This window comes from Siniperca chuatsi, linkage group LG1 (genome assembly GCF_020085105.1).
Source record: "Siniperca chuatsi isolate FFG_IHB_CAS linkage group LG1, ASM2008510v1, whole genome shotgun sequence".
NCBI lineage: Eukaryota > Metazoa > Chordata > Actinopteri > Centrarchiformes > Sinipercidae > Siniperca > Siniperca chuatsi.
In genome coordinates, this window is record NC_058042.1 from 25,725,274 (window position 1) to 25,983,656 (window position 258,383).

A 258,383-nucleotide genomic window follows, 5' to 3' on the forward strand; every position below is an offset into this window, starting at 1 on the left:
ATCTTATTAGGTATTTATACTTAACATGAGCTCTTAACTATACCATGAAAAATATACAGAACATGAGCACAGTACCTTTAGAGCAGGGGTTCTCTGTCCTCAGGATTCACAGCTCTGTTAGTTTTCTACCCTCTTGGGTAGTTAGTAGCATTCACCAGGTGTAAAATAGTCCCTGTTAGATGGTTAGAATGAAACGTGGCAGGGCCCTGACTCCTGAAGACCAGGATTGAGAACCACTGCTTTAGAGAATGTTTCTGCAAGGCTTCACAGCAGTCTTTAATGACTGGTCCTCTGGACTTACAGACCTGCTGGTTTTCTTTCTAAACATCTGACAGGGACTTTTTTATACCCAGTATGCCAGATGAATGCAATAATTTACCTGAGAGGATAAAAAAAACAGCAGCACACCTGGGTCCAGCAGACCAGAAGTGTTATGAGGACAGGGCTCCTTAGTAACATGGTCTACATACTGCAAACCCTCCATTTTACAGTATACAAGAAATTGAATTTTTATATCAGCACAAATAAAGAATACATTATTTAGCACCACCGTTTTAAATTATGATTTGACACTGTATTTTCAATAAATATTTTACACTACTTATATACAGCATTACAGTTTTTACAATTACATGAGCTGCCTTTACCAAGCTACTCTTTCCCCCAAACCAACCCCAATTTTACCTCATTGCTGAAACAAAACTAAATGACCAGACACAGGAGAAGTAGCACAAATGCTGCCTTTGCACCGTATTAATGTCCCAAGCTTTTTACTCTACACAAATGTTTGCATTCTACTCTGCCCTGTGGGGCCCACAGCCATCCTGCTCGATCATTGGCCTGGCCTCATTATGCAAATTCGATGGTGGGCGGGGTCTGTTCATAAGATTACGAGCTGACGTCACGGGCAGAGTGGCAGCTGAATGGGGGGGTGGGTGGTGGGGACTTAGAAAATGAAAACACATAAAGCATAAGAAAAAATAAATAAGGCTGATTCCAAACAAGGGGGCTAGGCTGTAAAGGAAGAGGAGAGAGAGGGAAAACAGGGGGAGGAGTGGGGAGAGAGGACGATATAACGGAGGGGGGGAGTGTGCACTGTGCAGTTGACTACAGAGAGAGAGAGTAGGAGAGAGAGAGAGAGAGAGAGAGAGAGAGAGAGAGAGAGAGAGAGAGAGAGAGAGCAACTCGCCGGCCCATTGAGGAAAGATGGCTACAGTCACTGCAAACGGAGTGCAGCAAGAGAATGGATTCAGCACCACGAACAGCGCCGGCAGGATGAACGGGCTTACCATCGGCCAGAACACCATTCCAATGAAGGACCACGACGCCATCAAGCTTTTCATCGGGCAGATTCCCAGAAACCTGGAGGAAAAAGACCTGAAACCCCTGTTTGAGGAATTCGGAAAGATATACGAACTCACTGTACTGAAAGACAGGTTTACGGGAATGCATAAAGGTTGGTTATTTTGGTATCTTTACTTTTGCATTCCTTTAGAAATTAAAAAGGACAGAGACAGAGAGAAATCCAAGAGCGTCCCAATTCAGTTTTAGGGCAGAGAGAACGAAAAGTGTGTTAATTTGCAGATGTTTTGGGACAGAGTGGGAGCCCCGTATAGCCTTCACACACACATACACACACACACACACACACACACACACACACACACACAACACACACACACATATATAGGCTATATGAGGCGTGAAAGGGAGAACACGTGGAAGTGAATGGCTTGCAAGTGCAGGGTTAATTGTTACCAAGTCCAGCCAATCCAGTACTACAGCTGAAAACGCCTTTGTGTGTTTACATTGACCATCATGTGCTGAGCATCCCAGTTAAGGGGGCGGGACAGGCAAGCGCTCGGTGTTATTATTGCAGCTGCTAAGATTTCTTCACAACTACAAAACAACAAAAAAAAAAAAAAAAAAAAAAAAAACAACCAAAAAAACCCAGCAGTTCTGCATCACAGAGTCCATTTGCTGCATATTGTCAGAGAGAAATAAATGCTTTCAGGGGAGTGGAAAATGCAAACCATTATCAGGCAATCAGCATCGGTGATTAAGGTGGTGCTGGCATGCTGCTTTGACCTTTCAGCAGGCTATTATGTTGCCTACTTTTCGGACGTCATTAGCAGTGGAAAATACTATTTACATGGCAGCGGTATTGTAATGCTGCTCCGTGGGCGGGTTGCAGTCAGGAAGTACAAAGCAGGATAATAGTAGAGGCTGAGATCCAGCATGCAGCGTCTTCTCGCTTGTTCTGTCCCCCAGCCCCCGTTCCCCTCACTGTCCAAAACGAGCGGGTTCAGTTCACTTAGTGAGGCCACGGGAAAGCAGGGATCGATCAATTCTAATGATAGTTGAATACATAGAATGCCAGAGGGCGGTTAGGGTTGGAAAGGCTTTTAGTTACAAAAAATCCTGTCCAAGTCCAGAATTAAAAGTCCAAGTCTGGTTTAAACACAACTTATTGCTATAAGAAGTATTCTTATTATATTTATACATTTACTGTAGAAACAGCTATAGTAGAATAAGCAGTTTAATGTAATTGTAATAACCACATTTTGAAAGGCAGTGGCTTTCTTCCTATTTGCATTTAGATGTTTATCTATCTTTTATTACAAGCTTTGAATTGCAGTAGTGTTTCCATTATTGTTTTATCTTGTGGCTTAGGTGAAATCTAATAATCAAGTTATTATTATTAATATTTCAGAAATTTTAAGCCTTTATTTGGCAGTGTTTTAAAAATAATTTTATTGGAATATATATCCAAAATAAGGTCACGCTTGCAGTCCTATCCCTGTCATCATAAGCAGACTGTGTGGAGCCTACAGTTTATTATCGGCTAAAGGACAGTGCTGTCTCGAACATTATTATTACAACACTGCTACTGCTGGTTGTGATTGATACTATTTTGTAAATCGTTATTAATTATGTTTAAATTACGATATCATTTTAAATCATGCACGCACACAAGTACGGACACACACACACACCCAACACTTCACATATGCACTTATTTAGCATTGAAAAAAATCTGTTCACTCTCAGTTAAAATAATCTGTTCACAAGGCAGGCAAATTATGTATGATATGTAAGTCAGTGGCTACAGTTCATGATCTTATTGATCAGCGCAAGTCAAGCGCTCTAGTGGGAGAAATGACTGTGGGCTCAGCATTGCTTTCTTGTGTGTGCAGCCCTGAAGGTCTCCATGCACCACCTGTTCCTCCAGCCATCAGTCGCTGGTGCTCAACCTGCTCCTCCTCTTTCCGGTGTTCCTCTTTGGAGCCCAGTGATCGATTAAAACAATATTTCTGATGTTCGTGTTGTTTACGCCTGTCCTCGACCATCCCTGAATGTCAACAATCTGGAGGATGGTTGCCTCGGGAAGGATAATCCTGTTCCAAAGCCAGACTGTATGCCCGTTCAAATCATCCTCCACCAAGGCCAGTCTGATGTATGCGTTATGCCCACTTCATTCTGCACGACATTCAAAGTCACTTTGGGAACACAAGCGAGCACTTTTAATAAGATTTCACCAATGCATTATATGGATGAGTTTTTCTTATTGGCCACTCACCTAAACCATGTTCATGCCTCCTGCTGCGACGATGTGTGATACGTGTAGACTGAAGCAAGAAAGTACTGGAGTAAGAAAATGGGATTAGTGTCGTTAAGAAAACACAAGTAGGTATAGTGTATCATCAGCTGTGTCACTCAAGGAGAGCAGTTTAAAACAATGACTGAAAGCCTATTCTGAAACTGAGAAAAGCATTTATAGGGGAGTTGAAGGTAAAATTAATTACTCAACTGTAAAAGTCCTTCTAAATGCTGCACAAGTTTGTTCAAACTGAATTCTGTTGTAAACAACACACTAAGGTCAGTACAACGTCTTCTATGTAATCAGACTTCTAACTTTTAAATTATATTGTGATTTAATGTGACCAACAATGCCATCTCAAGGCCCACTTACTGGCTATTGTCCGGAGCTTTACCCGTATCGCACAGGCTTCATCAATGTGAAATTTAATTGTTTCAGAAACAATGCATGTCGAAGTACCAAGTCGTACATAAGTGCTTTTTTAAAAAGCGAGTGAACAAAATACAATAATAATAATAATAATAATAATAATAATAATAATAATAATATAAAACTGGGTCTTGCTTTAAGGCATTTTCCTCCTCGTTTACCTGCTGAAATGAATTGGGATATGAAACCTAAATTTGATAGTGAAGTTTATATTTGTGTTCCTCAGGGTTAAAGGTTCTATTGAGTTTATTCAGCATGTAGGTATCTCAGAAATCAAAGGTACTTAACTGCTTCAGCATTCTGGGATGTCAATTAAATAGTTTACAACTATAATAATTTTTATATTAACAATGGATCAGATGACTATTTGTTTGTTAAAGGGATCGCGCATAGTGATGAACCCACAGAGAATTATCACCTGACTCTGCAGTCCCCCTCAGCACTACGGAGCCTTGTAGCATCTTCCAGCTCATTGTTTTGGTTCTCTGACCCACATCTTTACTGTTTAGCTTCACTCTCACTGCTCTCACCTGTCCAGCAGGAAGCAACCTACAGATAAAGTTAGTGACTAGCTGCTGAACGTATTGGAGCTTTTAGCAGCTAAAGATCCATACATTTTCCTTAGTAGATAATCAAGACTAAAAACAGATCTGAAGGTGACCAGAAATGTGACTCCAAATGAACGCTAACGCTACTACTCTGTGTCTGCCAGATGTGTAAATAAACTGTTAGCTAACACGTTTGCCAAATCAACTTTAAGGGTGATACTATGTCCTTGCTGTGTTCACAGTTTGTTTTCCGTTGCTGCCAAGGGCCAAATAAAAAAAAGTTATTACAGGTTTAAAGAATTTTCTTTACACAGTGAGATGATTTTCAGTTTGCTGGTGGTCCATCACACTAATACAGTAATACATCATGTTGTCCAAAACACAGATTGGACAAAAACACACCTACTGTAGTTATAGTGTTATAAAACTGGGCTGAAATTAAATTATCCATTGGACTGTAGTTTTATAGTTGAAGATATTGAAGAAGTACTCATCTAAGAGTTTTCATCATTTCTACTGGTTGGTGGTGAGGTCTGGACATTTTAACCTCTCTGGGTTGTTCACATCATGATGTCACATGAGGGTAGATGTTAGGGTCACATGGCATCCTCAGACTTACTGCCACCCAGTAGAAATCCCTCGGCTGAGTGTTGAAACATCTTCACTACTTCACACATCTCTACAACTAACAGTCCAGTGGATAGTTTAATTTCAACCTGATGTTGTACTGCCTGGATCAATGGGCTTAATCTCCACAGACAAGTGTGTAGATTAAGCCACAGACACAACTGTGTAACTATCATCAACAATGTAGTAGTATAGAGCTTGAGTCATTTCCTCCGCCTCGATACAATATAGGTTTTGCAATAATCTTTTGTCCACTGTATATGTATTGCGCAGTGGTTTATGTTCATTTTTATCATAAACAGTAACGCAAATATTTTTCACAGCAGAGCAACAGTAGGGTGGGGGAGTATATAATCAGCTTGGCACCATGATCACTAAAAACATAAAGTTCATAGATTTAGTGCAGTGCCATAAATTTAGTTTGACTACTACTTTGAAATCCCTCTTTGAGCTTAGTTTGTGGTTGAGAAAGATTTGATTTGTTTCGGATAGATGATGTATATGGCTCTTGGCATCAGTTAGTAAACCGTACCTAATGGATGATTTGCAGCACTACCTTTTTTTCACAGCCTGAGTCCTGTGACACAGAATTGCACCATAATTACGGATTTAAGGGCAGATCAAAATATGTCATGTTTGCTCATGACTAATTCATGTGGATTGTACTGCATCAGTTTGAACAGATATTTTGTGAATTCTTACTCTGGGCATTTAGGGTATCTCCAGAGACTTGTCTGAATATCTGGGGAATTTTATATTTTCCTGTGCATATCAGGATATTAGTGTAGCAGTATACTGATGTCTATTCAGAAGGCATTTTTTCATCAGTTTCTTTTAACAGATGATTATATCCTGCCTCGTAGTTGTGAGACACTGTTGCCTTTAATGTCGGTTTGGTAGTTTTTGTGTCGTCAGGGAGCCTTATATAGCGCATGGGATGACTTGACAGTATTGCCGGGCATGGTGCTCGTCAGTGTGTGGTGCAGCCAGGTCGTGCTGTTTAACATCCATCATTTCGCTGAGCACTACATTATCATAATACTTAGTGTCACTGCCAGAACGCATGCATTGTTCAGACATGCTGAATGTTAGTGGGGGGCAAATCTTTTGCTTGAGTAGCGTTATCTATCAATCCGTCTCTGATGCTGAGAGGAGGGACTCTGAGCTGCACCACACAGCCAGGAGGAAGAGATACAAAGAGTTGTTAAATATCCTCATCCATTCTCCTCTCCTCGGTAGGTCCATGCAGTGTAATTGGCTATAAATAGCCTGCCAAATTGACATAAAAACCCCTCTTAGGTATTAAAATGTCAAAATGAAACCACTCTAGGGCACTGATATCTAATTTTAAATGACTCATAGAATGTAACAACAAATCCTTGAAGGTGTCTTTTCAAGTTGTTGACAGTTTTGTGGTTTTCTGTGAAATTCAATTCTGTTGCCTTAAAAAAAAACAATTTAGTAACGGCCACTAGGAGTTACAGATCCATGCTTGTATTGGGTTTTATCTACAGTATGAGTGTTGTAGAGGAAGCGCTGGACAGTGATTGACACTTTGTGTGAGCTGAGTGACAGGTGTAGCTTAAGTCTACAGATGACCTCTTTGATCATTAGAAAGGGGGCTGTGTGTGAACCAGACAGCTAACTGCTCTGAACAGCTCCGCTCCGAATGTAGATGGATGGAGTGATTGAAAGATGGAAAGAGGCTCTGCAGGTAATAGTGTGGTTAACGCAGAAACATGGAGCGGTGGATGAAACCTCACATTGTATTTGTCTCAGTACCCATGAGAGGGTCAGGCTGTCACATTCAGCAGCATCTAGTTGTTTTACATAATTTTTTTGGAAATTAATTTGCATTCTTTTCCCACTTTAATGAACATTCTTGGTTCAGACATGTGAGGAGACTGAAGGAGAGCAAATTGCTCATGATTCATGAATTCACTGCTAATAAATTGAAATTTTATATAAATTTGTTCTGGAGTTATTTCAATTACAGGTATTTGATGCCTTAAAAAAGCACAATTTACTCTTAATGCCTGGATGCATGCAGTTGTGAGCACATACTAATTTCCATTTAAAAACAAACTGTTAGAAGAAGCATTACGGGGGGAAGGTTCTTTAAGTAATTACCCGAAACGTGTCTAGCAAACGCAAAGACCCGTTTCACATTTCCTGCTTTCTCTTTGAACTAGTTTGCATGGTTTACTTTTCATTTGCCTTAAATATAATTTGTTGAACTTTTGTCCATCACTGAAATTATAGTGTGGTAAATTGTCTTTGATTACCAAAGTATTATTTTCACCCCACTTAACCTGCTCATCACAGGAAGCTACCAGTCCTGCTGTTGAACATTTTCATAACCATATCCATGTTCTCCTACTCTTCTTCTTCCCATTTAATGAATGTAACTTATTTCCTCCAGTCTTTGGTTAATTCCAACTTTAATTCACAAAGGAAGGCTTAAAATGTTATCTGAGTTATTTGCTGAAAATGAATATTGTACATCTTAAGCACCCGTACCATAACAGCAATGTGAAGCATTGAAGCATTAAATGACCAAACCGGTGTTTTTTCATGTTTTATTCTTTTTACCTCAAATAATCTGCACTTTATTTTACTGCTAAAGACTTAAAAGTCTCAAAAGACTTGCTTCAGTTCCATAAGTTATGTAATACATCACAGTGATCTCCATGTCTACTTTTGTGTCTTGTCAAAGGTTTTTTTTTGTGATAATGTTGCAGACAGTCTAAACCCGACTGCATCATCACAGACCAATGAAAGTAGTATGTTTTTGAAAGGGCCATTTGCATGATTCCATGTAATACCAAGGTGACAACAATGTGGGATAACTTGCAAGTATGAATGTAATCCCATGCCAATTAGTCAACTTAAAATTTTAAGCTGACAGCCCTAACCTGCTACCAGCTGCTTCATCCTTGTTACCTCCCCTCGAACAGTATCGTTTTGCCTCTCCTCATGTTCTCCAAGCTGAATGCTCATCTGTTCCACAACTGGCTTTCTCAGCCACTGACTCCTTTGGGCTTGATGTCCCCTGAGCCAACACTGTTGGATATGAAGCTTTCCTAAAATCCTGCCGATTTTCAAGAAAGCAGAGGCAGCCACGCAGCTGGCCTGAATATTAAAGGCTAGACTTTTACACACAAAAGCCCTGTTTAACAAGTCATTTGAAGTAATAGTATCAAATGCTATTTTTCTTGAAGCAACCTAAAGAAGCATCTGCAGTGGGGGGAGCATGCTTCTGGAAAAACTGGACAGTGGTGGAAGAAATATTCAGATCAGTTAATCAAGGACCACACTATAAAAACACTCATTAACAATTAAAGATTCTACATTCAAAATGTTCCTATGGTTAAAGTATTTGTAATAAAATGCTCTTAAAGTATCAAAAGTAAAAGTACTCATTATGCAGAATGGCCCCTGTCAGCATTATATTATTGGATCATTTTCATGTAAGCACTCATTTGATGTATTTGGCTGAGGTGGAACTGATTTTAATTACTTCATAAACTACTGGGTAGTTTAGTCATCATATTTGATAAATTGATGTAAAATTCTCTGTAAAATCTTAATCTGAAGTAACTAGTAACTTTACTTGTAAAATAAATGTAGTGGAGTAGAAGTGTCAAGTATCTTAAAATGGAAAAACTAGAAGTACCTCAAAATACAAGTACAGTACTTGTAAAAATGTGTAAATGTACTCAGTTACTTTCTATCATTGAAACTAAACACACTTTGAAGTGAGGAGAACAAGTAAAAAAGACAATAATGAACATATTTTATGAAATTATAAAATTATTTCACCCCAAAGTGTGTTTGTTTCAATGGCATTTTAAGATGGACACCTTTTGCAGTTCATGTTTTTGCAGTCTACTTTTCTCAAAGGACAGTGGTCAAATAAAACTTAACTGGTAAACTTTGTTGAGAAAAAACACCATCGCTGCTGCATGAGTTAATACACTGATCTGTGGTAGGAACATTATTAAACTCATACTACAGTAAATCATGTGATGGAATCTTCTCAAGATGTGTTCTAAACGTCTGAGCAATATGCAGCAAAACGGCAGGTGAAAAATATCAAAAAAGGTTAGGGCAGTGGAAGAAGAGTGTCTAACAGCCTATGATTCCCAGAAGCTTTTGCTAGCACATGCCCCCCCCGGGGGGCCTCGGCTCATGTCCCACAGTCTTGTAATGTCACAAAGGATGAAGAGTGTTTCCCCAGGCTCCCAAACTTTTCTGCTTTGCTGTGTGGCATGCTGTTTCATCTGTGTCATTTAGGTGATTTTTCCTCTTGAGTAACTGCCTAGTTGTGGAGGTGGGTGAAGGTTGTCGTGAAAGGGAGGTCTCTTGGCCAGGCGCCAGAGTGTGTTGCTGGGTTTCGGGGGTGATGGGTGCTATGTGCTGCACGCCAGGTATCATCTGTAAGTGTAAGTGTGTGTGTGAGTGTGTGTGCGTGTGTGTGTGTGTGTGTGTGTGTGTGTGTCTTTTCTCCCATGGGACTCCTTGGCAGCAGGTGTGACATGTAGTAATGGGAAATTATGCTGCACAGTGCAAAACCTCTTCTGAACGGGGTCACCCACTGTCAGCTCTGCCAAGCATGTAACAGAGCAGCCACTCACCCTTTAATGAAAGCTGTCACATTTTTGTTAGGGACTTATTTATTGATGCATATTCATTCTGTTTTCCTGAATTTTCCAACTTAAAGAAAAGTCTCCAGAGATGTGTGAGGGTACAGTTTCAACTCATCACCAGAGGATTTTAATTACTTGACAGCTAAAGAAAATATACATACTGTTTGACTTTTACCTCCTGTGCCTGGGTCAATAACTAGGAAAGTGATCAATCATCAGAAAGCAGTACGCATATTTTTTCCATCACCACTCCCTCTAAACTTAGCCTCCAGGAACACACCAGTTTTTAAACCTGTATGTTGAACATTTTTGCTGTTTTATTTTGCATAATTCTTTTTACTATATTAAACTGAATGGATAAACAACAACAACAATTAGATGATACAAACAACAACAACAACAAAATACAAACATTTTATTCTCATAAACTGTGAACATATGCATGAGTTCAGTGAATCTAATCTGAAGGGGTTGTCATGTTTTGAAAAAAAAATTGGAATCTTATTTCTCAACCAGCTTGTTATTTTCTCTGAGGGAACAGAGCTATTAACTTCAGAGAGCCACATTCCAATTGTCAGCGGAGTATATGAATTCCATTTTAATATAATACATGTTTTTGGCAATAGCTTGTAAAACTCCAGTAAATCTTATATTATGGCTTGTGTAGATTGGAATTACTTCAGTGAAATCACAAATCTCTGGGTCCATTTGGAAGATTACAATATGGTTTTTGGGAAGGCTTAATCTCTGAACAAACAACTAAGGAAAGGTGTTACGCTGGCTTTACATGATGCATTTAGAATGGACTTTCATGGTGGAGCTATCCAATGAAAATCAATATCTGTGTTTGAGAGTTCACTTTGTGCAGTCCAAATGGGCTTACATGATGGAGAAAGCTAAAGTTATCTTTTTTAATCTGCTATATGGCTTGTGTGCTTACCTTTTACAATCAGTATTTTTACATTTTAGACATTGTATTTGATGGGTACTGAATGCTGAAATCCCTAGATCATCATAATTACATAGATTTTTTGGATTTCATGTTTTGAAAACCACTATAAAGTCGTTAACACTACTTAGAATCCTAAAAGCAATGGCATACCATAAATGTACTCTATCTTTAAATGTAGCCATAAATTATCTGTCACTTCAACACTTTTTTTCTTTTTATCATAAATGATGGTGTATAGTTGTGAAGCCTTTCTCTGGTGCTATAAGCCTATCTCTCTCCTGTCTCCCGATACTGTAGGATGTGCCTTTCTAACATATTGTGCCAGAGAGTCAGCACTGAAGGCCCAGAGCGCCCTCCATGAACAGAAGACTCTGCCAGGGGTAAGTGCCCCCGATCTGCCCTCTGTCATAGGCTAAAGCCCCTGGGGCAGCCAGCCTGGCATGGGGACCTACATTAACATAGGAATTATATCACACTTGCACACACACACATACACGCACATGCCGAGACACATGGAGACACAGCATACATTACGACACACATTCAGGCACACAGACACACACAGAGATGGAAACAGATGGAAAGAGTCACTCACACTTTCTCAGACTCTTTTTCTTGGTTCTCACACACATTCTTTTTTGCTCACTCACACACACACATGCACACACACGCAGACATACTAAAAGAGTGTGAGTGGCCTATCTCACCTTGCAGTGTCTTATTACACTAATCACCCCGGCGGAGATATTTGATAAGCGCTCCTTCATAACAGCCCGTGCCGTCCTTCTCCTGTCCTCTCACAATATGGCTGCCACAGAAACTAATTGCCGTGAGGAATCCCACTCTCATTATCACATATAATCAAACAGTAAGTATAAACAATCATTTTTACCATGTATATCACCATCTGGTGTTTTTGTTTTAATTCTTTCCCCTGTAACCCCAACCACCCCCCCATCCCCACCCCCCTCCCGTCTTGTATCGTTTGCCTTTGGCAGGCGGGTAACTTTTTCAATTAAAATAATGGCCTCTTCAAACGACACAGGTAAAATGTACCCAGTAGTGGGCTCTTAAGCCCACCCAGGAGGAGACCCTCAATCTGGCATGAATGTAAGCTTGTGGTGTCTATCTGTACTTGATGTGTGTGAGGGGGATTCGACTCTCACATCAGGGGAATTATAGAGGTGTGATTGAATTACACCCGTGGGTCCCTAAGAAGGAGAAGCTGCTCTAGTACCCAGGCTCCTCACTGCCCCCTCCACCCCCTATTTCCTTTCACCACATACCAAGACACCCTCCCAGGTTGGGGCTTTAATCAGAGCCTCAGGATATCCATCTAAATCTCCAGGGAGGGAGAGAGGTACAGAGAGACAGAAGGAAGGGAAAGACACAGGAAGTACAGGGATTGGTTTGAAAAGGGGTGGCAGAGGTGGTTGATGGAGGCTTTCTGTTTTTCCTCACTGTTGGGTTAATCAGTTGTTTGAACTTCAGTGAATTTCATAGGTACCTCACTGAATGTTAGACACACCGGTACACTACGGCGAAAGTGTCCCTGAGAGACCGTGCTTCCTGGTTCGTTACTGCCTCCCACAGCTTCATAATGAGATGATTGTCATGATGGTCCTGGATAGCTGTTCCTGTCTTTATTGCCTTCATGGAGGGACATTCTTGTTTGTCTTCTATCTAGAAAGAGGTTAATGGCATGTTCTCTGGGGTTTGGGTAAACATTTCCCCTGTACAGCTCACAGCGAGGGGTCAGTCCTGCAATCTCAGGCTGAGCACAGTCTGCATACAGAGGGCTAATAAAGATGTTCTTCTGTCTTTCTGTGTGTGTGTGTGAGTTGATGCGTGTATGAGACAGAGAGAGAGAGAGAGAGAGAGAGAGAGAGAGAAAACAAGGAGAGTTGGAAGGCGACAGAGACAGACAAAGACCGAGAGAGGTGACACTTCTGGACAAGCCTCATTGTCATTGTCAAGGCCTGATGGTTTCAGATGTTCTGTCATATAATGCTGCCCTTTCAGTGGCTTCTCCACACAGCGTTGCAGACATGATTGTGCAGTCCGGTTGTGGCTGTGTAATTGTCTGGCAACCAAAATACAATTTTGTTGCAATGAGACATCTGGCATTAAAAAAAAAAAAAAATCAAGTCTTTCTTTCTCAAGATGATACATGAAACAAAATTAAAATAAAATTTTGGGTGAACAAAATAATGCAAACTCTGCCTGAAAAATTTATTTGACAAAGGTAAATAACATTTGCAATAGCAGCTGCACATGTCATATGAGGTTAAATGCAAATTAGATTGTGTTAACTTTAAAAGAGCTCTGACAGTCATCAAGCCATTTCAGCATGTTTATCCTTTTCCCTATATGTGGATGAAGTTACATTTGGAGAAATCCAAACTATGCATTCTATCCACATTACCAGGAAGTTCTTGTATGACTTCTACACTCAGACCTAAAAGTCAATGTATGACAAAGCTCTGGAGCACAGAGAATGCTGGATTTCACTTATTTAACTCCCAAGTTCACTATGGCATTTTGCAAAGGCTTCTTCAAATAGAGCCTACAGACGGGGCCGGTACTTAAAACATACATTTCATCTTAAAACATATGGTTTAAGATGAACTGTTGTCTCGGTGACCAATTGGCTTTGACAACGCCAGAGCATTGTGAGCATGGTATGCCTTATTCTCCTTCTGGGATCTGTCAAAAGGAAAGTAGGTTTCTACTGGGCACAGAGCAGAGGTGATAAGAGCTTCCCACTTCTTGTCCCACATTTCCAGTTTTGCAGTCTGTCTGCTACATTAGGGTCTGCTGAAGTTTGGTTGGTTGAGACATAGACATCAGACCAAGTTAAAAAGTTTAGGATTACATTTTTAAGCAAGACATTTTTGCTTACTTGGTAAAGATCTTCTCTTCATGAACTGATCCCAGATCATCACGGTTGAAAGAACATGTACATTCTCAGCCACATAAGCATCTCGGTCAGGGTGTTGTATTTCTACTTGTGCGTCCTTCATGTAATACCATCATTGTTACAAAGCGTATTTGTCTCAGTCTTTCTGCACAGTACAGATATTTCCATGTTAACACTCTGTGTGCATTTCACAAAAGGAGGAGACTATAGGCTTAACAGTGAGACAGAGAGGAGGCAGAGATATTTGTTTGTGTTCTCAGCAGGAAGCCACAACTCTTACATCATTTCCAGATTGGCTGTGAATCTTAAATTTTCCATAATTCACATTCTTTTATTTACTAAGTCTTGTACTGTGTGTACCGCATTTGAATTGCCACCAGGGAATCTGGCTCTATCTGTTGCAAGCGAGCTTTGTTTACATTGTCTGATTAATTGCATGTAAAGAGCATAATGAGCTCTTGATGTCCTGTGCATCCGATCCTGCTGCTACAGTTTGTACAGTAAATGTAATCAGAGATTCAGCCTCTTGCCCTTGGTGAGCTCATAGTGCTGCTGTGTTTATGTGCACATTCAGCATATTCCCCGATGTAGGGCAGCATGGTACTGTATGTGGACAGGTTAGGTCATGCCTGTGAATGATGATGATTAATTACTGGGACGTTTACACACAGACTTGGGCCAAATAGTAGTTCATGAACAATCCGTTAACATTTCTACATCAAGACAATTTGTGAGCTACAGGTAAGTTGTTGATCACAGAAGAAAGTCCTGATGACCAAATACTTTTATTTGATTGCCTATAAACTTTGTGGCAAATTTTCTTTTTTGTAACACCATCTGGCAATAAAGACAGCAAGAAAGTATAAATAATATTTGCAATTGCAGCAGCAAAATGTTATTTACAACTGTTTGCCAAATAGCCTCCCAACATGCTGCTATTGGAGCCGCGAACCTTCAAATGATTCCTGCTCTCTCCTTTCAGGGCCACGCCGCTTTCTCCTCTCAGACCAATTAGCTCCTGGTGTTTGCCTGTAACAAGCATGCTAATTGGGTGCTATTGAAGCCCAAAAGCCAATTTCTAGGAAAAAGGATTCCAGCTTCGCTTTGTCTCTCATTCACTTGTGCTCTCTTCTTCTTCCTGCCCTCCCCCAATTCCTTCTCCTGCCTAATCATATCTCTCGACCTTTTTCACTCCCACACTCCTTTTTCCACACTTTCTCTGTGGATTGTGCTGAGTGTGGGGTGGGGCCCCAACCTTATACTTATACTTATACTTATACTTGTCATTTACCTAGAGGCTTCTGTAGAGGGATTCACAGTTCTTGGTTTCTGAGTGAGAGTACCGGCAGCACCTGACCCCTGTATTGATGACGAGGCAGCCAAGCGCAACAGTGAAGAAGATAGGAGAGAAAAAACTTACCAACTCATTCTTTCTGAAGTGTTTCTCTTCAAATTTGAAAGGGTAAGCTTGAAAGTATCAGCTTCCACCAAAGTGAGTTGCAAAATGTTTAGATTTCTCACATTTTTTTTCTTCTTCTTCCGTGCATGAACAGTGCAGAAAATTGACTTCAGCGTGTGTCCCACAAAAATGGGTCAGGGGAAGATTGTGCAGTACCAGTATTATGTGTCACTAAGCACACTGCCATGGACCAATGCATCCGTGTTCTTGACACTCTCTCCCTGCATCACACCACAGATGCGCCCACCGTAGACCTGCCATATGTCTTTGTCTGTGTCTCAGTGCACGCTGAGAATAAGCAACCAGCATTTTTTTCTCTTTCTCCTGAAATCACACACGCCTTAGATTGTGATTGTGATATGTGCATAACCAAAAAAAAAAAAGTTTAATTTGTGTAAATGATCTCCAACAGTCTGTTGCTTTATTTTAGTGTTTATTAAAGCAGACTTTTGTTCACAGAAAGTGACTTCTCTACAGTGACTTCTCAGGGGAACTTGTGAGGTGGTAAGAGATGCAAGCTCACACATGCATACAAATAAACACAAACGCACTCACACATTCAAATGCATGCCCTGATATGAGACATTATTCCTATTTATCTAAAAAATGTGTTAATTGATATATTCAGTAGTAAAGACTTTGTGTAGAGTATTCCAGGTGAGGTGTGTGTGTGTGTGTGTGTGGGTGTGTATGTTGCAGTGTCAGGGCGTCTTATCAGAGGACATACTGAGCCCCACTCCAGTGGGTCCACTCCTGGACAGACATGCTGCAGTTTAAACTAATTACTCAGGCCACACAGGGCCTTTACCCATTCTTTTAAGGGACAAATTGTGTTCTGTTGCCGATCAATTTGTCCTCCGTGCCAGATTTGTCAACCTCCAGTGCCCCTGAGCGGTTACCATTATGAAGCAGAAAAAAAAAATGGCCTGGGCACTGGACATGAGACCTCTGCAAAGGCTCCCCCTGCTCTCCTCATCATCAATTACGTCTATATCATTTTCTTTTTGCTGCCTGCTTTAGAAAAGAAATTAAAAAGGGCCATTGTTTTTCTAATCCCCCTGGGATGAAAGCATTTACTACGCTGCTGCACCGTGCACGGCCATCCTGCCGATTAGGGAGTGAATGGAATCACAATTGAGGGATGCACTCGGCATTGTCTCCTATTATGTGGCTGGTGGCCCTGAATATTGTGCAAAAATTAATTTCGTTCCATCTGATGGGATTTTCAACCTTGGAGAGTTTGAAATGTTAATCCTGGCAGGCAGGCGGGTGGACATCGCGGAATGCCTGGCTTTTTTACGGGCGAATGTGGACAGGGTGCAAACATAGTTGACTGTGAGAGAGCCCTTAACCAGCCCATAAAGATGGCTGGCCAGAGGCGCTGGACAAATGAGCAGGAGAGATAGTGCTTTTTAAAGGCCGCAGGCTAGTAGAGTTTTGGTGTTCAGAGGATGACAACAACCAGGCCCATTTGTCCTCTTGATCTTGAACATATACTGCAATACAGTATAACAGGCTGTTGCCCAGGTTGTTCAGGTGAAAAATTCCAGCTTCTCAATCTAACTATAAAGGAAGGAATCTCTGTCTTTCTGTCTGTATGTATGTCCTTCGATTTTCTCGACAACCGTTGATCCGATCGACTTCACACATGGCGGATGTATTGCTGAGGACCCAATGGAGTGCAGTGTTGAGTGTGAAGTCGATCAGATGAGCGGTTCTTGAGAACATTGCAAGCAGCCATACCTCGGTTATCAACAACAAATCATGTTTTTTCCTTCAAAATTAGACCCAAAATTTGTAAAAGTGCATTCTACTCTTGCAAAAAACAGTGGAAGCAGTGCATCCATGAGATTAGGGTGTTTCATATGTTCTTTCAGTTATTTAATTCAATCCGGAAAACAAAAATACGGGAAAAACAGGTACAGTTGTTTTTTTTCTGTTTTCGTCTTGAAATGGGTAATCTAATAAACAATCTAAAATACAAGTCTTATTTCTGTTTTTCTCTTATTTTGGTTGTATTGTATTTTTCTGCTTTGTGCTTGCGCAGCCTCAACTGCAGCGTGCATTTATCTCACGGGAGCAAGTAAGTTTGAAAAAGAAAGAGAAAAAGTTTGTAAAGCATTTTTGAAATTGAAAATTAAGGTACATTTTAAGGAATCTGACTAATGACTAATCAGAGATAATAACCTTAACTGTCAGGTTCATCAGTGATGACAGACGGGCTGTAGCCTGTTATGAACGCAGGAGTGACCAAGTGCACATACTCTCATAAATAGCATTTCCAGCAGTGTGCAAGGTTTTCCGTCCTCACCGATATGTTCTTAAGCATGAGAGTTTAGACAGTTATCCTGTGATGCACTATAAATAGTTTAAGAGGAGACAATTACGCTCTTGTTTCCCTAATTGACTCTTTGATTTGACATGCTCACATCGTACATTGACATCTAGTGGCCACGGACGTCAAAGCAGCTCCATTAGTAATTAAAAACCTCTAAGATAATTGCTGCATGACGTGGTGAGAGATTATAGTGAGCAATCCTAGATGTCTTTCCAAAACGTAGCCTATCAACTTTCAGTGAATCTATTTGTGACACCCAGAGTCCCTCATCACCATCAAAACCCCATCACTGGTCATCCTCACATTAGTGGTGGAAGGGGTCAAACAGGCAGCATCATGATCACATAAAGAAACAAAAGGTAGTAGTTGTCTGTATAGGGATTATTTTAGGCATCACACAAAGGCAACAACCTCTCATCCCCCTAAGAAAAAAGTGGTAATGTTTAACTTTTTTGACAGTGATGCTGAGGTTATTGCTGTTGCTGAGTCATTATCATTACAATACTTGCCCTACTGTAGCCTACAACTATTATATATATCTGGTCTAATAATGCCTATATGATTATTATGCAGGCTACAGGCGAGGTGCGTTGAGCGGTCACTTTCAGTGCATGTGCACTGTGAAGAAAAGTCACAAATCCACAAATCAGAAAAACAAATTGACTTGTTTTTTGGTTTTGGTTTTCTTGCTTATTTGATTACCCACTTCAATATAAAAACAGGAAAACACAGTCATTTTCCTTTTTTGATACCTACAAAAAACACTTTTTTGTTTTACAGATTGGGTGAAATAATTGAATGAAGGGTTGATACACGGACCGGGATGAAAGACCTCCCCACAGGTCACAGGATTGCATTATGCATTAACAAAATGTTTGAAAGGAAGAAGATAAACTTGTAAAACCACTCACAATGATTGCAATAGCAAAAATTCAAAACAAGATAACAGAACTTTTTAAGATGATAGAGTAATAGAAATCCTTGATTGACAAAATGAGAAAACCTTTACAGATTATGATTGCCTGTATTCTAAAACATTGAAATATGTACCACAGGTAATGATTTTGGAAAGATGAGTGTCAGCCTCACTGGATGGGTTTTGTTTTAATATGTGTTGAAAGCTTGTAAGCTTTCACACCCTTCCTCCACATCGACACATTCACTATCTTTCCCTTGCTGTCAGGTGGAGTCAGACTTCGCCGTGCATGCTCTCCTGTGCTAATTTATCCACTTCTTTAGCTGTAATGAGGCAGAACTGGTAAATGTGGGGACAGCATTGTTAACATTGCTGCCTCACTGGGGAAGAGGAGAAGGCTGACAAATACTGGAGAGGGATGGAAATGAGGCCTGGTTGCTGTCATACCTCCAAGAATGATGCTTTTAGTCTTGTACTCGAGCTGGATCGCTGTCTCTTAGTAAGGCTGCACGCTGGAATCTGACATTTCCTAAACCAATTAAACATCAAAGTTTCTGTTGCATCAAGATCAGGCTGTATGGCAATAACAACGGGAAAGAAAAATCAAAAACAAACCGAAAATGAATATTTGAGGATGGATTTTTACCTCAAAATCATCACAAATGCTGTGGATTTGGCTAATTAACTTCTCATCCCATTCAATTTGAGGAGATCAAGGGGGAAATCTATTTTGATATTCAAAGGATGTCTCCATCTAATTTCAGACAATGTGATGTCTCAATAGAAACAGGTGTTGACACCCCGCAATGAGTTGGAAACAGAAAAGGTGTTTTACTAAGACAGCTGTGTTGAAAACTATTTTTTGAGTCCTTACATTTCATTCCTATCCCCCTGCTAGTTTTTTTCTTTCCTTTCCTCTCCTCCCTGTCAGGTAACTTAGTAGCCTTTCATTGCAATTCACAACTCATTCTGGCAATCACTGAAGACATCCAGGCAATCTGCACGTATTTGTTCAAAGACAAAACAAGGCGAAAAGAAAACATGATGTTGGTGAGTTCAGCAAATCACTCTGTCAATCAGTCAGCCCGAGTTATCAAACACTGCAGTTAATCACATGTGGACAAGTGCAAACCTTATGCAGATTTGAAAAGGATCGCCACACATGGTAACACACACACACACACACACACACACACACACACACACACACACAGAGGACCTTGGAGGCAAGACCTTAGGACTTAAAAAATAGTAAGTAATTGGATGTCTGACATTTTTGGCAGGGGACGGAGAAAGGGGGAAAGGGGTGAAAGAGAGAGAACATGGAAAAGAGAGCAAAAGAGGAAAGATTTAAACTGAGTCATCATGAGAGAGAGAGAGAGAGAGAGAGAGAGAGAGAGAGAGAGAGCATGGGAGGCGATGCATTCTTGCATAATTAACACCCGAGCATCACCAGGACAAACTCCTCCATCAGCGTGTCCAAAGGATTAACTACGCCACGCTCCTCTTATCTCCCCCATTTCGTTTAAGGAAGAAAATGACCTTGCGCTTGTTTACATGCTGATTAAAGACAGGAGGGAGAGAAGGAGACAGCGAGAAAGTCAAACTGTAATCAGAAGAGTTTGTTAAGTGAAGTATTTTTGGGGTGGTGCGTCCTCAGCAGATACAGCAAGCAGCAGCCAGACTGTGTCACAGTAGCAACGCACAAACAACCACCTGATGTAGCAGCTAACGAGCAATGAGAGTGTGTGCGCGCGTGTGTTTGTTTGTGAAGGTGGTGTGTGATAAAAAAGTATGTTTGGTGTGTGGGTGGTTCCATTAGTTAGTCTGCCTGTTTTATTGCACTGGGAATAATTGCTGTTTCTGGGCTCCTATGAGTCAGTCTATATACTATACTATCAGTGTGCGTGTGTGCCGTGTGTGTAGTGTATGTGAGTGCTCTTGTATTTCTTTTCTTAAAAGAACCAGTCTGACATTTAGAGGACAGTTTAGGGTTCTTCTTTATGATTGAGAATCGCAAGTCTCTTTATCTTAAGTGGTATAGTGTTTCTTAACATGAAGGCCACATTTCTTGTAATCCCTCCCTTTCTTTTCCCTCAAATGTTTTCTCTTTTGCTTTACTTTGTTTTGTCATTTAGCACTGGAATAGCTGCACCTCTTTGTGTCATAAAACCATTTGTGCAGTAAAGCAATACAATCAGTACCCACAAAATCTCATATGTGTCAGTATTTTGACAATGATCAATCGTTTATGATTAATTGATGTTGAAAACTGCATGTAGCAGCAGTAAAATTGCAATTTGATTGGATAAAAGGGCATGTTAGAGTTAGGACTTCAGTTTATAGTTTAGTTCAGGCTTACTTTTAACCAGGCAGTAGAAAGGGTCATGGTTAATGTAGGGTAATCAGTGGTAAACAGTGGAACAGCTTTTGTTTGCTGTAATAATCCCTCCTGTTCATACTGGCCTTGACAAAATCTTTTCCTAAGTGCAAGTGGGTATCTTCCAAAGTTAGACTTTTTAGTACAAAATTCCCTCTTTGTGGTACTATTCCTCCACCACAGCTCAGCAAAGTATAACTGCAAAGGGGGCATTTTGTACTAAAAAGACTGTAACTTTGGAAGATACACACTATTTGATTAACTCAGACTTCTGAAGTCTCATATTAACTTCAGCTGAACTTTGGAATATATTTTTGCACAGAACAAAGACTCTGGATTTTCTCTCCCATCTCTGTCTGTCTGTCTTTCTTTCTTTCTTTCTTTCTTTCTTTTTCTCTCTCTCTGTCTTTCTTTCTTTCTCTCTCTCTCATTGCTTAGTCTGTTTTGCTGTCATGTCTCCTCCTTTCCTTGTGGCATTACAGTATTGGTCCTTTATCCTCTGTAGACTCTGATTCACAGAACTGACTCACACAAACAGGGAAAGAAAGTTCTCTGGAAAAGGAGAAAAAAAAGTGAAATAGCATTATAAACATGCAGAATATAAATCCCTCTGCTAGTTTTTATCCTTCTCTTTCTTACACTGGATTTGTTCTACATTTCTAAAAGGCCTACTGGACCAATACTTGGGACAATGTGAATAACAGCTATGGGGATGGACCATTTTCTTTATAGGAACAAGTATTCAACAACTTTATTCTTTTACCATTTCATGCCTGGGTTCTCTATTGACAAAATCAAAGGTTTGGGAACATTGCTAGTCATTCAAGAAAAAGAGGTTTACATGTATTCAAAGGCTTAATTGCCATATGCATATGCCATATCCTAGTCACATGATAATTAACTTTTAAATGCAATTGTAACTGTAAATAATAGCCACTTATATAACATTTTCTCATCATACACGGGTAGATAGTGAGACAGAGGGAAATTGAGAGAGAACAAGATGGCGATACAAAGGAGTGAAAGGTGAAATGAGGCTCCCGCTAGTTTCCGTTCAGTCAGGCCTGCCACTGCAGAGGAAGGCTCTGACAGTGAGGTGTCAGAAATAGCACCAAGGCTAACACCTCACCTCTTGCCTATTAATGCATCACTCTCATAGCTGCTTCCCTATCACACACACAAACACACACAGACACACACATACCACAGTCCAACAAACAATGGAACATACATCAACAAACTTCACACAGCTCAGTCATTTGTACACAAGGCTGGTAACCACACATCTCACACAAACACACACACACTTACACACACACACACACACTACATTGTCAGATCAATATTGCATTACTGCAGTATGTTCTCTTCTGAGAGGTTACAGTGATAGGTGAGGGGTGTAGGTAAAAAACATCTTTTCTGTCTGTGCAGTGGCCAGGCACACGGGGCAGATCTGAGGAGACTTCACAGCTCTGACAGCCAGTTTCACCTCCTAGCTTCATCGCTGTCGTTCCTCTGTCTCATCCAAGGCTCTTCCTCTGGCCTATGATCACCTATACAGCATGTGTAGGGTGTATAGAGTGTGTGTGTGTGTGCATGCTGGTGTGTTGCAGCGATATTTTTTTTGGCTATTCTCCAGTTCCCACATGTCCTATGAAAACTACAGATGTTCAAACAAACTCCTATGAAAACAGAAAGCTCTTTTTTTCATTAGATGACTATGAATTTGTATTTTCTTCTAATATTTGTTTTAAATAAAAACTATCTTAAAAAGTAATTTCTTCATTTGTATAAATAAGTAAAAATTTCCTGCGATCATTTTGATGTGTGTCCACGGTTGAGCTTGTATGCATGTGTGTGAGTATATGCATGCCTATCTGGGTCTATGTGTGTGTGTGTGTGTGTGTGTGTGGACCAGAGGGAGGGGAGTCCTTGGTGCCGACTGAAGCTCCAGCTTTTCCATTTAAACTGTATCATTAAAACAGGCAGAGAGGCGAGGGAGACGGCCCCTCCACACCTCATAAAGTGTGAGTGCCATGCCAGGCGAAGTGCCACGCACCACTGCGTTTACGGCGAGCCAAACGCACTTTTTACACACCTTGTCCTCTCTCTCTCTTTCTCTCAAATCACTTTCATGGCTATCTGTTTATATGATATTACTCACTCTCCACTTTCCTACTTTTCTGGTTTGCCCCTGCTAAGTATTGACCGGTATTTCAACTGCCCCCTTTAGATCCCTCTCTCTCTTTTATTCTGTCAAATTTCTCCAACAAGGAGTTGGAGCGTAACATTGAAAGGGTATAATCAATGGAAAAGCACCACTTAGGGAGCCCATTTGATGCATACTTTAGGGCAGAGTTGATTCAAGGGTGTGGATTGAGTCAAGCCTCATTTCGTATCCTCCCCAATTAGTCATCCAGCTTGTGCCCTCTATAACCCCCTTTTCTCGAGAAGCACCGGGCCAGACGGGCTCTCGTTTCACACTAAACTATGGATGAGTTCTTTTTTTTTTTTACCCTCTCAATCCCAGAGCTTTTTCTGCAAGAAGATAGAGCCATTTCTTTTTTTTTACTCTATCTCCCCTCCCTCCCTTTCCTCCTGCTTCTCACCTTTGCTGCAATAAGCCCAGGCCCCCCCCTTCGCTAACCTCTCCATCTCCTTTTCCACCTCCTCCTTCACTCTCTTGCACCCTCTCTAACTTTTCCACCCGTCCGCCCATTTTCCCTCCACCATAAATCTCTACCCAAATCCTACTTAAACCCGCACCAGCAGCTGTCCTTAAAACTCCATTATCTACAATTACTTCAGCATTAGGGAGCCAGAGCACACCTGCCCCCACATAAAAGTGCCCTTGCCTAAAAATATTAAACCTGCCCAAAAGGGATTTGTGCTATTTTATTTTTTTCTCCTTTTGTTGTACCTGCAGTGCGGCTGCCCTCATGGCGAGGCTTGTGAACCAAAAATGCCGGCAGTCTGTGTTAGCGCTCCTGATTACTGGGTGGGTGTGTGAATGTGGGCTGTGTGCACAGTATTTAGATGGGTGGGTTTCCCAGTGTGATCACAGGTGGGAGGTCACTGGCCCTGCCTGATTGTAGGAGAGTGCTGATGGGCTGGAGTGTGTGTGTTCATTTGCATGTCTGCCAATGCTGTTTATACAATCATATGACCATGTACCTATGACAAAACATGACATACTGTTCCTTCAGGGATTTCTTTTTGTGAGAATCCACATTGTACAGTATCAACCCAATAATGACACCTATCCATCCACTATACTGGCTTTCTCCTTGGGCGAGGTGTTGAACCCTTTCTGAGCATTTCAGCAGCTTTGTGCGAAATGAGTATTAGTCAGGTACATTTAAATAATAACTGTTACACAGTAAAACGTTAAGCATTCTAATGATGCAGTTTGGTGCAGAAAAACAACTTTCATCACATAGAAAATTCATTAAAGCATTAAAAAACACCATTCTCCACACATTATTTTAGACTAAATGAACCCAAACGGCCCTCATCAAAATATTGAATACATCAGTAAAATGTATTGTTAATTCATGTAGTTTTGTCATTAAACTCAGGATTGAGGGTTCAACATGATGACAGTAAGGTTATAGGTTGATATGTTGCATCAGCCCAGGCAAGTCTAAAACACTTAAATTTATTTTTTATTTTTTCTTGGTTATATTTCTTTTGTTCTTTATGAATAAAAGGAGCAAACTTATTTTCATTAGTGGCCTTGCAATATGTACTGTAAATGGTGATTGCAGAAGATCCTCTGTTTGCTGCAATGCTCACTGAATTACTGCTGCATTTTGGCTTCATTCCCTTGAGGAAAATTCTAATCAAAATCAAATTTCACCCTTGTTTTTGCTATGAGCAGGTTACAAGAACTGATCTGATAATTAACGGGTAATGATGCAAGAGTTTTGTGGTCAAACATGCTAATCAGGTTCTGCCAAAGTACACGACAGCTGCCAGAAGAACAAGTCAATTTAAAGATTCTGTATACAATATTTTGCACATTAATATAGCAGCAAACAACAATTTGCTACGTAAAGATATAATGGAGTAATGGCGTCCTGAGCAGAGAATGACATCACACTCCCTCTGTATGTTTTGTCATCCGAGCTTCTCTGTTATTTATTTTGGTAGCCGGTCCGGCCGCACGAGCATGTTAATGCATGTGAGTCCCTCCCTGTTGGATTTGAGGAGAGCGATATAACAGCTGTTTCTTTTCTCATCTAATGCAGTAAATAAAGGATTTATTTCGACCAAACCAAATAGGTGATAGTTGGAAAAGTGAAAAGACTAACAAAGTTGGTTTTGGTGAGTTATATTTTGTTTCTGTCCAGTTTGAATGAGTTGTGTTTTATGATGATCAGCAAGGTCTAGCTCTGTAGGGATCATTTCCATAATGTTGTTAGACCCATAATCTGAGCCTGTCAGTGGCAAAAACAAACACTTTTACTGGACGTTACTTTGACGGTCAAACATGCTAATCAGGTTCTGCCCAAGTACACGACAGCTGCCAGAAGAACAAGTCAACTTTAAGATTCTGTGCATGATATTTTGCACATTAACGTCACGGCTATGTGGCAGTGAATGTCGCATACAGCTCCTCAACATGCACAAAAGATGACAGTGTTGATGGTTCTAATAATGGTTGTTAAGTTTGCATGTGTACTTGCATGTGTGTGTGAGATGTGTGAAAGATGCTGCAAGCCGGGGGATGCATGGTGCGAGTGTTGGTCATGTCATGAATGGACATGTAGTGAGGCTGGTTGGCGGGGGCAAGGGGAGGAGGGTGGTCAAGCGGACTCAGCTGTAGGTAGCCTGATCTGCTCTGATTGACAGTGATGGTAGATAAGGTGCTTGTGGAGAAGGGAATGTGAGCAGAGCTGCAGGCAAAGATAAGGGCCAAGATTAGCACCCTGCCACGTCACACACTGAGAGGCAGAGAGGCAGAATCCAGCAGAGAGTGAAAGATTGAGATGTTGACGCAGAAAGGTATTGGCTACAGTGAATACAATGGGCAACCAAGAGAAGACTGAGTATATTGTATGTGCGTGTCTGAATGAAGACTGTGTGTGTGTGTGTGTGTGTGTGTGTGTGTGTGTGTGTGTGTGTGTGTGCGATTGTTCAGCAGACCGTGTCCCAGGTAGCATGCACACACCCTGTTGAGAGGAGGCAGCCCAGTTGGGGGGGCTTCAAGGAGGAGGGCAACTAATCAGCTCATAATCCAAGCGGCTGCCGTTTCCAGGGCAACGCTGCTGTACATTCATGCGTGGCAAACAGATACACTCTCTCCCTTACTTCTGTCACTCTCTTTTTGTTTCTTTCCCACCTCTCCTGTTTCTCTTTCTTTCCTCCTTGGCCATTTCCTGTCAACACAGCCCCATTTTCACCTCTAATTCTTTCCTTCCCCTCTCTTTCTTAATGTCTCTTTCTCACTATTTTCTTCTTGCTTTCCCCTCTCCTGTAAACACAGACCCCCATCTTGCCCTCTCACCTTCTCCTCCTGCCTTTCTCCCTTCCCAATTTTCTCCGTCCCCTCTACCTAACCCATCAAGATAGACACATATATCTCTCTTCCCTCCTAATTTTCTTTCTCTGATCCCCTTCCCTGTAAACATAACATCTTTCCATTCATCCTTCTCCCTTTCTGTCTTTCACTTATTCTTTCTGTAATCCTGTGCTTTATATTATCTCTTCCTAATTTTCCATCCTCCTGCCATTTCCCCCCTTTGCTTCTGCTTTCCACTTTTTAATTTCCTTTTTTTCTCCCCCTCCTTCCTCTCTCTTTTTATTTTCTCTCTCCCTACCTTTTCCTGTAAACACTCTTGTCTTCACCCCTCCTCCCTCCCCTCATGCCAGGGGGTCCAAGGTTGGTGTATTTGTGCAGTGATGTTGGAGGCCTTGATGATCACTCTCTAGGAGATGATTATGTGGTCAGGGCCCTGCAGCCTCCTCTCCTGCCCCGCACTGCTGGAGCTCTGCTCTGCTTCTGTGTGTCTCAGTGTGTGTGTGTGTGTGCATGGAGGTGCACACTATGTGGATATAAGATCATTTGCTTGTTTGTGTGTGTGTGTGGACATTTGGTCTTCCTCTCATTAATCCATTAATATAGGCTGCTAATAAATATGCATGTAAAGACTGTTGTATTACTTGCTATGAAAACATCTCCTGCAGACCAAATCTTTAAAGAATGCATGCATATTTTATGTATTAAACACGTTTCATTTCATAGTTTGAGAATTTAAATATTGATGAACGGTGCTAATTTTGTTCATAATTTTCTGAATAGGCTTTCGCTATGATGAACAAATCCCTGTCGTCTGTGTGTTGGTGTGTGTGTGAGTGTGTGTGTACTGTATGTATGCAGCCTCCCACTCTCTTTGTCTAAGTCTGTGTCGGCCACATGTCTTTTCCTCGCCGTCTGTCTGTAAAGAAGCTGAGCACTCCTCTGGAGCAGTGATGTAAATAACACTTAACTGTAAATAAACAACACACAAATGTAGCACTCACTAGCTTTGTTCGCTCCCTTACTGCTATCTCTTTCTCCATCCTTTTCTCTCCTTCTTTTGACCTCTGTCTGTTTTTCTCCCTCTCTTCTTCAGTCTCACTTCAAACTGCCGAGCCCCACCCCGAAAGTAAACACAGATGCCTGAAGACCCTGGCATTTTGACTAGCTGCTATATTTTTTACCAGGCTGTCTGATTACTCTGGTGTAAATGCGAAAGAACTGTCGGTCATGGTGTTCCAGCCAGCCAAATCACCCTCTATCTCTCTCACTCACTGCTGGAGCAATGGCCTGACTGCACTCATCGCTTTCACCTAGGAGCACAATCAGAGGTTGGGCTGCGCCTCCATGCCACAGAGACAATCGATTGCTTTCATAAAATAAAATGGTGGGCATGAAAGGAGCTTGATAAATGATGAGCTATTTGGACCTAATTGCAACCCTTTAAAATGTCTTGGTGATGATTTGAGCAAGCTTCGACTGAAGTTACTGAGATCACAGAGAAGAGAGAAAGATTAAAACGCACTGACTGGCTGTGTCTTAACTGTATGTCTCCGACTTGTGACCCTACATGGCCTCCAGCTCAGAGGAACGGCCGATGTTCTGCACCTTACAGCCAAATAAATCAAAGTCTCCACAGAAAGCTGTCTTATCATGAGTTACGCCAGTTCCTGGATCCTGTTGCAGTTAATCATCATCTCTCAACCTCAGCCTCATTATGGCTTACTAGCTCTGAATAAATACAGTAGGATGGTAGTCAAAGAAAAAGTAAGGGTCTGGTTTTGGAAGCTCATAAGCAGCACACACACATTTACTGATGACAGTCAGAAGGAAACATGTAACTGTCGAACATATGAGCTACAAACACTCACAAGCCAAGAGAACAAATATTAATAAAGACAGATGACAAGTCAAACAAAGGGAGTATCACCAGTAAAGTGAAGCAGGGGGTAGCAAGGGGTGAGGAGGTGCATGTGTGTTGGGGGGTGATAGAGATAAATGGGGCTCGATCAGAAGGAGCCATTAGGACGATGGAGGGGAGCAAAGAGGGGGGAGAGAAGAGGAGAGCGGGGAGCTGGTGCTGGTCTGCCCGGCATCCCTTGAGCCGACTCAGAGACGATGTTTAATCAGGCCTGTGAACCTACGAGACTGAGGTCACCCCGGCACACTCATTAGACCTGATGGGAGCACTGTACCACGACAGATGAGTGCAATCTTTACTCCGTTCATCCATCTCTCAAAACACACACACATATAATCACCTCACCCCCCACCCCCCACCCCCTCTCCTCTCTTGCCCCAAATGCCTCATCTCTTCACACTATTACTTGTGTGTGCATGTGCACTCAGGGACACAAATATACACATACTTACACATAACACACACACACTTTGGCTTGGCCTCTTCTTTGTGGCTTTGGCTGATACACTGTATATAAGCAATAGTTGGGCGCGAGCCAGGAATCGCAAGGAAAGATGAGCCTCACAATTGATAAAGTGGACAAAAGGAAATGACTCTGTAATGGATGGCAGAAGGCTTGTAGGAACAAATAAACACAATGCTCCAAATGCACCATCGGGTTAATAGCAGTCAGTTGTCCAAAAGCTTCATTTGCCACAGCTCTCCCTTAAATACATTAATAAAAACTAAACGCAATGTTTAATCAATATGGTCTGCCACCTGGAAATGACGATTACTCTGCGGACCAAACAGGTTGGAGTCGGTGGAGTTGATAAGGGTTAGACAGGGATGTTTGCTGAAGCTAAGCACACAGTCCTGTATGCTTCCCCCACCTACAGTAAGGAGCAGAGATTTATTACCATGCAAATGACAACCCACAGTGCATGCCAAGGACTTAATTACATGCCAACCTATCAGAGGAGTTATATGACAAAATAGATTTGGCATTGGCAGATTAGAATGGAATCAGGAGGAAGAAGAGTAGGTGAGAGAAAAATAGAGACAGAAAGGTGTTTGCATTGGTGCTGCATCAATTGGGAATATTCCAGTAATGGTCACAAACATTTGGAGTTTGTCTGGACACACACACACAGCCACACAAAAACAAACATCAGACAGGTAAGCCTGCAGTATTGTTATTGCATCCAGTATTACAAAGAAAGACAATAAGTATATTGTCTGTGTTTTATTGCCTCTGTTGCCTCTCCCTCACTCAGCCCACCAGTTGGAAATATCCAAATTGTTTATATTACAGCACTCCTTTTGCTGAATGTTGGTTATTGAAACTGGCAAGGATGAGAACTGTCAATATAATGAGACAATATTCACACCCTGTGCACTCAGCATACAATACAGAGAAAACAGGCTTGCATAGACATCCCAGAGCAAACAAGAATTTCATTGCCATTGTGCAAAAGGAACCTTACCTCTGCAAAAGAAAAGAGGGAATAAAGCACACTTTCTATTTCTCTTACGGGAAGAGCAGAGATTGTCCTATAAATCCTGATCGTGACAGTCGTGTAAATATTTATGTTCACAAGCCAGACTGAGACTAACAGCAGAGGACATTGTGACTGGGGATATTGGGAATGTCGCCCTACCCTGCTCAGTACATTAACTCAATATTCATCTTCCACCCTCACTCTATTTCTCCCAGTATCATACCTGCTGCAGACCACACATGTATATTCATTACTGACCTCTGACTGTCTCAACCGGGGAAGCCGTAAGCACTGAAGGCCGGTGTGAAGGCACCATGAAGCCCGTCATAAGCCTCCATGAGAGGCTTTTGTGTGTGGCAAAAAATGAGAGGTAATGAATGCAGATGCAAGCGCGAGCTGTCTGGGGCGGCCATTTGTATCTTTGTTTGCTTCACTGTTGTTCTGCCAGCTCTCTTTAGGGCAAGTGACTTGTGGTTGGACGGAGGAGGGGGTGACAACATGGGAAAGGACACGACTCGGTAAGCTGCTGGAGATGCTGGGGGGGGGTCCAGTGGATACTGTGGGGTGGCGGGTGGGTGGTGTCTCTTGGGCTAGAGAGAGGGTGGCAGTTGGTGTCAAAGCCACTTTTTCTCTTGTCTTTCCTTCAGATCATACAGACTGGTATCCTTGAGGATAGGATAGAGGATATGTGAGGATTAAAACAGATCATTTACAAGCAGTTGTAATGGTGTTGATGTGAGTCGAAGAAGACATTTGGAAGGCTTTTAATGTGCAATATCTGTTCCATGTATATTTACTGTATGGGAAGGGATGGGTATTGTCTAAAGGATGGCAATGTCGGTCAATCGGCCAGTCCAGCAGTTTGGTCCAGATTGGAATATAACATATAACAATATATAATATAAAATATAATATAATAGTTAAATTGAAAAAAAAATAGTGAAATTATTTACACTCACATAAAAAGTATTGAAGTTTGATACCCAGCCCTTTTTTCAGTATGTGTGTGTCCCTGTGTGTCTCTGTGTGAGCATTAGTGCTTCATTACCAAGGCAGGAATTCTGAAAACAATCCAATATGTGTAGTTAGTGATGGCAGGATGTTCGTGTTTGTATGAGTGTGAATGTGTGCTTGTGTGTGTGTGTGTGTGTGTGGGGGGACTGTTATGGCCGCTGGGAGACAGGGGGTCTAACGAGGATGTATGGCTGTTTCAGCATTCATCTGCAGACATTTTTCTACCATCGTTCACTCCTTCTGTCTCCCCACAACACACCTCATCCCACCTCTCCACACACATATACACACACACTCCAACAACAACCCTCCTTGTGCCATTATGTCCACTATTACAGCATTCTCCCAGAGCTGACAAATCAGAGGCGTGCTTTGAATCCAGAGCTGCAGTGGCCCGAGCCTCGTCTTAGCCCCTGTAATGGGGTAAAACCTTTATCAGTCTTCTAAGCTGCCCGGGTCCTATCTATGCCTTACTTCAAGGTTATTTAGATCCACTTTGGCTTCAGATTTTCAAGCATAGGAAAGGTCTTATTATCATCTAATTTCTTTTTGCAGCTGATCAATTAGCTGATAGTTTAATTTTCATTTAAGAAGGGGAAATGTATGTAATGTTTGAGCTCAATACTTAGGTATAAGTCTTAGTGCATATTCTAATGGTAAGTGATATGAGGGTAAGATACATGCTGTCAAAAGCACTCAAAGATAACTTATTTGAGAGTTTTTATACTAAATTTTATGGACTATTGAAAAAAAAAGATGCACATATGACCCTGCTCACTTAGGGCTTTGGAGTAGAATTATATTTTGCCTCAAAACAGGTCATCCTTATTTTTGGAGTGTCTGGGTTTTCAACCATTTACATCTTTCAATACTATAGTATTTAATTTGGCTTTGTTCAGTACTGTAGGTGTGACACTTTTCAACTGATGTATTTATTAAAAGAAAAAACAAAGTCAATGACAAGGCTATTTATGGTCAAGCGGTTTAGTGATGCTAACACACTGGATTAGTCCAGAACAATAGCTGTACAATAACACCACCTCAATGTGCAGCACGTTTTTTACAATGCGCCAAAATTATTTGGATGGAATCAGATCTTTAAACCATTTTCAAATCCGCACTCTCATGCAGATAAAATAAAAAAATAAAAAAAACAATAATAGTTTTCACAGATCTGTGAATATCATTTGTACCTAGTGCCATTTTTAAGATAGGCAGGAACAACACTTGGCAGTTGATCCTGTTCTCTCATTTTACAGAGTTACATTTAACAGAGTTAAATAGGAAAATTAGAGCGGAGTGCAAACTGTTTAAGTCACTCGTGTCAGTGTTTGAGCAGGTTCCTGGTGTGTTAAGGCAGGTTTGACAGCTCAGACACTTGTTGATTTGCAGTCATTTAGTCAATTATTTAGCTGCTTCCAATGCAGCATGGACTGATTTGGAAAAGTGAAACAAGCGCTTGAGTCTCATAATATACATTTACATGTTATTTATTATTTTTGCAGTGTGAAAGTTAAGTAAAGCTCATTCCCTAATTTAGGTTTTCTTCATGATAAGCTGTTTTTATGCACCTTCATATCCCCATCCCAAATACCTCTGCAAACATGAATTGATAGGCTATTACCATGTAAATAGAAATTACACAGACTGCAACGCTGACGACAAATTAGATAAAGTGATTACTTACCCAGCTTCACAGCTACTATTGCCATATACCAACTATATTTTGGTATTAAGCTATGCCTGTTACTGTCTGTTATTAATGCACTTAGATATCAAAGGAAAATATTTTTGATAATACTTGTCTTTTTCAACATAATTAGAATAAGCATTAAGTGCATATGTTTGATTTTGAATGTAATGATTCAGATTCAGAAGCACACTTGAACATACAATGTAGTGAATTTATTGGGATGTGGTTGATTGATTACATATTAGATTACTTTTAATCTCGAGATATCACCAGGCCTATTTTCACAGTACATACTGAAACTCAGTGAACAAAAACAATATGGCTTCACAAAGTACAGTGCATTGTCGTATATTATACAACAGAGAATACACAACATTGCACATATACAATGAATACTTTTTTGAAGGCATTTCAACAACCCAAATAGCACTTGGAAATAGAGAGGATTATATGAAAGGTCTGTATTTGTTTACCTGTTCATTTGACATAACTGAAAATATCATCAAATTAAATTTCACAGTCTGCGCCTAAACCTCAACTAATCCAAATATTGAGCTGAGGAACGCATTTTAATTAAGACACTGGGATCACAGTACAGAACTAGTCTGATTCAGGTGGAAGGTAAAAATCACACTAAAAGATGGCAACATCCACATCAGACGTTGTCCTCTAAATCAGTAAACAGCAAGACAAGCTGATTTGCATCTACTGTACAAACACAATCGGTCTCTTTTGCTGTTTGGGGAGAGGAGCGCTGCTCAGTAAGTTCCGCTTCTCTCATTACTCATAATAATGCAAGTTAGCATATTTTATCAGCCAAAACAATGCAATCCGATTAAAAACTAATTATGACAGCATTGTTTGTTTGGAGGACTAAGGCATTAGGCCAACTTCTTCAGCTCAATTACTGTATGACTTGTCTGGCTTAATGAATGAAATTGTCAGAGAGCAAAACTGTCGGTATTTGAGATTAATAACTCACATGGGATTAATTTGTCATTTTGAGTTTCTTTAACATGCAGTGATCTTCTTGTATACTGTAACTAAAATTCAGCATGCACATTTACATTTATGTGTTAAGTGTTTTTATTCCAAATATAAAATATAAAAAAAATATGCAATATGCAGAGATGTGACATTAAAAGATAAGATAAGATTTTATTGCAACAATTTGGCCCCTTTGCAGAAGTAATAGTGCATTTGTACCCAGCTGCACCCCTTCGCCTTAGCTGGGTGATGTCATTGTCACCAATGAGCCCTGGTCACTAAAGTGTGACGGGTCAGCATGTTGTGTCAACCTCTTCTTGCTTTCATAACTCTACTGTCTTTTCCTCTTTTCTCCTCTCTTGTGTAGATGTCTAACCCACCTTTCTTTTCATGTCAGATAGCCTCAAATTTCTTCTCTTCTCAAGCAACCTCCTTCTTTGATCCAAAGATGCATGGAGAAGCAGCATGCCAGTTTTTACCTGGTTTTCTCTTCCCTTTTATCTCCTCTCCTCTCCTCTCCTCTCCTCTCCTCTCCTCTCCTCTCCTCCTCCAGATAGTTTAGATTAATTTCTCTCTGTTGGCTCCATCTGAACCTGGTTGGGTAAGGGAGGGCAAAACAGAAACAATAGCAGAGGGCTTTCCTGAGGTCTTTCACAGATGCCAGGTTAAATCAAACAATATCAGCATGCAAGTGAAACACCCCAGATGATAATGTAACATTTGTCACGCACAGTTCATGCGTTCACACAGACACATCCCTGCATGGCACATAGACACACACACATACTCTCAAGCCCCTAAGCTTCTTGCGCCCCTGATGGGAGACAGTGCCTTGCTGGTAGTGGTGATAAAGCATTTCCAGGCTGTTCTGCCCAGCCCTAACCTCCTGACTGTGTCTCTTCCTGCTCCACAAACCCAAGCCCCTGCTGGTTAAACCTATCGATCCCCACAGCCACACAGCTACACCCAAGACAAAGCCTTTCTCTTCCCTGTTCTCTCTCTCCCTGAGTCAGAGACAAAACTGATTTTTCTGCCATGTTTATTCCCTCTGGTGTGTCAGCAGTGTGGATCTGACTGTTGTCAGCATATGAGTGTGTGTGTCTTGTCTGGATCATCAGTATAGGTCTGATCATTTGTTTTCAGGAATGTGTATGTTTACTCACGTACATGTGTGTATGAAACGAGTGTGTCGGTTTATGATGGAAGGCCAGGGCCACGTCTTTCCCCTCAAAGTCCGATTGCAATTAAAAGGCGGGGGAATGACTGTGTTAAAATGGTACTTAAGGAGCTGGGAGCTCAGCTGGCTAGACCCATTTCTGTTAGAGTGGCCGCTGACGACTCCCAATTCTCTCAACCAATTATCTGAGCACTCATCTATGCACAGCGGGGCCACTCCCCTCCCTTGACCAATCAGAAACCTGAGTGCCTGAGGTTAGTCACTATGGCAAATTAGTCTAGCGTCTCAATACAAAGTCAAAGGTCTGGTAGAGTAAAGAGAAGAGAAAGTAAAGCTAGGACTAGAGCTTGAACTAGAATTAGAACTAGAACTACAAGTATATTGCTATGAGAGCTAAACATATTACTACGAGGGGCCATACAAGCCATAATTCATTCTGGCCCTCTCACATACATACATTCTTTCACATGGAAAGTGAGGGCTAGCGCAGCGAGGGTGAAGATCAGAGGGGAGGATGTAGCCAATCCGGCTGCTAGACTGCTGGACTTCTTCATTGTTCTTCACTTGTTGACTGCTTTACACTGAAAAATTGTGATCAGAACTTAGGTCACGCAGATGATAAATACTGCTGGCATGAAAGAAAATCTTCACGATTGCGCATGCACGTGGGGATGAACCCAGTAGCGACAGCTCTTAGAGGGCAAAGCCTACATGAAATAGAACTAGAAATAGAGCTAGAGCTAAAAGTACTAGAGATACAACTATAACTACAACTAGTGCTGGAACTAGTACTAGAATCCGAACTGGAAATATACCGTGAATGAGAACCAGAAATCTAAGTAGAACTACTAATAGAACTAAATTAGAACTAGATTTTAGGCAGTCAAATTACAATAAAACGTTGCCTCCTGTGTTCACATTACATATAGCGAGTGTCATAGTGTCTCCCATCCAACGTTTTCCCTTTAAACTAAAAACGTAGAAAAGACAGTGGAAACGAATTGTGTAGTGCATGTGTGTACAGTTCACTGTCATGCAAATCTGATACATTGAGGGGCTATTTCCACATTATATGTAGGGCATCCATTTTATTGGAGGCCTGGAATTAAAACTTTGTCTGTGAGTGGCAATAATTGAGGGAATATTGCCTGTCTCGAAGAGCGAGCCACGCTTTTACGTGAGGGCCCAGAAAGTCATTTCATTTTTCTGCCCATTGCGTTTTCCTTCTTCGTCTTCTTTTTTTTTCTTCTTTTTTTGAATCAAAGTGATGTTGAGCTGGTGCTTTGAGACTGGGGGCTAGAGATAGAACATGTGTGGCGGTGGGGCAGAGGGAGGAATGGGGGGAGGAAAAGCAAGAGAGATGAGTAGGACTGATGTGACCGAGGGAATTACCTGAAAGAAAGATGGGGAAAAGAGAGGGGAGGGGACCATTGACGGGAGTGAGCGGGTGCCAGAATCAGAAGAAGATGGGGTGAGAGTGATATATATGTCAGAGTTGTGTGTGTGTGTGTGTGTGTGTGTGTGTGTGTGTATATGTGTGGCTGTATGTGACACTCTCCCCATTTTATCCCACCAACATACCTCACCCTGCTCTCTCCACTCCTTTCCCATCCACTTTCACCCCTTCCTCTTTTCTTTCTCCCCTTCCCTGCCTAACCTCCCCCACTGTTTACGCTGACAGTAATTTGACAGGCCTGGGGTTGACAGACTTGAAGCCGGCATGGTAAGCAATTGTCAGGCCTGGCGTTGTTGGGCAGCTGCTGACTGGCTGAGGAGCTGGCAGTGAGATCGGGAAGCTGCAACTGGCCAGGGGATTGATGGGGAGGCGAGGGAGAGCTGTCGCTACAGTGATGCGATGGAGTGGGATGGACGGCCCTTGAGAGGCCCAGAGGGGGTTTTGGGGGGGTGTTTGCAGTGCAACCTCAGCTCAGCCCAAGACGTGCCACCTCTTTGATTACTACTCTGCAATCTCATACAGACAGGACTGAGACAACTCTCATACCTCAGCCTTCACGCAAATACTTTTCCCATCAGTCATCAAACTGCACAGGCACACGGACAGTTACAGATATTTTCTTATTTTTATTTTTTCTTTGTGCAGTTTTGACCACATATTTGAGCCAGGCTGGATTGAGTAGATACTATCTAGCCAGGCGTAACAACAGACAACCTCACCATGAAAATACAGAATGAAAAGTGAATTGTCTCAACAGCGATGTGGGCTTGCATCAGCTAAGCCCTGTTAGTCACCCCAGACTATCTGGAGAACAAATAAATCAATTAAAATGACAAACCAAACATTTTGTACAGGTGAAGGAAGAGATAAGTAAAGTCAGTTGTTTGATGGAGTTGAAAAGCAAAGCTAGGAGCGGGAGTAGTGTGCCAGCTGGACCCAAAGCTAGGGAGTCCCCCTGAAGGGTTTGCATATTCTTATGTAACCTGTTGAGAGATAGCCAGGTGGGCACACACACATAAAAACAAACAAACACACACACACGACACAGTGAATAATCTGTGGGGTCCAAGTGTTACTCGCACACATTCATGCAGACTCACACTAGTAGCATACACAATGCAGCAGATGCCAACCTGGCTTGACTTCACGAGTGGACAAACAATCTAAACACACACACATACACACATACTGTATACACATACATACACTGACACACATTAGCACTCTTGGCAACCTCAGCAACCCAGAGGAAATCAGCATTACTTAGGATTAAAACAAAGGGGCCTAAAGCTTTGACGTGATGTGCATGTTTTCTCATCCATCCTAATCTCTTTTTCTTTCTCTGGCAGTCTGCAATATTTATGGCTTCTTTCTCTTCCCTGTCCCTGCCTCATTCTCAACTAGCAAAGTGCTGTTGTTGGATAAGCTAAACTTGTTTTCTTGTTGACGTCTTGTTGTATTTGTAAAACTGTGCCATGAGGTTTAATCAGGATTCAAAAGTCTACGGGTCATGAAACTCACTCAAAACTTAACTATGTAAGCTTTCACTTCAAATAAGAAAAAGAAAAAATACCAAACATACAGTTACGTGGTTTTTATCTGCCATCAGCAATAACCCAGTACTGCTGTACCTGTGGACACATCAGAGGGGTTTATGGGATCTTTATTCCTGATTGCACCCTTGTGAGCTGACAACGGCATAAATCTCAGCGGTGCTTTAAGCAGCAGCATATGCAGCTATGAAATGCTCAGGGAGGTTGTTACAGTGAAAAAGAGGGAGAGGAAAAATCTTCCTTACATCGGTTCGGCCTACGTGCTTCTCTAGAGAATCTCTTCCAGCTTCTACACTGCAGAAAATGTCTATGTGAAATTTTATTGAATTGCATTTGATCATTAAATCTTATTGTTTTTAAAATGAGTGAACCAATTGGATTGTAGGATGACACAACTTCAAAAACATCCAATGCAATCCCTTCAATAGGTTCAAGAATTTTATTCTTTTAATAACTGATAGGCTGATCATCATCAAACTGATTATTACATTGGAATTAAGTCAAACTTTCTTTCTGCCCTGGCAGAATAATTTTCTTTAAAGGCGTTTAAAATGGTTCTGTAAAGTTACTTTATTTATTAATAGACATAACTTAATATTTAGTTTATTTGGAAGTAGGCTGTTATGTAATGAGGCAGAGGCGGCGTTAGAATCCATATGCAGATGATTAATAAAGTCCACAACAAACAAGTCCGAGTTAGCAGGCTGATAGCAACGTAAGACAGGCAGAGGTAGATACACAGTAAGGCAGTCCAATCCAGGCGACAGAACAAAGGGGTAATCCAGGAGGCAGAAACAGCACTACATAGGCAATGGTCATACACAGGATAAGCAAGACAATGATTAACAAACACTCGGTAAGGCAGGTAAACTGGCAATACTTCGCAATGGCCTGATAGCCGAGCCATGCTTAAATGTCCCACAAACAGGAAATGACTCACGAAGCAGAGGGCAAGGGTTGTAGCAAACCAGACGGTAACTCTTTCGGTGTTTTGGACTGGGCACAGACTGAACAGGACTTGACATAGTTAGCCACATCTTTAACCATGGATGGCCACCAGAATGAGTTTTGTGTGTTCTTGAGATACCTGGATGGCCTGAGCAGAGTGATGTATGGACCCATTGCATGACCCTTATTCGAAGATTTACCGGAACATAGTGCTTGGGAGGCCAACCGTGTGGTGTGGGTTCATTCCGTTGCTCTCTTTGGATCTCGTCCATCAAATCCCATTCAACAGGTGCAACGATAACTGATGGGGGCAGGATGGACTCAGGTTTGGATTCTGCTTGCGGATGATCGTGTCACCTGGATAGTGCTTCGGCCTTGCTGTTCTTGCTGCCAGGACGGTGAATTACAATAAACTGGAACCTTGTAAAGAAAAGTGACCAGCGTCCTTGACGAGGGTTTAGTCTCTTTGCACTCTTGATGTATTCAAGAGTCTTATGATCTGTGATTACCTGGAATGGGTGGGTGGAACCCTCCAGCCAGTGTCTCCATTCTTCGATTGCGGCTTTCATAGCTAGAAGTTCTTTATTGCCAACATCATAGTTACGTTCAGCATCAATGAGTTTTCTGGAAAAATATGCACATGGATAGAGCTTGCCTGGTTGTCCGTGGCGTTGAGAAAGTACCGCACCAATTCCACTGTCTGAGGCGTCGACTTCTACGACAAACGGTAGGTTAGGATCTGGATGCTTGAGGATGGGTGCTGTCGTGAAGCTGTTCTTGAGTTCAGTGAAGGCTTGAGTGGCACGTTCAGTCCATTTTAAATTTGAAGGTTTCCCTTTCAGCAGGGATGTCAGTGGTGATGCTGTAATGCTGTAGTTATGGATGAAGTGTCGGTTGAAATTAGCAAATCCTAAGAAACGCTGAATTTCTTTGACTGTGGTTGGCTGTGGCTATTCAGTAACTGCTGTGATTTTGGAGTTGTCCATTTCTACACCTTGATGGCTGATGTTGTATCCCAGAAATGAGGTTCGCTGGACATGGAATTCACACTTCACGGCTTTCACATAAAGTTGATTCTTCAACAGTCTTGATAATACAGTCTTGACATGATCCTTGTGTTCATCTTCCGACTTGGAGTAGATAAGGATATCATCAATGTATGCCACTACGTACTTGTTCAAGATGTCCCTGAAGATCTCATTGATGAACGACTGAAAGACTGCCGGTGCATTGGCCAGCCCGTACTGCATAACCTGGTATTCATAGTGCCCTCTGGTGGTGAGAAACGCTGTTTTCCACTCATCACCTTCTCAGATTCTGATGAGGTTGTATGAACTCCTGAGGTCTAACTTGGTGTAAATTGTTGCCTCCCTGAGCTGTTGGTACTAGTGGTAGTGGATAACGGAATTTAATTGTGACATTGTTCAAACCTCTGTAGTCGATGCAAGGCTGAAGTCCTCCATCCTTCTTTGCCACGAAGAAGAAACCTGCAGCCACTGGAGAAGTGGATGGACGAATGAAACTAGAACTGAGGGCTTCTTCTATATAGTCTTCCATTGCTTGAGTTTCTGGGCATGAAAGGGGATAAATCTTACTTTTGGGAGACATCACACTGGGCAGGTGGTCTATGGCACAATCCACGGAACGATGAGGTGGGAGCATGGTAGCTTTGGTCTTGCTGAAGACTTCTTGCAGTTCGTGGTAACAAGATGGAATGGTGACTCATTTAGATTCAGGACTTTCAATACTTGTGGTTAAACAAGGCTTGGTAACTGTGGTGCTCAAACAGACAGTGTGTATGGCAGAACTGTGACCATTGTGTAATCTCACCATGGTGCCACGAGATGACTGGGTCGTGAACTGATAGCCAAGGGAATCCTAGGATGATTTCTTGGCGTGGGGAATCAATCACAAAGAATGAGATGGTTTTTCCAGATGAAATAGTCCCACCTGAAGTTGCATGGGCAGAGTTTGTTGACTGATGCCATCTCCAATAGGTTTGTTGTTAACAGCGTTGACCTTAAGTGGTGGATTGCAGGGCTGTGTGGGGATGTTGAATTTCTTGATGAGGTCTTGATGGATTAAATTCAAAGAAGATCCAGAGTCAATCAGCGCTGTGAGTTCAACAGAATCGTTTTCAGTAGTAATCTTGACATTGGCAGTGAGAGATTTGGTAGTAAGGAACGAAAGATTGTCAACACTCACCCGGCTGCTAGTGTTGCTGTTCCTCCGGGCTTTTCTTGGACATACGGCGTTGATGTGGCCTGCCTCTCCTCAGTAGAAACACAGATTGTGTATCAGCCGTCGTGAGCTTTCTTCCGTAGAAAGCCTTGCAACTCCTAGCTGCATGGGCAGTAGGTAGAATTGGGTTGGGGATCTAAGGCGTTTGCTGGGTTGACATGGTTCTCACTGATGGTAGTTTGGCAGGGTTACTGCGCATGAGATTATCAATCTTGATTGCCAGCATCACATATTCAGAGAATGAGTGGTTTTCTCCCTTGCATGCGAGCTCTGCCTGTAGTTCAACATTCAAACTACGTTGAAACACGGCCTTGAGTGCGACGTCATTCCAACCACTCTGAGCGGCTAGCATTGAGTTAACTGCATGAGTCGTGTTGAAACATCTTTGCCTCCTGCTGGATATTCAAACATGTCTCTGAGCTGTTGAACAAAGTATATATAAGATGTTGAAAACAATTGATCGACTGCCGCGGCCCACTCGAGCACTTTGCCAGTTAACAGTGACATGAGAAACGCACACTCATCAGAATCAAAATCATCCCGTGGTGTTTCCACTTGACGGAGAAATCCCTTACATTGCTCTGCTGAACCATTGAATTTGTTGGGTAAAGCAAAGCTTACCTTCTTTAGCATAGTTGGGGGTAGCGATCGTAAATACTGCGTGAGATAGTTGTTAGCTGCTTGTGCTTTGCCCAGTTGTTCTTGGTATTCCTTGAGGATGTCGCTTTGATAAGTGAACACGGCCTGTAGATTAGCAACTTCTGCTGGATTCATCGATGGCGAAGTATTATGTAATGAGGCAGAGGCGGCGTTAGAATCCATATGCAGATGATTTATAAAGTCCACAACAAACAAGTCGGAGTTAGCAGGCCGATAGCATAAAACGTGAGACAGGCAGAGGTAGATACACAGTAAGGCAGTCCAATCCAGGCGACAGAACAAAGGGGTAATCCAGGAGGCAGAAACAGCACTACACAGGCAATGGTCAAACACAGGATAAGCAAGACAATGATTAACAAATGCTCGGTAAGGCAGGTAAACTGGCAATACTTCGCAATGGCCTGATAGCCGAGCCATGCTTAAATGTCCCACAAACAGGAAATGACTCACGAAGCAGATGGAGCGGCACACAGTCAATACTCAGGAGAGGGTTCCCTCTGCTGGCGTGGCGTTACAGCTGTTTGCCTACTGTAATCATATTCATCTCTTCTATAGAACAGACAGCTGTTCAAAATGGGGGTTGTTTGGGTTGCTAGTTAATATAATAGCCTTTCTTTACATAGATACATTTATATACATAGATGCTCCACTTCTGCAATTTTTTTATTCATGTCAAAATACATCTTGCTGTCATAAAATGATCTATTTATTTGCAACAGTTCCTTGTAAATCATATGATACCATCAAAACCAATTTTCATGGGAAACTTTCAACTTTTATTTAACATATAACATATTTAACCAGTATATAAAGAGTTGATTCACTTTGGTGATTGTGCTGTGATGAATCACTTGTTAGGGAATACATTTTTTGCAGTGTACAGAGTGACGCTAGTCAACACCGTCATCACTTTGCCTTGTCTAAACCTGCACATGCTGTTCTCTTACTAAACAGAGCAGAAACCTATTCCCATCCCTGTCTCTTAATCAACACTGAAACATCAAGTAAGGCTAACTCATTTTGGCTGAGGTGCCAGGGCCCCATGTTAACATCCTCCCCAGTGCTCAATTGAGCAGAATTCCTCAGGCCCATCTCCCTGCCTTACCTCACCACATCTCCTTGCTTTGCTAACCAAAAGCATTTTCTCAAATAAGCCTGTCAGGAAGCATGGATGGAAAAGGTAGGCAAAATTTAGTTAAACAAAAGGTGGAAAGAGACTATGGATGTGAAAGAGTTTGCAACAGAATAAAAAAACTGGTTTTGAGCTCGGATTTAAGCTGGTCCTCCCACCCTGGTTGCTGTATCTTTAATGAAGGAAATGGAGACATGATCACACTGAAAATTGTGGGGCAATTAATTAATTATGTAATCAAATGTTCCCCTCTCCGTTTTTGCTCATCTATTGGATGGTCTCTTCTCGCAGTGGTGTTTCTTTAACGAGGACTTTTCTGTAATGGACCCTTAACGAGGAGTGAGCCTCCCTGCCTGGCCCGGCATCTGTGCTCTGCCTTGCTGGGTAGATTATGGCAAGCTCCAGCCAAAGTGCCCATCACCACTCCCTTGCAGCCTGTTACTCCATCCCTAATCCAGCCTGCCGAGATGCTGCACTTTCTCGACTCTCAGGCCATATGCTCACCCAAAGATCAACTGAGATGGGACAGTGAAGAGGCACAGCTTGAGCCCCCTGCTTTCTGACTTAGGGTGCAAGTGAGTAAGCTCTTCTTCCCTTCCTTGTGAATCTCTCTCAGTGAGGGGAGTGAAGGAAGGCGACGGCAGTAATTCATGTCAGCAGATGGAGACGTCAACTCTCATTGTTCTCCTGTGCGAAGTCTGAACAGGACTGGTAAGTTACTGTCGCTAATCACAGCCTAGCACATGGTCCCAAGTTGATCTGGTGATTACTGGAGATATGGAGATGTCTGACATTATGGATCCCGCATGCTGGGAGACCAGACATGGGCTTGTGGCTTCGGGGAGCCTACTGGGAAGCAAGGCTGCTCTGTAGCCCCCATAACCTGGATGCAGAGCCTGATTCTATGGAGGACAGCGGGAGAGGCTGCTAGGGACCCACCTGTGAGCTATGACCTTTCCATAGCCTCTGTCTGATCTGGTATACTGATGAGGTGCACAGCCCATGGAGGAGGAACAGAGGAGGGGAGCAAAGGTAGAGATGGCACAGGAACTGATGGGTAGCTGTAGTGTAAATGAAAGAAAAATTAAAGATATAGAGAGAAGTCTTTCATTTCTGGAAAATGTTGTTATGTGATTAAGATTAAGATAAGGCTGGCATTATTCTAAATTTGTCTAACTGTCATCAAATCCCAAGAAAAGACCAAAACCAACAAAGTGTTAGTCCGTTCTAACTTTTCTACCCTTCTGTGGCTCTCAGCTCAGACACCATTCATTCCTACTGATGATATAAATCATCAAGTCACAAATATGTAGTTTAATTTAATAATTAAAAAATGCTTAGTAATTTCCTAAAACAGTTGGGCACTGTAGTTGTTACAAAAAGGTTATTCAAATATGACTAAATGTTGTGTATTTGTTGGGGACTATTTTCAGCTGCGGATTAAAACACATTTGGTGCTCTAATGCGTATTTCCGGTTGCAGGATGGTGTATATGGGATTGACTTGTGCCCGTGTTCATGGTAATGAGAGAACATGTCACCCAGAGCAAAGGTGTTGCTCATTTATGTGTTTTCAACAATGGAGGTCTTTGGCTGAATCAACTACATACTTGTTAGTAGGATCAATTCATTGTTGGCTTTAGTCATTTTAATGTTAATAATAAAAAAATACTGAATATCACTTATCTTTTATGAGTCAAAATGCACAATGGATAAAATGTATGGAGCACTACTGCATTTTCACCTTCAAATCTAAATACAGGTTTTAAATGGTCATTAGGTAACAAATCTCAGCCCTTGTGAGATCGGTGCCATTCAGCTTGTGTTCAGTCTTCCTCGCTTCACACTGAGTTTGAGCACACCACAAAGCTTGTGTAATCGTGTTTTTATCATATTAGAAATGTTTCAAAAATATGATCTATCTTAACTTTTAAAGAGACAGAGACCATTTTACACGCCTTCATCTCATCACGCCTGGATTACTGTAACAGCATTTTTACTTGCCTCAACCAAAAATTTATTGATCGACTCCAGACTGTACAGAACTCTGCCAGGCTTTCAACCAGAACCAAGAAACTTGATCACATAACTCCTGTTTTAGTCTCTTTACAATGGCTCCCAAAATGTTTTAGAATAGATTTTAAGATTTTACTGATTACTTTTAAGGCACTTCATGGCCTCTCTCCCTGCTATATCTCTGACCTCTTAGTACCATATGCGCCGGCACGTACTTTGAGGTCCTCGAGCAGAGGTCTTTTGTCTGTTCCAGAGATCTGGCTGAAAACTAAAGGGGGACAGAACGTTTGCAGTCAGGCCCCCCAAGGCTCTGGAAGAGCCTACCCGAGGAAATCAGGTTGGCTGAGTCAGTGATCTCTTTTAAGTCTCTTCTTAAAACAAACTTTTATCTGAGAGCCTTTCCTGATTTTACTTGAATTTTAATTTTCTTTAAACTGTCTTTTACTTACTTAAAAATGTTTTTCTTGTTTTTTATCTGTTTTCTTTTAAAACCAGATGGTTTTATGACTTGTGTGTTTTATTGTGCTGCCTTTGTGAAGCACTTTGTAACATGGATTTTGAAAAGTGCTCTATAAATAAAGAATATTACCTAGCACAGCCTATTAGCTCTTTGTGGTTCACTATTTGTTTGTCTCTAAATAAACAGGACACTCTGACTGAGAGGTCAGAACTGGGAAAGCAGGTAGTGTCAGCTTCTATTATAGTTCTCCTCTCCTCCTCTCCAGCCACTCGGTTACCTGGCTCGTATCCTTTCTCAGGGAGAAATTCTCACTTCTTTGTCTCTAGCATTATATCTCTCATCTATCTAGTCCTTCCCTTTACTCTTTCTGACGTTCTTTCTTCCTCCATTTTTATCTCACTCTGTTCATCAAGTCATGTTGAGATGAAGAAATCCTCAGATGAGTGCAGCACTTGCGTTGGAGGAGAGCATTTAAAAGTATGGGGGGGGGGAGGCTATGTGGAACATTTTAAAGATTGAAAGGTCAGGATGGTAAATTGCCTCTCTACATGAGTCTCACTAGTCCTTTGACTATAATGTGTAGGATTAATCCATTCTACTGCCCTTTGTGCTCACAGTGTGCAAAAGACTGTGTAATACGTGAGGGACTGATTTTTGGTACATTCTGTGAATGTTTTCCCCTCCCTCTTAAATGCTCTTTGAAAGGGTAGGCTTTTGAAAGCTGAAGCAAACGGAGATACGGCTTTGAAGGGGGTTTTAAAGAAAAATGGTGAAATGAAAGTCTACGTTTATGACAGTGTTTGATTTTTATATAAGTGAAAAAAAATCAGTTTTGAAATATGTATGTATTTTTTATTTGAATACCATAGTATACTTATTTATACATATGGATGGGTCCGTCTTCTCTGCAGATGCTATGGCATGTTTTTTTCTTTCCTCTCACTTTTCTGTGAACGGCCGGGCTGATATCTGTGGTGGGCTTCATTTTCATATAATTGAATCGCGGCCCTTCCCAGTGCGAGGCAGGATTTGGTTAAGCTGAAAGTCCTCCTTGACTGCTGTTACCTCTGTGCAGATTCGGTTACAGCTGTTACCACGGCAGCAGCCTGCCAGGGCCTGTCTCCGCGGATACCTCCCCTAATTACTGTGTTTATTGGAAATTAAAGATATACCAGCTAATGAAACGCGGCAAACATTACTGCCGATGCAATGTCATTAATTCTAGCCTGGCTCCCATCTCCCATGTGAGGCAGAGGCGGAAAGAAGTGCCGCATATTAGCATAAATATGAATTTTAGTCAGCTGGAAAGCACTTGAATGAAGAAAAAAATAATGGAAAAGGTGTGTTTTCATTTCCCTCTTTATTTTTCGGATCGGGATAAATAAATAGATGATGGACTGGGCACACGAAAGGCAGAGGACACAGATAACATTGTGAGCTTCTCTTTGTATATGGCCCACGAGCTGTATGGATGTCTGGCAGCTAGGCTGGAGGAGGACATGGAGGAGGGCCTGGGAGTAGAGAACATACAGCATACATCTCATGTTCACTGTTGTTTGCCACCACCAGTTATGCCCCCAACCCCATTTTCACAGCTCCCTCTCCAAAGCAGGTGAGGACACGTATAGACTGGAGTGTCTATATCATAAACACTCTCAGATCTCAGGAGATGGCATGGTCTGGCATAGAGCTGCTACCTGTAAGGGTGTTGGTAACGTGCTAGCACTTCAACGAGTCTATATTTATGCCTGTCAGCTTCACAGCAAAATTAATTCTTGTCATTTTGTTGTTTGTGTATATTTTGCATGTGATAATGTTAACTTTTGCATCTCAACTGTAAACAATTTTAATCTTTAAATTTGGTGATGGTTTAAAAATCCAAGAGCGAGTGTGGGTGCTGCTTGCATGATATTTTTATGTATTATTTTCATTTTAGTTCTTTGTGTTGTGTGTCCATAGCAGTACACACAGTCTGGAAGTGTGAGAGTCTTCACTGAATCTCAGTTACTGCTTCCTATTCACTGTCATGCCCATTGCCTTGTTGTCGCTGTTTAATTCCCAGCCTGGATCCTTTACGACGCTGTTTTAGTAGTCTATACAATTGATGTTGATGCTGCTATGGCTTGGTCTGACAAGGCTATCGACCTCTCGGGCCGATGCACTGCATCTCCCCTGATTTGGAGTCGTTAAGCTGCTATCTGCATTAGCAGAACCCTGTTTTTTTGTGTTTAGAGGAGTAAATAGTACAATAATCAACGACAGATACATGCAGTGAGGCAGGGTGCAGATGAATTGAAAAAAAAAGACATTAGAGGCTTACAGCCTCATTCTCTCCTCAATTATCTAATTTCAGTCTTGTTTTTGGATAATGATGTTTATAGACTCTACATTTTCTGCAATCAAGGGACAGAACATACTGTAGTAAGAATCAACGGTTGAGAGCTGGTAGCATTTCTAGCTAATTAGCCAGCAAGTACCCACCATGCTCCATGTCTATTTAGTGTGTGTCCTCTTGCCCACCACGTTCACTCTCAGGGACTTTGAAATGACAGGCTTTTTAGTTTCCACCACTCTTGTCCATTTGAAGTAAAGCTTGTTCACAGGTCAGCATGGGTCACTAGATAGGTCCCTCTCATGCACTCATATGTATGCAAGACTTACACACACATTCACACTTTGGGGAATATTAGGTATTAAGGCAAGGTTGCACTGTAGTCAGCACATTAACAAGATGTTCCACTTCCCTCTCTCTGGCTTAGCTGTTTGTATAAAAACAGCTCCAGTGCTTGCCCGTTCTCGCTCTACCCTCTCTTTCAACCTTAGGCTGCCTCATTTTTCTTTGCTTCTCCTCACATGTTTTCATTTGCGTGGTGTTACAAAGAGAAAGAGAAAACCCAGGTTTGTACCAGAGGAGCATCAAAGATGAGAAAAGAAAAGAAAGTGGTTTTAGTTTTCTTGTGTTTTTTTTTCTTCCTTTCTTTTTCCTGTGCCTCGTGAATAATGCCTCCCCAGAGAGCAGGGCTGCTGGAGTGTCATTCAGAGTGGACACAGGAACTCTGGGGACTCTCTCCCTACTTCCAGGGAAAACTTGTGAGAACAATTTTATCAGACTGGCCCCATGGAATATCCTTCCTTTTCTATTGCCTTTGTTTTTATTTTGAAAACATGTAGATGGTAGTGTAAAGAGAACAGATCAGAGGGCATGAGAGACAACGATGTGGGATCTTTTTGTTCTGTAAAGATACCACATCTCCTCGCTGAGAGTTCAAGGATATGCATCAGAGGCAGTTTCATGTTGTGCTCTGTGTTGTCTATTTGGCGCTTCACAGCTAATTACTCTCACCATAGAAAATTATAGTCTCTCTGCGTCTTTAAACAGTAAACACAACTACCCTGTCTGTGCAGCACTGTAAGCTAGCCTCCCTGCGGTGGTTTGGGGTGCTGCCTTGCCTATCAGTTTTGTCCTACACACACATTTCCTTGTGTGCAAATGTCCTCTGCACACCTTGGAGCTGTGCTGTAATATGATTAACGCAGAAGTCGTCCTAGCACTGGCCCATGCTCCTGAGCACTGTGCCTGCCCTTTGGACTGTCTACAGCTGCAGTGATGAAACCAAACACATTTATCAGCAGCACTGATATTAAACTGCACCAATTTCATCATCCTACTGCCAGGCACCACACCCTGAAAAAAAAACAATAATAATAGCAAAATCCAATTTGATAGAGCATTAATTGGATTTACAAACATCTGAGGAGAGATGTGATCCCAGATTATTTACTTAATGAAGTCTTGTGATATTGGCCATATGTAAATTGTTAACCATGGGAAGTGTTTTTAATAAATCCCCTGGACCACTTTGTAGAGAAGTGGCGAAAGGAATACATTATTAGGGTCTTGTGTTGGTGAGGCCCTGCTTGTCAGTGACATTGGGTGCTTGATATAATTCACTGATTGATGGTTATGAAGGATGGCCTGCTTAAAAAAGAAGCAAAGGCATACCAAGGGGCAGAAACCTAGGTCTGTTTAAATGCTCCCAGTCAGTCAGCTCATGAATGAAAGCTCTCAATAAATAAGCAGGCCAGGCCAGCTATCATGACAGCTCTGTGAGGTAAAGATGGGGAGAGGTATGTAGAAACGTCCTTTTCTCTCCATCCATCTTCACCACTTCTTCACTCTTTAATCCCTCTATCCCATCTGGGAGGAGTTGAGATTGCATGGCTCCTTCATTCTTATAACTTAACCAACGTAACTTGTCCCCAGTGACTGCTGGCTCCTCACAGGCTTTGATTAAAGCCATTCTGCCTTGGGACAGCCAGCGTCTATATGATGATGGCTCATTCCAGACAGGCTTATAATGGCATGAGGACTGTGAACTGTATGGAGCCCTCAGTGCAGTATGCATTAATCGTCAGGATGGCAGAGAACATAGACACCCCCTGTGGTTTGTCTTGTGCGAGTGGCCTTTAGGGACTTATTCTCACACACCCTTGAAGGCATGCTGTCTTGGTGCTCAAAGCTTGTCAAAGACCTCTAAAGTGAAATTTTAATGAGCTACAGTATGCATTACCCATGCATTCCATGTGATTTTAAAAGTGGATGCCTGTGGATGCTGTCATTGAAATTATCAGCAGCAGTTCAAAACAGGGCCAATGGACCAAAATTATTTTGTTTCTCCTATTCTTCCCTACAACTCTCCTCTAATCTCCCAGCAGGACAAGAATGATGGACAGACACATCCGCCCATTTCCTGTCCTTGCTGTGGTAACCTCCTTGCCATCCTCTCAGGCAGTATATTGGCAGTGTGACCTATTTTTATCAACACGTCCCTATCCCACCTCCAGGCCAGATGCAGCACAGCTCTGAGGGACATGGAAGGAGGATCTGCTGTTTACCAAGCCTCTGTCCCCTCCATGCCTTATGTAGAGGTCACCACAGCATGGGCTCTCTCTTTCCAACACACAAACACACACACAAGGACACATATATACATACATATACTGAAGTACTAACACACACGGCTCCTCTACATGTGTTTTTTATTGTTTTTGAACATGAATCCCTTAACAAGCACCCCTATTTTGCTCACAATCCGAAAATGACATACCCAAAATTTAATTGTTACAGTTTTGTTTACAGTTCCAATCTTGGTCTCTTCTGAAAGGTAATTCTTGGAAGTTTATTGTCAAGGAGTAAAAGTTTGCCTTTGTTTACACTTCTGTTTTGTATGCCCTACTGTTCCTAATTAAGTAAGTATTGTCGCAGTGATATTGAGATCTCTTCATGCATGCTTAACTTATTTAGATATTCCCAACACGTCTTGTTAATTTGTGGTAACCAATTCCCCATTTTGTAAAAGGTTTGTAAGTCTAACTGTTCAATGCACAAGAAATTCAAACAAATCTTGAAGAAATACATTCAGATCTGAGCATCTAAGGCATTTTTTCCCTCATCCTCTCCCACCACACAGAACCCGGTCCTGTGGTCCAGTGCCTCAGTGCCGAGACCGAAGCCGGCACAAAGACAGGCAGAGGGTTGAGTCTCACTTTGTTAACAGTCCCTGGCTACAGCACAGTCCCTGTCGCCTGCTTTTGGTGGGTGATTTTTCAGCCTCCAGGTGTTTACCTGCAGGATACACATCCCTTCTGAGAAACACATCAGTGTCACACACTAGCTGTGGGCAGGCACATCGCTCAGTGCTGAGTGAGCGAGACAGCGAGGGTGGGGCTGGCGGTGGCAAACAAACAGAGAATCGAGGGCAGCGCTGCTTTGTGTGCAGCCCTGCTGGAGCTCAAACTCATTAGGTATGAAGCCATCTCGGAGCAGGCATCTGTATCCTGTGAGAGATCCCACCAGAGACTGCACTGAGAGAGCCATCAGATCTTCTACAGCAGGCCCCTTTGAACACAAACTACCAGCCCCCCCTTCCTTCCCTCATTCCAGCTCCCATCTAAACACAGAGACAGGATGGAAATTTAATGAGAATTTTGTGCTGCTTAAGCCTGCTGCAGCTGCTGCATGAAGCAGAGATAGGAATGTTTTGTTCACTTATTTTGCCCTCCGTGTGCAGGCTGTGGGGTGAAAGTTGCAAATGGAAGGGGGAATAATAGATGAGTATCTGCTTGCATCTGATGAAAGGTCTAAGTGATACAAATGTGTCCCATTTCAGTGATCCATCCAGCCCTGTGTCATCGCGGTGATTTGTGGGAAAGGTCGTGCAAGAAATGACTTTGGCTGAGGAGGCGAATCCCCTGTTTATGTTTGTTGTGCTTGGTGCGGCGGCCCGCAGAGCGATGGGCTGGGGAGATGGGCGTCTGGTGCAGGTGGTGTTTTTGGAGGATAGGGCTGATATATCATTTGCCAAGGTCGTACTCAATTAGGCTATTTGTTGAGCATAGCTGCATGAGGTTGGTTTAATCAACCGAGGAATGGAGACAACAACGACAAAAGAGGAAATAAATTAGGCATGCCCAGGCCACACTTTCAGGCACGCAGCAGCATGCTGGAGAAATGCTCCATTTAGCTGGCCATCTCCTTTTGCAGAGAATCCACTGTCCTCATGCTAACACAAACCCACACAAACACCACACACGCATGCACACCTTTCATTTCTTCTGTGACTTTCCAGTACAATTGAAACAACCTTCTTGAATCACGACAGGCTACACACAAAAGGTCTATTATGCCAGATGGGCGCATTTAGTAAATAAATTTAAAAAAAGATTTGGGGAGAAAAGTGGGAGCGACTGCAGCTGTAATGTGTGGCATACATCAAACAAAGTGGCACTGCCATGACAAAGAAACAACATTTGTTTACCCTGATTAATCCAAGACCTTGAGGGGTGCTGAAGCACCTGTGTAAGTGGGTACAGCCCTGGAGGAGAGGAGTCAGACTGTGTTAATAGTGGAGCAATCAGCGGCCATTCAGGTTAATGGGCTTTCAGCTAGTTGGCCCTGGCTAATGTGTGATTTGGAGGGTCAGCCCATAGCTCAGCAGCAAACACCGGTCACATTCACCCTCGCCACATGCTGCCAATGCAGGCTTTAGCTTTGCGACTACACCCTCAGGCTCCTCAGCTGCTTATGACAGTAAATATTTGATTAAATAAATGAAGGTTGATTAGCTCTCAAAGGCCCGGCAATGGACTGTGTTGTGCTCAGGTGTGGCCGACTTGGGTTTCAGTTTCTTACTAAGTGACTGTCTCTAAATTACCCAACGTCATACATTGTCATCTGTTCGGGCTGTAAACTAAGTTAAGGGGTGAGTGGGAAGATTGGAGGGCGATGCCAGATGATTAATTTGATTGTACAGAAACTCCATAGCTAATGTGACAGCCTTGCTACAAAGATAAGGACTAATGCATCGATCCCGTCAATGCGTTTCCTCGCACATACCTGTACCTTTTTTCTGCCTTTCTCTCTGCTTCTCTTTTCCTCACTTGCTTTCTGTGAGACCTCTTAAGCTGTGACATTTCCGTTTCCCTGGAGACAGAGCGTGCCAGGCGGTTGCCATAGCAACTCCCTGCTCTTTAAGGCCCGCACAGCATTAGCCCACCCCCCTACCCCATACCAAGGATGGGGGGTAAGGGAAGGGGGGCTCCAGAGAAAAAGCACACCTGCTGGGTTCCTGCTAATTGGCTATTTCTCTTTCTCACTACTTCCCTGTTTCTGCTTTAACTTTTTACCCCCTCCCTGGATTGCCTCTCTTTCTTTACCTCTGTATTGCTCCCCAACCACCGTGGATATGGTTTCTCACTCTCACTCTCTATTGCTCTCTTTCTTTAACTCCTTCTTGCTCTCTCCTTTATATACACTCTGGGCTTCTTCTTGTAGAGCCCGACCACAACTGGCCTCCAGCATCTGGCATTTATCTTCATCTGACCCTGTCAGTTTCTTCTTCCTCTACCTCTTTATTTCCTTTTCTACTGCAACTCTTGTATATTGTCATCTTAGGGCCCTGCCACTATAGTTCTGACCCTTGCATGTACTGTACTTGTTACCAGTTGCTTGTCATGATGGTGATATAACAATTTAAGCTTATTCTGATAGGTGGCCCTGGCTGAGAATAACAAGCCAATGTAAAAGGTTAAATGTAATCCTTTGTCCTTCCACCCAAGCATCCTCTTAACATCTAAAGACAGGGATAAATCTCCCTCTCATACACATCGTTGTGCATTTCACCTTCATTCAGGCTCAGTCACGGCGTGGATGAGTGTAAATTACCAGTGGGGGTGTGTAGGGCTACGGTTAGTTGGTTAGGCCCATCTCCTACTGCTGACTGATCCTCTCATTCTTGAGAGACCTCTATAGATTAGAAATCATCATATCTGTCTCTCTCACACCCAGTCATCTCTCTGTCCTCATACCACGGATCCTTGCTGCAGCTCTCCCTATGCATGTTTCCATTTGGCATACCGCACAGCTAGTATTTTTCATCTTTCTCTGTATGCCGTGCTGCCTGAATGCACGTACTGATTGAATGACACGTTTGTGAAGTGATGTTTATAGTTTTCATTGTATTGTTTGTCCTGCACTGTCCGTTTGAACGTTAGATGCTGTTGTTCCTGTACAACATCTGACTAAACGCACTTGTAACTGTATGAGCTGATAATGCTTCCTCAGTGCCATAAAGAAAAACACATCTACTTTTATAGTAGGTGAATACAGAGATTCTGATGCTCATTTCTGTGCAGAAGTCTGTTTTTAATGCCGGGTGCAGGGTGCTTTCTTTGGAGGTGCTTGTCACAGGGAGGCTTGACAGGTGGCCAGACCAGCCTGTCACCCCATCAACTGGTGACATTTGAGTGATATGAAAATGACTTTGCGTGCATGACGCCGGGGCTCAGCTATTCCCATTCAATTAAGTCCATGAACAAACCTTCTGTGTGTTTTCCTGCTGATAAAGTCATAGCTATTGACTTGTGAGCAATGCGAGTGATGATTATGAAATCTGTTTTCAGCCACACAATGAATGTTGAGCAGTCTGTTTGTCTATTTGCCAGGAAGAAGATAGGCCAATAGATGGTTATATCAGTGAAATGGGACTGGGGGAGATAAAAACAATAATAGCAGAATCTAAAGGCTAAACACAAACCAATACTCCTATAAATGCCGCATACTAGCTAGAAGATATTGGCTGTCATATCATTTGTGAAGGTATATTTCCTCTGCTGTCAGTTTCAGTACATCATATGCGTTGCCTGGGACACATGTGGCTCGATGGGATTCATTAGCACTGAGCTGTTCACTCCGATAATGGCAAATTTTGGTGGGTAACAAATAGATATAAAATAAAAAGGACAGACTGTGGACACAATATGCCCTGTGACCTTTTTTAGTTTACTTCTGCTCGGGCCCAGTCCACCTGGCCCATTTAGCTCCAGCACCTGGAGCTCACGATTATACTATTGATCCATCGACTTGCTGGGCTTCATCTGTCCAACCCATCCAACTTTGAGCACTTCAATTATCAGAGCCATCACAGCCACACTGCTGCGAGTGGCAGCTTGTCCAACACTGTAATCTGTCAGGGAATGAGATCCTGACTGCAGCGTCATAGCACCAGACGCTCCCCCATAAGTCACCTTGATCATGAAGGCCCGTCAGGGGCTGACAGGGCTGTGAAAGGGCCCAACTAGCCTTAGAGATCATTGCAGCTCAGCTCAGCTTAGCTGCACAATCTACCCAACCCTAGGGGTTGAGATTTTAGAGCCTTCAATGCCATGTTGGCAATCTAAAAGGCCTCATAGACAGAAATGAACTTCATACAAGCTGAAATATGGTTTGGTACAGTATGGTGTAATGTTTGGTACTAGGTTTGGGTATGTTTTGTGTTTTCCAAGGTGATCAAGCTGAAGTCCCTGCACTAACATTTTTTGCTTGTTGGGCTGTTGCATTTGTTGGGCTTAATTGGAAACCTCAAGTTGGTTATAGACGGCTCAGGCCATTGTTTGGTCTAGCATTAGTTCTTTCCCTGATGATGGAAATGAATTTAGTTGAAAATCTTATCTAATTTTTCCATATCCTTTTACTAGTTTATATTTAATTAAGATATTACATTTTAAAGATTTGAAATAAAGAATTAGTTGCATTATTGTTTTACTAATTTATCTTTATAAATCTTTATTCAAAAATATTACAAAGGGGGTTGGTGGGGTCATCTTATAAGTAGGCCAATTTAACTACCCAAATGCTTTTGTGTGCAAGGGGACACTACCTGATATCTAGTGCAGAACCTGTCATGTGAATTGTGCAAAATATGAGCAAAAAAGTACAAATAAATCCTCTATAATTGCACATAAATAATGATATATGAGTTTTATTATATATTGTTCAGTGAGTGTGCCTTCCCCAAGTCAGAACAGAACATACTCTTCACACTGCCCCTTGACACAGTGAATGGTCCACATAGAGGCTACCTGTGCCTCAAGTGTACAAAGCAATATTTTGATGAACTGTTTCCTTTGCAAGTAACGGTTATTGTGGTTACCATGGCACTTGTTTGGCTTTGTTTGAAACTGAATAGGTCCAGGTTTTGCTCCGGGTTTTTCTTAGTGAGATAACTTAGCCCTTCTAAAGATGTTATCTTTACACAAAATTCTAAGTCAGCACAGATTTGGCTTTAAACATGCATAAAGTCTGGGAAAAAGGCTTGCCAAAGACCCATCGCTAATCACCAATGTCATATCTAAGAGAATGTATTTAGTGCTGCCAAAGAGCCTATGATTATTAAAACAACGTCCAATAAATTCCCTGTAAGGTTTCATGTTCATGCTACAATATAATTCATGGGGGGAAATGAAAAAAGGCGACATATTTTACCACACAACACAGGGACAGACAAGGTAATGCATCACATCCACATTGATTATAACACCACCAAGGCAAAAACAAACAAAAACCAACAAGAACCAGCTTAGCAAACATAACCAGCAGAAGAGCACATTGCAGTCTGTGTTCTGAATCCAGCACTCGTTTTTCTTACTTGTATGTTTCCATATGTATACACGAGAGGGCTACATTTTTTAATTACTATTATGCATATTCAGAGTGGTTGAACATCACTGCAAAACATACATAAGCATGCCAATCAAGATCATGATTCATAAGCAATAGGTGTGACAAAATTGTGTCCCTTCGATAGGCATGAATTAGAGCTGGGTAAATAATCACCAGACTTTTGTTCTTTTATGAGAAACGGCAGACGCGAAACCACAAGGACAGGTTTTCAGAAGCAGTCTGTCCAGCCTGAACTAGCTGGCTGGCGGGGGACAGGATATTGATCTGAGATCCAGTCTGAGCTGGGTGAAGCAGCACGGCCATACCGCCGCCTACGCCAACACACAGCCGCTCTATAAAAAGATTGGATTCCTGGGGAAGTAAGGTTGTGTGTGTGTGAGAGAGAGGCAGAAGGAAAGAAAGGGAGAGAGATTGTGTGCATGTGTGATGGTGTGAGAAATATACAGAAAGTGTTTGTGTGTGTGTGTGCATGCAAGTACATGTATGCCTACTTGTCTGTAGGCATACAGACCCCCACCACGGTGAGTCTTGCTGACAGCCTCAAGGTGGAGGTTTGTGACTCAGAGCTGCAGTAATGGACAGAGCTAGGCTGGAAGCGAGGCCAAATGGACTGCATTCAAGGCAGAAATTAGTCACCACACGTCTGTCTTTGAACACACCACAATGGTGCTACTACGTTTGCACAGAGAAATGAGTAATGCCAGTGGTAAATCTGCAAAGTACAGTCCATTTGAGGTTTCAACTACCTATTGACCCAAGCAGGATTTGTAAAAAAGATGTTTGTTTGGATATTGGAGGAAAGCAGTGGAAAGATGAAGTGAAAGGACGTTTCACCTATCATCACACGCCTGTGTGATATTTTCTCTATCTTTCTCCATCTGGGATGTCATAGATTTCCTTGTGAGGAGGTTCACAACAGTTTTTAGTCAATTAGATTTTTTGTCATAATGCTTTGCTTTGCTTTGAATTCTGATCAAGCTGTATTCAGATTACTAACTAGAAAATACAACATTTTCCCAAGTGCATTGCTTGCTGAAACTTTGGCCCATTCATTTGTTTCATCTACATAATGTCACTGAGCTGTAATTACCATAACAAAGATTTGGTGTCCTCTGGTGACATTGCTCAGAGAACAAATTCAAGCTCAATAGCTCTCAAATAACATCTAATATAAATGAGAATTGGCTAGGATGTTGACAGCTTGATGATATGCAGCAGATAAGGTAGAAAACACACTGGATTAGAGCTATAATCATAGCAAAGTGCCTCTTAAAGTACCAGAGAAGCAAAGTAGTGACAGACTCATCTTCACCCTGTAATTCCAGTTAGCCTTGTCTCTCTTTAAAGGAAAGCACTGAGACTTAGAGTTTTGGTTGCTCACTCTAGACATTTGTCACATTGAGTGTAAAAGTTTTCTCTTTTATAGGTTTTCTGAAGTGGCTTGTTAGTGTTGTAGAACTAAAAACTCAAAATATGGGAGTCAAATCGATCAGTTTGCATATTATACATTCATATTCATGTTTTTTTATTATATTGGCAGTCTACGCTGAGAACAGTACATAGTGAAAGTTATACATAGTGCTAGCATCCTGCGAGCACAACAGTAGGTGGTAAACGTTTAATTGTAGTGTATAACCTACTACACTTGATGGCATTGTCATATCTTTCAATTACTGTTGTCCAAACACTGTAGTCAACTACAGTGTGAAATAGTAATTTCATTACTGTAAGCGTCAAATGTTATCTGCCCACTGTTACCCATAGTACAAACATCTATGCCACGCATAAGTCAGCAATGTTTGTGAAAATAGTCTATGGTAGAAACTCAATTTAAGTGAAGGTGAAAAACATATGATACATGCAAGGGAAAGAAAAAATAACAAAGTCAATGTCAAGAGATCCAGGAATTCCTTTAAGTCGTAAAGCTGGAGTGACAAGCCTAAGAAAGGAATTATCAAGATGAGCCTGGCCCTACTTTGCCCCTGTTGTGTTTAAACAGGCACTTTGCTGTGAAAACTGCTCTAAACCACTGTATTTTCTACGTTATCGCCCACATATTATGAAACTGTCAACATTCTACCAATTTTCATTTATATTGGATTTATTTGAGAGCTACTGAATTTGCATTTTGGTCTGTAAGGGCTCAAAGTCTTTGTTATGGTAAATTCATCTCAGTAAAATTACACAGGAGGGCAGCACAGTGACTCAGTGGTTAGCACTGTCACCTCACAGTAAAAGAAGGTGCACTGTTCCTTTCTGTGTGGCAAGTTGTCATTGTGTTTGCATTGGTACCTCAGGGTGCTCTAGCTTCCAACAGGCCAAAGACATGCAGCTGTAGGTATACTGAAGAAATTTGACTATGTTTGGACTGGCTATGTGTTTTCCTGCCTTTTTGGTTATGATTTATTCCCCTGTGACCCTGAACTGAAACAGCAGTATTACTTTTAGTATCTTTTTTAAAACATGTTCTTAACAATGTTTTCTTGTCTTGGATCTGAGTGATGGCTGACAGTTACTTGTCCTTGCTATGCCGAGCCCTGTGCCCTAGCTCTGCCCAGACTGTGCCCCGCTCAGGTGTTGCAACAGATTGTCCTCGCTGTTTCACAGAAGGTAGACTCCACCCTGCTCCTCTCTTTCAAAGTAACACAGGGATTAGTATCTGTGCATCCTCTCCAGCCTTTTATCCACAGCTAACACCTATACCATGACACCAGCCACACAAAACAAATGCCGGCTGAGCCTTGTAGCACACACGCATCCAGCACGTTCCACAACATGGGCACTCTGACTGCGCCTGGGTGTCAACACTACCCAACTCAATTACTTTAGTCTGCAGCGCACCACTAATCCCCACCCCACCCCTCCTCTACCCTACCACCATTATTCCTGTACATCAACAGATTTGCATGTACTTTCACGCCACTATTTAGTTTGCTGTTTATTTTTAGAAGCCCACGCCTAATTAGGGGGAGCTGGTGTAGAACACAAGCATAAACGGCAACATTAGTGCTACAGCTAATGAGTGAAGATATTGTGGGTAAAGCTCAGTAATTTTATCCTGTACTCTATTATTATTCTTTCATTATCATCTCAGCGGATGGCTGACCCCTCTACCCCTCTTGCTCTCACTCTCTTTCTCACCGTCTCTTGCTCTTGGCAGTGTTAGGCTCCCTCTTTTCCTTAATGTGTGTTCAGGTATATATAGTTGTGCGTAAACATACAGGTGTGTTTGCTTATGTTGGCATGTTTGTGTGCATGCTTGTGCATGACAGGCCCCTCTGACAAAGGGCAAGCAACAAGGAGCAATGGGGAATGATGTGAGAAAACCACTGAGTCATCCCCTGCACACCTATTCTTCATACCAGCCATTATATACATGCCTCCTCATCTCCATTTCCCCTCCCCCATTATTCACCTCATTGGGAAAAGAAGACACAGCAGAGAGAATAAAAAGTAATCAGTGTACGTCAGGGACGCTTCATAAACCCTATGCCTGTGTTGCAGCAATGTTTTCTCCAATCATTCGCTGATTTACGTCTCTCTGATTTAATTTTTTACCATGATAACACTCATCAGTTACCATAATGCACCTGGGCATGTTCCATGCAGACGCTGATGATTTTTGGTGCAGGGTAGCACGATTAGATGGAGTGGTAAGGTGAGGTGGAAAGGAGAGGTATTACGCAAATTATCTGTCACACTGGCAATGTGTCCATGGAGGCAGAGCAGGGGATGCATTGCTCTGGGCAGTCAGCTGTGCTGGGTTTGATGGGAGCCAGCCTTGTCATGGACTCATTATCTTTATCAATTTGCTTTTACCATAGGGACAGTGGTGAGTAGACAGTGTTATAGAAGACAAATCACTCATGGGCAACACTGGCCCCTCTATTAATATGCTAATATATGCATTAACTCTAAGATATCTCCTTGGCTTCTGCACTTTTGCCTCATACAGAGAAAAAAAAAACAACCACAGATGCATTTGTCTATTATCATAGTGACTAATCTGGCGCAGACTAGAAAATAGTTTTTCACAAAACTTAATCCCACCAATGTAATTTTTAGCTCAGGATATTAACTGTACTTTTTCTTGATGACAGTGGTGGTACCCAAAAACTGGAGTAGAGGGAGAGTTTTCACTGATTCATCTTCTGGGCAAGGGAAGATGGTCTGTGAGTTGTCATAGGTTACCTAGTCAGTGGTGGCAGGAAACTGTAGGGCTGTGTGCCATCACGCCTGTCTCCCCACTGGCCTTCTCGAGCTGGAGCCCCTCTGTGCTCTTCTGCCTAATCAGGCTGCTCAGTATGCAGAACAACCTCCCTGACGGCCCCAGTGCTCAGCCCCCAGTCGCTGACCTCCCCTAAAGCTACGGAGCCGAGCTGGGCTGAGCTGTGCCCAGTCAGCCGGTGCCAGATGTCAGATGGGATGGATGGCAAAGATAGTTATGCAGAGGAACAAGCATGCCTGGACCAGGTACTATTTGCAAAGACTTTTTTACAGTTTGCCTACTGGGGAGACAGATGGGTGTTGCTTGTTTGCCACATAAGAAAACAAATATGAGTGTCAGAATGTTGAAACATCTGCAGGAAATTATCTGAAAATCTTTCTTTTTTTTTTTTTTGGTCTGATAAATCACCAAATTTACTCAAGTACTGTATTTAAGTACAGTTTTGAGGTACTTGTACTTAATTTGAGTATTTCCATTTATACTTCTACTCCACTACATTTATCAGACAGCTTTAGTTACTAGTTACTTTACAATTTAAGATTTTACATAAAAAAACATATGATAAGCTTATGAAATACAATGTATTGTTAAAGATTAAACCAGTGGTTTCCAACTTTTTGGGCTTGTGACACGTGTGTCACATTTCAGATGTCTATGAGTTGTTAGTAGTTCCACCAAAGAAACATCTAAATACCCTAAAAATTTCTCATATGGTTACATTTAAATAACTTTTCGAGACCCAAACAGGTAAATATTCCAATAGAGATTCAAGAAAAGGAAAAAAAAGTGAATATAAATTTGTTTATGGGAATCTTTTTTCTTCTTTCCTACTCCATTAATCATCTCATGACCCCTACAATTTATCGTGTGATTTGATTAGGGAGCACGACCCCTAGAGTGGGAACGATTTGACTAAACTACCAAACTGTGCATAAGTAAAACCAGCACCACCTTCAACATCTACAACAGTGAAATGCTACTTACCCATTTTTACATCTAATATTCTAATAGATAATAATATATCACTCTGAAAACTGAAAAATCCCACCCCCTCCCTTCAGGCCTCCTTCCAAAGCCACTCCCCCAAAACACATATCCATGTGCAAGGAGTGCGCACAGGTAGGCAGGTAGGTAGCCCGAATGAAGTGATTGGCTGGGCTTATTACAGGCCTGTGACAGCCACAGAGAGCGTTTTTTTTTTTTCTTCAGAGCATTTGATTTATTGACTGTAAATTTGTTGTAAACTTCAACAAATATAAAAAAAATGCTTCTGAAATACATTACCAACCCTACATTGGGATTTTGAATGCAGGACTTTTACTTGTAATCGAGTATTTTTACATTGTCATATTGTGTCATTGTGTTTGCACTTACTTTTACTTAATTAAAAGATCTGAGTACTTCTTCCACCACTGATCACCACACACTATATTCTCCTAATGGCCTTTTTAATACCACAGCATTGAAATCTTGTAAGGATATTTCAAATATTGGACCTAGGGTCCACTTTTTGCACATTTAATTAAAATTAAAGACACATAAAAGTCTGCTACTTTTTTTACCATAATTAAAACATTCACTAGCAATTAAACATTCTATATAATGAGTTCATGAAAGCTTGCATTTACTGTTCCAAACACCCAGTCCCAGTTAGCACTTTAACAGTAAAAACCCAACGCCTCCCAGGAACTGATGTGGTTCCCAGCTACGGAAGCAGCGAGAGGGCTTTGGAAAAACAAAAGATGAACTGCTAGGTGGTATGAACAACAATGGCCACCATGCCTGAACAAACAAAGAAAAATGCAGCACCTACAAAAAGACCAAACTTCAAATAGAAAATATTAAAAATCAAAAAACAGAATAATCAGAAGCAAGCAAGTATGCTAGAGATAATGTAGGCATCTCTGAGCCAAAACTTACATAAATATCTGAATTACTCTTAAAAACTCTTGAACTGTTTGGTTGTACTATTTGTGTACTGCTGCTGTCAACAAAAGTCAGTGTTGTCTTTATTCCTGTTTAGTTGTGAGCTGACCAAACTGCTGCTATTGAATATCATAGATCTGCAGTAATAACATTCCTCAACAGTCTTTCAGTCGTTTTCTATACATGTAATGCAGATAATACCGTCTCTGTAGACACGGTCGCTCTGAGGTGCTGGCTGAAATTCTGTTGTTGTGTTATTTGTAGTTGTTTCACTAGTCTCAGTAGGACAGCCCGTTCTTGTTTGTTTGGGGTTTTGGGAACTGCTGCCTGTGACGTCAACGCACTGCCAACACTATTTTAATCTGATCATGGGGAAGTGAAGTCCAGAACACCAAAGCACTGACCACTTATCACAAAAAACAAAACAAAAATCATACTCGAAGGCAAGGGATTCATTGGATGAATTTCCGGTAGGTGGCAGGGTGACTTTGTTTAGACAAGAAAAGTGCAGCTACAGTACTTTATCACAAATGTTATAGCACATAAAGGACAGCATGATTTTATTACTTTTTAAATCCATCATGTGTTAAAGATGCTACATTTTTAAAATAGAGTTATGGACTTTTGACAGTAAAAAAAGGAAAAGTAAAACACATGTGTGTAGTCTTAAAAAGGTAAAAAGTCTTTTTGGAAACTTGTGATGAGTACTCAACACTGCTCTGAAAGACATGAAGACAAGTCTTAGAGTGTGTTTTAAAGGATTACACTGGTTTGTTAAATATACAACTCAAGTAATGCCACACAAGTCACATTATTTGTGCACATGTTGAACATGCACAGTCCCTCCCATTCACACTCCCTAATGAATATAAAGCTGATGTAATCTAAAGCAACACAAAACCCATAACCACATACTCATGTTCACACACCTACTATATGTCAGGCAATTTCACCAGAAAATCACATAAAAAAAAAAGAAAAACTCTCCTCCCTGGGAATTCAGAAGTAGAATTTCTTGTCTGCCTCTCAACATGTCACACTTTAAAAGGAATCTGGGTATTGATCTCTTGGAAGAGAGTCTGTCAGGCTTGCTGTGTGCCTGCCCCCAGCTCCCAGCTCAGCCAGAGCCCAGAGAGGATGTTATCCCCCGGGGCTGATTAGAGGCATTTCACTGGGAGACTCCCAGGTCACTCTTTAAGCTCCTTCCCCCTCCTGCAAGCCTGCCATGTCAGACACCTGAGACTCAGGGAGATGACTCCTGAGGAAAATTACATATTTTTACAGCTGTTACCTTTACTCCTGTTTTTAGCCATTTTGTGGTGTGTGTGTGTGTGTGTGTGTGTGTGTGTGTTACAAAAAGTTCTGAATTAATTCCTGCTGTTAGTCCCATGTTTCCACTATGTGTGCGTGTGTGTGTCTTTCACCCGTCGGTCCTCATTTTCACCGCTGTGCTCTGATTGATCACATGGTCTGATTCTGTCAACACTGGTGCCAACCCCACTCACTGCTGTGAGAAAGAAAGGAAAACGGTGAGAGAAGGAGAAAGAATAATCTATTTCCATTGATATCCCAGAGTGCTTTTTGTAATATTACAGTTATCATCAAATCTGCGTTATATAGATCAAATGTGCTTACTTTTAGTAGAATTTCCTGTTTTACAAAACAGTTTTGGAAGTCTATTTCATGTTTCACAGACTAAATGAAATCTATAGTAGAGAGAGAGAAAGCAGAGCGAGAGAATAGTGTTGATATGACGTGTGTGAGAAAGAGGGATGAGCTATAGGTGAGAGATGAGTGAGGGCAAGGCACAGAAACATTTTCTTGGCATTTCTGATTGAAAAGTTCTCAGAACAAGTTGTTCACTATTATCTGCATCTTTCAACCAAGCAAAAAATACAGGTTTGTCTAATCTTAGCAATACATATTGTGGACCAATAAGAACTAAGCCACCTTCAATTTTGCGGTTCAATTTCATCCTAAAGCTACAATAGATCAAGTTATTTTAATGTAATAATAATCCCGATTTATTAGTCTAAATTATAAAGTGGGGCTGAAACAGATAAGAGAGTCTGTGTTGCAATGAGTGTCAATGCCCAAATTAAATTTCCTATTGCCCTGTAAGTGAATATGAAACTGTCTCCTAAAAATCAGCACAAGAGAGAAAACTAAACTCACCAACATCAGATATTTGCTTTGAGGTTGTGGTGCCATTCCTTCTGTCTCTCAGCAGGTCAAAGCAGGGACAGGGCGTGTACTGGGGGGCAGACTGACCTTTACCTTATTGAGTTAAGCGTGATGAGATTACAGAACAACCTGAACTGCCAGGCCCATTACCACCCTGTTCTCCATTAGTGACCTCTGGCTGGGACTAAATGTACACAGTACGTGCATCCGGACTGCACAAAGACACACATCCACACTCACAAAGGCAAGGTTACATGTAATACACACAAAGACATGCATAACCATGCATGAACACTAAACACATGAAAACACGTGTACACATGCATACACTTTGGTTTTTTGCTTTAGTATTAATCTACAGTATATGAAAGGTTGAAAAACATGCATACTGTACATGTATGTATTCATGTGTCCATGTAGGTGTACCTTTAGTGTAGTACGTGTACAAGTCTGTATTTATTGTGCAGCAGAGCCGGACCGCGGGGCGAGCATGCTCACTCCTTCTTTCGCCTTGTCGCGTTTGTCTGTTCCTATCTGCCTCACAGCCTCCTCTGCCTCCCCCACACTCTGCCTGGGGAGTGATTAAATCAGTGTACGCCTGTCCACAATCCAAAGAGATTGGCATACACACACACAAACACATACACACTACAAACACCCGCGCAGTCACCTAAACAGGCACACACTTACACACAGTGACACAGTACAGACCCAAATATACAAACGCATATATTTACCTACATCCCCCAGACAAGCATTTGAACACAAAACCTCAAATATTTATTCAGTCTTAAACATGGTCTGCCACAAGATCACATTCTCTCAGCCTGTCACATTGAGATTGGGTATGGCAGCTAACTTGCTGTACTTACAGCCGTGTGTGTGTGTGTGTATTTGTGTGTGTGTACACCGCTGTAATTAAGCACACCCAAATTAGGTCCTGTAAGATCTGTCCACATACTGTATCTCTTCATTGACTGCTCTGTATTGCTGGTTGGGAGGATCTCAAAGACGTTCGTATGTGTACATCTATGCTCTGTGATCATACCGGGCCACTTTGCCTCCTTTGAATGCTTGGGTGGAAGTGTCTTGATAACCTACTGTAGGTGTGTGTGGTGAGCCATCCTGATGTACGTGCATTTCCATGCCTGCTTTTCTTTCTTGGTTGGTGTGTGTTTTGTGCACAAATGTGTCTGAGCGTGTGCATGTGCGCGTGGCATGGCGTCCTTATGATAAGTGACTCCCAGGCTGATTAAAGAGAACTCTTTCTCTCCATAATGAACACAGGAGATCCATCAGCCATTGCCTTTGAGGAACGCCAGGCGCGTCAGCAGCTAAAGTGCCTGTGATCTCTCGGATTTCAACCAACGTTGATTAACTTGGCAGCATATTAAGTGGAAAGGTATTGAGCTGGCTGGAACAGCAAAAAAACACATCACCGAGAGTTTGTCTTGTAGGCGCTGGTATGAAGTCATATTTGCATATCTGAGTAAAGTTAAAGTGCTTATGTTTGGAAATCAGTGCAAACATGATTAGTTTTTCGGGTCAGCCGAGTGGGTTAGAGTATTATCAGGCTTATGTCTGTTCAGGTCTAATGAAGCAGAGGGAATGTGTACTTATATTTGCACTGAGTTGCACAGATTGCCCATTTCACATGTTCGACAGCATCTAAGCATATCTTGCATTTCTTATTTTTTAAGGTTAAAAAAACAAAACTGAATTACAGGGTATATGGGCTTACATTTATTTGTTACGGATGAAGGATATAACCATCATTATATGATTCAAGTAAATATCTATCCCACTGAATTCAATTATTTAATATTAGCTAGCTTATAAATGTAAATTTTACATTTATAAGCTAGCTAATATTAGATAATCAATTTCATTGATTATCTGGATACAGCAAACCACTTGATAAAAAAATACCACAAACCTAAGACTATTTTTGCAATTTTGTTGTCTGTGGCATTACAGAATATTGCAATATTGAGACTACGTGACTGCAAATATTTCCAGGGGTTAGTTGTATCATGAAAAAGACAAAAAGCGATGTATGATGCTTACTTCATTAGGGCCAGAAGTGATACTGATATTAAAACTATGTATATGTTTATGCACTGTAACAATTTGTTCACACAGAGGGTTCAAAACAACCAGAATTTATTTCATTAAATTTCACCCCATCACATGGCCGCTCACACACATCCATGGACAAGGGTGAATAAATAGCTTAATACAGTACAATTAAACCTTTCGCTCATCAGTGCAAAATGAAAAAGTTCTTACATAGGCAAGAAGCTATGTCACTCATAGGAAAATTAGGCGATCTGCAGAAATTAAAGAGGTCTGGTCCTTTAATCTTGGGTTAAGCGTCTGTGTAGCGGCACTTAAAGAGCTTCAGCTCAAACTCCCCTCCAAAGGGGAAACTAGGGCATCAATTTCTCACCTCTCTCTTCTTAAATATTTTGAAAATATGTGCCTGGCTCTAAAACTGGATTTCACCAAACATTTTATTGTTCCTTCTGTGTCTAAAGAGATAACTGCAAGAACTAGACATGTTAAGAACTTAATCTTGTGCCTACAAAAACAAATACTTCTATGTCTTCAGGGAAATTCAGTAGTTTTTCTATCAACAAAAGCTTCTGGATATTTGCAGTTATCCTGCAGGTGAGTTTGATCTCCTTTATCTTCACTGTGACAAAGGCCAGTCAGGTAGAACAGTTCTGGTTGTGTCTGACGGTCCCCAGACTTCCGGAGGGGAGACGGTATGAGTTAAAAAAAATGCAGGGAGGGCAAATTGGGATTCAGTGTAAATGTACAAAGGTAAACTTCAATAAGGCAGCGTGGGGACTAGTCCTGCTCTTTTATCATTTATTGGCCAGTGCTTTCACAGCCTGCTGGGAGTTGTCCCACTTATTCCACCATACACACCCTGCCACGTAGGTGAACCCTCCTAATATGGGATAGGCCCCTGCCTCTCCTGCAGCCTGCTGCCTGATCTGATATCAGGCCAGTGGGAAGGTTTGTTCGCATTTTCACTCCAACTACATTTCCCAGAAGGTCTTACTCTTGGCTATACTGAACCCGGGGCCACATTGATAGAGAAAGGTCCTCAAATCTGATTTGGAACTAAGTGGAAAAACATGAGGAATGAATCAGCCTTTGTGCAAGCTCATATTTCATCTCCAAACACGTCAACTGTAACAAGCTGTCCTATTTTGAAGTCGAGTTGCGAGAGAATTTTTAAGAAGTAGAGGCATTCAAATGTCTCCAAGTCAATTTCATCCTCCTTTTCCTCTAGTCAGTCATGGATTGTCGCTCCCCTACCATCGTGGGTAATTTGTTTCCTCATGTTTACAACATCAGACATGGCTTTTGATTATGCATTTTGTGTTTGGAAATGAACTCATCATTTCAGCTGCAGATGGCATTGAACTGAGCCCTAAGCCTGGTGAAATGGACCTAGATGTCGAGCACTTTTGATCGCTCTACAACTGACTGACTCTGTCTGACCTCTGGGAGGAGGAATGAATATTGTCATGTTTTATAGAGCACATCCAAGTCTCCTTTTCCTTTTCAGTCCTGTCTTGATAGGCTTGAGTTTGCCTTTGTTGTGTGGTATTCAACTGACACTCTCACCCTGGATTAAAATCTTAATTAACTTGAGTGTCAGTCTGCCTTCCTATAGTTGAAAAGGCAAAGAAGGGGAGACTAAGGAGAAGAGGGGACTGTGGTACATGGGATCATGGGATGCTTACCAGTCTACTGCAGTGGGCACCGTTAGTGTGGCTGGCACTGCTGCTGTGCTTCTGTCTGCTGTGCCCCTCCCCCCATCAGCTTGCTCTGTCTCTCGGTTTGTTTCTGTCTGCCTCTGTGATGAGCCCTCATAAAGCAGAGGTTAGGGCAGATGTACTAAAACAGGCTTTGGTAAGGCACAAAAACAGCAGATCTCTCTCAGGGTGTGACCTGATGTTGTGAGGATGACATGGCCACAAAATAAAGATTTCCTCCAGTTTTTCTTGCGAGGGTGGATAGAGAGTATGAATGTTAGCCATCAGTCATTACCACGGCCGCAGGCTTTGGCTAGTTGATGTGTTCTGATCGTGTGGGTCACCTTCGTGACAGAATTGACACGCCTGATCAAAGGCTGACCATTTGCCGCTGGGATGCCTCAGTGTTTGTGCCCGCCTGCTTGTCTGACCTTGGCCCACATCATGAGGGTTTTTGTGGCAAATAATGGCTAATCTGGCCCTAGCTAGTGCTCCTTTGGCGTCCCCCCTCATCCCTCGATTCATCTTGGCATTCTGTTTCAAAAGGCTATATGAGCTCCTGGCCTTTCCAGGCAGCCTGGATGAGGCTGTATAAGCATGGCTGATCGGAGGATGGACATTCATCTCAGAGGAGGCCAAGATGAGCGGTGGGTGGAGTTGGGGTAGGAGGCATGGTTGAGAAAATTAAATCACTGTCAATCATAAGCTGTTCATGACAAAACAACAGCTTGGCTCTGCCTGGCCAACAGTTTCCCACTCTGTCTCTACTTCTGTAGAGGAACTGCATGAAGGACTTTGCCTGAAGGGGGCGCTGATCTGGGCACTCATGCTGGGTTTTCTGTATAGCAGCCATCTGCCCATGACGGTTGGACCTGCCATAGACATTAGCAACATCACTGCCACTATGACAACTCTCACACCAGCTGCCTTTATCTCAGCAGCTTTGTTTCTTTGTCAGTGTGAAATACCATTTGAATTCCAAATGGAGCATAAACAACCCATAATCTGAGTACAGAGAATAGTGTTTTTTTCTGCCCTAGTATGACAGAGCTTTTATGTGCTGAGGCTATTCTATCAGCCTCCTATGAAAGCCCCAGTGTTTTTTTTTTTCCTCCAAGCCCTCAGCAAATGATCCAATGGGCCTCCCACTGCAAATGTCAAATGTCTCTTCCCATGTAAAGCGCTCATAGCTCTTTACTGAGATCATTGCACTGGCAGTATCTTTCAGCCAAACATCAGCGTTACCATTCAAATGCTGAAATTAATTCTGCAACCAGGGTAAAAAGGTGAACATTCATAACAGTAAACTCTCTCTCGCTCTCCTCTCTCTTTTTTCCCCTTTTATATAGCCAGGAGCAGTGTTTTTTTTCTTTTCTTTCGCTGGGCGAGAATGTCTTTGCATCTGAAATGTGCATTAATGCACCACTAAGGTCAACTCAGCTCATTTAAAAAACAAAGCGTTCAGTGAGTTGTAGGTCCACGGGTCTACTGGCACACAGGAAAGATTTATTGTCTGCCCTGTGCTTGTGCTGCCGCTCCTCGTTACCAGCCAACTCTGACCCCGTCTTGCCGACACTGCAGAGATGCTTAATCTCCACAGACAACTTCTGTATGAATACATTTTATTCAATGCGGCACGTTACGGTGCCCGGACTAGTGTCCTGGCATGGGTTGACACCACACACTGCCGGGAGGGTTGGGTAAGAGAGGGACAGCGGGAAAGGGAGAGACATCTGCTCTGGTCACCCACCCTGCTATGCCCTATTGTACCGCGACCCATAGCATCCTTGTGGTTTACTCTACTCTTTTCCTGTATGCGTGAGTGTGTGTGTTTTGGAGAAGGGTGGATATGGGAGGTGGGATGGAGAGCATGCGGGAGTAAGGGGATGCTATGCCATATGGCCGATTCCCTGCTCGGGTTGAGAGAGAGGAGCAAAGAGCTTGTAGGCACTAGAGACAAGCAGAGAAAGCACTGTGAAAAATGTCTGTTTTTTACAAGCCATTTAATAATCATTGGTCTAGAATCTTATTTTCCTTAAATTTGAGAGAAAAACTACCATTGTTGTAAGATGATCTGACTTGATTCCAATGCAATCCAACTTTCTCTGAATAAGCTGACATTATCATGCCACATTTCAATATGTAACAATATGAGCTCCTGCAAGTTCTTGCAATGAAATTAAACTAATTGGTAAACAATTGAAACACACTCAATGGGAAAATAACCAGCAAGGATTTTTTTTTTTTACATGGAACTCCAGTTAAATTGAATTGTTAATAGGATTATTTTTTGCAGTGTGGGCATGAGAGGCAAGCAGAGGGTGGGAGCCACAAAAAAAGACCTTTTATCTTGCCATCTCTTCCTCTATTCAAGAACGTGCCTGGAAGATGTAATGCCTACCAAAACCCTGCCTCTCTATGTAGGCCAACAGTAAAGGAATGGACCTTAAAGAAAGGGGACTCAGTAGATTTTTAAACATATAGATGTTCGTTTGACAGACATACAACCAGCGCAAACGTTAGTTTGACAACACAAACTAACGGTCCAGAGTTAAAGTTTACAATCACTTGCTTGGCAATTGGTGACTTTCCTACCCTGCCTGAGACATTTTAGTGGATTGTTTGTTAAATGTCCTGAAATGTCATTTATCTTCCCCCAACCCCATGACGCTTAACATGAGGTAATGTTTTAAACTTAAGTGAGGAAGAAAGAGAGAGAGGTAGATGGGGATAGAAATAAAACAGTCATGGTCACATGGGGTAATAGAGTAGAGGCAGGTAAGGCAGCCGAGGAAAGGTCTGTGATGAAGGAATGACTTCCAACTTAATACGGGTTTCAGGAGGACTCTCTTGGCCTACAGTATATTCCTCTATAAGGACACACAACTGGCAAAACCATTTTCCAGAGGATTGTTTCATTTTTCGAGGAGAAAGGTTTGGACTTGGAACGGATCAAAATAATGGTAACAGACAGCGCTCCTACAATAGCGGGCAGGGTTCAAAAGACGATGGACTCTGATATGGCAAATTATAAACTTCATTCAGTGGTACTTGTAGTTCGCAGCATCGACTCTTTTACCAGTGACATGTCAACAGAGCAGAATGATTTCTTTACCCACAATGATATTAGGCAGCTTAGCTTAAAATGGTTTTGGCATTCCATCGTAATTACTGAGCACCGAAAGCAAATGAAGACACCAAAGCATCCATTTCTGTTGCTCATGCTGTATGACGTATAGTATTTATGATCAAAGTTAGTTTTTTGAGTGACATATTTCATCATATGAATCGACTTAACAAGAAATTATAGGGCAGGGATAAAAGTATTGTGGCACTTGAAGAACTCATTGCATTTCAAAATAGTGATGATGGGATTTTAGGAGGGGCTGTAAATCAACTGCCTCTTGATTTGAAAATTTCAGCATCCCCAACGAGTTGATGAGGCTGTTAAAGGACTCGTTCTCTGTTGATGTTGGTGGGGAATTTGCTGTGACAGCAAAGCAGCTGATTCCATCACTTGATGAGGTTTACAACTTTAAATAATTGACATTCAGTCATCAGTTAACTTAAATCAGTCACTGCAGCTGCAGCACGGTCTGAACAGTTCTGGATCAATGAAATCAGCAAAGAGACGTGTTCAAATACAGGGAGGGCTACACTATTTATCTTAATGTTTGCTGGAACTTAAAAAACAAGCAGTTGCTCCTCACTCATTAGGCTTTATTGTCATCAATGTCTGCACATTTTGCTGACAACTGATATCTAAACTTTAACCCAAACGTATTCACTAATTCATCAGTTATCATCAGATGGGGATTTGTGATACTTTTTAAGGTGTAGCCGATTTGGTAATCAGAATTGTTCTCTGTGACTTTTGTTGCTTGAAATGGACAATTTAACCGGATATGTGTTCTTATACAGTATCATTTCTTCCACAAAAATTATAGATTATTTATATATTTACAGGATAAATTATAAAAGATGTAGTACTTACATTAGCTAAAAACAAGAGTTCCATGTCAAAGTAGCAAACTAAGTGATCAGAATGTAAGAGTGAGAATTTTTTTTTCTTTTGTACTTAATAAGGCTGATAAAACTAATCTGTGGGAAATTGTATAAATGGTATTAATCCAAGATCTTAAAAATAAACAAACCACCACCAACATAAAACACTCTCATATTTTAAATACTACATGTTCAATATACCTGTGACATATGTAGTCAAAAATCACTGATTGGGCCTTTAAAAAGTGCAGTTTCTGATTGTATATGTCTACTTTAATAAAATATGTGGTCGGGAGAAGAACAACATACATTTGCAAACATATTGCTGATCCACTTACCCAGGGTGACTTACAACAAGTGCAACAGCAGATTGAGCTCATATTTGATCTCCAAAAAACCAAGTATCCAACATCATGAAATGTAACATTTGTGCACTCATACTGTTCTTATTGTAGAATGATCAGTGAAGGACAGATTTTTTTTTCTTTTTTGAGAGCAGTAAGGTGAGAAAAGAGACAAGGAGATTCCGTTGGGAGAGAGTTGCAAAAAAGAGACAAGGAGAAAGACGGAGACATTCAAAGAGAGAGAAGCCAATGATGCTGCTCATGCATTGGGATCGCCACGCCCACTGAGCAGCCTGGGGCTCTGGAGTGAAGGAAGGATTTCATCTGTTTTATCTCCTCTGTCTTATTTTTTTAGGTTACACAGAGCACGTCCCTTTTTTCCCTTTTCCCTGCTTCAGTGAGGCAAAGATCTTAATCGCCCCTGACCGTAATCTACCAGAGTGGAACGCTTTTCTTCAATAGACAAAAAAGGAGCTTATAGATGCTGCGCCCTGCAAGGGTATAACATCACAGGGTTATCCTCTGGCAAAAGGGGAGGGCTGTGTAGTGTGTGTGTTTTGTTCCTATTGCAGTGACGTGCACAGTGACAGGCAGAGAAAAAAGAAAAGGAATATGTCCAACTTCATATAACTTCTCTTTTTCTTTTATTTTCCCTTCATAGAAGAGCACAGTAGTAAGAGAACCTGTACATTTTTCTTTTCCCCTTGTTTGTGTGTTTACTTCTGGAGGAATCAATTAGTCGTGTGCACACCTAGGATCATAAGCAATCATCATTCCCTTTAGTAATAGCTATAGTGCTAAGTCACAGGCATGAAAAGTTATGGGGGCAGTGTGGGTGTAATCTTAGAGGAAGATTTTGTTGACATCTCTTCAGGCAGTACTGATGGATGCAATATCCGAATATCTACCTCTAAAAGCCAAATATTTGTTTTGTTTTAATCTCCTTGCAGTCTGACTGGTTGACATATGACAGTTTAGAGCGTTTGAAAAGTCAACTTATTTCTTTACAGTTGACAATTTAGTATATTTTTTTTCCTCTTCTGGCATCTGAATTGTCCTTATGTGGAAAAAACATCCATCTTGTGCTTGGAGCAGACTAAAACTGACACTATATGTTATTTGCAAAGAGAGCTGCAATCATAGAGAGATCGTTTTTGTTGCCACAGCCAATCCCCCTTAAAGTTTCTCTCTCTGTGTCTGGTACTGTGTGTCCTTCCTTCTCTCCTTTTTTTCTCTCTTTTCCTCTATTATTTTACTTTCAACATGCCATATTTTTTATTTCTCTCTTTCTCTCTGTCGCCTCATTTTATTCTCATCGCCTTTGTCACTTTCTCCTTCTCTGTCTTGGTCTTTTCTTGTTCTTTTGTTTCGTTGTCACTTCCTCTCTCTGCAGTGTTTTTTGTCATTTCTTTCTTGGTTCTTGTCTTTTTGCACACCGTCATAGACACACACACACACACACACACACACACACACACACACACACACACACACACAAACACAGACATAAATAAATCCCCTTTCTGTGAAATCCCTGAAGTCAGAGAGAGAATATGATTTCCAAAATCCACAAAAAAGTCACTTGCACAGAATATTCACAGTGCATTATTTCACTTGAAAAATAACACTCACCCACCTAGCCTAGAGCTGAAAGCTGGCACATCTTTCCAAGGATTCATCTGAGGTTTAGGCACAGTATTTAGGCAGAGGTGTACATAATATGTGGCTCTGGTGGCTCTGTGAAGGGGTGCTGTTACATGGAGAGGAGAGAATTTTATCCTAAGAGCTTTGTGTAATCCTTATCTCAGTATACATATTGTCTCTTTACTAGGACGCTTCAGCTTCAGCCTCTCCTGAATGCTAACAGTGACTAAGCAGTGGCTAATTTATTGTGTATCTTTTTTGTATAGCCACCAATATAAGAATTTGAAGATTATTTAAGTTATTATATGTGGCATGTGTGTAAGTGTGTCTGTGTAAGCGCACAGGTGTGTGTTTGTACCTCTCTCTCTGTATGTCTGTGCACTGCCATTTGCCTTCACAGAAACAAATATTAATCATTATTTTATGTTTGCTACATAGCAACAAATCATATTTGTTTTGGCCAATGCTGAATCGGAAACCGCACGTGCTGACTGACAAGCCTCACTGTGATACTTCCTTGTTAAGCGCTTGTGTTGTCCGTGTCTCTGTGAACAGTGTGGATTGGCAAATTGGATAGAATCTTATCAGGCGTAAATAATGGCTGCTATCTGTAAATAGCGTTGGAGCAGGGGAGCAACAGATGCTGCTCCTGGTGAAGGAGAAAAGCCTGCTCTCCTCCACTGAGCCTGCACCCCGCATGCTGCCACTCACGTATTTGGCTCCCATTTACAGTGATCTATATTAATTCCTTGGGAAAAAAAGGATGAATAAGGAAGTTGATTAAGGAAATGAAAATCTATTATGCTGAGCCGAAGCTCAATGTGTTCCAGTCTGTTTCACACTCTGGGATTTTTAAACCTTAATGGCTATCCAGTTAGTCACAGATCAGCGAAGCAAAGCTGGGATACAATGTTTATTTATCCATCTACTTATTCTTTTTTAAACATTTAACCCATCTCCCTCAAGATGTTGTGGACTTATCAGCTCCTGGCTATTGAAAGAAAAACACTGAAGTCCCAACTTTTGACAATAAATGTCTAACCTTTCATGTAAGTACAGTCTCTCTAAGCAACTACCCCATCTCATATTTTGCATGAGTACAGTCAACAAAAACTCAGTGAGCTACAGTAACTTGATGAAATGTACCTGGCATTCATCAATAGCTGGAATGAAAGCTAATGCCTTCCTGTGTCCACCGAGGCTTGTATCCTCCCATTGATTTCTGGCCAGGCATTTGCTCACCCCGGCCAAGGTCCAAATGCAATTTAAGTGTTGTGTGGGGACGCGTTTCATAGAACCTGACATGGTGTGGTCAATAGCCCCAGGCAGTGAATGAGCTCTCAAGTGGTATACAGCAACAGCGAGACGTATTTCCTCTTCCAGCTCACCTCACGCCTCCTCGTCAAATTAAACAATAGAGGCTGGAGGGCTTTCTGCAGGCCTTCAGCATGTTTTCACCCTTCCATCTCTAAGAGGACAAGGCAGACCAAAGACTGCTGTTCAAAGATGCAGGGGGAAAAAAACAAAACACTTCAATTATTCCATTTAAAATGGCATCAGCTCTCGACCCTCTGCTTCAGGAAATTAAATTTCAAAATGGACCACAGTTATGCCAGCAAAACAAAGGTGCTTGATGATTAGGGTGGATTTTAATAATGCCAGATTTTCTACACAGGTCTGCAGAATATGGGAAATTAATGTAATAATTTTCAGGTCTTGAAAGGTTAGTGAATTTAACAAAAAGCTTGAAAAAGTATGGAGCGCAAACTTTTTCAATGATGATATCTTGTACATTTAATGGAGTTATTGGAGCCACTGTCATGTTCTAATATCATGTGATGTTTTGTTGTTGTGTATGAGTATAGATAAGATATTGCAGAGTGATATGGCTGGTATAACAACCAAATTGACAAAACAGCTTACAAGGATTTTGGCCACTGATGTTAATACCAAGTGTATGCCAACATGAGCTGCTATTAACATATGCTGGGTTGAAAAGTAACACAAAGCACATAGACATGTTAAAAATGACACATCCTTTGTTTAAGTGTGTAGATAGGCTCAAAGGCCGTCACCAGCCTCAGCATCCAACCCCTCATCCGGGAGAATAATTGCCCCGGGAAGCTGATGGACTGTCAGGAGTCACACGAGCTTGTTTCCTCTGTTCTCCTCTTTTCTTCCCCTCTCGCCTGGTGACACAGACAAACGCTACGGAAGCATCTTGTGTTTGCCATGCATGGAGATAAACTGCATATTGCATTCTGTTTCAAGTGTTACAAATCTCTTGCAATAATATAATAAAAGATGTATTATTCATTGCTTCTACAGTGACGGAGGGGAGGGATGAAATATGCATATGGCACGTGTGCTATTTCAAAAAGCCAATGCCGGGCGACGTGTGACGGGTGATGAGGATACGTCACATTGTGTCTCTGGTGTCATCAAAAGCTGGAGAGTGGAGATTAGTTGAGTGAGGACAACATGGGCAGATATAGGGCCACTTCATGGCTGGCAAAATGATTGTAATATCTGGAAAGAGAGGGATGCTGGTGTAAATAAGCATACATTTTCAATCTACTATATGATGAGAATCCATATGTGATCCCCAGGTGTGACAAACAAAAGGTTTGGATGTGTTCGTTCCAGATCTGTCTAAATGGTTTTGCTTTATTTCCCATTGAGATAGGGTGCTGCCTTACACTCTGCAGAGGATATAATTGCAGACCTTAAAAATACCCATTCTGTTTTGGCATGTGTGAAAAGCTGGGGGGAAAGGCGGGAATTGCTGGTCATGGGGGTACACGAACATGTGGTGTGTGTGTGTGTGTGTATTACTTGTGTGTGACAAGCATGGTTGCACATTAGAATGAGATGTTTATAACCCATATGCATGATTGCTACCATACATATATATTATTGTAGAGAAATAGTGGGGAAAAAATGACTCCATTGTTTCATTCCAAGAAACCTCGTCACGACAGAGTATATTTATGAGGTAGCGTAAAATGCACTATGTTTTTAGGGAACATATTCTATTTTATGTTGGTGATTTCCAAGTGTTTTCCCATTGGCCTGGGGGCCTGTTTGAATGAGTAATAGACAGAGTAATGGCTTCATCCTCGCCCCGCTAAATTTGTTTTTCTTCCTCCTGCCTTGAAAATACAAAAAACTGCCAAAAAATGATAAATAACAGCCACCCAATTACTCTGGCATCACTGTATTCAGGAATTTATGTTTACATTATCAAGATGTACCACTGCTCTGCATGACAACACCTTGCCACAGAAACAAATGCCATTTACATTTCCTCTGGGTGGTAGCTAGGTGCAGGTTCCTATTCATTTAGCCAGTTTGCTTCCTGAAGTAATGGGTGGCCCTGACCTAGAGCCTCTCTGTCAGCCCATTAGTGAGCGTGGAGAGCATTGCATCGGCGCCTCTGCTGTTCTGCCACTCACAAACACCCCCTAGAATCAACACAAACAAGCCCAGAACGCTGCCCCTCCTGCTCACATACACACACAGCCAGGCAAGATGAAGCTGGGGCATTGATTTTATAATGATGCCCTGGCTGCTTCCAGCCATGGAGGAATTGAAGCTGGCTGAGCTGAGCTCTTGGTGTGTGGAGAGTTTTTTGGATGGGAGCCCTGCTGGTTGCTGGGACTAGTCCGGTGGAGAGGCTAGGCTACAGACGTGTGCAGTCGGTGGATCCAGAGCATGTAGAACATGGAGAGGCAGCCGTGCCCAACTTTACAGAAGCACCCAGAGCCAAGCGTCCCTCCACAGCACACACAGACCTGCAACTGCCAATCAAAGCAGCCTCGGGCGCTGCCACTGCCTTGTTCGCATAAATTAGCATGTATTTGCATAAGAATCTACTCGTTTAGCAGACCCACTTGGCTCTCCCCCCAAATGGCATTTTCTCGCTTCCCCCCTCCCTCTATCTCTCACTTTTCCTCTCCTTATCCTTTTACAAGCACCGATAAGAGCTAGAAAATAGTGTGTTAACCCTTTTCATACCAAACCTCTCTTGACACAAATTACATGTGTGCATGCATGATTGAATGTGTGCATATGCTTGTTTGTTGTGGGTTTGCAAATGAGCAAATTAACCAACAAATGAATCAAAAAACAAACAAACAAACATCGGTACATCGGTACCATATTACAGTATTGCACACAGTTCATTACATTTTCTGAAAATTGCTCTTGCTTTGTTTGTTTACTCTGAGAATCTTCTGTTGTGGGAGGAAAAGTTCTGCTTTAGCCATTACCAACATCTTTAAAATGTCTTGCACTTCAAAGTTGCACCGCAGCTTGTGTGTCACATAGCATTCACCAACACGGCTACATTATTCAGCGACAACTTTAATGCCTTGTTTCACATGGTTCAGCCTCAATAGCCCACAGAGAGCAGCGGTGCATACATACCCTTCTAAATTACAGAAAATTCAGTTACTGGTCAGCAATGGTTACAAGGAAGGTGAGTGAGACAGAGTAAGACAATGAGATGACATGAATTTTTCACAATCAGCAGTCAATCAGGACACCATACAGCAGGCCTGGCAGGGATTAATAAGTAAAGAACAGAGAGGGCTACCCATTGCCCTGAGCACACGTTTTAGCATCCAGTAATTGGCTAGGATTGTGCCTTCAGAGTCAACTTGAAGCTGATCCTAATGAAGGTTTCGCTGACTTTGTCGCCCATTCTGCTTACTTTTAGCATGGTACACGGTTCTCATCTGGTAAATTATTGAACGTGGTCTTTGGTCCATAAAGTTGACTGGGATTGCTAAATTCTTTGCTCCCAGCTATACTCCACAGGTGATTTGTAACCATGGATATATTCAACAATGGATGAGGTATTCAAACATGGTGCCCCATTCATTCTAATGAAAGCTGCTTGCCAAGCACAAACAATACACTGAAAAAGTTTATCTTGCTTCCCGCTTGCCTATAATGCATCCACATCTTTGTCTTTGTTTGGCTCTGCGTGGCCAACAACCTCTCCACGTAAACATGGGCACCTGTGTGGGAGGTGACATTAATTACACACAAATACACATTCACATGTTAGATAACATGAGTAAGATGTGTGTTCAGGTGTGAAACTATGTGATAGGTGGCACAATATGGAGGGTGTCTAGTACGAATGTGCATGCATCTGTAAGAGGCATTCTGAATCACAAACACGAACATATGTGCCCACAAACATGTATGTTAATGATGCAAGGATTATATATGTGTACATGTGTGTGGCAGCATGAAAGTTAGAATGAGGTATGTGTATGTTTGTGTAAACAAAAATTGATAACATACACTTTTAAGCATGCTTGAGGACAACTGGCAAATTTTAGCTCAGTCTGTGTATTTTTTGTGTGTGTGTGTGTGTGTGTGTGTGTGTATGTGTGTGTGTGTTTGTGTTTTTAATTTTATGTCCAAACAGCAGCTCAAACCCCAGGAGGTTGTGCAGTCGCTCAGGGGGCCGCTCTCCCTTTCCTTGCTCCCTGCTGGTCCAGGCAAACGGCTGAGCTCCCTGTCACCATCTCCAACCTGTGTTTCCTTCCTTTCCTCATATCTAATATGAGTCACACACACTCAAAGAAACACACACACCCAAAGGGCTTAGACTGCCCTGTCTCATCCCATTTCCTCAGTGCCTTTGATCCACAACCCTCCCAAAAATACATTGCCCCCCTTGCAGTGTTAACTTCCTGCCATGCTATTTAAGCTTCCTTGTCTGCCTGGAGCGACCACAGCTTTGGCGCTAGCTGCTGCTGTCTCCTAATGACAGTGGTGCAAGGAGAACAAGCTGGGGGGTGTCGGACAACAGGAGCAGGACAAAAGGCCCTGAGGTGCACCACAAGATAAGAATGGCTCATTATCGCTGAGGAAGGGTTAATGTTCACAAACGGCTCTGAAGGGCCCCTCCCCAAATGCCGCTGCTTGTTATGAGAGCTAATGATGTCAGCGGAGGGCCCTGCTTGTTGATTAGCCTAAATGGAGGACTAATAGAAGAGCATGAGCGTAATTAATGACTGAAGGGGAGCCTAACGAAGGCGAGAACACACCACTGTGGTCGTGGGTGTTCCCGGGTTAAGCGTGTCCCCGGACAACAGGGCAGGGCACCTTATCAGCTGGCCACGCTATCCCCATGCCATCCCATGCCATGCCCTGCCATGCCATGCCATGCCACGACACCCACTCCAGCACCCAGACAGGCCAGCCTTTGTGGCCAGGCCTAATTAGCTGTCACAGCAGGTGGAGCAGGGACCAGAGACACTGTGTGGTCTGCTCTCTGACAGCACAGGTCCCCGCAGAGCTCCCCAAGACACTGACCGCACAGGAACAATGTGTGTATGTGTATGCACGCATGCGTACATGTCTGCGTGTGTGTGTGTGTGTGTGTGTGTGCGTGTGTATGTGTGTGCGTGGGCATTTTTGTGTGCTTGAGTTTGACAGAGACAATGCGAAGAAGAAGAAAAGAAAGGATGTGATGGTGAAGGGTATATCAGGATGCAGTGTACACATACTCCCTCACAGACAAGCAGAAAGAAGCTCATTTTATTGCAAATGTAGAAAGAAAATGGTACAGTGTAGGCGTCTGTATGAGTGTGTGTCTGTGTTTGGAAAAGTTTAATTACATTTCAGTTATGTTTTGCCTGTCACTGCTTTAGACAGAAATAGTCAGCCTTCACCTTAGCTACCCCAGCTACAAAAAATACAACACAAACAGAATAGAATAGAATTTAACTATTATGGAGCAAATGAGATTATAGTATATGAATAGAGAGTACTGAAGATACAGGAGATAATACTAAGTCTGTCGGGGCGCAAAACCACAGTGTCATCCTCACTGACAGATTTACAGGTTGGAGCAGATGTGTGTTTGATTTATAATACATGTGAATTAGATGTAGTAGATTCCATAGATACCCCAGACACTGAAGACAGATAAGGTAAATAACTAATTTTAGGTGAAAAGATGCTTTCGCCAGGCATATCTGTGACCATAAACAATAATTCAGCCCTCCTCTCCCTTAATAGCAGCCCATTTACACACTTCCTCTGAATCGTCAGACCCCTGTCACCGCCCTCCCAGCACAAAACATAGTGTGTTTCCCTCCAACCTCCTGCTGCGTTTGTCCCTCTTCTGTTGCTTTGTGCACATGTATGCAGGGAAGATACAATGCATTTTGATGCTCCCTTCTGTTTGCTAAGGCCTGTGTAAGCTGCAGTAATACTTCTTTACTGATAGCTCTGCTCACACACGCACACAGTCACACACACATACACTCTGCAGCTCTATACACTCCCCTGGTTTAATCTATTACCATTTTTATGTGGCTCAAATATTCAGGCTGTGTTAACCAATGCATCATTATGAGGCGTATAACTGCAAAAGCCAAAGGATTTATAGGCTTAAATAAATTATGTGATACGATAGTGCAAGTTTTATGAGTTGCAACTTTGCAAATATTCTTTAAAATAATAATAATAAAAGAAAAATATCTAGTGTTGTTGGAAGATGTGAGAAAATGATTCCTCTCCCCATTTTGTTAAAGCCTGCCTTTAACTGCACATCTATCTCAAGCTATTCACACTATACCTTTTCTTTACAATCATCTCACACACATTATATGAATTGATGGGTTCATTTGTGGCATTTAAGCATCGTATTTTTTTTTCCTTCTTGCATTGCTACTGCTATTATTTCCCTCCATGTCGTACTTGTGTTCACTTAATGTATCTCAAATCATTTCTGTTGAGCATACTCATACACGGTGATGGCAAATGTTACACTCAAGCACACACAACAACATACACAATGATGTATTGTGCATTTGCAATGTAATATGTTTTACACATGGTCACTATACATCACCTCTGATGTTGTGTGGGTAGGTCTATTTGATCCCATTTGGCAGATGGATCCAATTGTCCGGGCTGATATTGGGCTGTGACAGAAAGCAATCTAATGGCAGGCTCATTGATGATGATGAGTTCTGTTCCATTGCACTGAGATCCAGTCCAATTTCAAAAGCAAATTCAGCCATTCATCTTCCAAATAATTGTGGCACTTTATCAATTGCTCCCAGTCTTTTATCTATCACTTCGATTGATGTGATCATTTTCACAAACAGCCTTCTGTGCTAACGGCTTCTTGGAACACACTTGCAGGGCTGTGTGCTTCTGTGTGTGCGCTAGTATGTGTCTAAAGGCATTTCTGCACAAGTTTGCCAGGATGCGTGAGTGTGTGTGTGCATGAATGTATGCATTTCTTTCTGACTGAGCAAGTATGCTTTAGTGTGTATGTCTCTGTGTGGTGCTTGGTTATTTTGGTTATTGGTGCTTCTATTGCTCATTACAACAATACATCTTCTGTTCCATTATTATTATGATTATTATTTTATTTCTGTGTTCGTTCTGCTGTGTGTATTTATGAGACCATTTAACTATGATAGTGTCTGTTTGTTGAGCATCTTCATGCTCGTGCCTTCCATTTCTATCAGCAGCCAGTGAGAGTGTTTTTGTGTGCATGTGGTCAGGTTTATGAATCCATTGTTCCGTTGTGTGTTGCCACATGCATGTGTGTGTAATACTGTGCATACCTCATATTATAAGCAGCCTGTGAGTATGGCATGAGATTTTATCTTAAACCTAATAGAATCAATGCACAAATGTGTAAAAGGTTCACCTGTTAATGTTGGAAAACTAAGACGTAATCAGTGGTGATAGCAAAAACGGCAAAGACAAAAAAACTTCTCAGAAAAAAGGTCATCATATTTAAGTAAAAACGAGAATCAGACTAAAAACGCAGCACAGCCCACAACAACAAAATCTATCAGATAGATAATCTGGTAGATGATCTAAGTTATATGATAATTGTGCAACAAAAAGATAAAAAAATATCTATCATAATAAAACAGACAAAAAATAAATATTTAATTTTTAAGCACAGTGTATCTCACTGTTACCACTGGCACTGACCAAAAGACAAGATCATACAAGGTTGATTTGATCTGATGTGATATGAGGCACTGGTTGTCTAAAATACCAGGAGATAATGTATGTGTTTATTTGTATGTGAATGTATGTACCATTGTTATGCTAAAAGCAAGTGTGTGTGTGTGTGTGTGTGTGTTTGTGTGTATATGATCATGCTGTTGCATGCAGTTTTTGACTGTGTATCCTCTGTCTCCAAAATGTGTATGTGCATAAACACTATGTGATCCCTGCCTTGCATCACTATCAACAAGCTGTGAGTGTCTTTCTGTGTATGTGTGTGTGTGTGGTTTGATGGTAATGTGCTAGCTAGTAACTAGTAAATTCTTACAATGTATTGTTACTTTTTAAAATTACCATGTTGTTTTATTTGTGTCTTTTTTATTAGTGAAAATATAAAACAAATGCATCTCAATTTAAAACATTGAATTAACGATTTAAAACATTACTTTATTAACGATTTAAGTTAGCACCTGGACAAACTCATGTCCATGATGTATAGTCCCCAAATGTGAAAACAGGCAAAGAAGTATATTCTCAATATGTATAGAATAAAAACAGCCACAAATGTGTGGATCTGACCCAATCTTAATCTTTGTATAAACAATATGCTGTTTAAGGACCAGTCATCAGCCTTTGGCTACATTAGAAAAACAAATACAGTTTTATTTACATTTAACATTTTTCACCAAAATTGTGTTGATTGTGCGCATCCTAAAGGCCAAACAAACCTAGTGAATGCATTTCCTACTTAATAAAACATTTTTAAATTTGTATTGTTTATATGTTGTTCTCATTGGTCCAATACTACCTTTTACAGCACACTAGCAGAACAGAAGCTAACCTGGAAGTGTGACACAACATGTAGCCTGAAAAAAAGTTAAACACTGTACAATGCTGCCATCTGTTTCTAATAATAATGATAATTAAATAAATATATATCTTTATATGTCTATATATTAAAATATATGGATCACAGGCACTCTCCTCAGTACCCGTCCCCATACTGGTCCCCCTATCCTCGATGTTGTAGACTCGCCCCTGGCTGCCTGTATGTTATATGCCTCTCTGTGATTTTGTGCATTTTTGCAGGCATGTGTTAGTATGTGTGTGTGTGTGTGTGTATGTGTGTGTTTGTGTGTGTACGCACCCTGGGCCTTTAGTGCTCAATTGTTGAATGTTGTCATTGCCCATAGCAGAGCGAGTCCAGCTCCATTCTCCCGTTCGCTCTGTGCTCTGTGATTGCTCACCGCTGACTCCTCTCATCAGCATTGTGGTGTGTATGGGCTGGAGCGCAAACCCGGCTGCCAGGTATATGAGAGGAGCAGAGCAGGATATACACTCATAAATCTGACAGATGCATGGTGTGTCATTACCTTCCACTTATTATTATTCTCCCACTCCTCTTTATACTGTGAGCCACTTTAGCTGTTTTCCCGGCCCCGGCTCAGAAACATTTGTACTGTGGCCTTGCGGAGTGATAGATGCTGCTGGGGAGGTACCAGGTTCCATTGTTGCGATTCCAGCTCTGGCTTTTCTTTTGTGTGCAGTCTGGGCATTTAACCTTCTGTGTGTGGGGGTATGCCTTGGCAGCAGTGTGTGTATACTATTATCAACTCGGGTTCTATTGTTTTTGCACATATCTCATATACATACACACACATATCCACTTTCCACAGAATCTCTCCATTGACAACAGCTCAACATACATGCCATTTTGAATACTACTTAACAGAGGTCCAGATATGTTAAATACTTGCCATTTAGAGCAATTGTTAACCAAATGTTAAAAGCAGAATTCAGAGCATAGCTGAACCTTCTTGTTTCCTAATCACGGGGCCTCTTGTATCCATTATTTCTCACTTCTCTTTCTCTTCCTTACCCTTGCTTGCTGCTCCTTCCTCCTTTCTTATTCCACCACTTCCTTCGCTACTCTTCTCCTTTTCAAATGTACAAATATGTACCACACACACACAGACACACACACATTGCCCCGGCATGGAGTCCCTGTGGCCCAGAGAAAGAGAGAGAGACAGGCAGAGAGAGAGGAGAGAGCAGCAGTCGCCTCACAAGAGCAGACCTCATAAAACTCCCTGTCACTTTGACTAATTTGTTAGTCTTGTCTCACTGTGTCGAATCGTCACCCCCCTCTACCCCCTGATGCACCTCTACCCTGACTCTCCCTGTCCTTCTTTCCACCCCCCCACCCCCCATCATATCCATGGGAAGAGGAGGGAGGGAGATAGGGAGGAAAAAATGGGGCAATAAATGTAATATAGTGCGCTGGCCATTGGTTGCAGTGATCTACACAGCAATTCATCTACAGTCAGAGGAAGAACAGAGGCTTTATGGAGCAGAGGATAACATGATGGCTCGATTTCTCATCCACTTTCTGTCTCTGTCTGCCTCTGTACCACCTTGAGAGGAGGCCTGCTGGGCACCAGTAGAGTAAAACTATAAATAGGAAGGGTGAATAGGGATATTATGAATTGCAGGCTGGGCTACAGTTCCCAAGACTAGATTGGGTTGGACTGGGCCAAGCAGGTAGTTGCAGTATAGATAGGTTCAGATGTTCAGCCTGGGCCACTCAGTGGACCAAAGAGCCGATACCAGATTCATAGAGATAAATTAAAAGCCAAAATCCTGCTCCGGGGGGAATCAATTGCCAGGTAATTATGGAGAACGGGATGGAGATTACAGAGACAAAACACAAACACAGAGATATTATCCTATGACGCTGCAGCATCACACTAGGGAATACTATGTTATCTGGATACGAGCAACATTTTTTTGCTGTTGCTGCCCCCCTCCCCTTCCCAAACCGACCCCCAGCACCTTGTCTTTAAATAGGAGCTCGGGCTCAGAGCTAAAAATAGGCCGCATTTCACCGCCAGCCACCCTCTGCTGAGCTGTCAGCGCCCCTTCTCCCTCTTCTTCACAGTGAGGCAGACACTGCCCTCCTTCATGTGTTTTCGAGGGAGACTGGCAGTGTGTGATCACTCCAGCTCTAACCCATCTCCTCCAACACACACGGCAGGCCCAACCTCTCCTGACTCACTGGCCTCACAGGGAGGCTGCTGTGAACTCACACACCAATTTGAGAGAAAGACTCATTCCCGCTGTGCTGGCCCTGTTTCTCTTCCACACAGAAATGAGGGGCAGGATGTCCTGACGTGTGAGCGATGGGTGATGGAAGCAGTAATTTGGGCCGGTACAGTACAGGCTGTGCAGGATGTGGGAGCTTGCTTGCCACTGAGATAGGTCTACAATGAGATAATTGTGTTTCAAAATGGTGTGTTTTTTTATTCAAAGGAGGGAAAAAATTATTACATTACCTGAATAGATTGTGAATGTATAAAGGATCCGATCTGGACAACTTTTGTTTTATCAAGGAATTTTGCTCTCTGTTTGAATTTACTGTTTTCCTTTAATTTGGGCTGGTGCGATACAGGCTGGAAAAAAATAAAAACTTTACCTAAAATAAATAATAAAATTAGTTAAACCAATGAGACCATGAAACTTTAAAGTGAGTATTTACAAAAAATTCATTCAATGAAATAGAATACTCTTAATTCCCTAAACCTCCAATGGTCAAAGGTCAGGGTCCTTATATCTCTGTTTGGAATGATGTTTCTTTTCCTTAACCATCGTCACTAGCTCTTTGTTGGCTCTTTAAGAAAAGTCAGTCTGCATTAAACATCTTTAATTGAGCTTAAAAGGCTGTAAATGGCATCAACACCTCCAATGAATCACTGACGACGAAACAGCAGAATAATAATGAGAGGCATCAAACAATGGATGGCTTATCAAATGAATGGTACCTGATGACTTAAAAACAAAATGGTATCTGATGTGTGAGATGAAATGAAAGGAGTTTAAATGAAATAACAGCAAAGAGAAATGACTGAACCAATACCATTTTATTTATTTAGTTATTTGTTTGTAACATTTCACTGTGAAGGTCATAGCTTTAGAAAACATGTGTCCAGTTAGCTTAGCTTTCATGAAAAATCTTAAAATTTAAAAATCTTAATCTCAAAAATGTACTATTCTCATTACATCACCAAACTCCTTCAGCCAGTTCTCACCAATCACAGTGGGACAATAATAGCATGTAGCAGTGCCTCCATTTCAACAAGTCTTGCTAAAGTAGTACGGTGTTCTATGTTTCAATGCATTTTAAATAGAAGTAGAGCTTAATCTGTAGCTGTGATGAACAACTGGGTGTAACTGTTTCAGTTCTATTTGACAGTTGTGAGTCAGGAAACAAGTTAATTGATTTAGGAGGAAAAAAACATTTCTACAGTTCTCTAGGGGAAGTCATCTAAACAGGATTATTTTGGGGAATTGTGAGTTTATGCAGGGCTCAAACAGAGTAATGCTCAATCACAGTTTTGGCAGTAGTTGCTTTGTTGTTGCATGTAAATTATTTTCATTTAGTAGAACAAACTAAAGGCAACCAGAATGACAATGTGACATATTTTTTACTTGTATTGCACAAATTGTACTGTACAACAGAGTTACACTGCACATATAGTTATAAAGTGAATCATTGTTTCTTTCACAATAAAACAATGCATTATAACAGAAAAATTGGTGACCAGTATCTCCACAAATGTAAATTCATCTTAGAGAGGTGCCACTGGCAGATGATGAACCTATTTGAGGCGACAAACTGTATATTTGTACCTTTCCACCTCCCGGACAGGAATATTTTTGTATTTAGACAAATGGGTCTAGACTCTTCCCTTCATTTGGTGAGCCATATTCGTCATGTGCCACTGTGATTGGCACAGCTGTTTAAAAGTTATGAGATGAGTAATGTGACTGGCTGAGAAGGTAATGATTCATCACCACACCCTCCTATTAATATCCCACTTCACCCAACATGCCTGTCAAGCGTGGATGCTCACTGAAGAACAAAAATAGCAGGTGTGCCCGGATATGCTTTCATCGTGCATCATGCACACTTGACACAACACTTGCGTGGATCGTTGTAAATGTGTAGTTAAAATAGGGCCCAATATGGCTAAGCTATAAGCTAATTTTCATTACAGCCTTGTTAAACTATCGTTTGGAAATATCTTTCATTTTATATTGTATGCATTTAGCTCACTGTTTTTTTCTGAGTGACTTCACATGTAATTGCACAAGCGACACTTAAATAACTTTTTGTGGGTTTTGCCCACTGCCCACTTTACCAAATATCTACTCAGAAGACATCAGAATTATCTGTGTGTCTCCGGTAGTTAGTTCTGTCTGATGCACAAATTATTGTAGCATATATGTGAAGTACTCATAGTTGATTAGTATGTCTCTAGAATTGGGAAGCACTAACAGTTCCAGACTTGTTTAGTAGATGAAAAAGAAGGTAACAACTGACATGGCATAAGAAAAGATAAATGCATTTCAATTTACAGATTAGGACCTTCCCAAGTATAATTTATTCGGTCCAATTCAACTTTAAATCGCTAAAAGGTTTATCTTCACACTGGATAATGCTAGTCATCTAAAAAGAAAAGAAGTGCAAGAGTTACAGCCAAAGAGACTCAACAGTGGACGAAGAGTGCTCACACTTTTGTCATGGTCCTGAGAGAACATTTTTCTGTATTTAGAGTGTCTGGTAGATAGCATTTGTCCTTGCTTGCTCTGTGAGCGGTGGTATTCACAAAGCATGGTCAAACACGGTCAAAGGCCAAAAGTGTCCTTGTCTCTCTTTCTCTTCACTGCACTGTTATCAATCAGACAGACCAGCCAAAGACAGATGGACTGAAATGCATACACACACGGACATACGCTCTGAAACTTACACACAGTCCTTTCTTAGAAAATGTTAGCAAGTTCCTCTCTTCCACACTGTTGGTTTTCCACCCCTCCGTGACTTCAGCTGACTTTTATTCATCATAACAGAATGAAAAATATAGATTTGCCCCTGGAGATTAGAACAAAGAAAAAATGAATGTATAGACATAAAGGAAATAGAGCATGAAGGAGGGGGAAATATGGAGAGGAAAAAAAGTGAGTCAAAGAAAAAGAAAGACAGAAAAAGGGAGAGATGAGGAGAAAGAGAGATGGCCTCTCTAAGTGCAGCAGCACACAGGCACAGAGCTGTGAGTTCCCAGGCAAGACAGCATGAGCTGCCTATTTGTCAGCATTGATCAACCCATTAAGGGGCTGTGGTGGGAAGCATATTGGTTTTGGAGGCCAAAGGGGCAGAGAGAGACAAAGATAAAGCAAGAAGGGGGTGTTGAACTCCTTTCAGCCTCAGCAGCCACACGTCTGTAGGATGAAAAAGCCTGTAGTCTTCCTCTCCAATGTCTATGCAGTTCATTTTGCAGGGCCCAACGGGAATGTCATTTGTCTTACAGCATCTCTGGAGGCTCCACTGTATGTGTTATCTTAGCTTTCTGCTGCTGCAATGCTAATAAGGAACTAGCTAGCTTCTCAGACAGACAGAATGTCACTTGCCCTCGTCCTCAGTGTGTACCTACGTATGTGTATGTGCGCAAAGGGTGGGTGGTAGGGTGGGGGCCTACGGGAAAGCAGGCTGCCTCTTCGCCCAGCCTCTGATGAATTCATATAATTAACTCAGCCTTGATCTGTTGGCTAATCCTGCACTCAGTAATAAGGGATTAAAATGTCACCTAAGCCACCTGCTGTTATTGAGCCCCTAGACTTTTTGTGCCTATGTGTGTGTATGTGTTTTTGTGACAGTGAGAGAAAGAGATGAAGAGGGGGGGTAAAAGTAAAGTGAAGTAAAGTGAAAGATTTCTGTGCATTAGCGTGTGTGCTAGAAACATTTCCTCTGTTTGCACAAAAAATTGTATGCAGAGGACACTATAAGGTAGCTCAAAGAAGCAGACATCTTAACTACTGCCATATGCATGTGAGCGCTACTCACAACTCCATAGTTTGGCATCAAGTTGAACTCCATAATTTGGCAGGAAGCTGGAGCAGAAGTTGCAGCAGACTCGCTCTGAAAAGTCATTGTCACAGTCACTAAAAAGGGACATGAAAGTGGGACATGCTGGAAGGTAGGAGTTGAGAAATGTTTTTTTTCCTTCTCTCTCACTATGACCTCCTTGGACCAAGTAAAGAAAAAAAGAAGAAAGAAAGGAGTGCCAATTGGTTGGCTAACAGCCCGCAGACCAACGACCAGCTTGCCTTGCCTGCCTGCCGGCCACCTCCGCTCGGTTGCCTAGCAACCCCAAGTGTACTTTTGGGTTGTCTAATGACTCTAGTTGCTGCAGTGGCTCAGGGGCTACTAATGAAGCCTCTTGACCAATCGCTGCTGTTTAAGACCTGGAAGCTGAATGATCACTGGACAGGGATCTTGGGACTCCAGGCTACCCTAAACCTCTTATGTGAGACAAATTCTGCCCCCAACCTGAGCTGCTGTCAAGACACACTCACACACACTCACACACTTACAATATGTACACAGTCACACACCTTAACTTACTGCTTACAATGCTTCAAATGACCTTAATTCTCTCCACCGCCCACTCATATACATCAATGCTTCACCCTACCTGAACTTTACCTTAGACTCACATGTAAACATATTCAGTGGAATATTGATGTCTGTTATCCAGCTAACTGTCTCTGTCTGACTGTTTAAGGCAATACAAAGATGATAATAATGATGCTAAGGGCCCCTTTCGCCCTTGATCCACAGAGTAAACACAAACCAACAGGACTTTATGTGTACTCCATTTTCTCAGAGACTCAGAAAGCCATCCTCTGACACAGTAATGGCTGTAGCTCAAACATCTGGACTCACAATCCCCCTTGAGAACATAAGGAAATTTTCTCTTTTTTTCAGGCATGAAAGAAATATTAGTCACCTCCATTTTACTATGGATGTTATCTAATAATTGTTAAAGGACACGTAAAATATGTTTATATAGAGTGACTAACAGTGAGTCAACAGGTCAGTGTCTTTCTCAGTGATTCTTCAACTCATCAGACACAAACATCTGCAGAAACTGATTATATGACCTTTGTATTTCAGTTTATATAAGGATGGTCATTGTAACCGCAAGGCAACATACCCCAAAACACTACAGTCTATTACTAGATGTAATTCTAATTAGTGACAACTTAGAGTATTGCTTTTGTTTGTTAGTGCCTGCAAAGTTAAACACTATCAACATTGTCCACCTTAGAAAAAACAAGTTTTTACACATTAGCAGAAGAAGTTACAGCTAGCATTTACATCTGTGTGGAGATACGTGCGTGCTGGTCCATTTGTATGGGCATGACTGCGCCTGCGTCTGTGTCTCTCTGTGTGTGTATGGCTTCATTTGCTTGTCTTTGTGATGCGTCCATCATCTCTCTAAGCTTTGTTCCAGTGTCATAGCATATTGCTAGGCGAGTACATTACGTCCCCAGGGTGTCACCATGTATACACTTGTCTATACATGTCCAGCAGTCTTAGGTCTATATTTGGCCGTGGTCAACTGCTGTCAAGTGCTGCGTTGCCTGAGGGCCAACACCCACTGTGCTGCCCTAGCTGACTGATCTGAGGGGGCAGTACCGTGAGCCATTCACTGGCACTCACATGTTGGACCTGTCCGCGTGGCCTAGTTAGAAAGATAGGCCCACTGCCAACTAAAGCCAGAAAAACACCATGCCAAATATAAAACACAATGCCAAATATGACATGCGTGGGTAGCCTCAATAAGCAAGGGTCTTCGAGGGTGGTTGTTAACACCCACCCTTTTCACAGAGGAACGAGGGGAAATTATTCTTGTTTCAGAGAAGGCACAAGATCAAGTGTTTTTCTGTTTTCTTATTCAAACTCCAGGGAGTGAGAAAAAATGAAACTATAGACAGGGGAGGGAAAAGAACCAAGGGAGTTTTTATTCACGGCAGGCAGTTTTTAAAAGTTTTTTTTTTTATGTTAGCTTGGCAACGTTTTGCTTTCACTTCACTATAGCATGGATCTTCAGAGGTTGTTTATTGATTCCCTACTGTTAACCTTTCACAAGCTGTTTCACAGCTGCAGTGTTCCGTGACTTTCAATAGCTTCCAGTAGGAGGAGGCTAAGGCAGGGTGGGGTGGGCTGTCCAGACCAGTGGCATATTGGTCGTGAGTTGCAACATGGCTTGGGGGTAGAGAAAGGCGGGAGAGGAGAAAGGGATGGAGGCAGAGAAAGAGGGACTGCTGAGGGTCAGGGATGAGCACGATATAGCTGGTGACTGGGAGTCTGGAGCCAGGAGCGGACAGGAAGAGCAAGGGCCAGCCTGAAAGGACCTCTCCCTGTGGGGCTGGGAGTGGCTGATGTAATGGCATTAATCTCCAAGTGCCATCTGACACCCAGTGTGGCTCCGTCATTGAAAAGTGCTAATTCTGCTGAACTGTGAGGGGAATTCAGGCCTCTCTAGAGGCAGTGCCCTGGATTAATTAAACACGCTGGCATGGAGCACTGCACAGATTTATCTCTTTTACGGCATCGTCACTTTGATTTTTGTGTTCAGCTCAAAGAGTAGGACAAACCCAGGACACTGACGACAGGAACACTGCCACATTTCACTTGTTTTCGTCCCACTTCACATATTGCAGTGGTGGTGCCTATCGTTTTGTGCTAACCTGGGATTTCCCTTCTATCCTCCTCTCTCTTTCTTTCTCTCCCTCTGCTTCTCTCTCTGTCTCCAGATGAACCGGCCCATCCAGGTGAAGCCAGCCGACAGCGAAGGACGAGGAGGTAATTAACCTTCTCCTGGTCTCCGTCGCACACCCCCCGTAAAAAACACACTCACACAAACACACAAATACACTTGAACAGCACACACGTAATCCTTAATATTCTGCTCTCACTTGAGACACTCTGGGAGTTAGTAGAGTAACCCGTAATATAGGTCACTTGCTTCTATTGACTTCCCATCTGTGCCAGCAGAGGGGCTGTCTCAGGTTCACAGTCACTGGTAGTGGTTCAAAGACAAGACAGAGAGACATGGAAAGAAAGAGAGAGAACTAAAAAGAGAGAGAGAGAACGGAAAAGATTGGTGAGTTGATGACTTCCATCCCGCAATCGCCATAGAGTGATAGTAAAGTCTGCTTATAGATAAGAGGCAGTGGAATACACCCCAAACATACATAGACACAGATAAGCACAAACACACATACACACACACTTAAAGAAACATCTATAAACATCTAACGTTCAAAGAGCTACTACTTGGAGAGAGACACTATTAATTTGACAGAATTAATTAATTTATCAATTACTGAATGAAGGGAACGTAAAGGTGGACATATCATGATTTAAGGAGTTCGGAACCTCTTTGTGGTATACACAGTATCCGTTTTTGTCTAGAAATAAGAACACAACTAATTGATTGTTATACACAGTCCATGTTTCGCTTGTCTAAAATCAACACACATATGAACAGTATTCACTATAAATGTACATATCTACCTACCATCTTCTCTGACTGTCTACCTAGCTACCTATATATCGGTCTGCCTCATTAATAGAACGCTCACATGATTACACTAGGATTATATTATATAGTACAGATTGTTGAACCATCTAAAAGTTAGCAATGATGTTGATCTCTGTTGACATACTGTATATGCATCAATGGGTGCAATTCTACAAGTTAAATTAGATCATCTGTATTAAAAGAATGTTCTTCTTTAAAAGGTAAACCCATCCATTTAAAGCATGTATTGTGAAATTCATTAAAATGTGCAATTCTGCTTTAACATTGCACCAATTCTCTTGCTCAGCTTTCACCCTCCATCTTCAGTCTGACTGACATGGTGATTGACTAGATCATTCTGAAGCCATTTGTGACTAACATCACTGAGGTTAATGCAGATTAAGCCAGTTAAAGATTTACATGGGTGGAATTGGATCTAATTGGACCCTTTTGTGTCTGCCCTGTGCTTACATTTCAGAGTGGTGATTTAGACTGCCTAGGTCAGATTAGACTGAGCGACTTCACTGATTTATGTGGTCAAGTGTGAATCAGATGGCCCATTTCTATTGCCACACACACCCCCATGTAGATCTTATTTTTGTCATGGCGGCACTTTAATTAACGGCCATCTAAAAACAGGCAAAGTCTGACCGACAAGGCCTGGGCGAGAGCCAATCGGCATTCTTACCAAGATAAATTGGATCTCTGGGCTTAAGAGGGGAGGATGGATGGGTCCCAATATCAATTACTACCCTTTTTCAGCAAAAAGAGAAGGGAGATGAACAGGCAGTGTGAATGAAATACAGAGGGCTCTTAGGCTGGCACAGCCCCTGCTAGTCTGTCAGATGAACTTTCTATATGGGAGGACAGGATAGGACACAGCACAGAATGAAATAAGACCAAGCAGACAGGCCCCAACAGAGATATTGAGCGTTAATGGCAACAGGAAGTCAGCAGACAGGGCAGGGAAGTAAACCACAGTCGCGGCTGACAATGAAATGAGATTTACTATGAAGGCCTGTGGTTAAAGGAAAACAGACAGCCTAGCTAGGACTGACTAAAGGAGAGAAAGTAGTGAGGGATAATCTGTGGAAGGTTGAGGACCAGTCAGGTACACCAATCCCAGTGGGGCCTCTAGATTGTCAAACCCAGAGCTGAACCGGGACATTTGCGCCTCTAGAATGGAGTCACATTTATCACTACCAAGACATCAGCAATTATCTGTCATGGGAACTCGTGCAGGGGTCTTGAACACGTGCCTGTGCAGGCATTAGGGCCCATTACTCCATTTGGAGACTCCAGTTGCCCCTCTTTTGTTCATGGTGTTCCTGAGAGACGTCCTCTCTCTGGGGATATGGAAGTGTCAGGAGGAGAGGTAAAACCAGAGCTCAGAAAATGACTATGGGGGCCCACCGCCGCACAGTCCTGCCGCTTGGCTGCCATTGTGGATCACAGAGCTGATTTTCTGGCTGTCTATTACAATGACTCATGTCTTATTTTATTTTTTCCTTGGATTATCAAGAAATAATTGAGCATGGGAGGGGAGCGTCACAGCCCTTGAATCTATTTCTGTTCCTTGAGTCAACTGACCTCCACAAAGTCCACATTTATCTAATGTGCTTAACAACACTTTTTTTGCCCAATTCTATCAAACCACGATTTCAACTCAGAGATACTGAGACACAATCGAGGCATGGGTCTTCTGCTCACTCGCTGTGGTCAGTGCAGGAACAGACAGACTACTATATTGCCACATAAAACCAAGGCAATTTTCTTCAACTCAAAAGGGGCAGAAATGAGGAAAAGTAGACATCTCTTGCTCTCTCTCTATTGCTTCTTTTCTTTCTCTTTCTCCCTCTCTCTGTCTCATTGGTACTGCAGTGCAAAGGGAGAGATGAAGCGAGTGATAGAGAGAGAGGTGGGGATTCAGTACAAGTCTCATGGAGGAATGCGAGAGAGTGAGAAATGGAAGACAAAAAGAGCGAGAGGGGAAGAGACGACAGGATGAGAAAGTTAACGGAGGGTGATGGAGGCAGCTGAGTGAATCTCAGCAGTAAATCATCTCAGAGCCGCCCCATCCCTATCTCCTCCTCGCCAGGAATCTTTTTCCCCCTGACCTTGTCTGCCGCTGTGTCTGTGAAGAAAAGATGGGGCCAGATTATCTATGATTGGAGATGGCCATTATCTAAACACAATCTCGGAGCCAGGTCCCACTCCTCTAGCCACTGCTGTGAGACTGGAGACCACACTGATGAGAAGAGAGATGATGGGTCAGCCAGCAACACCCTCTCCTTTTATTAACTCTGATAAGATGGTTTCAACACTCTCCCGAAATGCCCAGCAACCTCCATCAACATCGACTTTTTCACAAAGTGCGTCTCTCAGTGCATTTGTCTACACACCGTCTCTTTACCCTACTTGTTTATTAGCTCTCCATACTTTTGTCTTATTGGATACTTATACAGTGCCAGGAGCATTGCAATCCCTGCATTTGATACTCAGCCGCCCTGTGTGAGCCTTTTTAATATCTTACCCATGCCGTTTGTCTGTCTGGCTGAGGGGAGTCTTTGTGAATGAGTCGTGTTTGTCCTTGCCAACCTGCTGCTCTTCAGAAGGTTGACCCCAGTCGGGCAGTGAAGAGATTGACAGGACCTTAAGATGTTGCGCACTGTGCTGTCATGCCCCACCCCAGCAGGTAGGGAAGAGTGAGGGCTGCTGGCTGGCTCAGTCTGGCAGGCCACAGGGGAGGGGCTGTCTGGAGGCACCTCACGCCCACAGAAGAGCGCGCTCCACTTTACATGCAAATGAAGCCAAAAGATCCCTCTGTGCCTCTGGACACGATCGTGCAAAACTCTGAAAAGTCAAGAAGAACCCTGGCAGCGGTTGATATGTGTGCTGAGAAATCCGCACAAAGACATGGGGACACATAGGCAAAATAATTCAGGGATATCCAACAGTGACCATTGCAGGGTATTCATTTAAGGTTTTATGGCATTGATTTAAATGACTTTTTTGCAGAGCTCCATGATTGGGCCTTGCCATTAGAGAGGATGGTTTCTAATGTAGAAAAAGAGTTAAAATATTTGGACAGAAGCCGCAACAGGCAATTTCTCACAAGTTTCCTCCATTGTTCTGTGTTGGTTTTTGAAGATGCATACCAGAAGGCTTAAAGCTCCCCTCCCACTCCCCTGGGTAAATGGATGTGACAGCTCTAGTGGTATAAGTAATGCATTTACAAACACAAAGCCTGTATCCTCTCATCGTGTCTGATACACTGACAATTTGAATGTTTGTTCTCCTCTGATTATTCCATTTACCACCTCACTATGCTGGATAATCCACTTGCATACATCAGATTGGGACCAGTAGCAGAAAGGTTTAGTGTGTGGTTTCACATCATTTTCACTGGGATGGGGTCTAATTACTTCTGTTAGCTGGGTAGGAACTAAACATGAGTTAGAAGTCGAATGGGGCTTATTAAGTAGTTGAAAGTGCAAAGGGAATGCTTGTGGGGCTTAAGAAATGCAGCTGAACAGATACATACATCATGCAGGTTGTTTTACAATTACCTCATTATATTACTTTACACTTTATACATTGACTTCAACACCGCACTTGTGCATATTGACACTGAATAATACATCAAGTTTGAGCATTTAGAATTCTAGCATTATATATATTTGGAATAAAACACTATACCTTATGAACAATCTCACTTAGGAAAATGGTTGAGTGGGTGCATAAACATGACATTATTCAGTAGCCCACATAAATTCTGTACCTAAATCTCCATCAAGCTGTATTTTTTATTATTAATATTAAATCAAATGATTCCCTGTAATTTAAAAGAGCTGCTCATACTGCTGATCCTAGTGAAAATTAATATCCCACTCTGCAACTTTTTGCATTTGGGGGCAGCTGGTCCCTGCTCCCAAGCTTGTATGTTACCTCTAAAGAAAAAAAGAGTTGACATTAATTATAACAGCTAATATATGTATTATGAGTAAGTCCATAACACTGAAACAACTTAAGAATGTTAAACCTGGGTGACTAGGTAACCCAGGTCTGGCAACCTCCCTGGTGCACCTGCTAACATCGTCTTGTACAAGGTGCAGAGATGCTGAGCTGCTTTCCTGAATACATTGCTAAGTATTAAACAGCTATCTTGAACCTTCATCCCACTATCCATACTGACTTTGTTAATATAGGCACCAATGATGTTAAGTTAAAAAAAATCCATAAAACATGGGTAGTAAAACTAAACCTGGGTATTTTCTCTATAGGCGAATTCCCATGCTAAGGAAAGGTTGTAGGCATATTTTTTATGTTGACCAGTGTTTGCATACTGTGAGATACATGTCCATGTTATATCAGAAACCTTTTCTCTTTTTTTTTAGCAAAAATACTTCCACTTGTTTTTATGTTGTTTTTCTCTGGTCCATTCTGAAAGCCATTTATTCCACTGTGTTTAATGTTGATCTCTTTCAGTCATCCTTTTCACTCATTGCCATTATAGTAAGTAATTGTTGCAGCATCACCACATTTGCCAAATACACTGACAACCCCACTTTGCTACTTTTGTTAAGACAAAAAAAATAACTTATCCTATGATTCTAAGATCTGGCACGTGATCAAATGTTATTCTGTGACTTTTGTTCTGTGATATGTCTGATCTAGTACTAATTTTAAAAAGAATATAGTAAATGCTGCCATTTAAACAGTTATAGATCCCTAAGGGGAAATTCAATTTGTGGATGTGTAGCAACTACTTTTCTTGATAGAGTACTGTTCACTTCACTTAATTTTCTTCAATTAATTTCTTTTTAAGACTGCAACTAACATTTTTCCTTAATATCTACCCTAATTATTTAGTTTTTATTAATGATTAAATATCATTGATTTTCAGTGATTGCTTGTCTAACAAATAATTTTAATAGATCAACTGTTTGGAACACTATTTCTCTCACAAGAAAGATAATGATAATCTATTAATGTATCTACAAAATGTGGCATGGAGGTAAAGTTTTTGTGACGAAATGAGGCTAGAAGGTGAATTATCCCCTGAAGTTATTTGGGGCAGGGAAATTAAGTCTGGTAAGGATGTGAAAGTGTTGGAGCCAGAGTACTATTAACTCCAGATTTAGACAGTTAAACAGAAGAGTATCTTTGACAAATAATTATTATTTTCTCTCTCCATGATGTGTAAATGTTTAATGCTCATTATCTAAAATGCCTATTCTCAAAGCAAATGGCACCTTTTGATTCCAAACAGACTCCTGCCTTTACACAACAGGGACATACAGTACAGAAGATGAAGTCTAACTCAATATTAAGAAGCCATTCCCAACATTTTGTATACTCGGCCTGAACGCCTACATGTGTGAGCATGTCTGGTGGCGGGCCTCCCAGGCAGCAACGCACCAGCATCAGGCTTTTCTAATGAGACCATAAGAAGCACAACTTCTCTGTTGTGCTGCCTGGAACATTACTCTGCATTTGAAATGCACCCAGCGGCCTAACAGGCATCTTTTATCGTTGGATGCAGCTGTCCATGCTTTCTGAACACTTACTACTACCAAGCTTCCCTAACTACTGCCAGTGGGCAATAAGTGATAGAATCATGAAAATAAAAAAAGAAGAAATATTTACCACGACAAAGGAGCAGGAGAGTAATTCTTTAAAGAGAATATTCCCATTATTGGCAAACAAAAACTTTTGAAAAGTAGACTTCACAGCAACTGGCTCTTTGCCTGGAGAGAAAGAATAGGGTGAGGGATGACAATAAAGGGTAAAGAGAAAGATACAGAGCGAGCGATAGAGAGAGGAAGACAACAGAAAAGCACAATCTATATGCATATACTGCTGCCTACAACACAAGTAGCACTTTATTCCATGGAGAGAAGCATCAATCTTGACAGCATATGGCGTCTGTGCAAAATCCATTAATTTTTAATATACCGGGCGCTGAAATGAAAAGGCTTCCTGAGACAAGCAATTGTCAGATGTCAGTAGTGTTTTCATAACTTTTTTGATCTCCTTTTTTATTTGCATTCATAAAACAGGGCTGTCCACATGCCACCTCAGTTTGGACATGGCTGGAGAGTGACAATGAACCATTTTCCACTCAATTGCTCCCACCTTCAGTCAGGAGCTGAGGCACTAGGGAGAAACAAAGAAGACGTGTATTACATTGTGTGTGAGAGGAAGTGAGTGTGCACTGGCTGAGGCCTGAAAATGAAACATTATATGTTGCCACACATGTACATAGGCATTAATGTATACATGTAGACAGTCCTGTACATATAATAAAATATGAAAGCATGTGTTAACAAGCTAAATCAAAGCATTTGTTCACATTCACTTCCATACACCCAAACCCATTTTTTAAATAGCCTATGTATCCTTGAATCTGCTAATTACATTTTCAAGTATATAGCAGAAATTCATGGATTAATTTGTGGTGTTTGAGGATGCAATGATACAAAAAAATCTAAATAATGTAGCCTGGCTTCTAACTACCACACATGCATGCACACACATTATTATTTTAAAGTAGTGACAAGGTTTGAGAGTGCAGATTACAAAGGTCTCTTCAGAGTAGAGCAGAGAAGTGCTGTAGAGCTCAAATGTTCTCCAGCTGTGTGGCTCAGCTCTGTTAGAGGGATAAGATGAGCCGCTCTCAATGAGAGATAAGTACCAAGAGGTCAAACAGTCAGCTCAATGAGTTTTGTCATATTTCTATATCCTCAGACAGTTCCATAGGAAGGTCTTCACCCCTCTTAATGCAAATACATGACTGTACACTCACTTCCTCTCACACTTGAGAAGAGTATTCTTTTTTTTCTCCTCTCCCCACTGTTAATGGGTAACTCTTTGGAGTCATGGAGTCATCTCCTTGTGCAGAGGATGCATTGCAAGATATTTGTTGATATTCATAAAATGCCAATTTAAAGCTTGCGAGTGGCCATAGGAGATGAGCGGGAACTTGCGAAATCCAATAAGAGCTGCTTTGGAGACAGGTGCAAAGCGAACTAATTAATAGCAATCTATACTCTGGCCAGGGCATGCAGCAGGCCGACTGAGACACTCTTAGGTCAGGCAATGAAAAGATAGCAGCAAATTCATTTTCTCACCGTGGCTCTCCCAAAGGAAGGCTCCCAAGTACACTCACACTTCCTTTAATGCCTTCACTGGGGTGTAATTTATTTTTGCATTTGCCAGCACATTTGGAAAGTTCATTACTTCACTCATGGCTTGTTAATTAGCCTTGTAAAGTCGCCATTAGATCTCCTCGGGCTGGGACCGAGATGAGACTTTTGTCCCAAAACATTAACACACTGCAGGAGGCCTGTAAAACTACACTCTGCCCATTTAAGTTGTAACAGTGACATCTCAGTGAAAATGTGAAAGATGGACAATCAAGTCAAAGTCATATGTGCTCTGGATGGGCTGTTTCCTCATTTCATGTTTCACCTTTGCTGCCGTGGACAGGGGTCAGGCTAATTTCTCTCTAACACCTGTTCAGGGCTGACTTTACAGCTATGCAGCGCCTTTGCCGATGCCCAATATCCAGCTACATGTCTGTCCTCCTGTCGGTCTGTGCTAAATCCCAGTAGTCGACAGTATAACTGGCTGTCTCTGTGGTGATCTCCTCAGGGTTCTCGCTCACTTCCAACCCTGGAGCTCCAAGGGAGGAGGAACAGTAATGAGCAGTAGTACCAGGCTCAGCTGGCAGGTTTGAGAATTCCTGCTGTGTGAGGCGTGACTACAGGAACATGGACTGACACCACAGCTACAACACCAGCAGTAGAGACCAGGCAGCATGGCCTTATTGATTATGCAGGTGCTCATTTGTGTGGCCAAGCGGGTAGCAGGCACGTGTCTCATTTGAACTTTACAGGAATGGAACAGGATCCGATTTCCCTGCTGCAAAAAAAAAAAAGGAAGCCCTGGTGCTTTATTTTTAGAACAGCTGCGTCTAATGGGGCCTGGCAGGTACAGGAGGCGTCACATCTGTCGAGGCCCAGGTGATGCTCTCGCCCTCCGCTCCTCCCCGCTCCCCCCCGCTCCCAACCAGTCAAATGACTCACACTGAAGATCAACAGTGTCATTTCCAATAAACTCTTCTTCCTCTTCCTGCCACTTTCCATCAGTTCTGGCGATAGGTTCTTGCTAGTAGCCATTTCATTCCACAACACAGTGGAATAGGGGATGCATAATGTAAAAGATGTAAAGAAGATGAATGCTCTGTCTAATGCCAGGGCACTGGGAAGATTAATTAGAAAAATCCAGCTTTGTGACTGGCCAAAATTTAGTGGTATAGAGCCCATACATCTGTGCCAGAGTGCCCCCCTCTGGAGCTAAGGAAGTAACTATGACATGCAGTAACAGTGATGGTTTTGGTATAGGTGGAACTGCCCTTCAAACTTAATGAGGAGTGACACTGCAAATTTCACTCAGTTGAGTATTGGTTGGGTAATTTGGAAAAGTCAGTGCTCAATGTCAGCCCAGATGTTAAATCATACTAGATTTAGCTAACAATTAGACTGTACAATGGGGACTGCTTTCTTACTTCTAACTTAACCTTGACCACTTATCCATGGTATTTTCCGATTGATAAAGTTTACAAAAGATGTCGGTTAGGTAGTCAGCCCTGATATTTCCATGTTTCATACCTAGCATTGATTTTAAATTCACTTATTTTACTGTCGTATTGTATATAATTATTTACCAATAAATGGCCAGTAAGAATAAGATCTGATCCCCCTCCAACCACCTCACCTCTCCAGTCATGTTATAGCTACAGTTTTCTATTGTTGACACACAAAACTTAATGCTTTGTCATTCTTTCAGTTCAAGGCATGGAAACTACACCGTGTACTGTAGCTTTCATAGTTCAAATGTTTTGCAATGCTTTCTGCAAACAAGGCATGGTTATTGGGATTACATTATGCAGAAAAAATCTTTACCCTTTAATTTATATACAGCTTATATAGAATTATGCAGTGTGTGCACAAAATAGTAGGAAGACAAATTATTTCTCAGAATTGTGAATCTAGCTTAATTTTAGTTTTTTATTTGTTGCAATTGTTAGAGTTGAAAAATGACAAATCTGCAAACTTTTGGCTGATAATTATCCACAAACAACTTTACACTGAAAAGCTTCATCCGTTACTTCTGGGCGGCCAACACTGGGCAATGCGCAAAATCATGTTAATTTTTTTATTCGACTTTTATTAAGTATTTGTTCCCTGACTTAAAGTTGTCCATAAGCATTCTTACTGTAGAAATGTGACTGCCTTAAACTTTGTCTCCATGCAACATATTTTACATATTATAGTCAGCAGAAAGTGGAGCAGATGAGAAAGTATAGACTTTAATGAGAAACCAGTACACACTAGCTAAGACACTGTTAAGTTTTGTTACTTTTCTTGAGTTTATCATTGGATAGAATGTGCTGCAGAGTTTACTCTTGCTTATTATAATTCCTACTCGTTTGGTGATGAGAAAATGTAATGCCATGTTCTTGTGCCATGTTCTCTTTCAACTCAGTGACTTAAGCATCCAGACGATCTAACAGTTTGTCTACCTGTGCAAAATATTCCCGCTCTCTTTCTACCTTTACCTGAAACCCACCGCGCTCCAAACATCATCTGTATCAAACGTCACCGTGGCAGACTTGAATAGCTCACTGGAAACAAGAATATATCTCCCTCATACCAGGGTGGGGTGGCACACCACACAACAGTAAGATCAACAACAATAACAACAACAAGAGCAGCGTAGGCTCAACACAGCAGACTGCTCATAAAAGGGGGGGTTTGAGTTCCTCTCAGCTCAGCAGAACGGTGCCATCAGCTGTAGCATTTGTCTGTTCTCTCTTCCACCCTCCCTCCTTCCTCCCCTCTTCCTCCCCCTTCCTCTCTTCCTATCCAGAAGACAGGAAGCTGTTTGTGGGAATGCTCGGCAAGCAGCAGAGCGAGGACGACGTCCGGCGGCTGTTCGAGACCTTCGGCCAGATCGAGGAGTGCACCGTCCTGCGAGGGCCTGATGGGGCCAGTAAGGGTCAGAGCCCACACACCTCCCACTCTTTTTTTTCCCTGTCTGTCCCTCTTAATCCCTCCGTCTGTCTGTACGTTTGCTGTCTCTTTCTCTTTCTGCTCTTTACATTTTTAGAACCATGCTTCACCCGCTGTGCACTCACTGACATCATCTGCGATCCACTCTGCTCTTCTGAATAACTCATCCTCCCCTTCAGCTATTCTGTTTTTTACCACCTCTTATGTGTCTCGCTCGCATTTCTTTCATACCTCATTGTCACTGTGCTCCGACACCTCCTTCCTCCCACTTTCCTTTTCTCACTACTTTCTGTATTTCCCTTCCCTTTTTTGTTCTCACTCTACCCCTCCTTCCTCTCTCCTTTTTTCTTTCCTTGCCGAACTTCTTTTTATGTTGTCTCTTCATCACAGCAGCTCCTCTCACCCTGGGCTTCTAACCAACAAATCCATCACACAACACATCGTCTTTCTGCTCACCCCTCTCCTCTTCCTCCTCCTCTTCCTGTTATCTCAAAAGCAGAGGGGTGTAATCATGTTTGTTTCCCACAATCCCGTCATCCCTCCCCAGAGACACCATTGGACGATAATGTCCTACTGTAAAAGCAGCCAGGCTCTGGGTTTTGCTGCTGTCACTCATTGTGCGGCAGATTTGCCTGCATTCAGGAACAGCTTATGCATTCATGTCTGTGGCTGATGTGCTATTTAGTTAGTAGAGCGTGGTCAAATTAAAGATGGCTGTGAAATGTGCGATGCAGGTGGGATTGTTCTGAGAGTGCGGGAGGCTCCCCCATCATCCTTTGATGGGTCTCACAGCCATATTTGAAGCGATAAAGCCAATGATATTGCTCGGAACCTCTAACTTCCTTTCTCTCTGTTGACTGTGATTTATTCTCCTATATGAAGCGTCTGAATGTGTGAAAAGGATGTGTGGCAAGGCAAGGGAGAGGGGTTGATAATGTGCAAGACTTCTGAGTATATCAAAGAGAAAGGCTGGCTATACTGAACCACACGCCTATCTGTGTCAACATCTGTTCCTCTCACTGTTAATCCCGGGTCTATTGCTCTGTCGCCCCACCGGCCCACTACCTCTCTTTCTCACTGGCTTGTTTCCTCTTTTGCTGTCTCTCCCTCCCTTTCCTCTCTTCCTGTCTGCTCAGATGCCTCAAGCTGATTGACAGCACATAAAATGAAATAAGGCCGGTGCTGTTCTGTCAGACAGGAGCTAGTTTTCTCCCTCATTCGCGCTTTCACTCCTTTTCACCCTCCTGCACCCAACACCTCATCTCTTTTTCTTTTTCCTCTCTTCATATGCCGTACGTTTCCTGTGTTGGTATTTGTCTCTATTATCACTGGCTTGATCATTACCTTTTCTTCAAGTTTTCACTGCTATGAAATGGAAAACTGTAGAGCAATGTTAACTATGAATGCTACCACCAGACAAAGGTCTCATATATAGGTATCTGGTCCTATCACTGACTGTGCAACAGTCCCACGCAATCATTATGGGATGTTACGGCAAATTATTTTGCCAGCCGCCTCGCATGGGATGAGGTTCGCGTAATTTGAATGAGACAGACCTTGAAATTGACAGTGCTATCTGTTCCATGATGGAGGCTTTGTCCCCTGTTGATGTAAATTTATGCTACTCAGAGGCTTTTCAGCACCCCTCTTCACCCAATAAAAAGGCCGAGAAGTTTAACATCCATCTCTCTATGGCACTGCTCCTCAAAGTACTTTCAAAGTGCAACACTTGCTGCCAGAGTTGAATAGAGCCCCGTATTGTCAGGAAAAATAGAGAGATGGCTTTTAGGTCTATAATTAAGTTGTGTTATAAATGTCACCCATCCAGCGGGATGGAATTCATGCATACATATTATTACCCCGGGAATTCAAAAGGCAGTGCAGATCCTCTCGCTTGAAAGCAATACAATCTCTCTTTTTCCTTTTTCCCCAACTCATTCTGAGCCATCAAATTCAAAAACTCAAATGTGCACTATAATTTATGAGGCTGTAGCACTTCCAATTCTTTTGAGATGTTGTGCTCTGTGTCCCTTAACTTTTTTTTTCTAGGTCAGGAAAAGCAAGGCTACATCATAGATTTTTTGGTGGAGAAATTTGAGGACATTGTATGTTTGACATGACTTTGCCATTGATGGCGCATGCCAAGCCCTGCAGTTTTGAGTGTCTTTCTGCTTGGCCTGAGCTGCTGGGGTCACTGGGATTCTGGCACAATATCTGATAGCCTGGTTAGGGAACTAACAGCAAGATATGCTGCCTTACAAAACATAAAGGCTTTTGCGAGAACAAACTGCCCCTTATTATTTCAACTACAAAGGTTAAACAGCATTTGTTCCTTCAAAGACAGAGTTGCAGTCAAATGGCACACAGTAAGCTGACGCATTTCAGTTGGACAAATGAAGACCTTTCCTGCCTCTACCCGGAGGGGCATTCAAGTGAAGTAAAAGGGTGCTAGAGTGCTGTGACAGAATCAAAGGCTTCTTTGACTTGTCTGTTTGCCTCTGTAGATCTGTACAGCTTTGAGGACATTTGACAGTACAGAAAACACATGGCCTTTACTACTCACCACATTTCTGCACACAACAACTTAAACTGCTTATCATTCATTGTGTGGCTGGAATGTGGACAGAAAGCCTCAGGTAAAGGTGGAAATTGTCCTCCACTAATTGTGCACATACTGCATGTCTCTCAGTTCAATCTTTTTGATTTTGTCAGGAAATTATTAATTTGTTTGTCTGGGAAGCAAAGCTGACTCCTGAGAAGTAGAAGTGAATGGTTCACTGCCAGATACAGAACATCTCCTGAGCCTACCAATCAGTGTTTGTAATTGAAATGAATCATCACGACTCCTTTGAGAATGTAGAGTGAATAAATGTATATGAACATATGTAACTGTTTTAAATAGGTATCAGCAGTTCTCAAGAAACCAGGGATTGAACTCAGGAAAAGCTTGTCTGGTTCTAAGACACTGGTGCCACTCAATTAATAAAAAGGGGGCAGAATTAATCCATGAGTTTGTTAATTAGGTATCTCTTGACTTAACACATGAGCTACCTGAAGGCAAGGATAAGAATAGGACATAACAGAATACCTTGTGCAGTCTATGGCGGCCATAAAGCTTAGAGAAATAGCTCCTGTTTAATTTAATGGCTTTTGGAAAATTACCACATTTCAGTTCCACTATATTTCAGTACAGTAGCTTTCTCTTTATGTTTTAGTAGTTTAGTGCCTGTCCTTACCTACATACTCATACACTATTTAATCATGTGGTTAGGATATGTAACCTTCAAAAAAATATAGTGTGTGTTATTATTATCTACTTAAATCGTTTTTAACATCATTTGAAATGTTAATGCAATGAGGCTCCAGAACACTGCTGCCAACACCCGTTCCCTTGTCTTCCGGCCAACTTTTTATGTTGACTTTTCCTTTTGTGCATTAACTACACAACAGATTTAAGATAATTGAATGCCCCTTGAGCAAAGCCCCCCATCTGAAATTATATGCGAGCAAAGATTCGGTTAGATGGGCAGATTATAATACTATGCCTTTGTCATCATAATCTCTTTTATGAGTGACTGCACACAAATCACAATGTGTAAATATTAAACAGATTAATAATCACAAACAAGTCAGGATAGTAAATTCCTTGGCTCCATGCTCCAAAGTGGAGGGGGTGGAATTAGAAATGGGCGAGGGACAGGATGTTCCACGCAGCTAATGCCTTCACTACAATTAGACGGATTTATTCAGAGTTATGCGCTGAACACACAAATGGCAGAATATATTTACAAACCAGATAACATGAAAACAATCGTAATCAATGGTGTTTTTCTCCCATATTCAAGGCCATCTCCCTGATGTTGTCCCCTTCCCTTCTATTTCTCTCGTTTTCTGTGTATACAGGCTGTGCCTTTGTCAAGTTCTCCAGCCACGCAGAAGCGCAGGCCGCCATCAACAGCTTACATGGTGGACAGACTATGCCTGTAAGTAACACACTTTGAAACACACTCATAACAAGTGTTGTTCTAACAACATAATTAACTTTAGTGTCAAGTTTATTTTAATGCAGTTGCAAATGTGGACAGTTTTGCAAGGGATGTGATGTCCCTTGAATGTGTATTTATGCCAGCTGTTTTGCCTATGGTCCCAGTTTTATAAAATGTTTGAGGTAGACTGGGGCAAAGTTTACAACAAAGATTGGTGGACTTTTTGATTCTGTTTTCAGCCCTGCCAAGAGACAGACACTAACCAAGTCTTCTTTTAAAGTTTTCGATCCCACATGCATACGCCCACTGGAGGGTGTATGCCTCTTTTTAAAATTCAATACTGAATGTCTTTGTCTTTTTTATGTGTTTGGAAAAACCTCATACATATAAGACAAAAACATACACACAAAAGACACCAGAGTATCTATTATTTATCTATGTATCTATTTCCTTATATCCATGTAGTATGTCTATACAGCTGTATATATATACAGTATATATATATATATATATATATATACACAGTGTAATATATATATGTATATACAGTCACCACAGTGACTCTTCTCAAAGCACATCAACAGTCCACAGTCTCAAATACAATCTCGCTGTGTGTTGTCGCGCACAAAAGATTCCCACAGTCAGCATCCGCCACCTTATAGCGCACAGCTGCATACTCTGTATCTGTCTTTTTACTCAATATCCATTTCCTTCTCCTGCTATTCAGACTACCTTTTCAGCAGACAGACAGAAAGTGTTTACATTCACAGTCTTATAAAGATATGACTACTGTGCACTGCACATGAATCCTTGAATTTGTCCTCAGGAGACATTGTACTGCATATGAAAATATGATGTTATGGTCGTGGAATGATGGACATAATAAGAACTATGTATTATAATTCAAGCATAGTATAAAATTATACCATAGCTATGAGTATGTTCTTAGGTAAATTTCCATTGTTACACACTATACAATGATTAAACAGCACAGAATGCATTTCTATAAAATCTCAGTTTATAATAGAAACAACAAAATTTTAATTGGAACAATTAGCCAATACTTACTATTTAGTACAATTACCCATTCTTAAAATTTAATTACAGGGGTTATGGTTGCATTCCACATTGAATTTCCACTTGCTTATTGTATAGTGATAGTTAAGGGGGGAAAAGACTCCAAAACAAACTCACAGATAGCCTTAGGCTTATCTGGTTCTTATGGCTATAGCTAATGTTAGCTAACAATTGCCCTACTTACATGTCCAGATGAAATAGAGCATCCCATTGGAAAACTTTTTCTAGCCACCTGTTGACTGTAAGTTCAATATTCACTGGCATTTTAGTCCTGGTTTGGTCCACCAACTGTTACTGAATGAATCATACTGAGTGATGTTAAACAATTGACTAAATACAAGTGCATAACAGTCGCTTTAAGGAAACTTGTAATTATTTAATGTGTGTAGGTTTTCAGGCAGGTTGTTCAAAATCTAGCTCTCAGTTGATTGAGTAGGCTGTGATAAGCCCATAGGAAGCTGCCACAAGACCTCTGGATGCAACTTTGATAATATGGAAGTCTCTAATAAAAGTGATGCAGTTGAGGAAAATTAACTTCTGAAAATGACAATCAGTGTAAAAGTGCAAAACAGGATACTTTTGTACAAGTGGGAGACAGGAGCAAGACATAATTTTTGTGCTATGTTCTAAACAAGAACAAACTAAAGCAAGGATGACTATTTTCTGATTACTTATGGATTAAAATGTTTCTTATTGCATGGGGAAATAGTCCTCTGTCAAAAGTTAATACTTTGAACAGCTCTCTTGAAAACTGAAATTAGAGTGAAAATAGTGGCACTGGAAGACAGTGTGTCATCTTCACGGTGGAGCAATTTAATTGAGGTAGTAGGCTAAAAAATATTATTTCAGAATTGGTGTAATTAACTTTTGACACATTATATGCTGTTTAGGCAATTTATGAGAATGACTAGACAGGTAGTGTTAGAATTCCGCACACGTAGATTTAAATGTGTGTCATCAGCATAACTGTGAAACTTTTTTTTCTTTTGATATGTCCAAGTATGCCCATGCATGACTATTGTAAATGTCAAAAAAATGACTGAAAACCAAGTACCTCAATTCTACTGAGGATAAGGATGAAGGGTGGATATTGTTGTAAAATATTTTCTAAGGAAGGAGTAGAACCGGATAAAAACTTTTTCTGAGACCAACTGCATGTTTAAAAAATACATTAAACGAGTGACCAGAGTACTATAGATAATAGATAATGTGCAGGCAGCTGAACATTTTGTAATACGGGAGGAAACCGGTAAAGGGCTTCATACAAGTCACAGCCTCTTCCAGCAACATGGGAAAAATGACTTAAAAACAGCTCATCACAGCCAAATTATTAACAGTGACAGTTTGGCCCCTGTAAGGGGGTAGTTTTTGTTAAAGAATATTAAACATTTAAAACACTTGAAAATACTTATCAAGGGAGGCTTCATTACAGTGACTAGAAGGGAGGTTAACAAGTAAATCAATAATATTGAAAAGCACCCTAGAGTTAGGATGGATCTTCAAAATGAGGTCAGATTAATAAGCCACTTTTGCTTCCTTAACTGCTTCCTGATATTTCAGCATTAAGTCCTTCATAATATTGTGGGACACTTGCAGTTTATCAGCCTCCCATTAACTTTCGGCTTTTCTACATTTATTCTTCATAGCCTGGGTATCATCTACCCAAGACCAGGGTATTTATCTTGATATGTTGTGAAATAATGTTAAGCTGTAAATACTAGTTATATTGCTGCTCAGCCCAATTGCAAATCAGATTGCACTTCATTCGTTTTACAGACATAGAACACATATACTCATGGCTCTGGTGATGACACACATGACCATTACACAGTATCACACAGCATGTTGACATATAATACAAGGACAAGACCTCACATGCAATACAAGAGCATGGTGCAAGAATCACTATTTGCACTATACAATAGAAAGCAGTTTAGCTATACAAGGAATTGTGGAGAGTACTGGAGGTAATGGTGTGTTGGTCCAGTTTCATATACAGTAGTTAGGAGCTGCATGACGTAGCATTAGTAGGTGTTGATTTGTTTCGTTGAAGAATGAGGCCACCAAACCTGTAACTCTTGTCAAGTTGCAGTTAATTACGATTTGGATATACTTCTGTCGGGCTTGAACAAGGCCACCAAAAAGGCTTAAGTAAAAGAAATGATGAATTACAAAGCATCTCCCTGCCAGTGCTGGGTGTGTGTTGAGTACTGCACAGCTGGACACACACATGAGCACACACTCTTTCTGGCAGACATCCGCACCTTCACACACTTCACTGATGTTCTGCAATAAATATTTACAGACACTTCCTGGCAGCCAGATAGTGTCCTGGAAGCCAGATGTAATTTACACATCTTTTTGATGCCGCCTCATTTTGCATTACATTGAAGTAGTGAGGGAGGGAAATAAGTGGTAGAGTCAGTGTAACTTTGTGTGTGGTTGTTGTGCTTAGCAGAGACCAAACTTTTTGGCATGTAAACCACAAGGGTCAAAATTTAATAAGCAGTGGGCCATGAGCCAAATAATAATCATGTTGCACACTGATCATGCACAATTATGACAGGCCTCTTACTGAAATTTGATTATAATCAAGATATTTACCTTCTACTCAAAATATCTTGTTGACTCAATCAACAGAATATGTCTACATCCAGAAGATTTACATAATTGGACTCCTCTGGGGCTGTTTTTTTGCTTTCTTGTACAGATCAAAATTTGGCTTGTGTGGACTACTTTTACGCACTTTGTCTTGCTGTAGCCCAGGCACAGTTGCATTAAGTTGGGCCACTGAGCCACCTGAGGTCTGCTGCAGATGAACTGTCCGAGGCAACATATGGAGCCCTAAACAGACCTGGGGCGGATCAAGAGCCATCAAAAAGTTCATTAATAATCTATATTATCCATATCGCTCTCCCTCTATCCCTGCACCTGTTATATTCCTCTCCCCAAATCCAACTTCCTCTCAGATTAATAGGCAAGGTGGTCATTAGTATCCAACTAAGGCTTTGGTACCAATGGGGGATGCAGTTAATTTGGATAATATCACTGCCACATGTCGTCAACAACAGACTAACAGGAGGCAGGATTCAGAGAGTGGGCTGCTCAGCTCACTGCCTGCTGCCAGCTGTGAGGTCTGGATGAACCTTGAACAAAGAGTTGTCTCTCACTCTCTCTCTGTCTCTCTCTCCCTCTTAATGTTCTCTCTGCAGCATCTGTGTTACCTGGCACACACACATGCCATAAATAATACCTGCACCAAAATACGCTGGCCCAAAATGAAAGGCTTTAATGAAGCTTAAGGGCAAGGGATGCCACGGAAGGGCATGCGCTGATAGATCGGGTCATAGCTTTAATTGATGTTTATTGCAGATTGCAGGTGCTTCCAAAATTAACTTAAAAGGTGATTGGGCACAGAACAGGCGCTCTCATCGGTTCAGCTGTTGAACTACAGTAAGGCTGCAGAGGCGCAGGTGGCAAAACTTCAAATGACAGAGCCGGGGGCAGGCAGACAACACCCAGCAAATTGCAGACATTGTCATGTTCAGTGTCACAGCGTGGCTGACAGGGTCTGTGGAGCACACCAGTGTTGGCAGCAACAAGATCGTGCATGTGTGTGATACTATAGTTCTGGATTAATGAGAGATAAGACCAAGCCAGAGAGCATTGTCACTGTTTTCAGCAATTCATCAAACGCCACATGAAACTTTTGTAGCATCTCGGCAGGCTTGTAGCTAACATACTGCATGGAGTTTTGTGGTTTTGCACTCCTCACATATTGTAGTGAAAACTGTTATTTACAAAATGTAGTATACACACCAAGTGAAAATACCATTATGAATGACATTGTTCTTCTTCTGTGTCTTTTGGCTTGATGCAGTGTGCTCGGCAGCTGTAGCAGTATGTGGTGGCCAGCAAGGCCAGACCAAGACAGCATCATCCAGTGCTAATGAGAGACAGTCCTCCCATGAGGCTAGCAGAAATGTAGCAGGGTTCAGAGAGTTGAATATGAAGCCCACAGGGGGTTCATCCAATTACCAAATAAACTTGTTACGGTGTATTCAATTAATTTCTTACAGATTCTCGATTAACACTTTTAGAGTCTATAAGTCTGTAGAAACCTGAGACAACTTTGGAAGTTTAATTTGTCATTTAAAGGTAACTGTTACATGTTTGCTGAATGGGGGAGAAAGAAGGTTCTTAGCATATTAGTTGTCAATATGCTTTTTGAAATGACAGTTTTTACTTCAGTAAGTAAGTCTTTATATATTGCAGTAAGCCTCTGTAGAGGATGGAAGATGAGTGTCTGTTTACCTGTTGATACACACTTAACACCAGTGTCTTTGTATCACTGTAATGCAGAGATAAAAGCAAAATGCCATTTCACTGGTGTAGCTGAGTTCTAATCCCTCAATTACCGTTGTGTATTTTTCCATCTACACATTTTGTGGGCTATACAAAATCCAATATGGGAGATTTTCACAAGTCAAGTGTGTTGTTCAAAAAATTAGATTAGTTTTTGAACCCATGACAAATTCCTTAGTTGTACCTGTCAAAAGTGAAGGCTCCCTGTTGGCCCTTATCAAATTCAGCAAATTCATTTTCTCTCCAGGTATAGGAGTCATGCTGGTGGAGGTTATTATTCTGTTTGTTTGTCAGCTTGTGATTTTCTGCTACCAGTGAGGAGTGGCTGCTTTGCATCCAGTGCCTGTTGTCTGCTGCCACCTGTTCCTTCATTACCTGGCCACATATTACTCTTTCTTTATATGGACAGAAATTCTTGATCCGTGAGGGGGATCACACTCTGAAATCTGCTTTCTGATTAGGCCTTGGATCTAGTCAGAATACATCCGCTTGGGATGTGAGGATATGAAATTCTCCTTTTCAGGGGTGAGGATAAGAGAACATTCTATTTTTTATTTTAGAGGGGATATTTTGGCTTTCATGCTATGAAAGTCAGAAATGCTAGGCTCTGACATGAGTGGCAGTGCTGACAACACCTGCAGAGGCTGTTGTAGTGCTTTAGTGTTTCTGCCAAGTCTGTTCAGTGTAGACATTGCAGACTGGGTCTCCTCCCGTACTGTTGTCTACAGCAGAGCACTCTGTGGGGAGAAGCCAAGCCAGGCCAGCCAGACTCTTGAGTCATGGTGCAGTGAGTACAGGCAGCCTCAGGCTTTCACAGTCCCGATGCTCACAATGCATTCTTCATGAGGTATTAAATGAATGTAAGAATACACAGATACACAAAGCAGAAAATGAATGTGATCTAAATGCCAGGCCCAAAAGACTTGAGCAACAATGCTGCAGGAAGATGTTTGCTCAGTGCCAGCCTCATCAAATGCAACAACCTAGTCCCTTTAACTGGCCCACAAAGTTGAGAAAGAACTGAAAAGGGTCAGGAGGTGGGATAAAATGAAATTAGAAAGGGAAAAACTGTGCCGTTAACGGCGCCATGTCGGAGTATTGATTTAACTAATTGAAATGGCATCGAGGGAGAAACACCAGATGGGTCTCCTCTGGCCTGAGGTGGGGTGCTGGCTGGCTCTGATAGGATCCCATCTGAGACGCACTGTCCCTGGGGTCCATGCTGATGCCTTCCCTTAATCCCCAGCCTCTTTCTCACAGTTGTCTACAGCCAACACCTTCTCTTGGTTGTGTTAATAGAATGTTTGTAAGACACTTTTCACAAGGGGTAGTCGAATAGCTTACCTATAAGCAACTGAACAAGAAGTTGCTTTTTTTTTATATTTAGAAAATGCATATTTGTCTTTTTTATAAAGAGAAAAATTAAGAACAAAAACAGTAGCTTAGGGAAGGATAAGGCTCAAGAAAATGGTGACTGATGTTAGGGTGATGTAGAAAAAAATATACAAAATATTATGTAGATATTTTGTAAGGTGTGTTGCAACCAACCACAAAGCATGAGACCATCCTGGCAAACTGCCATCTCAATGCCACTATCACTTAGCTGTTCCTGTTTAAAATTTCATGATGCGCTTACAAAAATAGGACACACTTTTTGTATGAATAACTATGAAATAGCATGAATTAAGGCTGCACAACAGTAAGACTGAGACTGTGTTCAGTGGCTGAATACACACTCTTTAACTGTGCAGTTGCAATATTCAGCTTCACAGGGCATACCTTTATTTGTTTCTATAATTTTCTGTTTGGATAGTTCTGCTTTAGTAATGTGCCTTCTATAAGTAGGACTCAAGCTTGAACTTGGACCTGAAGAGCAACTTGGTCTAATGCTGTCAACTTCAATTTCTTATACAGAGTCACATAAACTCATGCACAAGAAACAGGTTAATGCATCATCACTCGCACTGGTCAGCCTCATCTTTCTCTGTGTCCCCTGCAGTTCACTCACATTTCCGACTTCTACAACCAAAAGAAAATATAGAAATCCAAATCAAAGTCTGAATTTGTACTAACCCTGTCAGGATGAGACATTTTGTGTAAGATGAATCCAAGTTGTGATTATGGAGTCCTTTACTCCCCGTGTCTTTGCTTTTATGATCTTACTAATCATATCCTGACTGCCCCCTGGCTGCCTGTGTCCTTCTGTCCTGGTGGTGCTCCGTGCTCTTTCCCAGCATGCACTGCCTGTAATTAAATAGGAGCCTGGTTCTCTTGACAGTGTCTGTGGCTGCTTTCTCTGCCTTGTAGCCTCCTCTCTCTCTCTCTCTCTCTCTCTCTCTCTCTCTCTCTCTCTCTCTCTGTCTGTATCTATCTTTCTGTCTTCCACTCACACAGAGACACTCTCCCTCCCTCTCTCCTTGCCTGGATGTCACATGAGGAACTGACTCTGGTCTCTGTCTCTCAAATGATTTAATTGGATGCAAACTCAGGAGCAAGGACATCAATACGAAACTATATCTGCCATAAGGCAGAGCCATTAGTCAATACTTCGCCCTCCACATGCCGAAGGCTTTTGTCAGAACTAATTACCCAGTACTGTATTCAGTGGAGCTTTACCAGTGGGCGACTGGGACTCCTGTGGGATCTGGTTAGGATCACAGTTCACTCCCAGTGTATACAGTGGAGTTGGAAAGTTCACAAAAGCAAATATCACTCACTATTCTCTTCCATTTAACGCTGACAGATAAATGACTGCAGTCATGAGAGTTGCACATTCACTTCTTTGGCTTAGAGATATTAGGTCTGCAATGTTAGGGACACTGGACATCAGATGACAGAATTGAATGACATGCTCACCACTGATTCTACTTTGGTGAGAACTGACATGTCGTGTTTTTAATAAAACAAGGTTGATACACTGATGCAGATCAGCCCTACATCTTTTTATTATGGAGCCAACATTTTGCTGTAGGTCATTTCCTAAGGGAAACACACACATTGTGAGCTATTTTCAACCACACAATAAAAGATGCAAATATAATGCATGCATTCGGCAACCTTGTTTCTAAATGGCCTATATTTAAGTTTTGGTCAGATTGATAGTGTTCAGTAGGTTCATATACTGTATCTGCACACTTCCAGTTAAAACATCACATATTAACTAGAGCAATAGACTTGTCAGGCATATGTAGCAATGTCAGTCAGTGACATCAGTATTGATGAGATGAGCATTTTCAGTATGGCCAAAGCTTGCCGTTGGCAGTTTTTGGAAATTCATATTAGCTTTCCAAACTGATGTAGTTACAGAATATGTGTTATTGCCTTGTTGTCCTCCTTTAGTTTTTCTCAGTGAATAACTATCTATTCACTCTAAGGATGTTCACACAGACAGTTTTGGCTAACAAACACCAGCTCATTAGCCGGTTGGCCAGCTGAAGTGGCAGGTGCAATCTGCAAAACGCTGCTGATTGAAAGTAACCATGGTAGTTGCAAAAGTTGGTATTATTAGTTGTTCTACTTTGTTGAAACTGTGACAGTCCAAAAGACTTTTTCTACTTATATTTAGATTCATTTTTTTTTTGCTTGTTTTTTTAATGTTTATTTGCTTTTGTTAATCTCCAGGCAGCCATTAAAAAGCATGATAATAAACTGCAAAGTGTCTTTCTATGAAGACACACCTCAAAAGTGGAAATTGAAAAACTGGACCTATCTACAAAACGTAGTATAAATATGGAAGTTTAGTTGCATATTTAACTAAGCTTGTAAATATACGTGTCCCTCCAGGGTGCCTCGTCCAGTCTTGTGGTCAAGTTTGCAGACACTGATAAGGAGAGGACCCTGCGCAGGATGCACCAGATGGCAGGCCAGCTCGGCATCTTCAGTCCCATGACCATCCAGTTTGGGGCCTATGGCGCCTACTCTCATGCTGTAAGTCTCAGCCCGGCGGGGGAGGAGACGGTGAGCTTTAAAAGAGAAAACTATTGTGATTTGAGGTTTGAACTCACTATCTCTCCCACTAGGCATGTGACACTTCCAGCGAACAAATGATTCACGCTATTAAATGGCTATTAGAGTCCAACTTTACAAAGGCTTTACAGAAAATGATGCACTGCTTTTTATATTGTGTCTTTTTTCCCTTCATTGGTCCAAGGAAGCTGCTTATCATGTATGCTCAGCACTACACTGTTTTACTTTCATACAGTTGTAAGCATCCATTTCATATTCACTTTCCATTCCCACATTTCCTGACTTGGTCTGTGAATTTAAACTGCCAACCCAAGCTTGCCTCTTTAACATTTCATCTACTTATACATACGTCTTTATACTCAGACAGAGGTGCATGTCATTGCCAAGAACCCACACCCACTCACCCCCTACCCCTTTCCCTTCCAGCCGCAACCCCCCCACCCACGACCCCCATTTCATATTCACACATGAAAGTCACAGCCTGGGTTAGGAGTCTGTGAGATTTTGCACTCACACAGTAGCTAACAACTCACCCTGACAGGTGAGAATCGCCCACTCACGCACAATCTCTCCACTAACTTTGCCACCACAGCCCCCATTTTCTCTCACACACATATATATATATATATATATAGTACATATAGATATACATAGTCTCCAGCTCATCGCATAGCCTTTATATTGTGTCAGTATAATGAGCACAGTAGCTGGGAAGCAACGCTGCAGGGCAACACAAGACCACACTGTTCAAGAACAAGGCATGGGCCAAGCAAACAGAGATGTGAGAGTAAACATGCTCTGGTCCTGCGGCTATTTCACCCTCCTTTCCTTTTCTGTCCTTCCCTCCATCCCTCCATCCCTCCCGCCATTCGCCTCTCTCCCCACTGCTCTTTAATCCAACAGCAGATGATGCAACAGCAAGCAGCCCTGATGGCAGCAACACAAGGGTCCTACCTGAACCCCATGGCAGCCATCGCTGCCGCGCAAATGCAGCAAATGGCAGCTTTCAATGTCAACGGCCTGGTGGCTACTCCCATGACACCGTCCTCAGGTATACACTAATAGGCACACGCATGCACTAACTGGCATGGGTGCACATGCAAACACACACACACACACACACACACACGCACACACATGCAGGGCTTCTCTCAATTTCTCACTGCTGCCCTGGAACATTTTCATCATTAGCAAGAATTATAGAAGCAGTAGTAATATATTCATTCAAGGCCTTTCTGCTTTTGCCCTTGTTACATTTTTTAAGATGTAGGCTCCATTTTCAGAAGAAGCACACATTGCCAGTGTTGAATTAATAGAAGCAGAGCCTTATATTGAGTGAGGCATGATGGGAGAAGATGTATAGCATTCCTTGACACTCATTGGCAGCCACATTATAGTCTCTCTCTCTCTCTCCTCCTCTCTCTCATTATCTCTCTCTCTCTCTGTCTCTCTCTCTCTCTCTGTTGCTCTCTCCCTCTGTGTCTCTGTGACAGTGTGTGTTTTCTGGGAACACCGCCAATCCAATGACTTTGGATGCAGAGTCCTTGGCTTATACAATATAAGAGCAAAGATTTGTGTGAGATAATCCTGGACCCCAGTCTGAACTATCTTTTTGGCCCTTGTCATGAGGAGCTTTGATGGCTCGACACTAAGTAGGCAGGCTGCCTGAAGGCAGGGTCATTGCAAATGTATTAAATAAAGTGGCCTGACGCCGTAACTGGCATTTGTAATCCACAAGTCCTACATATACCAGGTAATGCCTATCAAACATAATCCTACATGACTTAAATGTCCTTCACCTGGATTAGAAAAATAATAAAAATCCATCTGCACAAAAGGGCACTGACAAGGTGACAGACTTGGAATATCACCACAAGGAGGAAAGGCAGTTAACACACTTTTACCACTACCTTTTGTACCTTCAAAAGTAGAATCATGTACCCCAAATGACAAAAATATACATTTAAACAATGGTATAATAATGAGGAAATCAAGGTGCTACCTTTATTTTGTTCTATTACAGTGGTGAATGAGTGCTTTTCCCCCTGCACCACCCTTACATCTTAATCTGTGTGCTACCTTGACTGATTTTAGAAACTGTACCTTTTGTTCATGCTGAATTGGTACCAATTTCTCCCATACTACACTTCATGGTGGGTCAAAGGGTACACATTTATGCTAATGAGGGCTGATTATGTGCCTGTTATACAGTAGAACATTTGTAAGAAAATGTAAATTTCAGAACAAAAATATAATATATACTAGCATGTAAAGCATGCACCCTGCAGTTTCCATAATTACTCTGTATATATTTGCAGGCACCAGCACACCCCCGGGCATCTCTGCCACAGCCGTGCCCAGCATAGCTGCCCCTATCGGGGTCAACGGATTCAGTGCCCTCCCGCCTCAAAGCAACGGGCAGCCCACCTCTGAGCCCATCTACACCAATGGTATTCACCCATACCCAGGTGAGCTAATCAAGGTCTACATAAAAGAAACATGATATATATTTGTAACATCTACTGTCATGAGACTGTTGTTCTGACCCTGACACATCTGATTAGCTGCTTGTACTGATGTTGATCTATGAATGTTTGATTATTCTAGAGTTGCACTTGATCTGAATAAGAACATCACCTAATTGCTACAGTGCAAGTTCAACGTGTCACTAGCGACAAGTTGAATTATATCACATGGTACTTTTTAAAAGTTGACAAGAGTCCTTTTTACTTCACACTCTCATTACGTCTTTTTCTGATTTGAACTGAAGCGTTTAAGGCTTGAGGGTCAATCAACAGTGTCTTTGGCAGATTTCTGAGCAGCCAGCCCTAGTATCATGATGAATCCATCAGTTCATCCATCAGTCCATTATGGTTAATTTGATGTGTCTCAACCCGTCCTCAGCTTCTTAATGTTGTCTGGGACTGATTCCTGAAGAATTGACAGACACACACTTCCCATTTCTGCATTATGCAAAGGCAATGTAATGAACTACAAAGTGGTTTGTTTGGCATGTTGTTAATATTTGATGCAAACATCTGGGGCAAACAGGCATTTTGAAGAACTGAGATATGACAACCCAAATTTCTCCCACTCCCTGTGTGATCGTACCCCCTGATGGTTCTCTACAGCTAAGCCAATTTCTGGCTTGCTCTTTAACATTCTCTGTATATCCTTTTTTGTCTCTGTGTCTGTCTTGACCGTTCTCCGTCTTCTCTTTGTCTCTTTTGCTTTCATTTTCCTCTTTGTCACCCCCCTTTCTCTGGCTCTCTTTTCGTCTCTCTGCAGCACAGAGTCCAACGGTGACCGACCCTCTCCAACAGGCTTATGCTGGCGTCCAACACTACGCAGGTGATCTGTCTCTCCTACCTCCTCTACTCTCTCACTTCCTCCATCTGTTCCCTTCCCTCTCCCAGCTCCCTTTCTGTTTGTCACATCAGTAGACACTATGACAGGTAGAGATAGCTGGACGACCATCCAATTTCTTCCCGGATTAGGCTACTTTACATTAGGATTGCAAAAGGATTTTCAGTTGACTTGATTATACCCCCACACAAAAAAATCTTAATTTCAAAAGTACACCAAGAGCTGAGGATCTGAACCTGCCATAGCCTCCTACATGAGAGATGACATAGACCTCTCATAACCACTGCTTTCTGCCTGACATCAGCTCTCATTAACACGGTGTAAGTCTCCCTCTCTTTCTTTGTGTGTCTGCTTAGTTGAACAGCCCTCCATTCCCCTTTTGCCATACTCTTTGTGTAGTGATCCACCAACCAAATAAGCCCAGTCATAATGCAATTTATGTATGCAATGTCTAGAGGATGCAAATGAACAATGGAATAATAATTTGAGTTTGGTTACGTCAAATATGAAAATGGAGATGTGAAAAATTCCACTCTGGTTCTCCCTTTGCAACAGCAGCCTACCCTGCCGCCTATGCGCCAATCAGCCAAGCGTTCCCCCAGCAACCAACCATCATTCCCCAGCAACAAAGGGAAGGTAAGAGCGAGCAAGCGCGCCCACCCAAGATAAAAGGTGATAATTGCCATGTTCCATTCTAATGTAGCTGCGCTGCTTTGAATTAGTGAGGGAGGGAAAAAGCTGGCTGGGGAAAATGTGAGAAAAAGGCTCCCCATTTAAAGAGTAGAACATTAGCAGTGAGATGGAAAGTTACTCTGTCATTATTCAAAAACTGCACTAATTCAAACTCGCAGCGTTGGACTGCTTAATCAGTCCATTACAATGTGTTTAAGTGGTTATAAATATTCATCAGATTAATTAGCTGCATGCATAATCATTTATTACCATTCCTAGTGTAGTGTTCGTTCTTATGCCACAGCATCAGATGTAATAAAGCATAGGATATACTGTGATGGTAAATCACCCTTTTTTACGCCATTCGTCAGTCTCAATTATTCATCTATATGATTGTATTAGACAGCATAGAGTGGCATGAATATTCAATATAGGAACTCTGAAATTGAGTGTTTCCGACATTGCCTAGGGGAAAAGTTAGTTTATGTTTGCATTTTTTCAGTAGTGTGAGTGCATGCCAGGGTCACAGTGCAGAACTGTATGGATAAAGTATAGATAGACACTTAACTTCACATGTCAGCAGCCTATTCGCTTTACATGCAGGCATAATTTCACACCATAGGAAAAACACACAGTTGTTAAGGACATCCCATCTCTCACTGCTACCTTGGAACATTTTAATCATTAGCATTATAGAAGTCATGGTAATGCATACACACTCAGACACAGCCACTCTTTCTCTCTCTCTCTCTCACACACACACACACACACACACACACACACATAGAGCTATTCTTGGTTGAGCCAGTGGCCTGTCTGAGTTCTGGCCTCCTCTGGGTTTTGGCTGCTTTCCTAGCCTGTCTCTGTCCACTGCCACAGTCTGCAGCCCTGCCATTTAACAAGAGACACCTAAACCTGAATACACACGCACAGTCAAGCCTCAGCTTCAACCTCTCTTTGAAAGCTAACAATTTCAACAATACATTCTCTCAGTCTGTGTGTGTGTCAACAAAGAAAATCCAGCCAAATCCAAAAATATAATTTTAACGAGACACATCCTCACTGTACTCTTTGAAAATATGTGTCCTTTTCATTTCAGCTGTGAATCTTAGGAAGCATAGCTACATGTCACTACTGTACAGCAACACATACTGACACAGCAAATATCAATATATGTTATTCCCAAAGCAATGCAGTACCTTGATCAGCTTCCATGCCAACTTTACCAAATCTGTCCATGTCCATGAATAATTTCAGGGTAGTCTAAATTGAAAATAAAAAATCTAAATAAATACAGCATAGCCATGGATATCATCTTTTTATTCCACGCATTGTTCTTCCTTATCAAAACCTGGTGCCTACATTACCCACAATGCAACTCTAACTGCCAACAGTTACGTCAAAAATTTGGGTGTGTTATACTAATAGAGTAGAGCTAATGGAGCTTCGAGCCGCTAGTCTCAAGCAGAGATGAGGAGCGGGCTACAGAGGTTGTGTAAGCGCACTTCTATCTAACTCCACACATCAAGATATTTTTCATTTTCAAACTTGTAATCTTCAACTCCAACCATCACTGCAAGTGACATGACTTGAGGCAGTTTATCAGATTTCACACAACTGCCTCTGGAGCCACAAAAAGGCTTTATAAAACTTTTGTCACAAATGTCCTAGTAAACAGACTTTGATGTGTAAAATCGGTGCAGTTCCCCTTTCAAAAATGAATAATAATAAATTCTGCATATGTGAATCATACCAAATTACTTCTCATCCTAAGCTGTGCGTACAAGTCACACAGCCACGTGTCTGGTATAAATAATGCAGCCAGATCAACTTCTCAACATGCACTTCCAGATCATTTGGCATTTTGCTTCTTAGCACTTTCCCAGTGTGGAAAAAATTAGATATACAATTTAAGCACCATACTGTAAATTTACTTCTGGTGGCATTTTTGTAACAAATGAGGCTGAACAAGTAAAAGCCTTACTTGCAATATTTATTCTTTGACTACCTTGTAAACATATAACACAAAACCGCTCTCATTTTTTCAGTTATCAGTTATAAGATTTCCTTTGTTTAGTAGCTGGCACTTGTTCAACTGTATTTTCCTATTAAAATTAATATATATATATATATATTTAAGATTCATTAGATCATGGTTGGTGTGCTAACTTTTTCAAGTGAGGAACAACCCTGTGTATGTAACAGTATGTATTCTTTGTTGAGTAAAAGTGTAAGAGGTCTACAAGATGTATGATTCTATATGGACAGACTTTCGCAATGGAAAAGGCAGAAATTAAGTTTTCATGTAATCACCAAAAAAACAAGTGGTGTTATGTTTGTGAGGAGTAGTGAACAAGTGTGTCCTTACACACCAGTTGGCAGACATTTCTTTCCCTCAAACAAGCCACTTCCTTTCAAAGCATGAATTCTCTAAGACACCTAAACCTAAACAGACAGAACTGAGATTCAGACTTTAACTGTTAAAAAAAATCCCCACTCTGTCAACCTGTTTGTGTGTGTGTGTCCTCTATCTCGCAGAGGCACAGCATCACTACAGCCAGCCACCACTGCAGCCCTCTTATCAGCCTTCTCACCAGCCCCAGTCTCATCTCGTCATGCTATCACCCTGAGCAATGAGACAGGAGAGAATGCTAGCCAGGCAGCCAGCTGCAAGCATACTGTCCCTGAGTCCATCACCTCTCTCTCTCTCTCTCTCTCTCTCTCTCTCTCTCTCTCTCTCTCTCTCTCTCCAGTTCATTCCTCCCTTTATCCAGATTGGCCTGTACAATATGTGGCAGCTGGGTGGATGAGTGTGGAGGGATAGAGAGAGATTGGAAGACAGTCCTACTGTCACACAGTAATTGGGACAAAAACTTGGTTTATGCTCTGCCTCCTCCTCCCCTTACTCTTCCTCTGTGTCTCAGAGTTTCTCTTTCTCAATATAACCGTCTTAATCTTTCTCTTTCTATCAACCTATCATTTTTTTTCCTTCTCCTGTTGTCTCTGTTTTTATCTCTAGCTTCTCTTTTACTTCTATCTCTGCGTCTCTGTGGCTGTTTACATGTGCACTGCTATTGCCAGCACATTTTCTGAGAGTAGTGATAGTCAAATTTAACTGTTTAATATTATTCAGTGCCACCTATCTATGCTGTTATTATGTGATATGGGATTCTTGGGAAGATTCAAATGGAAACCACAAAAAGAGTGGCCTCATAACACTTGAAAAACAGGATTAAGTGGTGCGTACTCCACACATGCCACGATAACTAGTTTTACACAACTAATATTTAACATAACTAGAAATTGGGGTTTACATGGCTCCTGCATTCCTTAGATTATTGTCTTGATTGCTTTATTGAGTCATTTTTCCACTCATGTTATTATGGTCAGTCTCTCTCTCACTGGGCATTCCCTGTTTATGCTCACATGTAACCCTCCTGTTGTCTTTCTCTCATCACCAGGGCCAGAGGGTTGCAATCTGTTTATTTATCACCTGCCCCAGGAGTTTGGAGATGCGGAGCTCATGCAAATGTTCTTGCCTTTTGGCAACGTCATCTCTGCCAAAGTCTTTGTGGACCGAGCGACCAATCAGAGCAAATGTTTCGGTGAGTCAAAAATCGACAGTGGAGTAGAGGAGTTAAAAAAAAAAATCCATTGAAATGAAGAGAGCAATGCACATGTGCTCCCTGGCTCCATCACACAGGCATACTGTATCTAACAAGATGGTGGGGCTCGGGAGTGTGGTGTGAGAAAGTGGACACTCTAAAGGCCAAACCCACGATGAATCCCTCATTTAGCTACTGACCCAAACATCTTTCCACAATTGTTATTTGCTTCACATGTCTATTCATCACCCTCTCTGTCACACCATTCCTAATATAATCAGTATCCTCTCATCTTCTCTGCCATTCTCATCCTCCTTTACCCAAGAGAAAAGTATTTTACCAGACACCACTGCCACCACCCCACCCCAGTTCTCCAGCCGGGCAACCCAGCAGCATCACACCACAACCTCCCCTCCTCTTTTCTCGCCTCCTACACAGCAAACCAGTTCATCAGGGTGGAGGCGGTGCAGGTGGAATCTATGGGCTTAAAGAGATAATAATAGACTGGTGTGGGCCCTGGTGTTGATTCAGTTGGACAGCAGCACCCAGGAGACAGGCAGGCAGAGAGAAAGACTCCCAGCATTGGCTTTCTTTCAGTTTCTCTTCAACATGGCATGTCTATGAGGCTTTCTCTTCCTCTCTTCCCTCGTCTGTCTCATTCTGTCCATCTCAGGACCGTCTCTCTCTCTCTCTCCCTCTCCCTTTGTGTGCTCTCCTCTAAACATATGCCTCTCGCTATCACTATCCGTCAGTCAACAAGGGGGAAGGACAAAGGGGCGGTGACCTCATCAGTCTCACCGGCATATTTTCCAAGGCTAGTAATTAAGATCTTGGCTGAAAAACAGCAATTTAACTCATGATTCTTTTGTGGGGGGTTTTTTCCACTCATTTCTCCCTCCTTTTTATAGCAGAAGCCCCTGGGCTCTTTTGTAAGACATTAACAAATTAGGCAGAAGATGCTGTGCATTATGGGGGATAAGTTATTAGGCCTCCAAAACCTTGGAGGGCTTCATCTTAAAAAAATGTGAGTTTAGCCTTGATGATGTGTTGGGCACTGTAGACTCACGGACATGTGTAGATGTACTGTCTGCATATATATATATATATATATATATATATATATATATATATATATATATATATATATATATATATATATATATATATATATATATATATATATATATATATATATATATATACACATGTACAGATGTAGAAAAATAGATAGATGGATGGACTGATGAATTGTCCATTGTAAAAATATACAAATGTGGCCTTAAGCACACTGGTGTGAAGAAAATATACTCAGTTTTCCCAATATCTAAAGCACTGCAACAATGGATACCAAATAGACAGCATTTTATACAAACTAACAGAAAGCCAATGACCTTACTGTTAGATGAAGAGATCATTTCCAAAGCACTGTATTGTGTATTAAAAGAGAACAATTTTAAAAAATATGTTAATTATTCATATGTATAACAAATAATCCAGTCTGTATGTCTGCATTTAGTTAACCAAGATTTTAATTTCTCCACTGTCCTTTGAACAGCACACCATATTGAATATAAAATAATATAAAATTATCTAATTTAGATACTCCACTCTTTTCTTTCTTTTTCTAATTAAAATCTAAAAAACCTTACCTTAAAGGCATCATCTAAATACAGCTTAGATTCTGTAAAAATGTCAAGTATGTTGGTGTAAATGTTAACTTACCTACTATATTTTAGGTACAATATGTTAAATATTTTGTTGATATATTTGTTAATTTTAAATGAAATACTTCTGGCAAATTGCTAGCCATGGCAGAATGATTTTTGTGTGTTTCAACAGAAACATCTCTGCGTACATGGCCTGATATCTCTGCAGCACAGGTGAACTACATTTTGGGATTTTGAGAGGAGATAATCAGACATCACTCTTTGAGATGGAGTGTTTACAGAGAAGCTTGAAAATTTGAATATGATGAAAAGGTCACTGGAGGAGCACTCAAAGCACATTCTTATAAAGGATGTATTTCTGGAGTAGGATTTGGAGTATACTCTTAAGGGATGCATCACAGTCAGTTCAGACAGATGTCTGTTAAGTTTAGTAAATGTATTTGCACTGTGATAAAATGAATATGTGACATGGTATGATATTAAACACTTCTCCAGGTGAAATGAAGAAAAATCTAAGGGATTTATAAAATATTTCATCTCAAAGCAATTAAAAAAATTAAGATGATAAGAAAGCCCAAATGACAGGTATTAACATAGCGTGTGTTATTAGTTAGTAATGTTTTATTGAGTCACCAAAATGTACAGAACATCCATAAAGCACATGCGTACACCCAATAGACAGTCACAGTTGAGGAGCTATATGGTTGTGTTTAATTTAACCTGGGACTCTATGGATACAACATTAGACTTAATCCTCTGCGTTTAGTCACTCAGTATTTTAAAAGTGATCAAAGCTTACCTTGTTAAGTGGAATTAGCTGGATTTAGCTTGAAAATAAATTTCAAAAGGTCTGCTGAGAATGGAATGACACACACACCTAAAATAGGATGCTCATAGCTTTTTAGATATGATAGAAAAAATATACATGAGGAGATGCAATTTACCTAAAGGGCTTCTGAAAACGGGATATACAAGGTTTTTTTTTTTGCTGTTGTTTCTTTTTTTAATGTTGTTTTGCTTTTTTGTTTTTTCCCACTTTTAAGTCGGGGAAAGTTGCCTGTGCATGTTTATTTCAGCAGCATCTATACATTCATATATTTACTGTGCACAGATTCACCATCCTCATGTGACACTTTGAAATAGTCTTTATTAACAACCACCCTGAACCCATATCTTTCCTATGAAAGAACAAGTGAATCTCCAGTCAACGCTCACAAATGTAAAATAATCATCACAATAAATAAATTAATAATAAATATGTATTAAAACTAATGTTTGGAGCTTCCCATGACAATTTCTAACTACTAAGCAGCATCAGTTGATCACCTGGAGGTTGACTGACTTGTTTAAAGGGAGTTCACTCGTAGTTACAGCAGAGCAGGGGGCATTGTCTTTCCCAGCCTATGAGGTTATTTGAACCAGGACCTCACCTCTAGACTACAGCCACCCCTGCAGAAAAGAAAGTGCAGAAAAGAGTTTTCATAGCACCAGCATTGGTGTACAGCATCGCTACATAGTAACTTTTTTTTAGGGCAATGTGAAACTTATGTACTGCAGCATTCTCAGCTACACAACCTGGTCCTCGACTCGTATTTTCCCCATTGTCACCCAATAATGTTTGCAACTTTGTGTGTGTTTTTATTAAAAATGCATAACATTACAATGTGTACAGACATTCTGCTGATATGGATGGCTGCGGTGAGAGCCATACCTCAAACACTAGTAGCACTCGGGGTATTGAGTTGCACAGCGCCACACACTCAGTGCTGCAAGAGATCTGCAGTGCTATCAAAGATATGAAACATCAGCCGTGTTTCTTTGTCTTGAGAAAACAGCTAAAACTGGAAACATGTTCAAATATGTTTTTCTGCTTTTAGATTATTTTAATGTACATGGATTCAAGCACTAAGAGTTTGCAGTGCAGTCTTTGTCCTCTTCTTTCCGTACTTTGACCCCTAGCATCCTATCACCTTTTTGGCATGTGAATGTAAATGTGAGGTATGGAGATTCGTTAAAGCCAGGGATAGTGTGTGTGTGTGTGTGTGTGTGTGTGTGTGTGTGTGTGTGTGTGTGTGTGTGTGTGTTTGGGAGGGGGATCACTGCCAACTGACAGGCCCTTTCCTGCTCAGTTTGTTTAAAGGGTTTGTAAAAGCAGCAGCCTTATCTCACCCACACTGACAAAAGCCTGCCCTCTCCCCCCAAATTAAATTGGACCCATAGCGGTGTGATCAAATCAGCTGGCAGGCGGAAAATTCGGGCCGTCAATCACAGAGGTGTCTGATAAGAGCAGGCAAGGAGTCCCGGTGTGGAAAGCTGTGGGCTCATTCCGCCTCGACACCCAGGTGATAACTCACCTCCGTCCTACACACCTTGCTCCTAGCATCTCGTCATGACCCCCATGCCCTTTACTCTTTACTCAGATACATGCTCAGTCACACACGTACATGAAAACACACACACACACACACACACACATACATGCAGCCCTGCCACTCTCGTATGGCTCAAACATGCAGGTAAAATTTACAGACACTGCTTTGCTCTAAAAATCCACACACAACATGAGACTCCTTTTTTCTCTCTAATCTGTGAACACCTTTTCATGTTTTTTTGTTCTCTGTTCAAGTTCAACTCACGGTTTCTAATAGCTCTTCTTCGTGTGATTTTTAATATCTGTGTTATTAGCCTTTGTGATATTTTATGTAATCTTTTTAATTCAAAGATTTTCAATTAATCTACTGAAAAGAGAAAACAAAGAGCTATTGTTGTGTCATTGTTGCGAGTTAAAAAGGGTCTTCTTCTCCCCTCTTTTTTCTTTTCATCTTGCCTGTCTTTTCTCCCTCTCTTTCCCTCTCCCTTTCTATTCTTTCTGTTTCTCTCTCATCTCTCCTCATTCTTCTCCCTTCATGTGTTGTTCCTTTTTTCCATTTTTCTCTGCCCTCTTCTCTCTCCTCTTCTGTGTTCTTGTCTCAGGCTTTGTGAGTTTTGATAACCCGTCCAGTGCTCAAGCCGCTATCCAGGCCATGAACGGCTTTCAGATAGGCATGAAGAGGCTGAAGGTGCAGCTAAAGCGGCCAAAGGATGCCAACCGACCTTACTGACTCGTCTGCTGTCAATACCCAGGTATAGTAACACCCATGCACATGCCACCGCCATACTATGCCATGCCATGCCTGTTCTCAAACCATACTGTCCACTTCACTTGGATAGTTTAGTTCTTGTTACTGCAGTACATATGAATATCTGAGAGTGTATTGTCTCAAATCTCAATTTAACCATTATGTAAAAAAGTTGAATATTCATTAAAATTATAATCTATATAAGATTTTTATCCCCTTTTTTAGTTTTAATGACCTTTTGGTCCTTTATTAAAGCAGTTATAAAATAATATACTGTAGATTTGCAATTCGGAAAATAAACTAAAATTGTTGTATTCAACCATTAATAACCAAGAACTTAATCAAATAAAATACAATTTTAATTTCACAGGCATTTTCTATTTTTTAATTTCTGACCCCAATTAAAAGAAATGGGAACTTTTTTGTGTGGACTTCTGTTTCCAGGGAGGTGATCAGTGTAGGGCAAGTTGAGCAAAGAGGAAAATTAACTGCACCAACTTTCCAGGCTTCCAACCAGAAGAAACCCCACCACCCATCATTTGCATTACAAAATACTCTGCATTGAAATATACATACATCATGACATGACTGTCATCAACATGACAGACTAATAAAACTACACAATGCATTAATTACCTTGTTTAGTACTAAATGTGGTCAACATCAATTTGTATTTTTTCACATCAATATGTTTTTTTAACACATTAGCTGTGAAAGTGTCAGGACGCTAGTTACTAGATTGCACAGGCTCTCTTCACAGAATCAGCTTCTTAAGATCTGCCCTGCTCCACTGAGTTGTTTTTGTTTCTTCTGGGGTTTGAAATCTAATTTGTAACTGCAGGATGCTCCAGTGCAAATTGATGACATCATCAATACCCAGCTGTGCATAATTAGCCATCTACCGAGGATGGCGTTGAGAATCGATGCAAGTTGTTAAGCTACAAATTCATAAAACCAGATAGCAGCAATTTCTCTCCTGAAATAGCTCAGCATTAGATTTCGGTCAGCTCCTTAGCTAAATCTAGAGGTCCTTTCAGTTGAACCTTTACTTTTAGGAAAATTCATTGAGGGGATGCACAATAATACAGACTACAAGACTACTGATGAGCATGATGAGTAAATGCAGGATGTTTTAGAGAAAAGTTTGTGCTCACAAAAATATATAAACACAGAGATGCTTAATGGAAAAGCACTTACTCACCCTACAAACTGCAGTGGCTTGTATAATGGTGGAGAACAGCACCAACCCCAGTAAGCACCATTTGGTTAGTTCAAGTGATGCTTCACCATTCCGTTCTCAGCCAAAACAGTCATAGTCCATTTTCAGATTCTGTCATTCTTTGTTTGCAAAATTTCCCTAAAAACATAGAATGTCTTAATATTGTAATTTTAACTTGGTTATTCGGTTCAGGACATTTTTCACATGAGGACATTAGTTCTACATTTTTTGTTCCTTTTGTAATCCAAAGAGTGCATGTCCTCATATCTCATCTTAAGTGTAACCTTGTAGAACTGAATGCTTTGACTGCTAATAATTTTACCATGCATAAAAAGGAATAAATAAATAGAAATGCAAAATTGTCAATGCTAATAAATACTATTTTTAACACCTAATAAAATGATAATAATGATAATGATACAATAATTCATGTTGGAAATGTGTTATGTGCCTCTGGGGAAAGTGTTCAAAACTATATAAAAGTGTTCATTTTAAACTGTGCCAAACAATGTTTATACATACACTGCAACTGAGTTCATTTAATACTGAACAAATTTAAGATAAAATACAACCTACTGAAATAAAGCTTATCCTTTGTGGAATAGTTGTGAACTATGCCCATATGTATCTGCTGTTTTTAATTTTTTAATTATGCTGATTTTTATGAAGTATGCACTCACAAAGTAGAGCAAACAAGAGATCTTGCAAATGTATGGTTACGTAGTTGTGCTAATAGTATATCTGCCACCAGATATCTTCAATATCCAACAGTTCCTTGTTTTGGCCTTTAAAAAGTCTGAGCTTTCATACAAAATAATAAAAAGATAGTTTACTTTAAGTGGCACCATCCTTCAAACAAGACTAATTTCACAGTGTCAGGCTTGATTCAAAGAATCATCACCCATCTGTTACAAAGTGCAGCTGCCAGTGCAAAATAATATAGATGCATGCTCTCTTCGCTCAATTGGCTAGGCCACTTTTCATTACAATAACATAAGCCTGGATTATATTCCTCCATAAATAAAAGCATGGTAATACCATTTGTTTGTTTTAGATTTGACTCTTTAAAAGCCACAATATGACATTAATGGAAGGTGGGATGCAATACAAATGATAGATGCTCCCTTTATCCCATGGCTGATAGCATTTGAATAGAGCCGTGCCCTGCTAATTGAAGAGAGGCTTTCAAAGCAGACACCCTGAGAAAAAAAAAAGGGGGGGGATTAGCACATCAATGAGGGACAAATGGAAAATATCCTGCCACAGCATTAAATGACAATGTCAAAGTCATTGACATGTACTCAGAATGTCTCCAAGTACAGACATTTCCTACAATAACATTCTGTCACTTTATCGGGAAGTGTGTGTGTGTGTGTGTGTGTGTGTGTGTGTGTGAGTGTGTGTTTTTTCATGTCCTCCTTTGTCTGTGGTCTGGTTCAATCCATCTCTGTGTTTTTCTTCTGTTATTACACCACTTCTGTTGTTGAGTTAAGGAAACCCAATAGACCAGAACCAAGAGCAATCCCACGAAAACATTAAAGAAAAAATGTGCTAGTGGGGCATCTGAAGCCAGCTCCTGGTTTATAGATTCTTAAAAATCATGAGGGATCTTATATAAAAAAGTTGTATTTGAAAAATTTAACCAATCTAGATTTAAGATTTTTTTTTCTTTTCATGTATTGCCTTGTATTGTGGCAGACAGTACATTGAGTTCTTGAGCAAAAGACTGAAATAAGTAAAGTCAAAGTCAACTGTAACTGTTTAGTTTTCTAAATTCAACTGCATTATGATGATGAAAAACTTTGATGAAACTAGAAAGATGACATTTTTTTGTTTTCCATGGGTAAAAACTTCAATATGTAGATAACTTCAGAGGCACACTTTTTTCTATAATACTGACGATTTCGCTTTGAAGTTGAATTAAAAACACGATCAGAGAGCATTCTCTTCTGCTGGTCTCAGGAGACTTGCTACTCTAAAATTGCGTTCTGTGTCTTAAAGATAAACTTAATGCAAAAAAGCTGAAGCACTCACTGTACGGCCACCCTCATAGCAAACAATGCAAGGCAAATCCAATTACTGTAGACAGGACAAGTTTCTGAAATATGCATTTCTGCCTTAAAGGGTTATCTTTGTAAATATAAAAAACATCAATTCAACCTGAGAATTTCACCACCAAATTGAGGCTTTTTTGTGCTGTGTTGAAGATTACTTGTTCTGTTATTTCTGTTTTACTTGTCAATTCTTTTTTTCAGTTTTTATGGTAATAACCATAATAACCTCATTTGATTTGTCAGGCAGAATAAGTGAGTGTTGAACAAATATGGAAAGGGTGCTTTGAATTCTGACTTAAGGAAAAGAAAATCCCACTGTTTCTTTCCTTCTTTTGCACCCCCACCAACCTGGCAACCTGACATGGCCAATCACAGTGTGAGGTGGCCTTTCTCCGCTATAGCTACACCCCCCCACACCTGTCATGGGGCCAAGTTCCCACAGCTGTAAGTTGAACCCATGGTGTCATTTTCTTTTGGATGACGTCATGTGGTGGGACTGTGACTGCGTTGCATGACGTGGCGTTGATTGATATCTCTAAACTCTATCTCTTTATATTCTGCCCTCCTTTTATATATATATATATACTGTATATTGTATATTGGCAGTTTGTGGAGTGCAGTAAAACAATGCCTTTCTTGGCTGGTACCTGTTGTACATAATGTAACTGACTGGTTGGTTGATTATAACTGGAAGTGGCCTTTAACCCTTTGTGCTATTGTACCGTGTGCCCTTGTGATGTTTTACTTTCTCTTGTGGGGTTCATGTGTATGAATGTACTGTATTTTCTATTTCTCTATTTCTTCACATTCACATCAACAGTGTTTTTTTCCAGCAAACTATGATTTTTTATTAAAGTCTGAATCTTTGCAAAAAGGACCCCCGATCGACAGCTGTTTAGTTGAGAGATGACCAAGATGACCCTATGTTTGTGTAGCCAATTAAATCTCCACCGTTCACGCAGAGAGCACAGGCAAATGTTGACACTCCACTTCTCTGTTGATTCCATCTGCACAGGGAGTACTTCTGCAAGATTGTTTTGTTTGCCTAACATGAGAATCACTTCCCATTTATTTATTTATGAGGGTGCAAACCAATTACACCGTGATAGCAGAGCTGCAGGCAGCGCTGCAGACTCACATGGCCAGAATCTGTCCACCATACAGCCATACTGTACACATAGATGTATAAGCAGAGGTGCAGAAATAGAACAAAATACCAATACCTGGGACGAGTATTTGCTGGTGCTTGTTGTTTTTTAGTAGGATTATGCCACCAGATGGGGGCATAGGACTGGGGGGGGCGCTGAGCATACAGGGCCGTCATGTGAGGAGAGCCCACAAACATACTAGAATGAATAGCCATGGATGTGGGTAGGGGCCCATGGAGAATGCTTTTGTACAGGGTCCAGAATTTTATGCTATGCCCCTGCCACCAGATAAATTAGCTCTTATGTTTTAGCTGCTTGTATTTGAGATAATTGTTACTTGGTCTGTAAAAACAAAAGGCAAACAGATTCACAGTGAAAAAGGTTGTTTCTTTGCAAGTGAGTTTGTTTCTATCCCTCCAGGCCAAACCCTGATAAGAGTTAGTCGTTTTCATCAAACTTGTTCTGCCCTATTCTTTCAGAAGCCCTGCAGGCGACTATCCCTCCCGTAGTCTATCCAATGAACTCAGGGGGGTGTCTAGCCAGGCAAGCCGGGAGGGATGAGATCTTTCTGGCATCAACTATGCCTCTTAACTGCCAGGTGTCTTTTATGGAGCCATCTAAGTAGGTGGCGGTGTGGAGGGAGAGCATAATGCTGGGACCAAAAGAAAATAAATTCTTTATTATCTGACAAACTTGGAGAGTGAAATAGTATCTATTTTAAAACCACTGTGTGTTTCTTCTGCTCTGTGGTAGATGTATATAGTGAGAATAGCTAGTGGCTTATAAAAGAGGGCATCTGTAATCGGGACTGTTAGTGCTTTGTGCTACTAATGGCTGGGCTCGCTTTGCCAAACATAAGAAATAAGTTAGAATCTCTGCTCCCACATCTAAAAAGCAGATCTATTATGAAATGGTAACAAGCTCATTTACAGGAATGGAATGGTAGAACAAAGAGCGTCTGGGCACGTGTTCCTGTCATGAAGTCAGACCCTTTCATGTTCACTCCCAGAGAGTGATTTGCTGTGATTTTGTAGCCTTTCTTGACCCACATCATAGCTCATAACATATTAGGGATGATAGGCTATAAACTAGATCTTTTATATCCAGAGCTCGACAGCACGGACACATTTAGTAACAGTGCGCCCACAACGCATTTGAAGTCAACACAAAGCCAGGGGAGATGCTAGGTTGTTTTTTCATGGGATCCTAATTAGAGGCTATGTCTTGATATGTACATTTTTCTTATTAGACAGCCATCCTTTTTTTGGTCACAATCATTACACTATTTTGACACTCGCACACAAACACTTGTCTTGTTTTCTTTATGTTTCCTTCTTCTTCTTTTGGTAGTTTGTAATGAATTAACAATAAGATGAATGACAGCAACAACTCAGACAACATTCAGTTGTATTTTTTTTTCATGCAGGGAGATGTAGTCCGTTTAAATGAGGCCTTCCTTGGATTAGTGCTGTCACAGTGTAGATGTCTGTTCCATATGGTTAAAACACAAACCTCACCCCACCTCTAGCCCACTTATTTCTGGTTTTGATTGACACACTCCTCTTTTTTTTCCTCCTCCCCGTCTGTTTCTCATGCTGTTGGCTGTGCCTGTCAGTCTGTGTGATAACCAGGAGCCAGCAACCCTGAGCATGTTTTCCGCAGCCTCACTGAATCCACTCTCCTTATTCTCCCCTCTTTTTCTCTCCCTCACTCTCTCTCTCTCTGTCTGTGTCACAGGATGAAGGGCCACAACACCTTATTTCCACAAGTGCAGTAAAAGTACAAAGACTTCTTGCTCTGCTACATATCATGAAGGAAGGGTGGTCCCTTGATCCTGCTGGAAACCCGCTGAAAGATTGGGTGACTGCAAGAGGGATCCCAGAGTTGTTGTTCTTTTTATTTTATTTTTTTCTTTCTTCGCAAATGCCTCTTTTTTCCCTGTTTTGCTTTGGCGTCTGTGGAAGAAGATTTTTTGCAGAGACCAACTTTTTGCTGCTGTTTTTTAGACATGATGGGAAAAAAAACCTTTATAGACTCATTATGCTCAAAGCATGCATACTGACACAGGATATAGATAAACACACATAAACACAGATAACAAACCAAACATACACATTTAAAAAAAGGAAAAATGAAAAAAAAATCTACTTTGTACATGTATAAATACGTGCAAATGCCAACTGAAGTACTGAAGCAAACACATGCGTGTGCGCACGCACATACACACACACATACACACAAACACACACACCAGCCTGCTGCCATTTTGGTTTTTGTGCCTACACAGGTGTTGTGCTCTGTGACAGGGCAAGCTCTGGATCAAAGAAGAAAACAAGAAGAAGAAGAGAAGAGGAGAATCCAGGATAATTTACATGCATCATTCCTTAGGAAATAGGGACCAAAGGACTAAACGCTTTTTAAAAGAATATAAATATATAAATATATAAATATATATTTAAAAACTCATACCTTGTAGCTGCAAGTATTACAATTTACTCGTAGTCAAAAAAATCATTAAATCAATATCCAGTGGCCTACTGTAAGTACGAATAAAAGAAAATGGAAATAATGTATAAAAAAAGACATGGAATCGTAGTCTAGGGGCTGATCTTTTGCTCTGGATGCTGATTTAGCACCAGGTTGTAGAATAGTAAAGTAGATTAGAAAAAAAATGTAGATTTGCTAACTTTTGCTGTTGTTTAAAAAAAATACTTGAAGTTGTAATGAATGGGGGCAAAGGGGGGGGGGGACATTCATCTGCCCCTGTACGCAACGAGTCTCTTTGTCTTGGTTGTTAAGGTATCAGCCACTGGATATCTCGCTCATCATGATGTATAAGTCACCGCATTCTCTGACAGCTATGAACAGACTGCTCTGGAAGAAAAAAAAAAGAATGACGAGAGAAAAAAAAAGACTGAACTTACTAATGTCTGAGCTGGACAGGGTGCAGACGTTTAAGGCTTCTCACTAGCCTTTGTGTTCAAGCGACAATCCACTGTAAAGACCAAGCAAAATGGACATGGGGTGTCTTTTGTTCTTGTCTTTTCTTTTCTTGACCTTTTGTATTGCAACAAGGAGTGTGAATTATGAAGCCACAAATTGTTAAAAGGAGATGCTTCTACTAAGAGGGATGGACAAATAGATGGTCATGAGGGGAACAGAAAGGGAGGAGTAAGGTGACAGCTACTGAAACTGCCAGCAGAATGACCTCAGTATACAAATGAATTGGCCCTTATGGCATCGGAATTCCATCACAATACAAAGTATGTCGTTGTAAACAACCAGGACTTATATAAGTGACATGCCAAGGATATGTGTATCCACTGAAGCTGCTGCAAAACTCCAGATTGAGAAAAATTGCCTCTTGTCTCTTGGCAAATACAAACAAACATTTCTCTGAAGACAAACTCAATTTACTATACTGATGGCAAAGGGGCGCAGGCTTTTAGAGCTCATTTAGCTCTGTCAAATATAATGTAAATTCCATTATTAACATGTTCCCTGACCTGCTTTCTTCATACATTATACACAGAGCCTATGGGGGAAAAAAAGCTCCTGTTTAAACAGACTATATCTGAATTAGATCTAACAGTCACTCTTAACCATCATTCAGCTCTCTCTGACACTGACGGCAGGCAGGACACAGTAAGCACTCCAGCACTGTCATGCCTTTATTTTGACTGTTTTAGAGCTCTGGATGCAGGCTCTTCTCTAAAAGCAGATCAATATGTTTGGAATGAGTCTGGAGGGAGAAGCGATGCTGTTTCAGTCAGTCTGAACACTTCCAAATTTTCTCTGTCGAACACCAGCTCACATCCGTACACCAGCCCTTTGAGCACTGACAGCTGGCAGTAAGAGGCATGGCTAGGCAAGAAGGAGAGAGGGAGGTGAAGAGAGGAAGTCAACAACCAAACATGACATCAGGATCCTTTAAACCGATGCTTCTAGGATGATGCCCAATGACTTAAACCATAAAATTAGAAGCTGCAATCAAGCTGACAAACACTATGTATCTGTGCTATATGCTTTCAAAGAACAGGATTAAAGTGTTCAAATAGGACTGGAGTCTGGTATCTTAGGCTCCAGTCCAACCAGTTCCTGTTTACTCCTGAGACTCTTCTCCTTGCCGTTCTCTCCCTCTCTCTCTATCTTTCTTTAGAGAGAAAAGCAGACCAGACCTATTCCAAATCACTGAAGGAGGGACTGATAAAATGTGCCAGCAGACTCCAGAGTCTTCAAAGTACTACCATTCTTTGTCATTTAAATAAGCAGAAGGTCTTGATTTGAGTCGTTGGTATCAGCGTGCCATGTACCCCCTCTCTTTCCCCTGTCCTAAGAGCAGCCATGCCTTTCCAAACCTCAGCCCAACTGTTCAGCTCCTCTCCCCCTGGAACAGCATTTTCGAACCTAGCTAATGTCTGTGCTCACTACCCTTCAATTATGTCCTGCACCGTATTAGACATGCTATTTCACCTTTTCCTCTAATCACACTGTAATCACCAGCCTCTATACATTAGCAGCAACCAAGTGAAAAATCACTGGGATAATCACTTGGACCAAATGACGGGAGGGATGGTCCCCTGCATGCACATGGATGACAGAAGGAAGATTAGAGAGAATTATGTTTGTGCCTACTCCCTGGCAAGGCTGCTGACAGCTGACCTGGCACCAATAATGCTGCCAAATTTACCCGAAGAGGCGATGGAGGATGTGGGATAAAAACCTTCCATATCATAGCGAGGTGTTAATATTGCAAAGTAGATTGACTTTACCAAAAAGAGGTGGACAAAAAAAGTAATGAAACGTTTTTTTTCTTTAGCACAAACGCAAAAAAGTTGCTTAAAATTGGGTCAAAACCAACAATTTTGCTGGAAATCCTCAATTCTGTAAAAGCAGCTGCTGTGAGGCCGGCTATTGTACTTCTTCTTTCAGCATGTAATTGTGTACCACTTATCTATAGAGGTCGCAATTTTTCTTTCTTTTTCTTGCTTGCATCCCTGCTGGGACACCTGAAAAGCACAGTATTGTTCAGCGCTGAAAGAATATTTGTGAGGCAAAGTAGTTCTTCAGATTCAAAATGATGCCCATCAGAATGACAGGTTTTTAAGAATTGCCTTTAAATCTAGGGTCAAACCCCAGCCCTCCTTCCTCAGCCCTTGATCGGACGTTAGGTGGAAATGCAGGAAGCTACATGAATTGCAGAGATGTAAAGTAGGTCAAAACAAAGCCATGTTCTGCAAACCATTAGTGCTCATTATTCATGTGAAGCTGAACTAATCGATGGGAAATCTAATGTTCCATGAGCAATAAAATTCCCTGTGCTTGTCTCGGCCATCTTTAGAATACGTTCTGCAACTGAGGCTCTGTCAGGCTGAACATGAACTTTGCATGCCTGGTCCACTGATCTTCTCTGTCTTATACCAGATGCTGTACTAGTTCCCACTGCTAATGGCAGGTTGAGTCCCCAGTGAGCCAAAACCCAGCATAGCCTAGTATCCTGCTGTCTGCTTGGCTAACAGTGCAGTGTTCATGTAGCATCTCTGCTATGCCAGGGCTAAATTAGGCAATGTGAAATCAGCACTTCAACACTTTTAACAAGGGTGCTCTTAGTACTTTTACACCCTGGGGAGGATGTTACTGAAGTGACGTGCATTAAAAACAGAAATAGCTGTGAAACATGCTCCGGGACTACCAAAACAAGAAAAGATGGTTTTTAGATCTTTCCATTCCCCCATTTATTGACAAGAGTCTCTGCCTACCCTGCTCCCAGCCACAGTCTGGTCTGGTTTTTAGTCCATGTTTCACCTCTAAGAGCAATGACAAATGTCAACCCAGCAGGCACTCACCAAGCTGTTGCCAAAATGCTATTTGATATTTGTCCTCTAATTTACAAAGAGAAAATGTAACTTGGCATTTTAGCCAAAAGGAATTAGTATGAATCTAATTCATTGTGAGAATATAATAATTAGCATTCCAGGCAAAAACCTACAAGGACATGTCAAAAATGATGTCCATACCCCCAAATGCATATAGCTTCTCCTCTGTAGCCATACTGCCTGTATTTTGCATCTCACAATCAGTGGTTTGGTACACAAGTATAGCCAGTTGTATTACAATGAGCATTTAGACCGCTTGGTTCTCTGGACTGATGCATGTACCCACTCTGACCCTGTATCATTTAAAGAGAAATTGGGGGTATATACATACCATACCCATTTGCTCAGTTGTCGCAACACCACTGCACACAAGTTCAGTCCTCTAGAGGAGCATGTATCCTTAGAGGGCCCCAGCCAATTGCAGTTCATGCAGAGAACTGCTAGAGCATGTCTACGAGTCTCCAACCCCTTGGGTGCATAACACTCACCCTAAAATAGCAGTGATTGTCAAGGAAAGGAAGTGAAATGTAATTGACTGAAAGTGGAGAGATAATTAAAGGAACCTGTTGGACAGGAGGGAAGAAATTAATGCCTCTCATTTAATAGCTGCTTTGGGAGAGAGCTTTTCCGTCATCTCACTTTAGCGCAGAAAGGGTTTCGCTGTAGAAATGGGATTTTGTATAGAAAAATGTAGAGGTGGAAATAGGCACTGGGTGGTGGGGGTGCTGTGTGCTAAACTGAAACTCCACAAAATCACTCCCAATACTCAGGGCATCAGGCGCTATGATGTCATGATTAGTGGAGAGTTTCAGAGCCTTGCCTTACCCCTGATCCTGAGGTAGGTCGAGCAGAATCACAAATATGAGGTCAGTGTTGTAAGATTGCACCCCATCGCGGGGAGTACTGAGCCAGCAGAAGGGCTGATGAACCACCTAAATTGTACTTTGGATTTATAGTATCATCATCCAATTCCAAAAGTAACAAACAAAAAAAGATGCCATCGTCCACCCGACAACGCATAGTGAATCGCTGGAGGTGTAGTAATGAAGACAAAGACTTTTTTAATCCTTAATGTAAATAGCCTATAAAATACAAAAACAGAGGGAGGTTGTATAGCAGCTTGTGTTGAGAAGCCCAACTCTGTGGGACAATGATGTCACTATAAAATGTATCCACAGCAGTGCAGGGATCTAGGAGAGTTTTAGTCCTTTTAAGCCCCCTAAGTTTGGGCTCTGAACATGCATCCTACAACCCTAAGCGTCGGACCAAGGCTTAGAGAGTATTTGACTTAGTGTCAAACCTAAGCCACAGCCCCGAAGTGATCCGTTAATTAAGATTCTGTGTGTACACCGACATGTCATGATTTTTCTGACAGAAGAAAGATCGCCTGTGCGGTAATTGGATTAGTCCAATTGGGGCTGATGAACAGATATGACAGTGACAGTAGAGTTCATCCATCTGCATGCTTAATGCTTGACAGTGCGACAAAAAAAGCATCAGCCACCACCACCACCACACTTTTTCAGATTCTTTGGAAGTGAAAGTTTGGGCTTAACAACATTTAAGGAAGTTAGTTTTACAAAATGAAACTCCAGGTAACAGTTTGTTCAACATGTACATAGATCATCATTTAACACACATGGTCGGACCCACATGTACATGGTTAGGTCGAGATTGGAGGAAGGGGACAAACAAGAGAGCAAATTATTGTAGAACCCAGCAAAACCCCCTGCCTGCTTGACCCAATCTGCCACTGCTTTCCTGACCACACCGCTGCGTTACTCCTGTACATACAATATAGCTTATTTTTCAATTATGTTGAACTTTCTTTATAGGCCGTACAATAGATCATGTTCAAACATTTAAAAAAATTAAAAGAATAGTTAATATATTTCAGTGAAACTAAGAGAAGGAACCTATGAAATAATTTATCAAAAACAGAAGATAAAATGATGTTTTTTCTTGTATAGTGAAGCACTGATGTTCAAAAATGGGATTTTATACTCATGTTGGTAAATGGTTCTTTATTTTCTCTCTTTTGTTTTGTTATTATCTGCTGAAGCTGGGATAGACCCATTGTCATGAGGTTTATTCGAATATGCTTTGATCATTTTTCTTTTTTCCTAATTTTTTTCTGGCTGCACAATCCCTGTATGAAATCCCTCGTGGATGGGCAAATTCAAAGAGATTTTGCTCACTGAAAGCTCTTAAATCAATACAAGAATTAACAAACTGCACTGTAAAAGGATGATTGATGGTACTGGTCATGTGGATTCAGAAAAATGAGTCCATTGCACAACTGAGTTCAAATGAATCAGCATTGCATGTTCAAAAAGAATCTCATTTGAGGCCTTTTGTTGTTTTGAGAAAAAAAAGACAGAAAAAGACAAAAAAAAAAACCATCAAACTTTGCAGTCAGATTGGTTTTGAGACCTATGCTGTCATATCTCGTTGTCTTTAAGCCATGGGTGATTTCCTGTAATGTAATTGTTCTTGTCTCTCTCTGTCACAATGAAATTGTGTTTTGGGGATTTTTGTTTTTGACAAGTTGGTCGTAATCATTGACATATCTTTGATTTTGATCTTCTCGTTTCTTACCTATAGGAAGTTTATTCCACAGTTTGTTATTTAATGTGACTCCATCCACTGAAGAAATTGTATCAACAGTTGATAGCGCCACATTGCTTTACTCCAGTCAGGTTGATTTGTTAATGTGAGGAGGGAATTCTGCCTTAAACCCAGCCTGTTCTCTCTGACAGTACTACCTGTGAACAGTGGTCAGACAAACCGTATTCTGGGGATGCCAAATGTTCTATCTTCAAATGTCAAAAATCTGCTGTAAAGACAAACACTTCGCCGGAGTCAGTTTTGCCTCAAGCCCATTCTGACACAAATACGGACGTGGTCATCCACCTCCATTTCCATTGGTTACAAGGACCAAAATGTAAACAAACTCAGCTAACTGAGCAGTTTGCTCCAATCAAGCATTCAATGAGAGCCTTTAAAGAATTCACATTTAGTCATAGGTAATTTTGCACCATGGATCTTTGTATCATGAATCATTACATTCCCAGCTTCACTATCTAATTTCATCCTCTTCATTTGTTCTCATGAAAAATTAATTTATCATAATATATTTGGGTATTTATATTCACAATGAATGGAATAATCATTTATTCATTTATATTTGACTTGAACAAACTGATTTACTGTTTTCTTTTTGTTTGAAACAGAGATGTAATCTGAATGAGCGTTGGCTCGGGTCCGTTTCCCTGATTGGGGGTGATATCTCCCATAGTGCTCCTGAACTCTGTAGTTCTCTAGTTCATTATATTCTGCTTAGACTAAAATAAAGCACAGTCCTGTAGAAGATTGAGCCTGCTTTGTCCTTTTTATCTATTCACATAGCTTGATTAAATAATTCCTGAAGGTTTGGATCTATCATGGCGTGCATGCATGACCCCGTTTGCAAAGATGTGAAGTGTTCGGTGCCCTCTTGTCACTTGGATTGTGGAGAGAATGCATTTAGGACATGTCATTGTATTAATTGAGCTAACAGCGCTTACCATATCCGAATACCAAATTAGATGAGACGGTTAGTAGAAAATCGTTTAAAAAGGGCGAATAATGCATAATAAATGGAAGGGAGATTGGAAGAGGGAGGGGAATAAATTGTGAATTGATTAAAGGGAAATGGATATTCAGCTCTTGTCTCGTGGAGGTGTTACAGTGGAAACAAAATCAGGTGCAATGGGTGCTGCTGGTTATCGTCTGTGAATAAGAAGCAGGAGGTCAATCGATTAATCAGAGGTTTTCCTCATGCTGCATTTTATCGACAGAGACGTTACGGTAAGGAGGGTCAGGTCACATTCAAGCCTATGGTCAGTGTCCTTTTTATGGCCCAGAGTCTCCTCCTCCCTCATTAACCCTCGGAGTTGGTCGGCAGTCACCAGACACCTCAAAACCTATAACAGTGGAAGAAAAGGTCCTTGGAATATTGTGTACCATAGCTAACCCAAACTCCCAGTGCACAATGGGTGAGATAATTTAACTTGTTTCTCCAACTTCAAATCAACATGGTTCGGCAATTTCCAGCAGCCACAACCGTCCATCACAACAGAGGGAAAACATCAAAACTCTCTGACAGTAATTGTTCCCAGAGTGGAGTATGACACCCCAGGGAACATCAATGACCAAACTATCCCAAGACACCAAACATCATTTCTTGTTTATGGGCCTCTCTGGTGCGTCTGTGTAGCAGCATTGGTGTGGAAACAGATTTATGGTTGCTAAATTTGCAGGTGATAAAAAGGCAAAGAGTGGCCAGTTGGGGCACTAACTCTTGGCTATTCACATGTTTACTCCCGTGCCCAGTCTCCAGGGATCCTTTCTCATTGTGCGGCAGACACTCCATGATTCCACATGACAAACTGGATTGTTCCTCGAGTGAGTCCTGCTGAATTATTTTGGTCCTTTCGATTGCATCTCCTACCCCTGAGATTTTCCTCTACTGTTGCCTTTGAGCCTCGACAGCCACCGTTGTCGATACTCAATCTGTTCTGTAACCCCTAAAGCTAATGAAATGTGCTAACAGGGGTTTGTTTGTTTGTCTCCAGGAGGGGGGCCAAGGGAAAGAAAATGGAACAACAAGACTCTTTTGACAGTTCCATTTTTTCCAAAGCTTTGGAGTGAGGGATAATCATGAAGTATGGATTGGATAGGGGAAAGTTATTACATTGTGTTGTCTTTATCCTTGTTTGAGTTGTAAAAAAAAAGGTCAGATTGTTCCAAACATGGTTCTTTGCAGTTCCCGGGTTTATCCTCAATTCTGACTCCCCTTCTTTCTCATTGTGGGAAAGGAAAAATCGTTTTTCTCACTTCTCTCATCCTTGTATCCCTCTAAATCTTCAGTGTAAATTTGACAAACACACAACCTCCTGTCTGGCTGGAGTGTTTCTTGTGTGTATTTACTTTTTTAGCGATGTTGATTGGGATGGGGTGGTCTTATGAAGCTCAAATATTGCAGCTGACAATACAGACACACATGAGGAAAAAATGGTGTTTAAAAGATCTGTCTCAATCCTTCTAGTGTCCTTGAGCAAGTGTCTTCAGGATTTTAGAATTACATCATTCATATCAACAAATGTACTTTATGTGTGAAGGACAGTATGTAAATTGGCTACATCAAAAAGCATGCAGTGTTTTGGACTCAAAGTTTGCGTTGCACAGGTAACCAAAGTACTACTCATTAGTGAGAACAAAAGCAAACCAATTTTATCATGTCTTCCTGATTCTTTTGCATCTGACACTAATATATAATTGACAGAAATGCTCTCTGGACCATTACTTTCGTGCTTTTAAATTCATGCCATGTGCCTCATTATACCAAGGAATGGCTTGTCTGTAGGTAATCATGAATAATGGCCTTTCAACTTCTTAACTATGTCCTACACAAATATTTACCACATTGACTTATCACTTGTCACTTACCATGCATTTAGCATTTGACTTTTATCGTCCATTAATCTATCAATGCATCCATTAGGGACACTCAAGCATTCGGAAGGCTCTGTACACTCCACCGGGCCTATTAGCATGTTCTTTACTGGGAAACATGTTGCAAACACTAAGCATAACCCACTCAGAAACCTGAATGTCCTGTCAACACTGTCTTTGAATTCAGATTTGCATAGAAGAGTCTTTGTGCCTACTCTTCTCCACTTCTTTTTTAAATTATCATGAGGTCTTGTCCCTGAAGGAGGCTCTGAATGGCTATGACAAAGGGAGCAAATTTCGATTCCATCCCTCTTAACATGCAGATTCCTAAATAACAAAAGATTATAACTAAATGAAAGTGTGAAGAAGACCTGGGTAAGCAAAGCTGCACAATCCCTTTGATCCTATTATGTATTACAAAAGCTTAATCAATATCTAATCAAGGGGAATACAGCATGCCATGTCTTACAGAGCTCTTTGCTGTCAGAGGTGAGGTTGCCATGGTGACTGGACAGGTGTGGAGAGCTTAGGCTGCAGTAGTATTGATGGAAATTAAGAAGCATTGATGAGACTTGAAGATGCTGGGATTGAAAAGGGAGATAATTAAAGAGAGGGATGCAGCGGGAGATGCGGGGGAGGGAGGGACAAAAGAGATTTAGGTTGGAGATACAAGAGGTGATGCAGGTGTAGCTTGGATGTGTAGCCGTCTGTGTTTTCCACTGGAACAGCAGGAAGTGCATTTGCTAAGATTTCTACCCCCTACCACCCAAACAACATAAAAACTATTAGAGCAGAAACAATGTCTTACAAAACACATTTAAGTTGCATGTGAAATTAAAGTTGAATTACAAGGATTTCTTTCTTCACTTTAACACTTCAACTGCAATTAAATTTATTTTTCAAGAGCAACCTGACAAAGAAAACCAGGAACAATTACATTTTTAGATAAATACCAGCAAAATACATGTTAAAATCCTCATATAAAATAACAAAGCATCAACAAAGCACAGACGGGTTCCTTACTGAATATACCTCAAAATGCCTCATGATTAAAATATAATTTTAATTCTTGATAAAGCTAGTTTAGATTAATATATGAAATTCAGGATATGACTGATGACAAATAGTTGTAGTTCATTATGCACATTTGGAAAGTAATTTCATTTCAAACTACAATAAGAAACTCAATTTAATATAGTGGGCCTTATTCCTATTAAAACCTCTGGTCTTTCCAATGAGTATAGTCCACAAGGTTAGCGGCGTTCCTCTGCATTTCCTCTGAAAACTTTACCAACTGCTTATATCCCATAAAGACTAAATTAAATGAGAACACATCAAGAGCACGCACAGGCCTCCATTTTTATATATGAATTCGTTTCGCTCTCATTTCAGCTAATTCACAGGGTGGTAAAACTGTAACAAGGGAAGATAAAGCAAGTGAGAGTGAGCGCGTTAAAAAAGGCACCAAAACATCTGAGTCATAGCCGACCTGGGCAAACTAAAGATGATGTCACCACGGTGCACAGACTGTGTTCCAGAGGGAAACTTGTCAAGCGGCGCGTCTGCACTCTGTGTGCTGCTCAACCCTTGACTCATCCAAGCGGCAGGAGTCCAGCAAGTTCTGTCCATTCTGGCCCTCAGCCCTGCCCAGTCCCACAGAGAGCTGTCTGTCAACACCTGATTAACACTTGAGATAATAGGTCATTAAAGTTCCCCCTTAATCAATGAGTCCAATCGAGTAATCACGGCCAAAATTGAATGAACCCAAACCAGCATGGAGCCCGGTGGGAGCAAGAGCCTTTAATCAGTATTAGGGAGAGTGTTGCTTTCATCTGTAGATGTAGGCAGAATAATACTGTTGTGGTTAAAACCATGCAACTGCAAATTTGAGTGTGATTATGTTTCTTCACTAGTGTGGTGAGTGAGTTTCATGACCCTTGTGCTGTCAAAATCTCTTAAAAATCCAGTGCATCATTTTAATAAACCACAAGCATTTTCTTCCTTCAAGGACCACTTTTTTTGTGGGTACTCATTTTTCATCAGAAGTAAGTACAGTAAACTAAAAAGGTTTATATGATCTCCAGACCCCTCATGCTGTCCAAAGCTCTGAGACACACACATCCCACTCTCCAACCCCCTTGTTTCGTTAATGTATTAGCTCTGGCCTTTGTTTAAATCTTTCTTGGTATTTGGCGGGTCAGTGTTGTTTAACCTGCCACCTTTCAGCTGTGAAATTTCATCCATTCTCATAAATCACACTGAAGTGTCATTACTTTCTGATTACTGTCTTAATCACACAAATACACAATTATTGCTGCTTATAAGCATCCAAATTACCACACATGGATAGTTACTCTTTTCTGAAACATGATACACACACACATGCATGTTTTATTGGACTATCATATCATATATTCCATCAGAGTTTGTAATAATTATGTACAAGCATGCACACAATCCTGCATCCTCGGATATTGTGTGTGTGTGTGTGAGCTCACACATGTGCACGGGCACTTGAGTGAGTAGCCGTTGCCGGCTGACAGCTGAGCTGAAATGAAAGCATGAGGCTCAGTGACAGCGAGAACAGAGGGATCAAGCATTATCATCAAAAACGACTCCAGTGCTCCCTACTGTGGCCTCACAGCTTCCTCCAGTCAAGCTGTTGGTTTGTTTGTTCGTTTGTTGTGTCAGTGTGGACAGTCCGTCTTTCTGAATCAATGCACTCTTCAGCTCCTATTACTTGATGGGGAAGGAGACGAGCAGAGGACAAAAAAAAAGTTGAGATGATAACAGAAAGGTGAGGACACCACCTATTTTTTTCATCTTTTCAAATCAGTATTCAGATCGTCGATCCTGATTCACATCTTCATTTATGTCTGAGAAATGTATCAAGCCAGAATGACATTAAAAAAGTCTACATCTAACAGCTACTTTGCTCTTACGTCACCTTACAAGGAATAGAGGTATCTAGCCATGTATTACTCCCAATAATTCAACTGTGGTTTGCTCCTGTACACACATGATGCCAATGTGGTTCATAAAAAGACATATCACTGCAGGGAAGTGTGCCTAATTCTGCTCTGAGAGTAGCTCTCGTAAAGAGACACTGTGGCTAGCCTACTAATAGAGCTGTGAGGGGAGAATGATGCAACTCGGAGGCAATGCTTTAATTTGCCCTTGGTTTCGCACACGCGTCTAGGAACAGCCACTCTGTTCCAAAGCTGATTGGCCTGTTTACCTTTAGACATGGGCCAACCACTAGCCTGTGAGGTATGAGGTAGCTGGATTTAGCAAGTGTTCAATTTTGTTTTGCTGTGTTCCTTTTCGGCCTGGGTAGGTCAAAAGTGGTAGATGCAATCACTATGGTTGTAGGTGCAATGCTGCTTTTTTTTCCCCCTTACATTCCTTAGTGCATATACAGCTCTTTGCCTCCACATTACTTTTAAATGTTTAAAGTTCATTCTTATCAAAAGATGTTTGCAGTTCAGTCCACTGGGTCCAGAATGCTATTTGTATCTTAGCAACCTGTGCAGCAACAGAGGAAGATCAGAGAAGCTACTTATTAACCTGTTGCTATGACTACGGCAGTAGGCAATAACTCAGAAGATGCTTTAACCCTTTCTCTCTAGACTGCCACCCCCGATCAACAGACAGACGGATAATGTTCAGAACATTTGGTGGAGGGAAGAATCAAAGCCTTCATATTTCCTTTCTGTGTGTATCTGATTTAATTTCTTTTTTCTCCAACTGTATTCAACCGTGTGTGTGTGTGTGTGTGTATGTGTGTGTATGTGTGTGTGTGGGGATGTTTTGTGTGTGTATTTCTGTAGTACATCCCCAGCAGAATATGTTTGCTCTACAAACCAAAGGAAGTTGTAACTCGTGCACCATCTTAGTGAAAACAGAAACAAAGAACAAAGACATTTCTTCTTCTGTTTCCCTCCTCCAAGTGTTGAGAATACTTTATTGCATATGCATAGATGTAGCGCATTTGTTACAAAGTCTCGCAAACCCAATCAATGTGACATACCCACGTGAAAGGGTGCAGATGTTTCTATTTTTTCTGTATACCTCCAAACAGGGACACTGAGCAGTAACAAATGCTTTCCGCACGCAGGCTGAAGCGTGAGTGTGAACTGATTTGAATTGATGTTATTCCAGGAGAAATCAATGCATTTTTTTCACAGCTGCAATTACGCCCCTCACGTCAATTCATCAAGAGATTTGCATGAGGTAATTGTTGGCGCCACGTCTACTGATGCATTTTTATTACGTTTCAATTAGGAATTGAATCCAATTAGGGAAGTCATTCCAATCAACCAACAGGGGTCTCTCCTCAAAGCGAAGCCTACAGTATGAAGAGGCTGCTGAGCTGAAGGACAGATACTGAGCCAGAGGTGCATCTGACGTTTAATCCAAAGTTATTTGCATGACCTCTCACAATGCATTTTTACACAGTAATAGAAAATGAGCAGTTTACCAAAAAGTACTAAAGCAGTCTCTTGCCACCCTTGTTCTTTTATACATGTTTTTTTTCTTAATTTGATTCTTTTTTTCATCGAGAAAGCGCAAATCACAAACTAAAAAGTACTTAATTAATTTCTCATTTTTATTTATTTCTTTCCTTTCATTTGGATTTTGTTTGGATACATTAAGACATCAAAGCAGTCACACAATGCAGCCAACAATTGAGATTTCAAATTCATTAACTTTCATTAATAGTAACAAATTGTACAACATGTTAAGTACTTCTTACAAGTCTTATGATTCTTGAATTACTTAAATCCTGAAAGAAATTAGGTAAAACAGACACGAGGGTGCAGATAAGAAATTCAACCAACTCTGACAAAATTAGGTGTTTGTGAGCTGCAAATATATTTGAGTCAGTGACTGATGTGGGTGCCTTTTCAACTGAATGTAAAGGGATGCTCATGATCATCCATAAACCCTCTCAGTTGCCATCTCATAAGAGATCAAAAGCCCAACCTCTAACTAACCCTGATATTTGCTTCCTCACCAGATGACACAATATCGGTGAAGAACACGCACAATAACCCAACCTGAAAGAAAGATTTACATGGGTGTTACACACTGTTTATTTGCTTTTGAGAAATATCTTGCAAATAACATTGTCAGAAGCAATGGGCACAGCAGGCTGCACTACCTATTCAAAGCCTTGCTCTGGAGGTCGGCTTCTCATTCTGTGACATCATGGTAATAACCTTCTTTAGAAAACTGCTGAAAACTTGTCCTGAGATAGACAGAAAAGAGGGCGATGGTGGCTGTTTTGGCTTGCAGAAGCACTGTGCCTTTGATCTCAGGGCAGAGCAGAGTTAAGTGTGCCGAGTGGTCGTGTGCACGGTGCTACTGCCCCCTGGGGGAGAGGCTGGGGATAATCGGAGCTGGGGGCGGCAGACGGCTCCTGCAGCTTCAGCACCAAAGAACACTCTTTCTATCTACCGACAAGGAAACTCGTGAGAAGTAAGCACTCCCATGGGTTTCTATCATCACCACGCTAATCGGATCAGCCTTAGAAAAAAATGACAGCTTGTGTAACTCAGGTGGTTATATGGCCATGAGCACTAATAAACAGAGAGCTGTTACTGTCAATGTATGCAACATCTGTGGGAATATGAAACAGGTCCAACATGTCCAAACACTAGATTTTTTTAAGAATCTCAGCATCATCATAACAGTTTCAAAATCACAAAACATATATATTTGGATTTAAGTATCTAAGTATTACAAACATGGTGAAGATAATGCTAATTTCTCATTTATGAGAAGAGAAGACACCTAACTTGGAAATGTTGGCCATACTCAAAGTTTCTTTCTTATTATGTTTTTTGTTCACTTTTCCCCCACTCCCCAGGGGGAAAGCCTGTACACAAAAGATTCATTGATTGAAGTCATCAGTGCAGCTTTTTTATCTTTCTTTTTTTTTTTTAGCTCAATAGCAAGTTTTTCAAGGAGTTAAAGTAGATTCCCCATCTCCCTCTCTTTTCTACTGTCACAAACCCACACAAAAACAGACACACTACAATGTAGCTGCGACAAATGGAGGTGTGCAGATTGCCCACTGTTACATTATCCTTTTTGTGTTTACTTTTCATTCTCTGCTCTCATTTTCCGCCTTCCTTCTGCGCTGTCTTTGTGCCTCTGCTCGTACAGCCTCTGTCAGGTGTGTGCATCTATTTCCTATCCTCATTGTCCTGTCTCTTGTCATCCTTTCACCCGTCCCTCATCGCTCTGCCATCATCAAGGACCCAGTGGCCTCCTACGTAGCGCCAGTGGAGAGAAGGGTCTGTATCTCGGCAACGCACCTAGCAACAGCTCCTCGTAACTATGGATTATAACCTGTTGCCAAGGGAGACAGAGATGGAGGATTGATTTTTTTATTTTTTTTTTTTTTAGGGATGAAATTCAAAGTGAATTAGATACATGAATAAACAATGCATCAAGACAGGACACACTAACATTTATGAATGGTGACTTTATTCATTTACGGTTTTATCCGTGAGCATCATATTTTATCTTGATATGGATTAGTAAAGATTAGCCGACAGATTAGCACAGAAGCCTATTTTTATGATTTCAAGCTTTCTGTGGGGTACTCTGGGGGTAAACAGTTACGGAATGTACTACCCATTAACATTATTCATTTGATATTGATGAATTTTATTGCAATGCAAAAAGGTAATCAAAAAGAGCTTTGCTGGCCATAAACCCATTTAATCATCAAATTATGACTCATTTGTTAGCTTTAACTTTAACAAATTAAGTACTAAATGTATTTAAAGGGGACTAAATTTTGTATTTTGCTCTTAAAATAATGTGACTTGAATTAATACATTAACATCAGTCATAGTACTTTATTATGTATACACAAGACTACTTTGGATTTAGATTAATCTGTGAATGTACAATATTAAAGTACGATATAACTTTTTGTGTTGCATCACTGAGACAAGTGTCAACCCTTTTATTTTTGTCTTTTGTTGTGCATTTCCAATATTGGTAATAAGTTAAAGAATCGAATTAAAAGGAGAAAAAAAGTAGGATGATTTAAGGTTCAGATTTTACCTCTGAGATCTCATTGATTTATTTTCTTTTAAATAAACATTAAACCCATGAAAATTTGTATGTAAGTTGGCACACTATTAGAAAATGAAAACAGAGCCCTAATAAGATTAGAGGCCACAAAACACACTGACAAAGTCTCTTCTCTCTCTTCGTTTTGGTGCTTCTCACACATTCTCTCTATCGCCCACTCTCTGATGAGTGTTTTTACATGGCCACACAAACTTGTCATTAAACTAACCTACTATTTTCCATCACCTCTGAGCTAAATTACCACACTCTGCCTGGTATCCTGTGGACCAGCTTGTGGATATGAAAGCCCGCAATTCCCCTGCTATCACCTCTCTGGGCTCTTGCAAGCGCACTAATGATAGCCTGCCACCGGAGAGCTGGTGGAATGGAGCCATAATGTCCTTGGAAAGTGCAGGCTGGTGCGCATGCTGTGGTAGAGCGACCTGCTCTGTGTCAGGCTCACTCTCTCTCTCCTGGTGTGGATAGTCTGCATCCTCCGGCCTCCGTGTTAATGGGCAGATCCTAGCTTGAACCCTGATGGCTGGATGCTTGTGATGGGGGCCTGAATCTGACAGAGGTCCGTGCCATTAGCACACCAGTGCTCAACAGAGAGTACTGATGCACACAAGTATGAGAATACATGCACACACACACACACACACACACACACACACACACACACACACACACACACACACACACACACACACCGCTGTCTCGACCAAACAGGTAAAGTTCTTTGTTCATTACTGAAGCTATCTACAAGAGGAAATGCAATGCACTATGGCTACAAACATATAGTGCAGTGCTATACACATCTGCCTCCATCACCACACACACATATACAATAAATTCAAATTCAGAGAATTTTACAAATGCCCTACATGTACTATGCTACTACATTATTTCTTGATATACCTTTTTTAAACTATACTGAGCTATATATACTGTATTATACTATATTTTACTAATGTTATCCCATGTTCATAGTAAATAGTTAAAATAATTTTCCAGCTTGTTATCCCAATTACATTCCATTACATTACTTTTAAAGTATTAGCAATATTATAATTATAATATTTGTTTTTTAATTTATTTAAATGATCTGTTGTCTGATAGTTCTTTATTTGTAATTGTATTTATACTGTAGTTTTTGCTCATCATATTTTGTATAATTATTTAATAATTATACAAAATATGATATAGTGTGGTACAATATAAGACAGATTACTATGTTGTACCACACTATATCAGTATACTATATAATATACTATATATTATCATGATGATATCAAGGCTTTGTGTCAATTTTGATTGGTTATTACATATACTAAATTATGCAGGTTTACATGGTCAAAATGTAAAGTCATTATTCATCTATGGAGTGATATATTTCATGCTTTACTAGAACACTATCCTGCTATTTTTTTAAAAACAAAAATATTTGTTTGGCAATTAAATGTCTCATTATGTGACAGAATTTAATAAAAGTTAACTTACTATTTATTCTCTGTGAACTACAATATTTTTTACTTAAAAATGTTGCCACACTACTACCATCCAGCCTCAACTATATAGTACAGTATGTGCTCCTATGCTATATATTATGCTATTTCATTCAACCAATATATCATTCTATATGTTGTGATATACCACCCTCCCCCTAACACTAACGTCTTCACCAAGATCATAGCTGACTTTCATCTGCAGCCTGGAGACTGAAAGGGAGGTTCAGTCAGAGAAGTCCTGAGCAGGTTGGGGCTCAGTGTCTTGCTCAAGGACACTCAAGGACTGGAAACATGACCTTATACTAACAGGACATTGACTCTAACTACAACTGTTCTGTAAGGATTGGGGATGAGTTTCTCTGTATTTCTAACAGTGCAAATAACCAAACAAAACCATTTTGCTTTTCAAAATAAAAATAATTCCAAGCCTGGTTGGCAGGAGGCTTCTGTAAAGACCCTGTACAGAAACAAACTGATTTAAAGTGATTATGTTTAATTTTGGAAGCAAAGAGAACTACTGAAATTTCACTCTCCAGTCTATTGAACTAGTAGAAAAAATGTAGCACTAGTTCAAACTGTGACAACATTCAAATTAGGATGCAACACTGCCAGAAAATATTTTATGTTGATTAAAGAAAATTAAAAACAGTATTGTTTGTTATTTTCAGTGAAAAAAGATTTTGGCCCTACAGTACGTTTCAGAAGCCACAGGTCTGTTTTGCAAAGAAGAAAAAACAGTCTCAGTGATTTACCACCACCTTGTGGTTGCTGGAGGGTACAAGATGAAATAACATCTACTATTATTACATATACTGTATATATCTGTACATATATAAAACAAACAAATGTGTGGTAAATGTAATGATTTGCCCAGTAAACATATCAACAGTCTTTTGGATAAAAGTGAGAAGTTAAGGCAAGTTAAAGAATACCAGAGTTCATTATTAGCAAAATACATAATGTGTTGACTATTAGAAACTATGCTCTGTGATTTACAGTTTGTCAATGTACTGTGTGCAGTGTAATGTAATGTAGTGTAATTTAGTGTGCAATCATTGTGGATTCCTGAACATAATTTCAGGAATTGCTATTTTTGCCTTTTAGAAATATTTTGAATGCTTTAATATCCCCTTCATTATTGGGTGCGTTCAAGGCTGGCAGACAATAAATGCTATGTTTTCTAACACATCTGTGAATCAGCACCACCAAATACAGTCTACTGAGCACCTCTTTCCTGTAACAGGATGTAGTATGCCCTTCCACCACTGGAGTGCAGTAAAAGTCTGTAATAGACCGAGTGGACAAAGTATAGCCGAAGCCCTCCTGGGAACAAAGGATTAGTTGGTGGTCCAGCACAATCAAAAGACTGTTGTATGTAAATCATGTAAATCCACTATGGGAGAGGAGGGTTATGCCAGTCTGATTTCATGCCCGGTCAACCCACTGGAAGAGGACCTCAGGCCAGCAGACCCACAGCTGAATAGTTATGGGGGGGGGGGCATTGTAAAAAGTCAGGCACTGACACAAAATCACTTTCCTCTGCAAATGTTTTGTTTTTTGCAGTTTTCATTTGGGAATATCTTTTGGCTTTGGTTCCATGTCTGTCCACGTTCAGGACTCACTGTTAATTCTATTTCAGTACTGTGCTGAAACATAAGGAAACAATGCCTGCTGTACAACAAACAGCAGTTGACAGGGAAAAGTTGTCAGCTGTATAGTTAGTAAAGAGAATCTAAGAGACCATGTAGCTTAATACTGTCGTGATTACTGTTTAGATGTTGGCCTTGGCTTCAACATCATTTTCCAGTAAAAAAAAAAGTCAAATGATGATCCAGGCAACACATTGCCATTTCAGTCAGACTATCAGTCACCTGGGGACAACAGGAGCTTTGCAGTGTGGGTGAGTGAGTAGGTAAATAATTTGGGGGAGGAGATAGGGACACAATTAAACTGACACATGTAAATGTTGGCTAAATGGGACGTGTGGAGGAGAGGGAGCCTTCTCAAGCAGCTAATTGATCAATTAAGTAAACAGAGGCCGCTCCTGGAGAGGAGTCGTGGTGGGGCTGGAGAATGGGTGGGAGATAAGGCAAGTTGCTAATGACTCATCTGTGGCTAAAATATGAGTCTGGAGATGATAATCCAGCAGAAACGGCTGTGGTGAGGTAGGAGCACCCAGTGGTCAGTGTAATATTACTGGAAACCGTGCCACAAGTCTGTATCATGGGACGGCGCATGTGTGTATATGTGTCAGACTACTTTATGTGTATAGAGTTTTTCACTCAAAGCAATGTTTTAGAGAGAGATGCTTTACATTTTCGATTTTATAGTCCTGTTTTCATATTTCCCATTTCCATTTTTGCTCTCAAAGGCGCAATGTAGTATTTCTGCTACTTTCGTTGTCATTGTACTTGCTGCAGAAACATAATTCAGCTCATTCACACCATCAAAGGGACATGTTTGTGGAGATACAGATGCTTCAGCCTTTGCAGAGGCTTGCTGGATGAACGAGGAGAGTTCTTCACACACCAGATCCCAGTGCACGAAAGTCCGAAATTGGTCTAAAATTTTAAAATGTACTTTTGCTGCCTTCTAGCGTTTCCAATTATGCTTCCTGCATCTGCCATGGAGTTTTAAGTAAACCAACAATGCAAAGCCTCAGTGAGCAAGTACAGGGGAGTAGACACAATAACAGGAGCACTTTACAATATATGGTAATCCAGCAAGACCACAAACTACAGCCTCATATATTACCATAGCGTTGCCACAGAAAAAAAAATGCTTCACAAAGGTAGGATTTAGTGCGGAGCTATTATACTGGATTGGATAAGATGATACAGGTGTTCCTGTATTGTGTCCTCTTATTTGTATGCAGTTCAGCTGTAGCTTGATTTCAGGCAAGTCTGGCCTCTTTATAAGTATACTGCCACCTTTGAGTGGGACCTCAATGTCATACTGTAAACTCTATATGTCTGTATGTGTTCAGTGTTCTCTCTTTTAATGTGAAGGCCTACTTATGCCCTTATGCTGCTGTGTGAAGTACTTTGTCAGAGCTTTTTGCTGAAAGTGCTGTACAAATGAAATTGACTTGATCTGACTTAAATTTAAATGTGGATAACAGGCATTTCTGTTCCAATTTGAAAATTAAATGTCTTTGACTTTGGCTTACTTCGATCATATCTTGCCTCATAATGGGGCCCTGTAAAAGTGCATTATCCCCATGCTTCGGAGGAGGGTTATACATTGACAAGAGACACGCTCTGATGTTCCAAATGTGCGGAGTAAGTGGCGCTGAACGAGATGGGCTCCAGTGCTGACAACCAGGTGGACAGGTCCCCACCCTCATTCCCTCCGTCTTTCATTTGAATAATGCATGCTAATTACCTACTTGCCGAGAGCAGAACTGTCACCCCACAGGCCCCAACAGACATTTCCATGCACATACAAGCACACATACAGACACACACACCAGCATGCACACTAGCACACATGTACACACATACAGTGGCTGTCACTGCAGCAGCTCTACTCATCTCCAAACAACGGCACATTTACAATAGAAACTTCAGAGGACCTACTTGATAAACTTGTGGGAATTCCTTTAACAAAAGCACCTGACAAGACAGTATGTAGGCAAATGATAGACTACATCCACCACTCTGCTGGAAGAGCTGAGCATGGCACTTCTTATGCTACACTAAACATTGAACAGCCATTTTTACTGAAGGAGATTGATGGCAAAGCTGATAAAATACTATACTTGATGTATGTAAAACGTAGCTAATTTCCAGCCTCTATCTGTAAAATATCAAAATTTCTGTCTTTGGTGAAAACAGGTCCCATTACTAGGCGTGCCAGCCTTCCTGTGCCAGCATCATTGCACTGCAGAGCTGCCGCCTTTTTTCCCTTATTCTGTAATGGGTTAACTTAGAATATAACACCCCCCCCCCAAAAAAAAATTTAAAAATACACACCCCAATGAAAAAGGGACAAGTAAACAAAATGACTAAAGTAACAAGAGTGACAGCAAAAAAGTAAATGTTTGTCTTTATTCAAAGGTATACGTGTACACATACACTACGCACATGCAAACAAGTATGCACTTACACACATCCAGAATCCCATTCACACACACACCCACAAATGAGCATGCACCAACATATATGCTTACTGTGTCTCTCTCCCACACGTGCACTCGAATACACACACTTCTCTGTAACATAGCCCTAGCATGGGACTAATGCTCGTACCTTTGCTGAGTCGCACACCACTTACAGCATATCGTGGGAGCTCAGAGGTTTTTCATCCCATTCATTTGAGGCTTGGTTACACAGAAAAATCCTCAGTTGGCTAAACCTGCAATTCCACTGATGAGCTTCCTGGCTGTATACCCAGTACGGAGGTGAATCTGGCAAACTGTGTGTGGGTGCATTTTTATGAATTTTTGAGTGTGTGCCTGTGTGTGTTTGTGTGCGTGCTCATCGACAAATCGCCAAACGAAGCTGCCAGCACTTGCTTCTCCAACTTCCATTCTCTCAACAAAAACTGTGGCAACCTGGGGCTGATTTGACCCTCCTGTCTGTCTGCCTGTGAAAGGCCCGCCATTGGTATGCAAGGCATGGTGTGTCCTCAACAATAATTCGGGGATAAAATCAATGATGCTGTCAGTGAACAGCCCGTGGTTTTTACTGGCTCCATCAGTGACTTTTGGGAGGGTGTGTGTGGCTCTCTGACACAGAGGTTTGACAGATCTTCAACAGCTGTGTTGATGGAGGGCCATGTGCGAATGGGGATGAGGATGTTGACAAGGTTGTCCATTAAAGCTGCGAGTGACACATGAGCAGCAGTAAAGCTGGTCTGTCCCATCCCTGTCACCAGTTTGCCGCTGCCGAGGGTTCAGCCCTGCATTAATGGATTCCTACTTGACGGATTCCACTTGATCACATCTCAGTTGAATCTCCATTAAGATGTCAACGCAGTGGTTAATGTATTTGAGATTTTCCCCCTCGTCCTGCTAAACCGTTATTTATGACACTTATTAGGAAGCGTAACCCGGCCATCAATTAATGTCCTGCAGGCATGCTAAGCAATTGGGCCCATTGGCGTCAGACCAAATGTACTGGAACGTCCATTAATACTGCAATCCACACACAAGTGAGCACATTCGGAGACACACAAACACACTTCTATAGGTAAAGCTTCACATATATGCACATTTGCAATTTTCTCAAGTTGCACTTTGAGAAAAGGTCTAATGTATTATGAAAAGCAGATACATTTTCCCTGTGCTTATGCTGCGTCATGAGGGTGAGACACAATTTTAATGTTTTTCCCCTACACAGGTTTTACTCAGTACTAATAGAAAAATGTTGACATACCGTGTTATTAAATGAAGCCACCTGTAAAGGAAAACATGTACATCTGCACCACTGACTGGATTCACATCCCGTGAGAAGAGTAAAAGTCTCTAGGGTAAAGGTCAGCTGATGACATTGCATGCAGTGAAATGTCAAAAATCTGTGAATTTTACTCTAGAGTATGGTGCTACTTTGACACTTACTGCAAGAGAGGTTAATACGCTGACAATACAATGCCTGGCAGCACCAAAGTACATGACATTTTAAGAGCATATTCTACTGTATACTTTGGAACGTAACCATTTATTCTTTCTTTCCAGCGCCTGTGATGCGAAATTAAAATGGGAATATCAAATACTTAAAAAAACATGTATCACTGTATTTCTTATTTACTTGAAGGCCTCTGGGAGTGTCCTTATCATCTCATTTACTTTTCAAAGCACAGCTATTATTAATTGTCTTCATCGTACCAGAAAATAATAACAGCAGTTTGCCTTTAGACTTTTCAAGGCCGACACTGTGTTGTCTTACAGACAAACCACGAGCTGTAAACCACATGGACTGACATTTAAATACAATGGAAGGATTTTGTGGGTTACATTGACCCATGGGGGCAAATCATAACACAGTTTATTCTGGTGACTGACATCCACACATCATGCTGCACTTAATTGCACTTACTCACTTTTTTTTTCCTCTGGTTGTCTAAGCAGCAAAGAGCTCATAAAAAAGTTGCTGAACTTGATCACTTGAGATGGCAACTGTGCCCATCACACATGATGGTGGTGAAAAATGGTTGCTATGATCAAATGATGAAATTGGATTTGCCAAAATTCCAGACAAAATGAGGTTTGGCAGTGTAACACATGAATCCGTGGCGATTTGCAAATACGCCAAGTTCCATTTATAAAAAATAGCTGTAACGCTTTCCCTGCCTTGTAATCCAGTGGTTTTTGGTTACAAACAAAAGAAAAAAACAACCTGGTTATGAAGGGACGTGGGGGGGGGTTGAGAAATGATTCCCTCTAAATCCACTTTCTTACTGTAAATGGAGTTATTTACCAGCATGTGTTCTAGAGACCCCAGTGCCTGTTGTTGTTTTTGCCATTTTTTTCTCATGCAGACAGCAGCAAGGAACAAGTTATAAAGGTAACACTGCCATAGCTCATACAAGACTCATTACTTCATGTGTGCATGTGTTATTATAAAAATTTGACTGCCTGTAAGATGAAGAACGGGAGTAAACACGTGCTGTGTATTGAGCAAATTGTGTTGGGCCTGTGTGTGTGTGTGTGTGTATGTGTGTGTGTGTGTGTGTGTGTGTGTGTAGGAGAGAGATAGGCTGAGGCAATGTACCTTACTACCTGTTTACTACCAAAGGTTTTTACCATCAAATATTTTGGTTAAATTTAATCCATTATTTAATCCTCAATCTCAAGCAATGCACTACTTGTAAATTCTCTAAATGTCTTAAAGGAGCTGTAAGCGACATTCGCTACCACTAAATGTCGCACTAGAGCACCAGCATCTCAGACCAAAACAAATGGGAGCTACAGCCCACCAGACTCCATTGAGAAAAACAGTCATTTTACCACGCAGATCATCATAAAACACACTTCATTCAAACTGGACAGAAACAAAATAAAACCAACCAAAACCGAGTGTTAGTCTTTGCACTGTTTCAACAATCATAAATTCTGGTTTTATCGAAATAAAACCTTAATTCACCACGTTAGATGAGAACAGAAACGCTGCTATATCGCTCCCCTCACAGATGAACAGTTTCACACAAGGGACTCACATGCATTAACATGCTCGGCCGGTACGGCTGTATAAACAAAGCACAGAGAGGCTGCGATAACAACACACACGGTGTGACGTCATCCTCTGCTCAGGACCTTGTCTTGTCTTTAAATGTGCAAATTATCTAAACCTAATGGATAACAGAATGTCCTAAATCTTGATTACTCAAATAATGTTTAACATACAGCTCCAGATTTTCCTCAAGTAAAATCTTGCCTTTTTCTGGATGCCTTTTGATGGTGTAAGCCACAGGGCTCAAAGATACAAAAGTTTTTTGACAGTTTTTCTCTGTAAGACAATCTTGAATTCCTCTGTAATAACAGCTTGTCTGTTCTCTGTTGTGAGATGACATTTGCCTCCCATGATGACTGCTGAGTGTCTGCAACCACTTTCACACACAAACCATGTGTTTGGTGCAGAATAATGAACACATTCAATCTGCTGTTGTGGGTTAATGCCTGGTCACTGCCGTTCACACGTAACCTTGGGTCTGCTACTGTTGTTCAACACGCATCACTCTGGAATTAAACAGGACCGTATCCTGCATATACAGTATATTTAATATTTACAGATGGGGGTGCAGGGAATCTGACACAGCTTTATGGTGTTTGTATTCTTCATTTAGCCCCATCATGAAATAACCAACTCTCTACAATAATGATTCTAGATTAATAAGATGATAATTTATGGTTGAGAACAGGGATATTTTGATATATCGATTCAAGACCAGATTCTTGATTGAATACATAGAAAGGTGCACTATTTTCAAGCTCTTACTCCACTGAAATGCAATATGAAATAAATAACTGTCAGTGAAGCTAACAGATCTTGAATGTCACATTCTGACAAGGGGATAAAAAAGGAAAAAAGCGCCCATGCTCTGCTGTGTTGTTATTATCAGAATCAGAATCAGAAATACTTTATTGATCCCCGTAACGTTATATCTCCAGCTGCAACATTAGTTGCAGCTGCTCTCTGCTGCAACATTAGTACTGGGGAAAGCCATTGTTATCCAAAACGCTGTACAGGCGCAGGCTTTTGGAATGAAACAGACTGTGGATCGAGTTGCTGCAGTGCATGTTGGTCAGCCGGTCTTGTTTTTTAGCGCTGGAGTTAGGTGCTCTGTTCCGCTAACGTCACAAACGTCAAAGTATACTTCACCTTCATCTAAACTTATTATTAAATTCAAAATGCACCCAAACACTTGCCTTTTTTGAAGTTGAACTACATGATAATTTGAATGTGTGTACATCATGCGGGTGCTGCACTGTACTCTTGCGTCTGACCTCCAGCTTTTTTTCGTTCTGTCATCATAACTTTATTAACAAACTACAAAATATGACTTTTGGCATTTGTGAATCAATTCAGAATGATAGAGGGTAAGAATCGCAATTCTTATGTGAATCAATTTTGCCGATGCTAACACACCTTGAAATATGTTTTATTGAAAGTGTGCAACAGCATAAGTGTGTTTATGTGTTATATGTATTTATATGTTGGCATTTTTTTTGCTCGATGGTACTGCTGATGTCTCCTAATTACCTACCTACCTCCTAAATACCTCTCTCGTCTGTGCATGTGTGTTAAAGTATAAATGTGTGTGTATGCTTGTGTGCATGTGTGGACCCATGGCCTGTGGGGCAGAGGGTTCTGTCAGGCCTACGACCGAGTGATGAATGTGTGTGCAGAGAGGGGAACCAGGTGCCAACTGCATTGACTCCTCTTCTCCACTGACTGTGTGCACGTCTGTGTGTGTGTGTGTGTGTGTGTGTGTGTGTGTGTGTGTAAGAGAGCGAGAGAGAGAGAGAGATAGAAAGTGTGAACATTATGTGTATATGTGTACATTTTAAGTGTGTGCATGTGGGCATAACCATGCACAAGTTGGGGAAGCGCATGTGTATGTATCTACAGATATAAATGTGTGCTTGTGCCTGTGTGGGATTCTGAAAGCACGGTAAGATAATACTTCTCTCTTTCTCATCTCCCTCATCCTCGCTCATCCTGACACCCCCCATGCCCTCTCCGTCACACTGCTGCCTCTCATCACAAACCTAATCGTCTCACCCCCTCGGCAAGTACGTGCTGTGCGAATTAAAGCGCCCCTGCCCTCTTTCTCTCTTTCTTATTCCTCTTTGTCTTCTTCCTCCTCCTATTACCTCCTCCTCATCCTTCTCCTCCTCCTAATAATTTTCGGCTTTTGTATGGAATGGGTGTCCAACTTTAAGTGGCCACAGCCTTTCAATAATGTGTTTACTTATCTCCATTTAGCTATTGAGCTTCTGACATTTTCAATTTATGTTTACAAATTGCAAACATTAACATGTAAATGTGGAGGATGCCTCACAGGGCTTCCGTATTCATTGAAAAGGGGTCATGAAATGGGACAACAAACCAGTAATGGCACAGCTTGTTCCGGAGCATTTGTTGTGTAGCACTATTCTGCTGCTAATGGGTCTAGATATGCATACAGAAAATTGCACTTGCAGTGGGTACAAAGGTCTTAGTTTATGTTCTAACTCGTTGATTAGTAATATATATATATATGTATATATATTTATATATATATATATATATATATATATATATATATATATATATATATATATATATACTGTATACACACAAACACACACACATACATACACCAAAAATGGTATTTTGGCAGTAACCATTTTCTAACATTAGGGGTCACTTTGTTATTGCAGCCAATCTTTCATTATTGGAATGCAATCCTTAAGGATGCAAAATGAGGGAGACTTTTCACGCTCATGTTAAGTCTTACACGCGAGTGCCAATGCATCAAGTTTAAAACTAAACAAGCACTACTCCATCCAGCTGAGCAGGGACACAATATAATGCAAAGAGAAAGCGTGTATCATGAACCAGCTACCAGCTCCTCTCAGAAGGCTTTTCAATCAAGCAAGAAGCCCTAATTCATTTTCTCCTCCAAGCCACAGTTGGTTGCAGTTGAAACCACAATTACATGGACAGACAGAGTGACTTAATGCTAATGAAAGGGAAAGAAAAAGGCAAAGTCTTTATTCAGGATGTCAAACTGCGTTTGGTGCAAGCGTGGCTCTGTAGACTGTAACAGAGACTGCCTGTGGCTGGGGAAAGGAGTAAGGCAGGAGTAATCTATAACTGAGAGGCTAGTAATGAGAAAGATGTGCCAGCCGTCTGCTCACTGTGATAAGATGAGGAAGTTCCCTCAGGGCCTAAAGCATCTCTGACCCAAACAACAACAAAGACAACAAACGGGTTACTGCCCAAACCATTCCTATTTTTTTTTTCATTTCCATCCATCGTTTCCATTCCTTTCTGCTTCTCTCCCTCCTTCCTCTCTTCCTTCTCTTTCCATCTCTCCCAACCCCTTTATCTACAGTTTTTTCTGTTGTTACTCCCCTACTGTCTCTCTCTCCTCTCTCTTTTTCAATGTCCCTCCCTTTCTCTATTCTTCTCTCACTCTCCATTCGTGCCTAAATCCAACTCCATACAAAGCCCTGCTGCCATGTAATCGGTTTCATCAGCGTTTTTTATTAGCTAAAGAAGAATACATGGTAATTAAGGGGAGTGCAGCCAAGCGTGACGGGGAGAGGCTTCACCCAGCCGCTGATGTGGAACAAGAAGGAAAGAAAGAAAAAGAGGAGACGGAGGGGAGAGAATGGGGTGTGCAGGGGCAAGGACGGGGGAAAAAAAAAAGACAGCAGTGAAAGGGCAAGGAGGAAAACGGGAGAGCAGTAAGATAAGGAAGGTTTGAATGGCGACAGGAAATGAAAGGCTGGAGCGTGAGGGTCACAATGATTTTGGTCGCACTCTCCAGTGTTGTGTGGAAGCGCACGCCGTCGGAATGAAAATGAGACTAATGTCCTGTTAATATGGTCCGAGTCACACTGCACCAATATGAGGACCTCGACTGCCATCATCTGCCTAATCCCCTGTGTCCACTTAAATGGCCCATTCAGGACAAGTGCACCATGAGGGTGCTATCGGAACGAGAACTCTGGCACTGTTTCATGCTAGGTCGATTTTTATGTTCTTCAGACTGGCTGAATGATACATGTGTTAATGAAGTAGACAAGAGATGCTCCTCATTGTTGAGCAACGTGATATTACTGAGGAGCACAGGGACTGATCAAATCCTACTCAGACTCTTGTATTCCTTTTTGAAGTACTCTTGACATCTTAAATTGTATTGCAACATTTTGGCACCATAAGACCAGGGGGCAAAACTGAGTGCCATTAAAGGAGCAGTTCTACAGTTTCATATATAGCAATTAACCTCCCTAAGCTTTGTTGCCATGAACACAGATCTTTAAATTTATGGTAAAATACTCTGTGTGTGTGTGTGTGTGTGTGTGTGTGTGTGTGTGTGTGTGTGTGTGTGCGCGTGCGTGTGCATGTGCGTGCGTGCATTCATTTTCCTGACACAGGATGTTCATTTCACACACAGAGAGTTGCAGCAGAAGCCAGTGGACCAGAGAGACCCAACTCAAAGTATATTTCCTGAAACATGTCGACCGTTCTGCCGCCAAGCTGTGCTAACATTAATTTTCTGCTGAAACAGCCACTGGCCTGCGAGAGCAAGTTTGCCCAGAGCTGAAATATCAATTATACTGTTCTCCCTGGCAGAGACAGCAAAGCTTTAATCTTCACACAACCAATCAAAATGTCGTCTGGACTGGACTGAAAGAGGGAATTGTTGGCCACGCTTAAAAAGGGCAGCAGTTTCAACCCGTCTAGTTAATATTGACACAAAGGAGGTCTGTTGGTGGACTGCTTTGTTGCCATGTTCTGCTTTTACATTTTTCTTTCCCTCTCTCTCCCCCTCACATGCCACACATGAATACATACACACCCACTTACTAACATACAAAATCATTCATCCATATATTTTCTATACCCGCTTATCAAGGGCAGGGTCGCAGGGGATGGAGCAAAAGGCAGGGTTCACCCTAGACAGGTTGGCGGTCTATCGCAGGGCTATGAATAGGCAGAGAACCGCATTCACACTCACATTCACACCTACGGCCAATTTAGAGTTTCCAATTCACCTCACCTGCATGTCTCTGGAATGTGGGAGGAAACCGGAAGCATACAAAATCATTTTATACAGATATGGAAGAGGCACATCAATGTGCACCAATGCACAAACACACACACACAGTCTACACTCATTCTTATTCCATTTCTTAATTGGAAAGGTAACCTTAAACCCAAGCCTGGCAATAAACTTCTAAACTGAATCCTGATTCAAACCCGAAGCCTGATCTCAAACTAGCCCCTTCAAGAAGAGAGGCCAAAAGTGTTGGATCTTCAGCTCAAACTGCTTCAAACATGGACACAAGTAGAAGGGCACACACACACACTACCCCTCTGCCTCCACACAGGCATTATACACTAAAACGTCCTCCCAATTCCTCTGTCTTCTTCGCACGTTGCTGGCCCCCACCGAGCAGCAGCGGCAGCCTTCCTGGCTGGCATGTGAAGACTGTAATTTTCCGCCACACTTCCCCTGCTGTTTGCTGGCTCTTTCCTTGGTGCCGTGGAGATAGCGAGCGAGAGAGCGGTGAACAAGGTGCGGGCCTCGCCAGCTCTCCTGCCTCCCTGCGATTATTAATGCAGCAGCAGCCAGCGTGGCCGCCAGGTTGAAGCAGCAATCAGCGCACACTAAATAAGATCATTCACAGCCTCTTTAAAGGCAGACAGACAGAGCTGCAGTGAGACACACACACACACACACACACACACACACCAGCATGCACGGATGAAAGAAGAAGCAGGTGAATGAAAGAAGATACAGCGTGCACAACAAACGTGGAAAAATGGAGTGGATACCAGACGATTTAAGGATATGTATGTATGTAAAAGTAAGCAGAAAAAAAGATCATGTGTCAAATATTTGCAGCAATGTTTAATATACAGTAGGGCTAAAAGATGTATAATGATACGATTTGAAAGAGCGCAATTTTCAAAACACACGAGCCATGATTAACTTGAAACAGTAAGCAGTGGGCTGTGTCTTTTTGTTGTTCAAAAAAGAGCAAAACAGTGGCATGTCTTTTACCACATAAATAATCTAAATCGGCAGACTTAAATTTCAGACAGCAGTATAGCTCAGTAGTTGTTGAGCATAACTTACAGCTTGTGATCAGAGTTTACGGGGTCGTCCATCAATTTTTTTACAAAGTACATGATATTATTGTTTTCAGCTCATCACATTAAAATATATGAAATGGGAACCTCCACTGGCTCAGAATGTAAAGCCATTTGTCCTGTCAGTCTGTGAAGCTAACGTTAGCTCAAGCAGCTACAGTGCAGAGCTGTCAGCAGTAACGTCAGCCAGATATCAAAACATTGTTAGACGTGACTTGCCAGTAGTTTGTCATTTTTACCAGTGGGCATTATGCTGCTGCTTTAACGAACTAATAAACATAATGCCACTTCAGAATGTCATGAACATATTTGCAGATTATTGAATAATGTTACCACTTGTGTAATATCTTAACAAAAGTGAGCTAAAATAGGTAAAAAAAAAATATAGAAAACTAATCAAGTTTACTTAGAAGTTGACTTTCCTCTAAATGACCAGTCAGAAAAAGAACCATGGGGAGACCTCAAGAACAAGCAACAGCATTATTTTATCGGATTCTTTTCACTTATAAACGAGATACATTTTATTTAATGCTTGGTACAGTACGAACATATCAATACTTAACTCAGCTCAACACTATGTCGACCACCAATACAGGCCTGTGGTTTAATTAGCAGAAAATAATTACAATTTAAATCACAATCGCACTATTGGTAAGAAAAACTGCAATTAAATATTTTCCTCAAAATCATTGATTCGTAAAAGATAAAGTAAAATATTAATTTATATACAAATATATACAAATTTACAAATTTACAAGCACATTGTACATGTTCTGCCTACTCTGAACCTCCATCTGCTGAAACCTGTTACCTTGGCCATCTTAAGTTTTGACCTTTATTTATAGAGGCTATACATCAGAACTCATCCAAGAAACATATACACAGGAACATGCTGTACACTCACATACACAAAAACATATAACACAGACCCACATACAGACACAAGCACAATCTATGTATGTACATTCACAAACGAGCAAACAAAATTCAATACATGGTTCCACCGATATGTCCTGCAAATAACCAAAAGTTGATGGCTTATCAATAAGTATTTTAATAAATACTGATAATAGCTCACCATCAACAAACACCTAACCATGTCACATGTATGTAACATAGTATGGAATAAGTCATGTTACATTGTTTCATTTGAAATGTCTGTGCTCCTTCTAAAACTAACTGAAGTCCTTTGGGGGAGGTGGTGCTTGACAGGTGGTGCATGGTGAGAATGGAAATCAATGAAAAGGGGGTTGAAGTGTAAACATATTATTAACACTGTGTTCTGTGCCCATTTCACTGTATTACATACCTCTATGATTCCCAATAGATGACCTGACGAACAATAGATTTTCAGGCATAAGCTCTGCAGAAATCCATTGGCAATTTCAGCCTGATCAATTATCCACTCAAGCTCATCACATTCTCAGTGTAGCTTATTTTAATGCGCCACTGTGTGCAACAATGACAAACTAGTTACTGTTGTTGAGTAGATTTTTAGAGTAACTACAGTATATTTTTAAAAGTTGTTTAAAACTGCTACTTACACATGATTCAGTTTTATTTCAAGAAATAGAATTCACTTATAAACATTCATGCGGTACTTTATCTGCCATAGCTGATGTTGAAATTGTGTGGACACAAGCCTCTAAGAGATTACTGAAAAGATTTTTTTGGTTGATAATGATCCATTAAACCATTTCACCCACACCAGATTAGTCTATTAATCAATTTTTTTTTCTCCAAATATAAAAGGGAATATTCACTTCTAATTTTGTGGACATCCTGTCTTTCCTGCCCATCCATTAAAACTATAACCACTTAGGTTGACAAGCAATGATTAACAAAATTCACAGTCCTATTTGATATGTTACAGTATTATGGTGTCACAGTTCAACATGCATTCTCAGGAGAGCAAAAACAGGGAGTGCCTCAGAATGTGCCTGAAATATTATCTATATTATTAGAGACACTGTTAGACGCGTGAGCTCAAATTTGTGTTGAGTTGCACATTTGAATAGACCAGGGATTTTCAACGTCTGACACTGTGGGCCCCACAGTGAGCTGGAACTACAGTTTCCATGATGCTATGGGGGACGTAAATAGGAAGCATGATGTTGCAATGGATTCAGTTAGTTAGCTGTGGGGTACTTGAGTGGCGTTCTTTTTAGCCTATATTTGTTTACATTTTGGCTGTTTACATTGCAGTAATCTGGCACTAAGGGGTTTTACCTTAATTGGCTCCATGAGCTGCATGTTGCAGCCTGTGCTCCTGCTGCTAATGTTGATCGTGTAGCAAAATCAGCAGGCGAAACTACAATAACTAACTTTCCTTTGTTTTCAGAACACCAGCATGCACGTGTCCCTTTCTTTGCCTCAGGTCTCTCCCTCCACGCCTCCCTTAAACTCTTCTGCGCCCCCCTGGGGAGGCACGCCTCACAGTTTGAAAACCTATGGAACAGACAGTTCTATTAAGGTAAGTGGACTAACTGCTGTCTACTGGTCACTTCTGTGTAATACTGAAAAAATGCAACCCACCACCCAGTTTTTACCCATATAATTACTGGTAACTGTAACTTCTGCCGCTAAATGCTATCTACTAACCGGTGACTGTGGTTGCAATACAGCAATGCTAACCACACACAGTCTTGAACCTTGTTCTGTTCTCTTTCCAGCTACCTCTTTGGTCTCCTCCTCACATAGAGCGAGCACATCTGCCTGTTTTGTATGCTTACCTATCTTTTACTTTGACATCTTTCCTCTTATGATGACAGCCACAGAGTCATTCCTCAGACTCTGAACTTTCTTGGAGCTCAGCTATTTCAGTCTTCAGAAGACACAAAGGGCACTCATCTCCTCATCTGTGATCCACGGATTACTGGTTTATTTCATCTCTATGTCTGACCAAGCATCTGTGCAGCATGTTGGTATAAATGTACAGATAACACTGTTGCTGTGCCTACTCTGTTCCCACTGTCTCTCTGACTAGGTTTTTATGATCATTATGCCAAAATCAACTGTAATTTAATCATATGCTATGTAGAGAATGTTTCTGATGTCTGAACATCTCTTTCTTGGTGACCAATATTTGTGTGATAACAGAGTGAGATGTGGGAAACAGAGTCAGGACGTTTCCTAACTGCAATGTTCAAATTCAGAAATACTTTAAAATATGTTTCAATTACTTTCAGTCATTTTTCAAGCAAAATGGCAATCCCAGTTTCTCAGTTGTGAGAATTTGCTGATTTTCTTTAATAGTTAACTGAATACCTAGGTTTTGGAGTGTATTTTGATGACATCATCTTGGGCTTTAGGAAATTGTGACGGGCATTTTACACAATTTTCTGACATGTTAAAGACCAAACGACTTTTTGAGAAATTAACTGATAATTAACTTAATTGTTAGTTGCCGCCCTATTTTAGATACTTGGCAAACAAACTCCATAGTGCATCTATAGAACGTAAAGTTAAATTGACATCAGACTCAACTGAACAGCCTCATCGTCATCACAATCATCAACCATAAACATGGCTGTTAATTCAACCTATTCATATTGATGGGCGTCTGAATGGGTTAGCAGAGTATACTGAATGATCCTTACTGATTGAATCCACATTTGCATGAGGTGAGTGCATGCGATGAAGATTGCAGTGAACTGAAAGTGAACTAAGTGAGGTGTAAGTCTGAATTTCATGAAAGATGCTGAAGACATCCATTGTTGACATGGTTTTAAGCCATTTCCACTCTAACAGTAAAGTATTGATATGGAGACTGAGAGAGAGGAGGAACAGAGAGGAGAGGCACTAGAATAACCACAGAGAAGAAAAGAAAGCCATTGCATTTTTCTAATTATCTGATGTACATTCAAAAACATTAAGCTTCTGTCCTATTTTTTCACACTGCAGTAAATAGCATTTCATTCTTACCTGACTCATCCTAAAGTTGAATTCAACTGAATTCATCACAGACGTTGGAATTTGCCAATACTGACTCAAATGCTCATTAATAAAGACTAAAATAATTAATACATCTGAGTACTATTAAAGAAAAAGTAGCATGCAGAGGGTAGATGGTTTGATATATAGATAGAAAGAAAGTCATGGGTCAAAGGTTTCAGTTTCTGACAAATGCTGTTCCCCACAAGCTTTAGCTGCTTTCCAGATAAACTTTCAAAGTCTTATTTTGTGTGTACAAACTCAAAAACCTTTCTAACAAATCCTGCAAGTATCCAGAGATGGTGTGGCATTTACACCCAACCCTGATGTTAAGTGAACAGATAGAAATAGCATGTGCAGAGGAGGTGAAGTGTGGTAATTTTTCAGTACTCTGCACTCTTCTACAAATATGATGGGATTGAGCGATGGAAAGAAGAAAAAAAAAGAATAGCATTTAGACAAAGAGCGATGTTGAGTGAAGAGATAGCGTGAGCGGGGGGGTGGCGTTTGGTGATTGTGTTGAGCCATCCATAGTGAGAGAGCGAGTGTTTTTCCTGCTCTGAGAGGGGGGAAGAATAGTCGCTGGGCAGATAGATGGGAGGAAAAAATGCTGCTGTGGCACTGATAAAGTGAGTGAGGACCACTACTGCCACACTTGGACAATTCCAGACACAATCTTCTCCCCTCTTTTCTTTTCTTTCCTCTGCTGCCAACTCCTGTTCTTGCAGGCACAATAATGGCTGTTTCTGTGCCCTGTTCCTCTCACTCTCTCTCACACACACACACACTATATCTTCCAGTGTGTGTCAAAGATGTGGGGAAAAGTAGGAGGGGAGCCACTTTGTGATATAGTGAAGCCCTAACAACCTTTCATTAAGCAGACCAAATTAGAGGTTTGTAAACTTCATCCCACCCCAGCCACCCGAACTCATCCACCTCCACCTTATTCTTTGTGGCCCCAACCTGCAGATTCTGTATCTCAGGTCTGCCAGAGGAGGGTATCTCTTGAAGCTTGTGAGCGAGAAAACAGTTTCTGATCTGCACTTGCACATTATCACTGGGATATAAAAATGCCTTCGGTCTGTACACCACAAGCTCAGCTAAAAAGGGGGGGGGCATTAGCACAAAGGTTCACAGTTGACAGCATGCAGATATGCTGACGCCTGTAATAAAATAAGGCCAGCCGGGTGTGCAAGAGTTGACATTGCATATAGGTGTACAGCCGGGCATCTGCATAAAGAGCCTCTGCTTCTGCCAGCAGCCATCATGGCCTCGACAGATTAGAAATTGTGTGTGTAAGGATTCACCGCAAATAATGAGAAATGAGTTTTAAATTGTAGCTCAGGCACAGTGAAAAAATGGGCCCTGTCAATATGTGGTGTGTGATGCAGAGAGAGGGAGGAAAGAGTGAGAGAGCGTGTTCGAGGATTTAGGGACGAGAGAGATAGGGAGGGACAGAGACAGAGGGAGAGAGAGAATGAGGGATCAGGGGATGACTTTGTTTTGGTTTACTGCTTATTACCATCATAATCCTTTGTCCTGTTTTCCACTCTGCAGTCCGGGCACACCTCTCGCCTCGTCTCTGCGCTAGACACTGTGATTGCCTTGTATTTAAGAAGCCTTCTGTGAGCCTCTGTTCCGACAAATGCTTTTCCAATACCAATCACAGCTGAGTGCACCTCATTTGAATCTGTGAAAGGGGTTTTGATTCCATCAGCAGAATGCTCCTCCAAGCGCGGCACAGACCATTCAATACTGTGGCAACGTGTGAAAGCCTCAGAATATTCTCACCTAGTATATGCATACACTGTAAAGGGTTTGGGTGAGGGCTGCCTTGCCTCTTCAAACCGTGTTGTTCATTAATCCCCCTTTTATTCTCTACATAGGGCCTCATTAGCTGCTCTCCTTTATGGCATTTAGAAATTGTAAGCTGTGCTCCATGTGACTTTCAAATGTGTGATGAAACAGAAGCGTTTTACTGGTCATAAACTTTGATGAGGAGTGAAAAGGGCTAATTGTACACTCAGTTTTAGTGTTTGATGGTGTTTATGCCACCTGGTCAACCTCTAATGTGTACGTATACATTGAGTGTGTCTGTATTTTACTGCGTTTGACTGCGTGTGGTACAGACCAGCTGCTGATATCTCCACTGCAGCAGCTTGTTGACCTTCAAACTTATCAGTGCATATCTTTTGTCAGAGCAATTGCCTGCCTTTTGGTCTGTGAGGAGTTTGGATAATGCATCCAAATTAAAATCTTTTGTAAATCCCATTGCTTGATTGCTTGAGAGCCACTGAGAGTTGTTCAACAATAATGGTGAAGGACTTCCTGATTCCCAAAGTCATTTTCTCTTCATTATTCAGGCGTGTATTAGCACCTCTTGTTTTCCACACAGAGATAAAAACATCCTACTAAACTGCCTCATACAACATCCTCTTATCTGCGTCACTATGTCCCGGGTGTTGGGTTCTAATCTAACTTGGGACCTTTATGCATGTGCATGAAATTTAATGTAACTTCCTAGCTATTATCACGTCTTTTTAATATCATAACCAAATGTTGTTGATGTTGTTTATCTATAAATTCCTTATGTATATGTTCTACTGCAAAATAAAAGTTACAATCTAACACAAACTAGTAGCATACATTGAGTCGTCTTGTACATACGTTATGCCTTTTAGCCACCTGCTGTGTAGAGAAGTAGTGACATGTCAACTTATATCAACAATAGCCACACCAGCTGCTTGCCCTCATAAAATCAGCTGTGTGAAGATATTATATGCTGAAAGAAGAAAAAAGAAAAAGAATGCAAAGTTTGCAATAGAGGGTATGCACATGATTTCGCTGTATGCATAGTTACCAGGGTCACTTCCCCCGTGGGTGGCAAACACAACAGTCAGCATCTGCTATCATGCATTCACATGAAGAAAATTGCAAAAATGGTAAAAAGCCATTTTGCAATGGCTTGCACAAACAGATTCTGAAAGAATTCAGGCAGAAGTTTTTTTTTTTACAAAATGCTGAAGGCTAAAGAGAAGAGAAGCAATGTGAAGTTATACTTTCTAAAGGGCTGTGTCACATGAACTAACCCGTTTGCAGCTTTTGTTGAAACTGTTTTAGACAGGTGTTCATTCACCTGCATGATCATTTTGGAGGATGCAGTGTGTGGTGCTGTTGAATTGTACTGCATTGTACAGACTGGTGTTTCTGTTATTCAGCCTGCCCTCATTGATATAAATGGGGTGGACACTGTTGTATTAGACTGCATTAGTTTTAGCTAGGTGTACCTTATAAGCTGACAACTGAGTGTATATGCCTTCAGGCTTTGTGCCAATGCACAGCAACAACAAAACTTCTAGCCAGAATTTTCCAGAATAAATGCATCATAAACTTAAATTTAGCACAAAAAAATTGCCTGTGCCTAAATACTCATGCTGGGCTGTATCTTATCCTTATACCAAAAAATGAACTTTGTGACTTTAGGCAATAGAAGTGCAGAGTTTTAGTTTCAAAATGGCACCCCTGTACAGTGAATGGCTGAGGGCTTTGTACTTAAAAAAAATAGAAAGATCTGTTCAAAAGGCTAGGGTACATACCAGACGTAGATCCTTGATTTTTTGTGACATTTCAATTCCCACAGACCACTGTGCAGTACATTACTTTTTCAAGAAATGTGTTGGTTTTCTTCCTCATATTGCAGTTCTACCCATTCATGACAGCTGTAGCGAGTTTGCTATGCCGCTTGTGAGGTCAGTACCCTCTATATCAGGGTATTGATAAATATGACAAAGTTGTACAAAACAAATGCAAAAAGAAAAATGTCCCAGAGCAACAAACATTGTTTGAAGTAATGAAGAAATGTGAGAAGCTCTCGCCAGACAGCTAAGCTAATGACATTAGCAGCTGATAATGGAAGTTATAATGCTGAATTACCAACCCTTTTCCCCCACCTCTTTTTTTAGTTTTGGAGACAATCTGCAGCTTGATGCTTAACATCTGAAGCCTTACTACACATTTGTACCCTGTCTGTACAACCAAGTTAGTGAATTGCAATCGAAACACTGGGGTGACTTTTCAAACATGTGTCTCATCTTTTTACTAAGTCTGACAAAATGGGAGCAGCAGGATTGCAAAAATAATCATGTTGTGAATTATGTATTTATTCGCTTAAGAGATTAAGAGATATTAAAAAGAAAAAACGAGCGATGAATTACAATCGCAATGTTTCCCCTATCATAGAAAGTTGTGGGTTAGATTGTGGGTTAATCTGGGTATTCAGAGAAATGGTATTTGTGAGCATGTAAATGTACTGAATGAAGTTAAACTTTTTTGTCCATATAAGTCCATCTTTAAGGACTAGTAAAAAACACATTTTGTTTAGCTTTAGACAAAGAGACGTGGTGAACAGTAAAATCCTTGTTTTATGCTTCTGAAAAATATTTAGCTGTCTAAATATACACCAAACATACAGTGACTTACCAGGAGATAAGGTCTGCCTGTAATATTTCCTTGTCGTTGCCCATATGCTACTACCAGGTATACTTTCAAAAACAGCAACATATCCAACTTGGGAGTCAAACAATGAAAACCCAGTGAAACAAAATTAAATGTTGGTGCGATACAATTACAATATCTGTCGACTGCATTCATTTCTCTGTTATATCAAACACAATTTCATGGTTGACATGGTGGAAGAGGATTAACACCCAATTTATATACCTTTAAAGGAAACACAGACTGCTAATGCTGTAGCTTCTAACTAATCCTCCCTGTACTCCGGGCAAGGATGTGCTCAGTCTGCTAGTTTGACTCCGAGTGTGTTAGCTGGCCTGGATAGCTGATGACTTAAGTAGTGACTGAGGGAGTGCAAAGGCTACAGGGAAATCAAGAGTTGTTGTACCCAGCAGCCAGGAGAGGGACTTGACAGTGTCAAAGGATTATGTACTGTGGGGCTAACAATACTAATGGCACTTCTTTTGCATTATGATAATTGCCAAGACAAAATTGCCACCTAATTTCTCCCTGTTTCTAATTATTGGGCTCTTCAATGCAAGCAGGCAGTGGGAGCAGAGCATTGGCAGGCAATTAAACTCCTGCAATTATGGCTCTATTGTAAAGCTCAGCTTTACCAAGGATTTGTAGGGCAGAGAGTGATTGCTCTCCGATGCAATTAAATACAGGATAAATCTGGTGTGGACCTGTGAACGGATTTTTTAAAGTTCACTGCTGTATTTTCTGACAGTCACCAGCCAGGAAACCTGAACCTGAAGTCTGTTAAGGAGGTCACTTGCCAAAGGAGCCACACCTACTGAGCCATAGCCACACGTCTGTTACAGCACTCCCACTAGATGCACATGCTTGCAACCATACAACTCTCACTGTGGATCCAAAAAAAAAAAAACCCCCAAAAAAAAACAAAAAAAACAACCATTTGCATAGAGAGCATTTCCAGGGAGGCATGCTGGGTAGGATTAGTGCTCCTCTTCCTCTAGTGTGTCTGAGTGAGCAGTGACCCGATGCAAATGTGTGCGCTAGGAAGTTTAGAGCTATGAACTGTGGGATACAGAGGAGCGTGGCCATCTGGAAACTCAGTGACAGGAAGGTGTTTATGAGCGACTGGGGGGAACAAAGAGCCACAACCTATTTTGTCTTATTTTGTTGTACAGAAGCCACTGATCCAGTGCATTGTTGCTAAAAGGCTGGTTTGGGACCCAAAGGAGGAAGACATAAATTGGTCAATAAATTGGTTTGAGGAAAAGTAGTATCCAAAGCTGGAAATAGTATGATGTCAAAACTGAAATGGAAGACTGGAAAATGGGTATAGATGAGTAGGTGAATAGTCAAAAACACGGTATGTTTTGCCAGATAAGGCTACAGAAAATTAGTTTTGGGATACAATAAAATATAATACATTAGAATGAATAGTGTATGTTCAAAATCTGTTTTGGAGGAGCAACATAAATTACCCATTCTTAGTTTTTAGCCCCCTATAGTCTTTTGCATAAAGGCCTCTTCATTTATTCATTACTGTAAAAAATCTATCTAGCTATCTATCTATATCAGATAATTTGCACGTTTTAATATATCATCAGTGATAGAGGGCTGAGGGCAGGTGCACTTGTTTACAGACTTCTAGTTGGTCATCTGAAATGATGTAACTGGCTGGGCAGTAGCCGCACTTGGCTCAAACTGGACCCTCCTGTGTGCAGGCTCTTCATTTGCCCAATTTGAAATCTTGGCAACAAGCAGCCACAAAACACAAAAAGCTGCATGGCTTGAGGAGTAGACGCTGTATCACAAGTCACACCTATTATACTATAGTGATCGTCCACATTTGCTAAATGTTTTCATATATTCTATTGACAGAAAAACTAAGGATGTTAAACATGTTTTAAATGTAACTGCACTGACCTTGAATTCAATTTCAGGCAATGCTTGCTAACTTTGTGTATGTAAGACAAAGTTTGTGACTATCTGGTTAATACAGTCAAATATTTCCCTCAGAAGTTAGTGGAGACCACAGCAGGGCTAAAAGGAGAGGGAATACTGGCCAGGTGAACAGTAACACATCTCCAAATAAATGCTAATATTATTATTATCTGATAAATGTGTAATTAAGCAACTGTTTGTTAACACGTTCGCCATATCAACTTAATAAGATGATAACATGTCAATGTTGCATTTACAGCTTGTTGCGCTGCCCCCAGCCAAGAAAAAAATCTATTGAGATTTCAGTCCTGGTTGATTTGGTGACACCTGCGGTTACTGGTGATAACGTGATAACCATAAACTGTGAGTTAATAATACAAGTCCCAGAGTTCCATTTGAATGACACATGTATGGACCACTGGTGGCAGCAAACTGTTGGTGTATCAGTTTACAGCAAAGCCAAGTAAACCGTGGACTGAGAGGATTCATAGCGTCATATGATCGGATACCTAATGTATGCTGAGCCATGCCATGAGCACCTGTGATCAGATCTCATCCTGTGCACACAGTGGGAATGGTTTTACATGTACAGGACAGAATGGTAAAAGTCATTGTTTAACTTGAAGACATGTTGGAGGTGTGCTGGTTCGCACAAACTGCAGTAACAGCATGTCGCCTGCAGCTCTTCAGGTAACAGTTTACTTTGGCTGTTCCTCTTGAACCATTCCTTCTTTGCAATATTTAAAACTAATCCGTTGACAAAAAGCCCCCAAAATGTCCACTTATTGTTGTGTAGAATCACTTTGAGTGGACAATAGTACTGCTAAACAACCGCTAACCTCTGTGACACATGCATTGCATTTCCTGCAGCTGCTTCACAAGTTTGCCAGCTGAACATTTTTAATGCAGCAGCATTAGAAAATGTTCAATTTGCAGTAAAAAATACAACTGTGATAAAATAAATACGATGTGATGGATTACACATCTCAGGCAAGTTCCAAGACAGAGAAGACAGACAAAGATGAAAGCCAATAGCTGGCCTGGAAGGTCTGACAAATAAACAAAAATCTAAACAAAAAAAAGGATAAGTGATTTGGGTAACATTTTATATTAACTTACACATATTCACCATTAGCTAGTTGCTTATTAGCATGCATATTAGTAGCATATTGGCTCTTTATTAGTCATTATAAAGCACGTATTAATGCCATATTCTGCATGACCATATTCTACAACTACTAGGCCATTAACTAATGGTTTTCCCTCAATGACCTCCTAATTACTGCCTATTGATAGTAAGTAAGGAAGTTGTTGTACATGAATTAGAATCTTAATATGCTTTGCCCCAGTATGGGCCTTATAAGGTGGTAGTACCACAAGAATAGTCAATCTCCCTTAATAACACTTAATAAATATGGCCTATTCTTATGTAACAAAACACAAAACTACAAGTGTTAATAGTGTCCATATAACTCTAAATTAAGTCTTTCTAACTCAGAATATGCTCCCCATTCTAAAGTGAGGTCTTGCTCATAACTAATTCAGTAGTAGTTTGAGATTTATTAACCCACACAAGTTTCCTATTCTAAAGTTGCCTCCTCTTCTGTTATTCTCTACTTGCACTATGTAGTGTGATGTATATCCGTTTTACAAACTGCATGTCTGTTTACTTTCTGTCAACTCTGCAGTAACGTTACCTTCGCCTCCAACCTTAGTGATCACCTTACAGTGCTTTTTCATCCTTAAGTTAGTTACTTCACTTTTCACAGTTAGCTTTGTACATATTGTTATAGTATTTGCCGTTTGTTTTTATATATAGTGGTTTTTTTATCATTTTGATAATCACCTCAGTGTCTTATAACCGCTAGCGACGTTAGCTAGTCGTTCAGTGTAACCTAACTTTAGGTTGGTGCTTGGAAGGCATAAATAAGTGCTTTATAATGACAAATAAAGAGCCAATATGCTACTAATATGCATGCTAATAAGCAACTAGTTAATGGTGAATATGTCTACCTTAATATAAAGTGTTACTGTGATTTGTAGTAAATGGGCTAATACATACAAAATAACTATTGTGGGACTTTACGTCTACCAGATTTCATAAAATGCACTCAATGTAGAATAAGAACATACTGTCTTAGAGCATCAACCACATGGCATCATTATCAACATCAGCTCTATGTATTTGTTGTCTTGGATGTTGATGCTTACTATTCAGATTCTTCTTGTTGTGACACATGTCTGTTGGTTTGTCTACAAATATACAGTATGTAGCATTACATTCCCAAATATAAATCTACAGAATCAGTGAATGCTTGCTCTGAGGCATTCATTTACTTTTTGCATTTGTTTCAACATGGCAAATTAATTCCTGCTATAATTGATCACATTTTTTCTATAAATTCCATTAACTTTTAGCCTGAGGCCTTACAAAACAGAAGCACCAAACACAAATGCGATTATCAACTGCTGCTGCCAATTTAAATAGAGACAGTGCCGTTAATCAAACTGCGTGCAATAATACACCTAAAAGCAGATCAACAGGGTTCAACTCCGCCCAATTCAATTTAATGTTGAACCAAAAAATGCCACACTTTTATAACATGGTGGTACTTCAAAAACATCAAAACATTTGTTAGGTGGTGTGATAAAGCTGTTTAGTTGATGAAGCTAAAGACATCACTTTCATTGACAGGCTTCATAAATCAAGAGTTGCCATGTTTTTTTTTGTTTTTTTTTGTCTACCATATGCTTTCACTTTTTCACATTCTAATGCTTGGGGTTTCCAAAGTACAGAAACTTTTTTTTTAAATCACTTCTGGTAGTATTGCATATATTCCCACTTCTGTCCCCTTCTACCTTTAGCTCCATCTCTTTCATGCCCTTCTCTCCTCTCTCTCATGTTCCTCTTTCACAAGCATTTTCAACGAAAGTTTCCTGCCACTGTGTCAGACACATCTGCATTGCAGTGCCGAAGGGAAAGGCTGGAGGAGAAGAGATGTGTATGAATGGCTTGAGACAGAGATGCAAAAAGAGAGAATGGGAATAAGAAAGTCTGACCTGTCATTTACCAAAATAATGGATGTATGAGTGACAGGAAAACATCACTTCACGCATCATTTGGTATATTACACCACCATTGTTTTTATACTTTTTTTTTTTTGCCTTTGACGGAAAAACATGCCAATTTAAATGTCCAAATATCTAATACAAACACAACCATTTGCACTTCAAAGTGCTGTCACAGGGAAATAACATAGAGGGTCATCCACCCCCACCTCCCTCCGAGCCTCTGAGCCCCCCTGTTATTAATGGCGTCATCATTTTTCCTCTGCTCACTCTATTTCCCTTCTGATAGTGGGGCCTGCTTCATCGTGTTCTGCCATGTTTCTGTAATTGCTCCAACAGCCTGCCTTATGCTGAGCATATAGTTTTGTGTGTGTGTGTGTGTGTGTGTGTGTGTGTGTGTGTGTGTGCCCTATCCAGTGGGCCCGTGTGTGTCTGTAAGTGTGTGCATATGCCTGTGTGTGTGTGTTGCTCTGTCCCCCCACCAGGGCCGGCTGTGAGTTTGTGGGGCAGAACCAAGCCGCAGGCGAGCTCCACACGGAGCGAAATGACAGCCTCCAGGCCACCATTGGTTGATGACCGTGAAAACACTTGCGGTTAACGTAAAGTGAGCGACCGGCTGTCACAGTGAGGCAGCACGCTTATGTGCAGCCCTGACAACAGCACAACAAGCCCCTCTGCAACTAGACTCTGCAGTGCTGCAACAAACAACAAAGGGACAGCCCTACAATTCATAACAGTAACCACTTCAGACATCTGAAGTACATAGCAAAGAGGGAGAGGAGCAAGAGACAACACTACTATTTGTCACAGTCTTTGGGAATAAATGGTTTTTCTTTGCTTAAATTCTGGTGGGCAGCACAGAAAGCCGAGGGTGGTTGTTGAACGAAGACAGGGAAGTGAGCGTGCAGGAGAGAATGCCTAGACTGTCACAGATGCCAGCCAAGGTCAGATAAAGTGAGAAGTAAGTGCTTAGAGAGCTTCAGGAGCAGAGGCCAGCTCTGTGGAGGAGGTGTGAAGGAGTGAGTGACCAAGCGTGAGCGCCGCCACCCCTACCCATCATTAAATGAAGCCACTTAAAGGAAAAAAGCGCTCCGCTCAAAAAGGTCAATACATGGCACTTCTGCAAAGCCCTGATGGTTTTATTTAGCCATCTGGAGAATAGTTTTGTCTCTGATGGAAACACAAAAAGTTGTGAATATGTGTTTGAAAACACTTTGCTCAGAACTCTGCTTTTTTACTCTGAAGCTGAATTGCTTTATCTATTGCATTGCCGCCAGCAAACAGGTTCCTAAAGTTAAACTGAGAAGCAATAAATTATGTGCCAACATCATGTAGTAAGGAGGGATGATTACAGAGCTGCTTTTATCATCAATTTTAACCTCTCTGTGGTTAAATCAGACTTATTTTACCCCCTGCCCTCTTGCATTTCTTTCTTGCCTCCTCTTGCTCTAACTCTGAACACACACACACATGCGTGCACACACACACAAACACAGTTTATTATGCAGTAACATTACCAGATCCCCTTAGGCAGCTGTGCATCTCTGTATGACTGATGAGGGTAATTTCTCCCAAACAACAGAATGATCACTTTGGTGGTGAGCGCTAAAGACCCTCCCTCCTCCCTCTGTCTTCCCTCTCTCCCATTTTCTTTTTAGCTTACAAAAAAGGCAAGAAAAAGAAAGATATTTGTTACTATGTTTCCTGCAGTGTCTGGAATGGCTCCGGAGATAAATAGCTGTCCCATCCCATACATACGAATTAAAGAAAAAAATATAGTTAATGATTCCATGGATCCAGTCAATATATTGATTATTATAAATGATGATTCCCATTCAAACTCTGCTAATAAAAGCAGTCCAGTTCCAGTTCCACTTTGCCAGTTGGAACTGGACGTGTGTGTATGTGTTTGTGTGTGTGTGTGTGTGGGGGTTCCTTATTTTTTCCTTGATTACCATAGGGATCCAATATAATACACATGCCACTGTGAATTAGCCTCACAATAAGGACTGGGCTGAGCCACAGTGAGTTTATACTGTCTGTGTACTACTGTGTACCATGGGATATACTGAGCGGAGAGTAGTTAGGACTTGTCTGCCTCTCTCTCTTGGCCTCATGGTTCAGCCTCAGTGGGCTGTCTTTACCTATTCTCCCATCTGTCAGTCACACACAAAAACAAATCCACCTGTCGACCGGGAGACTGGGCTGAACAGGGCGATGCTACAGCTGTCTGGGTCTGACTTGGTGCAGAAGGGAGCGAGTCAGCGCCCTCCACTGGTGATGGAAAGCCCATTAAGATGCTTATTACCCCACCTGTCAGCCTCATCTCCTCACCTGCACAGATACACCAGACTAATGAAGACAGTCACTATTAATGCAGCACCTTGCACATGGAAGTCATGCCTCTATGCTTTTTGCGGTCGTTGTGTCCTTGATCACAAGGGCTCTCCAGCCTTGTAACAATATAACAATCCAAGCAATAAGAGATAGGCATTCTTACCGTGCCACTTGATTGCCTCAACAATGAAGCTATTAATGCTACATTATGTAAATTGTAATGGTCACAAACATCTAATAGGATAAAGGCTAAGTACAGTGCAATTTAATGCTGCTGACTTTCAGTGGCTCTTTGAAGGATGTTTTCAATTATAACAGAGCTAATTTAATTCATTGTTTCATAGCTGAAAATGCGTTTTTAAAGGTTGACTGAGTCTCTATTTCAGAACTCAGGTTTAATCAGTCATGTACATTGAACACTGGAACGTCCTCTAAAGAGATTGACAAAGTTGCCGGGGATCTGCGTTCTATGTTTTAAAGGGACACAGTAGCCCTGCCCTTTTCTTTTTCCTCAGATGGCAGGCTTCAGTTGTGGAGGGGAGGGTGTTCATCTAAAAGATGAAAAGACCTGCGCCTTTAAGAGGGCTGTCTCCCCTTTCCCTCATGCTCCCCCTCAACCACACAGACACTCCTCCTGTGAGCATTTGTGAGGCAGCTCCTGTCCCTTATGTCTCTTTGTGGGGAACAGAATAGACTTCCCAGAGCATCATTGGAGACAAGACAGAGCTCTAGGGAGGACACCTCTGGTGCAGACCTCCATGCATCCCTGGCCTCAACTACTGTGGATGCCCAGATGAGCACAAGGAGAGGAGAAGCAGATCTACTCAAGCTGGAGTAAAACATCCAGAGGTCCAAAACAGGAGGTGGAACTTAACAGCTGGACAACCCAAGAGGTCAATTTTAAGTTGAAGGCGACATGATCAGCAGATCAAAATCAACAGCGCTGGACTGGATCGCTAAGAAAAAGGTGGAGTCTTAATTTGAGTTTTCAGATTCTCTTTAGAAAAGTTTTGTTAAAGAAGAATCAACAAAGTACTCCATATCTTTTGCAGCTATTAAGGATAAAAGCACCATATGAAATACATACAAACGAAGGAAAGAGGATAATTTAGCTTAGTTTTTTTATTATTTTTATCCATCTCCAGAGTACTTTCCAAACAGTCATTTGTAGTATGAAATTGAGATGCTCTTTAAAGAACGTCTTGAATGGTCCCGACAGTGCTTTTAATTCACCAGCCAGGCGTTTATCTTATTTCTCCAGCTCTTTCTGGGAGGGAGCATTAAAGACTTCATTGATAGTGCTCTTGGGGAGCGGGTGATATTTCTTATATGAAGTCTTGAAACTTTACAGCTGTTGACTGGAGGGAGAGAAAAGTGCCACATACATAAGAAAATTATGTTGAGCTGTTTTTCATGTGGAAAAAGTGTGTGTTTGGACTAATACTGCGGTGGAGCATTGAGGACAGAAGAAATGTTCACAGGGTGTGGAGTGGTCAGTGGCCAGAACCAGTACCTTACCAGAGACACTGTCAGGCCCAACCCAGGACTAGAGGTGAACATACCGATCCAAATGGAGAATGGGGTAACCCCAGGGACCTGCTCTGTCTACCAGGATCAAACTTACGGGAATGCTGGCCAGCCAGCAGTGGTGAACAATGTTTCCAGCCCGCTGAAGCCAACACCACTACCAGTCCCTCCCCCTGCACTCAAACTAGGGCAGGAAGGGTTCAAGAAAGTCTGCCGAACTGAGGAGGACAGCCCCTGTCCCTTTCCAGGACTGGCCTCTGGGGTGCTGGAGATGCGCGTGAAGGAGGGAAGTAAGATTCGCAACTTAATGGGATTTGCCATGGCACGGATGCAGGGAGAGAAGGGTGTAAGTGGGGGAGGTGTGAGTGGTGGTGGGCTCAGGCAAGTGGTCTTCACTGGGTCAGGCCGTGCGGTCACAAAGACCATCACCTGTGCTGAGATCATGAAACGAAAAGTGGGCTCTCTTCACCAGCTGACCAAACTGCAGTACAAAGTGGTGAAAGAGGTGTGGGAGAGTACTGAAGGGGGGACATCTGAGATGACGGTGCACAGGACTGTGCCCTCCATCAGCATTCTTCTTTCCAAAGACCCATTGGATCCCCAGGAACCAGGCTATCAGCCTCCTGAGACTCTCAGTGCATTGTGGGAGGAGAGAGAGGGTGTTGAATCTGCCCCGCAGACAGCATGCAAGAGACCTCTTGGACATTTGCCATACAGCAGTTTTTCGCACTGTAAGAGAGTGTGTTTGGGGGAAGGAGTCTCAGTCCACCCTCCTCACCGACTGGCTGAACCGGTGTCAAACAGTGGAGAGGATTGAATCAGAGGAGTTCATTTGGCGCTGCCCTCCACTCAAGCACAATGCTGAGACAATCAGAACACTCACTCAGATAGAACAGTGCTTTCTCAGAAGAACTAAGTACCAATTCCAGCCTCCAGAGGTCAGTTTGACCGGGACCTAAAAGCTTGCCTCTGTACATACAGCATTTAAGGGATGTATTTCTCAGCACGTCCAACATGGTCTCTCACATCCACAAAACTGTGATGATGTGTGCTACCATACTATAAAATCTTTAACAGATTCACATCCCATTTCACACTGACAAAAGAAAAAGCCATGAATTTCACAGGTTCCAGAGTCCTGCTTGTAGTAAACTATCTACAGCCTGTGGACAAAATCATTTATTAGCATCATGTTTCAATCATCTCTATTCCTCCATGCTCTTAAGTGTGTCTTTAAAAACACACAAAGTAGACCCAAGAACATAAAATAAAAAAAGCTTAAAGCCATTGATGGTATGACAAATGCAAAACACCAATTTTATTTGTCTGATTATTAACTCTCATGAAAACAAAATTTAATAAATGTTTTTTTTTTCCAATGGAAATTCTGTTTTGTATTTCATCTTTCTTACTCACACATATTTGAATTTGCAAAGCTCTGATTGAACAGAAAATCACAGCGTGCTGATCTTTTGATAAGAATAACGGAAGTGAAATTTGTCTGTAGAAAAAGCTGATTTAATGACAAAGCTGTTGATAAGGCACAGCTCCTAAACCAACCCAGCCTGACAGATATGCCTAGGGCAGAAATACAGGCACAGATTATCATTAAGATAGCAACATAACATCACACAACACAGTGGAAAAAAGGATTAAAACTCGCAACACGCTATACTCCTTCCCCTTTCAGCCAATAGGCCTACCCACCCACCATATCTATTGTATAGCACAGTCTACCTCTTCTACTATATTCTACCATGTTTCAAGCTAAATAAAATGCTGAACAATCTGGTCTAAAAAGAGCCAAGTTTTCACAGTAACACCATGCACTTGTAGTTGACTGACATAATAAATGAAATGGCTGCAGACTCTCTCCAGTTGCCAGTGCCTCTCTGCATTTTCACACCATTTAGATACCATTTTAGTTGCAAAAAAGGTACCTCTGAGTAATTGCTGAAGCTTAACTCGATGCTGCAGACATCTATGGCAGTTGGATCAAAATTATTAATTATTAAACTCCGAGCAGAATGCAGTGGTAGAAAAAAAAACTGCTGGGAGCGTACGCATTGAATTTTATGGATTAAAGATTTCTACATACATTTCTTTCTAAAAAGTTGTCCTAAACAAGACAAACAAAATAAACCTTCCTGAGAATTATTTTATCCGAAAACTTAAGAACTTTTTCCCACTTAATCAACCATGTCCTCTGGGGATAATAACTTAGACAAGTGGAACCTTGTCTGATGCTTTTACTGTTGATCTTAATGAAAATCTGCAAACGCAGATGTCGGCCTCCTAAAGTAAATTGATCAAAGAGACTCCTAACTGGGGAGACAATTCTGTTACAGCTTAAAATAGAGAAAAAAAGGAGAGTTCACTCCTATGGCTTTAGCATTCAAATTCCTCTTTCAAAGGAATACAAATCGTAATATTTCAATATTTTTTATAGTGGTCAGACAGCACTTTAACAGTCTATGGCGGACATAGTGATTAACCTCCCTCTCGATCCCATTAAATGAATCAGAGCACAGCAGAGCACCCAAGGTTGAATAAGAAATGCTGTGACTGCAATACAGCACATATGTAGCAAACTGCGTCCTCGAGACTGCTGGAAGGTTATCACTTCATGTCGTTGTTATCACAGAGTTAGCAGCTTTCACCCAAGAGCCTATGGGACAGTCAGTCTGCGATGCAGGTCAAAAAGATAATGCCGCTATAAGTAAATTTCAAATCGACCTGCATCTGTTATCAAGCATTAAGAATTCTGGGCCAAGTGTAAAATGCAGTGGGGGTAATTAGGGATAACGGCATAGCGTACCTGAGTGAGAGACCAGATAAAACATACTGACAAAAGCATTATCCCGGAGCTAAATCCAATGTGGCCGGCACGAAATAGCATGGTGGAGGAGTCAACAAAGTGCATTTTAAGAATGTGGACAAGGTTATTCAAAAGCTGAGAGTCCATTTTGCCAATAATGTATGTTTTCAAAGATGTAGTCAAGGTGAATTTGGAGGAGATACAGGCCTAGACCTAAGCTGCACTGTTTGTGTGTGTGTGTTTGGGTTTACTTTGTACTATATATACAGTATTCAGTTTGTTTAAACTGAGTGCACAAAATGTTCTGCTGTTCTTTCTATGAAACAGACTAGTTAAAGGAACACTGGTAAAATTTTGACCACCGATCAAATTACCCATACCTTCAATCTTGAAGGAGATATACATGAAGATATTTGGGTCAGACATGGATTTTTCTAAAGTGGGTGCAACTCTATTAGAGTAATGCCTTTTTGTTGGACAATGTCAGTGATAGAATAATTATTTTTCTGGTAACTGATAATGAAGCAGGTTTAGCAAGATACATCTAACTGTAGAATGGATGACACTGTTTAAGAACAAATTGGATAAAAAAAAAAAAGATTACTTCAAAATGTTAATGCAGAGAAAACTGCATTTTTACTTATTAAATATTTAATATCTTACTAAATAGTTATTAAGTTCTTAAATCATTAATAAAACAACAATATGTTAAGACTGACCCACCATAGTTATCTATTCTGGCAGACACAATAGTAACCTTCTGTTTACCAAAGCCAATAACTGCATGCACCGAATGTGAATACATTCATTTTGAAGTTAACATAATGAAAGTGTTGGCACTCTGTTTTTCCCTTCGCTGCCGCTGCAGAAGATGAGAGTGAGGTCTCTGGGATGGTGTGGGAGTTCGCTATCTCCCAGCCTCCAGATGGCTCCGTCTTCTCTTATCTAGAAGAATGGGTGCTGCCTCAATTTTTCAACTCGCCTTATCTGGGAATCCTTTAAATTGAATATTTACTGGGCCTATGTTTTCTGCCTGTGTTAGCCCTCTGAAGTCGACATTCCTCTTGCTTGTCGAGACAGGCCAAAAGGTTTTTCCTCACTCATACACTCTCTTTGTCTGCCTTGTCAAGTAATGGGACAGTGATTGATTATGTGATTGTCAGGAGAGAATGGAAGGTTAAGCAGTTAAGCAGAGAGCAGTGGAGACATATTAACGAATGGCCATAGAGGGAATATGTCCAACAATAGAAAAACGTACATTACCCAAACATGACATCACACAGACCTCCATTTTATGTCAGAAGTAAAATAGATTAAATTAATCACTTTTCGAACAGTCTATTGTTTCCTGCACAGTGTACACTAGAGGTTAAGAGAACATTTAAGCAGCCATTGAAAACATCTTATTGCAATATGACTGGCTGTGGTCTATCTGCATAAACAAGCCGTGCCACAGCTACTCCCTGGTAAGTGTCTGGAAATGTCTTTTCAAAACCATTTTGTGAAATGCCTCCATGTTGGATTAATCAGCGCAGCTGAGGATGTAATTGCTGTGCTGAAGTCAAAGCTGTAAGAGCAGATAATGAACACTGACTGCAGGGCTGCCAGAATCGAGGGCGAAAGAAATGAGAAGTTCGGAGACCAAAATGTCTTCAGCATTCTTTCAAAAGCCCTGATAGGGCACACTGTATACTAAATAAAGAGCATTTATTCCAAAAAACATCACCTATGGCTTAGTGGTTACCAACATGGAAATTTTATGGCTTGTGACAGCTGCATTGTGCCGTTAGAATTTAAAAGAAAATTGAGGCAAAATTACATTCCCTTTAAGGATTGTGTCAAGCTAAATACATTATTTATGCATGTTTTTTTTTTTATGTATTTAGTAACATGCATGCATCTGTCAGTTCTGTGTTTTATATAGGTATTTGATTAATTTTCTTTCATCAGGGATGGGCTTGCAAAGGTGAAGAAAACCAACAAGGGTTTTTTCTGACTGTTGCTGCCCTCTGGTGAGCAAATAAGTTCAAAGTCAAATGCAGAAAAAGATACATCTCTTTGCTCAAGGGTACTATTATTGGTATATTTGACAGACATCTATGGCCCTGTGCACTTGACGATTAGCACAACAAAGCTAAATGGTCACAGAATAGATTATTATCTGTAATCATGTTTTAATAATATAATACAGCATTTACAACAAGCAAATGGGAGCTGCAGGCAATGCTATTGTTTAATGGCAATCTCAGTGCTACCCTATTGAAATGTGGCTGTTTCTCTTACACTCATTTCAACAACAAACTACATTCTGCCCTTTTATCATCATTCCCTCCCACTCGCAATAATGAGAGGACTTCAGACTCAATTGGATTAAAGAATTTGAAGTATAAATTAGATCTCCTATATTATGTAGAGTCTCTTCTAAAAGGTGTTGATGAGAAACAGGAGAGGCTACACTTACAGACTGATATTTATGAAATAAAGCCAGAATGGAAAGATACCCTTGCGCGCGCGCACACACACACACACACACACAGACACTGCTGAAGCTTATGTCTGCACCAGCAAAGATTAGCTTTGTTCTGTTTCAGTAATGCCCAGTAAAAGGTGGAGGCAGGATAGTTCAGACTTGAGGCAACATAAACATTACAATGTTGAGTTGGCTTGTCCACCATTTGCCCTCTGACCCTAAAAATGTGCACATGTACAATATGGGGTAAATTTAATTTTACTGTGATTAATATGGTGACTGAAATGCTCTAAAATATTGGCTGTGTTCAGATGTAAGAAAATGCCAAGTATAATGTGCAGTGCTCTTGGGTTGCATACTAGCATTCTTTAATCTTCTACTCAGTACTGATAGAGTGATGAACAGCTGCTGACACTTGGTGTTATCAGTGTAATTGAATCCCCCTTTCCAGTGCGATCAATATAACCACTGAAAAGAAGACACAGTGGTTTTCTTAAACATCTTACCCTTAGAACAGCAAGGGACTAAACATCTCTCTACAGACTGTCCTACAACTTTGAGGAATAACCAGCCTAACGCAAGTATTATAGTTTTTTGTTTTATACAACAGTTATTAAAAGTGCACTTTAACATAGGTATTTATGACTAAATATACAAGTTCACCGTGCTATTTTTCAGATTGTTTGGTTGAAAATATTTGTTTGAGGGTTTGAGTTATTTTCTCTTCATTTAACGCTAGTATTCTTTGATAACTGTTTAACATTCACAATCTTTGACATTCACTAATGTACGTTATATTACAGAGTATTACTATCATTGTACAGCATATAGTCAATACATATTAGAAATAACATTATAGTCCTATCTTTAGTGTGTATTTTCAGTGTTTTATTTTTTAATATTTAAAAAATGTATTTAGTCTATTTTAGTTATTGTATATAATTTGGCCTATTAATTGTACTTGTTTCTCAACTACCTCATTTCTTTTTGTGATTTACATAAGTAGCTGCTGTAAAACAGCAATTTCCCTTTGGGATAAGTAAAGTACTCTAGATATCTAGCTATCTATCTAGCTATCTAGATATCTAGCAAGCTAGCTGCAGCTACCAAGACAGACATTTTGGATCACAGATTCCCTAATACTGTTGAATAAATGCCATCTTCTGTTTGAAGCGTAGCAGTGTTGATCACAAATAGCTATATAAGCCTAACTACATGGCAAGTAGTAGTAAAAGTAGCACAATTAAAGTTCCACTATTTATATTACAGGTACTTATGGTAAAAAAACACCTGCAACCAGTGGCATTTCCTAAGTCCTTTTTTCCTCATGGTTGTTGAAAGCGCTTCTCTGTGAAGCTATCTCTGCACTGTTTCATTAGAGGTTTTAAAGAAAAACATCATTATTTAGAAAATCAATTTTCAGAAGCGAGTTACCTGATAGTGACCTATAATGATCCATACTTTCCACCACATTATCTGAAGCAAAAACAGCAGCCAACAACACTAATGACAAAAATGTGGCTTAAACTCCCTCATCAAACTGTGAAAACTCAGTTTAACGTGAGGAATTTGTATCTCTTGTATTGCCAGTCACATTCCACACCAAGGTCGACAATATGACTAAATGATTTGGTTAATTTGAATTCAAACAGTGTCAGCTGGGGGTCCACTCCACGCAGTAGGAGGATTGCTAGAGTAATATCAACACAGTTGTGATTACTCCATTGAAGCAGTAGGGTGCTCCAATCAGAGCTGAATCACTCTCCTTATTACAGACTACAAGGCCAAATCTCAGTGGGTGGACCACAGAATCAGGCTTTGCATCTTCCCACTGAAATTAATTGAAATTCATTTGTTGCACCCTGATGTTCCCCATCAACACCAGACTCATTCACATTTGTACAATCCACATTCATTAATGATTAATGATTCATTAAGCACAGGCACATTTCAACTTTAAAGAATGTAAAAGCAGAGGTTGTATTCTGGGGCCTGGACCTCAGCATTCAGGCCAGATTGTAAGCTGCAGTTCACAGTATCAGATGCATCTTTCCGGGAACGATTCTTGTTAAGGCAAAGTAATCTGACCAGGTATTGCTCCAGTGGAGTGGTGTCTGAATGTATTTACTCTTGCATGGACACTGGAGGACTTAGGGTTTCGGGCAGCGATAAGTGACAACCTACCACGTATCAAAAATTCATACCAGATACACCTAATGTATTTGGACTGGTGGTCCACAAATAGTCCACAGATAATCAGATAGTAATGAAATCAGTCAACTTAGGATATTCTGCACACAGAATGCACTCTATCCTTTTACATTTACATAAGCAAGAATGTACTAGGTGGCCAAAGTCATCACACTAAAAACACATGGTTGCCATCCATGTTTTGCATCACATGCAGTCCTAAAAGACCACATAAACAGTTTGTTATAATGCATTCAGAGAAACCCACACTATTTACACACCACAGGCAAAAGCTTTCCTCTCTCCAAAGCAAACCAAAGTACTACTCAAGCAAAAAAAAAAAAAAAAACAATTACTACAAACACATTAACAGCTAATGCATTCACCATTCCCATCACTACTCTTAGGAACTATTACTCTACTACTGAATGCTAAAGAACCAAACTCATGAAAATACTGTGCCACACATATCAAATATTGGTTGGTATTGGCAGATCTACTAGCTGTTCATCACATTGTAATTTGGCAATTTATAAACAGCTCATGCAATAGATAGAATTCCAGGGACCTCAAAATAATCAATATTTGATAACTATTAAAGATAAAATGCACTTACCTTGAGATCTTGTTCCTGCCAACAAAGCCTAATGCTGCCACAACCCTTGGCTGTAGCGCTTCAGAGACAATACAACGTTCACAAGCCTAACAAAAATACTCAAGATCCTTGAGCATTCCCGGCCAATAACAATGACTTTGAACAAGCTATAGCGTCAATCTGAATGTCCTTTCAACACTTTGATATCCAATACAGCAGGCAACAAACGTTGCTTAATCTGCCCTTCCTTCTGATCACACAGCTCTTGATACAGCACTCATTCCAACTCAACAATCCAAGTTCAACCGTCTTGTGACATTCCTGAAACCTCTCTTCCCTACAAGGCTTTACACCCCTCAGCCAGTATGTTAGGAAAGATGATATTACCAGATCTATCCACTGAAGACTTGCCAAAGCGGCCTGGCATACAATCATCTGGTGTGGCTTCGACAGAACATTGTGCGTGTCCTGAAAAGTTTGCGCCACACCAGTATCCTCCGTTATTCCTCTGAATACTGCCTGGAAAGAGCATCTGCTCCTGCATTCTGGCTACCAGGGCGATGCACAATCTGAGAGTCAAATTGAGCAAATTCAGATACATCGCTGTTCTACAGCACCAATCAGATTATAATCTCTGAATTTATCTGTAACAGCCTACTTCAACTCTAACAGCTCCAGTTTCATGGCATCATAGTTTTCCATATTACGCTCAGATGGCCGAAGTCCATGACTTGTATATGCTGTCCCTCACACTCCAAAACAGCCCACAACCCTTGGTGACTAGCATCAGTCTCCAGGAAGAAAGGCTTACTAAAATCTGCAGATCCCAACACCGGAGCAGATATTATCTTTTGCTTCAGTGCTTCAAAAGCATCAAAAAACTGAACTGGAAAATGATGTGACAGTAAAGTTTTTGTGTCCATATGGTTTAGTTAAATTTACATTTTACTTGCAAACATCTTTTTTTTTTTTTTGAGGCCCAAGTCTAAAATTTCTGGTTTTAATCAATTTTGAGAGAATATTTGGAGGTTAATGCTTTAAAAAGGTGAAATTCTCAATAAAACAATCAACTAGTTTGGCATGATCTAACATTAGAACTAATTAATAATAAATAAAAGTAATGGAACACCATTGTTCTGAATATTATAATTACATGTGCTTACATAGCTATCCATGATAATGCCTGTCAAATTCAATTCCTAATAAAATCTATTTTCATGTGATATTTTAAAAGGGAGTCATTATTTCCTAGAGTGTGCACAAACACTCTAGGATTAAACAGAGTTAGAAATTTGCACTCGCCACCCCCAAATCCTGGTGATCTTGTGTAGATGCGGGTGAATTTGCTGACCTACCAGCCACAGTGGCGGGTGAATGAAAGTGGCGTAATACGAGTCTGCTTGTTTCACTCGGACACTTTAACGAGAAGAGAAAAACAATGTGGCGTCCTATTGCAGGGTTTCACATTTGATTGATTAACGGCGTCAACTCGTGCATTGAATAACATGCAAGAAAACCTTCACTCTTCTGACGGTTTATTTGTAATGCATTTGCAAAGAATCAGCTTGGTCAGCTTGTGCTGCATCCACAATGGCTGCAGGAAATGAAAGCCTGCTTATCAGTAGCCCTGTTTTCGAAGCCTAGCCTATTAGATGAGCTTACCTCTGCATGCACTGCAACTTTTCCTCAGAATGGATGTGTCCAATGCGGCTTCATTTGCTCGCTACAAATAAATAAATTAAATCATTCAAAACACAAACTACTTGTGTTCATTCGCCTGTATGATAATGCTTAATGCCACCAATTACAACCTATCAACCACATAAAACTAGATGTTTGGCTGACTGCCACGTAATATTCTCAACATGATGAAACTATTCATAAAGTCAGTCATGTGGTCAGTTACAGCTGAATAATGTATGTAAACTTGTTACATGTTACATAACCTTCGAAACGACGTGTGTGCGTCATAGGTGTGCTCCGGGACCTACTATGTGTGTAGAGAGAGAATATTAGTCAATATATCAGAATATCATTTTCCTTAAGAGTCTAAAGATTTACCTTTATAAAATAAAATAGCCTATTGCTTGAATATTGTAGAATGAATATTGCTGGTGTTCTGACGATTTATGCTGCTTTGTCGAAAGATTCTACCTTATGTTTCCAGTTGAGTAGCCTATATCCCATAAATATATATATATATATATATATATATATATATATATATATATATATATATATATATATATATAAAACTTATACAGTACTATGACGTTTTTATGTATTTATGTTTTTATTACAAACAGGGGTAAGTGTACTATAAGAATATGGGGAGCATATTTTAATACTCTATTATAATATCTTTAAGATTTCAGTGGTAGCGTAGTTCAATAGACCAATAGTCCCAATATCAAATGCTCCCACTACAGAATCATTTTATATTACTCCACTACTCACTCCATGTATACTGTAAGAATATGGGGAGCATGTTGAAATACTATATTATATATCTATTTAAGATTTCAGGGACATTACACAGAACCGCTGAGCAGTACATCTCAATAGGTAGCGACAGAACACCAGTTAAAACAAGAAAGTGGCTGGTAAAAAAAATTGAGTGGCTGGTAGATTTTGTAATCCACCAGCCAAAGTGGCAGGTGGACAAAAAAGTAAATTTCCAACACTGGATAAAATATTTAATATTTCTCATCATTTTGTGGTTACAACACTTGACATTTTAAGGTGCATTCAGCCTTACCTTTTGTAAAAAAAAAAATGGTGCAAATGTCATTTCAAATTACATGAAACCAACATAAATACAAAATGTACATTTTAATAAACCTATTGCATTCTTTTAAAACAAGTTTTTAAAAAGGTTTTTTTTCTCAACTTGCCAACCCTTATTTGTCACTTTAGCTGACAGCTATGAGGACAGAGCATAGAGGGGAATGCCAACTTAGCAAAATTATTCACGAACCTCCAATAGAAACTTGCAAAGCCTAAAAAGGCTTCAACTTCAACTCCGCCAAACTCTGTAGTCTATGCCAACAGCCTGGATCTGTAGCCACTCCAGCAGCTGATATGACATGCCCAAGGTAAGTAACTTTGGACTGGAAAAATGAACGCTTACTCAACTTAACCTTGAGGATAAATTGCCCCAGGCGAGACAACACTAGATTGAGGCCCTACAGGTGCTGCTCGATGGTAGAACAAAACATGACAATGTCATCCAAATACAGGAGCAAAGGCTGGCACCTCTGATCCCCCAAAATCTGACTCGCCAAGTCAGTGGCAGAAAACCACCTGGCACCACTCAAAGCATCCAAAGATTCTTCGATGTGTGGAAGAGGGATCTTTCTGGGTTTTCGCATTGAGCTGCCGGCAGTCCACGCAGAGCCTTATCAAACCATCCCTCTTCCGCACTATCAACGGGGGGGGGAGTAAGGGCTACTGCTTTCCTGATTACTGGACTGAACTGGGATCTCATGCTCTATCATGTTTGCACATCCCAAATCCATATCTGACATTGCAAAAAACTCAGCATGGTTACTCAAAAACTGCCGCACTTTCTGAGCCCGTTCAAGAGCAAGACCTGGAAATTCCATTGCAGCTACTTCTGGAACGGGCAACTACCTCTCCATGTTAGCGGATGGGACATGGGCCAAACTAAAAAAATCAAAGTAAATAAATTTTTCCCAAAGATGGTACATGCAAGAAAACATTCCACCTTAAAAGTTGCCGGTAGCTGCCTAGCATTTGAGCAGCAGTCTATAGCTAGCTAATGTTAACTAGTAAAGACGAAAAGGCAGCAAAATATCCTTTCATCATTCACTCTTCTGATGGTTTCTTTATCTGTGATGCATTTGCAAAGAAACATTACAAAGCCAGCCTGTAAGTAAATTAAATCATTCAAAACACAAACTACTTGTGTTCATTCTCGTTCAAGTTATTGCTTAATGCCGCTATTTACAACCTACTACATCAAAGGTATCGCCTAATACTACTTAACTAGAAGTTTGGCTGACTGCCACGTAATATTCTCAACATGATTAAACTAGACCTATTCATAAAGTCAGTCTAACATTTGATCGTGGTCAAATGTCAAATGTTTTTTTTTTTTGTTTTTTTTTTTTTTCAAATTATTGCCAAATTACTGTCAGTGCAGTGAATTACAGGCCCGGCCAGCCCAAATTCCCCAACCGACAAATATATCTGTGGTTATCTACTGCTTTGTTCTCCTGTGGGGTGTTTTGACAGCGAGTCAAGTCTGTCCTGCACCAAAACAGCAGAGAGAAGCTCCACAAACAGGCACGACAGCAAGCAAGTGCTTGCGGGGGGTCGCTAGCTAGCCAGCCGGCCAGTCACACTCACAGGCCCCGCAGGAGAGACTAAACTGACTGAGTAAGGGACTCAGTCACGGATTACGTTTTTAGGTACTAGTCTGGGCCCGGAGCTGGGTCCGGAGGTCAGTGTGTTTACCGGGGAAACTGTCAATATAGTCCTTCAGAATTAACGTTTCCCATTACTCAACAACACTGTGATAAACAGTAGACCCATGTCGCTATTTTCCAAGCTAGCGTAGCGGTCATATAATAGCGATCGCGTTCACAGCTAGCATCCAATCACATGTACGCGTCGAAGTAACGAGTACTAGCCAATCACCACACAGTAGGGCGGGACTTGGTGAAAAGCAGGTGGGGGAAAAAAATAACGCCATAGAAGGGGACCCAGTCCCTCCAAGTTTGTGTCTCTGCAGACCGGAGACTTTGAATGGGCGGGGTAACTATCATCATTTTTTAATTTGGCCAATCAGAGGCTTACAATCCTCTGTCAATCAAAAACGAATTTCACCAATGCGCTGCCTGAACCAGTTGTCAGTCAATTTTTAATTCGGCTAATCATCTTTCTAATAGGAGAAGGAGGAGGTTCGACACAAATAAACAAGCTTGCCTTGTTCCTCAATGTTTAGATCCAAAGTTTTCAAGTTAGTTTAAAGTGAAAGTAGACAACTTTTCAACTAGCTAACGCTGTCTGCTGATCAACTCCTTGATCATAACACAATATGGTAACTTTCACCACGGCTCATTTTAGAAAGATGTTTCTGGCTGCCAGCATTAGCTAGTGTATCTAGTGAACCTTTATTTTCCCAGGATCGTGCCCGATGGGAGACGAAATTAGTGAAAGCAGGGCTTATGGGGAACCAATCTAAATGCACATTATATAACAAACAAAGAACATGTTTTCTTGGTGGCCTTTCTGAAATGAGCAGTGGTGAAAGTTACTATATTCTGTTATGATCAACGTGTTGATAAGCAGACAGCGTAAAATTTGTCTACTTCCACTTTAAACAGGCACACCAATTGTGAACCCATAATTTGGATAAACTGACGACAATCTAAATGGTTATTTTCTTGCCTGGAAATTTTTTTTAAAACTTAATAAAGTGACATATGACAGTCCGACAGCGTAAATTACAGCAGCTTTCAGCCTTGCTCTGCCATTGCTGCCAGTTGTTTGTGTACCTTCCCCCTTATAATACTGTGACGTGATTTGCTGTATTAAAAAGCGGTTGACAACTGGTTCAGGCGGCATATTAGTGAAATTTGTTTTTGAATGACAGATTATTGTAAGCCTCTGATTGGCCAAATTAAAAAAAATGATTGACAGTTACCCCACCCATTCAAAGTCTCCAGCCTGCAGAGACCATGCAGAGACATCCTAACCTTCGCTTCGTCTGTAGAGGAACGGCTCGCAACGAAAACACGATTCTTATTTTCAGGTGACTAATGAAAACATACCTATGAATATTATATTCCATTTCTGCCAATATATCCACCTAAATGTTACGCACTGGACCTTGAACTTTCGCTAAAAAAGTTTACTTACCCCTGTTTTGATGACTTTCAGATTCATCAAACCTTCTTCAATTCACCTAAAACAAAAATATTCTGCGTGCTGTTCAAAAAGAACAGTTGAAGAGTTTAAACTTGCAAGTTTGAGCCAAACACGGATGGTGGCCAGAAGTGGTCTAACAGCTAGCTTGTGGGCAACAGCAAAATTAAATGGTTTTTTTTGTAATTATTAGGTTTATTTAGCTAGACCAATCCGTGTTCCGTTACACATTTTCATAATTGTGGGCTTATAATTTTCTTTTCTTTCCATTAGGTGTCACTTCCGTCAGCCATTTTTGTGCAGTTAAAGCAGTTTAAGCAGTTTAAGGCTATTGTTAAATGTCAAGTGTCAAATGACCTATGTTTTTTATGCATAAATAATATTACAAAACATAAACATGGCACCTCAGTGACTCGAGAGTAATCATCAATGCAAATGTGTCAAATGTAAAAACGCTGATTGCGTGGGAGGCAAGGAGGCAACAGACTGTACTTGTAGCATGAGGTTTTTGTTTACGATTACATTATTTGGCCAGCAGATGGCAACATCAAATCCACAGGTCTCAACGGTGGTTTCAATGCTCCTTGTAAATTCCTAATTCCGAGAGAGGCAATACAGTTAAATAAATAAGTAACAAAACTGCGCATGTTAAGTATAAAACCTAAATATTTGATTGTTTTCCCTAGTGTTATTGTATCGCTTGAGCCATTTTTTATCCTATCTGTAACCATCGTTAGCTACACTCACTGCAACTAATAAATTCCTAGGGCTTTGAAAGAGAAGAAGGGACGATAAGTAAGCATGGTATAGCAAGTTAAAGTCCATGTAGAACTAAAACCTGCAAGATAATTGCCACTGACATTCTAATGACACCATTAAGTTATCTCTGCCTGTTGGCTGAACACGGCGGAATTCTGAAACTATATGTATTGATGATTTGTCCGACAGGACATGAATGCAGCATCCAGCACAGCTGCTAGTTTTGCATACGTTTGTTCTACATTTGTCTAGGGCGGAGAGCTGGAAAGTTCGTACTATTTGTATGCGGTTGTTCAACAAGGTGGTCAACAAGTTGCTTTTTATCTGCCTGGCAGGTAAGTCTATTGTTGTTTAAATTAAATTGGTTACAGTATATACAGTATATAAAAATAAACTGTTATTGAAAATGAGGATGCATCATTGTTTTGCTGTCCAGTGGGCATTTTCATAAATTAGCTATTAAATAGTCTGTTTCTGTGTGGACTGTTCTGTTCTAATAAATCGTGAGAATACACGATCCCATCATACCTTGGGGTATTTTAATCTCATCAGAGTGATAGTGTAATGTATTCCAAGTAGGACTTCAAATATGCATGAGATACGAAGCAGTACGTTTATAATGATGCTATCATGTTTTTTTTTTTTCTAGCTGTCACTGTAATATATTTCTATAATATTTCTGTTATACTCCAAAAGGAACTTTGCTGTGCTGTGATATTTGTTTCCTTCCAAAATGTATTTTAAATCCAAAACAGTAACTCCATGTTATCTATATGATTTATGTTATGTGTGTGTGTGTGTGTCTTAACCATGCAGCTGCGATTATTTTGTAATAAGATAACTGTAATGCACCGGTGTGTTTCCTCTCTTCAGAATATGCCTTCTAGGAAAACTGTAACATATGCTTCAAGCAGTTGCTGGATGCAGTCCCTTAGGCATCTGGTGGTACTCTCCTCTCTGTGTCATTTTATATCTGGATACTCTGAGAGAGAGAGAGTACATGACTTGATGTCCAGATATCCTCTTATTGATGGGTAAATGATGTTTACTGTCTTGCCTAAACATGAGCAACATTCTTGGAAATAAATTAATCGAAACAAATTAGAATGCATCTTCATCCTTTCCGTTTTCCTTACACCCTCTCCATCTGTCAGTCATAATGATCTAGCTCTCCAGCTGAGGATACTTCACAACAATCGGCTGACCCAAATTGACCTTCACAATGTCAGCAAAGTGGCCACTGACATCACTCGTCTCCAAGCAGGCCATGTACAGGCACAGGTATTATAATTTAGTCAGTCTTTCACTGACACTGGTCTGTTCTAAAGTGAGGATTGCGCCAGAGAGTAGCCTAGTAATAGCACACATTGACAGGATCCACTAATTTTATGTTGTGGACAAATCAAACCTAGAATCACCTCAGTAACTTAAATGTCTCTCCTGTTCTCTTGTGTCATATTCCCGTCCCTTTGTCAGATGTTTGCAGTCTATGTGATGTGTGGGGCCCAGGAGAAGGATGCTGTGAGGCTGACTCTGGAACAAATAGACGTGGTCAGACGCATGTGCACTGAGTACCAGGAATTTGAGCTGGTCACATCTGCCCAGGGTATAGTACACCTCAAGATGGGATTTACCCAGTTTACCTACAAAACCACTATGGAGATGAAAGAGGGATTGATATTTTCTAATCTAGTTGATTATCTACAATTATGTTTCAGTGCATTTGTTTTGTTTATAAAAACACATCCATAATACTCTTAAGTATGTGTTATTTACAGTCCATATCTGTGAAAAGAGCCTTGAAAAGTATAATGATCTCTGCATCATAATGAGAAGTTCATTACTTTATGTGAAGACTCTCTAACAAGTTATTATAACACAAAAAGGAATTGTGATTTGTTGTAGATTTCAGTGTTCCCCAGGAGATTTTTTTATTTTTTATTTGACAGGCTTATACCATATCTTAGCTTTTGTCTGAATGAGGTAACAGCTGTTGGCTTGGCTGGAGTCATTCATTTTGGATAATGTGTGTACGCTATGTGTCATACATGTGTGTCTTTCTCTGCAGAACTGAAGAGTTCTGAGATGAGGCATAAGATAGCCTGTCTAATAAGTATCGAGGGGGGTCACTCTATTGACAGCAGCCTGCCAGCCCTGCGGATGTATTACCAGCTTGGAGTCCGCTCCATGGCCCTCACACATACATGCAATACACCCTGGTAATTAAGAGATTTATTCTGAATGCATTATTTTACTTAGAATGTTACATACGATTTATATAGTATTGCAGAAAGTCAACATATATTAGTCACTAAAAATGTACTTGTTTGCCATTAAGATTTATCTGCACACACACACTTTTCTCTGAATTTATAGAGAGGGAGATAGGTGGGCATCAATGATGGCCTCATGACACAACAATCAATGCTAGGGATACATGAAATCAGGATCCCAAGGTCCAATACAAATATTTGGATTTTAAACTTCCTATGAAGCTAATACATTTTTTATATTGTTGTATAAAATACAATGTTTTTTAATAATTTTGTAATGATTTCCCCTTACACTATTCATTGGCTGCGTACAACCATGCTTTTACCATAAGCTTTTCTTGCTAAATTTTAGATTATGTAAGTGTTTATTTACAAAGTTGACTGAATGGAAAGGTCAAATGTCTTTACATTTTTTCCCTTCTATGCAAATTAACCTGTATTTGTACTCTCTTTGAAACTTGACATTGCTAGTAGCTCAATGTGCCCCAGCAAGATGAAAAATACAGCAGCCCCATTCAGATGCCGTAAATGAAGCAGTATTTGGATATATTTTACATTTTCTGGTAGTGAAGGATGCAAAAGACTTACAACACTTTCACAATTTGACAATATTCTTTTTCAATGCAGGGCTGAATCATCCTCAAAACTTTATAATATCTATCGAAGACAGAACAACAGCCTGACACGCTTTGGGAAGGTAAGCTTAATCTTCACTAATATCTATTAGAATTGTATGCTTGCTGTATATTTAAGATGAATAATTTTATTTAAAATGAGAAACCCATAATTCGAAAAATATGACAGTTAATGATGATGAATGATTGCTGACGTAGAATTAAAACTTAGAACTTTTTTTCAAATTGACTGTGAGTACTGACTTATTATAATATCTGTTATATATTGGCCAGCAAACATAAGAAAACTATAATATTACCATAACTTTTATTATGTTTTATTAGTGGCAGTAGTGGCAGTAGTAGTAGTAGTAGAAGTAGTTGTAGTTGGTTTGGTTGTTGTAGTGGAAATAGTTTTAATTTTAAAACAAAAATATCTAAATACAAAAATATCTGAGGATATGATTGTAATTTGTAAACTTTGAGACACCAGTAATGGATTGTGCTAAAGAAAGTGGACCGTGTTATTATTGAAAGTTGGTTAATGCTATGCGTACTGAATTTTCTCTTCACAAGAGGCTGTTTACAAATAAACTGCTGTAACTCAAATTGATCTTGTAAACAACTCATTTTTGGGCAGAACCAGACTCAAAGGTGGGCGGCCATCTGCCGCTGCCGTGTTGGGTTGAGAGAGGGGGGTGGGGGATGGAGAGGAGGAGAGTGCATCATGGGAAGTGTCCCAGCAGTCTAGGCCTATAGCAGCATAACTAAGGGATGGTTCAGTACTCACCCAAGCCAGCCCTAACTATAAGCTTTATCAAAGAGGAAAGTCTTAAGCCTACTCTTAAATGTGGAGCTGGTGTCTGCCTCCCGAACCCAAACTGGGACCTGATTCCACAGGACAGGAGCTTGATAGGTGAAGGCTCTGTGTCCCATTGTACTTTTGGAGACTCTAGGAACCACATGTAACCCTGCATCCTGGGATCGCAGTGTTCTAGTGGAGTAATAAGGTATTATGAGCTCTTTAAGACACAATGGTACCTGACCATTAAGAGCTTTGTAGGTGAGGAGAAGGATTTTAAATTCTATTCTGGATTTTACAGGGAGCCAGTGCAGAGAAGCTAATATTGGAGAAATACGATCTCATAGTTCTCCTAGTTCTTGTCAGTACACTTGCCGCAGCATTCTGGATCAACTGGAGAGTCTTAAGGGACTTATTCGGGCAGCCTGATAATAAGGAATTGCTTTTTGGAAAACACAAACATTTTTATAATGCTTTTCCTATTCAGTTGGCCCTCTCAGCAGCAGCATGTATGACTTCCTTGATTGCTATCAGCAGGAGTGTGTTTACTTGCGTGTGTGTGTAACCATCTCCTATTCTCGGCTGAATTGACTTCCTTTCTTCTCATGATAATGTAAATGGCTGCTTAAATGGTTTTTAAATGGTGTTTTCCAGGCCGTGGTGGAGGAGATGAACAGACTGGGAATGTTAGTGGACCTCTCCCACACTTCTTGGGACACAGCCTGGGCTGTGCTGAAGCATTCAAAAGCTCCTGTAATATTTAGCCATTCATCTTCCTACTCCATCTGTAACCACGACCGCAATGTACCTGACTGGCTGCTGCATGAGCTGGTGAGAAAACCAATTCACTGAGTGATTAATTGCTTGCATAGTTGCTTGATTAAACGGTCGTTTTATCAATCAAGTCACTGATTCATTTATTTTCATTAGAATTTTTAGACATAGAACATGCAATATGTTTTCATTGTTAGCTTTTTTGTGTATCAACAGGATCAAAAATGTACAGATTTCCACGATTAAACAATTATTCTATTACACCCACAACAGTCAGTATAATTGATTCTAAATCTTAAGGGTATATTTGCATCTCCTTGCTGACTTTTTATTGTTCCACATCCTCCATAATTTCCACAACCATGTTTGCGTCCCACCAATTTCCTCCCTAGTCTCACCATACACATGCATGTACAAACATGAAATTGACTGTGTGGTTTCCAACATAAAATAATGATTCAGTCTGAAAAAAACATACCAAATGGTAGAAACCACTAATCATAAGTGTTTTTCCTCCAGCATAATGTACTGTTAGCATTTAGAATAAGACACTACAAGAATTGTAAGGGCCTAAGCTCCAAAGTGTATGTCCTACCATTCTTTGGTCAATTTTTACTATACATTTATGTTGGTGCTGTGGTTGAGACTTACAGTAAACTGCTTTATCTTGGTTGTTATAAGGTTGATGATCAGAGAATCAAACCTGAATGTGCTGTTTGACTTTTTGAAGCTAAGTATCAGCTATCTACCAACTGTATCGATATAATCTTTGTACTCTGTACTTGTGTCATCTCCTCCTCTCTTTCCCCCAACCCTTCTCTGAATATCTCTTAAACCTGCTGTTAGTTTATGTCCTTATTCAGCTCCAGTTGTTAGTGCTAACTCATTACTTGCTTAATTTTTCCCACTTGAGTCTAGAACATCTGTTTATATAGGCTGTACTTTGCTTACAACAGAAAATCATTCTCCTTCACCGCTAGTTCTTTTTATCATTTTATCATTTTTTATCAGAAATTTTGTCCCATCACATATTACAATAGTTCAATCAATTTATCTGTTTCTTCTGAACACAACTACCAGTAATATATGTTGAAAGCTATAATTACATCTTGTATAACTTTATAATATTATCATATGTGGTTAGGAGTAGTATTTTGTAAGTATTTTCTATGCAATGGAAACAGCCAAGCTCAATATACATCACATCATTCTAAATGTTTATTTCAGTAAACCTCCATTGGGCGAGTTAAAGCACAGTTTTTTGAAACCCTACTAGCAAAATTCTTTCTCTAGTTGGCATCGGAACAGCATGTTGACTGACCCTTCCGAAAAAACACAATGAAATCCACTGACTTCCTGATTTGCTTCTTATTGTAAATTTGTCATGTATAATATATCAAACTGTTGTCACAGTAGATGAAGACTGAATATCAGTACACTGTAGCAACATGGATATTACTTAACCTCAGCCCATCTCTGGCCCCCTCAGACAGGCATGTTTCTCATTATGCCACAGATTTCTCTGTGTGTGTGTGTGTGCTGCCAAACAGGCTGTGAGTTTAGCAAGAGAATTGTGAGATGACATAAGATAAGTATAAATCTGATGTTTACCACATCTACCACTACAACTAATGCATGTAAATGAGACAGAAATAAAGGCTACTTGTGTATGATACATGTGTTTTTACATGGCTTATTTTAGTTGTTAATGCTTCTTTACATATGTCTTCTTATTCACTAGACTTAGCGGTGACACTTGTGTTTTGTGTTTCAGAAAAAGAACAGAGGATTGATCATGGTCAATCTCCACAGCAAATTCATTTCCTGCAGGGATGAAGCCAACATCTCTCGTGTGGCTGGTGAGGCATCCATGTTGAGTCTATTTTTTAGGCGGCATGAAGTAAATCTGTAGTTTGTATTTCTTATATCTCAGTTGATTTATTATTCCACCTGGTTTTTACAGACCATTTTGATCACATTAAGAAGGTGATCGGAGCTGAGTCGATTGGAATTGGAGGGGACTTTGAAGGTGCAGTGAGGTAAGAAATATTCACTTCACACGGAGATGACAAGATGCACTAAGTCAAAGGCACTTCTAACAGACATAAAGAGAGGGCTGCTGCAGTAGGTTTGATGTAGAATGATGGGCATTGAATTTGTTTGTTCCCTGCATACATACACAATCCAGTCACAAAACAAATAATATTGAAGGACTAGATTTAAGTGTTTATTATCATTATTATTACTTATTCATAATGATAAGTAATGCATTAAGTAACATCAAAACTGTCAGAAGGAGTGGTTTCTTTTGCAGTATAAATATCTGTGAATTTAAATGTGTTTTTCATTAACAGCTTTCCCAAGGGGTTAGAGGATGTGTCAAAGTATCCTGCCCTAATCCAGGAACTCCTGGAAAGGAACTGGACTGAGAATGAGTTGGCTGATGTCCTTCGAAGGAACTTCCTGCAAGTGTTTGAGGAAGTGGAGAGGGTGAGCTAAAAGATTAATGTATTTTATGTGAAGGAACAGCCTTCTCTGATTAATGAAGGGTAGGTAGGTAATTGAAAGGCATATTTGCACTCTGTGTCTTTTGCCAAAGCAGTGATTTGGCTATAATGAAAGATAAAAGGCTGTATGTTTCGTAGAAAATGTCCTCATTATATATTATTTCATTCTGTGTATCAAATATTTGACTCTATATATTGTATTTCTGTCCTGACACAAATGGACACTAACCACCTTATTTCACAGTGGAGTATTCAAAAATTTGTGGCAGGTTTTTTTGGGTTTTTTTGTCCAAAATGACATTTTCAGATTCAGATATCTGATTGATTAAGATTGATTTAATGATAATTAACATATATTATACATAAAATGCTTTCTTTGCACTGCAAGTTTGAAAATATTCTCAACTAAAACCAAAAGCACATATGAGTTCAAAAGTTTAATATATATCGCTTCCCTCTCTTGTCTCTGCCTGTATTTCCCCCAGGTCCGTGATCAGTTGAGTTTGAACCGGCCCAGTGAGGTCCAGATCCCCGTAGAGGAGGTGCAGAACCCCTGCAGGCTGGTCCTCAGGCCTCCTGACCCAAGAGGGCTGCCCACTAACCAGAGTCCCCTCTCCAGAGCCCAACATGGACCAAAAGGTCTGCTAATTCTTGCCATAGTTCTGCTGCTTTCCAGCCTACTTATGCTTGAATGATTATTTAGAAACTCCGTTCAGCTACACCTTCTTTTTTGAAGTGCATCATTTTTAATATAAACAAGCAGAGCTTAGTGAGATTGCTGTAGCCATTTGTGGGTCACCCCATCACTCCACAGGTCAGTAAAGATAAGGGAAGATTAATAATTTTCCCTCCACCAATACAAAAAAGCACTTAATGTGTAGCCCCATTTGGGAGGTCATTTAAATGCCAACGTTCTGTATATACAGTTTTGCTATACATATAAAAAAATATATATATATATATAACATCAGTCCTCTGAAAGGCACTTTACCATTCATTTTGGAATTTATTTAATAGATATTTGATTTGTTGCTGAATTTGCTATACATGTGCTGACATCATCGCTAGAGAATAATGATGCAGATAAATAAAACTGCAGAGATGGCACTTTAAGTTGTTTGAAATCTGTATTTTTAGTGTTTGTTTGTTTTTTATCTATTGTTAACAAGTGAGCAGGAGGTGAGGTCACTAGGCTGGAGAAAGCAAAGGTAAACAGTTCAGTTATGGTGCAATTAAATGTACAATGTTGCATTATCATCACATTAATATCACACTAACTATTTATTGCTATAATATTACTTTAAGGTATTTTATGAAGCGCTTCAACAAAATAGCACAGGGGGAGCAGTTTGTAAACAAATGTTCTTTTTATTTTATCTTACAGCATAATAAGATGTTATAGAAGTTTACAAAACATAGTGTGTATTTTTGTGTGAGCTAAACTGCCCTTTGGCCAAAACAGAAAACTACTTTTCTTTTTCTTATTTAAATATTTGCACATAGAAATAATGAAAACAAAACCTTAGAACAGCAGTTACTCAAAGCAATGTTGTGAAACCTGCCTTGTTAAGATTCAGATTCAATATTGTATTGCCAACAAAGTTGATATGAATTTGCTTTGGTAAGCTCATTTTGATGTTTTATTAACCTCTGCACCATGTGCATGATTTTCACATAACCACACAGCTTTGACGTAATAGCCTTATCTATCTTCAAAACTTTGTACTCAGGGCTTCACTAAAATACTGCCAACATAAAGTTTCCATTTAAAGAGTGTATTGTGCCAAATGTTTTATGATTAAAAACGTATAATTGGATTGCTGGCAAGTGTCAGTGGTTTAAGTGGGATCATCAACTCCAACCTATGCTGGTCTGACAAAAAAAAAATGAACAAAAATCTGTTTTTGTTAAAATTAAAGTGAAGGATAGAATAGGAGCATTCTTAGCATTCTGTGATTGGCTTTTAATAACTGCACACCTTGTCATGGTTTACCCCTTACATATAAAACGCTCTTGGCTTGTACAGATCGTTTAGTCTAAATAACAATAAACAGTTGTTCTCTACACTGTATGCTGGTTTGAAATATTGATCATACGCAGTTTATTAGAAAAAGACCTGAAAAGGCACAAAACAGGGCCTGAAAGTCTCAGTTAGCTGAGATCACAATTGCTTAGAGTTGTAATCCTTAAGATTTCAGTCTTGGTTGACTTGGCGACATCTGTGGTTACCGTGGTAACAGCAAGTGCTATTTAATACTACAGCAAACACTCCTCGAGCAGCAACTTCGTCAGAAATACAACACAATAGCGACTGGTGTATCTGTTTACAGTAAAACCAAACAAACTTACGTTGTAGGTATGCTATTGTAAATACCTTTAAAAAAACATGTCAACCATAAATAGTATCAAAAATGTGGTTTGATTTCATGAAAATTGTAAGGATTATAACTTTAAATTAAGATATCTTTTTTGTGTGCATATAATCTTTTCAGGTCTGTAGAAGAAGTACAAATTTAACATTTGTTTCTCTTATCAACAACACAAATATCTGTCCAAAAAATCATAAAGTATAACTCTTTTTTTAAAACCTTCTTTATGATCTCTGGCATTCCACAACATTTTATTTACCTCAGTGGGGACATGTTGAAAAAATAAATAAATAAATAGAGATGTGCTTGCAAAATAATCAATGACCTGTTTTAGAATAAAAATCTGCCATACTGTTAAAACAACATGTACAACTCAGGACAGTTCTGTCTGCCAAATTGTCAAATATAGGTTTATTATCACATATGAAGACGTATTTGTGACCTATAAATAAGAAAATGCTTATCTAAAGTTTGTGTTTGACATACAAGCATTGATTTCTGAGGGAGAAAAATAACAGTTTTGATTTGTGAAGTATGGCAGAGCTGTGAACATACAGGTGGATATGTACACTAGTGTGTCCCAATATTCTACAAGAATAGAATAAACCTCTTATGTACTGAAAAGTCCATACTTCACAATAAAAGTGTCAAATTCATGCATCTGCCCAGAACTGTCTGGAATGTATTCTGTTGAGGCAGATGCTCTTGTGTAGCAGCTAATAATTGGTCATGAGTAGATAGTGATAACCTCCCGACCTCCGCCTCGGACCAGCAGCACTCTTTCCAGGCCTTCAGTCAACACCTCCAGAAACTCCATATCTGATGTACAGGTTAAACAAATAAAACCAACCAAACAGTAGCCTACACACTTTGTATGTGTACTGCAGCCCAAAATCTATACAATTACTCCTTTTTGTTTGATCATATTTACAAAGGATACAGTTCTCATCTCCGTCTGTGTTTCGAGGTGGCCCTGGCATGTTGAGCAGCACTAATCGAGCATCATGGGACCTGTTAACTATTACCTCATTCAGCTTCACAGCCGTATGCATTCGCCGCACATTGGACTGATCCCTAGAGTGCAGCAAGGGGGAGAGACACAGTACAATGGATTTGTGTTGATAAGAAACTATTTTGAAATATTTCAAAGCAAGCTCTCACTGTGTCAAACAGGGAAACATACAAAAAGGGAAGGGAAAAATAAAGTGAAAGGTTTAGCATTAAATGCTACAGGTTTTACTGGTTAAATGAGAGGCAGTAAAGAGGATGCTGAAGATAACTGAATGCAACTCACGGTTTGAGGCTCATGAGTTCTCTGAAGTTCTCGGGTGCGTTGTTCCTGTTCCTCCTCTCAGCCTCACACTTCTCTCGTGTCCATGTCATCTGAACCTTCTCTGGAGGAGCCTCCACCACCTCCTCCTCCTCATCTGAGTATAGACTTCCCATACGCACCAAAGAGTGTCTGTCCTTAACCAGCTGGGCCTGCAAGGGCCATAGGAATATTACGAGGCTTGGTTGTCAATATACTGTATGTAACTAACACTGTTACTCATAGCAATTAACAGAGTTAAGGTTGAGCAGGTTAAATTCCCAAATTGCACCACTACAGACAACCAATAGTGAGGATTTGAAACATAAAAACATGAAAATATAGCAATCTTGAGTATTTCAGTGATTTATCATGCATAATATGTTATATGAGGTTTTTCTTAATCTGTAAAATATTCCAGGAATAAACATAACACACAAAAAACATACCTCTCTTTGTCTTTCTGCACTGGACAGCCTCATTTGCCTCAACATCTGGGACCTCTGCTCCATCATTAACGTTCGCTCATAGGTGTATGCTGAGATGTCACTGTTATGCTAAAGTACAACCATCATTTTAGTGGTTAATCCAACTGAAGCATATTTGTCTGTTGAACATGGACAGAGTGACCATGAAAGTGAATTAATTCATGTTCAAGGCAAGTAGTGTTTTTTTAAACACTCTAAATTTCTTTGAAACAAACATGTTTGTGGCATCTTGTAGTAAACAACAAACATGTTTTGTTTCAGTATACCATAATGGACACCTGGTTTCAGCTGCAATTTTTATTACTGAGTTAAATTTATTTGGAGCTGGTTCTAGCCATATAAAGCCCTAAATAAGTCTTAACTTTTGCTCATATATGTTTAATAGTGTGTGTAAGAGGGATTCTCACCATCTCCACCACCTCCACCTCAGCCTCTATTCTCAGCTGGTAAAGGAACGTGGCCAGATCTTTCTTCATCTGGATACTGTTGTCATCCATCTGGGCTACAGTGAAGATGCGCATCTTGCATTTCCTCCAAACCTAAAATGCAAATATAGCTATGTGGTATTGCCTGAAGTGTGATTCCATGTGCCATATTGAACAAATATATTACTTACAGAAAACATACTTCAAAATAAAAGTTGTAAAAAAGCAACATTCTTCAAATAACAGAAAACCAAAACTAACAAAGACTATTCAAGGAGAGCATGCAAGTTTGGAATGACTGCATTTCAAAGCTTGTTTTGTTTTTATTGTAATTCAAATGAATCATTCATTCATTTTGGAAACACCTTTAAAAAACATGTGTTGTTTTTAAATATAATTTGAAAATGCTGAATATCTTAGAACTTTTCAAACAGCATTCAAATGTTCTCAATACACTGCATCCATTCTAGAGACGATAAAACTATGGTATTTGCAACTTTCATCTCACTTTATGCTGTTTGAGTAGGAAAGGCAGCAGCATTAGCATCCCCCCATCATGGACGATCCACCACACGTCAATGTTGCCATCTGTGAAGCGTTCATGGTTGCTCGGGTAGAAGGACACATTTTTGGGCACCATTAGGGCCAGGTGGGCAGCTGTTGTGCAGCGGACTGTGTCTGAGTAGAGATGAAAACATGGAGGCATGGATATTAACTGTACTGCATAAATGAATACTGTATAAATGAATTTAGCTACACCCTAGATTCTGTACAAGCCAGATGAAAGCTAACACACAATGTATTTGAACATCCAAATAATATATTGACATGAGCTTTTTCAGGCCTACAGTTGCTGTAACTACAAGTTCATAATAGTGAGGCCTTTATTTAGTACATGTTATGTACTAAATGTATGTCATTTTAAGTGTTAAAACGACATACTTGTGCCTGTAAACAGTAAGTCATTTAATAGGAGTGCCATACTGCAAATGCTGATTGGGCCTTTTAAGTGTCATGTTGTATGAACAGTATTTCAGTGAGACTCTTACTGATAAAAGTCTTCCAGGCACGAGGGTCCTCACTCTGTCTCCAGCCATACGGCCAGCCCATCACCACAGTGTTGTGCTTCATGCCCCCCAGACCACAGGACTGGATCAGATGGACAACACCCTCCCGCACCTTAGATGCCACTACGATTTGGCAGAAACCCTTGACTCGCTCGATCTCCATCATATTCTTAATGGCCTTGCAGAAAAAAATGCAGGCAAACAGAACTTTAGTCCATCACAAAAAGCAGTAAACAGATAAACCGTAGTTATAAACCCTAAATACATTTTAAAAGAAAATTATCTAAAAGTTCATATGCTTGAACAGATTATAGTCCATGCCTTAAATTTACATCACAAATATGTATGTAGCAAAACAACAGCTGTTAAACAGTTGAAATTGAATTAGTACAGGTTTTACCTTACTACCTCCCTGTATGACACAAGCTCTAATGATGACTCCTGATACAGTACATAATGCATGAATATTGGCTTAGCACTAAGTGAATCGAGCATGAGTGATTCATTTCTCCAGGTATTGCAACATAAACAAGAGCAAACTTTGCTTCACTTGTTTAATTCTTTACCAAACACATCACATTATGAAAAACGTTCCTGCACCAGTCCCATATTTTATTTGAAGTGGCTCATTGGCACCATATTGTACTGACAACAACAAGCTGTTTCCAGCCATGCCCTTTGATTAAAGTGACAAATGCTAAAAAAAAATATATTAAAAAAAAAACAGTTGATGAGAAAGAAATGTCACAAAAATGTAATATTCAAATTGAAGCATGATTACGCTTCATTGTGCTTTTCAAATTACAAAAGGTGTTCATTTGTAACAATCTGTTACAACACAGTCAGCAACACAGTACAATAGAGAATTGATTAGAGCATGTATATCCCTTTTCAATACCTGTTCAGCTGCCTGCATTTCCCCATAGCTGTCCAGGAAGTTGCCCTGGATGACAGAGCCCACAATGGTCAAACCCTTTCCTGCCTTCAGCTGTGAGGCAAAGGTGAGCAGTCGAGGATATTTTACATGGAGATCCTCATCCAGCTTTAACAGTACCAACAGCTGAGGTCTGCAGTGCACAGAGTCAAAGACAATATCAAGCAAAGTATTCCAACCTATTGAGAAACATATTATTATGTTCATTGGATGCAGTTGTATAGAAAGCACAGACATAAACTGATGCTAATGTTCATCTATCAAAACAAGATAATTGAATGGCAAATTGGTTTTTGATGAAATTGGACTGTTCAAGTACCTGCATCAAGCAGTTATTCTGTGATTTGCAGGTCAAAACACATCTAGATGTCTAGCTTGAAACAGGGATAAGTCTGGTTGAAATTTGAAAGTTGTTAAGACATCTAGGTTACATATAACTATTGCTCCTCCAGCATTTAAATTACAGTATTTCACTGTGAATCAGGTCCTAACTACATGTTGAAATAAAGTCATAGATATGCTGGTGAGACATGTTACAAATGTGACCTAAACATCTAAAATAAGTCAGTGCTTACTGGGCTGTAAACCTGCTAAACAAGACTAGCTATTGCGTCACTGGCATTATATTAGGAGTGGGTGGCAAAAGAGGAAGTGCACCATCAGAGCGGTTGTATATTACAGCAAAAGTTAGCACGCTAACTTACTGAAACTGGCCAGCAAGCATACTTATAATAAAGAAACACTCTTCCTCAACCCACAACTTCCCAAAACTGTTTTACATACATACTTGCCAGATGACACTTACTTTTTGTTTGTCAATATGGTATGTCAACAGCTGGTAGTAACTCTCCATATGTTGCTTATGTTGCGTTCCATTATCATCATTGTGGGGGGTCATTTTTATAGAGAGCAGAAAACCTTCTAATTTATTGCATTTGTCAATCTGGGTGCCACACAATATTTCTGAAATGCCACTGACAGGATTTCCATTCCTTAACCATTTTTGTAATTACACTGACTGCATCTGAAATGCGGTACATTCATAATAGTGTGAATTTGTTAGTGGTGTGGGATGTTGGGATGCCGCTTCATTTATAATATTTACATTCTTCTCATAAGTGAGCACAGTTGTGAAAACAACTTTTATATCCCAACATGCAATGTGGCTCCTCAGAGATGCAATCCAAAGGAGTTTGTGTGGAGACATTCTGAGCATCTCCTGTAGGCGTAGCTGTACCTCCAGTTCTTGGTGTGCGGGGGTCCAGCCTCTAGTCTTAAGAGGGCGTACCGTGCAGCGCTAAGGGACAGTCCTCTTATACCGTCTCCCCACTCCTTCTCTGCTCTGTTGTTTGTGAGTGGAAGAGACAAGATGCAAACATAGACAACAGGCAATTTAAGTGACCAGGGGCCAAATGTATAAAACTGTGTATATTTAGGTGTATAAATCTGTGTACACACAAAACAGGAAACATGATTTATTAAAGCCCATGTAAGTCTGTTCCCTGTGTTCTCTGTGTTTTTTCCTTATACATCTCAATCATCCTGAAATTGTGCACACATGCACGAGCCTTCTGACCATTCCCACAATTTACTATAAATGGCTTCAAACATACCCCCAATTAAATGGCGGGAGCATCTAAGAAGCACTTGAAGAAGAAGAAGAGCAATTTTACGGATTGTGAAGTGGAAGTGATGGTGGATCAAACTGACAGAAGAAAATGTGTCTTATTTTGAAACTTAAGTTATGGCATTTTTAACAAAATGAAACATGCTTAATGGCAAAAAGCAACTGAAGCAGTGAACGTCGTTAATTCCGAGCCATTGCATCATTTGACACAGCCATTACACACGCTGCAGCCTTTATATTGTGGCATTTAACCTGAAAGTTTAGGTTATTTTTTAATAATCAGGATAATAATCTTTATTTATATAAAGATCATGTATTTATTTGTTTATTTATATAAAGATCATTATCATTAGAATTATTATAGAACAAAATTAAGGATTGTCAAAAAAAAGGTTGTTAACCACTCGTGAATTACTATGTAATCATAGTGAAGGTTTTTTAAAACTATAGATTACATCCCAACACAATGTAGTGAAAGAAAAAAGCTCTATAAAATGTCACCCAATTTCACAGCTTTATTTTCCTTTTTTGTCAACTCGCAACATCACACTAATTGGACCCCTAAGACTGCATATATGGTACGCATGGTGTGCACAAGATGTGTTGAAGTACGCACATTCTCACTGCCCGTGGATTATCATACATTTGGAAACCTGTGTGGAAAATGGCGTAAGTATCTTTTTGTGTGTACGCATGGTTTATACATTTGGCCCCAGCTGTCTACCAACATTCACTACAGATATGCAGAGGCCAGACAGAAACACAGAGACGCAACCATCTTCATCTCATACCATGCAAGAATGTACTGTAATAGGACAGCAAAACTGAAGTGCAAATGCTAGTAAGACTCCAGACATACCCCTGGTACTCAATGTACTTGTAGATCATCCCAGCAATACCCATGGCCACAATAGCATAGTACCAGGAGGAGATGAACATTAGAGCCAGACACATACTCATGCCAAGGAAGGACAGAGCCCTGTGGGTGTGACACATAAAGCCTGAAGTTACGTTTTTTGCATACCAAGAAAAGTAACATTATTTAAGTATGCATAATGCACTGGTCTTTCATGGAGGCAACTGTAGCATAAATGTTACTGAGGTAGTCTTGTTGGTGATTTGAATGCCTGAAACAAACAGGACTGAGAAAAAGTGTGCTCCAACCCCTTGTAAGAGATACTGTACTCACCAGTGGTAATATTTAAACCTTGGCCTCCAGTTGGGTGTTCGTAAAAGAGTCTGAACTGCACAGGCTAAGTTCACAAAGAGATAGCACATCAAGAAGAACCTGTTGAATAAAGACAAAGAGAATTTTCAACACATTTGAAGTAGATAATATCATATCATCAGTGGTGTAGTTGGCCTTAACCAAACTAAAATCAAGAAATTCATGTACACAACATGTCTGATGTGGGGCGTGTGCAGTATTTACTTGGCATATGTCATATATTTGGGCATGTGTGCATGTATGTGAGCTTACATGGAAAGGATAGGAGCCACCATATCCAGTGAGGCAATAAGGATGCCCAGCTCAGCTATGAGACCAGTCAGTAGTAGTGCCCATGTAGGCTCTCCATTGGTCTTGCCATGACCAAACACCTGAAACAAAATATTCAAAACATTCACATGCAGCAATGCAAATCACTTATTGTTCAGTACTGTATCATATTCAAAAAAGCTTGCAAGTCAAATATTACCAAAAGCAAACATTTCCAGCACAACATACTGAATGTTATCATATGTGGAGCCATTGTTGTCTTGCAGCAAGCTACTGTAAAATGGCATGAAAATGAATGTGAAGTAGTTACACAATTAATCATTAACAGTGTGTCCTGTCCCACCCTGAGGAAAGGAATGATGTTGTCCTTCGCAATAGCCTGTAGAAGACGGGGAGCCCCAGTGAGGGACTGAAGGCCCGCGCCAACTGTAGAGAAGAAAGAGCCAATGACAATAACCCAAGGAGACGGCCAGGAGAGCGTTCCCACAACCAAGTTTTTTCTTACGGCGTCCCCAAACCTGCAAGTACATGCTGAATGAATACAATTTTATGATGAAGATGAAGTTTTTTGTTTGTTTGTTTTTCAATTTACAGAAAGGGTTTTGATCATAGTACTAACTTGCAGTAGGACACAAATTAACTTACTTGTCTCTAAGGACTACTCCTTCAATACAAGATCCAAACAGGACCACAGAACTTAGATCTGAATACAAGAGGTCAAGGAGCTCAAGATGACACAAATATGTATATCAAATCTGCTTTCCTCTTCTGTTAGAAGGAGCAAGATTGTTAGTTGTATTGTGTGTAGTCACCAAAATAAGGATACAAACAAGGGAAGTAGTAGTAATTGCTAAGATAGTTCCCACAGGGATGGACTTTTGGGCATCACGGAGATCACCAGATCTGTTGGAGCCTGCCATGATACCTTCAAGAAAAAAAAGACAGTAGATAAAAACAAAGGGCATGTAAAAACTGTTTAACTATGCTCGCTACTGGCTGGATTAGAGGGAGGTTAAAAGCTTCCCTATTTTGTTACTTCTGCACAGTGTTTTCACTGTGTCAGCAGCAGGAAGCTGGCTTGATATGGCAACAAAAATCATGTCTGCACTATAGATTTAAGTTTTGACAGGATAACCACTGAGTCTTTACGCTTTAGTTGTTGTCACAATCATATAATTTGTTAAATGATTTCAGATTTGAGGTAAACACATTTGGAAAAAAATCATTTCACACAGGCTGTAGACTGAGGTTTGTACCATAACAGCACGTTTTCTGGTTTATGATATTGCTATACCTGTGGCAGACGGGAAGAAGATCCCCACCAGTAGTGTGAATGATGTAGCGATGTCTGCTGACACATACATGCCAAAGTTCTCCACGGCACCATGGGCATCCACTGACTGTAGCCCCGCTTTCTCTAAGATCTCCCCTTTCTGCTGGTAGTTGCCCCACATGTTTTCTATCAACAGAGAACAGACATTTAAATCATTGGCAACAAAGTAACGTTAAAAGCGAGTGACATTCTATCAGGACTGCGTGTTATTCATGAAGCAGGATATTTCAAAATATAGTGGTATAATTTGGTGCTGAAAAAAGTATCTTAAGTTTGCCACATAATGATTATTGATTCTTAAAATTCTTTAACATGACCTTGAATGGTACTGACACTGTACTCAACACGTTAATCAGTATGTCTTTAATAACGATATATATATTTGGAACATTAAGAGTTGTTACCTTTATTATCTAACACAATCCTATGCTGTATACTCAAATCTCTAATCAATTAATGATACATTTACCTCTAATAATCCCACTGCCCAGTCCAGGGATGCCCTGTATCTCTGTCACATTGTTCTGGATAAAGTAGTCATCACACTGAGCGCTGCTCATGTTCCCTGGCAGACAGAACCTGTCCCACAGCTGACTGGGCACCGTGATGTTGCCCTTTATCACAGTCTTAGCACACACATCAAATCGATCTCTCACCAGAGTCCTGTTTCCCAGCATGCAGATCCTACAGCAATAACATGGACAAAAATAAAATTATTACTATGTTAGTCCTCATTATTTCCACCAAACATCATCATCATCATATACCTCTTCTCTATCATCATAACCAAAAGTGATAAGATGGACTGTGGCTTCAAAAGAAAATATCTAACAATTTGACTGAAAAATCACACACTGCATGTAATTGGTGGCAGATGGGAGACAGAATCATAACAAAAAAGAAAAACAATAAAAGAGAAACAAGTTTTATTTCTCCATGTGGAATGAACAGTTCATTTAAAATTAGCACTCTCTCCCCCATAAAAATTAAGGTCTGCTTAATTCACACTACTTCCTTTTAAGACACGTGTTTATTCCAGCGAACCGTCTCTCTAGACTTACGAGAATTCTGGCGGATGAGTCATGGATTTGAATGCCCCAGCATATATGGAGACAATTGAGATAATGACACAGGCCAGGAAAAGAGAGGCCAGCTTGTTGACATATTTGACTCCTACAAAAACCACCACAGCCATTAGGCTGAGGCAGATAGAACCGTAGACTCGCATATTGTTCAGCATGGCACTGTCACTCCCAGGGGGGTCTGTGGTGTGAAAGATGGCTGCCTGGGGGACCAGATATTTCTGAGGAGAAAAAAATTACAACAGGACAGTTACTGCATACACAGTATATATAAAACACATGTAATGGCGGATATATTTTAATACAGTAGAGTGCTTAGGAATCATATCCTAGCATGCAAATGTGAGCTGGACTTTTAACCACAGAATTATATTTTAGCAAACTGACCAAGAAGATTTCGATGGCACCCAGTATGTACATGGCAGAAGCAAAGGTGGTGCCCAAGTAGAAGCACAGCCCCACAGCTCCTCCAAACTCAGGGCCAAGGGAGCGTGAGATCATGAAGTATGCCCCTCCAGCTACAACAGTACAACAAAATGTTACAAACAGAAAGTATCTGGAAAGCCCACAATTTGTACTACATGCAGTGGATCCAACAGCACATTCCTGCTGCCCCCAAGAGGAAGAATACAGTACGTAATGGAAAATGTAACTCTATTCAAAGCAATCTGAGCGATATCAAGGTCCAGCAAGTAATTATTTGAAAAGCAGTTTATGTCCCAATAATGCAAGCTCAGTTATGAACTATTTTTCTAAATAAATTATGTGATGGATAAATGTATGGTGAGGGACTTTTGGAGTGACAAGGTACAAAGCATTACCTGGAACAACACCATTAGTAGCAATGGCACTCATTGATATGGCAGTGAGCATTGTCTGCAGAGGAAAGGGAGGAAATATGATTAGTATGGAAAAGGACACACATACAGACATCATGGCAACTTGTTTCTTTTGGGTTAATATCTGCTGATCAAATTGACAGCTGAAAGCGAGCACAGCTTCCATCCCTAAACATTTAGCATGTGTAGCCTGGAAGTTAATAAGACCACAGTGTTTGCTATATGAGAAAAGTAATGGAAGCATACTGAGTAATAAACACAAGTCAAAGTGACATTCTTTGCCATAAATAATTGTTACTGCTTATGTAACCATATGGATTCTATTGACTGGTTTAGCAATAAAAGCTGGCCCACATTGTTGGTGGAATCAACTGCGTGTGTGTGTCTGTGTACATTACAGTACGTGTGTGTGCGCATACTAACACATGAGCAGCACATGAGGACAATCAGGAGGGACTGCATGATGCCAGCCATTCCAACAATCCACGTCAGTCGGAGGAAAAGAATGACACCAAAGATGTTCTGGAGACACGGCAAGTAGACTCCCATCAGAGTGCCCATGTTGGGAGACTGATAGAGAGAAAGAGGGGGGCAAAGAGAGAGAGGGGAGAATATTGACTATGACATTTCAGGAAACAAGTGTACTGATCATTAGTATTGATTGATGTTTTTTGCAATCATGTTATCAGCTCTTTCCATGTATCCAGGTCTTACACAGCCACAGTCTGACTCCAGAGCGTGCAAAGGCATAAGCAATCAATCAACAAGTCTTAATATAAAACTAGAACTTGGATAGGGAGGCAGGGAGAGAGCCAGAGGTGGAGGATAATGTTTCTAAATCTCAAAAGACTGAACATGTGCATGTGATAAAAACAGTGAGGCATAGGGTTCCTCTGTTGTGCTGTGACTCCTGACCTTGGGGATCTTCCTACGTGAGGTCTGAGCGCTCTCCTCCTCCTCATGTTCCTTGGCTCCCTGGGTGATGCTTGTGTAGCTGACCAAGCGGCTGAGCAGAGAGGAAACCTTCGGCCGGATGTCCAGCTCTTCCTGGAGGAAGAAAGGGAGCAGAGGTTAAATTAACAGGTTTAAGTCTATCATCAGACAGAAACATTGGACAGTAAAAATGACAGACCTCAAACAATGCCAAGTTCCTGTCATAGAAGTCATTCTTCTTGCTAGCAGCATCAGCACTGTTGAGAAATGGGCTGTCTTCTTTATGATTCCCATGTCCTATTAAAGAGAGGAAAACAGACTTAAGGTTAACAATAAAAACAAAGTTGCTTTTTGGCTAACCAACAATCTGCACTATAGGGCCAAACAAATGTATATTTTTCCTGCCAATAAATCAGGCAAACACTATTCTTAAAGATATATTGGAGGCATCCTGGCAACATATACACTGTAACTGCAACATCGAGTCAGTGTGCGTAATTGATATGACAGAGATGTGATTTCTATGAAAGTTTGTAAAACCTGCAATAATATCTGCATCACCCTATCTTAAGAAGATGCTTATTTCCTGTAACAACCAGATTTTCATGGATAGTATAAAGTATCCAGCGGTGTCAGTGCCGATTCAGAGGCTTCTCTAACCTAACAAGAAAAAAATGTAGGCAATGCTCACTTAAATCTCTCAAACATACTATCAAAAATACAGTCATCATTTCTAGAATTTAAAAAAGTATAATTTACAGTTTAATACAGTGTCATTTTGGTTTACATTAAAGATGAGTTAAAATAATATGAACAACTATGGACATACGATCATTTGGCTAAAAGAGTCCCAATTACAGCCACTGTCACTTTGGTTCTTTTACATGCGGTACTTAGATAGAGTCACAGATGGCATTAAGTTACATAAGCTACAATTTTCTATACCAATCCCAGTTTTTCCATGGCAATCCTTTTCAATATTCAGTCAGCTTTTAACTGTCACTATTAATCATCATAATTAAAATATCTTAATAATCCCCATGTAGCAGTAAACTTAAGAAACACAGTTCATGCAGTGAAGCTGCAGTGAAAGGCCAAAAGCAGCACAGACCAACAAAGCAAAGTCCGGGTGATAAACAGGCAAATAATTAGATTTTACTCTCATTAACTTCTGCTTTTGAAGAAAAGCATCAAGCAGAGATGAACACAGTGCTTGGGGCAATTATTGCATGCAAAGCAGCACTGCAAACTTTATCACACACACATTCACACTCACAGGCATGCACACCTCATTACCTAGAAATTACCTAACCTTGGGGTTATTAGAGCATGTAAACTATAACAGCGGCATCTGCGAACCCAAATTAATCCTGCAACAAGAAGTCTGCCAACTTACCAAGTGGTCATGAAATAGTCAAATATTCTCAAGTGTGTTGAAAATATACCAGCTTTCTTGCAAAGTGAGTTGGTTGAGCTTCAATGCTAGTCTTCACTCACCTGTGTTCGGTATCCCACTGCTGCTAGTATCACTGTGGGTAAGCATAGTTATGTGCTGTGTGCAGACTGCAACAGAGTGCTCTGTGCTCTAGCTTGGGGAATTGTCGATTACTATCCAGGACACCCGGTCACCCAGGGTGAATACTCATTCAGGGGCCTAACACATGGTGCACGGCAAGGGGGGTGAGCGGTGGGGAGTGAAGGATCCAGTGGTAACTCACTGACTTGCAAACACACACACACACACACACATACAAGGCACTTGTCTGCTCATGGGGGTATAAGAGCCTTGGGTTGGGTTGAAAGTATCTCAGATATGCGCAGTATTACAGTATCTGTATTCCTACATTGCAGTGACGTTCAGTCTGGATAAATCTGGATGTATCATCAGTCACAAATTCTCTTACAAGTCATTATTCCAAGAATGTAGTGATAAGCAAAACAATAACTTGTATATGATGTTGGGAGACAAGACATGATGTTTCATTTAAAATGTGTAAAGGATGCAAAAACCTGAAAAAATGAGGTGATCATTTGAAGTATGAAAGCTGAATTCCTATTGGTCTGTCTTTCCAAACCCTGACAGCTACAGAGCTGGATTGTATTGATGCGTGGGAATAGATAAGAGTAAAAACAATGCCAACACTGTCCTCTAGTGTCATCTTGTTGTCAGTGGCATGGAATAAGAACAATATCTGTGTTTGAAGCAACAATGAAGGCTAGTGCAGTTGGAGCAATGCAGATGGATGTTGTGCCACAATTTGCCATAAAGTGAGATATGTTCAGATGTTTCCTGGCAGCAACTGTTACTCAGTCAGTGCTGCTCCAAACACTGTGTTCCACATGATATCCTAATGCTAAAACCTAAAATAGTTCAGCTTCCGACTCATTCCATTTGTTGGACTAGCAAAACAAAAGTCACTTTAACAATGGGCTAAGAAGACAGTGGGGGTCTCTTGTTAATAACCTCACAGTAAATGTCTAATTAAAAAGATTAAAGATTAACTGGATTGTTATGAAGGCATACTAAGAGTCATGCTGTGTGCACAGAACAGCACAGAGGCTTTATAGCAACGTGTACCAACATGTCACCTGTGCCCCCACCAAAACAGCTCACAACCTCTGCTGAAGATCAAAGACTGTCTCTGCTGTAGGACTGACACATTTACAGACGGGTGTATCACGGTAAAGAACTTGAACAGGGGCGTACATGACTTTTACTTTCTACTGACTATCTGGAGATTAACTATCTACTAACTATCAAGATATTGTATCTTTTTACTCTTGTCGAGGTGTTGGTGTTGGGGAACACTGGAGACAGAAATATGTCAGAAATAATTGAATAAAAGACAAATATTAACACACTGTGTTCATTAGCCTTTTAGCCAGATTAGAAGTAGCTCCAAGCCAATGCTAAATGCAACAAAAGTCCAAAGCAAATGTTTTGAAAGGCTATCAATGTGTCAGGGGTATAATTTGCTGTGTATTTTCAACTAGATCAATTCCCAGAGAACATGCTACGTTGTCAAGTATTTTCAAAGTGCAAAGTGCAAGACATCAAAACAAAAACAAACTTCTAAGGGCAAATCTACAAAGACAAAATCAATATGATTTATGATTTGTTATTGGTCCAACAAACAAGTTCCAGAAAGCAGCCCCTGCAAAACAGGTCATTAGTTTACTTTATCTAGACTGCACAGTGTACTTGGATGGAGTATTTGGAGTATTCAAGAATTTTTACAGTGATCTTTCAAATTCAAAATATCATTTTCAAAACCACTAATGTTCAAGAGAGAACGAAACTTAACAGTACTGTGTCTGCACTTTTTAAAGCCGATTAGACATGGAAAACAATATCGCTGTCCATTAGCTTCTTAGGGTTTTAAAAAAAAGCCTCTTTGCTAAACTTCCTCTTTAATGAACATTTAAAGCTTAACACCGAGAGGCAGAGAAGTCGTACAGCTTAGCCCACTCTGCTTTGTGCAGTTAGTTGGCAAGAATGCTTCACTGATTATGTGTTTGAAGGTGGTGTGTGTGTGTGTGTGTGTGTATGTGTTTGTGTAAGAGTTTGTGTGTGAATGAGAGGGAGACAGGCAGTGGGCTAAAAGAGAGTATATGTATATATCATTTGTTCTGCTTTTATACATTGCATGCCTTCAAGGCATAGCTAGATGATACTGTGCCACTAGGTTTGGCAAATATGATACAACTGTTGCGTGGCAGTAGTTCTCTATTGTTCACTGTATTCCGCTCATTAAATGTTTCTGGGTCTGTGAAATGGTTCTCCCCACTGTCACAGCCACTCTCACCTCTTACAACTGTCTGCACACAACAGCTTTGCGTTTTCCAACCAGCTGCATAAAGCAAAATATTAAATGAGCAATCCTAAGATCCTAAGACTAAGATAAGACTGACATGTATCGGATTGTGGAAACTAGTCCATCTCAACCAACATGATCTGAAACCTCATTACTCATAAGTAGGTCCAGTCCAAAATCTGACAAAAGCAAAATCCAGCTGGGTCACTATGTGTTTGCATTTGTGTACAGTAGAGAGCTGATCCAGCTAGCATTATGTTAGTTGCAGTATGGTGCACCACTGTGGAGGCAGGATACAACAACATTCGGCATGGTATTTGTCATAATTGCAAATAATAACATAAACAATGGGGCATGTCTAGTGCACCTATCCTCCCACTTTGGTGCAAGCTGAGGGCAAGCCAATAAAGAATGAAAGAATGCAGATATGTGCATGAAAATGTTTGTCTCAAACCAAGTCATTCCAGTGCACTGATTGACAGCTTCCCTAACTTCCCACAATGCATTGTAAAATCCAATAAGCAACTTTGCTCACTCACAAAAGTAACATCACTACACTTTTGTAGCGCAAATATAAATCTGAACAATGTCAGACCTAAGTCACTCACAAATGTAGTTATTTACATGTATTGACAGATATAAATAATGTTACATTTTATAGGCCTGCACAGTATATTTCAGCATATACTGTCATGTTGGCCATGAAAAATCAACATGGTGGGTAGGCATATTTTCTAAATGCACATTGCCGGGCAATGTAAGTTAAAAAACTTTAATTATTTTCCTTTTCAAAAATTGCTACTAGGTTTATATAAAGTTGTTTAGTTTCATTGTACTATTTTCTCCTCCCTAGCCTGTGGCAAGAAACAATGTAATTCTGTTGTAGCAATAGGCCAACGTCAGCTGTAATGGCTGTGTTTCATGCAGAGCTGCATCTGAACAGAGTAGAGGAATGCAAACCTGCTGAGTCGTACAGCAAAACATATTAGCTTTGATGTGTGCTAATGATGAGAAAAGGACGTCAGCTCAGCCTAATTACCTCAGGGGGTAAAGGTGGGCGGGAAGAGGTGCATCGTACAACAGACTTTTAAAAAGACACAAATTAATTAAATGTGTATGTCAATGGGTGTAGAACTAATGACTAAACAAACCCAAAGGGTGGTCTGTAAAGGAGAAGTGTCTATCTGCAGGGTCTTTGCAAAATGGTTTCATGGACCTAATGAAGTTTGAGCTGTACATTTGCTGCACACGCAGCCCATACTCATAAATGTTTGCTTTGTGTGAATGCTACATGTACAGATCATAGGCTGTACAGACTATGGTACAGATGGACAGTCATTGGCTTGTTTATCTGCACATGATCTATTGTATGTTAATACCATAAACAGCTCACTACCCTGGAGGTACAACAACAAGATGGTAATTGTTTATCCCTTAGTAGCTTCAGTTCTTGACCAACAACTACAAAGTGCCAATTGTACCCAGTTATGTCCACAGAGGAGGTTGGGAAAGTCGTGGATTTACTGCCCCCTACACTGATGTATTGCAACCTGACTAACAGTACTTTCCTTGAAAATGAATGAAGGGAAAGTGAACAAGATCTCCTACAACAATCCCCTGCAACAATAGTCTACTTAAGACGTAAGAAAGTATACACAGGTGCTATCCTTGTTCAGGAATCACTCTCCATAATCAAGTAATCAAGCGGTTTCAGTTATCAGTCCAGGTTTTAGAATCCACTGGTTCCATTGTAGATAATGAAAACACGTATTGTATGAAAATGAACTGTATGAAAATGTCCAGAAATGATTTTTGTAAATTCCATATCTCATTGAACTCCAACTTTTATGTTTAAAAATAAAACTAACAGGGAGAGAATATTAAACATTTTAGGTACAGGCTTTTGAAAATGCAATAAAGTAGCACCCTGTTGCTTCATTGCTTGCAGTTACTTCTCCTATTATGAAAGTGCTAAAGCAGTGATAATTTCCAACAAGTTTCACATGCTTCACATTCATCATACACCCAAGAAAACCACTGTAAAAAGCATTTGTGCATGGACACTAAACTGTTAATGATTGCATTAGTAGTACTGTATTTGTTTTGTACTGATCTGTTTAGTGTCAAAAGTGAGGCTGTGAAAAAGGATCCGGTGGACCCAGGGTACACTGAATGCGTTTGATTGCTAGGAGATTCTCAGGAAGAGCTGGAGGTACACATTGGAAAAAACAACGTCTGAGCTGCTTTTCTTGGCCTGTTGTCACTTTGATGTGAATGAACAGATAGGACAACGATGGCAGATGATTGGATGGCAAGCCAGTTGCATCATAGGAAATGATGTGTGACAAATAATTTAATTAAAGCATGATCATTATCATCTATGATGATCTTTATAGATTATTACAAAGACTTAAACTTAGAGTTGTTCAGGGTTGTACATAAATGTGTGTGTGTGTGTGTGTGTGTGTGTGTGGCTGTCTGAATTTGTTCTAACTCTGTCATCAGCTCCAAATTTCTGCTCCACCACAGTGTGTTTATCTCTCAAGGGCTATCTGAGTAGCATGCCAGACAGCATGACAGGAATGGTAGAACTGTACTTCTGAATTAGAGAGGGAACACACAGCAGCATTCTCTAAATCATCCGCTCATTACATAGCCTAAGTTTCTCAGGACCTGTTTAGTCTGAGGCCAAGACACATTGACACACATTGGAGTGTTATTTTTTTAAAAGCTTTTTTTCTGCATTTCTGCTTTATTAGATAGTCACAGTAGAGAGTGACAATAAAGGCAGGGGAGAGAGATATGGCATGACAACAGCAGAGGGCCCAAGCCGGATTCAAACCCTTGATACATGGTACTCACTCTACCAGGTAAGCTACTGGGGCGCCCATAGAGGAGCATTTAAGCTAGCAGCAAAAGAGCCAGTTATTTTTCTCAAGAGTTGGTAGTGACCAAATATTGGTTACAAAGAATTCTAATGCTTCTTGTCTGCTGGATGTATAACACTAAAAGTTTGCTATCACATTCGTCGTAAAAACTTTATATGGTGATAATATGTCAATGTTCTGTTTACAGTTTGTTCCTCTGCCCCCGAGTGGCCAAAATAATCAATGAATGCAGATTTAATCATACAAAAATTATCAGAATATAAAACATATTGTAATAACAATTTGCCATTGTTAACAAAAAATTGAAAACCCAATAATGTAATATATTGACTTTTTCCCAGTCAATATATTACATTATTGGGTTTTTAATTTTTTTAATTTACAAAAATGAAATAACTGAACTGATTATGTAATGATTAAGAACCAACTGTGTCAATTATCAGCTTTCACTCATTCACAAATGCACATGTATAATATGTTTGTGATAAGTAAGAGGTCTTTGGTGATCATCACTATAAACAGTGAATTCAATAATTGTTATATTTACAGAAAAAAGAAATGTTAACTATAGGTATATACATTTAATTTCATTGATGGGTCATTTATTACGTCACTTTATTTAGTTCATGGGATATAATTTGTTGCCTTGCTTCACAAACTTTTACACACCTGGAATCTCTATGTTCCTTGCCAAAGGGCACTTAGGCAGTAGTTAAGGAGAGAAAATAGTGTCTCTCGCTCACGTTTTCAATCAATATCAATAATTTTTAACTATGGCATAAAGATTGTGATGTTACAATAAACAGATCATGCATAAGAAATCATATTAAAAACTGATAGAAATGCAGGCACAGAGACAGAAAATGAACAAGAGACATTAAAAGTTTGCCACTTGCCACATATTTCCACAAATCTCACTTTCTTTCAATTATTACTTTCTAAAGCAAAAATTGGAAGGACTCATCACAACTGGAGCCATATATTTTTAAAGAAACTTTACAGAGACTTTAAAAGATTAAACTTTTAGTCACCTTCTGACTTTTACAAACAAGAAAATTAGGGAACAAATGCTCTCATTTTCACAATTCAACCAGCAGCAAGAAACTAAGAAGAGCAAGCCTCAACAACAAACTTTCCTCCCTGAAATATGAAGGCTATTTCAGGGTAGTTGCTCTTGCTCAGGCGTACAGAACTGTTACAATGACCACAGTGTTGGTCCTGCCCTGTGCTAAACAGAGCTGAGTTCACAGGCTGAAACAGACTCTGCACTGTGCCACTTCCTCCATGCTGCAGACGTCACACTGTAGCTGAAACATACAGCATGTCCCATACCCAAGCCCACCACTCCCATGATGAAATCATCCAGTACACGAAAACACTTTTGGGCTGTTTTACCGCAGTGAATACTTTCCCACCCAACTCGTTTCTGCTTAAATATGCTACAACGCTGCATGTTGCAAACTAAAGTTGGAGAATTATTGAATATGTATATGCCAAAATAGTATGTTGTACATGTTCCAAACTTCCTTCTGATCTTGTTACTCATACACTTAAACAAAACATATTTCTTTTTTAATTTATGTTTAAAAATAAGTCAGGTATTTTGCTTAAATAACATTTATTCATAATTTAAAAACACAGCAGAGATGCTATAAAAATGCAGTCAACAACACTGACTTGAGTAGCTGTTACTGTTTTTTCCCACATGTGTTTGAAACTTAATGGTAACATACTGTGTGCCCTTTGCTCCATATCATCATTCATCACAGTCTCACTTCCTTCTTCTTCTCCTTCTCACCCTGTCCAGCATATAGTCATTCTTGCAGCTATCCACTAAGTTTAATGGTTGTTGTTCTCAGGCTTCAGGAAGCTCTCCTCAGGTGAGTTAGAGAGAATTATGACAGCAGGAAGACAAGAGAGACAGCAACAAGCTTGTTAGGGTTATTTCGGGACATCTGCTTTTCCCCTCTGCCATCATAATCTTTTGTAGGGGCATAGCACAAAGTTCTGCTTAGACAACATTCGGGCCACTACTTTTTAACACATATAAAGTACTGTTATGTATACTATCTTAAATGTATTAGCTTGCATTTCTGCTGTTCAAGAATGCCATTTGACTCTAAATGGTGACTTCCATGCATTCCAGAAATATACATGCCGACAGCTAGGTCAACATGTGCTGAGATTCCTTCTTGTTATGCTTCAAATATCAGTCCACTTGAACTCTGTGGCTCACTGAAGCATAGATCATCTCATCTGCATTGCTAGTTTTTTTTTAAAAAGTAAAGGTATGCACACAGTTATGCATGACCACACAGAAATGCAAATGCACATTCTTATACACTCGGTGGCTGTTCACTCACTGGATGATCATTAACACTAACAACTAGATGAGTCTTCAGCCTTGAACTCTGATTCTTTCTGATGTTATTCAGTTGTAAGGAGCTCACAGTCAGCATGACATTCACTGCTAGACAGTAATGTAATATAAATGGATGGCCAGTGAGTATGTGAGTTTGTGCCCAGCCCTTGGTAAAGCGTGGGTGCTTCATTTGAAGGCCACGCCTATGTGCGTCTTTTATTAAAAACCTCTGTTCCCCCAGTTGGTTCACTCCCTCAGACCACACAAATCAGTGCTGCTCTCGCATAATCCTACCCAGCAACTACAAACTTCTTGCTCCTCTCTCCTCCCTTTCTCTTCTGTCGGGGACTGAACCCCCTCTTTCTATGCTGATATACAGTGGAGAAACAAGTGAGTGACAGTGAGAGACAAGCTGAGGCAGAGATTTGAGGAGGGAGAAATCTGCTCCTGTGTTGGTGAGCAGCCAGTCTCTGTGAAAGGAAATCCTCCCCTGGCACAAAGAGAGCTCCATCTTTTGTGCAAGGAAGCACTTGAGGCCTTTTCTTGTTGTGGCGGTATTGGCCCCCCCTCACACAATCCCACACCCGTTGTGCCTTTCCCCACGTTTCTCTCCCCTTTTATTGTTTTGTCTTTGTTACTCATATGTCCCTGGATTTATTTTAAAAGGCTTGCGTAGCCAGGAAGAAATACTCAAAAATGATAAAAGAAGTGTTTCTACAACTTTACCCAAAGTGAGCTGTCAAAAACAGACCTCCCTGCCATAGGAAAACTGCTTTCTGGCCCTGGTGAATTGCCATGGTAACCATACAGCCAGCTGTTCAGAAAGCTCTCAGGACAAAGCAAAGCTTCCCCATGCTGTGATGGGTCCAACTCATGTATCAAGTATAATTTCTAGGACACATTTTTCAACTTCAAAACTTTCAAATTAGTCATGTTGTTTCCAAGATGAGAGATAAAGAGAAAGGTTGTGAGACTTACCATCAGAGCTGACAGTATCTTGATGATCAGGGTAGTCCTGTCCAGTGTCCCTGTAATCCACCCAATTAATCCCCTCTAGACTGTCGTAGCTGGACTGAGCTTGATCCTTCACCGGTACCACTGTGAAGTGAGGCATGTTTTCATCCCTGTCCTCTGTGTCTCCAGCTCAGACTCAACATAGCAGGCTAGCTGTTAGCCAGCCTCAGCTCAACTCCCACTAATGGCAACTACATTCCACTACACTGCGCTCACTTCCTCTAAAGGGTATTATCATACTCCCCGCCCACAGGCCAGCCCCTCCTGGGCTTTTTGTGTGAACAGAAAGGGTATGGAGGCCTTGGGGATGCATTTGGAAAGAACCCCCCCTAAGAAAGGGCACAGTTTTGATTGAGGAGTTAGCGTTGTCATCCCTGAGTCATGCAGACTGGGAGAGTGTGGGGTGACCCCTTCCTGCTAGCTGACAGCTAAAAGAGTGAACCTTGTCTGTTCAAGGTTCAGACAGACAGTCCTCTGTGTATGCAGGCCTTTTCCATAACACACAGAGCAACGTGGCAGTTTGGAAAATAATCAAACTACATTGGTGACTGGGAAGCGCAGAGTGGAAAAGAGAGGAATGGGAAGATAGAAAAAAAGACAGTTTGTAACAAAAGGGATTCCAGCCCCAATTCCAACTGTTCAAACAGCTGAAGAGTTGGATGTCATTTCAACCTTTGACCCCATGATCAATCAGAATTTGAAATGTAGCTTTTTCACCAACATTTGTTAAATCATTCATTGTATGACAATAAATGAATGTATAGTATATTATGAACTGAAACGGTCTGCAGCTATTGAAGCTGTGAGGAAAGGTTCAGCAGTGAATAGCAGTAACATCACTAACAGAGGGTAAAGTTTACCCTCCTCTTTCCAAGAATAGTAGTTACTCTCAAACCATAAAAGCAGCAGATCAAAGACTTGCTAGAAAGGTTGTTATTAGAGGTCCTGTTTGAGGCAGTTTTAGATCTTGCTACAGATCTGTTTAGATTGCAGAGGCTTTGTAAACTGTTAGTGTCTTGGATGTTTTTTTAAACTTTGTTTTAGAAATAACTATCTTCCATTAGAAGAAACAAGACTGTGGAAAATAATGTCCGAAAGAGCTTAAGTGTAATTCATTTGTGTGTCCTTGACTCCCAACCCTAAACTCAATGGTAATGTAGTCTTATAGGATGTATGGACTATGAAAATTGATAAATGGATAAATATAATAATAATAATAATAATAATAATAATAATAATAATAATAATAATAATAATAATCATCATCATCATCATCATCATCATAATCATCATCATCATCATAATCATAATCATAATAATAGGCTACTGAAATACAGCAATGATCATGTGATTATCGTGTCCTTTTGTAAATATTACGGTTCTTCAGGAACTGGTACCTTTGTACTTTTACAGCCCTGTCCCACAATAAAGCTTATTGCCATTTTCTTCTCTCTCCAGACAGACTTTGACGTAATAGAAGTCATTTCTTTTCTTGACTGACTTGCTAGCTTGACAAAGTAATACACATGAGATGCTATCAACCTTATAAGGTTATTTCCTAGATTGAATAACCCATGCAGTGCAATGTACAAGTGAGGGTCAGTGAGCAGCCGAGATGCAGGCAGGGCCTGACACACTCTTTCCTTCCACCACAATTACCCAGTCTTGTGGAAAGACATGTAAGCAGGAGGGGCAGGTCCCTGGAAACACGAGGCCCATGAGGGTCTGCATATTTACAGCATAGGAAGAGACTTGTGGATCTGGTGGCAAAGGTATTGATCTGAGAAAGTATGTGAGCTGCTCACATTTGTCCTGGGCTTTCCCTACATCACTTCTGAGTCAAAGGATCAAATTGAGGTCAGGTCATGGCTCTCACTCCACTGTAGAAATGATCCTGTACATTTCTTTCAGCCACTGAAAGAGCTAAACAACAAATGATTAGCTGAGGTTAAAGATGGCAGGCAGGTATGTGTGCAACGTTTTCCCCCACTAGACTTAAAGGTCCAGTATGTAGGATTTAATGGCATCTAGCGCTGAAATTGCAGTTTGCAACCATTCCTCTCGTTCCAAGTGTGTAGGAGAAATGGTGTCAGTGAATAGCTCCTCCTAAATGTTACATACTGGACCTTTAAAGTAAATATATATATATATATATATATATATATATATATATATATATATATATATATATATATATATATATATATATATATACATATATATCAAATTTTCTTTGCTTTGTCTTTCAGGGTTAGGTTGTGAATACGACCAACTGCCATTGGCTACTCCTGGCCCCATGCACTTTCTTCTAATGTATCAATATGGCACTTGAACAATTGTGACGGCACAAGATGAGAGGATTCTTTTACCTGAATGACTTGATCATGACTCACTCTCCATCTTTTGACCTTCCTTCCTTCTTTAGTGTTGTGTGTATTCTCTTGGTGCTGCCAGTTGCAGCACATACTTCTCTGACTTGCGACTATGACTTTCACCCACTAGATGGCAGCCTTAGAATATCTCAAACATACTGCAACCGCATTTGGGCTTTTCAGCCTCTAGATAAAAATGAGTGATCTCCCTCTAGGAGTCAGACTTTTACTACCTAATAAATATAGCAGAGTTACATACATTCCAAGATAACCTCCCAATATTAACCTTGGCAAAAATGTAATAAAAATCAATTGCACCACAGATGACAGAGAGAGGACAGTGCTAAAAACACTTTTTCTCTTTTTCTCATATGAATTACAGAATACAATCAGCAGGTACACATTTTGCAATTTGAATTGTGGTTGGGGCAACCGTTTTGTTTACATTTCCAAAAAAGAGTTAGTCTTCAGTCAAATTGTAGTCCATACCAGAATACTGAAAGGCATGGTGAATGCCCTCTGCTTACAATTGTTATTTTGAAAAAAGTTATTTTCTGTTTGTTGAGAAATATTGGTGTATTGGTGATGTCTAAATTAATACTTAAACCACATCTTTCTAAACTGATGTGCTAATCAATTGTGTCATTGTCAAAGCTTGTGGAAAACTGTGATGTAAAATAATCACCTTTGTAACAGTGCATTTCTCACATTTTATTACAACCATCTTTTCCCACAGTCACCCTGTCTACCTTCTAAAAATCTCATGAGATAAAGAACAACTTTAAAGACTATTGTCTGAAGGAGAGGATTTCTCTGCATTTTGAATGAATGGTACTTAGCAGCATGGCTAAATCTAATTGGTTGTGAAAGCTAAGCACCCCTTGCCTTTCTACCACTGACACTGATTAGGATTTTCTAATACTGTGCCTGAGGGGACCTAAGTCGATCCAATTACCTTTGGCTGCCATCATTAGCTTGACATGGACCCAGGGGCCCTTTCATTTTGTCTTCAGCACTGGAGATCTGCATCTGTGGACAATGAATGCCATGTAGCTTGGATGCTCTGGTGACTGAAAGGTTGGCCATATCACATTGTCTCCAAAGCAGCGTTACCTCTCTACAGCTAGACTGAGAGCAACTTTTGATGGTTTCAGTCTGTGTCACTCTATGGCTCTTGTTCCTGTCACACGGTGATAACTATAACATCAGTCTCTGTATTACATAAAGAGATATTTAGTTTGCCAATGGGGCACAATTCACCTCTCAAATGATAGCTTAAAGGGAACAATGTCAAAAAGAGCCCAGGTGACGCTGGTTTCCCTTGATTAGAAACTTCATGCTACTGCAAAATTGTAAATGGTCAGTATTCTGGGAATGCGGAGGGAACCTAGCCCACTGTGACTTTATTTCACAATTAAACCTTAGAAAGTTAGCAACATCATTCAAAAAAAAAGAAACCAGGAGAGTTAGCAAGTTGCTCAGTATTGCTAATAATACTAGTAACAGTGCTTTAATAAAACCACCGTAGCCTGCTTAGCTAGCAGCAACTGAGGGTGTATGTCTGGATTTCTGGAACTGTACAAAATGACTGACTGAAAAGAAACTGATGGCAGGCTACTCATGGACTCTGAAACTGGACCTGTGCAACCAAAAACCCATTCAAAAAACCCATTGACTTTCGACGAAGGAACCGTAAGTGCTAAAATGCTATCTCATTTCTGGGTTTTAGGACCCATTCTTGTAACAGTCTATTGTTAATGTCATCAGTAATACTAACAATTTTCCTACTATGACAACTCAAAATGTTTGTTTGTGAAAAAGGCCCATTATTGATGTGGTTAAAATTTGGGTAAAATGCAATGTAGGCTATCGTGTTTGCCTGAATGCAGCTGTGTGTGTTAGGGCTGTGTGTGCAGTGTTACCAACTCTTTCACAATAAAAGTAGCAAGCACTAGCTCTAAAAGTCGCCAGATGGCATCATACGCTCATTTGCATGTATAGATGTCATCACGTCTTAATTTACATAAAGCTTAGTGCAGTGACAGAGAGATCACCTTAATGTAAAACATATGAAAAGTAGATAGAGAAATCTTTGGCCAAATAATCACAAACTCACTAGGGAACATCGTGTATTTGAAGTAAAAAAGTAAAAAAGTTTTAAAAAAAAGATAAAAAACAACAAAAAGGGAGAGAGGAGAGAGAAGATCAAATGAACAATTTTAATATTTACAACCTGTAACATCTTAATTCAGAGAGAGAGAGTGAGAGAGAGAAGCACAAACAAAGTATTTACATATTTACAAGTTATAACATCCTAATCCAGTGATCCGGAGAGAAAGAGTGAAGCTGCCTGCCCCACACGCCACACACTGACTGCCTGCACATAGCACAAGAGGAGAGGAAGAGAGACAATGTTGGCAGAACAGCTGCAGCATGCATGGGAATGAATTACAATATAATTTATTTATATTTCTCGCCTTTTCCCTGATGGTCTGAATAAGTCGCTAAATTTGTCACTAGTCGCTTTTAGAATTAAAGTCGTTAAGAGGGTCTGAAAAGTCACTAAATCTAGTGACAAAGCGCCAAGTTGGCAACACTGGCTGTATGTTGTCCACCATAGTTGTATAAAGAGAACTGGATACAGCGTCAGAGGCGGGGCACAGTTAATTCCTATGAAAGTTGCTCAATGGCGCATGAAGCCAAAAAAGTTAGACTTCCGGGTATAAAATTACCCGGATCTTCCACATTGTGTGGCCCCATTAGAACAAGTGCACTAGAGACTTTCACCACCGAGCAGCCTAACTTCATTTGGAGCCAGAGTCTTCGCAGCAGTGATCGGGCTTGGAGCAGCAGTATCAAGGTCCCACCCATACAAGGTACAAGGTAATTTATCATTATACAACACAAGGTTGTACAACGAAATTAAGTAGTAGTAGTCCCTTCATGCTACACACATACAATATATATATTCTACAGTTATTTACATATATACATACACTTATACACCCAGTAAATAATTCAGTGCATTTTTTTAATTTGCGTCTTGGGGAATGCAAGACAACAGCAACAAGATAGTGAAGATAATAATTTGGTTATATCGATGTAAACACAGAGACCGCCTCCCCTAATCCCGCCTGAGTCTTGCACTCTTTCAGCTCAGAACACTGTCCGCCTGTTGAGTGCTTGATCCTGGATGTTGATGTAGCAGGTCTCTGCAAAGATGTGGGCACAACCGTCTCAGATTTCCTGTTTGCTTGGCCAGCCTGAGTCCCATTTCGTCCAGACCGGACATTAGCCAGGAGCAGCCTTAAGGCTTACTGGCCCTTATTGGGCCAGCATGGCTCCTATCCCAGCTTCCTCTCCTCCCGGGGCGATCACACAGCACCCGCCGTGGTGACTGGTCCGGTTGATTTGGCTGGGTGGATCGTCTCATGGTCTGCGAAGGAGCTAGCCTACAGGCCGCAACATGGCATAGTCAAAATCTCCTGATACAGTCGATTTGTACAATTTTGCTTAGCCCTTGAAATCCAATCAGACATCATTCAATGATGTTTCAGCAATAAAGCCAGAAAAAAACTATTTTAAACAAATGTAGCAAGTTTGAAGGAGCTACCAGCCGCTGCATCTGCATGCGCAGCCATTGCCATAGAGGTGCTGGCAGGCAGACTACCGGCTGACTCAGTCGCAAGCAGGGCTCAGCTGTCAATCAGGACGTGAAACCCCCTTTTTCTAGTATCAAATAACTAATTAAAACCAAACTTATCAGTAAAATGAACACTTGAACATACATCAGCGTGATGAGAGCTACCTGAAATGACAGAAACCATCTTTGGGAAAAATGTATTTGATGTGTACTTTAGTTTGGCCTATCTGCTAAAATGGAGGGGGGTTTATGACCTATACAGCAGGCAGCCACCAGGGGGCATTCGAGATGTTTTGGCATCACTTTTGGGGAGCTGTCATTTCAAGTGTTCAAAATCACATATTAACGTACTGCCTACTACATACTCATCAGTATGTACTGCATACTGTCTACTAAATGAATGATTAAGTATGCCATTACCAGCAGACTGTTCACACTGAAATATACTCAAGCAATACGTCTTCTCTGCATCACCTGACTGTATCGATCACAACATTACCGATCTGAGCAGCCGTTGATTGAAAATTGTTTTTCACAAATCTAAATCAACATTAGCCTATGTCTTCCACTCAATGTAATATTTTCCAGTATTATTTTAAGGCAAATTAAAGGGGGGGGTAAGACTGTTGTTTGTGGTTCACATAGGATTAAAAGAAGAATAAAGAATTAAGGTAAAATAACTATTAAGATCATAGATGGACCAGGCAACGTTAGCAGCTATCGTCAGTATGCTTTACTAAGAAGCAGAAGAGGAGTCTGCTGAGCTGAGGAGGCGACTGCAAGTGAGAAGAGCCAGGATGAGGAGAAGGCGTTTATCTCTGGCTATGTACGTTATCTTGTAAAGTTTACCTAAAGCAGCACAGAAAAAATACGATATGAAAGATAGAAATGTTGCTGAAGTTGTTTACTGTGTTGGCTTCAGTGGTCTGCGTGACTGTGGGGCATGAGGGGTCCGTGAGCATGACTGGCCGGCTGGCTTGCTAGCTACCCTCAAAGGAGATTGTCGAGCTTCTCAACTCCAAAAACATTGGAGCACATTTTTGATTCACCATCAATTTTCGTAAAACTGACAATATTCGAAATCTACACAATTGATTTCAAAAATTCAAAATTGTGGTGCTAGAATCGGTCTGCAGTCCACCACAGCCTGAAGAGATGCAATCCATTTTGGGGCAGTTGATGTGCAGTAAGCTCACGGTGCATACTCAGAAATTCTTGCTAATCTAGTATACATCTGAGCATTTCTCGCGTACAGAAAATCCATATACAGTTGGGATGCACTACATACTCAGTTTGACGTCATACTTAGTATGAATAGTACATTAGTATGGGTTTTCGAACACACAGCCTGTATAGCGTGCTGCAAGGATGATATAGGAGGATATTTTTGTAGGCCAACCTGGAAGTTAGCATCGCCCTGTTTCCCTCGACAAAAAGCCAATGGGTTCAGAGTTCTATGCTAACTTTTCTATACTAACTCACAGTAATAAATGTTCAGAGTAAGTTAGAGAGTTTATTAAATAAAATATATTACATAAATATTTAAACTGTGTGTGTGTGTGTGTGTGTGTGTGTGTGTGTTTGCTCTTTCTCCTTGTGTGCAATTATGATGTGAAGACCAGTGGCATGGGCCTAAGAATATTGACAAAGCTTTTTAAAACACTGTAACAGATTTTTTTGAAAATCTGAGATGTTGAAAACAGCTTTTAAAACATTGACACAGCTTTTGAAAACACTGATCACTCATAACAGTGATGTGTAAAAACATTAATCACAGAAAACGTGCTTGTGGAATGTGGGACTTGTAGCTTTTGAACCACACGATACACTAGCAACGCCCACACAACCCACAGCACACTTTATGTAAACAAGATTACTGAATGTTTAGAACAATAACTTTAGTAAAATAGAACAACCAGGGAACATGTTGCTATAAGGCTGGCTGTAAGGAGCAAATATTGGTGCACTGGCATCCTGGCTCTGGCTAAATCTATATCTGTCCACTGCAGATGCACTATCCACAACCTGGACGAGTAAGTATATATATTTTAGCTTCATTTGCATACAGTGGGAGGGAGTGGAGAGGCTTCATCTGTCTTTGTATACAGTGGTCCACTCACACAGGCCCACAGCAGGGCCACAGTCAGGATTTTAGACCCCTGAACCCAACCACAACATAAAAATGCAAGATAAAAAAGATACATTTAAAAAAATACATATTTTAGGGATGCCCACATTGATCGGACACAGATCATTATCGGCCAATAATCAGTAAAAATATGCGATCGGGAGATCGGGATTAATGCTTTCTAGTCGCCGATTGTGAAGACCGACTGGGCAAGTGGGTCAGAAATCTTATTGCCCAAAGTCAATTTTTACTAGCCCCTATACAAATAGTTTTATTTATTAAACTAAAGTTAAGTGTCATGTTTAATCTTTATAAATGAAGTAAATGAATCAGAACAAGGACACAGTGTGTCTTAGATGCAAAGCAACAAACATTATTGCATATCAAAAATGATATGCCACCCTCACAACCACCCTCCTTCTCCCTAGAGAGGGACTTGTTAACTGTGAGTGAGTGATAAATTATTATAAACTTTGTCTTTACCTTGCGCTATTTCCTTGTGAGTAGGGATGGGTATCATTAGGATTTTATTGATATGATGCTATTATTGGTTCTTTATCGATACTCATTGTTTTTTTCATTACTAAATAATTTTTAAAAAATGTTTAAAAAATTAATTCAGAACAGGATTAGAACTGAATATTTTAAATATAACTATATGTTGTTTTTAGAGCAGCAACAGTGTTTACAACAGCAAAGTCACTATATAAACTAACTCTCACTGGAAAACAAATCTAAAATGTCAATAAAATAAATCATATTCCTGACATCAAAATACTGAAAATAGTGATGTCTGTGTTCATCATTCTTTCTAAACTTCAGTCAGTATCAGTCCCTCCTCCTGTCCTCTGTCCTCCTGGTTTGTCTCAGCCAGCAGTTTGCAAGAATGTACCAAATTTTAAGATTTGTGGCAAACTAAGATAAACAGTTAGACTGCATACAGACAGCTTTGTTTTAGCTTGTTTTTAACAATTCACTATTAGCCGAGCTAGCTTGCTGTGCTTGTGTAAAACACATGAGACTGCAGACAGAGCAGATTAAAATATAGCTTTCTGCCTGTTCACATGTTTATGCTTGTTGACATGGTTTATTGATTATTGAGTAAGTATTGCTTTTTATACACCCTGCACTTCCCTGGCATATTTAGTTTTCGGTAATGGGCTCATCAAGGCAAGGAAAAAAGGAGAGAAAGGGAGAGTTTCTTTTTATTTTCAGATTTCTGATTCTGAGAAATTTAATTCTAATGATTTGAACAAAACTTTGGTCAAAATATAAGACAGCGTTATGTGGTTCATTTGAATTTCAATGACTTTTTAAGCACTTTGTTTAAAAAAGGGGGCTATTTTCAAGGTATTCCAGTACTTGATTTTTTAATACTGCTATTAAACAAAAAAAGATCGGTATCGGCCGATGGCTTATAGACGATCAGCAATCGCTCAGTGACAAAAAATGTGATTGGGGCATCCCTAATTTATTTAGATAATAACATGAGTTTGAGTGCAGTGCTTTTTGGAGCCAGGAACACTGCTTACCTAATATACTGTAGCCTACTGCCCTAGTTTGTAATTATTATTATATTTTTTTTTACTCTTGGGTGTGGGGTAGCCAGGCAGGGATATAAATAATTCATATTAAATTTGGTGGGATTTGTTGGGTCTCTGTAAATAATATTATAAAGACTATAAAGACCTGCTCTATAGGAAAAGTGCAATGAGATAACTTCTGTTATGAATTGGCGCAATATAAATAAGTTAATTGATTTGAATTGGTTGCTACACCCACCAAAAATGGCGTGTTCAATACAAGAGAAGAAAGAGGTGCTGGACATTTTTTGACACGGAAAATTACAATTTGATTCATATTTCTTTGCAAAAAATGTTTTAACATGTTCCACAGATTCAAGGAAGTTTTATAAAATTGTTAAAAGATACATAGGCCTAGCATGTCTTTAAATTAAATATATACCAGTACATAATATGCCCTTTAAAATAAGAAATAAAATAAAAAGAAAAGGTATTTCTCATTATTGATCAATGAATTATAGTGATAAATTAGGTCTCAATGAAACATTTGGGTATTAATCACTGGACACACAGCTATCTATCTATGCCTTATTTCATGTACATTTCCTGTCCACAAAGATTCTGATACATGAAAGTGCAGCATTAGAGAGCAAAGGAAATCTTGTCATTCTAAAATCTTTAGCAGCACAATGACCCAGAAGAGACTGACTTCTCTCTCATACATGCGAACATATTTAATTTCGACATCAGCTATATGTCCTGACGTGATCTTTCATCACCACGAACCTCATGCAAGGCCCTGCAAGGACCACGTTTCAAGTGGGCAATAACAGACAGCGTGACTGCAGCAAGGTAGGCTCACTGTTTAGTTAAAGCTGCTTCCGTGCAGTGTAAATTTATTATAAATGTATTAGCCCATTTCCCACTGTGAATATTTTTGCCACTTTTTTTGCGAAAAGAGCAGAAATTCCTAATTGATTCTGTGCTCAAAAGCTCAGATCTTGAACGCAGTTGCTGCTTTTCTTCCTGTGGTGTACCTCATAGTGACTTGTTTTGAATGTGTAGGCCATATGTAGTCATTCATGGCATAGACCAATCTTGCTTCAAGAGGCAGGCTGTATAACCGGAGCGCCCATCCTTATTATTGCCATTATATTGTCTTATCTAAGTTAATTATCTAAGAGGATTTGTAAATGGTCTGTACTTATATAGCGCCTTTCTAGTCTTTCTGACTACTCAAAGCACTTTAACTACACCCTATTCACACACAGGTGCCAACTGCTCATCAGTTGAAAGAAATTAATGAGTTAAAAGAATCTAATCAGCCCTCGGGAGCAATTTGGGGTTCAGTGCCCAAGGACACTTCGACATGTAGGCTCGCCCCTAGCATCCATATTAGCAATACCATATTGGTAAGGCCATTCATGTGTGCTTTGAAAGTGCAGCCTGTATTCAAACAAAGTGTTGACTGATCTTGTAGTAAGTTGCATGTATCCAGTGATCTCCCTCCTACAGACTTCCCTCTCTCCATACCCACTATATCTGGCTGTTATTCAATAAAGAACTTCCTTTGTCCATCTCGGTGTCCCTTTTTGGTGAGGTGTTACCTGGTTTTTACATTGTATCAACACCAGTTTCCTACAGAACAATCCAAGGTAGCCTTCTTAGTTCTCCGGCTAGTCGACCCAGCACTTAGATGGGCAGGATCCCTATGGACACGAGACGAGGCAATCCTTAACTCGTCGGGCAGGTTCATATCACTCCTTAGGAAGGAGTTTGGCCCACCAAACGTCAAGTCGTCAGCCAGTCCTCAGCCCACACCTCAACCGACCACTCTCCAGTCTACCAACCCACTACCTGGATCGCAGGTCTTCGAGGGTCCCCGCCTTCGCCCCCAGGTCCCCACCTTCGCCGCTAGGTCCCCGCCTTTGTCTTGGCCGCCGGCCTCCAGAGGGTCCCAGCCTTCGTCTTCGCCACCGGCCTCTTGAAGGTCTCAGTCTCCACGCCTGTCCAGTCCCTGGCCCATCCGCCAGAGGTCCTCAGCTCCACCCTGGTTCTGCTACCAGGTCGTCTGCCCAGGATCCTCCATAACACCCAGGACCGGGATCATGATCATCAGTCCAAGACTCCCTGCTCCACACAGGATCAACCCGCTCCCACGTCGGCAGGGTTTTTCGGCCCTCGGGAGCTGGCCGAGGAGGGGGGGGTACTGTCAGGGACACTCCTAGCTCCACTACCCACTAATCACCCACACCTGCTCCCAATTACACTCCTGCTCCCCATTAGTTCCCAATCACAGATAGTATATAAGCCCTGCACTCACCTTCAATCACATGAATTGAGATTTAAGAGTATACGTCTTGAACAAAATGTGCACAATTGTGACATTCAAAACAATGGGATTTAATGCCACATTTCCTATAAATTAAGGGTTCATTTGCAAAAACAGATATCTTTTTATTTATTTTCCTAAATCATTGTTTTTTTCTTCTGTGCACTTCAGGGGATATCAATCAAACAATCAAACTGTTGTCAGGCTGTTTTGATAAAATATCTCAAATATTTTTGATTTTCATAAATCGTGTTTTTTTTTATTGTGCACTCAGAGGAATATCAATCAAACTGATGTTGGTTTATTCATTTTAAGAATGTCTTTTATATGTTTTTGCATATGAACTCTAAATGTAATGGATGTCAAAATATTCATCTGGTCCCCCCCCTTCCCACACACAAACACACCACTTATATATTTTCCACCTGCTTTATATCCTCCAGGTTATCTGGAATTCCCTCTGTATGTTTCTCTATAACGTCTGTGGACCTCAGCTCCCACACCAGATGCCCTGGCTGAGACTATAAATTTGTCTGATAAGAAAACAGCTCAGATAACTTAGCCCCTACGTCTCTTCTCACACACATTTAATACACGTGCTGTGTCTTATCACAGAGATATCGTGGCAAAGCATGATAACTCACTGTGATGTGGAATACACAGTATGGTTAATCACATCTGCAAAGGAGAGCCAATGTCAAATAAAATCTGTTCTGAAAGTACAGTCGCATTAGTAGTAAATGTGCTTACTACTTTTTATTGTTGGCCATTTTTCATTTTGTTGTCTAAGAGGGAGTTTATTATTCCAGCATACAGTGTATTTTTTGTACCCTAAATGACAAATTGCATGCTTTATTAAAGTCAGTTTAAAATATTCACAAAAGCTTTGCTTAATGTCGCATAGATTTTTGCCCACAGGGACAGACACACACGCACACACACACACACACACACACACACACACACACACACACACACACAGTCCTCTCAGGAAATATACTGCTGATGGACATGATAACATCAGGATCATGCTCCTTCTGTGACAAATTGCAGACCAGGAACAAGCTCAAACTGGATTACAAAATCACAATGAGTATAAGAGATACAGAGAGGGGAGGAAGGTAAAAACTGAGGAAATAACAGTGTGGGAGCAGGGGGAAAAAAACAAGAGGAAGCCAAGGACCAGACATCCAAAGAGGTAGAGACATTAACCCAAAGTTAGGCGACAAAAAATATTCTCTCTTTACTCACCACAGGACGTTTGCCTATCCTGCTCCACTTTGTCTTTGTAGATAGCCATTGCACGTCATCTAACCTCTCTACTTCAGCACTGCATAATGGTAAACAAAAAAGTTGGCCAACAATGTGTAGTTATAAACATGAAGCTTCGTCAATTAATCTAACGACAAATTTATTGATTATTCTAAAGATCGTTTTTTTATTACTTGATTAATATAACAATTAATTTACCAAAAAAAAATCAAAAACTTGTCTCAATATTTCAATGTTTTATTCAATCATTTTCTCTTAAAAACAAACAAGTGTAACAAGAAACAAAATGTGACAAGAAACAAAGTATATACTGCAGGGCATTATTCTGCAACAAAAAATGTTGTTGTCTATTGAAAATAGTATATATATATTTGTTAATATATAAGTGAGACTGATTCGGTTGCAACTCCCTTAATATCCATAGGTGGTTTTTCTTTGCAGTGCAATGTCTCTGCAATTTTGGCCAAATGGTATCTGCCCCCTCCTAATACAGATAGTGTGCTCCAATTAAAATTGTTTAAGGAAAAAAACCTACATGGTTACATTTTAATGTGACTGACTTCTCTTTTATGTGTGTTTTCCTTCAAAACATTTGAAGAAGCTGGCTTTGACGATTGGAAGGACAGGCAAGTTGGATTTAGCAGTGATGGAGCAGCAGTCAGTGTAGGATGCAGGAATAGGATGGCAGCTCAGCTTCTGAGGGACATCCCATATCTTATCTTCATTGCATAGCTCATCGCCTGGAGCTGGGTGTGACTAAAGCAATTAAAGAAAATGCCAACATGGTCCAGCTTCAGAAAACACTGATAGACATATGACCAGTACCACTAGTCCCCCAAGGCTCACCGTGAGCTTCATGAGATTGTTGAGGCCCTGGAGGAGAAGGTACTGAAGCCGTCCGGTCTTGATGGTGCCCGATGGCTATCATATGTGTATTGTGCGACAAAGTTGAGTGCTAAATTAACTAAAAAGCCTGGAGTTCTAGAAAAGACAACAACACAATGTGTCAAGCGGTCAAAAGCCTGGATACATCTTACTGGAACCTGACGGAAATGGGTCCACAGATAACGAAAGTCTACAAGGCAGTGAAGACCAATGGAGGATACAGAGAAGTGCAGTTCCAGGTTCCACCTGCACTTCCAAGCTTGGAAGCGGAATGAGCTAGTGATTGGTAAGAGAAATGTAGTGTTCGTTAGATTATGGGATTGGCCCTGTGATTTAATGTAGTGGCAATAGTTTTTATTATTTAGTTTTGATCCAAACAGATGCCATCATCTTGCACTTAGATGTGGCTGGGGGATCTTGAAATGGACAGTCCAGTCAGTACATTTTAGGCCTTTGATCCTTCCTGCTGGCCCAAATGAGATTGGTCAGAGCCAGTGCAAGTGCTCAATTCAGGGAGAGTGGTCAGGAGGATCTGAGGGCACTGACTAAACACTTCAGTGTCCTCCTGAGTAGGGAGGCCGTAAACACACAGGATGTCAGATCCAACTTTCACGACTGAAAGTTGTCCCTCATTAGAACAGCTGTTCCAATGAGGGACATGTTCTTGAATATTCTGAAGTCAGGTGTACTACTGTAGAAATTTGCTGTGGGAATTCATTCTCAATAGCTTTTCCATACTAACATTATTTTTTTATCTTTATATATTCTTATCTTTTCAAAGAGATGTGAAAGGTTCAGTAGTTTGGTGACACTCCTGGAAGTGTACTTGGTCCTGCCAGTCAGCACAGCTGTGTGTGAGAGCGGGTTCTCAACAATGAAACAAATCAAGTCCTACTGGAGGGCCAGCCTTAGCTCAGTCTAGCTTCAGAGGCTGCTTTTTCTGTCTGTGGGGGGCCCACGGTTGCAAGACGCCGTCGCCCAGGATTTAACCCCAGAGAAAGTAGATGAATAGCGTTCCAGATGCATCCCAGCAGCAGCAGTTAGATGCGTTCAATGACAGCTGCAGATGCCCTGAAGATTTCAGTTGGTTTGACCCAGAGGAAGTTTGCACATTTATGTTGACTACTCGTTTTTAGCCCTCTAGTAGTGATGTGTTGTTTTAATTTGTTTAAAGATAAGTTAGCTCTAAAGATTATGCAGCTCTTTAGAACTACAAAATTGCTCAAATAAAAACTACAATAGCCATATGGCATTTCGAATACCAGTCCATTATGAGAAAAATAAAATAGCGAAAGCTAAGGGCTTATCTGAACATTAATTGGTATCACTCTTCATTGCCTATGGTTGTATACAATTTAAATGAATATGAAAATTATTTGTTGAGGTGAAAACATTACATATAGCCACTTTAATAAAATTCATAAATTGAATAATTTATATGTTGACACTGTTTGGATGCTTTCAGCTGTTGTTTGTCTGAATTCTGCATTCGCAAACAAAATGAAAAAAGTTAATTATTGTCATTTTTACCCAGACAAGTGACTTTTGTGCCTGGACAAGTGAAAGGTAAATTTATTTGTTGATGTTGAGCCATTATTATAATCAACTCCCATGAAAAGACCAAAACCAACTATTAATTTATCTTACTTTACCCAAAGTCGCAGAGTTGTAAGAACAAACAAAATAAACTTTTCTCTTTTCTCTCGCTCTCTGTCTCTGAATGCTTTATTGATGAGATACCTTGGTTGAGTGTTGAAATGTGCTTTTAATGTTGTTATACTGCTTTAGGCTACATAGTGAACCCTGCACATTAGCAGAGTAAGAGCAGCAGCTTCAGTCCTCCATCACAGTACCTACAGCACACAGCACAATACTACTGTGTAGGTCACCCACATTTTGTCAGTGCTCAGAGGCCAATACACAATCATGTCGTAACGCACATGACATGGAAGAAAAAAGACTTGAAGCATGAAAATAGTCTTCAGGTTGTGGTTATTCACGTAAAGCATGAGTAAACTGAAGCCTGTGTAGACAATTTTGCCTGGATTTATACCACAGTCAGGCTATCAACTGACATTGTTTGTCACTGTGTGCTGTAAACACAGGAACAATAAGCACCATGGACAGGGTCTGCTGAAGCTTTCAATAAATTTGGAATTTCTCAAATTTGCACGTGAAAGGAATCAAGTCGCCTGTAGGGCTGTGTGTGATTTGTGATAAGATGTTGTAGAAGGTCTGGTTAGTTGCATCTTAAAAATATTACATCCTTATGTGTGTGTCACACTTTATTACTTATTTATAGAGGATCTCATCTCACTTGGCTTACTTGCTATTTTCTCTCATCCCAAGTTGCTGCTATAATGAACACTCAGTTCATCAATTAGTTTCACTGGGTTAATTTAACTGGCCCCTCTAAAAGAATAACTAGGCCCTGTCTGGACCCTGTCGTTTAAATGGGCCAGAACAGCCACTGATTATCACTGGTGTACAAAGACCGACCAAATGTAAACCATATTACACTAACAAATTATTTTTTGGCACTTACACATGCATGCACACACATACACATTCACATGCTTAAATGAATGCACACGTGTACACTCAAGGTGCATAAACATTAAACGTAAAAGCACACATAAATAAACAGTCTCTACACACACAGGAAGTAATGCTCTGTGAGCCCTTGATTAGACCCCATATACCATAGTTAATATAAAGGATTTTATTTTCAAATCAATATCAACATTTTAAAAAGTCACATTTTATTTTCAGATATGCTTCCTCTCTGCATTTTGTTTTCCACTCCAGTTGGATCTGGTTCTGATTTGATTCATTTTCATTTATATGTCAAGGCAAGACAAATAACTACAGAATTGTTCCTGTTGATACTGATGTTTTAGAGATAAGCCTGGATGTGAACTCAAATTTGGGGTCAGCATAACTCAATCTCACTGATCTGTTCTCGTTTTTCTTTATTTTTTTAATGATTGAATAAACACAAATGTCCTCAGTGTCAATAGTAGAGATTTTATTCAGACTGAGACATACATCATGCTTACAATAAAACTCTAGAGGTCTTATCTTAACTTTGAAGATTTGGAAGACATACTGTAAATTGCCAATTAAACTTGTGAGGGTCACAAGATTTTACTGTCCATTACCAGTGAACTTATCACATGAAAGTCTGTGTAGTAATGACATGATAGATTATAGTAGAAGCACCATGAGAGGACACATAAAGAAAAAGCACGAACAAAACGTAAACATATTAAAATCATCAAGGTTAGATCATATTTAAATAAATTATATCACCCCTGGAAATATCATGAAATACAGTGTTACAGTACATAAACATAGAAACATATCTAGAGTGTGATAATTAATGGACAGAATTGTTTACTATCCCTCAGTTTAAGTGATTTACCAGTTTTAGCTCTAAGCACAATTTTTTAATGGAGAATTTGTAGAGCAAAACAGTCTATTTTTAGACATGAACCTCATTGCAAACCCTCCCAGAAGGATTTATATCAGATTTTTGTGGTCTGCAATGGAAGTATGTGCGTGTTTGTGTGTACGCAGTATGTGTGTGTGTGCGCCTGTGTTCTTTTAAAAGTATGCATAAGCACACATGCATATAATAATGTGTGTTCTTCCCCACACATATAGGCTAGACTATGGGCCTTTCACACATAAATTTGGTAGCTTTACAGTAAGAGTACTACAGATGCTGATAAACTTAAAAGCTGCTAAATCAAAACAATATTGTGAAAGTGATATAAAAATGTAAAATTCCAAAGCTAATTTTTAAATAAATGCTATTCCACAGTGTGATTTTAATATTAAGTGATGCCGTTCTGTTTATTCATGTGTGACTAGCAAAACAATTAACTGTAGGAGGACCCAAATCATAAATAGCCTAAAAGATAACATTTTAAATATTTTTAACTTGAGATGAGATTTATCACACAGTTGAAGGGGCACGGATTATGGCTTTAACAACTCCTACAGCAAATTCCTCTCTACAATAATATTGTTTTCCCGTAAGGTTCACATGTTTTGTGTTTTCTAGACATTAACTCATTTAAGCTTCAGTGTTCAGGCAGAATTCATGACCTGAGATCAGGCGTTCTGAGAAGCTGTAGTCACATGTAACCATATCTCATGTGGGAATCAGAATTTGACATTTATCAGATTCATGTCTGTTTTCGCTTGGGAGACAGGAAACAGGCACTACTTTTTATGGAAACCTTTGTTACTATGGATAATTAAGGATGGACTGAAACCACAAATGTGAAGGAAATGGTCACATAGTCTTCACAGTTCTCTGTTTCTTGTGAAGACTATTTGGACTTAGTCCAGGTTCTTTGTGGTATTCATAGTTGTAGGGGTGGCCCAAGAAATAAACAGGAAATACATCATCCCGTGTGCCCATGGGAGGAGAGGAGTGTCCTGCCTATGAGGAATGCTGGCCATCATACCATGCCCACAGCTGCTCTGTGGTTGCTGAATGTCCAAGTTAGCCATGTGGTGACAGACTGCCAAGTCTGCAAAGACCCCATTTGAAAAAAGAGTGAAATGTGATTTCTTGATAAGGCCCTCACCTTTAACTATAGGAGATATTAGAAGTGCTGCAACGAACAAAACAGCAGAAGAATCAAATGAATGGAAAACACCTAATGGAGCATTCCATCCATCAAAACAGTCGCATGCTAAAGTACAAGCAAATATTTTTGTTAAACCTCAAGCATTGAAAGATTGTTGTTGGACATCATGGTGGAAAAACTCACCAAGTTTTCTTCACACTTCCAAGAAAAAAATAGGCAATATTTTCTGTACTAAATAGAGGCACTGATGTCTGACATTCTCTGTTAAACTCATCCAGCTTTGGATTTAAACCCCACAGTAACCCTTACTCTAACTCTAATACATCAGTCATCAACAGATCAGCATAGTACATACAGTACATACACACATAGATGTAATTCATGAAGTGTTCCTGCCAACCACAAAAGGATTTTACTGCTCATTCACATGGATTGTTCCCTGGCAATTGGATTAAGAGTATAGAACAAGTCTTCAGTCTAAAGAGGCGCATTAGAAAATGGCTCTCCTTTGCCCCAATCACATTAGTGCTGCACAAAGCTGCCAATTAACAAGCAGTCTATGGTGGTCTAGCTTGACTTTTATTGGCTTAACAAATTTGATGAGAGTTTGTGGTTTTGACCTTTTTCCTGCATTAAGGTAGAACTGGAGGCATTGAGAAGAAGGGCAGAGATGAAATGAGATGGAAAAGGCAGACAATTCAAGTCCTACTTCAAAACAACAGTCAAAGGCAGAAAGAGTAAGAGTGATTATCTGCTACGGAAGTGTTCATTATCAAATTAGGTAGTTCTAAAGGAGAAAACGTTAAATTCCTACCCAGTGAATTCCAGTTTGCAAATATCTTGTCCTGATAAACTGTCCTGGTTACTTTATATCCATTGCTAAAAATGCTGCAGCAGAGCCAATGTGAACATTGTTAGACTGTGGAGCCCAGTATTTCATGTAACAAGAGGTCTTAACTTAACAATCACACCAATAACTGCTGGTGTAATTGTGTTCCAGAAGTAAGCCGTTCCAACAACTGGTACATTCAAGATTCTTCATTATATTGCTAGTTTTGCTAAACAGCTTGGACTGAGACCAGAAACAGCTGAACTTTGGATTCATTAATGTTTTTAAAGAGCAACCACGCACACCCTGAATTTTTCGTTTTTGATGACTTCCATTGGTTTAACCTCTCACCTAGCTGCAGTGATGTAGAAGTGTACTCCAATGTGTGTCAGTAGCCGGTGACTTTACTGTTGGGTGTGGTCAGAGGTGAAACAGACTTGAAACTTTCAACCAGAGAGACCAGTGCTTTTCCGCCTGGTGTTAAGTTACTCCTTAAACATATTTTAGTCTGTTACTGTCCCATTGACTGTTTTTCTAAAACTAACGACCAGTGGCGGCGTCGCCCCCCTTGAGTCCTTGAGCCACAAAAATAACACTACTACTACTAATAATAATAATAATAAATTTAACAAATTGTCAATATTTATGTGTTTGAAATATGGAGTGCACCAAGTAATATGTGTAAAATATGACAGACAATCATCTGCGCAACATATGCATTTTCTACACGTCCCCTCTGCCTGTCTGCATGTCTCAATAGCTCTGGGGCGATGGCGAGATCGGCCACCAGAGGCGGATCTGAGTAGCAGTTTAGCCAAAGATAAGAACGTATGACATAAAACTTAATCAATCAGCTTCCTCAAATCTAATCCGAAAGGGGCGATTATTTTTATTATTTTATTTTTAACGTTAGCCACATTAGGCAGAGGGAACATCGCTACGCAGCTGGGCAATGGCCACAGGATTGTGGTGAGAAAACACAGTGAGGAGGTGGATAAAAACAGGAACATTTTATCCAGAATAATCGATTGTGTGAAGTTTTGTAGGGCTTTTGAGTCGGCCTTGCATGGGAATGACGAGACTGACTCTTCGGACACTCCTGGCATTGGTGGATTTTGTTGCCTCCCTAGACAGTGTGCTGGAGGACCACCTTAGACAGCTAACTTACCATTTATAAAGGCGCCAAATATGGTACAAAACGAGCTGTTGGACTGTATGCTGTCAGTGCTAAAGGATTCCATTCTGGAAGACATAAAGAGTGCTGATTTTATCGGCATTCAAGCAGACAAGATGACAGTTCCACCCACTGCCAGTTGGTGCTTGTGCTAAGCTACATCAACACCAACAGCAACATCCAACAGCAGTTTTTTGAATTCATTACCAACCGCCAACACCATCACTACAGCACTTCAAATGGACAATGAATAACCAGGTATCAAGCAAATGTAGTCAAACTTTGTGTACATTTGTTCATGTTCAGCCCCAGTGTGTGTTTCTGTGCAATGTGCATAGCTGACATTTTAAAACAAATATTTATATAGATTGTTTACGTTATTATTTCCTTCTGTTAACTGTTTTTATTGGTTATCAGGAACCCCATAATTTATTTTTGAGTTTAATTCAATTTTATTCACTTGTGAGAGAGTTTTGAAGCAGAAGTTTGCTGGAGTTTACTATCTCTGTTTCTCAGAGCACTTTTACTTATCCTGATCTTTACCTCCCTATTGGTTTCCCCTACAAAACAAGGTCCAAAGGGGCATCTCAATAAATAAACATTTTCTATTACATGTTTTACATTATACTGAATTCGCCTGTGTGGGTGACCAAAGTAAGATGTCCTGATGTGTTTGTTAAGGCCTTACTTACTGCTTTGTTTTATGTTGGAATAAAATAATTGTTAAATATTTAACTGCAAAATAGGAATTCCTTTTTGATATCTTCACTTTTCTGTGTTAAATCATACTGGGATGTTTGCTGAAATTGATTGGATGTGGCACAGCCCTACCTAGAAAATTTTCCACCAGCTGCCACTGCTAACAACACTCTTGTAGTTGTTAGTATATTCCCCCCTAATTGCTCTAGGGGGTGTACTATGAAACAAGATTGAAAAAAGATATGAAAAAAGATTAATATCGAGCCTAAAGCCAGAGTTTTCATTGTCATGAAGGTGGCTCTCTTTTAACCTGGTAACTTCTGCTGCACACCTAATCTGCTTCAGAGGAGGTTATTTACAGATTTAAATCGGCTGGAAAAAGCGCCTCCCTTTCATTAATTCTTTTCCTGGTGATTTTCTCTATGAGTGATATAGATTCTCAGCTGAGGGAATACGTTATATATGCAAACTTGCTGAGCTGTAGATTAAAGCCACCGAACAAAGCGTGGCGTTCATGGGAACCTACATGCAGTTGGTGATGCAGAAAATAATTTCTTTCCCGTTTGCATCAGATAATATTAGCACTTTAAATTTTACACAGCATATCATCCATACACTAAAAGAATAATGAAGGGGCGCCCTGATAGCTTACCTAGGCCTAGAGTCCTTGTTACAATGACCCGGGTTCAAATCTAGCCCGCGGCCCTTTGCTGCTTGTCATCCCCTCTTTCTCTTCCCCTTTCCTGTCTAACTTCAGCTGTACTAGAAATAAAGGCAACAAAAAAAAAAAAAAATAATGAAGGCACAGCAACTACAGACCACTTTGGATGATGTTGTTTTGCTTGGTCCTGACACTGCTGGTACCGCAGCTAATAGAAAACCGATTAGAAAATTGATAAGTCTATTGGTATTTATCACGGATAATATTAAATCTGATCAGGGTTTTAGGTTTCATCGAGCCAGCTAACGCAAAGAGAGTCTGGCTATGTCAAACTTGCTTCGTGGTACACCCCTCTGGGCTTGCCTTTTCTGATAACTGAAAAAACAAACCAAAAAAACCCCCTGACATTTTTGTGGACCCTCTCCAGCTGTTGGCCTTTAGATTTGTTTCTATAGTACTTATTAATCCACAATTCATTAACATCTGTTACAGTCTCTTACTGACAGCCCAGCTTTTTAGCTGTTATGGTAGGGCTGTTGGACTCAGGTCTTTTCTCTCTCTCTTTTTTTTCCCTTTCTGAACTAGGCCAAGGCCATTGGTCTCACCAATTATAGTTATAAGTCTCCTTAGATCTTGGCCAAGACCAGTGGGGTTTTTTTAATGTCAAAATTAATTAATTAATTATTAGCTTGACTAGAGTCACATTATAAATATCTGCAATTCCATTCATCCATTCACCTATCGCTTATCAGGTTATAAGTCATGGCAGCAGGCTAAGCAAAGTAGCTCAGACTTCTCCCTAGCCTTATACTCCACGTCCTCTTAGTGGATCCCAGGATGTTCACAGGCCAGATGAGAAATTTAGTTCATCCTCCTTATTAGAGGACTAAAAAAATGGCAACCATCACCTCGTCTGCAGGCACTGTCCCCAATCTCTGCATTAAAGAGGAAGAGGTGTGTCGTCCAACACAGCCCCAAAATATCCAGAGCCTTCAGCATCTCACAATGAACCTCATCCATCCCTGGTGCCACCATGGAGCTTTTTAATAGCTTTAGTGACCTTTGCAAGGTAAATGGGTAAGGCTTCCCCAAGTCCCCCAATCAAGCTTGATCCACAGAGGGAATGTTGATGTTCAGGAGTTCCTCAAAGGTGTCTTTGTTCTGCGCTCAATGAAGGTCAGTAGGCACTTCTCCCCCCTTCTGAAAACAGCCCAGACTATACCTGCTTGTCCTTTGCCTGTCCAGAGAACTAATTAGCCTTCCCCAGTAACTTCATCTGTCTTATGACCTTTGCCGGACTCAGGTCACTAATGGAAGGTTGAATGACAATCTATCGATTTATGGCAGGTCTGCTTGTCAAACTAATCCAATGTCCTGTTTTGATACACGTCACACCATGGTGCAAGACTCACAAATGACTGTGAAGTTGCAGTTGAAAGTGAAGCTAAGCCACTTTATTAGTTTATGACCCTCACTGACTTGGTAAACTGAAACTCAACCCCTCAATGGACCATGCTCTGTACCTCATCAAGTGAAAACCAGGACTTGTAAATTTAAGACTCAAATGTATTAATCAATGAGTTACAATAAGTAACAGTATAAGAAGAGTGTGGAACTTTTTGAGAGCAATAGACCCTGTTAACAAGTACTGTTCTTTATGTAAAGAAATTGTGATACTGTATTAATAACGTATGGCTCACTATTTTGTGTAATGGCACAAAACTATTTTTCAGAGGTATTCATCACAATTTTGGACAGCATGTGGGATCATTTGGGAAACAGTTTCATTATTGTAATTCCTTGCTTTCAACTCTGATGACATATTTCAAAGAATATTTTAAACTGAGTTCAGGTTGACTTGACCTTAATATTAATCAATTTAACATGCCTAAGGTTTCTTAATGTTATATATCTGCCTATTTTGATGTGTTGAATAGCAAATGAAACAGGAAACATAAATATTCATCTACACTACACTTAATTTATCATGGCTGGTAATATGAGAAAATGTAAGTGAAATGCTTAATCCCACAGCCCTCAGAGTGCATGTGTGTCTGTTGACCCCCCCTCCTCCTCTCACCCCACTGAAAGGAGAGACAAGCAGACAGACAAAAGACATTCATGAGATTCAAAGATTGCTGAAATATATAGACATCTAACTTGTGCAATTTTATTTTACTACTTCATTTACTGTTACAGATATAGACCTCAGCTTGTTAGGTCAGGCCACAACTGCTCCACCACTATCACACTCAACACTGGCGTACCACAGGGCTGTGTGCTGAGCCCCTTCCTCTACTCCCTCTTCACACTCAACTGCAGGCCTGTGCATGGATCTAACGCCATCATCAAGTTTGTAGACAATACTACAGTGATTGGTCTCATCAACAACAACGATGAGACTGCCTACAGGGAGGAGGTCCAGCACCTGGCCACATGGTGCTCAGACAATAACTTGCTCCTTAACACCTCCAAGACAAAGGAGCTCATCGTGGACTTCACGAAGGAGAGAGGAGGCACACATGACCCCATCCACATTAACGGGATGGCTGTTGAGCATGTCTCCAGCTTCAAGTTCCTGGCGACCCATATTTCGGAGAAACTGTCCTGGACCACCAACACCTCCTGCCTGGTCAAGAAGGCTCACCAGCGCCTCTTCTTCCTGAGGACACTGAAGAAGAACCAACTGTCTTCAGCTGTCCTGGTGAACTTATATCGCTGCACAGTAGAGAGCATCCTAACCAACTGTGTCACAGTCTGGTATGGGAACTGTTCTGCTGCAGAGCGCAAGGCACTGGAGCGGGTGGTGAAAACTGCCCAGCGCATCACAGGGACTACACTTCCAGCCATTGAGGACATCCAGAGGAAACGCTGTCTGCGTCGAGCCCGCAGCATTCTTAAGGACTCCTCTCACCCTGCCCAGAGACAGTTTTCTCCCCTGCCTTCCGGCAGGCGCCTCAGGTGCCTCCAGACAAAGACCAGCAGACTGAGAAACAGCTTTTTTCCCAGAGCTGTCTTCCTACTGAACTCTGCCCCCCGCTGATTCCACCGTCCCCTCATATACCTTAACTTTAAATGCTGCCATATTGTTTTTGCTGCTGCTATATTGTTTTTGCTGCTGCTATATTGTTTTTGCTACATGCACCACATGTTCATTTGCACTACCGGATTATTTATTTATACATATACTGCATCATTTGCACTCCAGTAATATGTATTGAATACTGCAATAACCCATCTACTGCACTGTTAACTATTTCTGTCCATAATTTGCACTACTTAATATTTATTGCACTACTGTTCTGCCCAGTCCAATTCATTATTATACATATCCATCAGTATACTTCTGTTTATAGTAATGCCATCTGTATATAATGTCCATAGTATCACTTGTAAAATATTTTCTTAATATTGCTCTATCCTGCATTTATGCACATGCTTCATATCCTGCACTTGCTTATTGCACTTCTGCTTAGACCTAAACTGCATTTCGTTGCCTTGTACTTGTACATGTGTAATGACAATAAAGTTGAATTGAATCTAATCTAATCTATGTGTGTATAACCTACATATGGTTTGTCGTCATAATACGGGGGGGATGGGGGAGATGGGGATGTCGTAACATATATTACCATGTATGACATTTAATTAACAAATCCTTAATTAACATTTAATTGTCTGTTAATTACTTAGGCTATATGTGGATAATATCCTGTTTAATGCATAAAAGTGCGTGGTGCCTTCCAACAACTGATAAGACAAAGCTTTAACATGGGATAATTTAACTTAAAACTGTATTAATCCATCAGAAAGAATTATGATAAAATAGGGTGGGAGTGGAGTAAAGTTTTGCACCTTGAACACAAACAACCTGCCCCCTCTTACAGAAGACTTTAAGACAAGAGAAACTTCTTGTCCTCAAACTTTCACCTCTTATGTCTCTTCTCCGTTGCTCTTCAAGAGGGGGGGATGCGACAACACCTGACTGAATGATGAGGCCCAACAAGCCTCAACTGACCCGCAGAGGGACCAAAGGCACACAGAACATGTTGGAAAAATGCTGATATCCAACAACTCTGAAAGAAAGAAGCCTGCTAAAAGGAGCCTGTGCCATTTCTGAGATCTAACATGCCAAGGTTAGAAAAGAACAAACCCTGGGCTCTACACACCGGCAACATGATGCAGAGAAGGCGAAATAGAGAGACAGAGAGATGGAGGGAAAGAGACTCAAAAACTTAACTCTTAAAAAGAAACTTTTACGTTCCTAAACTGCTGTTACCAGGTTAAAGAATCCTGCTCCACTCTTCTGCAGCACCTGAGTCCTAAGGAGGACTGAAATGAACTTTAAACTCAGCTAACAGCTGGTAGACGCTCACACCGTGTTGCCATCACAACCAAACGTCATCACCCTAATTATGGAAGGAGAGGCATCCGACTTGAGACAAAGTCGTCCCGTGGGACCGACAGCGCATTCTGAGACATGTAAGACTGGGGAGTTTCATCCGGAACCAATCACAGAGTGCCCCAGAGAAATGGCACTGCTTCTCCTCTCCTTTCCCCTCCAGGACAACGCCTGCCCTGCTCAGCCAAAACTCAGGTGAAAGAATAGAAAGTATTCCTGTATGGGGTTTAAAGCTTTAGCTTAATAAGAACATTTAGGAAACATAGATAAAAAATTAGGATCTCCCATCAATATAGGTATGATAGCTAGACTGCTTTCCAAGTTAACCATTCACTGCAATATGTGGTATCAATCGGTCATTCAGTCATCCATTTATTAATTATTCATTGCTGTATTCATATCATTCATTCATGGTTGCATTTATCCGTTCATTTGTGTGTCTAGTAGTTATTAGTTTGTTTGTGCAGTCTAGTAGTTATAGTTGTGTGTGTGTGTAGTTACTTAAGAAAACATTTATAAAACTGGTTATTGTGTGTTTGTTTGTATTAAATATTCTGGTCACTGTCCTGAGACAAGCACTCTGTACTTCAGATGGAGACTAAATTGATTATTAATTTATTTATTTATCAATTAATTATTATAAATAAAGATTTATAAAGAAAACAAGATTTTCTCTTTGTAAAGGAGTGGGCCCAGGGTGAGTGTAAACATGCTCCTTCCTCCTACCAAAATTAAGGTAATTTGATATGATCAGTTTTATGCATTTAGACCTTTAATCTGCTACAACAGGTCGCAAGTCACAGGGCTCATATGTAGACAGACAACCATTTACCTATGGGTAGAGTTGCTGGTTCGAACCCAGGACCTTCTCGCTGTGAGGCGACAGTACTAACCACAGAACCACAATGCCATCACCTTACCTTGTAGATTAAGGTAGAGAGAATCAAACTTGACTGCCTGAGATGGGGTCTTAGACTTCTGAGCCCTGCCTTATGTACATACAGGTGATGGAGGGCTTGTTGAATGGTTAAAGAGTGGCATCTACGCAGGCATTCCACTGGCTTAACATAGTTTTGGGTTATCTCTGGCTTTTCCCTTAAGTTGTGTGTTGGGTAGAATCCAGGTTATTTTACTTCCCTTTGTGTCTCAATTCTACACAGAGGTCAAAGCCAGGTCTTGTCCACCAATAACTTGCTATAAATGCTCTGACTTCAGACAGCTCTAAAGCTTCCCAGTCAATATACTGTATGTGCCAAGAAGATCTCTTTGGCAAAATAATTTCTTGAAGGAGTAGTACGTACAAGACATTTTGTGTGCCCCAACTGTCCCTACCCAGATAGTAAGTGAACTTTCTGATTGATTACTTTTCTTTTCAGATAAGATCAAAACTCACAATTGTGAATATATAAAAAACCATATTTTCATTAATCCTCAGTTCCTTCTTGTCTTGAAGTGCTTTTAATCCTGAAAAGGCATTATCAGTGTTCCTTACTTTTTGGCTTTAAAATTCATCCATTTTGTTTGTTTTTGCAGTTAACACTATTCCTTGCTAACCTAGTTTCTATTAATTGTAAATGTGCAATCCATACCTTCTTATACTGTGAAAAGGGACAAAAATAAGTACAGGTACTTAAAAATGTTAGC

General features: G+C 40.6%; 4 protein-coding genes and 2 long non-coding RNA genes across 18 annotated transcripts; 4 read left to right on the top strand and 2 right to left on the bottom strand.

Annotated features, from left to right (window-relative positions):
• The first annotated feature begins 1,086 nt into the window (after positions 1–1,086).
• On the top strand, positions 1,087–143,210 carry celf6 (CUGBP Elav-like family member 6). 11 transcript variants are annotated; one of them, XR_006378024.1, is made up of 14 exons: positions 1,088–1,456; positions 11,104–11,186; positions 92,866–92,914; positions 103,572–103,700; positions 107,618–107,697; positions 116,926–117,099; positions 118,012–118,159; positions 119,427–119,576; positions 120,397–120,459; positions 121,030–121,110; positions 124,608–124,751; positions 129,392–129,541; positions 133,186–133,254; positions 135,696–143,210. XR_006378024.1 is itself a non-coding variant. In XM_044196216.1 (13 exons), exons 1-12 carry the CDS (start codon positions 1,207–1,209, stop codon positions 129,517–129,519), a joined length of 1,443 nt encoding a protein of 480 aa, XP_044052151.1. In that variant the 5' UTR covers positions 1,087–1,206; the 3' UTR covers positions 129,520–129,541; positions 135,696–143,210. The 11 variants fall into 11 exon arrangements, 10 of the variants coding, with proteins under 10 accessions (XP_044052151.1, XP_044052106.1, XP_044052087.1 ...); XM_044196216.1 differs by lacking the exon at positions 133,186–133,254 and having other exon boundaries at positions 1,087–1,456; positions 116,926–117,069; positions 118,015–118,159; positions 121,033–121,110; XM_044196171.1 differs by lacking the exon at positions 133,186–133,254 and having other exon boundaries at positions 121,033–121,110.
• LOC122876206 lies at positions 33,634–64,468 on the bottom strand. Of its 2 annotated transcripts, XR_006378033.1 has the most exons (4): positions 64,428–64,468; positions 63,677–63,759; positions 43,543–43,664; positions 33,634–34,029 (listed from the first exon to the last, which is right to left on the bottom strand). It is a non-coding gene; the product is annotated as an uncharacterized LOC122876206 (long non-coding RNA). The 2 variants fall into 2 exon arrangements; XR_006378031.1 differs by lacking the exon at positions 33,634–34,029 and having other exon boundaries at positions 42,311–43,664.
• Positions 143,211–166,784: 23,574 nt separating the features above from the next.
• LOC122875699 lies at positions 166,785–173,787 on the top strand. Of its 2 annotated transcripts, none has more exons than XR_006377879.1 (3): positions 166,785–166,957; positions 169,585–169,716; positions 169,916–173,787. It is a non-coding gene; the product is annotated as an uncharacterized LOC122875699 (long non-coding RNA). The 2 variants fall into 2 exon arrangements; XR_006377880.1 differs by having other exon boundaries at positions 166,785–166,947.
• A 9,829-nt stretch (positions 173,788–183,616) lies between these two features.
• On the top strand, positions 183,617–186,411 carry LOC122880121 (ribonuclease P protein subunit p25-like protein). Its single transcript, XM_044204927.1, has one exon. The coding sequence runs from the start codon at positions 184,483–184,485 to the stop codon at positions 185,353–185,355; it is 873 nt and encodes a 290-aa protein (XP_044060862.1). The 5' UTR covers positions 183,617–184,482; the 3' UTR covers positions 185,356–186,411.
• Positions 186,412–199,451: 13,040 nt separating this feature from the next.
• dpep2 (dipeptidase 2) lies at positions 199,452–207,345 on the top strand. The gene is made up of 11 exons (XM_044197353.1): positions 199,452–199,597; positions 200,136–200,296; positions 200,417–200,543; positions 200,739–200,868; positions 201,331–201,481; positions 202,163–202,232; positions 203,606–203,782; positions 205,500–205,584; positions 205,689–205,764; positions 206,080–206,215; positions 206,718–207,345. The coding sequence occupies exons 2-11, from the start codon at positions 200,139–200,141 to the stop codon at positions 206,925–206,927; spliced, it is 1,320 nt and encodes a 439-aa protein (XP_044053288.1). The 5' UTR covers positions 199,452–199,597; positions 200,136–200,138; the 3' UTR covers positions 206,928–207,345.
• Positions 207,346–207,580: 235 nt separating this feature from the next.
• On the bottom strand, positions 207,581–230,422 carry slc12a4 (solute carrier family 12 member 4). Its single transcript, XM_044197340.1, has 24 exons — positions 230,180–230,422; positions 220,336–220,433; positions 220,119–220,250; positions 219,627–219,773; positions 219,186–219,240; positions 218,752–218,882; positions 218,344–218,585; positions 217,752–217,966; positions 217,244–217,408; positions 216,776–216,874; positions 216,595–216,652; positions 216,293–216,467; positions 215,932–216,050; positions 215,641–215,739; positions 215,311–215,430; positions 214,062–214,166; positions 212,789–212,957; positions 211,873–212,068; positions 211,332–211,501; positions 210,806–210,937; positions 210,360–210,467; positions 209,896–210,083; positions 209,542–209,675; positions 207,581–209,420 (listed from the first exon to the last, which is right to left on the bottom strand). Exons 1-24 carry the CDS (start codon positions 230,313–230,315, stop codon positions 209,329–209,331), a joined length of 3,285 nt encoding a protein of 1,094 aa, XP_044053275.1. The 5' UTR covers positions 230,316–230,422; the 3' UTR covers positions 207,581–209,328.
• Positions 230,423–258,383: the final 27,961 nt, after the last annotated feature.

Coding starts and splice junctions, on each gene's coding strand:
- celf6 (XM_044196142.1), top strand. CDS start 1,207: ATGGCTACAGTCACTGCAAACGGAGTGCAGCAAGAGAATGGATTCAGC. Junction 117,100..118,011: donor GCCCGGCGGGGGAGGAGACG/GTGAGCTTTAAA, acceptor TTAATCCAACAG/CAGATGATGCAACAGCAAGC. Junction 119,577..120,396: donor TGGTATTCACCCATACCCAG/GTGAGCTAATCA, acceptor GTCTCTCTGCAG/CACAGAGTCCAACGGTGACC.
- LOC122880121 (XM_044204927.1), top strand. CDS start 184,483: ATGTTCACAGGGTGTGGAGTGGTCAGTGGCCAGAACCAGTACCTTACC.
- dpep2 (XM_044197353.1), top strand. CDS start 200,139: ATGCCTTCTAGGAAAACTGTAACATATGCTTCAAGCAGTTGCTGGATG. Junction 200,297..200,416: donor AGATATCCTCTTATTGATGG/GTAAATGATGTT, acceptor TCCATCTGTCAG/TCATAATGATCTAGCTCTCC. Junction 205,585..205,688: donor CAACATCTCTCGTGTGGCTG/GTGAGGCATCCA, acceptor TGGTTTTTACAG/ACCATTTTGATCACATTAAG.
- slc12a4 (XM_044197340.1), bottom strand. CDS start 230,315: ATGCCTCACTTCACAGTGGTACCGGTGAAGGATCAAGCTCAGTCCAGC. Junction 216,051..216,292: donor ACATCATTCCTTTCCTCAGG/GTGGGACAGGAC, acceptor ATTTTGTTTCAG/GTGTTTGGTCATGGCAAGAC. Junction 212,069..212,788: donor AAATGCAGGCAGCTGAACAG/GTATTGAAAAGG, acceptor TTTTTCTGCAAG/GCCATTAAGAATATGATGGA.